General features: G+C 46.0%; 2 protein-coding genes and 1 long non-coding RNA gene across 3 annotated transcripts; 1 reads left to right on the plus strand and 2 right to left on the minus strand.

Annotated features, from left to right (window-relative positions):
- Positions 1-27,121: 27,121 nt before the first annotated feature.
- On the plus strand, positions 27,122-195,016 carry LOC149372016 (cholecystokinin receptor-like). Its single transcript, XM_089585590.1, has 5 exons — positions 27,122-27,655; positions 168,452-168,652; positions 190,576-190,749; positions 193,335-193,898; positions 194,747-195,016. The coding sequence occupies exons 1-5, from the start codon at positions 27,202-27,204 to the stop codon at positions 194,776-194,778; spliced, it is 1,425 nt and encodes a 474-aa protein (XP_089441716.1). The 5' UTR covers positions 27,122-27,201; the 3' UTR covers positions 194,779-195,016.
- Positions 74,758-76,063, minus strand: LOC149372017 (uncharacterized). Its single transcript, XM_089568024.1, has one exon. It carries the CDS (start codon positions 76,061-76,063, stop codon positions 75,233-75,235), a length of 831 nt encoding a protein of 276 aa, XP_089424150.1. The 3' UTR covers positions 74,758-75,232.
- On the minus strand, positions 89,641-92,494 carry LOC149372018 (uncharacterized). The gene is made up of 3 exons (XR_016286952.1): positions 92,218-92,494; positions 92,034-92,150; positions 89,641-90,275 (listed from the first exon to the last, which is right to left on the minus strand). It is a non-coding gene; the product is annotated as an uncharacterized LOC149372018 (long non-coding RNA).
- Positions 195,017-205,000: the final 9,984 nt, after the last annotated feature.

The raw sequence follows: 205,000 nt of genomic DNA on the forward strand, positions 1-205,000 counted from the left end.
CCTCTTTATGGTCTTTCACTTGATTTCAAGTTTCGCTCGAATTGAGAGCTGCAGTTTTGGCGAAAAATAGGCAACGTTTTTCGATGTTGGACCCATTGTGTCTGACATCCATATTTATTGGAAATACTAACCTGGAGCGCCCAAGGACTTTCTACCCTATCATATGACCCAATCGAAGTGTGGTTTCGAAATAGAAAAAGTCCTTTGTATTTTCTGTAAAAGAAATTCGAAATAAATTTAAATGAATTGAATTGAAGATTGTTAAACGAGGCACTGCTAAATCAGTTCTGAAAGCGTCACTAGAATTCTCTTGTTAGCCGAAAGCTATACCGGGCACAACTGCCAGGCTAAGGGATTCTGACAAGCATAGCCGAGAGTATAATCAGGCAAAGGAAGCATGAAAGGAAAAAGAACTGTCTGATCTTTCGCACTGCATCATGCCATACATGCACGAACTGTCCTATAAATAATATTAAGAACATCGGGAAGAAAGCCGAACTGAAACTGTTGTACTCAGCACCTTAAAACCATTCTAGTCTTCGCGCACCAGTAAATACCAAGGGCGACCAAATCACCATTCTAGCAAGAAGAATTCCCGTCGTTTTGCTGATTTTCGCCGACACGTGGCTTTTCGCAGCCCCTTGTTTTGTGGTCGCTTTTTACATTAGCAGACGGGATGATACAATAAAGGCGTACTAAGAGAAAATGCGAATTCACTAAGATCTAATGAAAAAAGTCGGCCGAGACACTAAGACTGAAAAGGAGTAAAAGGAGTGAAAAGGAGTAAGCCCGGCGGCTCAGTTTGTTAACACAGTCTCCAAGTGGCATGATGAGACCCGATGCCACGCAGCTGTCAATTATGCCTCTTCATTGCTCTACGTAGCCGCCACGTAGACCACGCCGCACCACTTCTGATTTGCACTCTGATCCGTCTTAAGTTTATGACGCTATAGTTAATGGGTTAATGAACGTATAAGCATAATTCGTCTTTCTCTACTTAACATTCGTATATTTCTGGAAGTCCTTATACCACTCCTCACACAGTGGTGCAGCGGTTAAGCGGTCCGCCACTACATTGGAATGACAGCTGCTGCTACCAGTGCAATTTCTGCTATGTAGGTTGCACTACCTCGCGCTACCAGTCATGCTATCTAGGTTGCTCTTCCTGAGCAACCTCGAGCTACCAGTCATTAATTTATCCGCCACTACCCAGGTCGCAAGAGCACGCCATCTTTTTTGGGTGCCATTGAGTGTTAACACACACACAAACAGACACACACACAGACGGGTTTTCGCTCAATGGTGCTGCTAAGCCTCAAACCTTAAAAATTTAACAGAGCACTATCTAAGGTGCAAAAAACTTGGTAAACATGAATGAATCCCTTTGTTTGAATTTTAATTAATTCTAAAGCCAGATAAGGACCAGTGATTTGGTTTGGTTTGGTTTATGGGGTTTAACGTCCCAAAGCGACTGAGGCTATGAGAGACGCCGTAGTGGAGGGCTCCGGAAATTTCGACCACCTGGGGTTCTTTAACGTGCACTGACATCGCACAGTACACGGGCCTCGAATTTCTCCTCCAAAGAAATTCAACCGCCGCAGCCGGGTTCGAACCCGCGTCTTTCGGGCCAGCAGCCGAGCACCATAGCCACTGAGCCACCGCGGCGGCTGGACCAGTGATTTAAGGAAATTTTTGAAGCACTTGAGATTAAAGCAAATGGCAAAGATTGTGCCATTGTTCCATTCATCGCCTAAACCCAAAGAAGCTGGCATGTATCCCACATAGTTTAATTTATTCTTCGCCAAGATTATTTTTTTGCCTGGTTTTTTGTAGTTTCTTGTTTCTTCGGTTGGTCCAGTGTATATACGTATGTACCCTTAGCACGATCAATCAACATTCATTTTCTGGTCAGCGCATTCTCGCTGTCTCTTCATACTCCGTCTGACCCCTGCGCTGTTTCGCATTTAGTTCTACTTGTTCCGAAATGCTTGCGCTATTATCTTGGGGTTCATTGTACAAACTAGTAACATACTTTATCTAAATTAGCCCGGCCTTCACAGCGTATTATTTATCATTACCCAACTACCAGTACTAAGAATTATTCATGGCTCTGAAGAAGCTCTTAATAACCAGTATCAGAATGATATGCTCTTTCTCGATTATCATAGCCTTCTATGGAGTCTTTCATACTAAAAGAATTTTCAAGCTTAACAACATACTCGGAGATGGCCGGTAACACGCTGGATAAGTAATTAAATGTCCGACAGGTGACAGTTTCTACTGCTTATACACAATTTGTTTCTCTTCCGGTTCTTTCCGGTGTACCTCAGGGTACTTACTGTCTTAGCTCCACTCCTTTAGTTACTCTTCATAAATAATATCGCAGGTGAAGGTAACGGTTCAGCCCTACTATTTGCAGTTGACTGCGCAATTTGTCAAGCTTTCAAGTCTACCGGTGATCTAATTAAACTTAACGATCCATGAAAAAAGCTTGGACAATGGTGTAGAAAATAGCAGGTGTCAATCAATTAAAAAAAAACAGTTTGAATATGTTACGAAGAAAAAAAATAAGTTAGATTATTCTTATTCCGCCATCACTCCTTCAAAATGCTCATGAGAGAGAAGAAAAATCAGTACAGCATGGAAGGGTGGTGGAGGATATGCTGAATTTGTTTCATCGCTAACAGGCAGAAAAGCGTGACTTGGGAGAGAATAGATAACGTGAACGAGGCATTGAACTATATTCTATCAGTTGTACTACCGGGGACAAAAGTGGTACACTCCACGCGGCGGAAGCCGGAGCAACGGGAAACTGCGGCATTATGGCGAGCTAAAGCACGAAACATTGAAGCGAACCAAGCGACATGCCTGCTGATAATAATGGTCACGCAATGGCTGTCTCGATCCCAGATGCCGCCTGTAGATGGCGTTGCAACGCAGTTTTTCGTTGCTCTGGCTCCCGCCGCGTGGAGTATACCACTTTGTCCCCGATATTACCTTAACACACGTGTATAAACCCCACACAAATAAAAAAGCAGTCATAACACATGATCATCGAATCGAACAGTTAATGACAAAGAAATCAAAGTCCACATCATCGGGCAAAACACGAGGTGTCTTTACGAAATTAATAGCAGTTACTCCCTCTTCCATTGCGCTGCCTTGCTGCCTTGCCTCGCTCCACTGCGCTGTCTACCTCCTGTGAGTCCGAGGCTTTTGTGTGAGAATTGTGCTTGGAAAATCTCCTCGGAATGGGGAGACCCGTTTTGTTGCACTACATACATTTAGGTTACATTGGTGTTATAAAGTGTGTCAAATAAAAAATTCTTGCAATACAATCTAAACTGTCGAATGCTATGCGCTGACCGCCTTGATCCTCGACCGATGAAAAAGATGAAGATGGCTTGCCAGGCACTGAGCAATATCTTGCGGGTGAGGGCTTCGTGCACGTGCGATAAGATATAATTTTGAAATAAGTGAATTCTTTGCTTTATTACTACACACTCTTCATTTTTACTGAATTTTCTCCTTCTCCTTTCAGTCTTCCCATTCTTTTCTTAGAGTACAACAGAATTGTAATCCAGGTCCCAGCTCACCTAAATAATGGTCAAGATCACCCATTACTTTATTGTCACAGTGCTATGTTAGAGTGTAGGCCGTGCAGTATGCGGGAGATAATTTGGATTGGGGCCTCTCTCCCCGCCACTGGCGAAGGTTGAAATGGCCTTGCAGTCTCCCACTCTAGAACGCGTTCCCTAGTTAGTCTTTTCTTCTGCGAGCAAAATCGATGTTTTAGCGCCGCGTGCCCTTTGCGTAAAAGGACAAAATATTTATTTTTGACTATGCATCCAGTAAGCCGATAGGGATTTAGGCAAAAAATCTGTTCCGCTCGTGAAAAGTGCGCTCGAACGTTGTGGCGGTCGGTAGTGGCGGCGCTGCGATCGAGAACTCTTGAAAGCAGGCCGCCGCTATTGGCAATGCCGCTACTGCTGCGCACCGACCTGCATCCGCTCAGCGCACTGTTTATCTTATTAAATATTTAGAACAGCTAGAAGTAATGCTGCAAATAGGCATTAATGGTTTCTTTGAAGTTTCCTTTTTTTTTTTTTGAGGCCCTCTGAGTCTGGAATACTCAGCTGAGCATCCAATAAACACGAAAGGACTGACAAATTGAAACACAACAAGCACATTAAAAATGTTCGTTGCTTAGCGTAAGAACTGGGGCTTAGGTTTCCTCATGTTGCTGGATTTCTGCTTTTGTTCCACCGCTAAAGAAAGGAAATGCATTGTCCAGCCGACTTAATTCTAAACAATGCTTTGGCCAGCGCCACTACGCGAGTGGAGCTACTCGCCTTCCTACTGTTCTTGCATAACCTTATAACGCTGAATTACTACCGTCCCATGTTTTGATCTCAGGCGCTGTGCACGCAACGAAGATATCAAGTCTGATGTTATAACAAAGGGAACGAGTGTGCCCGCCTCACAAAGGCATACAAAAAAAATAAGATGCATCACACTCTTCTGACGCTTGACATTTTGTCATGCACTTTTTTTTTTTGCTGTACTCTGCTACCGAAAAATGAGATTTGATACTAGGGGACCGACTGGCCGAAGCAAAGGAGCTTATAAAAGCCGCAGAATTTTTGTGTGGTTTATTTTTCGTTGGAAGACTGCAGCTCTTCGTTTATCTTCGGTCGCTTCGATTGCCTGCCTTGTCTCTCCTGGGCTTGCAAAAACTTTGGAGCAGGAAAAGCAACAAGTGCAGAAAGGGGCGCCGGGCAGCGGAAGCGGCTGTTCTCCGGCATGCCGAGAGAGCAACAAAGAGAAAGCATCTGCTCAGAGCAGCAAGCAGAGGACACGTCTCTAGCGCAAGCGCAGGTAACCGTCATGTTTGTATGTATTTATCGGTGGTCCATAAACCAGCAAGGATAGCGAAGAGCGCGCAACAAATTGAAAAAGGAACCCAATCCCTTACTTATCGTCACTCAAGAGCACAAAGCACATGGTACGCCTCACGCGATTAAAATGCAGTCGGATGAAAAATTCGACGGGCTCGTATATATGCATATTAGGTGGAACAGCGCAGCAAGACTAAATACAGACTGAAAAGGAAAACAACACAAACGAGCGCAGCCCTTGTTGTTTTCCTTTTCAGTATGCCTTTCGTCCGACTGCGCAGTTTCACTCAATATGCAATTAAGATATAATTAAGATTTTCTTTGAATAGTATGCACGAGGTATGCAGAGGAAGGCGAGAACTTTTGGAGCGCGGGATTCAGGAAACAACTGAAGTTTTTCGTGGCATGAAGGCACGACCTGAGTTGTTTTTATTCGCATGAACATGGGGGGAAATGCTGTGGCTGACAGTGCCGTCAGTTGTTCATTATCACAAAACAAAGAAAAATCACAACATGTAACCTAATTAGCCACATAGCAAAGGCATTGCACGCAATACACAATACAAATCAAGAAATGAAGAAATAACAGCCTATTATTTTTAGCAATGAGCAGTCATAATCGCAGCAATATAAAGGCAACATGAAGATAAAAGCTTACACTCAGTACCGTAGTCGGTGAAAATCAGCTACAGTATTGAACGAAAAGATGTGATACTTTTTTTTTCGTATAATATCAGAATATCACTGAAATTAAGCCCCGATTCGCTTTATCGCAGTACATTTTGCTGCAATTAAGCGCTCTTTATTCCATAGCGGGAATTTTTGGCGGAGTCTTTGCTCTCCTTTGATTCGTCTTTCACGTCCATCCTCTCATGGACACTTCATTTTGCCTTTATGTGTTTCGTCTGCTCTCAATTATGATTGATTTGATGTCCTTTCGTAGTGACATATTCTGTGGTTATATCCACTAACCGCCTGTTTTTATATTGAATGAGTAGACAGCTACGAGCACGTAGTCAATTATTCGATGCTGAGATTCTCCGATGAAACCCCACCAGCTTTCCATGCAGTTCAGAATAGTCCATGGAAGTCCATGGAGTCCAGCTTTGGAAGTTTTTGAAGAGATATAGTTTCAGGGGAGGTTTCATTCTTTGGTTTCACAGTAACAGCCCTAGCCGAACAATCAAATTCTCGACATAGAAATTGTTTGCGCGAACCGAAAAAAACACTTCATTGTCTGGTATCAACATTTCCGAAAATTCGGCCCTGGTTCTCAGCGGCTCCATGCACTGCGCGTAGTGAGGTGAAATCCGCTGATCAGGAGGCCGAGGAACACCTGGCGACGACAAGTCACCAATGGAAAAGAGGGGTTTCAATAAATGAATTTAAAGTTTCTTGCTTGGAAGCGATGGGATTCAATATACATCCCTGCTGAAACGTACTTGATTTTACCCTCGTTACAAATTTCCTACGTGAAAGCATAGAGGAAGAAACGTAATGAGATAGGGCTGATACTCCGGTCGTGGAGTTGGTCTTTTTTGCTAAATTCCAGGTACCATGACCAAGGATGTTTACCAGGGAATTCGTGAGAAGTTTATCCTTCCATAGGCGCGCATGAATTTTGGGTGTAGATATATGTTCCAACAGAACGGCGACCCAAAGCACTCATCTACCATTTGGAAAAAAATATTTGCCTTTAGCATCAGGCCGCGGCGCGGGCTTTTGGAAACTATTGTGAGGTGCAGTAGTCAATGGCTGCATTTTCATAGACTCCATATGTCTGCAAATCTTGCTTCATTCCATCACACTCGGCAAAAGAGTAAGCACGAAACAACGGCTCAAAATTTAACGCGCCACAACCAAGAAAATAATTCGAACTAAACGCTCCAAACTAAACAAAAAGAGCACTAGTAACAACGCTGGCGTGGCCTGCTGTCTTACTCCAAACCTTCTTTAAGGTGAGCACTGTAGTTGAAACTGTGAGAAAACCGATAAGGAGGACGGACTTCGAGTACTGAGACAAGTAAAGGAGGAAAAACAAGGGAATGGAGCTGCGCTGCAGAGAGCAGGTCAGCTTTCTTTGACCTATGCACGCATCCGAATGAACATAAGCCGACAGCGAAGACCCCGATGTAATCGTACCTGAACCACGCCTGAGCTCTGGAACGACGATGCACCAAGGAAGTCCAGCCGCGCCATGCAGGCTGCCCTGCCAAAGCGAGGTTCAGCTTGTTGTAAGCTGCAGTGGAGACTAGCTTTTCTTAACGGTACTTGCAAATGATTCACCATAACGATACAAAGGCAGTGATTTAAGATGGAGTATCTATGTGGTTCAGCACTCCTCTATCCCTACTGAAGAGGACAGGTCCGCTGCCGATGTTTCTCTGCAAGGCACCGATTTCCCGCGGGACGATAAGGGGGGGGGAGCTGGACAGCTTGTACACAGGCTTCCCTGCTGCTTATAAAATACCTGTATAACACTGGCGAGACAAGGGAAAAAGACCAAAAACTTTGTGCGTCTGACCGATGACACCGTGGCATGAAAAGCTTGTAGTGTGTGTATGTAAGGCGCTGTGCTCAAGTTTTTATAGCTGAATATTTCACTGGTAGGCTCAAAACACATTTTTTTTTTCCTAGGCAGCGTGCAAGGAACTCTCTGATGTACAATAACTGCCTTTCAGGGATATAGAGGGTGTTTCACCTGAGACTTTCTGCGAGTTTTAAAAATCGACTTTCGAGCTCGGAGATCGTTTTTTTTTTTTTCGTTGGAGGGGGCGGGGGGGGGGGGGGGGCGGGTAGAGAGGGCGGGGCATAGCCTTGTAAGCGGTGTCCTTAAGAGGAGTAATCGTTTGGCAAGTGTAAGTTTGGCGAATTAATCTACACACAGTGGCGATCCATCATACGGGCTTCTCATAAACTGTGGAGTCAGAAAGAAGCACAAGTCTCGAAAGGCATCAATGGAGTACCGTAAGGTAACGGGCGATATTGAAATTCAAATTATGCTCTTCTTCAGAGTCCTCTGCCGAAAATAACAGAACAGTACCGCATCATTGCAACTCATAAAGCAGCATTGAAGTGTTTTAGAAATACAGCTTTGAAAAGGTAAAAACCTGGTCAACACAAAGCGGTCGGCTAACAGTCCTTACGAACGATCAACGAATTCGATATGCTACTCATAACATACAATTCACTTTGACACCTACTCGTGCTGACGGGATACTAAAATATTTAAACTATGCCTTCGATCAAAAGGCAGCCTACCAAGCCCAATTTTCCTTCCCTACTTTCCTTCATCGCTCAGCTTAGCGACTACACGCCCAAACCTGCCCCACTCAATAATGCGTAGGTGACGCACATCCGAGGATAAGAAGGCGCGTGACGCGGCTGGCAACTGCGTTTGAGCTTTGCGTAACGTACACCCATGTTTCTGAATTCGCCTTTAATCTCGGTTTCAGCAGTGTAGCAACAGAGTTGCCCCACTGTTGCCAGACGCCCAGTCCTCACAGTTTCGCAGCACAGCGCGCTGATGACAAAAGGAAGTATAAATCCTGACGCACTCCCTGTCCTGGCACGCTCCCTGGCACGCGTACCGCCTTGCAGCATCATCCACTCTTTCAATAAAGCCGACACTTTTCTAGCATTCAAGGCGTATTCGGAATATGGGTTTACCTGTTTTTGTGTAAGCGTTCAGCATGCTTTACGTACGTTTTTGTTACTCTTTCATGGAAAGCAAATATCGCAGCTCCACTTCGAATGCAAACGTTTGTAACACGACATATTAATGTACTTTGCGAGGCCGCCGCTACATCATTGCATTAACAACGTGCTCTATTTCCAGCCTTATTCGGTATCTAAAAGTCAGTGGAGGGGACAATAAAGCAACAACGCTGCCTACAAGAGACAAGAAGAGATCACCACATGGAAACCGAAGAACGCAGGAAGACCGAGAATCGGATGAGAAAGAGCTCAAGCCCGGAGGGCGGCTTGAGACAGATAAGATACGCCATTGTGATCGCAAGAAGCCGCGAGTCAGGAACCGGCGGCGGACAGGAAACGTAGATCACAAAGGGCTTCCTGGCCGGATATGTGTCTTCGGCCCTCGTTAGGGTCTCGCGCGTAACGGGACGACAGATGGTAGCCAGCAGAACTACGACTGGCTAACATCCGTTAGTGCTGTGGGACAATAGAGGAGCGGAGCAAAACGAAACATGATAAAGCGGGTTTCACATGGGGCCGGTGATTGCGGCCACGAAATGACCGGTGGCCCGCGATCCCCAGTGCCGCAATCCGTGCGGATCTGGCAACCACGGATACTAAACAAAAGCCCGGCATGACCTGCGGGCACGGATCAATCCCGCACAACAATGAAGCCTGCAGAAGGGTTCGGACTGAAGTGAATGCACACAATAACCTTCGGTTGCACGTCGGTTACCATCAGGTAACAGCGCTCGAGGAAGTTGCGAGTTAGTCACCAGAGTATAATAGCTGGCTACTCTAGTTTGTCCTGTAGCATGGTGACTGAAACGTGTTCCCAATGTGTGCTTATAGAAGACAAACTTGATGCCGCAAGTTTCTACTGCATTCTGGAACATGTAGTAACCCTTAAAACAGATAAGGAAATTTATTTAATCGTTCCAAACTCAAGCAGTCACCGGAGTAGGGATATACATGGTTAAAGGCGTTTACGATCTGGCGAACACAGCTAAAGATTAGAACAAATAGACGGTTTGTGCGGTACTCCACAAAAAGTACATTAAAAGCACTGCTTTCAGGCATGACGCCAGGTCTTTTAAGAAGATACGCTCTCCCTAGCAACAGTGGTGCTGTCCAGTCAGGAGCCTGTCCAAGGGTGAATATAAGTATTGTACAAAAAGATATAACTGAAGCGTCCGCTAGATGTCCTTGCAATCGTTTAAAATATAGAAAATAAAAAGCTGCAACACCAACTAAATCAAAACGGGGTGCTGAACATCAAGTAGAAAAATATGAAGCATTCAGCCGTTCTTGTTTGGTAGCTCACCGAAATGTACAAAACAGATTAAGGAGTACCTCATTAAGGTATAAACTGAGAATGCTAATAAACCTTCTGTGGAGTGCTGCGGGTTTTGCAAATTCCATAATGTGACAGAAGCCTTGGTTGGGGTAGTTAGTTCAAAGTTCTTTTATACATAGCGCTAGACAGAAGAAGACGACACGGAATACACAGGATAGGCGTTAACTTGGTTATCACTAGTTAGCTAGTGCTTGGCCGGTGCATCCTGGGCCGTCTTCTTCTGTCTAGCACTTTGTATAAAAGATCCATAATGTCACCGCACTCTGCTTGGCAAAACAAAGTTATGCAAATTTCAAAATGTAAAAATTACCATGCATACTTTGATTCTCCAGTCTCTAGTGTGAATAAAAAGTTACGCATTTGTACGCTTTTAATAATCTCAAAACGAAATGAATTATTCTTTTTGTTTTCCAAATGGTTAAAACGCTACCACGAGTAATAACACAGAATTGCTATCATTTCTTTTGGTTTCAAGATTAAGGACAGCTGAAGGCATTATTCAGGTTAAAAGTGGGAAGTGCTCTCGATTTCGGTAGTGGGCCGGGATAGCATTGTTAAAACCGCATGGCTCGTAATATACGTGAAAATTATTAACGAAGACAGACTCTAACGCTTAAGCGCTTGCTACCAGTTGAAGTTTTTATTCCATTGCATAGAAAAAAAACAAGAACACGTGACATGAGTTCGAGAAAAAATCAAGATACATGGAGAAATCTTGGATCTACTCTATGCCAGCTAGCAAAAACAAAGCTACAAATTAAAACACTGGAAAAAGCTGGAATTAAGATATCAAAACAGAGAGGCGCTGGCCGCCTAACCTTTCTGTATCATTTTTTCGAGATCAAATTGATGTCACGTTTCCTTTCTTTTCTTCCAGTGCGATGTGGCGGTAGGCGGTTTTGTCGGTCAGTTCTCCTTTAGTTGCAATATGCACAACGTTGAAGGACTCCTCAATAAAAACTGCAAGAACAGCTTGACGAGGTCAAAGAGTAGGTAAGAGGCAACAGTGAAAGCTACTCAGTAATTCAGTACAGTCGTGTATTGCCAATCAGTGAGTTTAAACATATTTCAATACTGGCTTAAAAAATCGGAAGTGAAGACCCAATAGCAATATTAAAACATGCACTGCAGACAATAAAGCTAAGTTTCATTACATGCAATGAAAGCAAAAACCATGAATGGGCATACGAAAGGCACTAAAAATATTTATTTTCAGGCTAAATACAAGTGGTACAAACTCAAATTACAAACGGAAATACCGCGCAGATGAGTATAGACAGATGTAGCGCAGGAATTTAAAGTTCCTCTAGATTCCTCAGATTGGAGTCAGGCAGTTTATTTAATAGAGCTGGTACGTTAAAGACAGCACAAAAAAAGTGGTTTGGTTTATGGGGTTTAACGTCCCAAAGCGACTAAGGCTATGAGAGACGCCGCAGTGGAGGGCTCCGGAAATTTCGACCACCTGGGGTTCTTTAACGTGCACTGACATCGCACAGTACACGGGCCTCTAGAATTTCTCCTCCAAAGAAATTCTATCCGTCGCGGCCGGGATAGAGCCCGCGTCTTTTGGGTCAGCAGCCGAGCACCATAACCGCTGAGCCACCGCGGCGGCAAAAAAGTGAACAAGGCCTAAGAGGGTGCCTCATACCGCTAGCCCATCTTCGCGCCCAATCTTTTTGCCCTCTCTCTACAGTGGTACAATATAGGTCAGAGACAGGTGCAGGAAATTTGTTCGGTGGCTTGGGATCACCCATCTTTCAGAGGCACGTGCTATAGAGATATCAGAACGTGGTATTGCACCGGACGCATTCATTGAAAGTTAATTATATTGTTACGAAGAAGACGACGATCATTCTTCAGCTGGCCGCCACGTTACAATATTTTTGGTAGCAAAGGGCGAGTAGTAGAGAAGACAGCACTTGAAGAGGTATTGCATATCGATAATTTGATGCTGATGTAATAGGTTTTTTAAGGATGTAAATACGGCTCATTATCTACCCAACACATAGTTTTTTTCCTCTAAACGAAGTGTAGCTATGTTTTCTTTAAGTAGTTGCACCCCACAGTAAAGTAAAATAAATTGAGCCGCCACGGTGGCTAAGCGATTACGGTGCTCGGCTGCTGACCCAAAAGACGCGGGTTCGATCCCGGCCGCGGCGGCTAGAATTTCTTTGGAGGAGAAATTCTAGAAGCCCGTGTACTGTGCGATGTCAGTGCACGTTAAAGAACCCCAGGTGGTCGAAATTTCCGAAGCCCTCCACTACGGCGTCTCTCATAGCCTTAGTCGCTTTGGGACGTTAAAACCCCATAAACCAAACCAAACCAAAATAAATTGAGCAAATTAGGGCCTGATAAATTTGTAGTCTATCGGTGACAGGGAAGTCGACCTGTGCTCAAAACAGGACACGCACAGCAGAAAACGGTTGAGCTGTATGTTCGGTAAGGCTTTCTCATACCTTCCGGCTTGAGTATGTAATGCGTAACATTCTGTGCTCTTTTAGGATACAGAGGAGATGAAGGGTCAATTTTAACTGGCGACTAATAGTCACATGTTTGTTTTCAGGAGCAATGAGATTTTTTTGTTTGCATCTATTTACTTAACAACAAATAAGTTGTTTCGAAACCACGCTGACAGGCATTTTAAACAAATCGGCTTGATGATCGTCGACATACATCAAATAATTTATTTATTTACTTAAATTTATGGAAAACAGCAGAGCACCAAAGAATTACGGCAGGGGAGTGGGGAGAACGTAATGAAAAGTGCAGGGATGGTAGAAAGCTTGGAGCAATGAAAGAAAACGTGAGGGAAAAGGAACAGTGCAACAACACCGAAGAAAGAACAAATAAAACAAGAAGGAACAATATTTTATTACTGCAATAAACTGCAAGAGCGGTACATTAATATTTCATAATTCAACTGAAAGAGACTGCGCGGAAAAGAATATTAGTTCATGCAGTTTCTTCTGCGGTTAGTTTCGCGTATATTGAAACTGCAGTCTCTACTCTTTGAAGTACAGTGTGGGGCTTAAAAATATCTTTGCCTGCCAGTTCTTTTCGAATCATTAAATTCTGAGTGCAAACCTGGCTCCCTCAAACGTATGTGATATTGCTGTTGCGGATCCCAGGTCCAGGTAGAATATTCTTACAGCGGTGTTACTAGTTATCTACGCTTAAGTTGCATCTTTAACAATATCATGCGCAGCATCAGGAGTCCGAATAACTATGCTCAGAGTTCTGCCACATTTAATGAGAGCCATATACATATGGCTGGCAAAGAACGAATTCCTCACAACCTGCCCGCCGTGGCAGGTGGCAGCTAAATTAGGTATTGGTCGCTCGCGAAGAGCAACCTGGGCAGCACGAGGCCCACCGGTGGCAGCAGCTGCCATCGCAGGGCCATCGCTTAACTGCTGCACCACTGCGCCAGGAGTGGGATGAGTACTCCCAGGGATCTGTGAATGTAAAGTCGAGAACTTCAAATAGGGCTGGTAAACTTTTTTGTTTTTTCGTCATCAGAAAGACCGATTCAAAATATTTATTAAAACTCAGATTTGACAAGGTTTTCAGATGTTTGACTGCCATCATAAAGAATACTTGGAATACTTTCTCTCGTCTTACACGCTTGTCTTTCGTATATAACGCAAAAATGCATTGGGCGTATTGTTGGTTTTAACTAGTCCGGAGAAGTCCCTTTCTTTGGATTTATTACTAGCGTAAGTATTGAACATGTGAAGGTCTTAAGGACGGCGCTTAACTTTACTTGAAAGCTTCGTGTCAATTTTTTTTATAGGTCCGAGTCCTTTGTCTTTTTCTTTGCGAACCCTGACGTCATTCAGGGTTTATAAACTTTTTGTTAGTCAAAGAGAGATATGTTAAAGGTTTTTCCGCAAATGAGAACAACGCACTTTTAAAGGCATTCCATAAAAAGTCAGCGGGGCATGATCAATTTTGAGCACAGTTCTCATGCACCGTTCCCAAACCCGTAGTGACTATCGCAGTTACAATTTTATTGTCACTGATAATAGGTGATACACAAAGGTCATGCACACCTTTACATTATTGCAGAATAACCGACCTAAGGTGTTTCCGTGCGTAGAGCTCAGCGCATATTGTTCATGGCCAGATTTGCACAGCATTCAAGAACTGCTGAAGAGCTTCAATCGGAGCGCATGATATCTCCCCAGTTCAAGTTTCTAAAGGGAAGTCCCCAGCCAATACAGCACGATCAGGAAGCGAAGCCAACATGTCATTCAGTGGTGTGACAATTCCCAGTAGTGCATTGGATGAGCAGCAAACTGTAGCATATTGTCCATTTATCTGGAATGGTTACCCTGCATCAAACTGATTCGAGATCGGTAATCTCCGCGTCAATTTCAGAAAAACGCAACCATAATTTAGCTAAGATAGCATTTAGACCTCCTGTTTTTTCTAAACACCTGAAGAAACATCTAAACACTGGAGAACACCTAAACACATGTCGAAGGCGACACGTCACCATGCCTTATTGAGTCATCTAGCCAGGGTTATGTAGCAAAAACGATGTCTGGACTAAGTATTTGGAGCAAGCCGCAGAGCTATCACTTGTATTCTTACTGATTTCGCAGTTTATTACAAGAACAGGGCATTGAATTGCTAGGCTTTCAAATTTTTAAACCTAGTCATTCGTTATTTAGTTTTGTTACACGCCGGGTATAATAATCTCTTATGAAGGCTTCCCTAATTATAATTAACTTTCCAAACATCATGGGACATCGACACTCTGCCTTGGCTGCGAAGTTTTTGTGGCTTACCAGCAGCCGAGAACATCTGAAGATCTTCTCTCAGAATAGCCTGTGAAATTCCGTGACTATACACTTTCATGCTTTGAACACTGCTTAGGAATGGCTCGACAACCCCGTATGATGCAGAGTTTGCAGTTATTGCTCTTCTGCGCTATATTTACCTATCATATGGGCCCTCTCTATCTCCCGTGCTGTTACTTTCAACAGCTCTCGACAAAGCGCTTTAATGCGGTTTTCGGAAGTTTCCCAGCTTTCACGTGAATCATTACCTTCAAAGTCGCAAAAAGCTGCATTCACCCTCTAGCAGCGATTCTCCAAGTTATCTGATTTTTTAATACTGAGTTCACATTTATAGAGTGCTTTTGAGTTTCGCTTTTTATTCTCATAGTGCTCTGTTCTGCACTTTCAAGAACCGCTATCCCACACTCGAGGGAGTCTAGCCATACTGTGAAAATCGTTTGCGAAATTTTTCTGCTTCCTTTGCCATTCCATTTTGTCACACACTCTGTTAAGAATGGATGCCTCAACTTCCAATAGACTGCGAAGAATAGTAGCCGCTTCAGAACAAAGATCAGAATTTTTCTCAATGTCGTCCGACAAAAACAGGCAGGCGTAGGACGCCTTCACTGACATAGCTAAGTCACACATTTTTTATTGTATGATCAACAAAAAATGGTCCAAGGATGCTGCGCTGGGGAACGGCGCATACCATTGTGTCCTGGAACTTCATTTAGTTTGCGCTCAACCGTTCCTCTCTCTTCGTTAACTGTGCCGGCGTAACTCGAGGCAGCGCAGCTCTTGTACAATACTTTGCCATTCGGTTCTAAGAATTCCCTCACTACTCATTGTTGTCAAGCAGGACAGCAGAGTCAGTTAGCACTCGTGATTTCCTCACATAAGCACGGAGCGCACAAAAAAAACGCAGCGAGAAGAAAAAAAAATTGTTAGACTCCTCGCCCTTCACCAGAGCGATGAAGTGACAGCAAAAACGGCACTGTCCTCTCCCCAAGCTACGTCCAACCCCAAAATCTACCCGGCTAACACGATTGCGAACGGTGTATTCCTGAAAGCATCCGTCTGCACTGCAATTTCCGAGGTTTTTCTGCTTCACGCCATATAACGAATACTTTCTGTGCGAATAGTACAGACGTTTCGAAGAATGCAGACAAGTAATTTATTCTATCATTTGAATTGTGTGTTTCAATTCATGAAATGCTGAATTTCTCACAAGTATTGTGAAAAAATGCATAAAATCTGAAATAGAATAGGAACTCGAAAAAGTCATGTGCTCTAATAGCTCTTCTTTGATAACATTCTTGCACAGTTTTTAAATTTCACACTGGGCCCACCGTAATTTTTGCCCATCTGAAGCCAAGTCACCTTAAATTCTTCTGCAAACATTGGCAACGTAGAGAAGACCAAAATCTTGCTTCAGTGAATCTCTCTGCCTTGTCAACTAGAGTGGACATTTCTTTATTTCATCCCAGTGTAATTATGAAAAGCCAATGAGATCCTGAAAAGTACTGTTTAGGGGACAGCTAACGGTGTTGTGAAAGCAGCATCTACCGGCGGCATAATTCCTTATTTGGGGTACGCACCTTAAACCTTCAAACACGGATCACGCGACTGTGTATCCTGACTTTCTCTCTACGGCATCCGTGTCCTATAGTTCAACCTCTTCTTCCCAAATTCAATAAAGCCAGATATCCGGGAACAATGTAATTCTGAAGTGATTCCTTATGTCCGCCGCTGGGATGAGAATTAAGCTAGACAGATTGTCATTATTTAAATTGACAACGAGATGGATTGCTGAGTACATAAGAGAACACTGCCGGCGAATAAAGATTGTGCAGCTCTTGTCAGTGCGTGTATCACTCATAACGGTGCGTAAAACATAAGAAAACATCTACAGGGCCACGCGTTCTAAACTTAAGAGGATCGCAGAACCGTGGTGCTGGCGTAGATTTTTTTTCTTGCTCGGCTAACGTGTTTGGGCTGTGTTTCCCCGAACAAAGATGGGGATAATACAGGTATGCATCAATGCGCCTATCAGGACATTCTTCATCGGGAACAAACACACCTCGCGCCGGCGCACACTGCTCTCCAAAAAAGAAAAGGCCCCTTCAAAAGGGGTGGCTTAGCGCGGCAATCTGTCATCGTATAGGTTGACTTACGCCGCACGTACGCGATACGCCCTAACACAGAGTTATCTAAAAAACGGGCGTTCCCGAAGGTAAGCACCTCAGCATGGTAATCTGTCATGCGTAACAGAAGCACGGTCCACTGTCGTTTCCCTCAGGTATAAGCACAGCCGCGCGGTGAACATAGTTCACGCAGCGGACAAGACGAGGAACCTCTCCTCCTAGAGATGAGAAAAACCGCTCCGAGGACCAATCTACGGCATTTTCCTTCGCTCGAATTTCGCAAGTGCCAAAGGCGCGCCTGCCATTTCTTGAAATGCAATTCGCTGCCGATCGTTTCGCCGCTGTTGTGCGCACGCACCTGAAACTGAACGACGGCTGAGATGTATTGAGGCGAAAGCCTTTAATGGCTCATGCTCGCGGTGTCCGTCCGTGCGCTGGAATCGTGCGAACTGGCGCCTCTCCTCCGCGCAGTGGCGCAACCTCCTCCCCTCCTTAGCAACTCGCGCACCGGGGGGGGGGGGGGGGGGGGGGGGGGAGCGCAGCTGTGCATAGCAACCATGACGTCACACAGTAGCGGTAGAACAAGCGCGCGCGCGTCGGTGGTGGCAGCTGCACCGCCGCTCCTTCGCCAAACGTATCGTTGCCGTCGAGTGAGTGAGACGTATGGCTCCGCAGCGGCCCAATGATTCCGCGCCAAGAGGTTCGGGGAAGCGGCAGTGGGTTGACCACAAGGTTTTCGCCAAGCACACTTTAGAATTTCCAAAGTGTCTTCGGTAATTTTTTCTTTCACCGACTTGACTGGGACAGCATGAAGAGCGACGATCATATCACACTAGCCATTCACCAATGCATACGTGGTGAGCCACTGATATACGACAGCTGAAGCCGATTAGTAGGCCCAAAACAGGGGTTCCGGAAAAACCGTCCCCATTTTCGAAACAGGAAAAAAACGTCCCCAGATGGGTGCCACCAAACGTCCCGTAAACCCGGTGATTTGAGCATCCGCCTTATATGCGGGAGGTGGAGAGTTCGATCCTCAGCGTTACCTAGTACCCACCGGTGTTCCAATGAGTACAAGCTTTCCGCTGGCCTGGTACTCAACATACCTTACATTACATGCATTAACGGTATGTAGTGCGCCCTAAATTGGATAATTGTCCCGGTATTGATCTAAACAATGTGGTATTTACTTTCAGAACGGAGACAATCAGGTCGAACAAAGCAGACATAAAGCTTACATTGGTGGCTATATGTGCACGAGACAAAAATATATCGCCTCTGGCAGCACGCTGGTGCTGTTCTAAACGTAATGGCTGCAGCGGTGCTTTAACTGTGTACAATACTTCAAGAGACTGACGCCAGAAAGTGCGCTAGAAATACTTTCACGGGCTAGAAATACTAAGCTGTTTGGATACTTGATATGTTTCCGCTATCTACAGGCGAGTAAACGAAGCTAAAAATGTGGAAATCTCCGGCGAATGCCTCTCACTTACAACCATGCAATGTAGAGCGCCCATTCGGCCACTCTTGATGGAGGACACAGAAACAACAATCAAGCAACATTGTATGCTACAGCGTTTCCACCTATCGGCGTGAAAGTGGCAAAACAACGAACAGTTGCGGCGTGCCCACAAAATCAAATGACGCCGGCGGAAATGAAGTGGCCTGCTGGCAAATGCGTCTCTGTTTCGCTCAACATTTCAACGAACTCACCGGCGGAAGTGCTTTGTGGCATGGTTTTCTTGGCATGACCTGCACTGAAGGACCGTGGTGTGATCTGCTGCAAAAAAAAAAAAGGAATATATTCACGCTTACAGCTGTTCTCAATGTCAAGAAAAAGTTCAGTAAGAGGGCTTTTTTTTTTCAGGTTTATTCGTGAGCGATTCACTTTTCGCGTAATTTTTTTACTTCAGGACTTTTTTCCCAGAACGCGCTTCCTAGGGGGACTTCTTTTCAGGGGTATCTTCCGAGGGCATTCCCTCCAGGGCATTTTTCCCTACACCCCCAAAACAGAGTATATAAAAGGCGGCCACCACAAGCGCTACGTACAAATGTTTATCCTGTCAGAGGGAGGGGGAGGGTGAAAAATCTTGGGGGCCTTCTGAACCACTTTTTTTATAAAAAGAAAGAAATGCGGCTGCCTCTATGTTACCTGGCATGGTTACTACAATGAGCGTCTAACGTACTGCCATTTTCCCGCCAAATTTCCGACTGGAAGCAGTTCCGCTGCCTTTATAAGGTATGCATGAGTCATCCCCTCTAGAATGTGCCAGTACTTTCCATTATATTATCATATGTGACTATACTAGTCAGACCCACTCATCCGTCTGAATCCACCTTATAATCCCCACTAATCCATCTTAATCTATTTTCTAAGGTAGCCCTCTTCCAAAATTTCGGAGTCCTTAGGAATATATGGCGTAGGCCAACTCCCATACTTGGGAGTCCGCCTACCACCTGCCACACTAGGCAGGCTGTGATGGCGTCGCAAAGTCACATTAACTCTCTGGGCCAGTCAGATTGGCCCATGGCCTATCAGTGCTGGTTGTGATGACGGCACAAGGTCACGTGACCTCTGTCGACCAATCAGGGAATTTTGTTACGAAGAAACGGAAAACGCATGATGACAGAATAAATGTTATCTGATTAATGAACACCTTTAATGATGAGGTAAGAAAGAGAATGAGGGGAACCCCTAGTCTTGTAGGCACGATGTCATTGCACGCTAAAATGCCCAGGTGGTCGAAATTAATCTGAAGACCATCACTACAGTGGCCCTCACAGTCCATGTTCCTTTGGGATGGATAAGCCTATGTACCATATGCCAGGGGTGGCCAAACAGCGGCTTGCGAGCCGCATGAGGCCCTTCTCGGGTCCAAGTGCGGCTCGCGGATTTTTAGTATCTGTACCCTTCCTCCCGTTTGTGCCTACAAAAGAAAGCCTCCCTTATGTTTTAGAAGAGAGGTGCGCACGCAGGCAGTTCTTTCCAGCTGGCGTCCTCCCGCGGAGAATCCGTGAAATGCTGCGTGTGCAACTCATAGCACCTAAACATTACCTTTTTGGTCCAGTCGGTCAAGCCATTGGTCCAGCTCAAGCCATGTTTCGAATTTCTAACCAATCTTTTCATAGTCTATATGCTCAGTAGCGGCTTTCCAGCCATGGAAAGCTTTGCGAGGGATTTTGAAGCGTACAAAATAGAGCCTTTGGAGCTCCAAGCAGACGAAGGACTGAAGATAATCATGCGATCGGTGGAGGCGGCTGAATTCTTATGGTAGGTGCCAGAAGCAAGGTAGCCCCGCGTCAAGCAGGCGAGCCAACAAATTGTCAGTGTTTGAATCTATCGACTGCTGTGAGTCCCCCTTCTCATCAGTGAAATTGGTGAAATTTGTGAAATCAAACAGCGTGCGACCCTTCCGGATGAAGCTCGAACTGAGCTGCTCCGTACTGCAACCACAACACTCGAGCCAAACTTCCAGGTACTCGCTTCACAAATTGGGCATCACAATAGAGAGGTACACTGAGCAATCGCTGTTTGAGAGGGGTTCATTGTTACCACCAGCTTTGTTGCAAGAGATAAAAAAGTTGCCATGCTCCCTTTTATAATGTGTCTGTTTTAAAAAAAAAACATCATTTTTTAAGGATCTTTGCATAAGCCTTTCTGGCCGCCACTGCTACACAGGCGTCCAGCGGTTCATATTAAACCCTCGGTTCGATACCACGATTTGTAGAGGCGGCAGTTCCTGGCATAAATGGGAATGAACGCCCATAGCTGACGCTGAAAGCATTCAACATAAAAAAATTAAGCCGACAGATTGCATCGGTGATGCGCAATTATACTCGTGAAAAGAGGCAAAATCCGCTCAGAGGGCGAGGATGCATGAATACTTATAAAAAATGAAGCGTCGACGATTAACTCAATACATTTACGAAAGCAGGCCCACTCATATGCAAATTGCGCGCACAATGAACACTCTGGACCCAAAAAGCAACACTGACGAAAAGCACGCGTGATTTAGGAAACGAAATAAGAAGCGCGAAACAAGCATCTTACAAAGCAGAAAAAAAATGCTATCTACTACAATGATGAAACAGGTCGGCGGACAGCAACGGTGGAAAACAGGTCCGTGGAGAAAACCGAGCTAAATAACATTCAGGAGGTCGTTGCATTGATTTTTCGGTTCAGGTCTTAAAGGCGACGTAGCTGGGACAGTGCGGGATGAAGATAAAACTAAAAGCAGTAAAGCTTGTGGGACTCGCCTCTCTCCATCCTCTTCTGTTTGCTCCCCCGCGATGCTCCTCTCTAGCTGCCTGAAAGGGAGGGCGAAATGTTTCTTTTAAAATGCAGTTTTATTCAAGAATTCGAATAAATGAAGCTGCTGGGTTAAGCATGTAAACTAGTTTTGCGCTAGGATTTAAAACGGGGACATAATCACCGTTTAAAACCACAACGATGTTCAGGCGTCTTCTCACTACGCTGGAGGAGTGCGGAGAAAGTCGTGGTGTCGTCATTGTTGCCGAAATTTTAGATGTCCGCTGCATTCGCCTACATGCTGCCGTACGACTTCCGACGCCGCCAAACAACGATTCGTGATCTTCACCTTCGACGGCGTTCCTTTTCTTCCTTGAAACAACCACTTCTTCGCTGGAAACTTAGCGCCGCCCTACGTGACGTCATCACTGCGTCCTCTGCCTGTCGCTGTGCACTGCAGAGAAGCCTGAATGTCGACGCCGCTTTTGTCGGCGATTACGTCACCATTTCAAATGCTAGAGCAAAAAGATTTCGTAAGCTTTACCTGCAAGCTTCACACATTCGGCACGTTTCAACTCATCGAATTATGAAATCTTTTCAGTTGCCCTTTAAGTAGCGACGCAGGGCGTCGCAGCGACACGAGCGCCACGGACGGCGTGATTGCTGCGCGCGTGCGGGACACGGCACTCGCTCTTCGGCTCGGGAACTCGACGCGCGCTGACAAAGCTCAAACACACTGGTGCTCAACACTGCGCCAGCGGGGCGAAGCCTCGTGGGGGCAACTCTTCCCGCTAGCTCGTCCCGTCTGGCCTCATAGTATCTCCCCTGCACTAGCGTCGGACGACGTCGATTCCTTAGCGTATTTAGTTGCTAGATGGCGTTATGGTTGTTGCAGCAATAAATGCCTTGGTTCTGTCAGCCATTGTCGTTGTTCCTTTGTTCCTCTCAGAGCTAGGCCTGCAGTGGCCGGAGTGCGCTCAGTAGCGCTCGCGATCACGGTGTCGGGTAGGCAGTTTTGAGCTTTGTCAGCCAGAGTTAAGAGGGGAAAATGCAGTCAGCCCCACCCGCTATTTCAAGCATATTTCAGCCGCATGAGCTCTTGTAGCACGTGTACTGCTAATGCTTATTCTGGCTTCATAATGTGTTTATTTTGGCCTTTCTTCATTGAGTTTGCAAAATCATATGTGCGTTTCTTCTTAGGTTGTTATAATTTGTCACTGGGTGAATGGCAGTTTACCGATATCCCTCAAGAGAAATGTTTACAACAGCTATATCTTACCGGTACTTACCGATGGGTCAGGAATGCGGATGTTAACAAAGAATGCAGAGCTTAAGTTAAGGACAACGCAGCGAGCCATGGAAAGAAAAAGGACAGGTGTAACGCTACGAGATCGCAAGCGGGCGAAGTGGGTGAAAGAACAAACGGGGTTAATGACATTCTGGTCGAAATCAAGACTAAGAAATGGGCTTGGGCAGGGCATTTAAGGTGAAGGCAAGATAACCTCTGGTTCCTGAGGCTAACGGAGTAGATTCCAAGAGAAGGCAAGCGTAGCAGGGGGTGCCAGAAAGTTAGGTGGGCGGATGAGATTAAGAAGTTTGCGGGGATAGGGTGGCCGCAGCCGGCGAAGGACAGGTTTAATTGGAGAGACCTGAGAGACGCCTTTGCCCTGCAGTGAGGTTGATGATGATTTTTTGTTTTGCGACACCTCTACGTGCGATGCGGCATGTATATATTCGTGTTTTTCGAGCGAATAAACAGCTATTACGATCGCTTATCGCCTCCAGTACGCTTTGTCTTTTCTTCTCGGTGATCTCCTTCACTAGCGCAAAGTGAAGTTCTGCTGTCATCACGTGCGCCTGCCTCTCTCGGAACCACATAGAGCCAAGATGTACCCCCCGCCACAGAGTGGGCCGGGCGACGGGCCTCCTCTCCACGGCACCCATCGAAACTCCCCTACGGGGCCGCAGCCTGCCTAGGTTAGATCTTAGAAGGAACGCTCATCAGCCTCACACTGATGCCACCTGATGAGGCAGCGACCGACTTCAGGAAAGATGCAGAGTCGGAAGGGGGGATCATGATAGGCGAACGTGCTCACGAGGACTGCCACGTTGTAAATATCGTATACTTCGGCGAAGCTTTACTCTGCAGTCGTGCCTTGCTAATATGACCCCCGTTTTAGCGCGCTTCCGTATTAATGTGCGAAGCGAATTATGGACAATTTTAGTGAAAACCAAACTTTTTCAATGCATTTACGCCTCTCTAATACGGAAACTCGCTGTGCTGACAATGCACAGGAGGAAAATGAACAGTGTCCATTAGGACCCTTGTATTTTCGTCTCGTTGAAATGGACGGTAATGAGAACAAACAAGACATTAATCATAGCATGTTTTTTTTTCCTTCCTTCGCAAATCGTTATTATAAACAACTCGGTAACTGAGGACGTGCTACGTTCCCCGCTTAAGAACGTGGGTGGCGCTGATGAACACTCTCAAGGTTAGGTTATTTGTAAACATAAATACCCCCGAAAGCAGAAGATTTGACAACCGTCGCCGTAGCTCAGCGGTAGAGCACCGGACGCGTAATTCGGAGGTCGTGGGTTCGGATCCCACCGGCGGCATGTAGTTGTTTTTTCTTCTGCTTTTCTAATCAATTAGCTTTAAGCGATAACATATTCAGTAATATTCTAAATCGAACAACAGCACAAAATAAAGAAATAAATTAAAAATCCCCTGTGTCTCTTGTTTTCTGTGGCTGTTGGCTTCTCTCGCTCTATGTACGGTTTTGCTCGGGGAACCAAAGTGTTCATATTAAGGATGCACGACTGTACTTGTTTTCTTTTCTATGTTTATTCTTTACCGCTCCCGATGAGCGAGACGCGGCAAGAACGTTCTAGAAAGATTGTTAAGCGGGGTACTTTTATATGGTTTTCAGTGTTGCACGGTGTTTTACACGCGTTATATGCAAAGTTGCCATTCATCTCTAAAGAGCATGCCACCGACCGCGAAGGTCATTCCTATGGCAACGACTTCCCACTGCATTTATTGCGATTGTCAATGGCGAATAGTGTTCTATTCGTGCACACAATCTAGCGCAGAAAAAAAGAACACTTTGCTTTTCAATGAATCTGCGTGCCACTGCCGTATGCCAGTCAGTGCTGCGTAACCATATAAATTTCTTTGGTTTCTTATGCAATTTTGTTCTCCATATTCCTCGACATTGTTTCGTGCCGTCAGCTACGTCCAAGCGAGATTAAGACAACAGCCGACTCTCTCCCCTCCCTCACCCTGCCATTATACAATGGCAGTTTTTCATTATACAAAAGCAAAAAATTAGCAGAGACTAATTAGCTAATTTTTTAATTATTGCCTTCAGGAAGAGAGTCAATGAAGGAGTTGTAGAAGCCATAGAAAAATAACCGTTTGCCGTGTTTGCAACTAAGTACCACTGATGCAGTTTCTTTTATTTCCCTTAAAAGAAAGCCCGCGAAATCCAAAAAGAACCACGTGATAAGGAAGCAGTTATAGCGCTCCCAAACGACCGGTCAAGCAACGACATCCGCTTATGTTTGCAACGCTGTCCCGAACAGAATTCGGCGTTTTTAGGTGTTGGCGAAATATACGCCAGGAACTGCTTATGCGTTATGGAAAGTAAGCGGGCGCTGCTTTTCAAGGAAGTCAAGCGCGGCTCGCACGGAGCGCTTTTTCAAGCGAAACTTCGGCTCGAGTGATAGGCATATGGCCGTGCCTAAGAACTTGCACCATCACGCGAAGCGGTTGCCCTAGCGCCCATACGAGAGTTGCTTGCGTATATCTCGCAACCATCGCAAATCGCCGAACCCCGTTCGGGGCAGCGTTGCAAAGATAAGCGGATGTCGCTGCTTGACCGGTCGTCTGGGAGCGCTGAAACTGAGTCCCTATCACGTGGTTCTTTTTGTACTTCGCGGGCTTTCTTTTAAGGCAAATAAAAGAAGCGTATCAGTGGTAAACACGGCATTCGGTTATTTTTCTATGGGATCTACAATTCCTCCATTGACTCTTTCTTCCTGAAGACAATAATTAAAAAGTTAGCTAATTAGTCTCTGCTAATCAAATACGTTTGCATAATAAAAAATATACTGTAGACTAGGACACGCGATCGGCAACAACTCTCAGTTGGTCTCATTGGGCTAGGGTACTTTGTCTTTTTTAAAAGCTTGGTTACATTTAGCTGGGGCACCCTGTATATCCAAGTGCCTTGGCCTCGTAACGCAGAAGCTAAGCGCCTCGCAGCGGTTGCGACATGGAACCTCAAAGAGAAAGGAAAATTAGTCTTCACTCTAGGCCCCGCGCTCCTGGTGCTTACCGCCGATCATTCTAGCGGACATTCAACGAATCAAACAAAGAAGGAATGGCGACGAGAAAAATATCAAGTGCCAAAGTGTGCAATTGGAGTTAAAAGACCGACAACAGCAGAAATCGCGACGGCCAACAAGGAGAGCTAGGTCGCGAATTGTGGACTGTGTCTAGAGTAGTAAGACATGGGGATTTAGCAATTTTCAACGTCTTGTAGCCCTCGGATTTGTCAATGCCTAAATGCAGTGCACGCATATGGAGTGGAGGTTTAACATGGTTGCTCAAGAAATTTACTACTGCACGTTTACTCCCGCAAGTATGAGTTCAAGAACGTATAGCCGCAGACGTACGTCGCGCTAAAATTACTTTTTGCTTCGTGGCCTAGAACCTAGAAGCCATGTAATTAATCACGCGTGTAATTAAGTCGAATCGAAGCGTGAATATTTACGAAAATAAGCGAAAACTACCCCCACCACCCCAGCCCCAAAAAATAAAGAAACTCAAGATTCTGATGACGAGTGCATTCTTTCATCTCAGAATGAGAAGCAAGAAACAGAATTCAGTTCTCCCCACTTGAGACACCTCCCCAAAAAGCACCTCGTTTCTTCTGGATCAGCCCAAACAAATTCTTTGCATAATCTTTTACGAAGCACAGTAAGAACTTCAAACATTTTCAGTGATCTAGAATATAGCGAATGTCAAATAAAGGAATGCGTATTTAGCTGCCTGCGCTGAAGATTTCATCGGCTTGCCGCTTTGGAAACTTGCTCGCTCAAAAAAGAAGTGAGAGTATGTAGATTACGGAACGACTTGGTAAGGATGCGCTTTTTTCACTTCCCCCGTTTTAACCCCTCCATCTTGTCTGGGCGAATGACTGGCGATGATATCCAAAACTAATAACGACCTGGCTTGAGATGAACGATGCGTCTCATTAAGAGGTGCGCTGAGTTTATACCTTGGCAGTTCCCGGCTTTTCTCGGAACCACAGCAATGACGTGAGCTCCATCGAAGTATTACGGTGAAATAGAGAGAGAGAGAAAGAGAGACCCTTAATGAAAAAACAGAGAAATAAGCCGGCGTTTAAGAATCGCTGGCATGCTATCCAGTATGTGTAGGTTAGCCGATATTGATCTTCAGAGTTCTTTTCTGCTTTTTTTTTCGCACAAGGCAAACTCCGCGCGTGCGCGCGCGAGAGAGAGGGGGGTTATTGACAGGAAAGGCAGAGAGGTTGGCCTGAAAAATGAATATCTGGCCAGCTACTCTGCACAACTCCGCGCGATATTTGTAAAGTGCACAATTGCTTCGCGGTCAGAACGAAGAAATTTCACTGCTTTTATTATAATTCCTCTTTTGTTTGTTCTTTGCAGGAGTTTCCTGGTGAGCAATGAGAAACAACAGGAATACCGAGCCTCCCGACTCGTCCGGATGTCCGCCTCCAAGATCAAGATAGGTGCCAGTTCAGCCCAGTTATTCATCACTTACTGGAACATCTAAAGTGAAGAAAAAAAAATTTCTTGCCTCCCCTGCATTCGTACTGAACGAGACGCAACCAAAAACTCTGATATTAGGATTCGTGTTTCATTACTAGTAAACGGTACGGGGTGTATACGAAATGATGGTGTACCATTTAATTAGCCGATCTCTGCATAGCCTTCTGGCTGGTTGACGGCGTAGCCTTTTCTTTTAGCTGTCTCGCTTCCGTGGGCTTTTGGAAGCCCCGTGGCGCAAGACAGGGCCAGTATGATAAACAGGATGATCAGCAGCCTACCCTTGTTGAATCTGCGGCGTCCCCACTACAACAGAACGCTGCCGTCGCTCGCAGACCCGTCGTTAACGACTATCTTCCCCACAGACAACGTGCCTTTCACCGAGTTTGCCGAAGAATCCGTGAACGCGACGTCACCGACAGACTCAGCCACTGGGGTGGAGGGACTGCCCGATGCGGCGGACTTGATCGTCAGGATCGGCCTCTACGCGGTCATATTTGTGTTCGCCGTCGTGGGAAACGTGTTGGTGCTGGTGACACTGGTGCAGAACAAACGCATGCGAACCGTGACCAACGTCTTCCTCGTCAACCTGGCCGTCAGCGATCTCCTCCTGGGCGTTTTGTGCATGCCGTTCACGTTGATCGGAAGTCTGCTGAGGAACTTCGTGTTCGGCGAGCTCATGTGCAAGTTCATCCCTTACCTTCAAGGTAAGAAAGCCTTAGCGCCAGCGTCCACTGGCCTCAGCAATAAATGTAGACAATGTAGGTAAAGGCCAGCCTAAATGCGTGTGCGACTTCCCGAGTTTCACATCGATTGCACAATCGCTGAAACTTCCTGGACTGATGCGTGCTCTAAACGCGAATACACCTATATGGGAGAAAAAAAGGGTGCAAGCTATCCTCTAGAACACTCCCTTCTTTTAAAGGGTGTGCGCTAAAGGCCAACTTTTCTCCCTTTCTACTCCTTTCTGTTTGGAGTGTGAGACTCGGAATAGTTTGTGATGCTGGCGATTTTTTCTCATGGCTTGAATATAAACTACCAATAGAACCGTAAGCTATATGGCGGTGAATACTGTTGCAATACGCTTGTTACTTTCAGTAAATGACTCTGATATTATTTGTCATCGTACAAAAGGCAGTTCAGCCGTCGGATGATATTTAAAGTTTTATAGTTTAAGACCACTGTCACTGATACTACGCCTACGTGCAAAATTGCTCAGAGACAAGCTACGCATGCCTTTGCGGCTTTCCCCAGGTATTTTGAATCTTGTAATGTTAACTCCCCATAAGAATACATATAACCAATGTACTTCAAAACAGTTTTCATTAAAAAAATAAAGCCGATTCAATCCTAGAACACACTGCGAAATTACTTGGATCGAATCCGATTTCAAAGGCTGAGCGTTATCAGAACTCCGCCACATGTGCATGTGGGGGAGGGTGCACCCGGCGCGAGCACGACCGACAAGTAAACAAAAGCCCTCTAGCAGCACATGAATTAAAAATAAATAAAAAGCAAAAAAGGGAGGGAGACAGAGAGCAAAGGCTCTCGCATTTGCGCTCTTAAGCTGACTTAAGTGCAATCCTGTAATTTTTCTCCCTTCACAGAGTACCCATGTATATGGCCGCTCGTTAACAGTTGGCAAGTGCTTTGAAGAAGAGTGTGACAAAGTAGGCAATGTCATTTCGAAGCTATGTTATTAAAACTTCGTATTAAATGTGTGTTGTGAAACCAGACTTAACCTCAACAGGCGCTCCATCAGCTGAATGTCTCACCAAATCGAACAACTTTCGCGTAGAGTCCGGCATGCTGCCGCGCGCGCTACATTTTCTCACTAACACAGTTGTTTAAATCAGACAGCCTAGGCATCTTTACACGAAAAGGAGTTCTCAAACGCTATGACAAGCGCACGAAAGTGAACCGTTCACCCTAGCAGACGACAGCGCAGGCCTTAACACTACCCATACCTGCTTCCGACGCCTGCAAGCGCCCTTTCTTAGCAAACATGCAGTTTTTTTCATTGTCGCCCCAATATAGTGCGAAATGTCCTGCAATAATTCATGTACCAAGTACGGACAGACTGGTAACAATCATTTTTAGCGAAAATTTGAGTCCTGTGGACTATATAGCGTGTGCGTACTGTATACCGAAAAATACGGCATAGGTATTATGCTTTCTGATTTATTAATGTACAAAAACCATAGTTTCCAGAGACAACTGCTGGAACTGTGATTGTTTAGAACGTCCTTTCCAAAGGCATCCACATAGAAACGGCCTTTTTTCGGGCGCCTGTAGTAGCAGTGGCGGTTCAAAAGGTCTGAGCAACGACCGGGATGCACGCCAGTGTACTCGCTGTTTCACGAACAGTGGCTAGACTTACGGAGGGCCTTTGATGGTCCCATACGTCACCTATTCAAAAGAAAATTTTCTGAAAGCTCCTTTCTTTGCTAACTGTGCATCTTGCAACATCCTGAGCAAATCCCTATTGCATTCCCCCGCCAGAATCCTGTCCGTTTGGGATCTCGCAAAGAAGAATTCAGCGATCGTCTTTCCGTTATGCCACATCGTAGCAACGAAAAGGTGAAATAATAGAACAGAACGCACCATGCCTTACCTTTTCTTTGGTATCTAGATACAGCTTGATATGTCTATCCTCAGTTTCCGTGTAGCGTAAAACCCAATCGACAGAGCCTTCTCGACTGCAAAGCGGCCGCTGCGCTGGTTACAGTCTCCGAGCTTGCTACTCTTTCGCTGTTGCCTTCTGAAGTGCACTGGATTGCAGTGGCTTTGCGCAAGTACTCCTAAGACCATTTCTTCGTGACGGGCAACTCTTTTCGTTCCGTCCTTTTTTTCATGGAGGTCTACACACGTGTCTCCGGTTGCTCGCAAACAAGCCTCAGATGACGAACTAGAGAACATGAAAGCACTAAACGCAGAAACCATAGCGTGTGAACTTCTTGCCGAGCAAAGGAGGGCAGCAGAAGAGAAGGTAAAGACCTTGCCATTGACTTGTATCGCGTGTAGAATTCCTCTCGGAAGCCCGCTTCTCCGAATGCCTGTTGTTTGTTTTTATTTATTTTTTAAGCTTGACCGGGACACGGAAACCGTTTCACACACTCAGGAGGGGTGTGGCTCGCGGCAGCTTTCAGCCGCTCAGACGTCGTTCCTTTGAATTCGCGACAGACGTAACAGGTGCAGGACATTCCATGTGATGTTGTGACTTAGAAAGAGTAACTTGCGCTAGAAAACCCTCAAGGTGAAAAACTTTAATTCAGACTCTGGCTAATACAAATTTGAAAAAAAAAATGAAACTTCTAGCTATATAGAGGATCTGCCCGCTATTCGCAGGGATGAGACTTTACCAGCCTGCAAATGATCACGTTCTGCCCATAAGTAAAAAAAAGAAAAACACTTGCCAAAGTTTAGTGCAAGCTTCTCACTGATGTCAATGAAGTAGGGAGGAAATGAACAAGGTGAAACATGACCTCAGCCTTCAAAAAATTGGCAGTGGTTTAGCTCTGGTTAAACCTGAACTATTGTGAAAGTAAGGACGAGAGAGAGAGAGGCGATGGAGAGCGCACCAGCGGCGGCGGCCCCGGCACGCTAGCTATGCGCCGCTACTGCGCATGCGCAAATTACGAGCACGGCGGCGGCACCCGCGCAGCGAAGTCACCCGCGCAGCGACGGCGGCGGTGCGCCAGCTGTGCGCCGTGTGACGTCACTGCTCCTCGCGCATGCGCAGTATGGCCTTTGCTCAGCTCCGCGGAATAGCTCGGCGACTCGCGTAGTGTTGTTTTCTCAACAAAAGACAGAAACGACCGTTTCTACACTGAAACCAATTCAGCATTGAAGGCATTGAAAAAAACAATGACCTGCTAACTGGAACAAATTTGGAATAAAAGCTGGCTGCGCTAGGCAAAGGCCCAGTGCAACAAATGGCGCAAGCCAGCCGCTGCGTGGTGGCAACGGCGGTTGCTTAGTTCTTCATTTCCTACGCCTTCGCTCCAGCATGGCATTCCTAGCAGGAGCCTCGCCCGAGACGGCAGTTAAAAAGCTTAAGGGTAACCTTCTACGCGTGTTCGCCGGCGCCGCTCACTCTCCTGTCGCCCGCCGTTCATGTCGCCCGCCGTTCCTCGTTCTAGTTACGCCGCCGATCGGCTGCTCGCTCGGCGACGACCGCAACTGGGTCTTGTAAACGGTGAGTATCGCGAGCGGGACGATCGCTCTCCGCATCGCAAATAGCAAATTGGCATGTCAGCGGCTGCGGCAACCGCCAAGGCTGCTTTTTAAGTTTCATATTTTGTTTCTCCGACTGCCCGCAGAGGGACTCATGACTCAGCTGCCTCTAGCCAATCACTTCACTTCCAAGCTGCAGCCGTGCGGGGAAAGACACACACAACCGATCTGGCCAGCTCATGTAGCCGGTGGCCTTCGCGACACCGTTTCCGAGCGGCGGGAGGCACCACTACGCATTCTTGAGATCCAGATAAATTTCTATCTCCACAACAGCATTTCTTCATTATCTCTGTCTTCCTGTCTTCTTTCGCTCTTGTCCACACTTGTCGTTTTCTTGTCTCTCTTTCCTTTTTTTTTCCCCTGACAGCTTTTTTGATCTCTTATTTAAACTCTCTGTAAACAAAAGCGCTCCTTCATTTTCTCCTCCAATTCCCCTCTTTTTTTTTCTCATTGCTACTCCCCCATTCGTAATCACATGTTTCTCTCCTGTCCAATTCAAATGGGTGACCTTGGACAGGCTTCTTCCATGCGACGGTTCGGGGTGTGCCCCGTAGAAGGGCTTACACCATAAAATAAACAGATATGCATTGTAGATATGCTCAAGTGTTAGCACCGCTGAAATACACAGGCTTCTCCTTCGTTTCAACACACACACGCCTTTATAAATGCCTACTAATTACAGCACCTCCATTACAAACTTAACAGCGAGTCCTTGCAAATCATTCACACGCAATACACATCACCCCATGTTCGCCTCAATACAGGTATGACCGCTAATGTGCAAAGCACAAACCTAGCAACAAAAAAGGCTACGATGAATGCGGGAACACCCTTAGCGTGACCTCAGCTCTGTCCGTTGTTAATTTCAATCGTGTGGCTTCGTTCTGTTCTCACGCAATATTTTACGAAGTCCGCCCATTCTAACGTACCACTCACAGCGCTGCTCTCCGAGAGAAAGGACAAAAAGGACCTCTTTGTCGTGCGCCTGCCGGAACGAATATGATCAACGAAACGACTGCTTAAAGGGGGCTATTAAAAAAAAACCTTCTGAGGAGATACATAACCTCGCTCAATCACTTCTTTGGGTTGCCATGAACAGCTGAGGCCAATAATACACTTCTGCACGCAACAGAGATTCCACAATCAGGCGCGCCATTTAGAGAGCCCTTTCCAGAGACTTTTTCTTGTACGCACTATCCTTCGTTTAACGCTCTTTCGCATTATTTTAAGTTAACTACCTGCTCCCCGGATCCAAGCATAGCCGCAGATATCGCGGCCTTTCGGCAATAAGCGGGGTTTTTCGCATGCACCACACAAACCAACGTGAGACAGAAAGGTCATGGAGTGAGCCTGGGTATGGGCTAGAAAGCACAGCAAAACAATCGATAGGATTTTGCCAGCGAAGTAATCTATACTTGAGCCCCGGCTACGTCCAGCTCGGATAGAAAGCGTGGCGTTAAGGCGGACGCGGATTCTAAGTTTGGTTCGTCCGGCGGTGCCACTCTGCTGAAATCCTTCTTTACTCTTGTTTTTTAAGGCTTCTTTGCTCTCTTTTAATTCTGACTAGTTGAAACTGCCGGCTCATCGGATCAATAGACCAATGTTTCCCCAGCTTGGTTTCACCTGCGGATGCTCCTCTTCCCAAGCATGTCTTTACACTCTTTTGTTCTTTTTTTTTTGCTTGCGCTGTGCTCTCTGTCCCCCTCCCCTCCCCCCCCCCCCCCCCTCCCCTGGGGACTCTCTTTCACTCACTGCAAGTGGTTTTAAAAGCTCCCTTTGAAGTTGTTAGTCCTAATGCTGTTCATTATCGTTCCTGGTCTCTCACCGGCGATTTCTCGGAGTGTGTGTTTTCGCAAAGTATGTTCATCCCTTTGTGAAGTTTTGCACCGTGAAGTTTTGCACCTTTTGGTTGCGAAACAACTCGCTGCTAAACACATTTAAAGGTCATATTTATTGCTTTAGGTGTGGCCGCAATACCTGAGTGAACTTGTGCACTGCAGGCTGCTAAGGATTGCTTCTGTAGGCAGTCTCAGGTGCGGCTTGTAGACCACTAAATGCGCAGTGTAATAACTCCTTGAATATTTATTAGTTCTAGAGTATCGCTTAATTCAGAACTTAACTTCGTCAGAGCATCTTGGGACATAAACGGACAATATGCCGTCTCTTAAGAAGTGTCTCATTACGTTATGCCCTTGTGAAACTCCGTTCTTTCTAATTTCCTTCTCAATTTGTTCATAAATTCTAAAACCCTCACATAATCCCACTAGACTAATGGGTGTTCAATAAAGACTCAGCTGCATTTCCTGTGTGGATCTTAGTAATATGGAAGCAACAATTTAGATGTCGTTCATCACAGCAGTGCCTTTACTTGGCCCTAGATCTTGATTATAATTGCTTTAAATAGTACGAATAAGTAAAGCCAGCATAAAACTACCCCAAAAATCGCTCCCGTTTTTAAATTTCACAAAAGGTTCCTTCATAAGGATTTTGCCACGCGCCTAACGCGCCGCGCGGCCTCCGCGCTGAGTCGAAGACGACGACGAAGCGGCGGTGGGCTCTCGAGGCGCGCTTGTTCTGTTCGGTGTCCTGGAACCTGGCGCTGTAATTAAAAGAAGGCTCCCAGTCTTGGCTTCTTCCCGACGCCTATCTCCACGGCCTCTCTGGTCGTGACACTGGTGGAGGTGCGGGGTATCGATCCCAGTACCCGGATCCCAGTACCAGACAGAGTCCGGATTCGTCCTGGGATCATGGTCGAATCGATCCAACGTTGACAGTGTCGACGACGGACGCAGTTGCCGGGCGTACTGTTGGGATCTCTGCTGCAGCAATTTCTCCATGTGGACGGCCCCGGCCAGAAACTCCGCGACGGTGTTGGGCGGGTTCCGCACGAGGCCGGAAAAGAGCTGGTCTTTCACGCCGCGCATGAGGTGCCTCAGCTTTTTTTCTTCAGGCATTGCCGGATCGGCGCGATGACAAAGACGCGTCACATCCTCGACGTACATGGCAACACCCTCATTGGGGAGCTGAATTCTAGAGGACAGGGTGCGCTCCGCGCTCTCCCGGCGGTCGCTGTTGGCATACGTACTCAGGAGCTGACGTCGAAAGTCCTGCCACGTCGAGAAAGTAGCCTCGCGGTTTTCGAACCACGTGCGTGCAGAGTCCTCAAGGCTAAAGTACACGTTACGCAGCTTTGTAGCGGCGTCCCAGCAGTTGAAGGTCGCAACCCGTTCGTAGTGCGCCAACCAATCTTCGGCATCTTCAAACAGGTCACCGTGAAAGGGCTTAGGCGTTCGTGGGATCTGAAGAGTGAGATAGGTGGGGCTGGCTGCAGGGACAGTCGGAGGCAGGGCGGGTATTGGCGTCGCCATGAGTGTAGGGGTAGTCGAGGGCTCACCGACAAAAGGGAGGGCCTCAGGGGACAAGCCTCGGATCCTCCGGCTGGCACGATGGACAGGGGTGGTCACAAGAGGCGGGCGTGTCGAGTCGTCCTCAGGAGTAGGGAGCATCGGCCGCACCTCCACCAGTGTCACGACCAGAGAGGCCGTGGAGATAGGCGTCGGGAAGAAGCCAAGACTGGGAGCCTTCTTTTAATTACAGCGCCAGGTTCCAGGACACCGAACAGAACAAGCGCGCCTCGAGAGCCCACCGCCGCTTCGTCGTCGTCTTCGACTCAGCGCGGAGGCCGTGCGGCGCGTTAGGCGCGTGGCAATATTTTAGTAAAGTTAGAAACTCACGAAGAACCCCATTGAAACAGTACTGTCCGAAGTCACTTGCAAGAAATGACTTTAGAAAACTTAACTACGTCGCAGTTCTATTTATATTCACAGAGATCGGCCAGTGCGCTTAATGAGGTGCCTCACTATAAAAGCCTGAGCGAAGTGGGTTCCTACTGACGAAGCAGTTTGCACAGAGAAAACAAAGATGAAGCGTGAGAACTCGCACCGCTACGGTTTGAGTTTACGAGCTCTAAAGTGCAGTTAATCGCTCGTGCGGGCGATTCTCAAACGCCCAACGCGCGTCAGCACTGGAAGTTAGCACTCTGGTACAACTCATCACTTTCCCCTCCGTTAGCCCAACTCTCTTTCGAGCCCGGCCCAAATACGAATTAAAACCTCCGCAGTATCACAGCAGTTTCCATCACTCGTGCGCGAGTTAAATGTAGCAGAAGTTTTCAGCGCAGCCGGGTGTTGCATAAGACTGCAGGAGGTGAATGCACCGCAAGAAGCACCCAACTTACAGTCCTTTCTGCGGCGTCAGCAGTTATTTACGGAGCCATCGCTGCAATGGCGGTAAGCGTATTGAGACAGTAGGCTTATCCGCCCTCGTAAACGGATTGACAGACAAGGTCCAAGTTGAGAAAAAATTCATATTCGTCACTTTTTAGGCCTGTTTTTTTATACATGTCAATCGGCGGATACAGGGCGTTATGAAAAGTTATCACGATATGCGCCCGAGAAAGCTAGTGTTTCCGGAAGCAAGGCATTCTTCCGAAGCAGGTGCGACGCTAAAAAGATACGATTTTGCTGTGGCAGTGCGTTGCGAGCTGGCGTTCGCAAAATTTGTAGATAATGAGTACTGATATCACTTTTTCGCATCCCTCCACTACATTATTTTTCTGCACAGAGGGACGAAAGTGTGACTGCATGACATACTATTTTTTCTATCTTGTTCACGCTGAAATGAAGTTGGCTGGTTCGAAATGCAGCAGACTGGTAGGACACAGTTGTTCTCTAATAGTTTGGCTTCCACGTACAGAAGTAAAACGAATACACTAAATACTGTCAGCATTTGTGCTGCGATATTGTGTTCCTTTTCTTTCTTTTTGCTGACATGATCGCGCAACACAGCGAGATCATTGGTGTGGCATATCTGAATTGCAAGACAGGTCTAGGTCTCTAGCAGGCCTTGAAAGTTCCGTAAATGTCATGCTCCAATTTTTTTCTCAGAAAAATTCAAAAATGTTGCACTGTCACGTGCATCCGGAAGCTACCATGTTTTACGTCAGAAAGATGCAATAACGTTGCACATACGTCCACATACGTCACATTCGTCCTTACGGAGGATAATGTTTCCGCGATTTACCTGAAGAAATGTCCGCCAGAGCCACTTCTCAACAGCAACTGTGTCTTCCTCGTTGAAGCAAAACGTAATCATGCATGCGTGTGCTGTAAATGTCCTCGCGATATTCACGCGGCCACACACCCTCGACACACTACTTTGGAAAGCTGGACAGGAGCGCTCCGCAGCGCCTCAGTGACACCCACCGCTGGCCTTCGCGTTCGAGACAGCTTGTGCTGCCCTATCGCCTCGCATCCGAACTGCCGCCCTTTGCAGTGCGCTCGGCTGCCAAAGCCGCTGTTCCCAACGGCGGGCGCAAGTGCTGACACGCTGTGCTTGCCGCGTCATGCACGATGCCGCAACAAGCATCGCTTCCCACCGCTCCAGCGTTTCGATCAGATAGTGCGTCTGGCAGCGAACAGAACTCACAGGAAAAGGCAGCTACTCGAATGCGAAACGCTTCACGTGCAGCGCACTCCGTCCACGTTCGCGGGCGAGCTACTACTTCGAACCAAGAAGCCGGCAGTGGGTCTCGTTGAGGCACAGTGCGAAGCCCGTCGCTCAAGCGCTCAACCCAAGTGTGTGGACATCTGCACACCGTCTGAAGAAGTATGCATCCAAGCAGGCTACAATGAAATCTAGTAGCTTGTTCAGATCACATTCATACAAGATTGATGTCCACTCATACTGCATTCGACTTCTGGGTTGGCCAATGAAGCGTGTCGCTTCCTAGCTTAGGCTTGCCGTTATTCCTGTACCACTCTGTCGATTCTAACAGAATTGGTTGGTTTGGTTTATGGGGTTTAACGTCCCAAAGCGACTAAGGCTATGAGAGACGCCGTAGTGAAGGGCTCCGGAATTTTCGACCACCTGGGGTTCTTTAACGTGCACTGACATCGCACAGTACACGGGCCTCTAGAATTTCTCCTCCAAAGAAATTCTAGCCGCCGCGGCCGGGATCGAACCCGCGTCTTTTGGGTCAGCAGCCGAGCACCATAGCCGCTGAGCCACCGCGGCGGCTAACAGAATTAAATAGGTTTCACGATGGATAACTGGATGTAGCAAAAGACTCTCTGCCTTTGTAACACGTGTTAAACGACACCACTGCCGAACCGCCTCTGTGTCACAATTAACCTGTTCCAATGTTTTTCAGCGGTACGTGCTTAGTTTACTCTCTGCCTTGGGAAATAAATGACTGAGTGCATAATCTTTATCATGTCTGAGATCTGGGCTCCTTATTTCCTGAGATTCTGATTTTTTTTTTGAGAACTTACATTTATTTATGAATCGGCGATCGGGCTTAAATTTAATTTTGTACGTGACTCACAAATAACAGGAACAAATAAAGAAAGTGTTAAAAATCCTTAGCAGCAATGTCCCTAATTAGAAGCTCGTTCTTTGATTATTTTTTTTTTTAAAACTGCCGATCCCACCTCCCTGTTCACGATATAAACGATACCACCACTCATTCAGGAAGTGACTGGAAGAGCGATAATTGTTTTCATCGAAAACTCCCTCCCTCCTGTTCTCTCTCATATGAAAGTAGAGTGCTTACTTCCCCGACGGTTGTACGCGTTCAACAAATAATTAAATATAAGAACTAAAATTCACAAAACTATAAAATTAAAGAAAGAAAAGGATGCGAAGTTCTAAATTCCTTGGGAGCTGGAAATAGCAAATGGCAAATGGAAATACGCGTCAGACAAATTGAGAAAGAGCACCTTGCGTGACAGCAACCCCTTGCAAAGTTGTCTCAGGAGCCTGCCTCGGAACACACTCTCTCGAAGCGGATCCCTGCGGCGGTCTGTTAATGAATCCCATGGATATACTGTCGAGCAACGATGACAAGGAAGCGACATTTTGCCTGTTTTGCCACTCCGAACTGTGGACACGCGAAGACAGGGCAGATTGATTGTAGGCAACAGTGCCAATTCTATTTTTTTTTTTCCTGTGCGCGAGGCAAATTTACTTTCCTAACTCGCTAGCGCTGCCCTCAGCGAAAAGGGGAAATAAGCGAACGGCCCCGAACCTCCCAGCCATGCAGGCGCAGCAATTACGTTAGGCTACCGCCTTCCTGAAGTCCTTGCGCTTGGTGTCGTCCTGTTCCCTTCGTTTTGTCGAGGCAGTGCATTGCGCCATTTGCATGTAATTGACGGTCGAGTGGAAGACAAAAAAGTAAAGAAGCTTGTGTGAAAGTCTGACGCATTCATTTCGAGAAGGGAATTAACTGCCACTACCAGCTGAGCCTCTACACTGCAACTGACAGCGCCATTCCGCCTCTCATGTGCTTGAGTGGTACAAAAGCGCCGAAAACTTCCAGGTACGTGGAAAATCTCCCCGATCTCTGGAGAACCGCATTCAAGGCGTAATGACGTGTTTGTAGATTCTTCTCAGCACTTTCCGTTTTGCACTCTGTAATTGTAGTGCCACGCAATGAGCACTGCCGAAAAGAATAAACTGTCGTGAGACTACTGTAGTTTTCTTTTCGGTTTCATATCCCGGCCTTTTTTTTTTTGCTTATTTCTTAGAACGCTTCACTGAATTTGCAAACCTCTACTAAAAGCGCATTTTTGTGGTTATCGCAAGACGTACTTCCGTCAACAAGCGTATATAACGAAGCCTTTTTCTTTGCTTTTGGATACCCATTCTGAAGCTCACAAGAAGTTCGGTAATTAGGAGCTGGCAGCAAAGCGAAGCTAATGTCATTTGCGCAACTAAACTTACTCCTCATTCTAAACTGGGGCTGAGTGCCTTGGCTTGTAGCTACAACCGTTTCGATTCTTCGTGAATGCATGCAATGCAAACGGTCCCACTAGCAATTCTGAGCGGAATAAGTTCAAAGATAATTTCTATTTACAATGCGCCTTCTTGCTCTGCGCGCTGTTGTTTTGCTTTTTGCTTTGAACGACCTCTACGCCTTTCCTCTTAATAAAGCTTACGCTCTTTGTCAGGGTTCCGGAAAAATGCGAGGCACCTTCCCCAACCGCTGCAAAAGGGGGTGGAGTTTGACGCCCAGCGTTAGCCGGTTCATGTTCAGGGTTTCGAATGAGGCAAAGCCACGAATTCAGGTAGCAGCAACAACTGTATTCTCAGGAAAACAAACAGAGACGAATCAAACGCGTCATTACATCCACGGAATACGAAGTGACGTCTGCTAACTGAGTACTATGAACACATATTTGCACTCTGCCAGAGTAAAAGCTCATGTAAAGCAACTTAATCACTAGTGATTACAATGCAAAAGTCAGATGTACGCTCTAACGAAGCGCGTGCAGATTAGATACACAAGTGATTATAATTGTAGATGACAGGTCAACAGCAAACTAGAGCGAAATGTTCAAATTGAAGGGAAGTCTAAAATACAATGGCCAGGAGCACAGTGAGAGCCCATTCACCACGATGAAGAACGGTCCTCAAAGGTGATCGTCCTTCCGGAAAAGCAAGCGTATTGTAATGAGAGATGCGGTGTCGCCGGCGAGTGAGGGTTCCGGGAGTGCTCGGCGGCAGTTCTACTGCCCCAAGAGCGAACCGTAGCGGGTATCTGCTGGGCCTCCTTTTGTAGGCTTTTCGGCGGTCACCGGATAGCCTCGTAACAGTCTCTTCTTCACCAGCCACCAACCCGTCAAACGTTTCGCACGAACTATAAGCTAGAAATGAAACGCGAACAAGACAACTGAGCTATGGACCGCAAAATAAGACGCTTTTAGACAAGGTAAGTACAATGCTAGTGGAAGGTAATTTCAGTTCGAGGTGCGAGGACTCTCCTTCAGATGTGTTAATCAAACTCTCTTGCATATCCTCTGCAAGAGCTAATAAGTTCGTGTTTTCGTGTTTAAAACCGTTTAAAAAGCTTTAGAGCAGACGGAGCGTGCACCTGACGGCGTATCGCGCAGTTAGTCAGTTTACCCGATGTGGCGGAGACATTCACCACCGAGACACATCCCAAGCCGGACCAGTAGAAAATGAAGGGATTACGGTGGCGTGGATTGAAAGGCTGCTGTTTTAAATGCGGCTTGGCTGACCTGCTGCGGTAGAGCCGGAAAACCTTCAGTAGTTCTCGGCGGAATTCTCGTGCCTAAGCACCGTGTAGCCGTCGGGACCACGAACCCTCACGCCGCTCATGAACGCGCACGCCGCACGCGGTTCCGAAGATCGGTAAACAACTAGCTTTGTGCGGCATACATTATACAACGATCTTTTTTCATTCATGTGGCTTTCTGGCGAGGTCTCTTCCTGCTACCTTCATAAACGGTCGAAACTTCACATTGGATGTGGCAATTCTTCGCGAAAAACAGAGCTTTGTACTGCTAGTAGTGAAATGTCTGGTTGGTGAATCAACGAAGCACACGCCGTAAAACACAAAGGGGTCCCAGTTCGCGAGCAGTGGTGTAAATTCATGGGAATAGTGTTCGCGTCGCTCACAATATACGATTATAGCGCGTGCCCGGACCGCTGTGGCTTATACCCAAGCAGCACAGATAACCGTCCTAATATTGGAAACGTATCGGCAAGGACCAGAATGAAACCATCAGTTTGCAATACTGGGCCTGCTTGGGTACGGGCAGCTGCGAGCCGCCAAAACTCCATAACAGCAGCCCCTGAGTGGTTCGGAGTGGTTCTGAGTGCGCCTATTTGAACGTCGATTCCAGCTCTTAGAATGGCCGCCCTTTTTCCACACTCGGTTTTTCCACTCTCCACTTTCGGTTTCACTCTCTGTTTAAAAAACGACGGTTTTTGCGAGCAATTCCTGACGCACTTGGCCTTTAATGAGACAGGCCACTGCGAACAGTAACCAACGCAAATAGAGAAGCTAACTGCGGTTGCAGCGAGAAGCAAATAGCATGCGAGGAGCTCTGAGCGGCTTTTGTGGAAACCGAGTCAGCAGCAACAAGGTGCCAAACGAGGCACGTGCCGAAGATAAAGTTCAAGAGAAATGCTAACGAATAAGGTGCCGGTTAGGACACAGAGGGCTGCGCAGCGACCCATAGAAAGAAAGATGATATCGGTTATGTGGAGGGACAGAGTAAAGTCAGCTCTGTTGGTTAGAAAAAAACGCAACTTAATACCATACACCCTAAAATCAAGAACAGGAAAGGCAGATGGGCGAGACACCTGATACTGAGAAGCGACGGCGTGGAATGCACAGACCCTTTACTAGGAAATCAGGAATAGGACTTCTAATTTCCTTGGCGGCCAGCACGTGGCGCATGGCTCTGAAAATTCAAAATCAGCGTGTTCACATCATTTGTGACGCAAGAAAGAAAGAGAATGACCGAGTTTCCTCCTACTGAACAGGTATAGGTCGTTAGGCTTAGCTGCACTGGCTGGGCGCTCTCCCAAAATCCGGGTAATGCGAAAGCTGACGGTCCAGTAGGGCAGCGGAGTGAACTTAAATAGAAACAAAACGCAGCAGGGGAGACAGAAAGCACGTCTGGCACAGGGCAGGGCTGGTTGGAGCCCAACAGAAGAGAGGCCTACATTCTGCGCTGGGCGTAACAAACCTGACCGCGAACGACGAAATAATGTAGCTAAGCAGCCAGGTCCCGCTATTTTGCCACTCATATCGCAATTGTCTTTCCTTTTATAAACGCCACCAGTCACTGCTCGACAATCTCAGACAAGCATTTGCTCTTAAGCTGCAGGTCTGTTGCTAGCTTGCGCGCTGCTGCCCTCACGCACTCCTCTCTTGTAGGAACCATTCCCCTCTCCCGTATGTCTATGGGGCTGGGGATTGTGGGCGAGGCAGTTGGAGAAATGTCGAGAGAAACTAAAAACACACACGCACACGCACACAGCTCAGCGCCCTGCTTGTTTGGGTGTCAGACTCGAAAGCAACAAGTAACTGAGAGCAGCCCTGAAGCACGCCAACGAGGGCAAGTGGCGAGAATGAGGACTTACCGCTGATTAATTGAATTTGTGGTAACCAAGTTTGCTACTTTCAACAGACCTCAGGCTCTGCGGTGAAACTGCGCGGTTGTTTTTGAGCTGCTTATCGAATGCTTCGTGCTGCCTTTACACAGCTTGCTTTGGTGCTAATGTGCGGAACGAGAGATTAGTGCGGTGAGATAATTAATTTACTCTTGAGACGGCAAACAAAACTTCCAGCTGGTTTCTAGAGGATTTGTCTTGGGGCGCTGAGCAAAAGAATTCACTGAGCTGCTTTTCTGCTCATGCTAAGTGGGTTGTTGTTCTTTCCTTTGGTGATTCGCCGGATAAGAACCGTGTAGCAGAGCTACGCTAAGGACGATGAGCGGGCAAATTGCACTTGTTTAGAAGAGTCAGCCCGAGCCCTCAGGAGAGGTCAAGGGGTCGGCATGCTGTTCGCGGAAAGCTTCTTTCATGGAGCATTGCACGAAGCGCAATCAGGCTTTTAGGCGTGAATAAACCTGGTTAGAGCTTTCCCAAGGACGTGGAATTTACAGTGGGAATGCTACGGAAAGAAATTGTCAGAAGCACTTCTCCCTTATTTGTTTAGTTACTTAGATACCATCGGTTCTTGACAGTTCTTATACAGTATTTTTTCCCGCTTAACACATTCGTTGACGCCACATCCACACCCAGCAATTCTGGACAAAAGCATTTTTGAGCGGTAAACTTTTTATGAACGCAGTTTTTTTTTCATATAATGTAAGATATCACTATAACAGTCAATATTATCCGCAGATCACCCGAGGGCAGCCTTGCATTTTTTTTTTCGATAAACATTTGCTATCATCAGAAGCGTTCCCCATTGGTTTTCTCTGGCTGTCTCAACTATTCGATGCGATCAATGAAAACACTTTAACAGAAAGATTTTGCAATATATCAGAAGAATGAGCCATTACCTTCAATATTTCCAGAAGAGTATCTTACAATTTTTCAATTTTCTAAATTTCTGTCCAGAATGTTGGACATGGCTCTCTTCAGAGCTCAGCTCATATTTCAATGGCCATTTTGCATGCTGCATGTAGCGCCATGGTATTAACTTCACTGAAGACATGTCCTAGGAGTTCGATGATTGATTATACGAGCCTGTAGCTCCGTCATCAGAGAGGTAACATAGTCTTCTGAGAGTTGACAAGCATAGACGAGCAGACATGCCTGCGAACTTCAGAACCAGAAAGGTTATTTTTGGATTTGATGTGTAAATAATGCAGTTTTCGGCGCGGCTTTGATAGCGACGTGTGAAAGATAAGGGCAGTAGAATGCATAAAATGTTTGCTCACTCTATGTGTTCTCGCGTAATTAAAAGGGATTAGGGAAGTGATGTCAACGAGGCATGTGGTGAATGGTTCAGTCACCTTGCTTGAAAAAATGCCTGTAGGCTATACGCCCAGTGTTATGTGCTGCTCAGCTAGTTGATCATGGAATGCTAAACGAGAGCTATCGCGAACAGAAGGGATACATGGGCGTCATAAGTGTCGCAGATGGAAAGTCTGCATTTCATCATTGACAAAGATAGCATCGATCCAGCTCGGCTAGCTGTCAGTGTACTTTTGTTTACGAATATGACAACAATATTAAGGCGAAAGCCTTTAATGCCTCATACTGTCGTTAGCAGACGCGTCGGCAGGAGTGTCGACAGACGCGTCGGCAGCCCTGTCGACAGACGCGTCGGCAGGAGTGTCGACAGACGCGTCGGCAGCCGTGTCGACAGACGCGTTGGCAGATTCGTCCGCCTTTCGGCGTCACTGCTTAAAAGGCTCAAGGTTCCAGCATGAATAAAGCCGCATCTAGTGAATGCATGGACTTCATAAATAAAATAAAAGGAGTAAAGTCAAGAAAAGGAAATTTAAAAATAAGAAAATAAACTAAAAATAAAAACAACATAAAAATAAGATGTGGAAATAAAAATAAAAACAATAAAGTTAACAAAAGGAGCAAAAGGTAAAAAAAAATATGAAAAATAAAAAGTAAATAAAAACAAACAAACGCTTTCGCCTTGCAGCACTTTAGAGAGCCAAAGTGCCCCTGAAGTTTTTCTTCGCAGGAGAGGACACATCGTGAAAACGTAGCGAAAAAAAAGCTCCATAGTTGGCTTTATGATTTACAGTAAAATGGCGTTAATTTGACCCTCGTTAATTCAAAAATCCGATGACAAGGACAGCTACGGTGGTCCCGGCGAACACCCATGTAAGTCTATGTCGTCGGACGGCCGTTAATCCGTACGCTGCTCGGCTAGCACAGGTTATTTGAAATTGTTTTCTAAATTGAGTCATGTGGACGTATGAACGGGGAGGCGAGCGTCACCCAAATAAACCCAAACCTTGAGATGCACCTGTTGCTGCGGAACAGCATGGCACGACAACGATCCGAAGGTCTCCGGCGCTAATCGGACCGAAAGAAACTTGGCAATGTAGTTGCGTTTTGATGGCGGCTCTCCGCCGCACGTCGTCCAGCTAGCCTAGCTGATCTGGGCACCGTTTCGTACGGGGAATCGCAAGTTGGTGATCTCTTAATTTTTATTGAAGCCATATCAATGTTCCTTCATGGATGCACATATACAACGCTTGTGTCCGCGAGGTTCTCAGCTTCTTCCAATGCCCAGTGTTCGCGCTCTCGCCACGTCCGTCGTGGTTTGTGCGGTAAAGCCTCCTCAGTTAAGCGGTTGCATACCGCCACTTCACCGCAAGCGAGAAAATCCGCGAAAGCGTTTATATTTTTAAGACAGCTCTACTTCGACATTACACACAATGTACACGCAGTGGAGCATTTAATGTAGCTCAGCAAAATTGTCGGTCTCGAAATAAACGTCGATTGTCAAGTCTCACGGTTTCTCGTTAGATAGAGAGGGGAGGCATGCGTTTACTGGGTCTTCGAATAATTTTGACTTTTTTTCCAGTTCCTTCAAATTATAATTAACAAGGCTTCACTTACATTCGGTACTCCGCATGCTAGCAAGTTACATAGGCAGAACATGAAAATTGAACTTCCAACTTTATTAATGCTGGATTTCAAACTTCATTCAGTGGGTCACTAAAGGTCATATAAAAACTAACCTGCCACATCTCGTCATGGTAATGCGCCACAAGAACCTAGAGAAGGAGCACGTTAGTGGACAGATTCCTCGGAGTCGGCACTCGAGCTTTATTTAGACGTATATAATACTGCCGCGGAACGCGGTGCTCTTAATTACCACAGCCGGCGTGCATGATATGGCAGCCTTACCCGTTCATTGCGTTACATGCTTGATATGCCAAACTTGGGGCAAACGGAATATCGGAAACGAAAGTCTGCATCTCTCGCTTAACTCCTTCAGGAGCTGTATACACAGCTGTGTACTTTACGAATTCGCGGCTTTTTTTCGCGGTACACTACAGCGCTGGCAGTAATTTTGTTTCTTTCAGACGAAGTCAGCACTCCACATAAACTTGGATGCATTTTTACGTTGACTAGTGAAACCAGCAAATAATATTCTTCAAAGCAGAGAGCTTGCTAGCCCATCCTTCGACAAGCTCGCGTAAACATATACAGTGGCCCGCAATAAAACTTTTTATCCCGTTGTCAGCGCCCATAAGCATCTTTGAAAAAAAAAAAACTCGTCTCCTATTCCCTCCAGTACTTATTGGGCAAATCCTAGAGTTTCGATGTTGCAGTTTGTGCCAAAAAATACGAATTGAAGTTGTGTGTTCAAATCCTAATTGATTTTCTATTGATTTTCTGGATGCCCGCATAGACTGTTTATGAGAGAAAAGCAGCTATAGAGAGAAATGGTGACCGGTACCTCAAAAGTGGAAGCTTGCGATGCAAAGCTGTGCTTAAATTAATCAAAATAATGATGGGTCCTTGTATGAGTTAATCCCACCTTAGGATACGTGGGTTTGTGGATCGAGTACTGGAGCCTTTTTATTTTCTTCTACAACCAAATTCTGGCATTCAGTGGTTCTGGAAATGTGTTTGTGTAATTCAAGAGCAAAAGATCGTAAAAGCTTTGATGGGTCAGCAAAGCCTTGATGACCTAATTCTGTGGAGCAAGCCTTTGAAGTAAAGCTGACCGTAAACACAGGTGCACGTATGAGATCTACTCGAAAGAATATTAATTAGTTAGCATTTTAACGGAGCGAGTTATAAACTCCAGCTTTAATTTAGAGCCATGTTTCGACGTTCACTAAGAACTCTCTGCAAACGTTGCAGTCAGATAAAATCGACCCAGCCTTATCTGCAGAAAGCCGCCGAACCTTTCCTGCTGTTCTCAACATTACGCATGGCAACGAGACAAATCTCACACCGAAGCTGATGTAAAAACTAGTTCTTTTTTGTTATTTTTTGTGCTCCTCAATGGCACGTGTGGTGTATGAGAAAAATTAGGTGTTGATAAGCGCTTTAACTTCGCTTTGATATTACCTCTAAATGCCCATCTTCAAACCATGTTTTTTTTTGTGTGCGTTAAGGTTTTTTGTAATGAGACAGATATAAAAACATTCTGTGTTCAATCGATCAACGCTAGCGCGCTCTGAGGTGCTGCGCGCAATTTCCGCCCACTTCGGATTGGCTATTACAAAATAGAAAAAAAAAGGCGTTCCTGTTGTTCCAGCCAGGCGCCAGCTCAATATGGGCGAACAGGAAGAAAAAGAGACTGTCCTTCCGATAGACGGAACGGACTTCCGAAGCCCACGCAGCACAATTGAGTCTGCCCAGACTGACGGGGGAACGCGACTAGGCCGTAGTGCGAACCCAACAAGACTCGGTTTATTTTAAAGCTGAGCTAGCAGATCGTGCCTCGCGTACCCATTATCCGGACTGCGGGCCCTCCAGTATCGAAAGCAAATAAACATCTATTGCAACAACTTGCGAGAAAATAAACAAACCATTTCATCACCTCGCCCCGCACTCTCCACCTCGCCAATTCGTCTCCTGCACAATAATCAGCTTAACGTCCTTTCACGCACCGGCTGAGGCATATCTGTGCTGTCATCGCGCCACAACTCCATGTCTTGACTGCCCGGAACACTACGCCAACCTCTGCCACTGTCTCTTTGAATGCCCATCGGCCATACAATCACAATGCTCACTCTATCCCCTCCCAGTTCATGCAGTGCTTGGCTCGCCACGGACCCCCTCTAAGACCAGCTGGCCCTCGTACAGCATGCCCGCTACCAAATTAGCGGCTACACAAAAACTACAAATAAAGTGTTCTCTCTCTTTCGCTCTATTGGGCCTTTCACGTAATTACCGCCAGGTAGGGGTGCACGCAGCCGCAACAAAGCATGCCACAGGGACCATCGACCTCCGATGTGGACTTGTAGTCCCAAGGAATCCGCCTTTTTCGCAAGGCCGCTCGGCGCATGCACGCCTCCTCTCCTCCAGTTCCACTGGTTGGAAATGAAACCGCCTGTTTCTACTGCGCATGCGAAGTTCATGTTATTGACAGGCTACTGCGACAGATGGCAGCAGCTCTCGAGAACACACATCTGCCACTACGCAGGCGCAGTTGGGTCCTCCTGGAACCAGATCGCGCCTGCGTCTCCCAGGTTGGTTTGTTTTCAACAGTAGCTGAGAGGTTTTCACCACTCCCCAGAGGGCGCCACATCTTGGTAAAAACCGCATTGTCAAGGAATGATACTCCATGTTGAGCAGGCGGTCCAGGTCGTCAGCGAAGAAACTGTAGGGCGCAGCGCAAGTCTCAGGCGCTCTGGGTAGACTGTGCGGCCGAAGACGGTGTTGCAGTATTGATGGAGGCGATAGTCCACGATGTGTGGCTACTGGCACCGTATGACGACAGAGAAGCCGAAAGGACGGCAAGGATAGTAGCAACAGACGCGAGTAGCACAAAGCTAGCGCAGCTAGGAAACGTCGAAACAGCAAGGTTTGTCGGTGTACACACAGCGTAGGCGGAGAAGTTTACAATGTATGGTAGTCGCCCAGCTGAGGACACAGGCGTTTGCGATGCTTAAAGAAACGAGGGACTTTGGCCCTGGATCACAATCGAAATTCGCGAATGCTGCGACTGACGCAGCGGGAAGCCGATGCAGGCTTAAACAGCGGGACGCATCGGCGAAGAGAGTGATCTCCTGGCACCTGCGATGAGCGTGTATTTCATGGGTCGCACAACGTGTTGCATGCAGAAGCCATGGGCGAGCAAGTGGCGGGTGGCTGGTAGTGCTGAGGCACTATCATTGCGCGAGTGCAGGTCGCTGAAAATGGCTTGGCACATGGGTTGTATGTGCATGGTGGGCAACTGAGTGGAAGGAACTGGGAAGGAACTGTTGTACAACACAGGGAAGGAACTGTTGTACAAATGTGGTTTGGCATCGATGGGTGGCTCTGCACTCCTGCTGGTAGCTGCCCGTCGATGTGGCGGTCTGCCGTTGAAAACCTTCTGGCAAAGCAAGAAGCAGGTCGAGGGAAGGACAATCGTTAAAACTGCTTGTTATCGGACAAAGAGCTCGCGTAAGTGGAAAGACATAAAAAAGATGAGTAGCTTCGATTATCAATTTGCGCGTCACCGCACATTTTTCCATCTGTCACGAACCAATCGATGTATATATCCATGAGAACTTCTGCGAATACATCGCTTGGAAGTCAGCGCTGTGTCTGTCTTCTTCTGTCTACCTCCTCGTCCCTTGCGCTTTTTCATCAAACGTGATCGATGAACAAGCCAGCACCTCAATTTTGTATGCTTGCAAGCGCTAGGCATGTAGTTTCTGGTGACGCGTGCGTTGATGAAGCGGGATGCCCGTACCGGGAACATCAGCGGCGAACGCTGACGCCGAGCGCTGCGCTTGCGCCTAGCAGCAGCCGAAATCAATACTGCCGGCTGGACGCTAAAGGCCTCTGTCATCCATCCTCGCTTCGTTCACGTTCGCACCAACGTTACGATGGATCCCGTTCCCGATTCCGACAAGGAAGTTCTCGCAAAGAACTGCGGTCTGCACTCAGAGACCTCAACTCCACACAGAGTGCGATGCGTTTGAGGGCTGAGGCGACGGGTCTGACAAGAAAGTCATAGCGCCGAGGAGTTGGGAGCGTCGCTGTGACCGCCGAGCCACCGTCACGACTGACGTGTAGAAACTGGTACTCGTGCGGGCATATTTCAACTCTGTAATAATAGTCGTTGTAGGGCTGGTTATGCAACCCATCGTCTTGGTAAGCTGACGAAGCGAGCACGCCGAGCGGTGCATTTGCTATCGTGGAGGCGCGTTGAACATTCGTTACACGCAGCTCTATTTCCTTGCTGTAGTTGCGTGCCATTGCACGAACATCGTCCGAGGAGCACTTAGAGAGGCACTCCGAGGTCCTCTGCTGCTCCGCCCTTGTAAATCAAGGCGCATAACGAAACCATGCGCACGCAGAACACCCAGCGGCGAAGCACCTCAAAACATACCGAAACTCAGCTGGCCGCGTGTTGCGCAGCCAAATGCAGGTTTTGTTTGACTTCCAGAATGCAGGTTGTCTTTTTTCCGTCTTCATCGTGTAATAAAAGTGCACTGGTGATTTCAAAGCAAAACTTGTATGCTTGCTTATGAGTGTTTGTCAGCCTCAGAGATCTCTGGCATTTTATAATATTTCATTATCACGCTCGTACTTGCGAGATTAGCCTGTGGCGGCGATACCCGTATTTTAGTTCTTGTTCTTTCCTACCTTAAAACAGCTTTGTGTTCCGAAAGATTGGCGTTTTTGTGTTCACGAACTGGTATTCCATCGACACAAGCCAACTTCAATTTCTCCTCAGTGCCCCTTCAAACGCTGTTACGTCCTCTCAGTCAACCCGCTACTGTAGCTAGCAGTCCGAATATAGTAGTTGACAGACCGACCATTGCAAAGAAACCGTAGCAAACACACACGAAAGTTGCAACAGAAGCCGCGACAAATGTGAAATTAATACTGTCTCCTAAGGTGACTTAAATGTCTCCGTAATTTTCCTACAGCTGAGCTGGCCAATTCTGACTCGCTATCGCGTCTTCCTCATAGTCGTCGCCCGGGTGGGGCGCGCGCGGCAGCAACACAGCCCCGCGGCAAATCTGTTGCCCCTGACAACAATTTCCGGCGCAGTATACAGCCGGTCGGCCGCTCTTCGCTCCTCTTTGACACTTGACGAGGGTCTCGGAGAGCCCGCCGTTCCAGTTCGTAAACGCGCTATAGCAGTAATAATAATAAAAAGCACTGAAATCAAACCTTTGGCGGCGCTATAAAGCCGGAAGCAATGACACTGACGCTTCCGGCTAAGTGAAGATTGTTTGCTCAGCCCAACACTATCACTGGCCTTTCTATGTTTTGTTTTTGCCTTTCACACAACCTGCGCCTTGTGTAATAAGGCACCATGCCTTTAGAGCTTTCAGTGTGACTTGTCGTCTTCCTTTTTCGCCGTCTTTCTTTTCCTTCTTTGCTCTCCATCAAGGAAGGCTTATTTCATTTCTTTTTTGTTTTCATTGGAAATGAGCTGGAGAAACACCGCTGTTCTTCAACCCCTCATGGCGTTCCGTGCACTGTTGTGTAGATTACGTGCCACTTCAGGTATTTTTATTGGAATGTGGAATGGTGAGCAGCAATACCTTTGTTTCAGGAGAATTGATCACGCCAGGACAGGGTTAATTGGAGAGACATGGAAGAGGCCTTTGCTCTGCAGTGGGCGTAGTCAGGCTGATGATGAAGCAACATTTCGTAGAATCTCGTGAAAAAAAATTATCTTTGGTGCTGTCCTTTGCAAGCCAGACTTATTGTCTCTCTTGAGGCCTTCATAATGTATATTAATGCAAAAAGTGAAATTTGTGACGAAGAACGGCTTCCGGCGCCTGAAAGGATCGAATAGCCAATGTCGCCACAAGCACACTGCCGGAATTTCCCGCTTGTACATTTCAGTGGGACATCTGTAGTCAAACAACGCTTCTCTTGCTTTTCTCATGTACTCTTCGCTGTTTTTTCACCATGAATGTTCACGAAGTAGCCCAAACTTATGCTCTGTGACGTTTGTAACTCATGCTGTACTGTGCCCGGCGGTACTTAAGCATTTCAAGACATCATTTGATGGCGCGTGCCAGTTTTGTGGGGAGGTGGCTGACACCTTCCACTTGGTTTGGACGTGCCTATCCCCCTCACCCCCCCCCCCCCCCTTCTCCTCAACTCTACCAGAGCGGACTGGGGGGCGGCCCTACTCGGCTCTCAAGACATCAAGAACCAAAAGGTATTGTTTCAACGGACGCGGGCGACGTTGCTTGCCAATAGGGCCCCGGAATGGGGGCTGCACCGAGCATTGTAAGGGGAAGGGGTCAATAGGGCCCTACCCCAATAAGCTCACTCTAACCATTCAATGGTTGATAAATGTTTTTCACCACCAACGCGTTACACTTGCTTGCACAGTTTTTCACGCTCGGTGCGTTCCGTCTCCTATTATGTTGGCTTGGCTGCATAGACATGCTTCTTTCTGCCGCTCCTTCTGCCCTCTCTCAAGCACCATAGCTCCGCTGCTGTCCGACGTCGTACCACTAAAACCAGGTCCATCCGCTTTTCTCTTGCGTAGTCATGACATGTTATCGGTCACACAAGGCTTGTCTCTGATATTTTGTGCCTACTTCTGGTCTTTATTTGCGCTGTTCCAAGCATGTACGCTAGTGTCCCCAGGGAGCCAGGCTACGCGCGTTCACCTTCAGCGCGGATGATGGATCATACCTGTCAACTGTACTGTGCTGCATTCATCGACCAAACGATTGCTCCTAGCTTACGTCTCTTGTTGATAACACGCATTTGTAAATCACATGCATCGCGTGGCGCAGAAAACTACAGACAGACTTCGACACACATAGCCGGAGCGCAAGAACCGGTGCAATGGCTTTAGCCGGCAGAACTGCGTCGATGCAGCCGTAGTGTCATCACATCACATCATCAGCCTGACTACGCCCTCTGCAGGACAATGGACTCTCCCATGTCACTCCAATTAAACCTGTCCTGGCATGGCAGCGGTGGCGTAGAAGTCGAGCATCCACCTGGCGTGCAAGAGGACCGGGGTTCGAATCACGGTGCTGCTCAATTCTCTACCCGGTTTAAAACTAAAAAAAAAAAAAGAAAAGGAAAAAACTCCTCGTGTCGATGGAATTGCGCAACCACGCTTGGTGTGCGGCCTAATCTCGGTGACCAGAACCGACGAAGCATACCCTCACCAGAGCAGAATTTGGCCACCCTGGTGTAGTACTTGGCCGCAACCTTCTATGAACAAACGTAATGCCATACATGAATTCAAATAAGCTAGCAAGAGGGACGCAGCGCCGTCACATGGCAGCGGCAGTGATACACGAAGCATAAAAAAAAAATGGCTCGCAGCACTAACGAATGGAGCATACTACCTCAGGCCGTGGTGTCTACAAATGATGAGCAATTCGGCGATGCGTTAAGGCGATATCTTTGCGATAGTGCAGAGTCGTAAATACTGACTTTATAGTGCATTCTACATTGTATTCCTCTTTTGCTTTTTCCCTGTGCAACAAATTTCTTTGCTTGTCTTGAAACTCGATTCTCTACTGTTTGTTTTATTGTAGAAATTTCTTTCTTGTTGTGTTGTTATGCATTAGCTGGAGTGGCATCCCCCCTGCAGCATTGCCTACGAGCTATAGGCAGTACCATAATAATTAAATAAATAAACACGTTCATGTTTGTGCGGTAAATCTCTATATTATACAGGTAGCGTCCTGAAAGCGTGGTCACTGTCTTGACCGCGCCAAGTGTTTGCTGGCTTTGGCTTTCCGCCTTTAGGGGGAGAGTGCATGCCCCATCCGCATACAATGGCGCCACAGTGCGGCAACAAATGGCACCATGACGCAGACAAAGAAAAGTGAGTCGGATGTGGCCTGAATATTATATTTCGTGGCTCTTGCCCGATCAGAAAAAAGCCCGCCAAATAAGTCTTTCAGTCCCATTTTTCATGAGCGGCAGAAGAGATACAATTGCGGCTTTGACTATTGTTCATCACGGACAAACTAGTCGAGTGCGCATCGGACCACTTTCCTCTCGTCGGTTACTAAATCATATATGTATATGACGAGGGCTTCGAGGCTGCGTTTCTGCCCAAGTATCTCTGGAAGAGCGAGAGCTGCGCAGACCTCTATGCCTCAGCTGAGCCCCGTCACTCGCTACCATTTCGAGACTGGCGTATCAAGCCGATTTCGCGTCGTTAAGGCTGCGTCCTCATCAATATGCAGTCCAGTGTTTTCGTTGGCGAGTTGCACGGATACTCCGGGGCTGCAGTTTCGCGGCAGAGAAAACGACCAGTGCTTCTACTGTCGGGCACGCAGAAAGAAATTACGCCTGGCCGTTCCCTCTTCTCGATTTCGATTGTCAGTTTCCAAGCAAGCATGCGAGGTTCACGCCGCGTGCGAGAGCGATATCTTGGTTTCGAAGCGCAATGACATGAATAATAACTTTTTCACGCGCAGCATCGATCTGTTGGCTGCGGGCGAACTTAGAAAACTGGCTCGAGTGAAAGAATCGCACTAAGCTGTTTTAGCGGAAAGAAAAGAAGGAAATGGGGATTTTGCATTTCCTTATATATCAAGCATATGTATGCACACAAGGCAATAATGTGAATGTTGAGGCCGCGCCATGCGGAATGAGTTGCTAGACGTTCCCTTGGAGTGATATGAACTTCTTTAGGCATTCAAATGGTCTTCAGGATATACGTGTTCACTGAACCACTCGGAATGTCCGGGTCAGACCTTGCCATGTATCTGCTGCTGCTTCGAGTGAAGTGGGGCGCTTTGCAGCACAGTTGTGTATCCGTGTCGTAGGAAACTAACACAGTGTGAAGGGATGCAAGATAAACGCTTTATCACGCTAACCTTTACTCGGGAAGAAGGCGTAATACTTAATAGTCTGCAGCTACACCAACGGAAACAAAAGAACGCGGATGTTTACCAGCACAAAATGCAAGCTTTCCACTTCCTCTGGTGTTTCTGTAAAGCAAGCCGCGAGTACTGCACCCCGACAGTGAGACGCAGCAGATCCGCGCAGAACAAACGTTCCCGCAGGTTTGCAGCAAGCGCTCGAAGAATACGCTTTGAAAATCAACCTTGTGAGGAACACTAGAGAGATTGAGACAACCTCTTTGATGAAAGGCAGATAATTCGTCCGGCGTTGGTACAGCGCTGACATCCACTGGGAAGGTGCTTTGAGAGGGAACATCGAGAAAGACGAATAAAACATAAAAGTAATTGTATTGAATTGTAAGTGCAACAGTCGAGAACAAGGTAAAGTTTTAAAGTTAGCGAACAAGTACAATGTTTTGCAGGTGGGCACAGAAAAAGTTTAAGGCGTGGTCAATACACTTCAGAGGTACGAAAAGAAGGTTTCAAGATTCGCAATTAGCCTAGAGTCATGCAAGTAGGCAAACAAATATCTGAGGCTACCGCACAAGTGCGTAGGCAAGCAGTGGGACCTAAAAAACAGTTCACTGTTGTTTATTTATTCAAGAATGAAATTTGAAATTTGAAATTAAACACAGTTCACTGTTTCTTTTTTATTCGGAAATGAAATTTATTCTAATAAACTATGTACAGTTATATTGAATCCGCAGCAGGGGCTAGATCTGGGTACATCACAATGAAATTAAACATAATTGCAGCACGCGGAGACGAACACTTCTGTCCATAAAATGAGAATCAGAACTCTACATTATTTTCAGGAAAAATAAGGAAGAGAAACAACACACTCACAAAACTGTTTCATCTTCCCCAAAAAGTTTCGTAACATAACTTTACATATTCATCAAGAACATTTTGAGGCATTCTTTCAAGTTTGTTAGTGGCACTTCAGCGAGAATCTCCCTCGGATACTCGTAACATGCTAGCTCGTTCTCACAAGCTGAACGTGCTAACATACCATGCTGCAAAGTTTTAACTCAGCCACCGTCCCTGCAATGTGGTCTGTTCGCCTGACCTAAGTGGTATTGGAAGCTGTTTGTATATGAGGCGTTTTGTCGAAGACGATGGTAAACGATTTGAAATGGCGAGGAAGGATACGCGGGAGTATAGATATTAAGTTTTGGCCAGTTAAATGAATAAATGCGCAATGAGGAGATGGAACGCTCAAGAGCAGATTTCTTTCCTCATAGACGCATTCTGTTTCTGTCATTCGGGACTGGTCGGATATTTTGAAGAAAAGCCTCTCAAAGTTACGGCGCAGGAGGCTTTTGGAAGCCGTTTCGTCCGCCTTTTCATTGCCCATAATTCCACAATGTGCTGAAATCGACTGCAACCTGCTACGCTGACCAAACTATTCTAGAGCTACGTCGAGGCCTGTATCACCCACAGTCCAGCTGTTCGGCGCATGATATTGTCACGGCTTGACGTACAGGCCGGCGGCGAGAACATGTAAACACAGGGAGCACAGAAAAACAGGGAGGTCCACCCGCAGCAACGTCGTCGTCGGCGCGCAGGAAAACACTCCTCGTCTTTTTCTTCCACTCGCGACACTACCTCCCCCTATAAAGAAGCATCGTCCCGATGCTAACACGGAAGTAAAGGCACACGGCGGAAAATCGCACACGCGCCCAAAAACTTCTGCTGGCCTGTGTAGAAGAAGGTGGGAAAATCAGTTCGGGGGCAGACGATCATCGCGCGTAATACGGCTTAAGCCGCACTACGTGCACAATTTCAGGGCGGGGTGAACGACGTGATGACGGTCGTGTTCCTTCGGGCAGCACCTCGTAGTTAAGTTCACCGATGCGGCGAAGAACTGTATACGGGCCAAAGTACCGCTTTATGAGTTTGTCGGAGAGACCTCGACGGCGTACCGGCGTCCACATCCAGACCTTGTCTCCAGGGTAAAAATGGACGTCACGTCGACGGAGATCGTACCGACGAGCGTCGGCATGCTGTTGGTGCTGGATGCGGAGTCTAGCGAGTTTCCGAGCTTCTTCCGCGTGCTCGCATACTAGTCGGGCACCATCGTCTACGTCGACGGGCGGCTCGTGCGGTAGCATAGCGTCAAGCATCGTGGTGACCAGCTGGAAAGGGGTCATACCGGTCGTCTCCTGGACAGCGGTATTATAAGCGAATGTAACGTAGGGCAGTACCGAGTCCCAACTGCGATGGGCGACATCCACGTACATGGCGTTCATGTCGGTCATGGTCTTGTTCAGCCGCTCCGTCAGCCCATTCGTTTGCGGATGGTACGCAGTAGTTCGGCGGTGGCTGGTGCAGCTGAGACGGAGGATCTCCTGTGTTAGCTTGGCCAGAAACGCGGCACCCCGGTCAGTGATCAAAACGGCAGGGGCACCGTGACGAAGCACAATGCACTCAATAAAAAATTTGGCTGCCTCAACAGCTGTCGCAGACGGAAGAGCTCGGGACTCCGCGTATCGCGTTAGGTAGTCCGTCGCTATAATAACGTGCCTGTTGCCCGACTGCGACGTAGGAAATGGACCAAGAAAATCCATTCCGACAGTGTGGAACGGAACAGGCGGTGGTTCGAGTGGTTGGAGAAGACCAGCTGGTCGTATGGGCGGTGTTTTGCGCCTTTGACACCCTCGACAAGCTCTTACGTAGTGACGGACGTACTTAGGAAGTGTCGGCCAGTAGCACCCTTCTCGAATACGTGAAAGTGTTCGGCTGTAGCCAAGGTGACCAGCTGTAGGATCGTCGTGGCAAGCTTGGGCGACCTCGGAGCGCAGGTCTTCCGGCACAACAAGGAGCCACGACCTCGGGCTGCTGTCGAAGTTCTGCTTGTACAATACGCCGTGCATTATCTTGAACGTCGGCAGCATGCGCTGGAAAACGCGAGGCACCGCAACTTCGTGGCCTTCCAAGTGCGCCATCAGCTGACCAATCTGAGGATCACTGCGTTGCCGAGCAGCCATATCTGCCGTGTCCAATGCCCCAAGAAAGCCGTCCTCTTCGTCATTTTCGCCTCCCGGTGCCGGCTCCACGGGGGCTCGAGACAAGCACTCAGCATTATGATGTTTGCGGCCGGATTTGTAGGTGATGGTGACGTCGTACTCCTGTAGCCGAAGGCTCCACCGAGCAAGGCGGCCTGCTAGATCCTTAATATAGGCGAGCCAGCACAGCGAATGGTGGTCGGTGACGACACGAAAAGGGCGACCGTACAGATAGGGTCGGAATTTGGTGATGGCCCATATGACAGCGAGGCACTCTTTTTCAGTTGTCGAGTAATTGCCCTCGGTCTGCGAAAGAGCTCGGCTGGCATACGCAATAACCCTCTCAGCGCCGTCCTGGAATTGCACAAGCACTGCTCCTAGTCCTTTGTTGCTGGCGTCCATGTGGAGTTCAGTGTCGGCGTCTTGATCAAAATGGCCAAGTATGGGGGATGTTGCAAGGGCGTGTTTTAATTGGCGGTATGCTGATTGTTGCTCCTCGGTCCACTCAAAGGCAACGCTATCCTTCGTAAGGCGGTAAAGTGGCGCCGCGATCTGGGCAAAGTTCCGAACGAAACGCCTGAAGTATGCGCAGAGACCGAGAATATATTGAAGATTTTCATAAAATCGACGCCGCGCTGTGGCAGCCCCGCGAACTTGTCCACGCAGGATCGGTGCGAGGACTCCGCGCCGTCTGCTCCATTGCGTAAGTGTGCTCGCCGTCAAGCTCGGACGTTGTTGCCAGGGTTACGCAGTTGAAGCATATCTTGGAGTTTCGGTTACTTGGGGGGTTGCATGCCGACGAGGTAGAATAGATGCTAAGTGTCACTGTGCCAGAATTCTGGTGCCCAAAATCCAGTAAAAGAATGGGGACAGGAAGGTTTCGCGCTGTGTAGTTTGGTTTTGTGGGGTGGTGAGAGCGTTCTTCATTGTATTTTTTAGCGCTCGATTATGTTCGTGTAAGTGAGCGGTTCTGAGCTTGGCGGCCCCGCAGGTGGTCTTGTGTCTCCCCATCGTTTTCTTTGTCTGCGGTCCGGGCTAGGCCTGATGTTCTAGCCTCTTTCTCCGCTGTTGCCCGGCTGGTCAGGTCTCGGGCGAGCGCGCGTGCGCGCTCATTGCCAAAGAGAGGGGCATGGCCTGGGGCCGAAACATTGCCAATAAAGTGAAGGTTGTTTGCGTGCAGAATGTGTCTTGCCTATGCGGATATGACGTCCGATGCGTATGCTCGGCAGGCGGCCTGCAATATCTGAGGCACCCCCTCTAGATCTTGAAAATCGTCAATGCCAGAGGTAAATTCCCAAGCAGCAGGGGCAATTGCTCCAATATTGGAAATTGCTGGTTTCACTCTGGTCCTTTGTAGGACTGGCATTTGGCAATGCATTTCCAATAATGGGCCGATTAGCTGTGTTGCTGGGATTTATGCCGTGCAGCTCTGCCTATGTGAAAGGCATCGTCCGCTGAAGACGACAGGAGAGCATTTGCTAGGTAGAGTGTAAATAGAAAGCGCACGAGAGACCCTCCTTAGGGCATGAGCCGTCGGCGAAGATTTCGGTCTCTTGATGGGTACTTATCAACTATGCAGCTCAGAGCGGTTTCGAGCACTGCAGCCTACAGAACGCCGTTCTTTGCAGAGATACGGGGTTAAAATTGCATGATTCGGAGGCGAGAGCGCCCAGGCAGTAAAAGACGAAGGCAATAATTTCGATGGCTGGGTAGGAGTTTTACGGCTTTGCCAAAGTCAGAGTTGCTGTAGGTCACGTAAATGCGATCAAGAAAATGCGTGTTGCCTTGGAGTGCAAGCAACAAGTGAATGCGCATTATCTGCTGGGATGTGGTGACGTCTAGCGGTAGACGCTCGGCTTCCGCTACAGTTCCCGGTGGTAAAAACCCAAAGGGCGAGGCTATGACGCGTTGGTTTTAGTGCTCTCTCACTCGTATGAGACACCTGGAGGAGAACCGGCAAAGAACAATGCAACATTTTTTTGAGTAAGTTTTTAAAGGGAGTAGCACTGAGCGGAAGTTGCTGCCCCATCATGCTCCAGCCAAACACCTGAATATATGCGATGCTGCAGCAATTTTCTCACAAACCGTTTTAACTTGATGTTGTGACCAAGAGGGGTTTCTATAAAGGCCAAGGCAACAGCCAGAAAGGAAGACAATTCAGTGCCAGGTACATCGGGGTGTACAATAATCCTCCCTGTAGATGCTGCAGCGTAATGTAGCGAGCTCCAGAGGCAGTTGTGTCTGCACATAGCGTAGTGTATTCTCCTCGCAGGAAGTTCAGTTTTATGTAAATATCGCTGATGTTAAACAGTAGTTGACTAACCATCCATCTCTCTGGTACGCCCCTCTCCACAGTATGATACAGCGTTGGGCCAATTAAGGAACTCATGAAAAGTTACCGCTGTTTTGCAACAGTTTCTAATAAATATGCAGAGCTTTCGTCCAGGCTCTAGGCATTCGTAAAGGCGTGAGTACTGCATTATGACAGAGTCGGAGGCGGCCTTGATGTCGACGAAAACTGCCATCAGCGCATGGCCTCTATATAGATAATGTTCAACGGACGAGACGGGAGCAATGCCGTTGTCAATCACGGACCTATTTTGCCGAGAACGATTCAGTTCTTGAGGATACACATTCCAGTTTTCGAGAGATAGTGGTAATCTTTTGTAGCCAATCCTCTCCCTTAGTCTACCTATATAGCTCAGTAGAGCGCCAGGCCTGAAAGATGCTTAGCTCGTTGGCTGAATTCCGTGTTTTGGAATGCGCACTGTCTTCCTCAGTTTTCACTCTATGGTAGCTTCACCACTCGTTCAGGAGAAATCGAAGAATTCAAGCTGAGGAAGGCAAGTTACGTTGATGATGATGGTGAAGTTTATGACACAAGGACCGCTCGGCCAAAGAGCGCTGCGGCACAAGCTATTTTTCTTTACACAAGGTGGGGCCGAAGACCCATTTTGCAAGCATTTCACCCCGTGTTTCAGGCATTCCGTGAAGAAAAGTAAATGAAAAAATACAACAGGAGAGCGCCCGCACCGAAGGGTATTCGCGGGCCGGACATCGAATACAAAAGAGTCAAGGCCTGAAACTGGCAATTTGCATAAACGAAATTAGAGGCACTAGGCAATATCAAAGAGGTCGGAAGAAGTTCAGCGAAAACTCCTCGTTATTTGTCGGGCCTTTCTATTATTCTCGGGGGATATGCGCACTTATTGGCGGGTAAATGTTGTTTTAGCGGCGTTGTTTTAGTTTTCTGTAATTGAAGAATTTCAAAAAATGGTCAGATATAGTTAGCATTTTATAAAATCACTGTCTATTTTCTTCTAAGGTGCTCTGAAAAACCGATAGCTTTTAACTCTAGAACAACAATGAAATTCGGCACTATACTCTTCTAAGCTTTAAGATATATTGATTGAGGAAACATATTACGTTCAGTTACCATTACTGGATATTGTCTTTTAGACAGATCAAGGACCACAAATTTTACTTCAAACTGAGTGCATATATGGTTCCATTTTGTTACCACAATAACCGAATTTCACAAAACAATTCGGAAAGTTGCTCTGCTTATCAGCCCCACTTTTACTACGCTCAAATGTTAATAAGGTCTTTATTTCGTGTACTCTCTCCACGTATTACTACTGCCAGCAGATAGATATTGCATCCCTCCTAACATATAAATCTTCTATTTTACAGCATATTTGACGTCGCTATTTTTGGTTGCATATCATTACTTTTGTTGTCATTTCGTATTATTCTGATATCATCGCTGACTCCCCTCAGAAACTATTGTGCATGCGGCTGAGAACAGCGACCATGAAGAGTCAGGGCTTCTTAACCATCTCATTCAACTTCCAAGCTGCTGTTTCTTGCCCATTACAGAATTCTAACTTATTTTAGCAGAAAGTTAAATTTCTGCCACGGTTGCACTTACCGAGTACGCGAGCGGTTCTAGCTTGCCAATGTTTGCAGATAATCTTCATATCTCCGTCATTAAGCTGTTTTCCCCTTGTATTTTGGAGAAAAAAAACACAAAGGAGACCTATATATTTAGTTCAACTTTTTTGGAAGCTTTTTAAAAAGGCTATCTTTTATTAAAAGACTGCTTAAGTTTCACCTAAGCATTTTGTAAACCTGACCCCAAGCCAAATAACCTTCAAATACCCAAGAATTACGCAAAATTCATACTCGCTTAGCCAGACCAACAGATGCAATACACAAAAAAAAAACATTGTTCATGTTCGTACTTAAAACAAAGCTAACAAGCACAAACGTGCCTCCAAAGTGTTATCTGAGATTCTGCCATCGCACTGACTAGAATGCAAACATACGCACTCCGATTGAAATCGGATTCCTCTAAATAACGCACTATGGCCAGAAATGGTAACTGAAAGGAATATGATGTGCATTAAGCAATTAGTTTGTACTTTAAAATTACAATAGAGTAAAAAATTACCGAGGACACTTTGGAAATTCCAAAGTGTGCTTGGCGAAAGCCTTGTGGTCAACACACCGCCGCTTTCCCGAACCGCTTGGCGCGTGGCGGGCTTCCCGCATGTGCGGTTTTTATTGTCTTTGATGACTGCGGTCTCTATTTTGATCGCCGTGTTTTAGAGCGAGCTCTTTGGCGCCCGTTTCGCGGCGTCGCCGTCGCTGTTGTCTTTCGGCGTTCATTGTGTTCATTGGCGTTGGCGTTGACGTTTTACACTCCGATCAATTTACGGAAAGGAAGCGCTCATAGCCGGCTCCCTGGGTCAGTGGACGCCTGAATCGCGCTTTTGTTATGTTGTTGCGGCTGCAAGAGCCGTTGCCTAGCAACCGTCGCGGTGGACACTCGAACCGCACCGTACAGGAAGGGAGGCAGTGGCAGTGAAAGAAGAAAAAGAAAGACGGGCCGTAGTGAAGAAAATGAAAATTCTATTTGAGGAAAGGAAACTGCGCAGTAACTGTCTCGTATCTCTCGGTGAACACCCGTCATCCGTTTGCAGAGGAAGGGAGGAAGTGGGGAGTAAAAGAAGGAACAGAAAGAGGGCCCGTAGTGAATAAAATGAATTAGAGGAAAGGAAGTTATGGAGGAGGTTGCGCCGCTGCGCGGAGGAGAGGCCACAGTTGGCACGATTCCTTGAACTAGGCATGCATAACACATTTCAGGAACTAGTAGACGCGCACCTTTAAACACAGTATCTAAGACTTGCCGCGAGCGCAACTGGCAGGTATATCTTCGCTTCCCTTCGCATCAACATTCCCGCTAATCAGGCATCCCTTATAGCCATTCCTCGACACATTCATACCCCCCTCGTTGTGAAACCCCTTCCTCGGAACGTTCATCCCCAGTACCACATCCCTCGCCGCACTGCTCGCGCTAAGGCCCTTCACAAGTATTATGGACAAGCCCAGGACGCCATTTGGGTAGACGCCGCGTGCACAACGCACGAAGCTGTAGCAGTTGGTTACAATCCAGCCCTAGCACAGCCCCTCATACACCGCCTTCCCTCGGGCTCAACGCCTGAGGAGGCAGAGGAAACCGCCATCGCCCTAGCCCTTGTACATTCCAATGCAAACTACATCTTTAGCGACTCCAAAACGGCTCTGTTCAACTTCGCGAGAGGCAGGATTCACGCCCCTGCTTGGCAGTTGTTGAACACCCCCACCAAAAACTTACCACGCAGGGTAGAGCTCCAGTGGGTGCCGGCTCACTCTGGGAACCCTTGGAAACGAGGCTGCCGATAAATTGGCCCGAGGTTTGATTTGCCGGGCTCAGGACGGCCTCGGTCCAGGCTTCTCGAGAGAACGGGCGCACACCTTTGCAGAGCTCACGCAAATGCCCCGCTTGGACCGTCGGACTTACCCTCCTCCACACCCCTCCCTTACCCACTCCCAACAGATCCTCTGGAGACGCCTCCAGACCCGCTCTCTCTCATCCCCTCAGCTGCTATCTCTCTACTGTGGCACCTCCCCTGCATGCTCCCTGTGCGGCGACCCTCACGCCACACTCTCCCACATCCTTTTCGGCTGCCCTGCTGATCCTCCCCCGCAGGAACAGCCCTCGTTATCAAGTTGGGAGGACTGGGAGGTCGTGCTCTCGTCTCTGTACCCGCCATTGCAGCTTGCTGCGGTGCTGCGGGGTGCCGACGTCATGGACAAACACCACATGAACGTTCCGACGTAGAGTGGGACCGTGCGGTGGTCCAGGGTCCCAAGGGGGGGGTCTAAACACACTTGCCATGACAGAGTTTTTCTCTCTCTCTCCAGCGCAAGGACGTACACCGCGAGCATGAACGGACACCGCGAGCATGAGCCATTAAAGGCTTTCGCCTTAATATTACAATTCAAAATACAATACAAATGAAGTAAAATGCACAATACAGACAAAACAATAGAAATACCAGCAAAAACACGTTTTGTTTTACAATCTTGCTACTGAAGGTCTATCGGGGGAACTTTAAAGAAAATTGGCGATGATAATTTTTACTGCAAATCAAATTCGTATATTTCGCAAATTTCAATTCGCAATTAAAAATCTACCCATCTAGAGGTACTAGTGCTTCTTGGTGGCAAAAGTAAAAATTTGAACGGCAAGTTAATACTCTATATTGTATAAATATACTGCTGAAAACTGCCCTTCATCAGGATTACGAGACGATTGTTATCTCCTAACCCTTCAGAACGTCGGGCCCGGTACCAGCACTCTTTGGTTAAATAAAATAAGGAAGCGGTAAACGTTGCGATCCCTTCATTAATCATATTTAATGCTATATGAACACATTTTACTTCTTTCCTATTTACACACACACATGCGCCTCTGAAGTCCCAAACTGGAAGTCCCAACAGGAAGTGAAGTCGGAAACCAGAATAAAGCGTGTATGGCGACCTATGCAGTGGCAAGGAGCCACATATGCTCACGCCTTACCTTCGGATCGAGCTATCGATCGCCTGTGAATTTTTTTAACGAATTCCGTTATATGCTCGCAAATCGCGCAAAATTTCTGGTGGCCAGATGGGCGCTCGATAAATCGCAAACAGCAAGAAACATTTTCCCTTGCTAGAAACCTCTAGGCTAATTTCTCTATCGATTCAATGGAGGGAATCTCTCTACCAGCATAGCCACCCTGCCCTTCCGGTAAACCTTTCGCGACGAAAAACACGTTAAGAACATGGAAAAACCTCTTCATCATTTACGCCGCTGTGTAGCCAAGTTTCCGATAAAGTAACAATATTTGCATTATAGCCCATCATGACAGACTCAAGTTGGTAACGCTTCTTAACAACGCTACAGGCACTGATATTTATAATAGGCAGTTCTTCATTATCAATAGAGTGAAGTCAGTCTTCGTTAAAATAGTTGTACTTTCTAATTTTTCCTTCAGAGTTTCATTGTCATCCGAAATAAAAAGACAGCTATCTATATGATTTTTCTCGCTAATTAAAGTGACTTTCTATCTATGCTCTCTTTCATCTAAAGCACTGTCCCGCTAAAATTTACGCTTCGTTAGCATGTTTCTAGAGTAGTCATTTTGTCGCAATGCATTGGTAGATTTCAGTTTGCAAGCATTCCTCATAATTTTGTTTTTCTTCATAATCATGAAATTAGAAGATGACTGGGGCTTATTAAGGCAATAAGTTCTACCGACTGACCTGCATGTGGCTTCAAGCTTAGTCAAAAAACTGCCAGTTAAAATTATGCGGCGAAACGCGGCATCTGCCTCCTCCGCAGAGTGTGATACACCAAAGGCCACTAAATCCAAAGTTTACTCTACCCTCCGAGTGTTTAATTTCTGCTTCGAAGGACTTCGCTGTACGGTCAAGGTTGCCCGCCTCCGTTTGTTTTTCTATTTCTGAGAACCAATTATCCCAGTAGGCTAGACATTTTTTACGTTTGTTGAGTGCAAAGCGTTGCCACATCCTCCGCTTCCTTAATCTGGCACAAAAGCAATTTTTCCAGCGATTCACAAGGGCTAAACCCATCTGGGTCAGGACCGGTAGTTAACTGAACGTACCCGCATTAGAGAAGCAAGCACATACAGTGCTCACCATATGCCGTTTAGGCAGTGCTGTCGGCACTGAAAGACCAATACACAACGAAAGTTCCAATATAAACAACGGATCTGTCGTTCCCGCTCCTTAGTCAAGAACAACACTAGTTTAATTAGAGACCTGCCGGCAAAGCTAGCTGATCGTACAAAAAACAGATTGGTATCCTGGTCATCTGCCAATGTTGTTTACACATAAAAATAATGAGCATGGCAACTGTCAAAGTTAATTTTAATTGCACTCTCAATAAACTCCTTTTCTTCATTAACTTTAATGCAAATCATGGGGACAATCCGTATATAAACGAGAGCAATCGAGAACACCAGTTTCCGGGTTATTCACTTGCAGGTATTGAGTATCAAATAATTATACTTTCAGTCAACAAACATCAGCAAGTAATGTATTTCATTAATACTCCATTTTCTCGCATATTTGTATTACGTCACAAGTATAGAATGAATTGCATGCGTTGGTGTCATTAATGTGATTCTCCCTGTTCACTGAGTCGGAGCTCTGCCCCGTATCCTATTCATCGGTCTCCTTCCTCTTCGAGAAGGCAGTATCGCGCAACTTCTGAAAGTGCCTGCATGTCCCAAAGCTGTTCCTCGCACTTAGCAAGGCCGCGTTCATAGATTTTCCTGCGGATGTTTATTTCTTCTTCTTGCTTCAGCTTCCCGTACGTAAAAAAAAAAAAAAAATCAATCACGGCACCTAGGCGCGTTGTGTCCGGATTGTAATGAGGAGCCGTTCAGATTCAAGACGGATCGTTAATCTTTCACAGGTTTCTTAGGCCTCCGGGCGCCTGCGCAGCTCATTTCGTTACGTTTGCTTTTTCTATTGTTTTTTTCCCCGGCCACCGCGATATTCTTCGGCATGCACCTCGACTAATCGCAATCCCTCGCACGGAGGCACCCAAGAAGCGTGGAAGGGCGCCTCGGTTGCGATAAATTAAAGCAGAACGACCGGGCCATTATGGGATCCTTTTTCTCCGCAGCTATAACCAAACAAGAGCTCGGCCGTCTGAATGAGAGTCTTTACGGCGGGCTAGGCTCCCTGGCGGACCGTTCCAAAGCGGCCGGTGCTATATATGCCCGCCTTAAGATCCTTCCAAATCTGGGGTTGTACAGCATAGGCTGAGGAAGTGACTGAGGAAATTATTCACTCGCTGTTTATGGTATAGCGGTGTGAGTTAGTGCAGAGGAGGCACTGGGCGTTATAAGTTCGCCCTTCAGGGAGTTTCTTACAACGCGATAACTCAGTTAACTGCACGTGCTTTAACGCGACAGCGTTAAGAAAAGCCGATCGCGGTGTTGCTGGCGTTGGCCTTGCAACAAGAGAACCTCCAAATAAAAAATTCTGTGGAGATACGGGGAATTGAACCCATGTCTTCCAGACTGCGAGGCGAGCACGCGAAGAAACACGCTACGAATGGCCTTTTGTTTGCATGCGCATGCGTCAAGAATCGGCAACCATACAGGCGGCCGGTACTCCGCAGCATTAATCCCCCGCACCAAGGCGCACTGTTCACTGAACAGAGACTTGGATGAACGAGGTGGTTCGACGTGTCGATCCATCATGCGGCTCTTCCCCAGGCTAAGAAGTCCAATCAGCACTAACAGATCGAAAGGAATACGGGAGTTTTGCAGGACAGGTAAGAACCGTATACTGTGACGTGAGATCTCAATGCCCTTTTTGGTAGTCCGCTGTAGTATGTCCGAGAAAAACACTGCATCATGGCACCACAAAAAGCAGCGATCGACCGTCTCTAGTAGGCCGCACAAGGCTCGTTGGCTCCAAGTGAATAAAAGTGGACCTAGTGAATGCGTCGTGGTCTTTAACTTCGTGAAGTGTCTTTGTTTGGTTTATGGGGTTTAACGTCCCAAAGTGACTCAGGCTATGAGGGACGCCTTTCGACCACCTGGGGTTCTTTAACGTGCACTGACATCGCTCGGTACACGGGCCTCTAGAATTTTGCCTCCATTGAAATTCAGCCGCCGAGGCCAGGATCGAACCCGCATCTTTCAGGTCAGCAGCCGAGCGCCGTAACCACCGAGCCACCTCCGCGGCGGCTTGAAGTGTCTTTGTGTACTGATGCATACATGAGTAACTATGAGTGTGCGAATTTTGAAACGGGACCCGGTAACAATCGCATTCTACTCTGTAAAGCATTTCAACTGACTGCAATGAGGTGTGACAAAGCAGCGACATCTATGTTGTAAAGATGAAGGTAAATGCGAATAGCTTGCGCGGAGGTACGATGGTGGTGTTATGACCGTGTTCGGTTTGAATTTGGGTTTATTAGGGTGTAACATTCCAAAGCGACTCAGGCTATGAGGGACGCCGTAGTGGAGGGTTTCGGTATTCGGTGACCTGGGGTTCTGTAATGTGCACTGACACCGCACAGGGGACTTGAATTTGGAGTGGCAGACGAAACCTTTGAAGACAACAACTGGTCCGAACGCGGAACCCAGTGATATAACACGACGGTTCCGCCTCTGCGGGAGGCAGCGGGAGTGTAATCCTTCGCCGACCTCTTCGGGCTTCAGACGGGCACGCCGCAGCGACCGGACGTGTGTGCGTAATGTTTTGTGCGGGTGTCAACCAGCGATGACATGGAACCCGTACTGCCCGAGCGCCTGTGATGTAGCCGTCTGTGTGCCGTTGCGGTCAACGAATGCGACGTCAACAGAGACGCAGACCTCCATTGCGGCCTCTCTTTGTTTTTTCTCTTTCACTCCAAACTTCCTCCCTTTCCTCACGTCGCGGTTGAGGTGTCCACCGATATGTGAGACTGCCCTATCCTGTCTACTAAAATTGACTAAAATCACTAAACTCACGGAACTGTGACAATACTGGATAAATCCTGAATAAAATGCTGGATAAATCGACTTTCTGTAGGTAAGAACGGCCAGCTTAGTGAATTTTCAAAAGTGGAAACCGGTAAGGCCTCTTTCTTCCTTTCTTCTCTTACTCCCTCCTTTATTCCTTCCCTTACGGTGCTGTTCATATATCCACCGAGAAAGATACTGCTTTCCAAAAACCAATTTTCCAATTTTCCAAACAGGTAAGTAAAGTTGAGAGCATTGTTGAAGGAGAGCAAGATAGTAGGCCAGGTAAGGCAATAAAGAAATTGACGCGCTGATAATAAAACAAAATAATAACACGGTTTGGTTTGGTCAATGGAGTGTAACGTCCCAAAGGGACTCAGGCTATGGGAGACGCCGTAGTTAAGGGCTCCGGAAATTTCGATCACCTCGGGTTCTTCAACGTGCACTGTATCGCACAGAACGCGGACCTCTATAATTTCGCCTTCATCGAAATTCTGCCGCCGCGGCCGGGACCGAAACCGCGTCTTTCGGGTCAGCAGGTGAGCGCCATAACCGCTGAGCCACCGCGGCGGGGCGCAGAAAGATTTTAAATGTCCCAGTATTTTCTACGGCTCGTGGCATAGTAAGCACCACTTCTTACTATGTATGCCTCACCAGAAACATTTTCATCTCGTCTGAAATAGGGTAACAGCAGAAAAGTAAAGTGAAGCAAATTTATTCATTTTAAATTAACAAATATAGCGCATTTGTTCCATTCTTTTTAAAGTGATCGTATGCACGAAGGAAAATGGTTACTTGGCAGTAGAAAGAAGGTTGTAGTCAAGCCCCGTCCCAGTATAGTCTCTCAAGATTCTAGGTGGCTCTCGGTCTATTTTTGCCTACCTTGTTTACCAACCACTGAGCCACTGCGGCGGACAAAAAAAAACGAGTCTGGACATTAGTAGCTACGCGACAATTGTCGCCACCGCGGCATAAAATGACGTTAGAAGAGATATATCTACAGATGGTGTCAAGAGGGTACAATCTGGCCTTGATAGCGGTTTGCTCTTTCTCGAATGCGTCAGCACTTTTATGCACGAAATGCGCCTACAGGCCACCCCCGATGCTTCACGCGGAATGTCTTAAGATTTCGCACAGGCCACTTAACGTTGTTTGACTAATAAAGCTGAGAAAATTATGGACCGCAGGTCGAAACGAGGATTGGAGCTCCCAACTTTCGATTCCGGAACCGGAACCCTTACCGATAGATCCCACCAACGACAGCGGCATGGTAGGGGGCGGTAGCGAAGCGAGCGCTGATACCTATAGAGTAAGAGAAATGATTGCCATGAGTAGGACAGATTTATTTAGTGGCCTAAGGCGGGCTACTAAAGAATGCTTCTTACTTGCAAGTCAAATGCTGAATGAAGCAAAGGCGCCAAATTCATAGCGATAGATACGACAGCGATCAAAACATAGCAGTTAAGAACAACGCTCGACGTTTGCCATTGCACTTCCTTCCCCTTGCGTGCCAGTTTTCCCAGCGTGGCTACAGGTCAGGTTACATTATTTACGTTGTACTCTTTGTTTCCAGATCATTATTTTTGCACACCTTTATTTTATCCTTCCACAAGGCCGCGTACCGCAACTAGCGCTGATGATTATTGATTTATTTAAATAGTTAAATAGGTAGCCGCATTATCATTAAGGATTCCAGCTGCATGCACACTCTGTCCCTTGCACTGGATGGCTACGAAATGCAGCAGAGCTTATCCGGGCGTGCGAAGCGCTCAGCGAGAGCTAACTATTGTCGCAAGCCCATCGGAGGCGTATACAAAAGACTGCGAGCACGTCGGCAGGTGAAGCGGCCTTTGTCGACGATTCAATTTGTCTGCGAACGGCAGAACAGCTACCGTCGCCTTTTTTCCCAATATATTTGTTTCACTTATCTCTCAACGCCCGTTGTTCCCGCATGCAGTATGAATGAAGCTGCTGCTGCGCAGCTTGTTTGCGTCGTTTGGTGCAGCTCAGTGCGCCTACTCTCTGCGATCTCACGTCGCTGAAAAGCAAGCAGGTTATTGGCCCGACCCGGACAATCCAAGTTCCGCCACGCTACGAGATTCTGCTTTCCTGTAGCGCCTTGAATGCACGCGCTTCTGTTACGGGCTCCCTGCTAGCAACAAAAGTGGCCGTGAGGAAGGCATCGCGAGCGAGCACGAACCAGAGGCGTTGCGACTACGGCAGAACAGGGAACTTGCCTGAATTTCGCCGAGCTGCTTCTTCATGGCCCAGTAGGCAAATATATAGGAGGGTTCATTTTTACCAAGCCGTCAGCACTGGCTTGCCTCCTCTGAGAGTAATTATTACGTCGCTCGAAACGCAAGACTATGGTTTTTCACGTGCGTCTTTGTGCCGTAGAAAGACATACATTGTATCGGCATCATCAGTGCGAGAACACTATTCCAGACGTGCCAACCCCGAGCAAGAATCTTGTCTTGTGACTTTGTGGTGTCATGAACAACTGCCTACCGATTGTGAACAAGCTTACCACCGTGGCAGGCGGCAGTTAAATTAATGTTTAGTAGCGAGGGGCTGCCTGGGAAGAGCGACACGGGTCGCCAAATCCCTACCGGTGGCTGTGATAGGAACAGCCACCGGCCAGTACAGTGAGGCATCCCTTAACCGCTGCACCACTGTAGTGGTACGAGGACTCGTCACAATCTATGATTGTTAAGTAGAGAATGACCTATTTTGCATATGTGGGTATTAAATTAACCACTAGTGCTCTCAAGGCCGAGCTTAAGTGTCCCCTGCTTCGGCCTATGTGCTCGGTTCAACTACGTTCAATCCCTACCCCTTTTTCCTTTACGAGTTTTGCCCTCTTTACCTTCATGCAGCACATTCTGTGCTGTGATTTTTATTCTTGTATTCAGTTTTTATTTCATAACGACAGAAGGAACAATTAGTTCTATGCTGGATGCCAACGCCCCTTAATCTCAATCTTCTTAACATATACCTTCTAAAATTTCTAACATATAAAATATAGAGCTATCTCAGGTCCGTCCTTCGCGGAGAATAAAATTATCTATTATTACCCATTTTTGTCTGCATGTCCAATGCGGGGAGTTTTAATGACATGCTCCCATCAATCCACCGTGATTAGGGTGAGTTGTGCACTCTCTCCAGCTAGATCGCTCAACTCTGCCGATTCTAGGACAATTCGTCAGACACTTACAGCACCGCTTGCAAGTGAACATGAAATGTCGATGACTGTCAGAAAGAAAAATGTTGCTCGATACGTTCGCTAAACTACAGCATCATCATCCTGCCTGACTATGCCCGCTGCAGGGCAAAGGCCTCTCCATTGTCTCTCCAATTAACCCTGTTCTTTGTCAGCTGCGGCCACCCTATGCCTGCTAACTTCTTAATCATATCCGCCCATCTACTCCCCCCCCCCCCCCCCCTCCTTGTTACGCTTGCCTTCTCTTGGAATCAACTTCGTTATCCTTAAGGACCACCGGTTATCTTGCCTTCGCATTACATGCCCTGCCCAAGCCCACTTCTTCCTCTTGATTTCGACTAGAATGTCATTAAGCCGCGTTTGATCCCTCACCCACTCTGCCCGCTTCCGGTCTCTTAACGTGACACCTATCATTTTTCTTTCCATAGCTCGCTGCGTTGTCATTAAGCTGTACCCTTTTCGTTAGCCTCCACGTTTCTGCCCCATAGGTGATTACCGGTAAGATACACCTGCTGTATACTTTTGTCTTGGAGGATATTGGTAAACTGCCATTGGTGATTTGAGAGAACCTGCCATATGCGCTCCACCCCATTGTTATTCTTCTAGTTATTTTCCTCTCAAGATCCGGATCAGCGGTCACTACCTGCCCTAAGTAGACATATTCCCCTACTACTTCCAGCACCTGGCTACCAAATGCCAACTGCTGTTCCCTTGCTAGACTGTTGAACATTGCTTTGGTTTTCTGCATGTTAATTTTTAGTCCTACTGTTCTGATCTGCCAGTCCAACTCAATCACACATTATTTCGGACGGCACCGACACAGGATGGATGTTTGTGCTGCTTTTTATAAGTTGGAACGGGTGCCTCCAATCACTGTGGAAGTAGCGGCAGACAGCAGCATTGTAGTGGATTACAATACGGGCTCTATGCTGCTGCTAGCCAACGTACCTAGAGCTACCTCTCGCGCTGTATCGGTTTGTCATGCTCTGTCAAGCGTAAGTTTTGCGCCGCAGCGGTGGTGGTTGCTTTAGTGCATCTACATCCGTTCGGCCGCCCTTTGCTTTCCTTTCTTCCTAGATCCACGATGTTTTACGCAAAACTCGATATAAAACTAAATATTTCACTCTCTGATGCATTCCGGATATTCATTATATCCGCTATTCCCTGTCATTAAAACTGCTCCAGCGTGCTCACTATTTATTTATTTATTTATTTATTTATTTATTTATTTATTTATTTATTTATTTATTTACTCTCAGGGCCGAAGCATTACAGAGAGGAGTGGGTGGTACAAAACAAAAACAGTACAGGTAACGCAGCACTACAATGTAAAATCAATTACAGCGTTTTTAAAGAAGTCGGCGTTTGTAATGGAGGCGATGGAAGCGGGAAGGTGGTTCCATTCCTTAGCAGTCTTGGGGATAAAAGAGGCGAAGTGTAAGTTGGTGCGACTGCTGGGTACGCCAACTTTGAACTGGTGGTCGCTGCGGGATGAAATGTAAGATGGTGGTACAAGCAACGTATCTCTGAGATGATGGTTTGAATGGTAGATTTTGTGAAATAGGCATAGACGGGAAATTTTTCGACGAATTGAAAGATCCGGTAAGTTTAAATTTGCTTTCATTTGAGTTACACTTGCAGTTCTATGATAGATAGAGAAAATGAAACGGACAGCCCGATTTTGAATGGCTTCGATTTTCAGAATTAGTGAGTTAAGAGGAGGGTCCCATACAGACGACGCATATTCAAGTTTTGGTCTGACTAATGTTTTGTACAGTATAAGTTTCAAGTTAGTGGGCGCCATAGAAAAGTTGCGACGTAAGTAACCGAGAGTACGGTTAGCGTTACTTGTGACATAGTCCACGTGAGCTTGCCAGGAAAGGTTACTGCAAATATGCACACCAAGGTACTTGTATGTGGAAATATGGGTTAAAGGAGTATTACATAGTGAATAATCACAGGAAACTTGAGTAGGTGAGTGGCGGTAAATTCTCATAAACTTGCATTTACTTACATTCAGCTTCATTAGCCAAGAGGAAATCTGATTAAGGTCCGACTGGAGGGTAAGGCGGTCAGCACAGCTTTTAATTTGACGGTAAATAACACAATCATCAGCAAAGAGTTTTATGGAAGAAGAAATGTTAGTAGGTAGGTCATTAATATAAATTAGAAAGAGCAACGGCCCCAGCACTGATCCCTGTGGAACACCAGAGGCTACACCGCAAGGATCAGAGCTATGGCCGTTAGCAGTTACAAATTGTGTGCGGTTAGACAAGAAGCATTCAATCCATTTTAAGACGTTCGGATCAATGTTAAGTCTGCTTAGTTTCAGAAGTAGTAAACTATGGCAAACAGTATCGAAAGCCTTAGCGAAATCAATGAAAATGCAGTCAATAACTAAGTTGGAATCAAGAGCTGAAAACAAGTCATTTGTAAAGGCTAAAAGTTGAGTTTCACATGAATAGTTCTTTCGAAAACCGTGTTGATGAATGCTGAAAAAAGAGTTACTCTCAAGAAAAGTTACTATATGGCTATAAATTACATGTTCCAGTAGCTTGCAGGGAATGCTTGTTAGTGAGATCGGTCTGTAATTTGTGGGAGAATGAACGTCACCTGACTTGTGCAAAGCAACCACCTTCCCCACTTTCCAGTCCTCCGGAAGTTCACCACATTGCAAGGACTGCGAAAAAAGTTTTGTTAACAATACTGCAGAATACGCTTCAGTGTTTTTCAGGAATTTCGGACTAATATCATCGATGCCTGGTGAGGAAGAAAGCTTAATTCCAGATATTAATTTGCATATACCGGTCCAATCTAAAATGACAGGATCCATACATGGGTGATCAATCTGAGACACAATAGGAAGGGTAGAGGGAACGTTTTTCAAAAAGGACGCTGAAAACACCTCATTCAAAACAGTACAACAGCTTTCCGGAGAAACGACAGATTGATCAGCAGCGAGTAATTCAATTTGCGTAGTGTCATCACCGCGGACAACATTCCAAAATTTGCGCGGATTTGAGGCAAGCATCGATGGCAATGTGCGTTCGAAAAATGTGCGTTTGGCGATTGAAAGTGCGTTTGTGTACGCTGCTGCCACGCGATGATAAGCCTCCCATCTTTCTTCGCACGTGGATAACTTGGCCTTCCGGAAGATACGCTTTTTTTTGTTCAGTAATCGCTTCAGTGACGCTGTAAACCAAGGTGCATTGGAGCTGTTTTTTATTCTACGTAGGGGAATAAATCGGTTAGTAAGCTCCAGTATTTTCGATTTTAAAGCAAGCCAGTTTTCTTCTACTGATCTGTCAGAAAATCTATAAAAGTAATCACTTGTAAATTCTGCCAGTCCTGCGTTAATAGATGCATAGTCCGCTCTTCCGTAGTCCCTAATAAATTTTGTGCTTACTTGCTTTCGAGGGGAATCATTCCGCATATTAAAATGTATGACGGAGTGATCACTCAAGCCAGGAAGCTGAGAAAGTGACTCAACGAGGTCCGGATGTGTGGCAAGTACTAGATCAAGGATACTAGCGCTAGACTGAGTAATACGTGTTGGACTAGTAACTAGCTGACACAAATTAAAGTCGGAGCATACTTCAAGAAAGGAAATGCATTCAGCGGAGTTGTCATTAGCAAACGGCAAAGGTACGTTCCAAGTGATGTTAGGAAAGTTGAAGTCGCCTAAAACGAAAGTGGGTGATGAGGGAAACCTGGTGTGCAATTTACTTAGAACATCATGCAAGTCAGATGAAAAGCTACTACATGAATTGGGAGGACGATAACACGCGACAAAAATAATATCTTTGTAGTTGAGGCGGATGTTCACACAAACCAATTCAAGCGAACAAAGAATAGGAACATTAAAGGAAACCAAGCCGTCCGCGACTGCTATCAAAACGCCACCTCCAGGTCGAGTTCCACGGTCACACCTGTAGAATTTGTATTTACGTGCGCAATTCAAAATTTCTTTATCATTGATTTTAGCAGAGAGCCAAGTTTCTGTCAGGATCACCAGGTCCGCTGTGCATGTGTCGATCAGACTGGAAAGGGCGTCGCGTTTATTGTTAACGCTCCTTATGTTGCAAAAAAGAAAAGAAAAGCTGCGTGCAACGGATCGACTTTCGATATTATCTAGTTATGGTGACAGCGGGGAGGCGCTTGCGCCGGGATTAACAGAGCTAGCCGTGACCGGGGAGAGTGCGCTATCAACATGTACCTCGCAAACGCTGTCCGTGACGGGGCAGTAGATGTAACTTTTCTTGTCGATGACCACTTTGTTGTATTTCATGGAATAATTCTGCCCAGTACTTTTCGCGAAATCAAACAGCTTTTTGCGACTAGCTCGCGTGGCCTTACAAAAGTCTTCGCTCATGCTGATTCCCGACCCTTTCAGCTGTGATCTTTGGGTGAATATTGCATCTTTCGTTTTAAATGCTGAAAAGCGGACTATAATGGGTCTACTTTTGTCCGAAGCGAACGAGCCTAGGCGATGCGCGCGAGAAATTCCATCTTCTGGTAACTGGAACTTGAGATTATCTGATACAACTTGCCAAATTTTTTCTTCGGATTGCGTCCAAGTTTCATCAGCACAATCAGAAATGCCATAAAAGACTAAATTATCTCTCCGCGAGCGATCCTCGTATTCATTTAGTCGTGATTCTAGATTGACAGTTTCGGTGCGAACTGCTGTAGAAACCATTTGTTGTAGGCGAGGTTCGTCTTGCAAATGTTCAAGGTTGACTACTTTTTCTTCTAGCGTTTTTAATCTTGACGTCAAATCAGACACCTTGGAGTCGAGCAGCTTCTGGTTTACTTTAAGCTCATCCATAGATTTCAAGAGCTTATCGTGCCGGTCGTCTAGATGCGCGGTGAGGCGTTCGATGGCAGACAATACATCAGTGTGAAGCTTTTCGCAGGCCCCAGAAGGGCCTGGGTTTAGCTTGACATCTCCGCCCAGAAGAAGCATTTTCGCAACATGAACACAATCAACAACAGTACGGACCAAAGTATGTGGGCATGGGAACAGCAGCAGACAAACGTTGTTCGATCGCTTTGCGAAAAGAGATGGAACTCCACCAACCTGGACAAAAAAGCAGAAGTGGTTTTGGTCGACGAACATTGCTGCTGCCATTTCATGCCCACTGAAGGGTGCCGGCTTAGGCAAGTCGTTTATATAGGCCAGGTACGGTGTTGTCGATGTCACAGCGGCTGTTTGTTCCAGCGTCGATCCATGGGTTAGGCGAAGTGAGGCCAGCCCTTGGCCTGTGGCAGGAATCGCATCCAGGAACGGACACACATCAGCTGCAGACGCCCCTTCGAATGTTCCAGCGCAGGCAGGAACGCACGTGCCGACGGCGATAATCGTCTGGACAAAAAAGCAGAAGTGGTTTTGGTCGACGAACATTGCTGCTGCCATTTCATGCCCACTGAAGGGTGCCGGCTTAGGCAAGTCGTTTATATAGGCCAGGTACGGTGTTGTCGATGTCACAGCGGCTGTTTGTTCCAGCGTCGATCCATGGGTTAGGCGAAGTGAGGCCAGCCCTTGGTCTGTGGCAGGAATCGCATCCAGGAACGGACACACATCAGCTGCAGACGCCCCTTCGAATGTTCCAGCGCAGGCAGGAACGCACGTGCCGACGGCGATAATCGTCTGGACAAAAAAGCAGAAGTGGTTTTGGTCGACGAACATTGCTGCTGCCATTTCATGCCCACTCGCTGCCATTTCATGCCCACTATATCCAGCGTCGTCCTATACACTGCCGATCCAATCTGCCCGCTTTTGAGCAGAGATAACTTTTTACTGTTGTTGCTGTCTTTGTGGCCCACAATCTCATCTACTACGCTCAAGCTTTCTCCTTTGCCGTGTTGAGCAACAGCTGCTGCCTTTGGCGGAGCCGGCAACACGTGCAATCACTCTGCCCCGTTGCATTCGCGGTAGAAATTTTGTTCGATGGCTGGGAAGATTACGATTAAACTATTCTCTTCAGAGAGCTCGTACCACTGAATGCAATTTCGCAAGAAAGCCAGACAATTCTGCTGCCTTTGTAAATACCCCGCGCTTTCTTTGAGTTTGAGTGTTTAACCCAGCTCCACTAACGTCGTGCAGCGACGAATCGATCCGGCGGTACTAAATTCTAAGGAAACCAGGCTTGTTTTTATTTTTTTCCTACTCTCTACAATAGTGTTAGCAGATGAAACGTCGTTAGGAAAAAAAACAGCTTAGTACAAAGGACGCAGCATTATTCCTAAATTGAGAATAATAATAATTATCGTTACACTAGCCAAGAAAATAATAGTATAAGCTTTCTTACGATCTGAAGGAATAAGTAACAGCATTGAAAGGGCAGAACATGGCAGCACAAGCGTTGACTCACTCTCTGGTTTATCCAGAGAACGCGGAAATGTTTAAGGAATACAGAAATCCTCTGCAGTGACTAGGAAAAACATTAAGACTAAAGTCGAATAATATAACGCATTTCAAACAACCAAAAGGGAGTGACTCGTGCGGCATTCACTTCCGACGTGAAAAATTCAAATTGTTGCTCCAGTAACGTTACGCATACCTTGCTGCCAAACTAAGAGCGCAAGCCAGCTGTCGGTCAACTAACGTAACAAGAACGAATTTTCGAGTCGCAACTCTGTGCTGCTCAAGTCACTCCCTGTTTCATTGTTTTTAATACTTTTTTCACGTTTTGATGCCAGATTTTGTGAACAAGTGCATTTTTTTAATGGGAAGTGGTTTATGAATGTGATTTCTTTCGTATATCGTAAAGTGCCCCATAACTATCAATATATACACAGAACCCTCTTGAGTACCGTTGTAGTTTACTGTTGTTTATAGTAGAAAACGCATCCCATTGTTTTTTTTTTTTTTCTGGCAGTATTCATTACTAAATGCAGGAGAGCTGAGGCTATTGCCTCTCGATACTAACGCTAGAGGCGATGATGGATACAATGACAATGTGTCCCCGCGAAATAGCTGGAACTAGATTCGCAATGCTGTTTCAACCTCCCACAAGTGTGAGATCAGTTTTTAAGCCTTTCAGTGTCTCAGCTGCCACTTTATTGGCTACGCTGACAGGTAAGAAAGGGAGTACCATAGAATAATCAACGAGACGATCAACAACGGAACGAAGACGTATACTAACAGAATTCTCTACAGGACTTGATTTCTTGTTGCGGCCATATGTACTTTACACGATCCTTCAGTGAGACCTGTTTATGTGACACCTTCCGGCAACTGGCGAAGCGTAACCCCACTCACGACGGCTAACCTCACTGAACAACCGCGAGCCTTCCACCCCATAAACGCGTCTTGGACGCTTGGAGTTGGCCGCCCGCAAGCATCCCACGGATTGACTCATGGAGTACACACTTCTTACGCTGCCTCCAAGCGCGCTGCCCGAAAACACTCGCAATTCTGTGCCCGCACATTTCAACACACAAAATATTGAAATGCTTCCGACATCCCTAAACTCAGCGATACAGTAGAGCCCGGCTATATCACACGCGCATATATCGAATTAGTGGCTGTATCGAACACTCAGATTATCCCTTGAAATTTATGCGAAAAAATATACGAAGGTCGCGCAGTATATCCAACTCCAATTTCGCCGACCGTTCAATATAACGAATCACGCGCCACGCCCCAGCAAGTGGCACTTCCTCTAATGGCAATCATTGATGACTTTTCGCGCGTGGAAACTCGTTGATAGCATCGACTTTAGTAGCTGCTGGAATTAAACAGAAGCTGAAATGGTTTTCTGAGAATTCGACGTTATTGAAGAATTCGAATCAAGGAAGCTTCTAGCTAAAACATACAAGTGTTTTGGCACTAGCATTTAAAATATTGATGTATTCGTTGATTAAAACCGCAGCAAGGTTCAGGCTTCTCTTCAATGCGTTGGAGAATTCGGGGAAACTCACTGTGACGACACTGTCGCCGAAATTTCAGATGTCCGCTGTCTTCGCCTGCACTCTGCTGTGCGTCGCCCGACGCCGACAAACAATGCTTCGGGAGATTCATCTTCGATGGCGCTGGTTTTCTTCATGAAACAACCACTTCTTCACTGGATACGTAGCGCCGTCGTACATGACGTCATTATCGGGGTCTCTGTCCGTCGCTGTGCACTGCAAAGAAGCCTGAACGCTGAGGCCACTATATTCGGTGATCACGCCACCATCTCAAATGCTAGCTCAAAAACGATTTCACAGGCTTTACCAGCATGTTTCACACGTTCGGCTATTACAAGCTCATCGAATTCTAAAACAGCTTCTGCTGCCCTTTCAATAGTGTAGGCAAAATCAAAGAAATCGAAATAATATATTGCCTATGTACATGCTGGCAGCACGAATGACATGACATCATCTGTCGAGATGAACGCGGGGTGAGCGCTAACGGAACCTCAGATTTCTTGTACCTATTTTCCACGCCATAACCATGTCATGCGGTGAAGCTAACATAACTAAAGCCTGGCGGCGGCCCTAGCATGGCGCGCATCGCTGCCGAAGGCTTTGCGGAAACATTCAATTTAATGACTGACTGTTATAATTACAGTATACCGATAACAGGATGAGAGGGAAATAACTAGAAGAATAAGAATGGGGTGGAGCGCATATGGCAGCTTCTCTAAGATCATGATTGGCAGTGTACCAATATCCCTGAAGACAAAAGTATACAACAACTGTATCCTACCGGTACTCACCTATGGGGCAGAAACGTGGAGGCTAACAAAGAGGGTTCAGCTTATGTTAAGGACAACGCAGCGAGCTATGGAAAGAAAAATGATAGGTGTAACGTTAAGAGATCGGAAGAGGGCGGAGTGGGTGAGGGAACAAACACGGGTTTATGACATCTTAGTTGAAATCAAGAGGAAGAAATGGGCTTGGGCAGGGCATGTAATGCGAAGGCAAGATAACCGCTGGTCCTTAGGGGTAACGGAGTGGATTCCAAGAGAAAGGAAACGTAGCAGGGGACGGCAGAAAGTTAGGTGGGCGGATGAGATTAAGAAGTTTCCGGGGATACAGTGGCGGCAACTGACAAAGGACAGGGTTAATTGGAGAGACATGGGAGAGGCCTTTGCCCTGCAGTGGGTGTAGTCAGGCTGATTATGATGATGATGATAACAGGATTAAATATCTCATGATAGGTAGTGATTAGTTCCGAAGAACCGTCCGCTGTGACTACGATGCAAAAAGAAGTTAGGCCTTAAAACCCCTTGGCGAGTCATGCGCTGCCCGAACGCCGGCGGGCGACACGTTGCTGTAAGAAGCGCGTCATAGATGCAATGTATTCTTCCTTCCTAGTAACAGATAAGCGTATGTCTAGTCATTTTTGTGTTTCGAATTATTGATGTATCGAACTATTTCGCTATCCCCTTCGAGCTTATTATATCCGAGTTTGAATGCCGCAGTGTCACCAGTTCATGCTGCTAGCGCTTCCCACTTGATTCATCGCATAGTGCGAGGCACGAGGGTCGCCGGGCCTGTGAACATTATCTTGCAGGGGAAATATCACCTCTTGCCTCCCTAATTCTAAGACGCGCTCCCGCCGATCCAACTCGCACAACAGTGATCTGGGCTCCTGGCCACCAGGGTCTACGAGGCAATCAGGCCGCTGATGCGGCCGCCCGAGCGCTCACACACCGGGCTCCTCATCCTAGCTCTCCTGGCTCAGAAGCTCAAAAACCATTTCTGCGGTTCCGCGAAATCCTAATTCATTATTGCGACAGCCACCGCCTCTACCCGGCCCGTGCCAAGGGGCTGAGTAAGGCGGAGGAGCGAACTCTGCGGCGCCTGCAGAAAGGAACTCTTCTCTGTCCTGCCATAGTAAAACACTTCGACCCGAACACAGATGGGCGCTGCCCGCACTGTGGAGAGATCTGCGATATCTTTCACATGGTGTGGGCATGTACTCAGAATCCCCCCCTCCCCCCCACGAGAGGCATGGGAGACTGCCCTCCTCAACTGCTCCACACTGGAGTCCCAAAGAGCTCCAGTAAAGCGGGCGCGAGACGGGGCCTCGTCGTGCGGTGTCCCGGACTAAGGATACCGACCATGTAGCGGGGTCTTCTGATCCTCAAACTCTCTCTGAGTATTAAAAATCATTTTCACCACCACCACCTTCGTAAGGTTTATAAAAAAAAAAGGGCGCGGCAGCAGATTTGCGCTAGGTGGACAGCACGACAGCTGCGTGAACACAGGGATTAACAAAAAGTAAAAGGGAAGAGGACAGGTAAAAACCACTAATAAGGTATGCGCTAGTTCCCCCTGAATTTCATCTTTTCAGCAGCAAGCTTCGAAATATTTTACTTGCTGGTGCTTTGTTTCGCCCTTTCATCATTTGATTCTATTGTTAGATTTAACACTAAGTGCTATTAAGCACAAACTTCGCATTTTGCATCGCGTGTGGTTAGTAATTTTACGACGAATGACGTCTTGTAAAGAGCACGCGCTGTATGTTATTGCGTCTTCTAATCTCATCATAACGTTTGGTTCAGCTCCTAATTATTGGATGTTCAAGAGGGTAAGTCAGCAAATTTAGACAGCATTCCCGGTTTTCGCAAAAATCATTTAAACAAATCTCTTTAGAAGCTTAGATACGGTGCACGCATTCCGCTGTCTGGCGCAGGGAAGTTTCTTAAGTAAAGGCACTGCCAAATCCCCCCCCCCCCGGAAAAAAGTAACAATAATAAATTCACACAGCTTATGCGAGTGATAAAATCACTGGGTCAAAAGAGAGTGTCACTATTTTTCTAATATTTTCAATTTTATTTTTAAACTACAAAATGAACGGACCGCGTCTTGACTGTCAGGAAGACGGCTAGAAACAAAGCTAAGAAAAGTGAGGGGAAAGAAAGAAACCTGATCGACGCAACATTAAGCGACAGAATGCCAGCAGCCTGGGTGAAAGTGTACAATTTAGCGACTGGAACGTATTTTAGCAAAGGTTTAAAAGATAGATAGTGCGACGAAAGAACTAAACAAACCTGATTGACGTAACGTTAACAGAGAGAATGCCAGCCGCTTGAGTTAAAGGGTACAATTAAGCGCCTGGAAAGTATTTTAGCAAAGGTTAAAAAGAAGAAAATATAGCGAGAGAACAAAACAAACCAGACTGACGTGACATTAAAAGACACAATGCCATGGCGAAAGAACGAGGCAACCTGATTGACGTGACATTAAGAGACAGAATGCCAGCAATTTGGGTTAAAAGGGTACAATTAAGCGGCTGGAAAATATATTAGCGAAGGCTGAAAAGAAGAAACGCATAGGGATAAAAAAAAATGAATGCACAGCTGTCAACTAGAGGTTTATTGGACTGTCAGATTGGATTCCAGAAGAAGGAATACGTAACCGTTGGATACCGACAGTCGGATGAACTTTAGAGTTCAGGAAATGTTCTGAAACAAGACAGTTGGGACTGGAGCGAAACCGGAACAATTAAGTGTCATTACAGGGGGTATTTGTCCTTTAGTGGATTAACTTCTGCTCTTCGTGATCATCCACATTTTCTAATTACACATTTAACACAATCTAGCACCCAGCCCATCTTTATTTTTCATGCGCGTGCATGCAGAAACCAAGGATGTTTACTGAGCTGCGTGCACTGGCCTTATTTATTTATTTATTTATTAGTACCTCACAGGCCCCGAAGAGAATTGTATGAGGGGACAAATCGAAAAAAGGAGTGGACAGAAGTAAAAAAACCACAATATCGCTACAAGAACGCGGTACAAGTCGAATACATGAAAGGAACATGAAATTTATACAAAACGGAGTTAAAATAACATCACACACGAAAATAGAAAGAAAAAAAAGCGAAACACGAACATGTGGAAAAAAAAAGGCAACCAGGGGCAACAGAAGAAGTGGTAAGTGGGAAAGCGGAAAGTTGGGCAAGTTGGATAACGTTCATGATGTAAAAAATAGCGCACAGGGAACACACGGGACGGAAAGTAAACGACGCAGACAAGCGCTAACTCGCAACTGAGGTTTATTGCTGACGCGCGCAATATAAGGTAGTCACTTCAAAAACAAAAAACAAAAACAACCACAAACAGTTCCTCCTCGAAAGACCAAGTCAGAGGAAAAAAAAAATTGAAATTGAAGCATCAGGCGCCACTCATCGCTGTGGAAGATCAGTTAAAAAACCGTTATCAAAAAACGGAATTCAATGCAACGCTGAGGCTAAAAAATCGATTTCACAGTCTGCCAAGTTAACAGAGGGCTCACTGATACACGGATTCCGACATTTCTTAATATGGTATGCCTCCATTATCTCGCGTACACGCTGATCTCGATGTCTGAAAAGTATGACGGTACTAGAAAAAATCGGTCTGCAAATAATCCCCTTCTGCTCTTCTTTTTTGCTACATTCCCGGCAATGCTTAGGAAGATTGCCATAATGATCTTTTAGGGAGTTACGGTGTTCACCAAACCTAACGTTGAGGCATCGCCCCGTTTGTCCTACATAGACAGCTCCGCAGGACAACGGTAGTTTGTACACTACACCCAAGCTGCAGGGAACAAACGGGGCGCGGTGCCTAACGGTGCATCCGCGCTTTTTTCGCTTATCTCCAACACCTTCCTGCCTGTTCCGTATTTGAGAGCATAAACTGCTCAGCTTGCTTGGCCCAGAAAAAACCACCTGGACGCCGTAGCGGCTCCCTATATTCTTTAACCCATGTGCCATTCTATGCACGTAGGGCACCACGCCGACTTTATGCCGCTCCCTTCCAACGTCTTGGGATTTTTGTGCCCTTTTAATCCAGCGCACTAGTTTGCCGCACGTCATCGAGATGACATGCATGGGATACCCTGATTTCTTGAGCCCGTTCACCTGTGCAGAGACGCTCTTTTGGAGCGTCTTGAGCCCGTTCACCTGTGCAGAGACGCTCTTTTGGAGCGTCTCTGCACAGGTGAACAGGTTCAAGGAATCAGGGTATCCCATGCATGTCATCTCGATGACGTGCGGCAAACTAGTGCGCTGGATTAAAAGGGCACAAAAATCCTAAGACGTTGGAAGGGAGCGGCATAAAGTCGGCGTGGTGCCCTACGTGCATAGAATGGAACATGGGTTAAAGAAGGTAGGGAGCCGCTACGGCGTCCAGGTGGTTTTTTCCGGGCCAAGCAAGCTGAGCAGTTTAAGCTCTCAGATACGGAACAGGCAGGAAGGTGTTGGAGATAAGCGAAAAAATCGCGGATGCACCGTTAGGCACCGCGCCCGTTTGTTCCCTGCAGCTTGGGTGTAGTGTACAAACTAGCGTTGTCCTGCGGAGCTGTCTATGTAGGACAAATGGGGCGATGCCTCAACGTTAGGCTTGGTGAACACCGTAACTCCCTAAAAGATCATTATGGCAATCTTCCTGAGCATTGCCGGGAATGTAGCAAAAAAGAAGAGCAGAAGGGGAATATTTGCAAACCGATTTTTTCTAGTACCGTCATACTTTTCAGACATCAAGATCAGCGTGTACGCGAGATAATGGAGGCATACCATTTTAGGAAATGTCGGAATCCGTGTATCAGTGAGCCCTCTGTTAACTTGGCAGACTGTGAAATCGATTTTTTAGCCTCAGCGTTGCATTGAATTCCTTTTTTTGATAACGGTTTTTTAACTGATCTTCCACAGCGATGAGTGGCGCCTGATGCTTCAATTTCAATTTTTTTTTTCCTCTGACTTGGTCTTTCGAGGAGGAACTGTTTGTGGTTGTTTTTGTTTTTTGTTTTTAAAGTGACTACCTTATAGTGCGCGCGTCAGCAATAAACCTCAGTTGCGAGTTAGCGCTTGTCTGCATCGTTTACTTTCCGTCCCGTGTGTTCCCTGTGCGCTATTTTTTACATCATGAGGTAAGCGGGAAAACAACGTTAAGAACAAACGAAACTGTCGCACATTGTGAACATCACTAGGGCAATAGATGCATACATAGATGTTTTTTAAACTCACCAGGATCAATGAAAGAGATTATGTTGTCGGGAAGATCATTCCAGAGATCATTCCAGAGACAAACGATAATAGCGATTTTCTTCTTCACTCTCCTCACATTACTACCGAGGCGAGATGCACGACTCCACAACCAAACAAACACACTTATGCCCCGCTTGGCTCTTCATATAGATACGATTATCCACATTCCACTTCCATTCGCTCCACTTCCCCAGGACGGTAAGGCACACAATCCAGTGGTCAGGGATCGGAATCGGGACTGGAGCGGATCAGAGAGGGGTTCCTAAATAGCGATGTAGGTCACTGTGTAGATGCACGTCTCTATGCCGGTCACGCAGACCAGGACAACGACCCGCGCTCGGTTTCAGAACGGATTCAGGGCATTTTCTAATCTGCTAAGCCACCAGTTTCAGCCGGCAACCAAGTGTTAAAAGAGTCCCATGACGGTAACATTGGGACAGTGTTCCAGGCGAGTTTCGTTAACGTCCAACTGCGCTTCCTTTCTTACTTGAACTTTTTATGTTCTCCTTCTTGGTTGCAAAAACTCTTTGCCTTTCCTGCGGCTTCACATATAAACCGGACCTCGTCGGTTAACAATGCTTGCGAAATTATGGGCGATGGTTGCCCAATTCAGCTGGCTGCTAGTGGCGTACGAGAGAAATTAAGTTAGGGCTGCGGTCTTAAGCGCTGCAAACCGCTCTCCCGATGGTTTATTCTTTACAAGATTTGCCCTCAGCGCTGCCTGCCGTCCAGAACTTGGGCAGTGCCTCAAGGGACTTTTAAACTTTCCAAAATCAGGTCTCTAATGAGGTCTGTGGCGAAATGCCGTCTGTCTAGGGATTGTGTGACAAAAAAATAAAGAGACGCACATCAGACCTTGAATTTTGCAAATCCTTTTATACTTACGTTGCACATGCAGCGCTAAAGTAGAGCATTAGTTCTGAGAGCATAAATGTCATCAAGACAACGCATGGAAGCCTAAGTCTGCTGCCATCTCTCTCTCCGCAAGCGGATAGCAAACTTAGTAAAAAGGAGGATACAGCTTGGAAGAAACTCCAGGTCGCGGCATTTCCAAACCCATGGGTCTATAGAAAAATATATCCATGGCAATTAAATGCTAGATGTGAACATGCCCACGTTACAAACACACGCACACGAGACTCATGGGAATGAAAAATGAATGAAAAACTTTATTGTACAACAAGTGTTCTTTATCGAAGAGTAGGTGGAGCCCTCAGTCCAGGGCCCCAGCGGCCTTTGCAGTCTTGCAAGCCCTGTCGATCAGCTTGAGCTGCTCTTCAGGCTTCGAGCTGGACAGCGCAGCCTCCCACTGCTCCGGTGTTGGTGTGTTGTTTATCGGCACTGCCTGCATTTTCTGACAGGCCCATGTAACGTGGTAAAGCGTTGGGTGTTCAGCTCTGATGCACAATCTAGACCCAAAAGTCGAAAGGAACATCGTCAATCACGCTTTGGCCGCCGCCGAGTCTCAAGGGGTTACGGCTGACGCCTAGCGGAGGGGGAGTCCTGCGACCCTCCAATTGACTCTGAAATTAAGTTTTTCCATCCATTCATCTCTTACCGCGCACTCGGTCAGTGGGCTCAGAATTCCCTTTCCACCCGTATTCAGGTTCCGAACAAAGAACAATCTTCGTTCCCTCATCTAATTAGCACTCTAAATAATCATCCTTCTGGCTTTTAAAATTCAGCAATGGTTACGACCGAACAAAGTTTCTGATCGGGTTCGAACCCGGGTACTCCGGCTCGGTACACGAGCGCCTACCGAGCCGGAGTACCCGGGTTCCGCGGCGGCCGCGTTTCGGTGGAGGCGAAGCTCAAGAGGCGCCCGTGTGCAGAGACCTCCACTACGGCACCTCTTTCTTGCTTTCTTCTTTCACTCCTACCTTCCTCCCTTCGTCCGCCCACTGATTTTGACGAAAAGAAAGGCGCCAACTGTCTCCTTGGGTGAATGGACACCTCAATTTCGCTTTCATGTAGGTACGCGGCGTTAATGTCTACTTGTTGTTGTCAGTGGATATTTTGTAATAAAATGAAATAAAAGTGGGAGGGAAAATTCAGGAGGTCACTTTGTTGACCTATAGTGCGGTGAGGCGAAAGCCTTAAGCGCGGTGTTGCTGCTTGTGTCACTGATGCGTTATTAAGATGTTACGCTTCGCCTCTAAGCTTCTAAGAGTGAAACGCGACCGCGTCTTTCAACGCTGCCAAGGAGTCCATAGAATGCCATCGCCAGTTCGGTTGTACGCCTTGCTCGTCGGTAAATTGGTTTTTGAGGAAAGGAAATGTATCTGTCTCGCATATCTGGGTGGACACCTATACCTCGCCGTAACGGGAAGGGAGGAAGATGGGAGTGAACGAAGACACCGTATGCACTACACGCGCCTTTGTTCATTCCAAACCATCGAGCTGGCATGGCGGAGTGGCTAGCATGCTCGTCTCGCACTCCAGAGAGCGGGGTTCGATTCCCGAACTCGACCAATTTCCTACTCGGTTTTATTTATTTATCTGGCCTGACTATAACGGTTAATTAGGCTAATTGGGTTATTAAGCAATTAACTAAACTCAGTCCCACTTACTTGGAGCATCACTATACGATCCCTTTAATTGGTTGCATGGTTACTAGCCAATGTACAGTTGGCCCCGTTCGAAATTCACGCACTGTGATTTCACGACCATTTCGACCAATTGAAAAGCGTAACATTTCTGTCGACAACTCCTGCTTACAACGATGAGGCATTAAAGGCTTCCGCCTTAAGAGATGTTGCTAGCCGTGGCATCTTCCATCGAAATCTGAAGCACCTGAGCGGCTGCCAGCGGGAAGGGACACGGGGAGGACAGGAAGAGGGAAAGAAAGGGGGGAGCAATAGTAAGAATGGATAGGGGTAGGGCGGCAATATACACTGTGTACAAATACGGAAATATTCCATAGAGGTAGAAGGCAAAAGGCGCCCTGTGCTGTGCGACGTAAGTGCACGTTAAAGATCTCTAGGTGGTCGAAATTATTCCGGAGGAGACCTCCACTACGGCACTTCTGTCTTCTCTCACTCCCATCTTCCTCCCTTCTCTTACGGCGCGGTTCAGGTGCCCACCGAGATATGTGCGACAGATACTGCGACATTTCCTTTCCCCAAAAACCAACCAACCAACCTCCTGGAAAAACCTGCTTTCGCTCAATATTCCGCGCTTACCAATGCTAAACCGCCAGCAATTTTGCCTATCTTCTTTCACTCCTTCCTTGATCAAGTGGTTTTTGAGGAAAAGAAATGGCGCTGTAGCTGTCAGATTTAGCTCAGTGTACCCGTCAGCTGAGCCTTAAGGAAGAGATAAGCAGAGATACTAAAACAAAAAAAATGACCGACGATTACGTTACTTCCTAATGCGAAATTTGAGCGCAGCAAATAAGCTGTTTCACCTTTTCGATAGATTGAGGCAAAGAAATCGAGCAACACATGTATGCGCTATCACAGAATTTTTTTTTTATTTTTCACACGTATTCCTTAAACAAAGACTCCACTAACAGTTCTTGACAGTCATGAAGGAAGCTTTGTGGTCGGAGAAATAGACTGATATATGTTCGACTTGGTACACCAATGCTTGATTCTCAAAGACGAGATCTATACAAGTGCCTCGCGAGGTTGTCACAGCCGTGGGACGCGTTACGAGCGAGAGGAACGGGATGTTCTCACGCATAAGTGTTAGGAAATTGCTGTTTGTTTTTATGTCAACATTAAAGTCCCCCACTACTAACATCGGTGTGGATCGATGGACGGTTAATGCGAGTTGCAGGAAGTGCACGACGTCTTTCGTGAGTGCGGTAGGGGCGAAGTAGGCAGGTACTACCAGCAAGCCGTTGGGCAACTTTGCGGCGCACAGTTCGCCAACTTCATGTGACGTGCCAAACATTTCGACTGGTATTGCAGAGAGACCTGTGCGCAAGTAGATAGCGACTCCCGCCGCGCTGTTGTGGTCTCTGCGAGCACCACAGCAGTATAGGAAATCTATGATTTCGAGAGGCTCTTCGGGATCCATCCAGGTTTCAGCAAAGCAAAGTACAGAGGAATGGCGCAGAATGTGATCGTGGTGTACGTCCTTGGCATGTGCGGCAAGGGAGCGTACGTTAAGAATGTGGTTGTGAATGATGAATCAAGTGCTGCCAGCGAATGACGCGTCCATTGGCTGTCTGCGTGTGTTACTGATGTGTGGTCAACATGTTAAGCTTCGCCTGTAAGAGTGGAACGCGACAGCGTCTTGCAACGCTGCCAGGGAGTCCACAGAACGCCATCGCCAATTCGGCTGTACGCCTTGCTGGACGGTAAATTTATTTTTTGAGGAAAGGAAATGTATCTCTCTCGCATATCTGGGTGGACACCTGCACCTCGCCGTAAGGGAAAGGGGGAAGATGGGAGTGAACGAAGACGCCGTATTAGCTAGACGCGCCTTTGTTCATTCCAAACCATTCACCTGGCATTACGGAGTGGCTAGCGTGCTCGTATCGCACTCCGGAGACCCTGCACTGCAAACCGAAAAACACCCGGATAGGAGTAAATGGCTCATCGCGTAGCGCACTCCCGAAAAGGGTTTTTTATACTCCTCAGAATAGGAGTATATCGTCTACTCCTCTGCTTGAAGGGATACTTTCGGAGTGCTAGAAGGAGTAAAGTGTTACCGCTCTGCAGACGGGAGTTTATTTAGGAGTAAAGTTGTGATCACAAAGGAGTTAGCATGGCAATTAATAGAAGTATTATATACTCCTTTGCAGCTACTTTTATAGTACATTTCAGGAGTACGTGCCTGTTCCTTTTAAGTAGTTTTGACAGGAAATTTTTGGAGAAATTTTTCTTACTATAGGGTTACATTTATGATTCCCAGATGAGTATATTACTTCACTTGATGCGGAAGCCGATTTGAAATAAAGTATTCGTATGGAAGGCTCATTTTAGAGCTTGATATTCCAGGATAAATGCGTCGATGAACTTACAGTGATTTATTTCAAACAATATTTTATTGGGTACAAAAAATTTGAGTCATGTGTTCGGCAGCTTGCTTTCGACGGTTACAGAGAACCAACGTCTTGGCCCCTGTAGAAAAGAAGAGTGCCTTAACCCACGCTGTCTTTGGGTACATAATTTAAATACCCAAAGGAATGAAAATAGAGATGCCACACTTGAAAGCAAGGAGGGAACCTTGAAATGCTTCGCTGTCAACATACAGGCTCCTTCTGAAAGAAAGATTAGAAAAACAAATGCATCAGTGGAATTGCACCTCTAAGCTTGAAGCATGACGTGCTTCAAGTGTAGAAGTCAACCGTTCAGAGTGCACTTTTCAATAAAGTAGGTATTATTGAAGTTTAAACGTTTTTCATGACAAAAGATTAGCTAGCAGAACATAGTAGGTAATCAACTAGCTAATACATACCTGTACCCTGTCGGATGACAGCGGCTAAACGCGGTTTTCAGGGAATCACAAATTCCAGAGAGCCGCTTTCGTAAACGTTAAGGCAATACGGCGAATGGGAAGCAGCATCGATAGGGAACATTTTTTCCGCAAAGCATAAAACTGAAAAAAAATAAAATGGTCTTACTGAGGCAATTGCGCATTCGCGCTGCCTTTGGCTGCGTTCCTGCACCGAAAGAGGCCTCGAGATATAATTTTTTTTTACTTGTCAGAGGTTCCTCATGCTTTTCAGGCACCATATTAGAACCAATTACTGAAATCAAAACATGCAAACAAAAGACAGCGCTTTGCATACACGCAGCGGAAGCTTACATGCAATTTCCTTGATGGGAGAGCCCGCAGCTACGCATTTTCAGGACGTCCTCATTCTGTGTATAGGCCAAAGGCAGGGCAAGGGTGACTGACATAGCAGGCATTGTTAGGAATAGAAAGCTACCACCAGACCCACCCTCCCGCCGCCACCTGTCTTCTGTTAAGCTTTGCCCTCACATTCGTGGCCAGGGTTCAAAAGAAAACATTCTAGACAGGTATATCTGGCTGGGTAAGGAATATACTTTCGGGAAAGAACGCCAACCAGAAAAAAAAAAAAAACATGTTTGGGAATCTTCTTGGTTCTTTCAGCAGGTGTGACTGCGAGTGAGTCACAGCTTGCCTTTTTTAAGCCTTCGGTTAGTCATCCGCCGGGTCACTGATCGTAGACAGTTGATGCAAGGATAGTTCCCTCCAAGTCAGTCTTGTCAACCCGCGCTTCCTTCCTTGTTCATTTGTTTGGCATCCGCTTTGTGCTGCTTCAGTTTTTCTGGGAAATGCTTGCTTTCGCCAATGTACTACGTCCAGCACGAGCACCCCTGCTCGTGCTCGTACACTGGCGTAAGCTTTATTCTTTTTCTTTCGCTGCCTTCCTGGGATCAGCAGTCTGAACCGGAACGCTTGCCTCCACGAGTTTCACATAATGGAATGTGTTCGGAAACTGCACGCGAAGTGGAAACTTTTAACATTTTTCAAATGCGAAGAGCTTACAAGATACCACATTTTGGAACTAGACGCCTAACCATCCAGAAAAGGCAGCGTTCAGTATGGTTGAAACCTCATGTCCGCTGCCGAAAATCGCTGCAACGTTAAGATGCCACCAACTCGGAAAATGTAACAGTTTAGCTAATCTCCGTGAGCGCTAAGGCGTCGCCATGCCCTGTGCTATGACTGAAAAGAATAAAATCGCTTGCATTGTTTGCATAACAAGGCCCTCTTAAAACACAGGAAAGGAAGCAACCGATTAGGGCACGGTTCTCAGCACTGTTCGTAATAACGTGACAAAAATTCACAGACCCCAAGGCTGTGCATTTTCACCTGTCATTGCCTGTACAGCTTTTCCACATTCATGGGGCGTGAACGCATGAAGAAAATTTGGTCCCTAGAAGAACTGACCGTACTTCCAGCTGTACATGTTAGCGTAACAGCCACGACTGCAGTGCCACACTCTTTTTTTCAGCCGCATGCAACAACAAATTTCTCAGATACTTACTTCATGCCTGCTGTGTGAGTTGGCTCCACCGGACCACAATGAAGCCTTTGCTGTTTTGCTGTTCTCGTTAAGCCTTTCATCTCGGCGCACCCGTGGTTCACAGCAAGTCTACGCACACTGAAAATGGAGCGGCGTTAAGTGCATGCGCGTCTATGGCATCAAAGGAGAGTTTAATACTGCTTACCAGAACACACGACGATGATAATCCGGTCTTTAGTATTCTTGCAATACAGCGAAAGAACGAGGGGCCGACGATGTCGAGAAAACTGGTGCGTCACACACACATCGCCATGTCGGCGCGGCGAAACGGCAGCAGCCAACACTTGTATGCTGCGTAGACAATGAATGACTAGCCGCTGCTTCTGCACATATTGCTGGCTTGAGTGAGACGTTCATTGCAGCACGTTGCTGCTAAGGTCGATGATGTCCAGTCTTACGTCACAACAAGAGCGCGCAAAGAAGCGGGTGGCAAACTGGCGGCTTCGGGGAGGTCGACGCGTCACACACCGCCATGTTGGCTCGGCTGAGCTCGGCTGGCTAAGCCTCTCGCAGACTGCCGTCGCAGGCGATGCAACACCAACCGTTCTCCGAATACACTGGGGGCTTCACAGGCACTGTCTGTGGCGCACCTTGGTGCGCGAGGTTGCGGCGATCCGGTGTCTTGTAACATGACAAACGTGCGTGAAGCAGCAAAAGCACAGGCGAGCAGGTAGCGACGACAGAGCCGGCGTCGTCACCTGCAAGTGCAGCGAACCGGCAGCTGCCACTAGGCGGCGGGCAGACACTAAGGAGTGCATAAAGGGCCTGAAGGAGTATTGAAGCCGACATACTCCTTCTTGGAAAAGTAGTAAAATCATGTAAATGCTTTATTTTACTCCTCGATTTCGCGACGGCAGTAAAAAAGGAGGATTTCCTCTTTTTTACTACTTTAAGTCGATTGCGCAATTTTCAATTAGGAGTTTAAAAGCGGACACTAGCCATTTATATTCCTATTTGGGCTTATTTGTGTTTACAGTGTGGTTCGATTCCCCAACTCGACCAATTTCGTTCTCGGTTTTATTGATTTATGCGGTCTAACTAGAAAGGTTAATTAGGCTATTTCATATTTATATTATTGCATTTCTATCCATTGTGTTCTGTCATTAACCTGTCAATTGTTGGAACTGTCTAGGATGTTCGACACAACGTATACGAAACGAGCAACGTCTTACTGAGTGGGGAAGTGCGTGGTGGTGGAGGGAACGCGGCTTCGTACACACCGCAGCGTCCACCAGCTAGCCGCGTGAACGCAGCCTGCTTGAAACTCTAAATGTTTTTCGTGAGTACGCCTCCTTGTCTGGAGCTGCTCTTAATTACTCGAAGAGTTGTTACTTTTTTGTGGGGTCTACCCAGACTCGTATTTCATCTGCAATACCTTTGCAGTGGTGCGCGCAGATGCGCATTTTAGGTGTGACCTACGACTGTTCTGGCATATGGGATGGTGTGTGGTCTTCGGTCGTCAACGACATTACAGCTCGTGTGCGAAGGGCGCAGACATTCGACCTGCCTCTGCTTGAGAGGCGCTACCTGGTTCAGTCAGTCATTCTCGGTGCCTTCTGGTACCTTTGCTATACTGTTAAACCACCCCTCCGTGTCATAAGGCGGGTGCAGACTACAGTTTTTTCTTTTTTTTGGTCAGGCGGTACCGAGCTTGTGGCTCGTGCCGTTCTTGGACAACCACGGGAGAGAGGAGGTTTTGCCTTTCCAAATTTGTCTGTTACGTCCTCGCTGTTAGCTTTAAAGGGTATTTTGCGTATCCTGCTAGGAAACGCGTCTCCGGCACGAACCCTGACTCGGTACTTTTTGGGCCCTTCTTTGCGCTTTTTGGATCCCGCGGCCCCTGTTAATCATGGACCTCAGTCAGAGCAACCTTCCGCTTTCTATGCCTCGTCAGTGGCCTTTTACAGGCATGTAACAGCAGTAGCACCTGATGTCAACATCGTCGCAGACCGTGTGGTGGACATTATGGGCTCGCTATTGTTGCCTGTTGTGCCGGCGGCTCGCCGCTCACTTATGCGCCGCGTTCAGTGGGCGCGCTTAGCGTCGACACCTCTCCCAGACCATCTACGCGACTTTGTCTGGAAGCTTGGCTGGGCAGTGCTCCCTACTTGTGATCGGTTAGAGCGATGGGGTGTTTTACGCTCCAGTACCTGTCCGAATTGCCCACTCCCGGAATCTAATCGCCACGCTACAGTCACCTGCGTGGTAGCGCGTGTCTTTTGGCGCGCGGTTCATGCGGGATTCCGTGGGCAGGGCATTTCGTACTTCGTCTCCCGCGGCCGATTCCCCAGCGGCCGTTTTGCTCGCCTGTTAATTGTTGCGGGTCTTTTTAGTTTATGGCGCAGTCGATGCGCCGCGGTCGCTGGTGGCTTTCGACGCCGTGCTGTGTGGCCGATTCTCGGCCGTCTCCGACGGGAGCTCATCAGTTTTTTGTCCGAGGAACTCTTTTTCTTGGGTGAGGAAGAGTTCCTCCGGCAATGGTCATGCCCATTCATTTCTGTGAAGAATAGTCGTCTTGTCCTGGTTTTTAGGCCAAACTGGCGCTAAGGTGTCTTTTTAAATATTTCAATGTCAAATAATTGTCTTTTCACCCTTGTGTCAATAGGTATTCTATTCTGTTTTACATCGCCCACGAGCAATTCATATTAGAGATGTTTATGGTAGCTGTTTAATTGGCTCGCCTTACATGCTTATTGTCATGTGTTCTTGGAAATGTCACTGTACCTGGCAACCTTGGCATGTGTACATATGTAAATAAAATTTTTTCTAATCGTACTTATCTTGTTTTTTCAGCAGCGTCTCCTTCCGCGGACGCTGTTGTCGCTGCGGCGCGCGTCTTTTCTTTTCTTCTGACCTCTTCATTCTCCTCTATATTAATTAGGCTAATTTATTAATTAATCAATTAACTAAACTCAGTCCAACTTAGTTGCAGCATCACTATACGATCCCTTTGATTGGTTGCATGGTTACTAGCCAAAGTACAATTGGCCCCATTTGAAATTCGCGCACTGTGACGTCACGAGCATTTCGACCAATTGAAAAGCGTGACATTGGGGGCGGAGCTGGTTACGAGGCCGACGACGACGCGAAACCCAGGAACGGACGCCAAAGAGCTGCGCTCTAAAAAAAGGAGAAAGAGGCACCGCAGTGAAGGGCTGCGGATTAATTTCAACCACCCGGGGATCTTGATACGCGCACTGACATCCCACGGCATTCGGGTGCCTTTTGCGGATCGCTTCCATCGAAACGCGGCAGACGACGCAAATGGGTTCAATCCCGGGAACTCCTGCTCAGCAGTCGAGCGCTGCAACCACTGAGCCCCCGCCGTGGGTTTGAAACTTTGTTTTCAGGAAGTAAATGCACTATCTGTCTCACATACCCCGGTGGACACCAGAACCACGGCATAAGGAAATGGAGGAAGGAGGGAGTGAAAAAAGAAAGGAAGGCTGAGGTGCGTAGTGGAAGTCTCCCGATTAGTGTCGACTATCTGGGGATCTTTAACTTGTACTGACATCGCACAGCACACGGGCGCCTTTTTCGTTTCGCCTCCATCGAAGCCCGCCGCCGCGGTCGAGTTCGAACCCGGGTAATCCGGCTCAGCAGTCGAGCGCTTTAACCACGGAGCCACCGCGGCGGATTTCCTTGATTCATTCTTTCATGGTGCGGTGGAGGCCGAGTTAATATGCCATTTCCTTTTTTCCAAATCATCTATCGTTTTAGGTCGGTTTGGTTTTGGTTTATGCTATGAGAGACGCCGTAGTGGAGGGCTCCGAATCATTTCGACCACCTGGGGTTCTTTAACGTGCACTGACATCGCACAGTACACGGGCCTCTAGAATTTCTCCACCAAAGAAATTCAACCGCCGCGACCGGGATCGAACCCGCGTCTTTCGGGTCAGCAGCCGAGCACCATAACCACTGAGCCACCGCGGCGGCACATCTATCGTTTTAGTATTTCCGATAAAGGAGTGTAAGAAGACTCCGGATCGGATCTATCAGAAAATTTAGATCACTGCGGCGGCCCGCATCGGAGCAAAGTGAAAGCAAAACGACTACATGCGATATGGACATCCGTGGCTATTCTGACGTCCATCGAGGCAATTTGATTTATCTTTAGAAAATACAGTACCAGTGATTCAGTTTCAGTTTCAGTTTCAGTTTATTTCCCACAACAAGTACAGGGCATGTACGAGGTGTGGCGGGGGTGACGGGATAAAAGCTGCGTCAAGGGCAGCTTGACTGGCCCCGTCTCCCCGAACAACATGGTAGCAAGCACGACAGTTCAGAAGGACATAAAATATATATGACGGGAAGAATAACAAGGAACAAATGGAAAAAAATATACGAACAAGATAAGTGCAAAAACAGTGAATGAGTGCCTTAGTTAAAAAATACAATCAAATCTTACAGTACAGGTTAGTTAATAATGTCGAATAATTTTTTCTTGGTTAAAACCCGCAGCTGCTCTTCCGTTAGCTTATATCAGCCTGTTTCGAAGCATCTGGAGACCGTAGTTAGTATGTGATCGCGGAACGTGCCAGTGTTCATGGTGGCGGGTGGAGCGAGATGATATGTTAATCTGCAAGTTTGCAACGGCTCGTAATGTTGTTATATTTTTATGGATTTCAGATTTTAAAGATGCCAGCAACTGGCGCTCATAAAGCGTGGAAATTTTAGTAATCTTGTATTTAAGGAATAGGTCGGAAGTGTGGGCATTATATGGAGAGTTTGAAATGGCTCTAACTGCATTTTTTTGTAATGTAACCAATCTATTTAGTGATTTCTTGGTGCCAGTACCCCAAACAAGATGACAATATAATAGATGAGGTGCAAAAAGCGTGTTATAGAGCATTAGTTTTGGGGGGACAGGTAAAAAATGTACTTTTCTCAATATACCTAATGCTTTGCACAGTTTAGTTTGTATGTTTTCGGCGTGAAAAACCCATAGCATGTTTTCATCAAAAACGACACCCAGGGATTTTGCTGATGAAGAAAATTCTATTTCAGTGTTATCAAACTTCAGTAGATTAATTGCGAACATTTGTTTGTTTAGCTTGAAAGAGAACTGCTTTTGTTTTGGAAAAGTTTATTTTTAGGCTATTAGCGCTTGACCATTTACATAGTTTGTCCAAGAATAGGTTGGCGGATTTGACAAGGTCATTTGGATTCGTTCCTGTAAAAAATGTCATGTAAAAAAAATCGCCATCCCAACTACTAAATCAAGCATGTATCCTTAGTTTACAGAAACGCGCCAGGCTAGCACGACTGAAGTTATTGTTCCAGTTAGTACATAACACATTAAACATAGATACTTCGTTATATATATATCTGTAGATGAATCCAGACCATCCCGGCATAAGCACCCATTAACCCTTAAAGTGTACGCATTCCGAACCGACTGTTTCAGATATTCATTTTTCCCGCTTGCCATAAAAGAATGGAATAGTTTGAACCCCTCTATCACTACTGAGACATCTTTGCAGAAATTTGTAACTCTGGTAGAAGAACAGCTGCGCAATAATTAAATCCTAATTAGACAAGTACAACAGACCACTCGTATCACTGCATATAACAGCATCTGTATGAACACATTACTTACAATGTATAAAATTACACCCTTTTCTGTGAAAAATGCTCTTTCGTTATGTGTTTTATTTTCTGTTATCTGTGTTTTTTTTTTTTCCTATACTCATGTAATGATTTGCAACTAACAGTGTTTTTAATGTATAGCATTCCATTTGTATTCGATTTGTACCTTACTATGTGCCCATCCTGTAAAAATCCCAATGGGATTGACAGTATCCGAAATAAATAAATAAATAAATAAATAAATAAATAAATAAATAAATAAATAAATAAATAAATAAATAAATAAATAAATAAATAAATAAATAAATAAATAAATAAATAAATAAATAAACTAAATCGACGTCCATGGTTATTTTTACGCCCAAGCGTATTTTACCGCGCTTTTTGCGTTTAAATAACTAATTGCCCCTCACGAACCAAATTTTTTCCAGAGCAACATTGTCAGAATCACACTTTCACACATTTATCTCCAGAGAACGACGTAATCGTGCGGACAAAATTGCAGACACTTTTTGCTGACGCGACAGAATCTTATAATGCTCTCGCATTAATAAATTCTACCACCCAGGTATCTAACGTGCAGTGACATCGCGAACACATGAGCGTTTCTGCGTTTGGGCTCTATCGAAATTCCGCTACGGTGGCTCACTGGTTAGACGCTCATCTACAAAGCCGGAGTACCCGGGTTCGTAACCGGCCGAAGCTACCACGTTTCGATTGAGGCGAAACGCAAAAGGCGGCCGTGTGCTGCACGATGTCAGGGCACGTTAAACATAACCACGTGGTTGAAATTATTACACAACCCTACACGACAGCACATCATTATAACTTTCTTCTTTCAATCCCACTTCCCTCCCTTCCCTCACGGCGTGGTTGAGGTGTCCACAGCGAAGAGAAACGCTTACTTCGATATTTTCAACCCTCAAAACGAATTTTCAGTTTTAATTTGTGCTATAGAATTTGCGCTATCGAACGGCGTCTGGCGCCGTAACTGTCTCACTTCTCGGCAAACACCACATCCGAGCAGGGAAGGAAGGTGGGGGGAGTGAAAGAATAGAGAAAGTTGCCGTAGTGGAGGTAACTAAAGTGAAACTGGAGGCGAGGGTGTTGGGGCAATCGAAGCGGGCGCAGGTCAAATAACAGCGCCGCGGAGGCGCCTTACACGGCGGCAGGGCACGCGCTGAAGTCGCAAGGTTTAATGAAAAACCGGGCCGAACAGACTAGCTGCGCCTGGCGGTTCACGCCCCTGCCACAGCTGACGCAGCAGCGTCAGCGGCTCTGTTTCACCAAGCAGCTAATATCTCTCTCTCCACTGCTTTTGTTGGCGCAACACAGCAGGTGCGAGGCCATGGGTGGGAAAAAAAGAAGACGCTTTAGCCAGACTTCATTTCTGCCTAATTAATTGAAGGCACCAGATTCACTACACACCTTCTCTCTATCTTCATTCCACTCAGGGGCGTATGATTGTGGAAAAAATTGCAGCGAGAAAATGGGATTAGCGATTAAACACTGCCAGGATTTTGACAGGGTCGCTGTTTTCCCAAGTGTTTTGTGCGGTGAAAGCCGTGCGCGATAAAAAGGCACGGTCATACAAGCCAAGCAACAAAGCGAAACGTAATAAAAAAAGCTTTCATCCTGTCTCCCCGCGCAGTTAAGCACGCAAGCCAAGAATTTCGGCCGCCGTGGTGGCTCAGTGGCTATGGTGCTCGGCTGCTGACCCGAAAGACGCGGGTTCGATCCCGGCTGCGGCGGTTGACTTTCTTTGGAGGAGAAATTCTAGAGGCCCGTGTATTGTGCGATGTCAGTGCACGTTAAAGAACCCCAGGTGGTCGAAATTTCCGGAGCCCTTCACTACGGCGTCTCTCATAGCCTCAGTCGCTTTGGGACGTTAAACCCCACAAACCAAACCAAACCAACACAAGAATTTCGATATATTCTGCGCTTTTGAATAAATTTTCGTCAGTTGTTAGTGAGCACTTGTGTTGTCGTCACTCCGTCTCCGTCCTTGTCCTTGTGGTGCCACAGCAGTGTGAATTCGTACGAACTCGCCCCATTCTCAACCATTTTGAGCCAAGGAAAGTAGTCAACCGTTTCAAAATTACCCTCCATGCCAACAATTTGCACAAGCGCTTGGAATAAAGTCGTAAAATCATTCCGGATCGCTTTAGAGAGTGCAGTGCATTTGTGCCGACAATAAAAAAAAAGTTTATTTCTTTGTTTTGTTTTTGTTTCTGAGGAATTTCTATTGACTTGAATTTATATGTTTATTTTTCTTTATTCGCGCAGAAACGTGCAGGCTAACAAAGAGGGTTCAGCTTAAGTTAAGGACAACGCATTCGAGCTATGGAAAGAAAAATTATAGGAGTAACGTTAAGAGATCGGAAGCGGGAGGAGTTGGTGAGGGAACAAACGCGTGTTAATGACATCCTAGTCGAAACCAAGAGGAAAAAGTGGGCTTGGGCACGGCATGTAATGCGAAGGCAAGATAACCGCTGGTCCATAAGGGTAACGGAGTGGATTCCAAGAGAAGGCAAGCGTAGCAGGCGGCGGCAGAAAGTTAGGTGGGCGGATGAGATTAACAAGTTTGCGGGGATACGGTGGCCGCAACTGGCAAAGGACAGGATTAATTGGAGAGACATGGGAGAGGCCTTTGCCCTGCAGTGGGCGTAGTCAGGTTGATGATGATAATGATGAGCGCAAATACTAGCTACTGTTCTTGGAAAAACTTTCACTTCCGAATGGGAGCACGGAGAGGAGGGCTACTCGGAACAGTATTATTATTTTGCTTTCTCTATTGTATTTTCTACCATTCTAAAGCCTCTTCCACTCGTACAAATACTTCAGAAGTTTGCCGAAATTCAAAGAATAGCCCGACATAGTCCAATTTTCAAGGTAAAAGTAGGGCATCTTTTGATGCTACCAGAACTGCACGTGGCGGACGACATGGCGAGAAGCAGCAGACGGAATCCCACCAAAAGCCGCAGGCACATGTCCGCGCCAATGTTAAAATGCACGACATTCCTTAAACGTATTCTTGACGGCAGCAAAAATTCCCGGTCTTTGCCCGGTGGCTGTTAGCCCGTCCTTGCTGATATAAGTAATACCGACACACCAAAAGGCATATCGCTATAGCAGGCCCCCGGTTACTGCGACATTTCTCAATGCGCAGCTGTCGTTTCCCTCTGTTGTAGCCGGTTGAGTTTGAGCGGTGACTCGATAGAGACTTCCCTCTACGTCTGAAACACCATTCTTTGAGATTCCCGCTGCTCAAGGCCTTCTCACTTGCATTTCAGGTCAATAAAGACCTGATGCGTGTGTATTTTGGCCACCGGAACAACCGAAATATACAGAGAGCATAGAAATGAAAATAAGTAACTTTCAGTGTGAGCTCATCGGTACCCAGTCTAGCGATAACCTGTGCAGAGCTGCGAGAGAAGTAGCTAGAGTTAGCTCGTAAGAGATGGAGCGTTCAAAATTGTCTGCACCCAAGAGCCAAGCGTTTTCTATTGCCATCTCGTTGGCTATCGCGACACGTCAGAGCGTGGTGACCGACCGACTACAGTCCCCTCCTTGCGCGCACTCCTTTGGAAGCTCAGGATTTCGTAACCTTCAACAAGGTCTCGTTCTCGTGCCGCTGCTCGAATGCAGTGAGATAAAGCATTAGCTGCCGAGAGGCTGCTGCACTTCACCGTTGGAGCGTGCGGAGGTTTCGCGCACGTCGACGACGCTGAGATGTTTCTTCTGAAAATGTTGCGCAAAAAGCCTTGTTCGAGTGGAGCCAATCATACGCTCTGCTAGCAGCGGTTGTCAGAGTCGTTCCTCGAACCGAACTGGTGCCCATATCGGGCTCTTCGTGGTGTGGAAACGTTCCTTTCGACCCTTAGTGCTTCAACTCTGCTTAGGTCTTGGAAAAAGATTGCGGTATCAATAAAAAAAATTATGAGGAAGTCGTTGTCCTCTCGGACAACCTTCGCACCGATTGCGCCTCACGCAAAGCAAGGGAGAACGCAATTCGATGCGGGCTAGAAACCGAGTCTGGAAACCAGTGATAAGAAGCCGGGGGTTTCGCTTGTGTGCAGAGCGCAAAGGCGGCTAACCGGTCTATATTGCCCTTAGTCTCCTGTGTCGCGTTCTTTGCATTTTGATTTGCTTTTACTTAACGCAAATGGAAGGTCAAGAGACGTATATTCCACCCAGTGAGCATGGGCAACGCCGAAAAGAAAAAATCGACTCTATGAAAATCTTTGCGGTGAGAAGGCAAGGAGCAAAGAAAAACGCTTTCAAATGTAGACAAAGAGTAAATTTTCGGGAGCAAGGTTTTTTGTTTTACTTTCAAATAACATACCTCAGTCGCGATGTTCGTGCTTAGCAAAGAAATTTGATCGCAGACTTTTGCTTTAAAATATCTAACCATTGCATTTAATTAGCTACAGTTTGCTTACAGACCTTTGCTTTAAAATACTTAACCATTGCATTTAATTAGCTAGGTAATTCACGAAACATGTTAATTAGCTCTCCTCACTTTTATTTAGAGGGCTTTTTGTATTTGCGGAATTGGAGCTCGTCCTAAAACAGTTTAGTCGAGAGGAAAAAATTCTACAAGAAATGGTAGAGGGCGTTACAAAGCAAAAAAAAAACGGATGGGGTTAGCTCAGTTATACCTAATGAGACGAGCGAAAGAATGGCCGCCGTCGCTATCTAGAGTCGAGCACCCAACCACTGCGATAAGCGAGCGCGGAGGCGCGCGCGCTATGTAAGGCTAATCACGTGTCCATGTCACGTGGTACGGCAGAGGCTCGGCGCAGGTGGCTCCTGCTGTGGCCAGTGACTTGGTCTGACGTCAGGCGTCGGAAGCTTGGCTCAAGGTCAAAGTGAAACCTTGTTGACCTTGAAAGTTGCAGCTCGGAGTGTGAAGCTTGAGCTTCAAAAAAAGGCAGCTTTGTAAGCGGCTACACACCATAACACAGCGGCTGCAAGTGCCTCTTACGTAGATCGCTCCGCCCTGAGTTTTGCGTCATTATGCTCTCGCTGAAGGCCCGGACAGGCGAGCCGGAGCTGTCGATTTGAACCTCGCATCGCTTCGCGGTCGCGCGATTTGCCGCCGCGTCGGAACCCAATGTATGCTGTCATTGCGCTTGCGATCCGGCATCAAGATTGATGCGTGGCCGCTGTCACTTGTGGAAGGAGCAAAAGAAAGGCTCACGTCTTTTTCAACTGCTGAGCGAAAGATGTGAACAGCATGCTTTAGTGTAAACATTGCCCTAACGCTGGCGCTTCATCGTGCTGGGACCACGTTTCCTTGAACGCGTTGAGAGCCAAGTCTCCTATGATGTCTTCAATTTCTCTTTTCAGAATTGATTCGCAGCACTTTCCCCGAGTCAGTGACTCATCAAAAAAACTAGAGGCTAACGGTTCGACTGTTATAAAACACCGCACCAAAAATTGTCTGTCAACCCAAATGTGTTTTTTGTGTGCCCGAAGACAATGAGAACTGCTGCCGAACTGTGCTTCACCCATCGAAATCTTTTTCCGCGAAATGCCAGGATCCCTGTCTAACTGAACCAGTGCCTAGTTACAGGAATCCAGCTTCCGCTCAAATGTCTCTCGCAAGCAGCGCAACTCACCTGAAAAGTGCACACGCAGCGCTTCACGAGGACTCTCCCTACTTACGTCATACTTGTACCGACACACTGCGCTATTTGTCGGATGCATGCATGGCTTCGCTTTTGCGAACTCAAGCACGTCTGTCTCAAACGCTTTGTTCCGAACATCCGCTTTACGCCTCTTTTCTTGGCGTCATAGAGCCTCTAAAGCAATTTTTTTTAAGAATTCGCACAGACGATGTTCCCTCTGGAATGTGGCGTTCTGGATTACGCTGAATGGCAGGATCCTCAGTAAGCCACTGCCGCTCTCTTCAAAGCCGCTGATGCTCAGTTTGCGGTGCATCGCTGACAAAAGGGGCAGCATCCATCATTGGTGCTCTTCCTGTCGGTGCCGCTAAAACTGGCGTCTTTCACTGGACGCAAGTCCAACGGGTTCAGAGACGAGTTTAGAAATCTCAGTATAGGTCTGACGGCTCAAAACTGTGTTTAACTCAAGGAACGGGCACCGAAGCTGAGGTCTTTTAGAGCGTGCATCCTCATAACCAATACACGCCTCTCATTGGCCGCTGCGCGCATATCCACGTGATTTCTCACACAGATTCTGAGTGGCCACTCTCCTCCTATCAACTCCCCCACCACCCTACGCTCATATACTCCGCGTCCTGACAAAACTGAAAAGAGATTTTGTTGCCAAGATTGCAGTATGTATCGTGCCGCATTAAATTAACTCTACAGCACAATTAACAACGCTTATTGGCATCGGGTAGTGGTGGCTAAATTAGCGCAGCATTTCGGAACGTTCGTGTCCCCTTGCTAAAAAATAACCTTTCGACCGTCCTTTTTTTTTACATCCTCTTTTCTGCTATACGCCGCCGGTCATTATATAGCCCCAAGGCGAAAATAAATCTAAACCGTTACATTTTTTTTTATCTAAGGAAGAAAACCATATATGTAAAACGATATAAATCACTGCCTTATGCATTGGTTTTTCCTTCCATTAAACGAACAGTGTTGCAATTGGTGTTTACAGCAAGAAAAGTTTATCTTTAGATTTGCTCGTTCTCATCCCAAGCCATTGCTATCATTATGTTTAGCTGCGTTCGAATTAGCTGCGATATGAATTCCTCCCAATTTACCCACTTTCTACCGGTCTGCAATCCAAATTGATTCCATAAAGTTTTGTACAAAACCTCTAGCCACATTTCTAGCCTCATAATCTTGTGAAAAAAATGGCTTAGGCTTAACTTGGTTAACCCTGGTCAGATGCGAAGCATATTGATGGCTAGGCTTGTTAATACATGGCTTTCCTTGGTTGAATACTTGATCATTTTAATACAACCACTAGAAGCCTTCGTCGTGGGGGAAGACAACGGCATGGCTACAGCGGAACGCCGACTAACCCCGAGACGCGCGTTGGGTGGGCGCCTGGATAGCCACGGAAGCCGCGTCCGTCTGCTCGGTGGAGCGAGCGTTTCACCTACACCAAGTGTGAACGCGCGTTCGAAATGCGCGGGAATGCCGCTCGAGGACATTCCGGTGTCTGGGCGATGGCATCGTTCTCCTTCTCCCAGCGCGTGACGGCGATCTGTCGTGACGTCATGTGTCACGTGGTATGTCACGTGGTGTGTCGTCACTGTACCACGTGGTCTGCACGGCGTGCAACCACAGCGACGGCGCGAGGTGGACCCTCATCTTCCTCTGTCGTGACGTCATGTGTCACGTGGTGTGCACGGCGCGTAACCACGGCGAAGAGCTGTAGTGTACCTCTAGTAATATGCTTCGCATAAAACTATCATAATGGTAACGCGTAAATAGGTGTGACCAAAATATGAATCTTCGAGCCAGTACACATTGTGTTCGATGGAAGTCATGAGCACGCCCATAGTATAGGATATTGCAAATAAAGTGTTCCCTAAAAGATATTTTCGTGGAATATGTGTTAGATATATTGTTCACATCATTTCCTCACCCGCAGCCTTCGTAACCCGAAAATGTCTGAGCGAATCCACGGCCCGCTTTATTACGCAAGCGAATAAATAGATACGATTCCCTTGTGCAGAGATAAATAGCTAAACAAAGGTATTTCGTTTTAAAAAGCTTCAAGCAGTGTCAACGATTTTGTAGTTTCAGTTGTAGCGGTGCATACCCAACAGTTACGGACAAAATCATTTTTGAGCTGGAGGCATTTTATGAACACAGTTCTTTCGTATAATGTAGATTTCACTATAACAGTCAACATGCCCGCAGATCACCCAACGGCAGTCCTGAATTTTTTTTAAGCATGAAATGCTTTTACCTCCCGTTGTCGGCAGTGTGGTGACGGCACGCCGAGACCGAGAGCCAACATCAGGGCACTGAATTCCACTCATCCGGGCACTGAATTCCACACATCCGGGAGCTGAAATGAGAGCATCCGAGCACCGTACGAGATTTAACGAGACTCATACGTGATCTGTTAGAGCTTTGAGAGAGGGCCGCTTAGAGCAAGAGGGGAGCTCCAGGGCGAGAAGGGCTTTGGGCGGAATAACTGCTTCCGCGCCGTCCCCAAGGATGGCGCCGCGGTCCCACACTCACGCATGTAAAAGACCGGCCGCTGGGCCTTCAGCTCATGACGTTTCCCCTTTTGGCAGGCAGATGTATACACGCTCGCGGAGTATTCGAACGCGCTGCATATATATTCTTGTCAGGCCTGCGTCTCGTCGTGTCCGCGTACGCTTCAGCATCGTCCTGCATTTCAATGCCGCCACCGTCACAGCTGCTTAAGCCGAGCAATGGAGCCTGATGAAAGGAGACGTAGGAAGCCTCTTGCGGAAAGCGATCGCTTTGCGAGTGATACGCCACAGCAGAAGACTGCTCGCCCCTGCCGACAACGCCATGATTATGCGGCCGCCCCCGAAAGCGACAAGGCCGCCACGGTTGGCGGCTGCCTACCTAAGCCCGCACTATTGCAGGCGATCGCTTCGACGCAACAAGAAGACTGTGGTGTGGTGTGGTGTGGTGTGGTGTGGTGTGGTGTGGTGTGGTGTGGTGTGGTGTGGTGTGGTGTGCACTAGACCCATTTCAAGATTTCGCTAGTACCATCTACAACCAATGTGTCATGCCCGTAAACATTTCATGCTTACTCTACTCTCGGTTACGGGAGAAGTAGATATTTTTTTCTATTAACGTTCTTGCTACCGTCAAAAGCGTTCCCCATTGGCTTTCTATGGGAGTCTTAACTATTCTTCGATGCGATCGATGGAAACACTTTAAAAGAGAGCCGCCGCGGTGGCTCAGCGGCTATGGTGCTCGGCTGCTGGCCCGAAAGACGCGGGTTCGATCCCAGCCGCGGCGGTTGAATTTCTTTGGAGGAGAAATTCGAGGCCCGTGTACTGTGCGATGTCAGTGCACGTTAAAGAACCCCAGGTGGTCGAAATTTCCGGAGCCCTTCACTACGGCGTCTCTCATAGCCTTAGTCGCTTTGGGACGTTAAACCCCATAAACAAACAAACAAACAAACTTTAAAAGAGAGATCTTGCTGCATGTCGGAAGAATGGACCATTACCTTCAATATTTCTGTAAAGGTATCTTACAATTTTTCATTTTATTTTTGTCCGAAATTGTTGAACATGGTTTTGTTGAGCATCATGTCGTCATTTGTAGTGTGATTTCGTCCACTTCCTGGAAGAAGTAACCGGCGCAGCTGTCAGGCCTCTCCTTGCATGCCCATTTGAATTTAAAAAAAAAAAGTCGAATTGGGCGCAGGCGCTAATAGACTGTACGATTATGCGCCAAAAATAAATGAGCAACTTTTACCACGCGAGTCTCGGCACTAACCCAAAGCAGAACAATAAATATGCTTGAAGAGTGGAGAACATGTTCTCACGAGCTGCTAACATTTCAGATACTGTGTCAAGGCAGGCGACCATCAATTCTTGAAATCTCTAGGGCCCAGTGGAGCATATAGCTGGCTGTATTGACCATACGCAACGAAAACGTAGCAGTGTAAATACTTTTTCTCGTGCCGAAACAGTTTACATACAGCTTTTCCACACATTTGAAGTAATAAAATAGCTTCTATTTTAAAATGCCATTTTTTTCCCCGTGACTGTAACCAGAAACTTATTCTGATGTACTACTGGCTGGACAACAGAGAGAACGAGGAAAACCAGTAGAGAACTAAAGATAAAAAGTAAATGAAGTGTGCTTCAGATGTCGCCATTGATATTTGTTCGGGAAGGAGCAACTCGCCATATTTTATTAGGCACTGTTGAGGAGTAATGCACTGAATAAAATCCAAGGGCAAATGCAGCAGTTAAAGCAGCATGCCGGAAATAAGTAGTGCTCACTCACCAAAATAACACCGCTGTTGTTGGAGTTGGAGTTGATGCAGTAAATACACAGTTAGCATAGCCAGCTCTGAACAAACTGCCTTTGAAGGAGTACGTCGGACGCGACGATAACATTTGTCGTGCAGTAGTTTTGAGCGGGCGACAAAGGACGACAAAGAAAGCTAACAATATGGCGGTGTGAAAAGGCCAGTTTCAGTGCCACTGTCTCTAAGGGTGGACGCTTGAAGTGAAGAAGGCGTCTAAAAGGTTAACACAAATGAGCAATAAAAAAACTGCTTTAGTGACGACCGCAGCCCAGCAAACTCCTTCCACGACGTCGAAATTAACCGGCGTGTGGAACCGGGCTATCAAATGTCAGCGGTTTTTCTGTATCGTCGGCAACGCCGGGTGCTGACGTCGAGCCGTGCTGGCATTCGACTGGCGTCGTTGCCGTCACTGTCACCGTTATTAATTCCTTCCTTTCAGAGAATTATGTTTCGCATCCGTTTTAATTAAGGTTGCCTAAGCGCGCAGATGCTTACTTATAACCAGAGTTGCTCGGTATATTTTATTCACAACTCTCTGCTCAGGGAACGCCATTGGAAGATTGCTTTGGTAAGTTCAATTTTTCCCCGTGTAGGAAAGTTCAGCAGTTCACAAACGAAGAAAAGTAAAAGTCACCAAGGCGACACGTGCGGAAATACCGATGTCAGCGCAAATATTGATATTAAACACTGCTTGTTATAAGAGCATAGCACTTCTCTGCGACTAAAGTACAATTTGATACAAAAGCAGTAAGTTTGAATATCACGCTCCTTACCTCCTAACGCTTTATCGCCCTCATCTCCATGGCTAATCCTCCTGCTTAAACCAACCCGAACCTCACGCTACACTCGCACGCTATCTCCCTTGCCCCTTCTGCCTTCAGTCCACTCACATCTCCTGTCTCTCTCCCTCTCTCGGTGACTCTTTTAAACACGATTTGAAGTTCTTTCACATTCACCCAACTTTTCTGCGAATCCTTTCAGCTGCCCAACTTCTTTTGTTCACGGTGTGACATTCTTTCAGTTGGCACAAGAGGACAAGTGAGCCAGCATCAGGAACATGGAGATGCGTGCCCCTTATCGACGCCCGTTGCGGTGCGGCGCTGGGCGCTCCACACGTACGGCAGGAAGCGTTCATCGAGTGGCCGCTCTAGTTCTCGTGTCCTGGCACAAACAAGATTTAGTACAAGATCAAACTCTTTATTACTTTGTTTTTTTTTTTCGGTAGAATGAAGGGGTATGATTGCCTGGGTCCTTAGCCAAAGGTTAGTCGGGTATTCGTGTAATGAAAGCAAAGAAATGTTTGAGGGCAGATGTTTTGCTACTTAACAGTGACGAAATAGTACAAACGTACAAGCAGTACAAATATCAGTGAAAGTCATAGCGAAGTAATACAAGTTATATATGCGTACAAGACTGAATGACACATAATTAAAAATGATCTCATGGGAAGAGCGGCATTCATTACACAAAAAAAAGTGTATCTAAAGCGGTTATTCGTAAGTGTCGGCAATAAACTCAATATAAATAATAAAAAACTCTAAAACAATATTCTTAATACTAAAATAATGACAAATAAAATATTAAAATAACAACAAATATCCAAGCGATAAGTATTTGTACAAGTCGCATTAGGTGTGACTTCAGATTTTAAGGAACGCGGAGATCACCGGTAAGCTTCCCAACAGCGGCTCACGCTGTGGAAGGCCGTGTCAATAATTTTTCATGCACTTAATGAACGCACATTCAGGAAGCAAAACAATTGCCAGGGCCCTTCACTACGGCGTCCCTCACTGCCCAAGTCGCTTTGGGAAGTTAAACACCCATGAACTATAAACCAAACCAAAAAAGATGCCCACGCTTAGCTTCGTTAAGCCAAGAATGCGTTGCATATTGCGCGGTCTTTTTGCGCGAGGTATTGCTTGGCGGCACTCGATTTTCTCAGCAGGATGGATGGATGGATGGAAAAAACTTTATTGTCAATAAATTGGTGTTTTTGACCCTTACGGGTCACTGGGCGCTGTGGTCGATCCTTGGTCCAGGATGCCGCACTTGACTGCTGCCATCGTGGCTCGGCGCACAAGGAATCGTTGCGCTTCCTCGTCCTCGCTGGCCAGCAAGTGCTCCCACTGCATCACACTCGGGTTTATTCTTGGCTCTAAGTCTGCCTTAGGGCAGGTCCATGTGATATGTTCTAGTGTAGGTTTACCCTGACACCACGGACATTCGTCTGCATATTGTGTAGGGAAAATCTTGCGTAGTTTGTGAAGGTGTGGGTAGGTACCGGTTTGCAGTCTGCGCCAGTCTACCGCCTCCTCTTTGGTGAGCCTTTTGTGTGGGGCTGGGTAGCGTTTTCGCTGACCCTGTAATGATCGAGTATATCTGAGTACGTGGGGGTAACTGGGTCAAAGGTGTCTGTGGTGCAAAGTGCTGAGTCTGCTCGGTTGACGTATCCTCGAGCTAACTCGTCTGCTGCCACGTTGCCCCTCATCCCCTCATGTCCCGGAAACCACACTATACTATGTTTAGTGTTTTTGTGTCTTCTCGTCGTGTGTAGAATATGATTGGCGATGCTGTCGATCCTGCCTCTTGTGTAGTTTCTACATGCTTGTTTGGAGTCCGTCACTATAGTGAGGTTGTGTCCTGTTGCGTTGCCGTGCGATATTGTCAGAGCAATGGCGGCTTCTTCAGCTGCTTCTATGTTTGGGTTGTTTATCGTTGCGCTGGTTATTTCTTGCCCTCCTTCGTCTGTTACAACGGCGATTGTTTTGCCTTGGTATCGGTACTTTGCTGCGTCCGTGTAGACTAGGTTGGGATTGTCGCTGCACTTTTCCTCCGTGACGTATGGATGGATGGATGGATAGGAGCGCCCCCTTTGAAACGGGGCGGTGGCAACCGCCACCATGCTCAGCCGTTGTTTTTTTTTTAGTTTTTTTTTTTCAAGTGTTTTGGTGACGTCACCAAACCACGTGACGCCACGTCACGTGGTTTGGTGGCGGCCTGGCCGCGCCCAAGGGCTGGACTGAGTGATTGCAATATGCTATGCATAAAAATTAGGCAATGGCTTAGCTCAGGTTAAGCCCGGATGTACAAGCGAAAAGCTACAGTTATGCTTTGTTTGACGTCATGGCTGTCGCAGTTCGCGCACAATGCACTGGAAGCACAACGATAACGGTGGAGGCGCTCGGCCGTCCACACACTGCCTGTACGGGGGCGGAGGAGGAGGCGGAAATCGGCGCGGTTAAAACTACCCGCAGGAATGCGGAGAGAAGGGTTGCCGGCCGCGACGCGTGCAACACGTGGCTGCAAAGAAAGGTCAATGGCACAGAGGAGAGGAGCGCGCGCAGTCGTAGCGGCAGTGCTAAGGCGGCGCACATGCGCAGTAGCGCGCGGCTGCGTCGCCACCTGCGTTGCGCGTGACGTCACTCGGTCGCGGCATACGGCATGCGCGGAGCTCGGCTCCGACCCTCGTAGTGAAGCTTTTCGCTTCAAAAGAATTTCTTGCCTGTGTGTCTCCCGCCGCAGTGGCTCAGTAGGCGCTCGTCTAGTGAGCCGGAGTACCCTGGTTCGAACCCGACCGCAGCGGCCGCGTTTCGATGGAGGCGGAACACAAAAGGCGCCCGTGTGCTGTGCGATGTCAGTGCACGTTAAAGATACCCAGGTGGTCTAAATTACCTCGGAGACCTCCACTAAGGCGGCACCTTTTTCTTCTTTCACTCCCACCTTCCTCCCTTCCCTTATGGTGCGGTTCAGGTGTACATCGAGATATGTGAGACAGATACCGCGCCATTTCCTTCCCTCAAAAGAAAATTTACCAGTTTTGCTATGTGTGCATTTTTCTTGCGTCTGCATTTTTGTTTCACATGTTGTTTGAAAGAATAACTCAGAGCCGAATCCTCTTACATTTAAATGCAGTCTAATTGTTTCTCTGCCGGATATCGAGATCGAAGACTTTGGTGTCGATGCATAAATATCCCTATCTGTCAGATATCGAGATGAAAGACTTTGGTGTCGATGCGTATTATTTTTTTTTTATCGCAACTTCGTCTTCACTACTGATGTCCTGTTGGAAACGCTGACTAAATACGTTCTCTGGTTGTTAGTTTTATGCCATGTTTGTGACGCGTACAGAATAAAATAGTTAAAGTTCGGTGGCCGTCTGGGTACGTCGTGTCAGTTTTCAGCGGACACTGTCCCTTTTCCCCCTAGCTTCGCTGTCCAGTTCTCCAAAAGCCTTTCTAATACGGTCCGGGAAAATTTCTTGTAACTTCAGGTCACCACAAAACAGTACTTTCCAACTTAATTTCCTGAACGCTCCAGACCTCTACTCACGTCGCCGGCCGCTGGTTACAGCTCCCTCTGTTTCGAAAGACAACGAGACTTCGACGCTTAAGCAGTTTCGCTTGGGCGGCAGTCCTTGTGGCTCCACGTTTTTGGAGTTTTTCTACGGCGCTGATACAGCAAAAAAAAAAAGAAGCTGCGCCGAATTTTGCAAAAAATGAACTGAAACTCGTCTAAAAACACCGTGGAGCCTGCAGCAAAGTACAGGGCGTTAAAGGGCAACCGAAGAGGCTTTTGAATTCAATGAGTTTAAAAGGGCCGGATGTGTGAAACATGCTGGTAAAGCCTGCGAAATCGTTCGGCGCTAGCATTTGAAATGGTGGCGCAATCGCCGAATAAAACGGCGCCGCTGTTCAGGCTTCTCTGCAGTCTTTAGAGACGGGCAGGGGGCCCAATAATGACGTCACGTACGACGGGGCTACGTTTCAGAGAAGAAATGGTTGTTTCATGGAAGGAAACCGACGCCATCGAAGGTGACGCTCACGGAGCATTGTCTGGCGGCATCGGATGACGCACAGCGGCATGCAGCTGAAGACAGTGGACATTTGAAATTTAGGCGAGAATGACGTCACTACGAGTTTTCTAATGTTAAACATGCGGCGATCTTTGCGGTTTTCAAGACATAGAAGTCGGCGAGAGGATGTATAATTACATCAAGGATTTCCTGTCAAACAGGACGCTGAAACTAAAACTTCAGGAGCTAGAATCCCCCATCGTCCACATGGGAAGTGAGGGTACGGCGCAGGGCTCGGTGCTCTCCCCCTTCCTTTTTAAAGTAGCGATGAGGGGTCTTCCCGCCGCCCTGAGGGACATAGAACGCCAAACATTTAGCAAGTACGCGGAGGACATTAACACCTGAATGAACAGTGACAGTGACGGTAGCATATAAGAGCGATTTCAGGCGGCGGCGGACGCTGTAGTGTCCTACGCGGCCGAAAGAGGAATTGCGTGTTCCCCGCCGAAAATTCGGACTCTTGATATACAATCCGAAAGCGTTGCGGTGCAAGCGCGACTGGAAATTCGAAATCAAGCTTGAGGGCAAAACCACGCCGGAAGTTAATCAAATCAGAATCCTCGAACTCTTAATCTCAGAGGAAAGGAGATGTTGGTGATAAATTATAGCTCCGGCTACTCCTTTGTACATAACTAAAGAAAAACGCTGTAATTGGCTACAAAACGCTCAGTAAAGCAAATGTATAACACACACAATCGACAAGACAAGTAATAGAATAGGCACGCCAGAAATGCTAACATAAATTGTAAAAATAAGCTATGGGTAACTATATTAACTAGTGACAGTAAATGAGGATATATTATAAGCCATAGCATCTACTAATCAGAGTAAACGGTATAAAAGCCACAAATTCCAGAAATTAAAAACGAACAATGAGCTACAACAGTAACGATCACATACATGAGAAGCATTAGAGAAACACATATAAATGATTGCCAGGACATTAGAGAGCAGTCACAATAACGATATCACATACAACAGATTCATACTAGAAACGCACGTGATTGCCAGGACATCGGGCAGCACATCCCGAGGCGAACGATCACAGAATTTACACGAGAAATATCTAGTACTACCCGAGGATGCCACTGTCCTCGAGGAAATGTTTCAGTGCTATGATCGCCCGTTTTAGTAAAGCATGCGTCGGCCATGGGCCTAATACCTTTTGAGGCCTGAAAGGCTTCTATCAAAGGTGGTCAAGTCCATAACTACAAAAGTAATGGCTTGTATATCAAGACTTAATAGAAAGCAGTACACACCTTGATTCTTGGCGGACGTTTATTCATTCAAGATAAAAAATGTAAGGCTGTACTTAAAATTTCACGACCGAGAGTTTCACGAATTTAAAGATAAAGCGGAAAATGTTAGATTCGGGTACATTTTCGCTTGAAGTATGTTCCTTAGCCACGTCAAACACCCAACAAAAAGAAAACACGACTCATATTCAGGTGGTGGTGGTGAAAATATTTTAATGAAATGGTTTAGGAGGTTGTAGCCGTGGTTGGAGCTCTCAGTCCGGAACCGCATTGGCGTAGGCTGCTGTCCGGGCTCTTTCGATGAGTTGCTTTTTACTCTTTTCGTCTGAGCTGGACAGAGCTGCCTCCCACCCCTCCTGCGTTGGCTGGTTATTAACAGTGATCGCCTGATTTCGTTGGCAGGCCCATACCATATGGTACAGGTCCGCCTTCTCCCCGCAGAATTTGCATTGTGAGTCAAATGACTCCGGGTCTATGGCATGTAGTCTTCGTGGGTTGTTGTAAGTGTTGGTCTGTAGCTTTCGGAGGTGTTGTTCCTCCCCTTTATCTAGTGTCTTAGCCGGCGGAGGGTAGACCCGACGGAATAATCTTAAGTGCTGAAGTATGTCATTGTAAGTTAGTAGTGGGGTAGGAGGTTCCACGGCATCCGCACTGGGTGCCCGGGGGGAGAAATGTTCGGGCTGAGGCATGTGCGCTCTCGTTCCCTGGGATGCCCTGGTGACCTGGTACCCATATTAAGGGTTTGTGTGTGGGTTGGTAGCCACGGATGTAGCTATCTTGCAGGATTTTAGCTGCTAGCGATGCGACCCTGCCCCTGAGGTAATTGCGATACGCTGTCTGTGAATCTGTGAGAATGTATATTGAGCTAGTGTGTGTTGCAGCTAGAGCAATCGCCACTTCTTCCGCAGCCAGTATGTCCTGGCTAGCCAGTACTAGTCCGTCGACTGTTGTATTTTGGTGCACTACCGCGACGGCCGTCATTCCCTACTCGGGACCCGCAGCATCGGCATAGAACACGCCCTCGCGCCCGCCGTAGTGTCTTTTCATGGCTTCGGCTCGTGCTTGTCGTCTTGACTGGTGAAAATCAGGGTGCATATTCCTGGGTAGTGGAGCTGCCTTGAGTTGTCCTCTCTATGAGGCTGGGATGTCAGTTTTGGTGTCCAGCTGTCGGGGGCAATTGATGTTTAAATCACTCAGGACTTGTCGGCCAGTTCGAGTTGTGGAGAGCCGTACCACCTGCGCCGTAAGGTGTGCCTCTATCAGCTCATCGATCGTGTTGTGCACACCCAGTCGCAAGAGCCGGTCCGTGGATGTCGCAAGAGGGAGTCCCAGGGCCTTCTTGTAGGCAGTTCTGATTATGATGTCGAGGTTTTTGATGTCACGCTTCTTAAAGCGGAGGTAGGGCGCTACGTAGACGACGCGGCTTACAACGAAAGCCTGCACCAGTCGCAGAGTATCGTCTTCTCGCATCCCCGATTTGCGCGTCGTTATCCTGGCGATCATCCTGGCGACTTGCTCGCTCACGAGCCGTAGTTTCTGGAGGGCAAGAAGGTTGTTGCCGTTGTTATTTATGTACAGACCCAGTATCTTCATGGTCTGAACTTCCTTGATGGGTGAGTTGTCTACGCGGATATTGATGGTGTCTTGATTCTTGCATTGACGGAAGACTATCAGTTCGGATTTTTCGGGTGAGCACGTTAGTCCACACGCCCGGGCATAATTTTGAACTGTTGTCGCCGCGGTTTGTAGTTGTTCTTCAATCATTCCCATACTTCCCGTGGTTGTCCAGATGGTTATATCATCAGCGTACAGGGCGTGGCGTATGCCCTGTACCTGATTGAGAAGAGGTGGGAGATTTAGGAGTGCAATGTTGAAGAGAAGTGGGGATAGTACTGCCCCTTGCGGAGTGCCTCTCGTGCCCATCTTCACTTGCGTTGTGTGTTTTGAGCCGGTGCTGATGTTGACGGTTCTGTCCGTAAGGAAATCGCAGATGTACGAGTAGGCTCGCTGTCCGCAGTTCATGCTGTGGAGGTTGTTGAGGATTGTGGAGTGTGGAGTGTTTGACATTGTCAAACGCTCCCTTGAGGTCAAGTGTTAGAAGCGCTCGGTTACTGTTTGTGCGTGCGGGATCAATGACTTCACGTTTGATTTGCAGAAGCACATCATGGGTGGACAAGTGTGCCCGGAATCCAAACATCGTGTGTGGCAGTAGCTCATTGTCCTCAAGATAATTGGAGAGACGGGTGTGGACTGCCTTTTCCATGAGTTTGCCTGCGGACGACGTGAGGGATACGGGGCGCAGGTTTTCGATGCTTATTTTCTTGCCGGGTTTGGGAATAAAGTGTACATTGGCTGTTTTCCATGCTTGTGGAATGGTGCCGGTACGCCAACATTCGTTTATGTAATCCGTGAGTTGCTGCAGAGCCTCCGTGCCGAGGTTGGCCAGAAGTCCGACAGTAATTTTGTCTTGTCCCGGGGCTGTGCCTCGGCGCATATCTGCTAGTGCTGCAATGATTTCCCCTGAAGTGAAATCTCTGTCTAGGTCTTCGTTCGGTTCCCCACGGTACTCCTTATTGTAGGGTTGTGGGTCTCGCGCGGTGCAGATATAGCGACGCGTCAGTTCATCCACGAGTTCTTGATCTGTGCCTTGAAAGCTGTGTAGGGCTCGATGCAAATTTCTGTGTTATTCACTCTTCGCTTTCGGAGGGTCAATTAGGCATCGCAGAAGGTTCCATGTAGCCTTGGTGTCTAGGCGGCCTTTGAGGGATTCGCACTTCGTTAGCCAATTGGTGCGAGCGAGGTCCCATGCGTATTGGTCTGCTTGAATTCGAAGTCTTAGTTTCCGATTGTGTCTGTTTTTTCCACCGTTTTATAAGACTACGTCTTGCTTCCCAAAGGTGTAGGAGGTGGTTGTCAACAGCTGGGTGGTCCTCCGTGGTGGCAAGAGACTTTGTGAGCTTTTCTTTAAGGTCGAGAATGGAAGCCGCCCAATCTTCGTAGCTGGTTATTTGTTCGGATGTGGTTAGTTTGGTGTCCTTTCTGAATGTCTCCCAGTCTGTAATTCTGGCTTGCCCTCGTGGTTTGCTGTGCTTGTTGCTTTCGAAGATGGTCTGCAGCACGTAGTGATCGCTGCCTAGGGTCTATCCTGTATTGAGCCACTCATAGTTGCGGGCATTGCGGACGAGCGTGAGGTCGGGAGAAGTATCCCGCGTTACGCTGGTGCCGACTCGCGTCGGGTGCTGCGGGTCCGTGAGTAGGGTCAGGGCCATGTCAGCGATGGCGGATGCTAGTTTTCTGCCTTTCGTGTCTTCCCTGGGGTATCCCCATAGGAGGCTAGAAGCATTAAAGTCGCCAACTATAGCTAGGGGAGCTTTTTGGGCTTCTCTTAGGGCTTTAAGAAAGATCACGTCGAAGTCTACGCGGTGCTGTTTGGGGCGACTATATATATTGAGTATATAGGTGCTCTTGCTGTTTCTGTGCTGTGGCAGTATTTTTATGAAGGTATATTCAATGTCGCTGTCTAGATTAAGGTCTACAGTGATTGCCGTGCATGATTTGTGGACCAAGATGCATGTCGAGGGATTTGTTTGATGTGTTGAGTATCCTCTGATCTTAGCCTCCATATTCACTTCTTGCAGGGCTATTATTTGCGGCGTATCGGGATGAGAGTCTATGTATTGCTGTAATGTTTCCCTCTTCCGTTTTAGTCCCCTGCAGTTCCACTGTAGGATAGTAAGTTTATGTCTACGTTGTGGAGCCAAGCTGAACACTAGAAACTTGTGCCTCATCATGTGGTGCGCCCTCAGGTTGTAGATCTGGCTGAGTGCTTGGCAGACGACGAGTTCCCATTTTACCCTGCAGCTTTGTGCCCCTGTTGTGAGAAACATCTGATAATTCCTGAAGTTTGCGGTCAATTCTGATCTCCTGCGATTGCATCCTTATTAAAACTGGTTCGAGGTTTTCCATCATGGATTTAATAACTGATTCGAACATACTTTTGATTGTCGTCTCGATCATAATTTGTAATTTATTTTCAATGAGGTCTTGAATTGTTTTTTCCAAGCGAGTGATGCGTTCCTGGGTTTGGGGGTGCTCTGTACATTGCTGCTTTAGTGCCTGCGATGGTGGTGCCTGCGGAGTTGGTGCCTGGTGGGGTGCATCTGGTGTAGTTGCTTGCCTCTCGGGGGTGCTAGCATCTAACTGGTGTGGAGACGGAGGGTGTAGCTCTGCCCTATCTTCTTCCATCGGACATGCCTGTTGCGTCGATGGAGGTAATGTGCTGTTTGGATTGACTGCGATTACTAACTGCTGTTTCAATGTGCTATTTTCTGATTTTAGTTGTTCAATCTCTGCTTTAAGTCGTTTGTAAGCCAACGCTTCGGGGGAGGAGGCAGCTACATCTGCCCAGCTCACCTTGCTGCCGTTGCGCTGCTCCTTGTTATGGGGTCCTGTTGTCTTCTCGGCTGGACGACTGCCGTTGTTGTGCGACACATTATCGGTAGTCCCAGGTCCATTGCTTGAAGAGCGTGAGCCGGGTGGTGCTGAGTTGTTGCTGGACTGGTCCTGGTGGGTCAGTCGGTCCCCGCTGCACGATGGACCTCTGCTGCCGGACCGGTTCCGAAGCCTGGATCTTGACCGGTGGTTGACTTCTCCTGTCTTGGGCTTGGTTTTTTGTGATGTTCGGTACTTGTACTTGCATTGATTCGACCCCATGGGATGTGGACCTTCGCAGACCGTGCACTTGGGTTGGCAGTCGTGGGATTCTGGAACATCTTGCTGACCGCACTGCGGACATCTTGACTTCGAAGGGCAAGGGCAAACATCCGCCCGGTGTCCAAGTTTCCCGCACAGTGCGCAGGCTGGCGTTGTTTTCTTGTATAGGCGTACTGGAACCGCTTCACCGTAGTAGAAGACGTGAAACGGAACCTTTCTTCCTTCAAACGTGATGGCCGCCACGTTGGAGGAACCTAATTTTCTCACGCTCACCACTGGTGCGTCCGGGGAGCGAAGCGCGTTCGTGATGTCTTCGTTGGAAACCCTCGGGTCCACTTGTATTACTCCTTTGCAAGTGTCGTCGGAGGGGCGGAGGTAGGAGTACACTGCCTGTGCCTTGTCCCCAAGCTGAATTTCGTGAATTGCCAGGATCTTTCTGATTATTTGGGCGTCTCGCACCCCGACGACGATGATGTTCTGTTCCCATATGGGCCAAACGCTGAGCTCGGCTGAGCCCTTGTCGACGCCAGCAGCAATGTGCAAGGCGTTTCCGACCGCGTTGCTTCCCCTGAATTTGCTGAGATCCAGCGTTCCTTTAGGTTGATTATGATCACTGCATCTTGCTTGTCCAGACGCGGCTGCGGAGGAGCCTTCCAACGCTTGACTTGCGTGCGGGGCGTCTGCTGCAGCGGCTTATCCCCTGCCGCGGTGACGCGTCCATCTGGCGTTCGACCTTATTGCCGTGCCGAGTGGTTGTCACGGGCTGATGCGCGTTCCCACTCTTCTATCTTGCGTTGGATAATCGCCTCCGTAACCTTGTCGAAAACTGGGGTTTTCGCCTGCGGCATGATGACAATCTGCATCCCCTCCGGGTCGTATCCCATCAGGGTCGTCATGGTTTGCGGCAGAATTTGCCCGCGGAGCCGCGGCGGGCAGCTGAGTCGTGGCCTAACTGTTAGGCTTAGCAACTCGCGCGATCCGCTTGGTCTTCAAATTCTCGAAGGATTTGAGAAAACGGTCCCACCTGAACAAGGGTGAGTGGTCTCCTCGTTGTTCTGGAAGTGTAGCCAGATGGTGTCGCAGCGCTTCGGCAAATGCTTCGGGAAAGGATCATAAAATTCGGCGGAGCCGACGTAAGACACGTCCGCTCTTCCCGACTGCTGAGGCGCGTCCGACTCATATTCAGACCCAGCATTCATTTTAGCCTTCCTAAAAAAATTGGCTGGGGCTTAAGTTTGGTTAAGCCTGGAAGGTTGCGAAAGCAGGTGTTTTATACTGCATATGCAGCGCCTCTAGTGGGAAGAGCGTTGCGCGCCGTGCCAAGCGGCCGCCGTTACCCGACGAGCCGAGTTGGTAGCCCGTCTCTCGCTCCTGGTATGACGTCACGCAGTGACGTCACTAGGCATGGTATGACGTCAGGGGTAATTCTAAAGGTCAAACGTGCCAAGTGGTCGCCGCTACGCGAAAGGCCGTTCTTGGGAGCAGTATTGCTTTCTCAATAAAAATCCGCAGGAATAATTTTCACCAACTAAAACCCTTAGCATTAAAAGTTCCTAACAGTTCGTTATTTTCTCCTTTTTCACACGGGTATGCCCTTTTGTGTGCGTTTCTGCCACCCTTATCACCTAATCTTTTCATTTCACTGCAGCTAAGCGACAAGATTATTATACCTACATTCAAGCATCCGTACATTACGTACTCTTTCCCGTCAGGCTATCAGTCTGCGAGCGGTCATCTTCGAGAAGGTACGCATCAATTTCAGGTTTGTTTTCTGAACTGGCCTTGCAAAAAAGGCAATTGTTGATGTTTTTTAAATCATTATATCGTATTAGTAACATGTCTGTCTACTGCAAAGGCTATTTAATGTGCCTTTAAAGCACAGCAACTTGAATTCTCTTTATTTAAATAAAAGAAAGCTTCAAGATTGTACCTTTAATTAACGCAGAACACCACCTCTTCATCTATGTCAGCTTCCCTTCAGAAGGAGGTAGCCTGTCATTTTGAGCCGCTCTTTTTATAGAATATATTGACAGCACGTAAGTAATGGTATCCTGGGGTTTAACGCCCCAAGGCGTTTTTGGCACGTAGGGAATGGCCTGATCCCCTGATAAACGCATACAGGGTGTTTCACCTAAGACTACACAATTTTAAATATAGGCTGAGTGAGAAGAGCGTTTTTTTTTCAGCATAGGATTGTCAGGGGTGCAGTACATAAGAATACAGCTAAGGCGTGCTAACTAGCAGGCTGGTCAACTAATATGAAATAGGCATTTTAACTATTACCGTTAGAGTCCTTAATTACTGAAAGGTGTGAAGCCCACCATAAGTAATATCCAAATAACTTTTTAGAATTTCGAAAACACGGTTGCCCTCAGCGCTGTGGCCCGACAAATTTCGGCTGCATCGCGCCAAAATGCATGGCTGTCTAGAAGGTTAAAGGCAAAGCAACCTCTCCAGTGCACGGAATGCCTCGAAATCGACAAAATCGCCGCAGCCGAGGATAATCGCGTTTTGTAAATTCTAAAAACTTATATGGGTATTACATAGGGTGGGCTGCATGAATCTCAATAATTAAAGAGCCTAACGGTAAAAGTTAAAGCGTTCACTATTCAATATTGGTTAAGAATACTGCTAGTTAGCACGTCCTAGCTCTATTCTTATGTACTTCCCCACTGGCAATTCTATGCCAAAAGAGCGCTCTTCTAACTCAAAAATCGTTTCTTCAAAATTTTGTAAAGTATTAGGAGAAACACCCTGTGTAGTTCAAAAAATTGGCTGAAGGCTTAGCTTGGTTAAGCCTGGCTGATTGCGAAAGCAATAACACCTGCCTGCGCTTGGTTCTGCTTGTAGTCGGACTTGGTCTCCCGTATAGTGCAACTCTGGTCACGACTTGGTTCTGCTAATATGGTTACCCCTATAGATTCACTCTGGACACAACATGGGTCTACTGTAAATGTGCTTTATTTATTCCGATGAACACGCTCTGGTGATCCGTAAAGAAATGGCTCTTGACTCTGAACTTGTAGATGCACCCGCAGCAAGCCGGCGTGCTCGCCATTCTGCAGCATACGCACGTTGCTTCGCCAGCCGTTGTTCCCTTTCTTCGACTGTTTCTTCGGCATGGCGCCGTCGCTTGGCCGCGGCACACCGTTCCAGCCTCGCCTTGTACGCATCCTCCGACATAGCACAGCACTGCGAGGACCACAGCCGCAGCCCCGTTTTATCCCAGTCTAGCGAGCGCCCTCACTCGGCAGCTGCGCCGGAGCGAAGGTTGGTTGGTTGGTTGGTTCATGGGGTTTAACGTCCCAAAGCGACTAAGGCTATGAGAGACGCCGTAGTGGAGGGCTCCGGAAATTTCTCCATCGATGAGACGAGTTGGGCCCCCAGCTCTCCTCTTGTCGTGTCGTCACGCGGTCACGTGGTAGCGCGCCGCAGCTGCGCTGGAGCGAAGGATGAACCTCCATCGATGGCAGAAAAGTGCAAGCAGTGTTGCTTTCGCAATAAAAATTAGGCAGTGGCTTAGCTCTGGTTAAGTCTGGATATACAAGCGAAAAGCTGCAGTTCTGCTTGGTTTGACGTCATGGCTGTCGCAGTTGGCGCGCAATGCACTGGAAGCACCTCGATAACGGTGGAGGCTTTCGGCCGTCCACACACTGCCTGTACGGAGGCGGAGGAGGAGACGCGCGTGTAGTGAATATGGTGCTGTCTTAGAAGGTTGGGACACCACCGGTGTACTGTGGTGTCCATTCCTTTCGGGTGTACACCAAGATATTAGATACAGGCATTTCCTTTCCTTGAAACCAATTTTCATTTCATTTCAGTTTCCTTAAGGCCCTTACGGTGCGGTTCGGGTCGAGATATGAGAAAGACAGGCGTCGTTTCCTTTCCTTAAAACCAATTTTCTTTGCATTTTCCTTCTTTTGCGGCGCGGTTCGGGTGTCCGCCGAGATATGAGAGCTTCCTGGCGCACTGTTTGTCTTTTATTTATTTTTTTTACTTGCGCCGCGTGTGGCGTTACTCGGTTTCGCGAATGCGCAGCTGTGGCAAATCTTGGCTCTGACGGCTCACGCGAAGCGCGGCTGTGGTGCGGGTAGTGAAGCTTTTCGCTTCAAAAGCGCGAGTCCAGCTCCGCTGGAATAAAAATATAGCGAGACCGCTCGGCTTGCATCAAAAGAGCGGAACGACTTTCCGCATGGTCCGTGATAATCGACTGGTGAGAGGCTGTTGAACTCGGGCGCCGTCTAGGCGGGAAATATTTCTAAACCCACTCTAACGACTTCACGCACGGATCAGATCCTTTGCGCAGTTCGAAGCATTGGTGGGCATGCCGGAAAAGTAAAAAAAAACGCTGGAGTTCCGCCGACAGTGTGGTAATGCTGAACTTTATTGCCCCAAGGCACGTGCCAAGTGAGGTGCGCTACCAGAATTTGTTTTTGCAAGAGTGATTTATGAGGGAGTTTTCTGACAGTTTGAAGATTACCACATGTAAGCCCTAAAACAGAACGAGGTACCCTAGAGCTGTCACCCGAATGACGTTCTTGCCAGTAAGTCAGTCGAAGAACTGTGCTTTTATGTGTTGCTTTGGAGTTTCGACTCCTAGGTTACTATCTTTTTTTTTTTTTGGCGATTAAATGTGCCTGGCTCGAAAAAAATCTTTACCTTCCTGCCTTCTCGTGTGGAAAAAAAAAATAAACATGAGATTTAATACGCACATCAGTACCTTCGTTCTCCTTGATAAAACTCTGTGAACCGGAAGCAGTAGCAGTGACCTTTGCCTTCAACCGAAATATTTTGTGTGCTTTAAATAATAAAATTATAAGCGTAAAATTGGCTAAAAATCATAACAGCGTCAGCATAGCAGCAGTAAGAAAAGAATTCAGTCCGAGTGCCTGTTTTTGATTTCTTTTTCCTTTTTCCTCTTTAAAACCAGCTGCAATATGTTTCCTTCATTTCTCTGGTCAAAAGCGGTGAAGAGACTCCGATGTGTTTTTACCTCACTTAAAGTACACGAACTGTTTGCTTTCAGTTCTTTTTTTTTTATGTACAAACCGCCTTTATTTCCCTGCTGCCGCAGTTTTCGTCGGTTGTCATCTCAGCAGATCTTTCACCCCATGAATAAATCAATCACAAGCCGTTAGGAGCGGCCACACTAAGGTCCGACCGCTACGACCACTCTGTTTTTTCTTTTTCTTTTTTTAAGGGTTCCATTTTATGAAGCCTGTCAGCGGTCGTTGTTTGGCCAAGTCGTTATACCAAGGAGCCATTTTGCATAGCGGGCACTTAGCGCTCAGTTTCTGGCAGCATGTTGACCAAGCGTTTCGAAACCTCTGCAGACGCTCCGACGTAGGGTTCTCCTCAAAATAGGCAAGACCGTTAAGCTTCAGTCATATAAAATGTCACTTTCGCCAAGTGCGCAGACAAATTGCGCTTCAAGAGTCCGTTTTATTAAACGGCTGCGCCAGCGCCGGTCATAGCAGCAATAGCAGCACTGAGAAAAAAATATACTTTTGAGCCGTTCTGCGACCAAGAGCGGCAAGGTATTTTTGATTAAAACCAGGGAAAGGAGTAAACGTGCGCACGCGTCATGTGAGACACTAATTTCCTGGTCTGAACCGGCCGGTACCGTATGTATGCGGGTAAAGGCCGCAACTCGAGTACACGCAACCTGCACTGAAGTTTAACGTCAAGTTTAGCGGTTAACGTGCCGATAATCTCTCAGGCAGGGGGCGTGGAAAAGCACTATTACTTCCTCTTTTCGCCAGCTCGCGTGTGCGGCGCAGCGATCGATACATTAAACTTAGAGTGCAGGTTGCGTATCCACGAGTGGCGGCCCTTACCCGCATGTATGCGTACCTGCCGGATGAGACGAGGAAATAAGTGCCTAAAATGACGGGCGCACGCTTACTCCGTTCGCGTGTTTCGGTTCAGTATGGCTCCTCGCGTTGGTAGTGGCCCAAGCGGCAGACGGAAGCAGTTATTAGTCATGTGGTGGAACAATTTCAGCAGCGGATTGGCGCTGAAGGTTGCATATGGGCCGCTCTTCCAACATGGAAGCCGATGATAGGAAAAAATAAAGCGAAACGTTGAGGCAGCGTACGAGTATCGAGCGTTAGCAATATCTAACGAATATTGCGTCATTAGCCATCTTCGCTACATCCGGTACAAATTTTTCGTTATATCCGGATATCTACCTTTTTAATGCCAACGTACACAGCACAAGAATGAATGAATGAATGAAAAACTTTATTGTACAACAAGTGTTCTTTATCGAAGAGTAGGTGGAGCCCTCAGTCCAGGGCCCCAGCGACCTTTGCAGTCTTGCAAGCCCTGTCGATCAGCTTGAGCTGCTCTTCAGGCTTCGAGCTGGACAGCGCAGCCTCCCACTGCTCCGGTGTTGGTGTGTTGTTTATCGGCACTGCCTGCATTTTCTGACAGGCCCATGTAACGTGGTAAAGCGTTGGGTGTTCACCGCATAGCGGGCATTTGTTGGCATATGTGGAAGGATAAATTTTGCTGAGTAAACTCAGATTGGGGTATGTATTAGTCTGCAGTTGTCTCCAGGCAACCGACTGCTCTCTACTAAGGTCTTTGTGGGGAGGAGGGTAGGCCCTACGGAGGGCTCGTTGGTGTTCTAAGATGGCTCCATACCGTCTAGTGACTGCGTCCAGTTCCCCTTCGGTGCGCGCCTCCCGGTTGGCGTATCCTCGGGCATTGGCGTCCGCACATTGGTTCCCTTTCACAGCCCCATGGCCTGGTGTCCACGTGATGAAGCAACTCGTAAAAGTGATCGTCCTCGCCTTGAGTATGTGAATGGCTGCAGTGGATATGCGTCCACTGCTGTATCTTCTGCACGCCTCTTGCGAGTCTGTAATGATGTGTACATGGGGCTCGTCACTCTGCTGGGTGATGGCGAGAGCAATTGCTGCTTCCTCAGCCTCGAGGATGTTGTTGGTTTTTATCGAAGCGCAGTTGATTTCCCTGAGCTGGTGATCCACCACGCTGGCTACCGAGCCGTATCGGTGTCTGTATGTTGTTGCGTCAACGTATAATACGTCTTTTGCCCCGGCGAAGCTTCTTTCGTGGAATTCAGATCTTGCCTTTCTTCTCGCCTTATGTATATCGGGATGCATGTTTTTAGGAATCGGGCTGATCTCAATGATCCTCCTGATTTCATTTGGAACGCTCTCTGTGCTATTGATCTCTTTCAAAGCGTCCCTCATGCCGAGCAACCGCAGCGTGTTTCGGCCTGTTGCGGACAGTACCAGTCTTGTTTTCTGCGCGAGAAGGTGGGCCTCGATATGTTCTTGTACTGTGTTGTTTATGCCCAGTTTAAGGAATTTCTCCGTCGAAGTGTTGACCGGCAGTCCGAGAGCGCATTTGTATGCTTTTCTAAGAATTGCCTCTAACTGCTCCTTTTCTTGCTCGAGCGGTGTTTGGTAGGGGACGCCGTATAAGATCCTACTGACCACGAGGGCCTGTACTAGCCTACATGTGTCTTCCTCCTTCATACCTCTTCTTCTGTTGGAAATTCTTGCAATCATCCTGGTGATCTGTGCTGTGGTATTTGCTAGCTGTCTGACCGTGTGATCAATACGACGGTTGCTTTGGATCCACATGCCGAGGATCTTAACTTTCGATACTTCCGGAACCTTCGTTTCCCCTAGCAGAAGAAAACAAATCGTTTGACCCTACTTTGAATGTCCTGCGTCAATTAGTTTGGCCGTAATAGACGTTTGAAGTTTCAAGAACTCGCGGTTTAGGGATACAAAGGTCATCGGTGCGAATTCTTATGATAAGCTACGCTTTGATTCGACCAGTAATCTTATGCTCCGTAATGCGCGGAAATTTCTGATACCCCTTCGAACATTCTACACCAATTAGGTGGTCCTCAATCTGTGTACCAGTGGTACCACCCACTGGTCCCACTTGAATGGCCATGTGTTTCATATTAAAGCGATCGACCTTGAGTAACGCGAGTATTAGAGCTAATACACTTAAAAAATGCTGCCCGAAATCAAAAGCGCTGCTTGTATATTTTTAGGGACTGTGGTCCCTTATCGTGTAACCATGGGGTCCAATAAAATTCTCTTGAGAAGCGCTGCTACATGACAACAGCTGCTGCTCGCCCCTTTATTATCCTTTTCTCGCATTCACCGTTCTGCATGCAGCTGGGCGCTTTCTGTGAGGGTCTTGAAGGTAGGTCCGCGCGGTTCGGCATCATTTTCATTTGTGCCTTATCTTGAACGATCCGTTTTGCCTGTCTGCCAGCTCGTGTGCTCCTCGAGGTTGACTGCCTGGCGAGCTGTGTCCAAGGAATTTATGCAAAAAGCTTGAAAGTCACTGGCATTTCGAATGCAAATGGAGAGATCAGAAGGTGACTACATTAATGAGGGTGTCGGCGATGACGGCACGAGCAACGGAGATAGGGAAAGCGACTAAGAACCTTAAACCTATCTGGCACTAGGAGCTTTAGACATAGCGTCAAACTGTAATGGACAATAGAGTAGTTACCCCAAAATGGTGCTTGAAAATTGAGCTGAAAATGCCGCTTTGGGGGCTAGGGCTGCACCCCGCAAAATTTCGACCGTTACCCGTGCGGTGCTTAAAGTGCGGCGCTTATCCGCATATATGTAGTACTTAACATACCTGGCACTAGCGTACGTGTTCTTTACTTTGTTCCTTGAATTCTTCCTGAAAGAAGCGCATAGTAGAAGCGAAAAAATTTTTACCAGAAGGCAGTAGCAATGTCTCGTAATTAGGGAAGAAGCAGCTGAGATTAACGAGAAAGGATGACCTGCACGTGATGAAGCCTTCAAATGTTTTATTTTTTTGCGTGAAGTCCGAGCAATAAGTTATACCTCTGGGACTGTAACGTTTGAGCGAGCGAAAAAGCTGAAAGATGTTGCAATCAAAAGACCGTTGGGAGCGTTCTGTTCCTCAGGAGCAGATTATTACGCTGCCTACGAGTGGTCGTCCAGTTCTTCTGCCAATATGCCAGTCTCAGTATAACTTCGTAGAAAAATAGGTAAGGCTGCCGCCGTTCAAACAGAAGGGCGCGGTCTTCGGAAGCTCATTTAGCTTGGGAAGCACCTATAATATCCGGTGCCACGAGACCCCGGTTCTGTTGACGCTGACAGAAAAGAGCCAGCGTGGTTTTATTACGACGAAGTGCCTGCCAGGCACTGCTCTGTTTCTTAAAGGGCCCCTGCCCACCCCATCGTCGCAAACACTCTCTACCTCACTTTGAGCGAGCCTCCTCTCCTTCCATTCCCTCCTCGAAATTTTTCTCTCCCGCTCCTCGTCGAGTAGGCTCGGCAAGGCAAAATCACCCCTTCGTTCTCCGATGTAAGCCGGAGGCGTGGTGTCTGTGGAGTGCGTCACAGATCTAGGTCATGGCCCCGCCTTCAATAGAATTCTTTTCTTGGTTTTTGCTGCTGGGTCTGTTCGAGGGGAGGGGGGGGGCGCTGCGGGCGCGCACACTGAACGATCGAGAGGCGCGATCGGCTCGACCACCTAGACTTGTTAGCGAGCGCATCCTTTCATACATCTGTTTGTCATTCCCAGTTAGCGAGCCACCTTTTCATTTTTTTTAGGCCCCCCCACCGCTTCACGAGCGGAGGGGCGGAAGTCGGTTCTGTTCGAAACACACGGCGAAGTGTGGGCCCGGCAACCGCCCGTTTACTTTTCTTCATGTGTGTTTGTGTTCTGTGTGTTTGTGTCTTTTCTCCCCTCCGAAGCCCGTGTCGTCATTTAAGTCAAGGCGTACGCAAGATGCACGAAGGATAAGCGGTGTCTGTGCGGAGCGGTCAAGTGGGCGAGCGAGGGAAAGGCTTTGCTGCACTACTAATTAAAACCTTGTTTTGGGGGGCTTGCATAGAAGAAAAAAAACTGAGAAGGGAGCGCGCACGCAGAGCGTCTCGTGACGTGATCACGGCGGGGGGGCGAACCAACTCCCTCAGTTTTACTATTTTTTTACTTTTTATGGCTAGGGTTCAAGGCTGTCGCCGCACGCTCCCTCCGCAGTTTCTTTTTTTTTTGTTCCTTCATGCGGGTTTGTAGGCATGAGCCAGAACAGAAGGCGCTGCGGAAAGCGTTGTGCAGACGACGCGACGCCAAGGCTACGCCCAACCTTCTCCCGTCAGTCAGAACGATGCACCAATGGAGTGCCTTTAGCGAAAGTAACCCCCCATGACGTCAACGGGGTTCAGAGTAGTGGGGCGGGCCGTTTCTGTTGAAGGAAAGAACGAGCGGGCTTTGATTTGAATTATCGCAGCTTTTCGGGGCGCGCATGGCTCTAGTATTTTGCAGAGGTTATCTTCGATGCCTCATCTATGCAGTGGGCTTGTTTTTCAAAAATGTCCGGACCCTGGGCAGTGGCCCTTTAAGAGCGCCGGGCCTAAACGGAGGTAGGCTATCACTTTGCCGCACGCATTTCACTTACAGAGTTCATTACCTCCAACTGCCTTTTCCTCTTCTTCTTATCCCCTCATCCCTCTCACCCTGTGCAGGATAGCGAATCGGCTTCTTCTTGTTAACCTCCTCGCCTTTCTTTCTCTTCCTAGCAGACGAACACTAGCAGACGGGTGAGACATGTGCGTTGCAGCTAGCCGGGATTGTATCGGAACATGCTGGGCCGCTTGTAAAACGAGTAAATTTTAAACATTCATTCCTATACAGCACCTTTCAATCTATTCACTTTGCCACCAAGGCAACAACAACAACAACAACAACTTAATACAAAAAGTACGGCCTAGCAGCCATCGTAGAAAAGAAACATTTCAAGACTTCCGCGGATACAGGTCAACTTTCCGCATTAACGTAGGCTGCCTCCTCTCTAATTATATTGATTGCTGCAGTACCCTCCTGGAAGTTCTTCTCATTCTGTTCTTTTTTTTTTGTCAGAAATATGAGTTGTATGTGAGCGAAATTTCGCGCAGCCACACGTAGAGAGGGCAAAACACATGCCTAGAACGACTGAAATGTCTGTTCCGCACCTCCCAAAGCCGCTATTAGCAGGAAGGCAAAAACTAAGGATGAAATCTTATGAACTTAACTGCAAATGCTTACATTCAGACCATAATGAACCAAATGTTATCGCACGCCCAGAGCGTATTCGAGAGAAGCGTTTTGCGCTCTGTACCTTATTCACAAGAAATGAACGATGTGAACGATGTGTAATTCAGTTATACCCGTTTCTTGTGGCTCGAAATTATATCTGATGTAAATGGGTTCAATGAAATTATCAAATGATCTGTCCTCTTTCTTCGCTGATACTGATGCGTTACGACAAGACAAAAATTAAGTTTAATTAGTAAATGTCTTTCGTTTTCTGAAACGTAATTAATTCTGTGCCTCATTCCACAGGAAACAAACAAAAATAAAATGGCACAAGCTGCAAACAGAACAACCCAACCGTAAACGTTGAGCTCACAGGGACGTGAAAATTAAGTTGAGGGTCGATGCTTCCCTTAATTGCTTTGATTAATCGAATATTTCGTTACAGTGCCATTGCAAGAATTTTTGGTCATAAATTTGGCATTATTTTTTTGAATCCGCGTACTCTCGTTAACTGAAGTGTGGTCATTATTAGGCACATATGTGCAAAACCTTGCTCTTTGTGTTTATTATTTGCTCTCTTAACCTCCGGTCTTTCAGCGGCAGAACTTCGGCGTGCTTCCGTAGCCGTCTCGTTTTGTAGAAAGCGTACGAACAACGTAACAGAGACTTACGCAATGGTCGACTACTACACAGACCACAGGACAGCCTTCGTGAATCTAGACGCTGCTTAAAAGCCTAAAACAGAAATACAGGTCAGGCATTAAATTAGCCGTCAGGTGTGTGCCTCAATTAAATGAAAATGCGTGCAAATTTAAGGCGCAGTTTCAATTACAAAAGACATCAGTAAAAACTCGTTCTTTCCCACTGCATTGGAAAGTTATAAACTTTTCTTTGACTTTTTTTAGTTCGTTATTTATTTAGGCAATTGTTCTTTTTTCATAATGGCTGTTTGTCGCTTCTTTTTTTGTTTTTGCTCCCACTGGTGGAGCCCTGCAGTACGGCGTCCCTCATAGCCTGAGTCGCTTTATATATATATATATATATATCGTGCATTCGAAATTATAGAAACTGACTTGGCTGTTACTAAAGACCGGCTACAAATGTCCAGATCTGTAATTTCAACAGATTGGCAGGTGCGGTAGTTAAAAGGTTAATTATCAGAAATTAGTTAAGCAGCTATGTAGTTAAATTTATTTTCTTTTTTAATGTGCCCCAAAGCAGGTATTATTTTGCCGCAGAAGCTGCTTTCATGCCTGAGAAAGCCCATATATAAAAGTTCTGGTTCACCTTCGCTGAAACACCTGGTATACTAACACACACGGACACACACAGCCGCCGTGGTGGCTCAGTGGTTATGGCACTCGGCTGTTGGCCCGAAAGACGCGGGTTCGATCCTGGCCTTGACGGTCGAACTGCGATGAAGGCGAAATTCTAGAGGCCCGTGTACTGTGCGATGTCAGTGCACGTTAAAGAACCCCAGGTAGTCGAAATTTCCGGAGCCCTTCCCTACGGCGTCTCTCATAGCCTGCGTCGCTTTGGGACGTTAAACTCCAATAACCCAAACTATACCAAACCGCACACACACGCACACACGTGACTGAAACCAACAGTCACCGAAATCAAGCACAGGGGATGCAATAGTGCACCAGCTGCGGGTGCACTAGTGCCGAATGCGGAGAAAAAACTGCTTTGGGGATTTTTTCCCTGCTCCCTCCGTTGTTGGGTGACGACTCTGTCCCCCCCCCCCCCCCTCCACCCTCGCGGCCAGGAAGAACGACAAGTTCCTGCATTCTTCCATGAAGGTTGCTGCACGGCCACGCACGCTGTCGGCCATCTCAGCTCAGCTCGTTGTGAGGAACATCACACAACGTGCCCATAGGATTGTGAACAAACAGCCCGCCGTGGCAGCTGGCAGTTTAATTAATGATTGGTCGCAATAGATTGCTCTGTAAGAGCAACCTGCGTCTCACATGTTCCACCGATGGCAGCACCTGGAATCGCAGTGCAGTGGCGCATCGCTTAACCGCTGCGCCACTGCACCAGGAGTGGTCTATGAGGACTCCCAGGGATCTATGAATGCATAGTATAAAATGACCAGTTCTGTATATATTCGCATTAACCCATTTACGCTATTGCATGATACCCTTAAGGCTGAGCTTAAGTGTCTTCTACAGTTTTTTTTTTCATCCGTTGAGTAGTCTGATATCGCAAGAAAAGAAACCAACTGATTTCGAAGTTTTCACCTATACCACCACAACTTTCTGGCTGTTCCACAGTAGCTTACCACCACACAAGCCTAAAAAGCGTCACGAACTCGTTAAGTGTCGCAATTTGGCTGATTTTGTGAAGTTTAACGATCTCTGTGTGCTCAAACTCTCGTTATTCTATTTGATTTGAACTGCAGTAGTAGCGTATATTTTTTAAAATGCGGATGGAAGAGACTTCTTTTTTTTTTCATTCGCGCGTCACAAATTTGGCAAATGAGTCGACTAAAAATTCATCGTTCGACTCCGCAAAAAAAATTAATTCCGTCTTTCTGTACGCTAGATGATATAGACACCAATGCGACGATTGCTTCGGGTAACTGCGCCATGTGTGAATAGCGTTCACATTTGCTTGATTAGTTCGATTCTTTGAGATGCATATAGTGCTAACAGACTGTATAAAGTAAACCTCACAACGACAGCGAAGGTTACAAAAGCAAGCTCAAGTAGAGATCACACTGCTTCCTCCTTTGACGAGCTGGGCAACCGTAGTCAAATTGAGAATGCCACTTTGTTTGGGAAGTTCTTTTGGTCATTTCTTTTTTTTTTCATCACGATGACGACAGGGGGAGGAGGGTACCCTGAATACTGCTGATTTGGTGAAATGCATCTATGAATCTCGGGTAGAGGAGCGCTGTCGAGTGAGCAGGAGGAATCAATTGCTCCTCTGATTGCTGCCACAGCCCGTAAATCAAGGCAGACAGCAGTGAACAGGAGGCGGAAAGACGCGCTGTCGGAGCATTCTGAGATAAAAGGAGGCGCTGGAAATGAGTCGAGCGAAGATTTCCTTCCATGGCTCGTTCATGACAGAATATAGAGAATGCGCTGCCATGCACCACGATACGCTGTCGTTTGCTCTGGGTTGTACATTTCAATGCCGATCGAAATGACGAGATTTCCATCGAAGCAAGAAATGGCCTATTTGACAGCGATCACGGTCATTCTGATGCGGATGGGTATGTTGCTGTTGTTTTTTTTTTCTTTAAGATGATACGTTATTTCAGCTGCAGTGCTTTTAAAACAAATGATACGAGTCGGAAGTTTTGTCCTTCAAGTTTAGTCTTTTAAAAATCGTCTGGAATTCAATGCACGTTTTGATACCTTTCTACCATTTGTACCTCGGTTGCAGACTTCGCTGAAACCAACATTGAGTGCTTTTTTGTTGTCGCTGCCCAGTCAAAAAATGCAAAGTACAACAAATACAAAGTCTCAAAATACGACAATTTTTTTGTCGTCCTGTCCTTACGACAAATTTTTCCGTAATACTGAGATGTTTGTCTGTTCTCGAGACAGAACTGACTCTGCCGCCACGAGAGGGGCCGCACAACATTACAGAAAATCATCTTGTTAAAACAGGAAATTCTCCATTCAGGTCCCAAACAAACTGAAGAAGAATGCGTTGCGTAAACAGGAAGTTTTCTGTTGTGTTTTCTGAAATGGTAAGGCGGCAAGTCAGTGCCATGAAATAGAACCAAAGCCTCGTTTGTAAGAATTGCCGGTGGCAGCAATGTCACAATGTCATCGCAGTAAAGGAGTTGAAAGTCCTCCTTGCGGTGCTTCTGATACCCTTAAAAGAAATGAGCAATTATGCAAACTTTCCTCCATTAAGTTTCTGAGACGACAAGCGCTTCACATGAGATCTTCCTACCTTAAGTAGCGCAGTTTCCATTCACGACAAAATCGAAGGGCGTGAGCAGAACATTCAGAGGTAATCAATGTCCCAAAGCATGCGTAAAGAGATGTTGGTCCACGAGCACAAAATAGCTCCTTCTGCATGCATAGCCTGCAGGTGGACATCGCTCCACCACGAATGCCTTTTCGATGGAGACAAGAAAACCAGATATATCATTTCTACCTTAATTTTTGTGGTCAGCAATGAAATAACAACGCCACAGTACCAATTCGCGGTTCATGTCTGCGCCAAGCTGTGGCCAGGGCACCGTTAGGCTGAGTAGCACAATTTGTTGGCATAAAATTGGAAGCTACGGTCGCCGCCTACAGGTGAGAGGTAGTGGTTGGGAAAAACATTTGTCATTCATTAAATATTTACAGAGATGTGATTGGCATAGGGCCTTATCGGCCCCTTCCCCTCAACATACTCGATGGAGCCCCTCTTCCGGGGCCCCTCTTCAAGGCCCTTCTTCGGGCCTTGAGGTCTTGACAGCCGAGCTGAGGTCATGCTTTTGTAACGAGTAGAATCCTCTACTCGACCCCTTGTTTGTACCTGAGCAAACACGATAAAGACCAACTGGAGGTAATTTACCAGAAAGTCGTCAAGCGGGCTCTCGACTTCCCGGTCACCACGTCCAACCAGAGACTTCTGGCCTTGGGCGTGGTGAGTAGCATCCGCGAGCTTCGAGAAACCCACTCAGTCAACCAATACACTCGTCTTGCACAGGCCACGTCCGGTTGCCGCCTCTTGGACCGGCTCAAACACGACTACCACATTGAGAAAAGGGAAAGAGTGCCACAACCCTTTCTCCACAACATGTCCCCCTTCTCCACAACATGTCCAGAGAAGACCACAGCGGTCGTCGCCAGGCGTGCGCCGCAGCGTTGGCGCGATACTGTGGTGACCAATAACACATGTATTATGTGGACATTGCCGGTACATGGCCGCAGTCGTACACAACACTAACACAGTTAACGGGCTCGCTTTCAAAGCCTACAGCGCAACACTGACGGAGGAGATTGTCATTGCCCTGGCTCTCACTAATCCCAAGTCGAAACACATCTTCACCGACTCGTGAGGAGCCTGTGGGAATAATGAGCTGGGATGGGCTCCCCGGCTTGCCTGGCGCATACTGCAATCTAGCTGCCGATACTAAGATGCAGCTCCACGTAAACTAATTTTGGCCCCCGGCCACCAGTGAGTCTAGGGAAACGAACAGGCCATCAGGCCGCCCGCGCACTCTCTCCTCGGGCTATGTTCCTTCCCTTGGAAGCCTACAAGTAAGAGGAAGAATTCATAAATCAGCTCGACTCCACGTATGAATTATTCGTATAATCGTCACTTGGGAAATATGCCGGACCTGGAGGACGACAATCAAGGTAGCGAGCAATTCCGAACCGTTATAACGCACGAACAGCTGAGAGAACTGGTCTCCTGATTTGTTTACGCTAGCTCTGGCTTCCACACCGGTCTGAAGAAATTCTGAGGCATGCTATAGCGGTCACGTACAATTCGGTGCTCAAGTAATAGCCAACAGACGCCTTGCCACAGCGGCTCTACTGCCTTTGCATCCAAACATACAGTCCGCCGCTAAACGTAAGAGCCGCGTAACTACGAAGGCCAAATGCACGAACGTTTTTCTGCAACTGTATGTGAAATCGATAGATTTTGATGCCACGTACACCCAATGTGGTGTCCGGTAGTGTTCTGGTGTGCTTTTGTGGCGTTTAGAAAAGCAGGCATTAATTTTAAAGTTAAATTTTAAATTTAATTAAAGTTTAAATTTGAAGTAAAGTTAAGGTAATCTTAAAGTTAAAAGTTAAGCTGCTGTTCCGACTGCGGTTTGTATTTTAAGAATTGTGGAAGCTTTAATTCCTTGGCGCACATCCACATCACAGACAGCAACAACATACTGAAAAGCTCAGTTGGAAAAAACAATCTGACAGTATTTATTTATACTTCGAACGGTAGTCGGCATCCTGTGGCCGCTAAAACCGATAGGAAACCCTTTCGATTTTTATGGTAAAGCGTGAATTTGTTCTTCTCCATCGCCATGGATCTCCCTTCTTGCCTTTATGGTGTCGTTTCCTCAATTTCTGATAAAGCTACGACATAATGCAATCTTAAAACAAAGTCCTTCTTTTCTCTCTGCAATATTTTTACTGCCAGAAGCACCGCCAATTTGTGGAAACCGTACAAGACGACGCTCTTCCGAGGACAAGAGCAACAAGCGTTTTGTTGCCCCCAAAAAGAAAAAAAAAAGAACAATCTCGAGGTTTGTTCTGAAGAAATATTGATGCGTCATTCTTGACGCAAAATAAAGGCAAAAAATGTAAGTATTCGCTATAACGACGCCACCTCCTAGGCAACGTAATGCGTCTGCTTGGTCGATGGTTAGCTTAACCTAAACCCCCGACCGTGACTCTCCCATGAAGTATCACGACGCCTTGCGAGGGCAAATGGCACTTCGGCTCTTTCCTGGATTTTTGTAACGACGTCTACTGAAAACTGTCTCGACGACCGAACAGGGTGGTTAGGTTACGCTGATGTACAACATAACAAATCAGAACCATTCCTCACGGGGCTCTTGATGCTTCTGTTGCTTTTACTCTCATACAAAAACATCAAGAGAACAAAAAGGAGGAACCAACTAGAGTGCTATGGACGCGTACTACCGTGTATGTAGACGAGTCCTCTATCTAAAGTTTCTTTCTTTACTGCCAACAGCCTGCTACCAGCCGAGAAAACGAAAAACCGCCTTTACAGCAAGACTGCGCCGCTGTAATATAAGCGGCTTAGCTTCGACGGCTTCTGGTGGAGCTGTGCGTTATTTTAGGCGCCTAATATGACAGCCAGCTCCCAAAAGGCACCACTGCAAACTATTTGCGTCATCACCCAGCCGCCCCCTAACGTAAATAAGAAAACAAGCTGTAGGTTCCAATACAGAATCTCAAGCAATCCCATGCAATACAAAATCCTTAAAATCTCATACATTTCTTTAATACCAGTAAATTCAAAGCGCATGCCTTATGCAGAAATGTGAGCGCATTAATTCACATATACCAGCATCAAAAAATATATTGACGGCTTTCTTTGACCGTAAGCAACCACTTTTCCGCAAGAGCGCGTTTCTTCAAACATGGATCGTTCAGGCTAACATCGACTCGGCTAAATGTATTATAACACTAGCACCACGCCGTTCGGTATGATTCAGCGCCACACGGAAACGCATGGAGGAAAGGAAACAGCAACTGCCTGCGCTAGGGAGCCTCAATTGCTTTTGTTTTTCGTTTTCCTAGAATGCCCTAGATCGATAAGCTGTTCTGCAAAAGCTTGCCTATGATAAATGGCTGCGTACATATCGCTGCGGTATCTGTTATGTCTAATTTAGGTTTCCTTCTACCGTCGCAGACAGAAGGCCTTATTTATTGCCCAGAGTTGTATTACGAATGTTGAATTGCCGCAAACTGGATTGTCCGCAAAAGATCGCTATCACAGTCTGTTGGTTCTCAAACTATCGGAGCCATTTGCGACAATGCAGGTAATTTGTCTAAGAATATCTGATTCTTATTCGAGTGTGGCTCACAGCCAATATTCTTTGGCCCTCTACAAGTGCCAGATTTTGTTATTGCTATCACTGCAAGAAAAAAGGTTTATTCACGTTGTAGGCATTAGGTTCGCGAAAAAAAAGAAACAGATTGGTTTCTGAAGTAAAGAAGGAAAGAAGAGACGCGATAACTATCTCATTCATGGTGAGTACCTGCATTTTAAATACAAATTAGCCTATGTGAGACTAAAAAGACAGTAAGCAGCCCTCTTTAACGCACTCTGTTTTTGGCGGCAAGGTATGCTGCCCACGTCCCTGTGTAGATTTCGATAACTAAACATACGGAATGATAAATACACGGAAGCATAGTAACTTGATGCAGTTAGCAATGGGTGGAGGCTTTTAAGCGCGGCTTAGAAAGTCTTGAGGTTGGATAATAAAGATTGAAACGTGTTAAAATCTTTGAGTACCAAAATCGAGCGAGTACCAAATTTCCTCCGGTTCCGGTAAATTTCCTCCGTGCTTGGAGTGTAGTAGAAGCGCCATGTACGGCAATGTACGGCGCTCGCAATGTACAGCGCTAGCCCAGCAGATGGCGCAGGTGGCGGACCGCGCACAGTTTACGCGCCACATGGAAACGAGGAGAGAAAGGCTAAGCAGGCGGCCAGGACGCCCGAAGGACGAGAGGAACGCCTCGTGAAGGGACGCCACCAAGCTGCTGTACGACAACGAACGCGTGTCGCCACCTAAATGTCAGTAGACGAAGCTGCTTTCGCTACGTATATCCTGGTCTAGCTGAACGAAGCACTGCTAATTTTTTTAATGTTTCAATCACGTATAGTACTGTTTCTGTAAAAGCAAAAAAAAAACTCGCTGCTGTGTGCGTTTGCTGTCTACGTGAATGTGGTTCAGCCTTGTCATGCAGGAACGTTACATAATGAGTAATCTTCTATTGGGGAGAGATGCGGGAGGGGGGTGGGGAATGGGTAGCCTTTTTTGGTTTCTCGCTCTTCTCTATGCTTGTATTCTCTATTTTCACGATGAAACTGAAATAACATTCACTGAATCAAGTGCAATAATGCCACGACACACAGAACACCCTGTGGCGATATCCGCATGAATATATTTCCAAAAAATTCCCGGTAACTCCTGATGCCCTCTTGGCTTCGTTCGATAACTACGTCATTGTCAGCGTCTGAATTTTGTCCGCATTCTTTATAAACGGGTGTGGCTCTATAGTCGTACATACTCGCCCCCGCTGTATATTGCGTCACTTTCGGAGGAGCTAGCTTCCTGGAGCAGGCTCCACCAGAGGTAGGAAACCCCAATTAGCTTCGGTTTCAACTAAGTCAGTCAACCTGGGGACAGGAAGAGAACTAATGCGTAAATATGAACCATTACTACACAAGCACGCAATACAAGAGATAGTGGCGATGGCCGAATTCTCTTAAACCCAGCGAAATGATGCTGCTCAGTTTTCGATGCCACTTTCTCTAATCTCGCTCGAGGAAGAAGTTTCTTTCTTCTTGATACCGTTGCCATGACAACGATAGAACGTTCCAGTTAGCTTTCTTCCGGCCACTGTGAGAAGAATTGGCGCCGACGTCTAGACTGGCTGGACACTGATATATATTGGAAGTTTCCTACTCGTGGGGTCGCCTGTGAAGGACACGGATAGCAGAGATGCCAGGCTCTGTTATTGTTTTCCGTGGCAGATAGAATTTTATAAACAAAAGAAAACAAGAAAGGTAAATAAAGAATGAATGCGCGGGAATAAACAAACAGGAGCTGAAATTGTGATTTAGGTCGCTGTGACGTTCTTTCTCTTTCCGCTGCTGCTGCTGTATACGGGACTTTTTCCGATGTAAACAGCACGCTATCATCGTCAGCTTCGTTTTATGTCGTAACTCACACTGCCAGGTTCACTTTCTGCCCAGGAAGGGCTTCTTTAAGTGGGCAGTATAGAAAATAGGTCCTTTGCACCTTTGTGACCCATGTAGGTCCAGATCATGCAGGCTGTGACTGGGTGTTCTCATGGTGTTGAAAGGTGCGTAAAGAAGGATGATAAGGTTAATGGCGCGGTACAACCATAACTTTTTATTCGGCTTAGAAGAAGGCTGAAAAAGTATAAACATTATAATCTTTTTTTGTTTTTGTAACTGTACCTTTAAAATGCGTGTAATTGCACATATGTACAATTGTTATGTCAAGCTCATGCAAAAAAAAAAAACGTTATTCGTGTGGGGTCAGTTCAAATCAGATTGCTCAATCATTTTAGCATTCACAAATCCAGAAAAACTGTATGGCTTACATAAAAGCAACGCGAAAGTTCCTTTGTCAGAAACGACTTCTCCTTGCAATTTGCAAGATTCAAGCCGAGATGCAGTGGATTGGCGAACACATACTCCTGAAGCACAAGAATGCCCCTACCGACTGACTAATCTGTTTCCGTTCTTCTTACTGCCTTACTGCTTCTAGTTTTGCTATTGATGCTCATTTCGCGAAGCGGTTTCGGGCGCAAATGGCCCTCCTCGAGTTCCTGCTTCGTGAGTGTGCCCCTGGGTGCACCCATATTTCGTGCCCTTGAGACGTGAAGGTTTTGGGGGCACAGCGATTCTTTGCGCAGAAGGGCATAAAGACATAAGGAGCCTCTTCATTGTGCGGCTTACAGGGACGGCTAAGGATAACTGCTCATTATAGTGATAAATGCGCTTCATTCACATTCATGCATACTCTTCGGGCCTCTGTTGGAGCACGAACGCTCAACCCTGTTGCTTGTTTCACAGGCCCAATTTCGTAAATAATTGGCGTATACAAAGAATTAAGAAAAGAAAACACAGTTAAGAGAATAGGGTTGTCTAAAACAGTGATCCCCGTGATGCAGATAGAGGATAATTTGTGGGTTTTGTGCCTCTCTTCAGGTCAGTTGAATGTCGTGTTGTACTAACGCTATCAATGCCATTTCCACTGCAGGCACCACCTTGGTTTAAAGAATAGTTAAGCATTACAATAGGATGGCGCCGAGTGACTTTCGCATGACGTCTTGAGCAGTACCATTAAGTTAACTAAGTTAATATCATAATTATGAAAATCGGGTAAGCCTATCATAGAATACCGGCCACTCCAGTTTTCCCCGTTCAGGGCCTGCTGTCCCGGCTATCCTATCCTACCTTCCTGCCGCCCTCACCCAATGTGCGCTCATATGCTATCCTCCATTACATTTTTGTTCCCTTCGAACGTGCTACGTTACTCAAATAAAACAACCCCTGTTTACCAACTACTGCGTATTGCACGTACCCCAAATATCTATCCTCTCATCATAATTTCAGATGAATATTACGAACCCTCGGCTTCAAAATGTAATCCAAGGTTTTGTGCGTGTGACCTTGAAAGATTTCCAACATTTGGTTGCCGTTTCCATACGTATTTATTTGCCTGGTAGCTTAACAAAATAAAGGAAATAGATAAGTGTTCGTATTCGTGTTTCTTTCCACCCATGCCTGTAAAGCTATTAAAAGGACACTACGGACATTTACAAGTTGGTCTGCGTTGATATTGTGCCGCGTTCTAATCGCAAATAGTCCACTATCACTGAAAACGGAGCCTTTATAATTTAGAACGCACCACGAAAAAAAAAGAAATAGCATTGTCGCCAACGTCGGCCGATTTCGCAGATAACATCAGTGCGTCAGCATTGATTTTTCGGAGTGGATACCAGAGGCGACGCTACACCGACACTGACTGCAAAACGGTGGCAACACGTCGTTTTCGGTTTGAATATCACGATTTTAATTCGGCTGCCAAATTCTAAATCCAATTTTTTCTCGCTATAAAAACCAGGCTAACGTCAACATAGCGAGAGAAAAAGGCAGAGAATCAATTTTCCTGAGAACAATAATTGGATAGAATCCTCCTCAACGTCCCTGTCAAATATTGCCTTCATAGCGCAAATTTCTTAAACGGTGTTACTGCGATAAAATTTGTGGTGTTATTAATAACACCGTCATAATAACGCCCCCAACCCCAACCAAAATTGTAGGCCCCGAATCGAAACAAATGAGATGAAATCGAATTAAATTAAATTAAATTAAATTAAAGTTTATTTTCACACCTGGTGAATTACACACAGATTATAAAGACAAGGAAAACCTTCCCGTAGACAGCTTGGCTGTCCCGCGGCACCCAGTTTCAAGAAGTGGTAGAATCAGGCGCGAACACCAAGACATAATGGCGAGATATATAGTATTTCATTAATTACGACGCAATGTGGTCTACCATACTGCAAGACTGCTTCACCCACCAGGGAAAATTAATAAGAAAGGAATATTAATAAAGATTTATATATTATCGGAGGGCTCCTAACACTCAACTCGTATCTAATATTTGTAAAACCTCAACCTTAACAATGCACTGTTCGGTGGATATGTATGATTTCAGGAAACAGCCATTACTGTTATTGTTAGGAATGTGCAGTAAAACACGTTGGATCAGATCTGGCCGGTAAGAATGCTGGAGAACGACGCAAAACTTTACTGGACTCAACAAGGTGCGATTGCCACAAAAGCATCATCCCGTTCGGTGGTTTTCGTAGTGACTCGGGCTCACCCATGCCAAGTTGTTAGGCGCTCTGCACAGCAGCTTCTACGGAGCATTGGTGCAGTTGGGGGATCGCGGCAATAAACTAGCACAAAACGTAAGAGTAGTGGCTCAGTGTTTTCTGCGATGAGCCGCTGTCTACATGCCTAACATACAATAGACATGCCTAGCGGGGCGCGGCCCCGTCAGGCATTTCTATTGCCTTTTGTCGCGTCCCCCAAGGCATTTCTGTAATTGAATGTCTTGAAGAAAGAAAGAAAGAAAGAAAGAAAGGAAGAAAGGAAGAAAGAAAGTAAGAAAGAAAGCAAGAAAGAAAGAAAGAAAGGAAGGAAGGAAAAAAGGAAGAAAAGAAAGAAAGAAAGAAAGAAAGAGAGGAAGAAAGAAAGAAAGAAAGAAAGAAGGAAAGAAAGGAAGAAAGAAAGGAAGAAAGGAAGAAAGAAAGAAAGAGAGAAAGAAAGAAAGGGAGAAATAAGGAAGGAAGAAAGAAAGAAAGAAAGAAAGAAAGAAAGGAAGGAAGGAAGGAAGGAAGAAAGAAAGAAATAGAGAGAAAGAAAGAAAGAAAGAAAGAAAGAAAGAAGGAAAGGAAGAAAGGAAGGAAGGAAGGAAGGAAGAAGAAAGAAAGAAAGAAAGAAAGAAAGGAAGGAAGAAAGAAAGAAAGAAAGAAAGAAAGAAAGAAAGAAAGAAAGAAAGAAAGAAAGAAAGAAAGAAAGAAAGAAAGAAAGAAAGAAAGAAAGGAAGGAAGGAAGGAAGGAAGAAGAAATAGAGAGAAAGAAAGAAAGAAAGAAAGAAAGAAGGAAAGGAAGGAAGGAAGGAAGGAAGGAAGGAAGGAAGAAAGAAAGAAAGAAAGAAAGAAAGAAAGGAAGGAAGAAAGAAAGAAAGAAAGAAAGAAAGAGAGAAAGAAAGAAAGAAAGAAAAGAAAGAAAGAAAGAAAGAAAGAAAGAAAGAAAGAAAGGAAGAAAGAAAGAAAGAAAGTAGGAAAGAAAGGAAGAAAGAAAGAAAGAAAGAAAGAAAGAAAGAAGAAAGAAAGAAAGAAAGAAAGAAAGAAAGAAAGAAGAAAGAAAGAAAGAAAGAAAGAAAAGAAAGAAAGAAAGGAAGGAAGGAAGGAAGGAAGAAAGAAATAGAGAGAAAGAAAGAAAGAAAGAAAGAAAGAAGGAAAGGAAGAAAGGAAGGAAGGAAGGAAGGAAGAAAGAAAGAAAGAAAGAAAGGAAGGAAGAAAGAAAGAAAGAAAGAAAGAAAGAAAGAAAGAAAGAAAGAAAGAAAGAGAAAGAAAGAAAGAAAGAAAGAAAGAAAGAAAGAAAGAAAGAAAGAAAGAAAGAAAGAAAGAAAGAAAGAAAGAAAGAAAGAAAGGAAGAAAGAAAGAAAGAAAGAAAGTAGGAAAGAAAGGAAGAAAGAAAGAAAGGGAGAAAGAAAGAAAGAGAGAAAGAAAGAAAGGAAGAAAGAAAGAAAGGAAGAAAGAAAGGAAGGAAGAGAGAAAGAAGGAAAGAAAGAAAGAAAGAAAGAAAGAAGGAAAGAAAGAAAGAAAGAAAGAAGGAAAGAAAGAAAGAAAGAAAGAAAGAAAGAAAGAAAGAAAGAAAGAAAGAAAGAAAGAAAGAAAGAAAGAAAGAAAGAAAGAAAGAAAGAAAGAAAGCAAGAAAGAAAGAAAGAAGAAAGAAAGAGAGCCGAGTGTGAGGAAACCTGAGCAGCACGCCTTTCGCGTGTTTTTCGCGTTCTCTTACTCCGCGTAAATAGAGGCATGAAGGAAGCCAAGAGGCACCGGAACCAAGGAGCATAGGGATGCTTCTCTCTTTTAATGCGAAAGCATCATGCGGCTCTGTCGCGTCAGCAAAAAGTGTCCGCAAAATGTGTAAATCTTGTCGGCACGATTACGTCGTTCTCTTAAGATAAATTTGTGAGTGTGGAAAAAGTGAATGGTGCCGTGGGAAAACTTTGGTTGCTGAGGGTATAATTAGTTAATTAAACGCGAAAAAGATACATTTAGACGTCAAAATAGCCATAAACGTCGATATAGTACATGGACGCCAGTACAGCCACGGACCTCGAAATAGTATGTGGACGTTTTGCTTTCGCATTGCTCCTTTGGGTGTCGCCGCAGTTATCTCAAAGTGTTTTTTTTTTATCTGTGGTGGTGATTAATGGTAGATTATCAGTGTAACTACTTTATCCCTTAAATATAATTGATTAGAAAGCAGAAGAAAAAGCAAGCACATGCCGCCGGTGAGATCCGAATCCACAACTTTCGTTCGATCACGTTTTACGTGGCACTCGCGGTAATACAACAAGTATTACGTCCACCGCTAAGGATGATGGTGGCGCTAGTGAACACTCTCAAGGCTCGGTTACACTACACGTAAATTCCCCCAAAAGCAGAAGATTGGATGGCCGTCGCCGTAGCTAAATTGGTAGCGCACCGGGTGCAAAATTCGGAGGTCGTGGGCTGGGATACCATCACAGGCATGAGGTCGTTTTTTCTTCTGATTTCAAATCAATTATCTTCGAGCCACAAAATACTGAGACTATTAGTGTACTATTGATCAACGACACAAATTTTAAAAAATCATCCCCTATGCTTCATGGTTTCGGTAAGTGTTGGCTTCTTTCATGCTTGTCATAACGAGCCCCTTATTTCCCTAGCCGTGTCTGCTCAATAGCGTCAATACAAGGTGACAGCTGTCGACTACGAATGTGCTCCTGACAAATAGTAGCGCTTTTAGGCCTGGCGTCTCTGTTTCGCCAAGAACCCATAGCTGTCCTCACATTTGTCCGTGGCCTGTCACAGATTGTGGGGATGCGCTGCTGGTCTTTTTTTTTTTTTTTTGCTATTTCCTCTTGTTAGGATTCCGCCCATGATTCGTGCTTGTAGAGGGCGTCAGTGTAATAATTGCAGCTGTGTTCGCTATTCTTACTCTGCACAACGCGCAAAATAATTTTGCTTTCTTTAGTGCGTATTGCTTAAATGCAGGAGGAGATTTTAAGTAGCTCTTACGCCCTGCCTAGCTGTCAGGGGAAAGGAAACAATTCGCAGAGAGCAACGAAGCACCCACAAATGTACACTTAGTTAAACACGTTGCGGGGCTAGTTGGGGAGGCATTTTCTTTTCTTTTTCTTCTTTTTCTTTAGAAAAGAAAACACAAATGTACCCCATAACCTGTAAAAAATAATAAATGAAAAAGGTTGCGCCATGGAGCAAGCTGTACCTATGAATCGCAGAAAAAAAAAAAGAAGAAAGCTCCGCAGAGCTGGACTGCATTTAGTTTATATTTAAACAATGCGTTTTCAATCATGGCATCATTTTCATTTTTGTGCATAATTGTTCACTTTTGGATGATACTAATGTTTGTCGCTGGCTGCAATTCAATTATTTATATTTTCACTTCCTTGTCAACAACGGTTTTCTTTTTGATATCAGGAAACCGAAAAGCATGCGTGGTGAATTATTACTCCGCATATTTTGCACTGCTGAAGAACATTTTATGAATAATGTCTGTGGAGCTATAGCGGCGAGAATAATGATGCCCTTATAGGAACTACAGCTGCAATTTAACGGGTGCTTGGGAAAGCTGGCGCATCATATTTTCGTTGAGTTTTGAAGTTTACCCCGCCAAATCGACACAGAAGAAACACAACTACAAAAGAGCCAGCAATCACAACTTGTAGGTGTCTTTCTGATGAGAGTGTCTCTGTTCCTGTTTTGTTCTCTTTGCTAAGCTAGACTCATTTACTAAAGGAAAATCTATGAAGTTAGCAGGCTAATAGTTCTCCGGCTTGTACAAAACCAAATGTGCAGCCCGTCACCAAGCACGGAAAGGACGTATCATGTTCGGTGGCGGTGGATCCGCTTATGTTAGCGTGACCTCGGGTGTTTCACAAGGTTCCATTTTGCGTCCTCTTTTATATTGCTTTATATTAATGAGTAAGAAAATAGGAGAATAATAATAGAGTAAGAGAATTGTGCACCAATTGGAAAACGTCCCTTAATGTGGAAAAATGTGTACACGAGGCTTTTACAAGGAAGAGGTTCTATCAGGTGAGCACTTCCGCAATAAATAGGGCCATTTTTTTTTACCTACACTGGCTACACTAGTGTAGAAAGTGTACTATGATTTTATGATACACTTGCTACACCAGAGTAGCCAGTGTAGGTTAAAAAAAATGGCCCTAATAGCACCGCTTTAAAAAAGGTTGCTGAATATAAAAACTGGGAGTACTTCTAAGGTGAAACTTAATGCTGGCAAAACACGTTAACTACATTAAGACTAAAACTGTGAGTGTACTGGTATTCTTGAGATAAAATTTTAGTCAATTGTCAAGTAGTCTGAAAGTAAAGCTAAATTTTACTTATATCCGCTCGTTATTAGACTATGCTTGAGTGTGCTGAAAAGAGCTACCACTGGGGCTAGTTGGAAATACATACTTGAAGGAATTGGTGAGCGCTAAAAAACACGCTTCGTCCTGTGTGTTCGTCCTTTTTCCGTGTTTTTTTTTTTTGCGCTCACCAATTCCTTCAAGTTTGAGTGTGCTGGTATCCGTACACTGCCTAACTTGTCGATGTACATGAAATAATTCAAAACGAGGCTCTTTAAAATTTTTCACGGGAATTGGAATAGAAATCTCAGTGTGCCCAATATTAAAAGTAAACTGAAAGTACAAGAGCTGAAAGAGCGCAGGAAAAATTTGAAACAATTTTTTTCACAATATATACCATTCTAAAACTGGACTACCTTAAGATCAATACATAAAACCCCCATCTTATGTATCACAAAGGCGTGACCGCTCTTTCAAAGTCCGTGAACCTTCTTTTAGAGATAACGTTTTGCGTTATTCTTATTTTGAGCGTACAGTGAGAGACTGCAATGCTTTGCCATCAAGTATTGTTTCAGTGACAGAAAATGACGCATTTTACGATGTTTTGCGCATGTGTTTTTGCATGTGATGTCTGTTTCCGTCTGTCCCCCTGCTGTAATGCCTGAACAGGCGATGCAGCTAACAAAGTAAATAAATAGGTTCGGTTTAGTTTATGGGGCTTTAACGTCCCAAAGCGACTCAGGCCATGAGGGACGCCGTAGTGAAGGGCTCCGGAAAATTCGACCACCTGGGGATCTTTAACGTGCACTGACATCGCACAGAACACGAGCCTCTAGAATTTTCCCTCCATCAATATTCGACCGCCGCGGCCGGGATCGAACCTGCGTCTTTCGAGCCAGCAGACGAGCGCCATAACCACTGAGCAACTGCGGCGGGCAATAAAGAAATATAAATTGCGTTATATAAGCCGAAATGCACTTGCTACAGCTACCCCTAATTCCTCGGGTGACTCCGTTACAGTAAAGCTGTACTCTCTCTCCGGCTCACTTCTTCCATTCCATTGCTTTTTCCTCTGCTCTAAAAGAGCCGCTCGTTTGGAATACGATGAGTCAGCGTGCTGCTATGATGTGAAGCGTCAACTCGCACTCAAGCCGTTTTGCTGCTTGAGCCATCCATGGAATTCTTGGCAGTGAATCTCGGAAGGAAAAGAGCGGAGAGAAAAGGAGGTTGATTGCCATAGAGGAACTAAGCATTCCAAGGACGCAGTCAGTGCTGTGAATATGAAATTAGGGGAAGCGTTGCAAGCCGCGCTAATTACCTCCTTGCTTCTCGGAGATGTTAGGAAGAGGAGTGATTTTGCCGCGGTCGTTAACACAGGTCCCCTTTGCCAAAAACGACTCGGCTCTCGTCACTGACATGGAACATGACTGGTGTGTATGGGCATGAGTGATGCCTCCTCCTCTAAGCATAATGCTCAGTGAAGCGCTGGAAATACTCGCGTGCATAGCACTCGACACTATATGGCTAACACAGCAAAAGCAAGGCATGGATCGTCTTATAAAGATAAAGGTTATTTGAACTTGTTCTATGTGAAGTTCGTTGTTGCCCCCTCTGAGGCATATTTCACATGCCTATTGTGGGAGATAGCTTAATAAATTGCGCTCCGGGAATCAAAAATTAGTCATTCAAAATTTATAGGGCTAAATGGACAGTAACGTCACGTTAAATAGGCTCTGGTTTGAATAAGGTCATTTTAGCAGCAAACCTAAAGAAAATTGACTGCTAGGTTCCGATTATAAGGCAAAGAAAAAATCTTTATAGTAGATGAGCTGGAAAACAGCTACGTTTGCTTGAGGATGAGCCTTGCACTGGGGTGTGGGCAATCATCTAATTTTTTTATTGTGCGGGGTTCAAGGGGAAGATAAATTTAAAGCTGAATTCTAGACTGAACAAATCGTCAATGTTTTTAGCGCTCTTCAGCTAAATGAAGCTCTTTTCTTCTTCCTACGTGCCCAAAGGTGAAAAGCTGCGCATGACCGATATTGAAAGCAGTGTAACAGCACTTTGATTTTCCACATAAGGTGCTAAATTTTGGCACACATACTTATAAAAACTGACACCCAGCGCTAGCAGTGAAAAAAACGAAACTGCGTAATGTTTTGCAGTAACGCACAGAGTGTGCTACTTGTTTTTTCATGTCCAACAATTTCGGACAAAAGTTTTGAACATTACTTTTACGGGAATACTTAAAGCAATGGTCCATTGATCTTATATGTAGCAAAAATCTTTCTTTTAAAGTGTTTCCATCTTCGCATCGAACATTTAAGGCTCCCATCGAAAACCAATGGGTAACGCTCTTGACGACAGCAAAACATTTAATAGAAAAAAAATAATTCCCGGCTGCCGTCGGATGATCTGCGGATATATTTATTGTTGTGGTGAAATCTTAAGTTATATGAAAAATTGCGTTCATAAAAGGTTTCCCGTTCAAGAAGGATTTTGTCCAGAATTGTTGGGTATGAACACAGGAATGAGTGCACTGAATGCAAACGCAAAGAAAAGCAAATAAAAACTGCAATCTAGATTGGAAAGATCGGCGACAGTGGTATTGACTTCCATAGACAAACTCAGTAAACCGAAAATGCTGGGGCCGCCGCGGTGGCTCAGCGGTTATGGTGCACGGCTGCTGACCCAAAAGACGCGGGTTCGATCCCGGCCGCGGCGGCTAGAATTTCTTTGGAGGAGAAATTCTAGAGGCCCGTGTACTGTGCGATGTCAGTGCACGTTAAAGAACCCCAGGTGGTCGAAATTTCCGGAGCCCTCCACTACGGCGTCTCTCATAGCCTTAGTCGCTTTGGGACGTTAAACCACATAAACCAAACCAAACCAAAATGCTGGGAAACTGGCAGAGACAGCTGCAGATTTCCTCTATTCACGAACGGTGTCGCTTTAGATTCTCGTTTGTCTACATCTGGCAGAAATGCAGCGCTTTCGATTGCACATGCGGCTGCTAACATTGCAAGCTTATGCTGCTTTTTCTAAAGCAGTCTTACTGCCAAAAGTTGCCCTAACTCAACTCCTCCCTGATTTACAGATCGAGGAGCGCCCACTTATTCGAACAAGTTATGTTGTACTCCACGCCTGACTCGCCAACGGCCCATCGAATGCCGTGTGCAGAGAGCGAATTTCTTCCCTTAGCTTGCATCAGCGTACAGTTCCATCTCCAACGCATACCGCTTGAAGAAGCTGATGACTTTCCGAGAAGTCGAGGAGAAATTTTCCAATTACACGAAAGTGGACTCTGACGAGAGCACTTTTGCTTTGATCGATGGTAGTGCCCACATGCCGAATCGTAAATTAACTCTGAATGCACGCTGTGAGGGCAGAGAATATAGCCCCGCATGAGACATGGACTCAATTTTTTTTTTCTGGCTGAGGACAAAGCCCTCGATTTGAATGTGCTCTCTAACGGGCACCGACAAGGAAGGTTTTTGAGTGCGGAATGCGCCTACCTTGAACCGTAAAAAAGAAAGCTGCGAAGAAAGCACTCACACCTCTTGCGTCTTGCGTCTTGCCAAAGAAAGAACACAAGTAAACATAAAATTTTCTCTCCTGAGCCTAACAGACGCTTAACACTTATTGGTATGCTTTTGCGAGAAAATATGTTTTAAAAAATAAATGCGCATATTGATAATTGAAGACGATTACAAATTACAAAGTCGAAAAAAAAGGCGCGCCTACTGGAAGGAGGTTGGTAAAAAAAAATCGAGGGAAATGAACTTGACCGTGGCGAGAGGAAAACAAGCGCGAACGGCTGAATGCGTTCTACTCTTTAGTTTTTTCATTTCGTTTTCGACCAACACAATGAAAAGAAAATAAAAATTTATTCAGCGTTCGTGTTTCTTGCAAGAACCATTTTTATTCACTGCTGTCACAAAAGTGCAGATAATTCGTCTCATAACGGCCGTAATAAGCCTACCCTCTGCGTATTGGTTCCCGGTTATTTGGACTGGCTGTAGCCACTGTGTTTGCAGATGAAGGGAACCGGAGGAAACGGATTCATTAACGAACCGCCGAGAAGCGCCACACGCAATCAAACGAACGGAAGTGCGCACTCAATTGCGTCACAGCATTCCGGTGTAATTGCCTTTATAATGAAATTATACTCGGGGTCACTGGCATTCTCAGAAGATCTGATTAAGAAAAGGGCTTCTGAATTGCTAAATATGCGCGCTTTGAATGTTCTTTTCTTAAGGTTTAGTGCTTGGACACGTGAACCATTCCGCCTGTGCAGACATCACCAGCGAACGCTCTTGACTGCTCAGTAAATATGTACTCATTCCAGAACGGTTAATTGCGTGGCAACTTTCACCACTCCTCGTTGAGACTGCCGAGCAAGTTCTATGGCTTCTCCTTTGGAGTGCGGTGGCAAATAAATTAATCCCGAGAGAGCGCTGATCCCACAAACGTTCCCTTTATTAAGACCCCAAGCAAATGCCCAGGCAACGTGCTTCAGGTTTTCTTGCGCACACAATCTGTTTTATAAAAGTGGAGAGCACTTTACAGGAGGCACACATAAAAAGAGCTGAAAACAGTTCATCAGAACGTGTCTGGCCAATTTCACGCACCATTTAAGTGGCAACCACTGACACACTTATCTACGACATACAGCTTCCTAAAGAACGATAATTCAACGACTGGTTTTAAAATATGCCCCTCTCATGATGGTTGTGCAATTTCATTGCAGCCCCAAAGTATACGCATGTATTTCCCTAAAACAAAGCGCCAAGGGCAATTACATCTTAACAGCGCTTATTTAATGTTTTCGTCTCATTCCTCTTAATTAAGTATCTCGTTTATTCAAATAATTTATGAGTGAACTAGTCAGTTTATTCAAATTTTTCTTCTCGGCTGGAACGAGATTACTGAACACACAGTATTATTAACCATTATTAGAGCAGCCGGTTAGCCGTACGGCAAATACCCTAACGCGTTGCCGTTGCTACCGTTGCCAGGCTTGCCCAACCACATTTGCTGTACGGGTGCATTTACCGTAGTTACCGCATTCTTACTATCTTTACTAAAATCTCACTATTTTTAGCTACTATCTTTGCTGACACAGAGATTAATATTAGGTCGGTTTGCTTTGAGTTGCCTTTCTAACTGATGAGGGTACAAGTCCCACATTGACTGGTTCTCTTAAACGCTACCTCTCATGGGCTTTATTTTTTGTAGTGGTTCTACGGCAAGAGCCGTTTCTCGGACTCCACCCCAAGTGGTCGCGTAACTGAAGCCGTCATAATAGGTATAGAAATTCGGAAGCCAATGTGAACCAAGCCAAGTGAGAGAAGAAACAGAACAGAAAGAAGCAGCAGCAAAGGAAGAGAATGGCGAACAGAACAACTTGGATAAAGCGATGAAGAAGGTAGATTATGATGATGGTGGTCGTGGTGGTGGTGGTGGTGGTGGTGGCGATGATGATTAAAATATTTTAATTGGATATAAAATTGGTGATTGATCCCCTATTCCGGGATTCTATTAGATCTTGCAGCCGCTTTAGCCGATTCGGTCATCTGCTGAACTTTCGGGTCTGAGCTCTGCAGCATTTCCTCCCACTGCTCAGTCGTCGGCTCCTTTATCATTTCTACTTTTCGGTAGTTTTGGCAGGCCCCTACCATGTGGTACAGGTCCGCCTCTATGCCACAGTGTGCGAATTGTGGATCATAGTTTTCTGGGTAGAGAGCGTGATGTTTTATTTGAGGCGGAAGCCTTTAGTGCCTCATCGTTGTAAGCAGGAGTTGTCGACAGAAATGTCACGCTTTTCAATTGCTCGAAATGGTCGTGACGTCACAGTGCGCACATTTCAAACGGGGCCAATTGTACTTTGGCTAATAACCATGCGACCAGTTAGAGGGATGGTATAGTGATGCTATAAGTAAAATAAATAAATAAATAAATGAAACCGACTAGGAAATTGGTCGAGTTGGGGAACTGAACCAGGGTCTCCGGAGTGCTAGACGAGCACGCTAACCATTCCGCCATGCCAGCTCGATGGTTTGGAATGAACAAAGCCGCGTCTAGTGAATACGGTGTCTTCGTTCACTCCCATCTTCCTCCCTTCTCTGACGGAAAATTAAAAAAAAACAACAAATTAAAAGAAAGGAAGAAAAAATTTTAAAAGTTTAAAATTTAAAAAGTTAGGTTTTTAAAAATTTAACAAGGAATAAAAAATTAAAAAACAAAAGAAAAATTACTGCAAACCAGTGCGCAAGGAAAGACTTTCGCCTTGCAGCACTTTAGAGAGCCCAGGTGCTCCCTGAATTTGGGGGGGTTTGAGTTTGCGCTTTTCGTATTCTTCTTACTATTATTTCCTCTTCTTTATCTAGTTCATCTCGTGGCGCGTATTCCCTGCCGTCTAGCCAATAGTACTGTAAGATTTTTAAATATGTAGTCAGCATGTTTCAGAAGTTGTGATCGTCCGCGTGTTGGGGCGGCCGGGCTAGGAGTATTCGGGCTGCGGCATGTGGGCCTTCGTTCCCCTCTACGGACAGATATGCGCTGGTGCCGTATTAGGTTTGCTTTCCTTTCGGCTTCCTTGATGTCCTTCCGCGTCCTGATGGCTGCCTGCCCTATCTGGTCCGTAATGTAGTTCCTGCGCGCTTTTTGCGAATCCGTGGCTATATTCGTTTTTTTTTCTTTTTTTAACTGTGTGTTTATTGCAAGCACAATGGCTGCCTCCTCTGCTTGGGTTGCGTCTCTGCACCTGATTGATGCGCTGTTTATTAGGTTGCCATCTGAGACTGTGACTGCTATCGTCGTCATAACTCCTACTGACGCTGCCCCGTCTTTGTATGACGCGTTTCTGTTGGTCTTACATTGTTTTTCTATGGCTCGAGCTCTGGCATTTTCTGTTCCTGCGTGGTGTACCGGGGGCATGTTCCTTGGTATTAGTTTTATTGGCAAGATGTTTTTCATACCTTCGGGGGCTTCATGTCGGTCTTGCGCTGTGCTTATATATGGCAGTCTGAGTCTGCCTAACACTGATCTGCCTGCCGTACTGTTCAGCTAGGCGGTATTTCAGCGATGTTAGGTTGGATTCAATTATTTCATCCAGCACGGTCTAGATTCCCAGCTTCAGTAGGCTTTCTGTTGATCTGTTGTCGCGTTGATTGGTACGCGTAGAGCTCTCTTATACGCCTTCTTTATCAGGACGTTGATGTTTCTCTTTGTCTGCTTTTTTTTTCAATCTCGGATACGCCGCGACGTACGCAGATCTGCTGATTAAGACAACCTGTACCAGCTGCAAGGTGTTTTTCTCTTCCATACTTCTTCTCCTGTTCTTGACTCTGCCAATCATTCTTGCTACTTTTTTTATATCGCACACTTTCCATAAAGGCATAATTTGGGTTCGCTGCGACTATAGAAAATCATGCAAGTTATTTTCGTGCAGTAACCTGAGAAGGCTCCTGCTCATTATGTTATTGGTCAGCCACTTGGAAAAATGTTCTCTCGTCTCTACTAGCCGTCTTATTACCTCTTGATTGTTATTGTTTCTGTTTGCAATAATCAGTCCAAAGATATTGGCCCGTGGGACTCACTGAATTCTGGTTCCGTTAATCCCAACTTCGGTAGGGTTGCCGTTTCTCTCTTTCCTGAATTCTTGTTTAAGTGAATTTGTATATGGGAGTGAAGACAGGAGCCAAGCGAAGACAGAAGAGAAATAAGAAGAGAAAAGAAGAAAGGATAAAAAAAAAACGAACTAAAGCGAGACAGAAGCCAAGTCGAAAAATTGAAGTGCAAAACAGAAAAGAACAGTAGAAGAATAAAGAAGAAGCAAAGAAGAAATATAGAAGTCAAACCAAAAATAAGAGATGAAGCCGGGGAAAGAATAAACAGCAACGAAACAAGAGCAACAGGAAGAAAAAGGGGACATCCTGGCTCCCACTCATTGTTTTAACTTAGCCTAGCTTAGCCAGATTTATTTTGTTTCTTGGTTTGCTTGTGCATTTTTTTTCAAGACGTTTACTGGAATGCATCAATCCATATGCTGTAGTGAAGCATTTTATTCGCGTTTTCTTTTCGCAGTCGCCATATACTTCTGAATGCACAAGAATATTAACAAGAGTAACTGTTGATTTCCCCTGTCACTGTCGTGAGCGTTCCGTTGGTGAAGTTTCCCCAGCACACATTAAAAAGACAGACTTCTCGATTTAGTACAGAGCTTCTATTTCGCACAATTTGTGTCTTGTCGCCTATCGCCCTCGTTTTTTGTTCCCGCGAGCCTTTGCGTAGCCCGTGTAATAAGTCATGATAATATCCAAATGATTATGTGTCATATTTAATATTTAAGTAAATGAAGATATTTATTCCGTTGATATGTATGACGCTGGTTAAAATATAGAAGCAGTAAGTTTCAATAAAACTTAGCGCTTCTTTCTAATCTGCTCGCTCTCCGAGAAAATGAACTGTTTACTTAATTTATATCTGCCTGCATCGCTACAATCATTCTGCTTAGTATAGCATGGAGTTAAGATTGCAGGTACACATGGTCCCCATATTTTCCTTCTAAACTACAGCTAACAATCTATCATATTATTTAACAGGTATCGTGAACGTAAACAACACCGTTTACGCAAAATATCAACTTGCTCTTCCAGCTTTTCTTTACTACCAAGAAGGTATATCGCATAAGCGTTTATGTTTCTTGCTCTCTTATCACAAAATTTCCTGAACTTTCGTTTCTTTATAGCTCGATAAACTTGGCTTTCCAGTGTAGAGCTCTTGTTTTAGCCATTTGGTCCGACCATATCCGCAAACAATCGGCGTAGAATACCCGCTCATGCTAAACATTCGATTCAGTTCAGTGCCCAATGCCAAAATAAATGTCGCATTCGCTTTGTTTCCTAGCATTTCAGAATCCTTAGTGTCGCTGATAAAAGGCCGAACATGTGGTTTGAGTGGCAATAATCATATAAGCGCCGCGAAGTGCGCTTACATGTTCATTAGATTGTTCCCCTTAGCTACTGTTGTGAATACCTTGGCCAACTTTCCGAACGTTTTAATGGCAGACTACAAATAAAGGGCAGATATCACAGCCGCATGGCGGAGTACTGTAAAACCCTTAACTGATATCCATTGTTATTCACCATTATCTATCCAAATCAGCAACTAATATAGAAAGACATCTTTAAGAAGCCTCTGATATCAGGAAAAAACGAAAAGCATGCGTGAATATACTGCCCAGTTTACTTCTGCATGAAAAGTATTTTGTTTCGTTGGAATTAATTCTGGCTATAATTTTTCGTTCATCTGTGGAGCACCTCTTTTTGTCGCACGTTGTTGGTGTTTTTCTCTTTTCTCTTCACGCTATTCTCCTTTTGAGGGTGGTGCAGGAGATTTTTTTTTTTCATATCGAACGCAACATTTAGGGGTCTCTGACGAGAGTTTTGTACTGCTCTTTAATTACCTCTTTATCTGAGATTATTCTGCGTCTCTAGCAATCGGCTTTTCTCAAGTGAGGGTTTAGGGCTGGGCTTACCCGTTATAAATTTATCCTAGTCACATCTAGGCTAAATATTTAGTGACGTAATATGACGAAATATTCTTGAAAAATAATTTCGAAGTGGGAACTTTCGGATTTCAGAGGAAACAACGAAGTCGGAAACTAGACTGACGTGCAAAGCCTCACTCCGAGAGTGCGGCAGTTCTATGGCGTAGAACGAATGACCCTTTAACTTGGAATCTCATTTCCGATGTGTCGCAACGTTTCTCTTTCGGATTAGCCTCCTTATTTGGGCCGTTTGTCCGCGCTAGCAATCTGCTGGGATTTCCATTCTGCTCAACGGGTCCCCGTTTACAAGGGCGTGTCCTCAGTCGGTGTAATCCCAGGGGGCTTATCTGCATCGTCGCAGACTCGGGCACGCGTCATGCGGCTGCCGGCGACGAGAGGCAATTAAGCGAAGCAATTAGAGAAGGCTTGCTGCTAACCAGCGCGAGGCCACGTCATTGATCTCACGTTTGTCGCAAGCGACCGCCGCTCGCGCGTCCTGCTAACTCGTGGGACATTACAGGCCGACCTGCGGTAGGATGGACAGACTAGTCGCAACGATTAACGGGAGAATGCCCTCAAGCGAAAAGCTATCACAATTTAAGCATTCGCCCGCTGCTGTCCGCGCCCGAAAGGCTAATCCCAGAGTGCCCAGCCGTGGGCAGCAAATAGAGGCTTCTTTAGAGAAAAAAAAAATAAATGGAAGGAACGAGTATAGCATATAGTCCAGCATTTGCTCATTCAGCTGTGCGCGAGCGAGGGGCTGCAAAAAGATAGGAAGTGCCGCGAAGTGTGAAGTTTTTAATGAGAAATTTGAAGCTCGTTTGCGACTCCACTGTCGACGCTTTCCATGCGTCCTTGCGGCACCGCGATGCGCGAATGAGCCAAGGCGACGCGCAAATGAGCAGGGATATAAATCGCGAAGTTGTTTCCAATTTAAATAACGCCAGAAGAGGGTCTTCACGAGTTACTAGCAGCGCAGTCCGTTAAAAAAAAATGTTTAATAACTCGTGAGCTAAAGCAACTGCCGCGAGAAAACTTCGCCGTAGTGGAAAACTTCTATATGGTGGCAGCTCTATTTAGTGTTCTGCAGCTGCTTCGGATTCATACTTCAAGTATGTGGCGTAAAAAGAATGTTTTTTTTTTTTTGGTTCAGCTGAGTGTTTTGGTGCATCAAGAATTTTGTTTCCGTTAATGACAGTAAGATGGTTGTTTTTAATGCAGACAAAGTGTATGCTCTGTTCACACTTAGGAACAAAAAGCAGATAACATGAGCAGCAATCTTAATCTGGCATTCTGAAAACCGTTATTTTTATGCGCCGCTAAAAACACTTATGAATAGCTTCTAACTGTGAATTTCTATCAAGCAGTCTCAATTAGCTTCGAATATACTTAATTCTGCTTCTCTATCCGGAAAAAATGCTGATTTTCTGCTCTTTCCTCCCGTTCCCCATGCTAGAGCACATCCTGTTGGCATTAGCTGCGTTAAAAGCAATAAACAATCAATATTCATAAATTTATACTTCCGTCACATTCAGGACCGACTATAACATGCCATCAGTGTTCTCACATATTCATATATGTCTCAATGACTATTTGTCATTAATGGGCGATTGTAATTCTGGTTAAGTTCGAACATATGAGAAATTTGGGTGTTTGACATTGCGCTTAAGCTATCCAGTATCCTGGCATAAATGGTGACTTTGCAGGGGTCCAGCAGAAAGCGAGGAAAATAACTGCAACCAAAAAATGTAATCTGACCTAAATACTTCCTTCCTAATGCCGTGAGTACTGAAGAGAAAATTATTTCGGTTTCACATTGTGTTCCGAAAACATAACAGCCGCTTTTCTTGGCAACATGAAGAGTAACAAAGTAGCTTAGGTGCTCGAATTTGTTTACGGAAACGGACGCCTTGCCCGTTTATGTTTGTCTTCATGCCGCGATTACAATGATCTCTGTCCAGTGTGTGTGCCTCGAATCACAGCAACATTTGCTGAACAACTCAGTCGCGGCAAAAAGATGTGCATTCTAGCACGCACAGTGGACATTCGTTATCATTGTTGGGCAAACGAAGGGTTAAAAAATACAAATACAAAATGTGCAAAGCTAGACAGAACCATTTTATCTATTACCTTAATATAAAATCGGTCAGAATGTCCCCATCAATCGGCACGATAAAACTGTCCACTATTGGTGAACCTAACCTTGTTTTTTGTTGTTGTTTTTCGTTCCTTTCAACCGTTATTTGGTCCTGTTTCATTATTTACCGAAGCGTTGCACGAGTCCTTTCGCATGGACCAGAATGCGATAATCTCGCACCGATACAGGCTAGTGCTTAACCTCAGACTAAGGCATCAGTCAAAATGCTACGATTGGGACGTTAAACCCCATAAACCAACCAACCAAAATAATAATAATAATAATAATAATAATAATAATAATAATAATAATAATCTTTATTCAGCATAATCTGAACATACAAAGAAACGGAAGCGCCGAAGCCACAAGTGGGCTTGTGCGGCGACAACCGGCAGCCGCGGCAATCTTCGCGCTACATCAGAGCTCCATCAGAGGCAAAAGAAAATTAAAAGACGTAAATATGAAGAACACAAAAATTTTGGCACGGAAAGAATGAAAAAGCACTGGTAAGATTTTAGTACATGTTAAAGATTCTCTAACGCTTCAACAGCAACACGCAGTTTTTTGCGGATGGTTAAAGAAAATAAATCATCCGGTAATTCGTTAAAGATAGCTGGCACGTAATATTTTCTAGTTGCTTTGCCGTAGTGAGTGCGCACTCTCGGTTTATGATAGCGAGGAGCATGTCTCAACGGTACCGGTTTCGTATTTATGTGTCTGTATGTGCTATTCCAAAAATATTTCAGTACTACAATTTGTTTAAAAAGATTGTCAAAAGAAGGCAAACCGGCTGCGGTAAAGACACTGTTGGGCAGATTTTCCTACGGCAAGTAGAGAACGCTTGTAGCAATGTTTTTCAAAATCCTATTAACACGACATTTCCATGTGAAAGAGCAGTTAAAAAAACAACACATACCGTATCTGAAGACACTATACCCCAGAGCCTGGGCGACTAATTTTCTAACAGAAAATGGCATCATAGTTCGCAAATTAAACAACAAGCATGCAAAACTTCTGAGTTTCTTACAAATGTGAGTCATCAGAGTATTCCATGCCAAATCACTGTCTATGTATATACCAAGATACTTAACCGACGGGACGCTAATTATAGGTTGACAAGAACACAAAGAGCAGTATGAGGTGTGTAAATATATGGAACCTGCACTTCGTACATCTTTATGCGGGTTACGAAAACAGACAAGTCTAGATTTGGTGCTATTTATTTGTATTAAATTTGAGGCAAACCAATCACTAAATTTAATAGCGTCCTCCTAAAGGTTAGCCAGGGCATATGAAAAATCAGGGTTGCTTGAGACTAGTAAAGTGTCATCGGCGTAAAGGAATATGGTGGATGATTTCACATGGTCACATATGTCAGTCACATATAAGTTAAACAACAAAGGAGATAAAATGGACCCTTGCGGGACACCACAAAGCACTTTTACCGCGTCACTGCAGATAGGCCCAAACATGACTGCTTGAGAACGATTGTGAAGATAGTTTTCAATTAAAGACAAAAAAGGACCCCTAAATCCATACGAGTACAGTTTAGAACACAAAATTTGATGATTTACCGTGTTGAAAGCTTTTTTTTACGTCCAAAAAAAGTGCGAATGCTACCTCATTGTTCTCCAGGCTTTGATGCAGCAAATCGGAGAGATTTTCCAATAGCGCCTGTGTTCCTGACCCGCTGACAAAACCGTACTGATTCCCACTCATTAGGTCATGTTTAGTAATAAAAGCATTCATCAGAATCATCAGAGAAAGTACTTCTTTTTCCAATGTCTGGGATACGCGGGAAAGAATAGATATAGGGCGGTAGTTTGCAATATCATTCTTCTTCTCACTTTTGTACAGAGGAACAACACGAGCGCTCTTCAGTGATTCTGGCCTTGTACCGTTCTTAATTATGCCGTTTAAGATAAGCAGCAAAACATTTTTCAGAGCTGTAATGTTTCTTATCAGATCACCTATGAAAATGTTGTCAAGTCCGGCAGATTTGTTACGTTTCAGGCTAGACAAAATGCTGAAAAGATCAGATTCTGTCATAAGAGGAAGGAAAGCCGATGGCGATACGCTTTTTGTCATTTTCGTCAAGCTCACAGTTTGGACTGCGACCCGTTACTCAGCGGAAAAAAACGTTATTAAACTCATGCTACGAAGTACCTTTACGCCACACAAACGGGCGGCTTTGTAACCGCTTAGAGCCTTCAAACATATCTCTGTCCTCCTCTTGCGAGTACAAGCCGGGCAACAATGCGTTGTCTACAGATATATTAACAGCCAGAGGTAATGAAGCAGCTGGTTTGTGGAGCGCCGCATGCGAAGTGCACTAGATGTGTCGAGATCTCTGCTACTGCGGAATATTCAGCCTGCATCGTTTCCCATCTGGCGTCAAAGATGCCGACCTTCGTCAGATAAATGTTGCTGCGGTGCAAAGAACGAATTACAAGGCAAGTACGAAAGCACGAGTAAGTACTGTGTTTGAAATGGTCGACCTAACCGAGTGGCCATCGCAATACGTTTAGCTTTAGTGACCGTGCCATGAGAACATGCTGTTATGCTCGAAGCCTTCGAGATGAGGCATCCTGAGTTTGTGTGTCGCTGGACGACGACGTGAATAAACGTCCTGTTTCCTTGCTGCGAGCCGCTCTGCCGCTCTCCTCCCCCGGAGGTTCCGTGCGCCGCAGTGGTGCCCCTCTGTACATGGGCTGACGGCTGGTCGGGGCATTCGACTAGCGCGAAGCTCGAACCCACCGTGTGTGATGGTCTCTACCACAACATCGAAGGAGTGGAACCCTGTTGACCGGTTACACAAGACGTACAAGTGCAGCCACATAATATGAAAGCTGCCGGGGGCCATTAACGCTATCGTGTCATACCCTAAAAGAGGGGAGCTCAAGTAGCCTTCCAATTTTTATTCGTGCTTTCGATGGATGGATGGATGGATGGACGGATGGATAGGAGCGCCCCCTTTGAAACAGGGTGGTGGCAATTGCCACCATGCTCAGCTTTTCTTTCTTTCTTATTTTTTTGTTTACTGTGTTGGCAATTCTCATTAAGAATCGCCATCATCTTTACCTACGGTTTCCTACAATTCTAACCTTATGCCACATCTCTGCTTTTCAGCCACCAATCCTCCAATCGCTTTTTGCTAACTTCCACTGCAGATTTATTTACATGACCATTGTTATCTTTAAACCTTAGGGCCTCAGTAAGACTGACTGCGCCTGTATCGACATCCGGATGGATACCATCGCATTTGATTATGAGGTGTTCAATTCTTTCCACAGATCTACCACACACTGCACATGTGTCATCTTCGTTAAATTTCTTTTTGTAGCTGCGCGTTCTAAGACACCCTGACCTAGCTACAAAAAGTAGGGCACTGCCTCTTGAGTTAACATAGAAAAATTCTTTCCTGATCTGCCTTTTCCAGTATCGATATAGTTCTACACTATGTTTCTTTTCCATTGAATTCATCCAATTTTTAACTCCCGCGTTTTTAACCTGTCTTTTAATGCTCTTTCTTTCTCCGTCCTCATGACCGGCATACTTACTGGTTAGTTTTCTAGTTCTTTTGCGCCACTGTGAGTCAACGCTCTTTCTGTATAAATATTTAAATACCTTAGCTGCCCACCTGTTATCGTCCAATTTCCTCAGGCGTTCTTCATATAGTATTTTACTCTTAGCTTCCCGTGCTTCGAACGATGCCCAGCCCATATCCCCTTGTACTGCCTCGTTTGTGGTTCTGCCGTGGGCACCTAGTGCTAATCTTCCAACTCAAGTCAAGTCCACACTTGACTGCAGCGACACCTGCTTAACATCTAGTCCCAAGTGAGGATATTGGTCAGCCCGGCTCTGTTTCGCTTTGGAGCAGGAGGCGTTCTTTTCGCTGGACTCGCATGTTGCGTGGACACGCGAGGCTAGCAGCCTATCACTAGTGTGTACGCTTTGGGAGCAGGAAGATCGGGTAAGGGCAAAACTGTGATCCGCATCGATTTTTCGATGCGAAGCATACTACTTTAGCTACCACTTCAGCCCCTCACCGTGGTTATGCGCCTCCAAATCACGTGATACATGACGTCACACCACGTGACACGATGACGTCACGACAGTAGAGAAACGGGGGCCCACCTCGCGCCGTCGCTGTGGTTGTGCGCCTCCAAATCACGTGATACATGACGTCACACCACGTGACACGATGACGTCACGACAGTGGAGAAACGGGGGCCCACCTCGCGCCGTCGCTGTGGTTGTGCGCCTCCAAATTACGCGACACGATGATGCTTCGCATTCTACAGGCTTAACCAAGTTAAGCCTCAGCCATTTTTTTTTTGCATTGCTGCCGGAAGAGAAAGCAAGTGGCTTGTAAACTATTAGGGCAAGTGTTTATTATGTTTACACAGTACCGACGCAAGTAACCCCGCCCGCTAGTCAACGATAACAATGCCAGCAAGCCCGACGAGGGCAAGCAAGCAGCACGGGCTGTGCAGCCGTGCCGATAAGTGCCTTCCGGGCGCGTCCTTAGCTCTCTTATACACTCTGTACAGCGGCGCCATAATGTTTCGCCTTGTTTCCACGTTGATGGGATAATCCGAGAGCCGTGTTCTAGTGTCCTATCTACTCTGCGCAGCAGTGGACGTCTTGCAACATAACAATTCATAAAGAAAAGCATACCCTGTGCAAGAAAAATTGCGTTCGTTCTATGCAACCGAATTGTGTTCGTTTCGAACACTTAAGTAAGGATCGTTGTTCCTTAGGGTTCACGTTACCTGTTTCCTGGACGCTATAGCGGATATAAAAGCCAAAGAAACCAACGACAATCGATCAAACCTTGCTGTCTGTAACAGAAATGTACGGCCGTAAGTATGCAGGCAGCTAAAGCGACAGTGCGAATATAACCAGAGTAATGAAATAGTCAGCTTCGGTTAATTTATCTTCAACATTCTGTACTGCAGCACCATCTAATTCTTTTTGTGCATATTAATGCTGCGCTACTCTTCCCGGGTTCGAACCCGGCCGCGGCGGCCGCGTTTCGATGGAGGCGAAATGCAAAGGCGCCCGCGTGCTGTGCGATGTCAGTGCACGTTAAAGATCCCCAGGTGGTCGACATTATTCTGGAGACGACCACTACGGCACCTCTTTCTTCCTTTTTCAGCAGAACCGAAATTCTAGAGGCCCGTGTACTGTTCGATGTCAGTGCACGTTAAAGAACCCCACGGGGTCGAAATTTCCGGAGCAACCTGGGTAGGTTTTGGACTTTAAACCCCATAAATCAAAGCAAACTTCTTTCACTCTCTCCTTTATCCCTTCTCTTACGGCGCGGTTCCGCTGTCCACCGAGATGTGAGACGATTAGCACGCACTTTCCTTTCCTCAAAAACGAATTTTCCGTAGTAGTAAGTGCGCAAACAAACTTCTTGCACCGAAACTGGAGTGAGTGAGTGAGTAGAAACTTTATTGATTTCTAAGGTTTAGCTTGCGGTGGAGGTCGTCTTCAAGTCTTCAAGTCTTGAGGTTGCCTCCTTAGCCTTGGGTGGTCTCCTAGACCAGGGCTCCACTGAGTCTGGCCACCTCGCTTGCGTGCGCTATGAGTGCCCTTTGGGCCTCTAGCTCGCAGCTGGTGAGCCGGCTCTCCCATTGCTCCGCACTTGGTGTGTCGTGTTTGTGGAACGATATGTTTCTATCGCATTCCCATGTTATGTGGTATAGTGTTGGCCTCGCTTCGCACCAAGGGCATGTGGCGCGGTATTGTGTCGGGAACATCTTGCTTAGCATATATAAGTTGGGGAAGGAGCCTGTCTGTAGCTTCCGCCATTTTGCGGCTTCTTCCTTGCTTAGCTCTTTGTGTGGCGAGGGGTATTTGTATCTTAGCCCCCTGTATAAACTTAGAGTTTCAGAGTACCCAGCCCCTAGGCTAGTCCAGAGCTCATCCAGGGCTTGTGACCCCCCAGCTCGGATAGTAAGCCCTCGAGCTAGTTTGTCCTAAAATTTTTGCATTACGTATTCACAATATACGGTGTTTTCAGAGACAACTGATAAAAGCGAGCAAAGGCGAATTTCACTGCTGGAAGAGACGGCGTGCTTAGGCTCCATAACTTTCACTATATTGCCAGAAAAAAAAAAGCTCCTGCGGAGTATTGCCGATTTTCTCGAAATCGACGCCGCGCTGCGGCGGGACCTAAACTAGCCCAAGAAAGGTTGGTTGGTTTGGTTTATGGGGTTTAACGTCCCAAAGCGACTAAGGCTATGAGAGACGCCGTAGTGGAGGGCTCCGGAAATTTCGACCGCCTGGGGTTCTTTAACGTGCACTGACATCGCACAGTACACGGGCCTCGAATTTCTCCTCCAAAGAAATTCAGCCGCCGCGGCCGGGATCGAACCCGCGTCTTTCGGGCCAGCAGCCGAGCACCATAGCCACTGAGCCACCGCGGCGGCCTAGCCCAAGAAAGATCGGTGCGTGCTGAACCACGTATAGTTTGGATCGTTTTGTGAGGGCTTCGCTGGCACATAATACTTTCAAAGCCCAACACCACGTGTAAAGAAGCATTACAGAGGAGTCAGGAGGTTTGGAACGGTCGGAGGTACGAGGCAATAGATGTATTTCTCCAAAGAATAGTTGAAGAAGTTCACAAACTGCACAATAGATGGCACCACCATACAAATAATTTGGCTGTAATGACGCTCCTCCTAAGTCGACAAAATATACTGCGACAGGAAAGTGTTCTACTAAGGCGTCATAAGTGAGCATCCGCCATTCTAACTGCATCTTTTTTATTATTATTAAAGCGCCTGGTGGCACATTTAGCTCAATATGTTTTCGAGAAGGTGCTCCAATATTATCCATCGGCCATCACTGACTTTAGGCCTGACAAGAAAAATTTTTCCATCACAGGCATTTTACCTTGAGCGAGACCCTCCTTGCAATAAAGGCTTCATTCATTCATCTTGGGCGACATAGCTTGGGAGGAGTGGGACGGTTGAATCCAGATGGGGAACAGGGCACTGTCCCATTCCGCTCCTCAACAGGACTGGCGCTGTGCCTTGCATATCAACAGCGGGATTAAGTCGCATCAACACTGAAATAAGCCTCTAGAGTTTATTTTTCACTTTTTTGGCCTCTCGGTACTTGCTGTATTGTAGATGAAACTGAGTAACAGACAACTCGGCTACAAAATAATAATCTTTATGTCGTTGTACACTTGACCTTAGGGCGTGCTATGCTCGGAGACAAGCACCAACGCAACGAAGAACACCGTGGGAGACTAATCCGTGCGAAAAATCAGTGAAGAAGCGCCCACATCAGCTCGTTCTCCAGCCAGAATTTGCATAGCTATCCCATCCTTATCTTAAGGCTGTGGTGCGCAAGACATCACAAAAAAGCTGGAAGAAATGTAGGATAAAGTTATAGGCAGATACTTCAGAGAAGCTTGCATTGTAACAACAAGCCGCTGAAAAAATAGCACGAGATGGTGGGCAAAAACCAGCTCTAAACAAAACTATATCACTGCTGTCCGTAGCCAACGAAAAGAGGAAAGTCGTCAAAAGAAGTTCGGTTCCTCACGTTAGGAAAGCACTGCGATTATGTGTTTGTAAATTGTAATAAATACGGTTTGCGTTAAACTCTTTTATTGTTTTCTCACAATGAAAAATATATTGCTACTTGTAACGACTTTGAAGACCGAACTCCTTCCAAAGGCCTCGCACTGAGGCCGGCAGTATCTAACTAATAAATACATACTGTAGGCAAAATGCCACCCTCTGATTGTGTTGGTCACGACCATTCTGAGATTCACTGGCAGAATAAATCTGTTAAAGTTAAAAAAGACGAATTTGTTTTTTCACGTTCTGCAACAAGAAATCAGATGTCTACTACACAGGTAATGTCGAGAATACTGACAGCAGTGATGTCACGGAGCGGTTTGTGCAGAAAAAGATGAGAATTATAAGGCTCACAGGACAATATAACCACAGTAGGGATTACCAACATCATATTGAAGCTACCGGTACGACAGGCAATTGTGGATCAAAGCGACTGCAAGCCGGCGTCATTGTTTACGTTGAATTGCCAGCTTACAGCGTTCGCGAAGAAAGCTCTCAGGCCTGTGCTCCAGTACTCCTGACATCCCACTTGACGCAAAGGAACGGAAGCAATGCGACAGGTTATGCTTATTACGAATTATTTCTTTACAAGTGCCCCGAATGTGCTACGACTCTGTGATCCGCAGTCTTCGGAAATGGCGTTTCGAACTGCACTTAACACAATAAAATGACGTTTTGGGTTTCAAATAAAGCCAATGAAAAATAGCTTCATCAAATACATCCCGTTCCTTCTAACTCTCCCCTACACAGCTTGTTACAACAAATTGAAATAGAAAAGACAACATAGCAAAGGAAAATAACAACAAATACTGAACTTCGTAGCGTATAATAAAGACTTGGACGTCGCTTAACCAGCCCTTAAGAGCACAATGTGAAAGCACGAGCGATTTCTTCTGCGCAAGAACTCCTCTTTCCTAGATTCAACCGCAGCGGCTGCTCAGTGTTCTGGTGCTCGGCTGCAAACCCGAAAGACGCGGGTTCGATCCCGGCTGCGGCGGTCGCATTTCGATGGAGGCAAAATGCTAGAGGCCCGTGTAATGTTCAATGTTAGTGCACGTTTATTATCCAGAGCCCTCCACTACGGTGTCCCTCATAGCCTGAGTCGCTTTCAGACTTTAAACCTCAAAATATAAACACCAGATTGAGCAACGTACATATCGATACTGCCGAGAAATGAAGTGTAGGTTGTCCAGCGGCGCAGCACACGCAGGCGACGCGTGAGTGTAGAGCCCCGAAGCAGAGTACAACCGCGACGCATGCGCGGTTGCCGCGTCTTAAATCGGCTATCGCATCAAGCTATTCGAACAGTTTTAGAGCGAAACTCGATATCCGATTCCGTATATCCGGATTACCTTGAAATAACCTTGTGATGCCTACCACAGCAACAGCGTTACTATGAGGTGTACAATGTCTACAAAGCTCACCTCGACCAGCTTCGTCCACGATGGTGGCGTGGGCTCTCACAGTTGAACTTGACATTTGACCTTGGCTTTTGACCTTGACCCCGAGCCACCCCCAAAATTTGGCCCACCCATCCTCAAAACTTGACCTCTGCAGATATGTGCCAATATCGACGTTCAGCTATAAATGCGCTTGCCCGACACGATGGCGAAGTCCAAATTTGGCCCGGACCATTGCCAAAATTCGACCTTGGTGATTTGGGAAAGCTTTCGCACTTTTAAAACCTCAGGGGTTTTAAACGCATCTGTTCGTCTTTCTTTTTGTTTAACGTTGTGTCCTAGACGACAAAACGCTTACCTCTGGTTCCGTTTGATGTAATGTTATGTCGGTTCGAACAAGCCTAATGTATTATTGCATTTCTGTACCATTTTTGTAAATGATTTAGTGCATATTATTATTTTATTATCTGTATATATTTGGAAGAGCTGTTTATGATGCGTCTGTTGTGTAAGTGATGGCAAAGACAGCCTTTTTTTTTTGTTGTATAATGCAATACCGCTCCTGTTGCTGTACCCAGACGAGGACAAGACCCAGTCAGGAGGTTTAGCACCTCCTTTTGTCTTGCCTCGTGGGCAATACCTGTATGTTGCCCGAACGAGAAATAAAAAAAAAAGACTTTTATTTTTTTTTATCACATACTGCAGACCAAGTATGGCCCAAGCAGGAGAGGCACAGTACAAAACACTAAAGTACAAAACTTCGACCTTAAAAAAAAAAAAGAAAACAAGAAAAACATACATAACGACGAAACAAGTACTAAAAAAGGACGACGAACACTTATACGACGCTAAATAGGCACAGAAGGAAAGAAGCAACACGCAGTGCCAACAACATAACGCGTCACAGGCAGCGCCAACCGACGGTTGAAATTACTCAGGGGAGGCAAGCAAAGGAGAATCATGAGGCAGTGCGTTCCAATCATTAATCGTATTCGAGGTTAAAACCCCCACAGATTTTTAACCTAGGAACCCTTCCAGGATAATTCCCGAAAAGAAAAGAAAAGAAATGAAAATGAAATTTGCAAATGCTAGCACCCAAAAAATTTGGCCTTCTTCACCAACAGGCTCCATAAATTGGTATCCTTAAACCTCGTTCAAATAGGTTCTAGCTCTTAATGATGCCGCGTCGACTAAAGTTTGCTTGCAATATTCGTCCCAACTAAAGTGCCTGCAGCCTCAGATCAATAGACTATTTTCGCTACGATTTTCAACGCAGGCATCAGCTGGGCACATAAGGCCCTCGAATCATTAATAGAACGCTGAAGTTTACCCACTATGGAGAAGCGCAGGAATGTCAGGAAGATGAGGTTTCCTATTTGACTTCGCTATTGTTGGCCATGGGACATGGTTTCAGGTATAACAATACGACTGTTCTCTCGGAAAACCTCGTAGAAATGATGTGAAATTTCCATATCAGCCTAACAGTTTACTTAAATATACTAACACAGTGGAAGACACGCTATTAAAATAATTTCATGGGCCCGCAGAGGATACTGTCGCGGCGCCGCTGCAGATTCAGAGAATCCACGTTTTCGAACCAACACCAGCCAAGCCAAGCAAGAAAATTTGTCTCCCGAGCATTCGCGCGGTGCATGAAGTCTATGTGAGTGGAATGATGTTCCCCTCTCCTGTGCCTTTACAAAAAATCCAGTTGGCTATATTCTCAATGCGCGTAGCTGCTAACACCTTCGCCTCAGTTATGTTTACAATATCGTGTGTTTCCCAAGATACGAACGAGTCAATGATCTCTTCCGTCTCTTTTTTCTTCTCCCCTCCTCTCTCCTTCCTTCCATGTCTTTTGCCTGGTGCCCCGCCGCAGCTGTGTCCGTGTCGGTGTCTGTGTGGACGCTGGTGTCGATATCGCTGGAGCGCTTCTTCGCCATCGTGCGGCCCCTGCAATCTCGCCGCTGGCAGACGGTGTCTCACGCCTACCGGGTCATCGCTGTCGTCTGGGCGCTCTCTCTGGTGCACGTGGCACCCATCGCCGTGCTCAGCCAGCTCATACCCACGAGGACGGCAGGTGAGGCCCGTCTCTAAGCACCGCTTCAGGAAGCTCATCAAAATAATTTTAAGCTGAATAATCGCGCGAGTGCTCAGGTAGGGCGTGGTCGACGATTGATCACATACGCACCATCAACAAGGCGATAGAGCATAACCAACTCGTATATATGTAGCCTTCATAGATTATGAGGAAGTGTCGCATTAAGCCAGAACATCGGCATTTCGGCAGTCATTGCGTAACCAAGGTATAGAAGAGTCACATGTAAAGTTGCTGGAAAATGTCTACAGGGACTGCGCAGCGAGCGTAGCTCTCCATGTGGAAAGGTGCAAAATCCAAATCAGGACGACGTCTTGCCGCGAGTAGCGATCTCTGCAGTACTATTCACCGCATGCTTGCAGGAAGTATTCAGAGATATGGTTTCGGAAGTATTAGAGATAAAAATTAGCATTGAATTCCATAGTAATCTCCAATTTCCTGATGGCTTCCCCTTTCTGAGTAACGCAGGTGTAGAGGATGAATCAGGAACTAAACAAGCACAGCAAATCAATGGGTCTGAAGAATAACATGATGAAAAATAAGGTAATGTTCAAAAGTCTGGGAAGGAAACAAAACCGTACGATAGGTAGCCAAGGATTGTAAGTAGTAAGCGAATACAAATAAATCTATTTATGGCTGGTAGTAACCGCATATCCGGATTTCTTAAGTGAAATAAATAAAAGAATATGGATTAGGAGAAGTGCATTTGGCAACCGCTCTCAAGGGATGAATAGCAGTTTACCAATATACCCAAGAGGAAAGTAGATAATAGTTGCGTCTTGCCAGAAATCACAAGTAGGGCAGAAACTTGGAGGCAGACAAAAAATGTTGAAATTAAGTTGGGGACAGTCAAGCGTGCCATGGACAAGAAAGTGGTAGGTCGGACATCAAGAGACGAGTCAAGAAGGCGGTGCATTACACAGAGCAGTTCTTCGCAAACGTCAGGTAATATCGCCTGGCCCCCAAAGTAGATCATATTTTTTAAACTGTCCCAACAAATGCTAGCTTAGTAATAACGAACATACTACAACTACCACGCTTATTTTTTAATCATACGCCCTGAACATTAACCAAAGTTGCAGAGGGAGCACAGATGGCACTTTCATTTTTTTTTTTCGGGTGCTCATGTTCATTGACCAGCTCTTTGGACATATGAAGTTTAGCAGATGCGACGTGTATACTCAGTACAGGCCTAATGAAAACACTGATGTGCATGATGCTGTTCGAATATAATTTACGTAGTAAGCTGTCGAAAACTACATCCCTTAACTGGACTACCAATCCACTTCTACAAAGGAAAAAAGCTGCATCTGATGATTTCACCAGACTAGGGGTGGTGGTGGTGGTGAAAACATTTATTAAATCATAGGGAGAGGTGTTGGGGGTCGTGACTTGAAGGTTGGTTGGTTGGTTGGTTGGTTTATGGGGTTTAACGTCCCAAAGCGACTAAGGCTATGAGAGACGCCGTAGTGGAGGGCTCCGGAAATTTCGACCACCTGGGGTTCTTTAACGTGCACTAACATCGCACAGTACACGGGCCTCTAGAATTTCTCCTCCAAAGAAATTCAACCGCCGCGGCCGGGATCGAACCCGCGTCTTTCGGGCCAGCAGCCGAGCACCATAGCCACTGAGCCACCGCGGCGGCTTGTGACTTGAAGGGTCACGCCCTTACAACCACTAGGTGGGATGCCTAGTCAGGTACCCCATTGGCGTTTGCCGCAGCCCGGGCGCGCTGCGTTAAGGCCCTTTGGGCCTCGAGGGTGCAGCAACCGGACAGGGTCGCCTCCCAGTCCTCTCGGGTGGGGTTTGGGATAGAACCCATCCCTACCAGACTAGGTGCGTCGGGCTCAAGAACACGAACTCTCTTCATATATCCAAGTATTTGAATGCCAATTACTGTTGTCCTTTCGTATGTCAAGCACAACTCTGTATGCAAAAGAATTAACGAGGCGGGAGGAAAGTAATTAAATGCTTATCATCACAAATTATTACGCTCATTGAGGTTTGGCACAAAATGATTATAGAGCAGCAATATTGTAATATTTTATAGGCAGGCAATTGAACAGTCTCGTCTTAAATTTGAGCCCATGGAGGTTAATGTGTGAAAGTTTTCACTTCACGTATACCATTCTCGCATGCATTGCCCATTTCGCAGTTAAAATCGTTGATAAACGAACACCCTAAATGATTCCAGTAATACTGCTTTCAAGAGGTAGAACGATCTCATAGCAAACTTCATCACATGTCTGCAGCGGCATAGAATGCTGGTAGTGTGACAGAAACTATTCGTTTCACGACCAAAAAATTTTTAGAAACATATTCCGAAAAATATTTACGTTCCAACCATAGAAAATTTCTGCAGAATATTATTGATGCTTTAGCTTTTTAGAGAGGAGAATTATGGGATCCTCATAGCGGTCATGTTTTCAGTCGCAACCGTTCAGGACGCGTGGTGATGGGCGCGGATCGAAAAACGCTGCCTGGCAAGACCCACCAGCGTAATATGCCGAGTGTCCGAGTTTATCACTTTTCTCAAGGTTGCCGCTAGCATAAGCACAGGGTTGAGCTTGCCAAGCAACGAACTTACTGTGTCAGTTCCAATCTATTTGATTCCTTTTTGCGAAAAGGTGTACTCGGAGCCGCTGTCAGGCACTGAACTCTTCTTTGATATTCACATAAATTAATCAGCCTAGTGTGGCTTAGTCGTTACATATTTATAGTAGGATACAACTTAAGTCTGCAGTGAAGCTCCGCCCCGCATTCACGACCGCCGCACAGGTTTCCTCCACGACAAAATAATACTCCATTGTTAAAACTTCTCCTTTTATCTAAACAAAAAACTGATCACCAGAAAAAAAATTTATAAGCTCTAGAACACAGTCAAACATTGCAAAGTTGATTTCATTGGATATTGCGATTGGCCAGCAGAGTAGTGCAGTATGCCGCGGACTGTGGCCCAGTGCTAGCAACTGCTGTTTTTTTTTTTATTTGTGTCCTGCTATAGTAGACATGCGCCCCGAGCGGGGAGAGATCGGTTTATTCGTACCAGAAAGTAGGTAGCAAAATGTGTATTTCTGTATTGTGAACAGCCTGGTTTCATTTTGTGTGAGAAAGAAATATCATTTTAGTTTTTCACTCTACAACGCGACTCTGAAGTTGGGTTTTCTACCAGTTGACGTGTTAGTTGAGCCCATAAGAATACTTTGGATAAGTCTGTTTTATTTCTCCCAACCATTATTTCAATGTCTTCTCGGAATTCCATGATTGCTTACAGGCACTTCCATCTTGACTTAGCACATGCTGTGCAGCACCTTCTAGTTTAGTATCAGGAATTAAAAGTGATGTTTATGAAAATTATTCGCCGTGGACAAAAGAAAGACGTCTTAAAAACACCAGAATTCAATTGGTGCTAGTGTACTCAAGCAAATTATTCTATTCTACTTGCCCACAATTCAGAGTTACTAAGAGATCAACAACTCTTTGCGAGCATTTTCAATTTCAGTTCCTGCAAGAAAGCAAGCAAAAAAAGTTACTATAAGCGGCTTTACGCGGCCACACTCCCTCTCTTGCGGATGATAGACAGCACCAAAAGTTCGCTTTATCTGGCTGGAAGGAACGATTTCCATCTCAATAACAGTGCTAGGATGGAAAATATTTGTGGGCGCTAATGTAAAAAAAAAAAAACAAAGAACTACTAGATCTCTGCTGGAGGCAGGAAAAACTTCACGCACACAAGGACGCGGAAACGCTGACCCCTTTTCGTCCTTTTTTTTTTCGCTTGTTAATCGCAGCATTTTCTTCTGTAGTTCCATGCCCAGATGTTCGTTGAAATAAGTAGTTCGCTTGATAGCAAGTAAGAGTTCATTCATGGAAATGATTACTTTTTCGTTTTTCCATCGACTGCATTAGAACGCTGACTCAAGCAGCGCACAAAGGCACTGGGGGCCACCTTTTTTTAATACGCAGCCCGTTTCACTTGCTTGCATATCTTTCCGAAGCAAGAAGGAAATAGCACAAAAGTGCATAGTACATCTTGGCTCTAAATTTCAATTAGCCTTCACCCCTTTCAGCGAGCAGATGTCGTTACATTAGCGAACACGAGGAAATCTGCGCCGAACTCGCACTGCAGCACTCCCGAATTTGAGAAAATTTACGACAGCAGTGCCTCAGTACAAAATCATTTTTCTTTATTATCTCATACAGGCATGAAGTATACATAAACGCGCAGTGAGGTGCACTGTTGTTGCTTCAACTCCACATAATATAGCGATTGAGTCATCCCACGTAGCACGTACCAAGAAAGAATTCAGCACTGCGCGGTCTCGGGAAGATGAATGTCTTCCTGTCTGTGAGACAGCAAGGGGCCTCAGAAACTCAGCCCGCTTAGTGCTTATCAACGTCAAAAGATACCAACCTCCACGAAAGACACACAGTTATCAAAACAATACCCCCAAACCATCTGCATAGAACATTAACGTGGCTCTCACGTCATCCGCTCTCTTTTTCGTTCTTTTTGTTGTTTTCATTACTTCTACTGTTGTCTCTAAAAGCTTTTCTGGCTCTAGTAAGATTCCTTATTTACATCATCGCCCTAAATTACAGCTGCAGCGTTCCATTACTGCCATCTGCACATAATTTTGTCAGCCATACTTTCTTCCTGCCTATGTCTTCTATATGCCTTAAACAGCGGGAGCAATTTTCTGAGTGCCAAGAAGCTGTGGAGTCCTGTGCATACATTGCAAAAAAAAAAAACAGGCCAAAAAAAATTCTAACAAGATTTTTTTGAAGAGTACTGGAGTGTGAGAAGCCAATCTGGTCATATGAGATAAGCGGAGTCGATTAAGAAAATCCATTAGAGAATCCATTAAATAGAAAGCCGTTTATTACCGACACGATGCCTGCTTGTCTCCTGAGAGAGGCAAAGCGTATGGGACAGGTAGCGAACAGAAACTATGCAAGCGCTAATTTGGAAAGTACCTGCACCGAGACGCAGAATGGCTAGCGCGAGGAGCCCCGGCTCATACCATCAGTTTTCATGGCATAATGTGCCTGCAGTGCAGTTCTCCTCGGGGAGAACCTCCCGTTGGTCAGCATACGGCCAGCCATAAGAGAACGAGCGTTCGGAGCAGGAGCGATAGCAGCACGCATTCATAAGAGTGTTGTCTGGCTTCATCCATATACAATCAGGCCGGGATGAAACGCGAAAACCCATATGTCGTACTTTTCTACTTAGTAGCGAGGTATTATTTTACAAAGAGTTTGTGAATACGTAAGTACTTAGTAGACCCTTCACCCAGAAGCGTTGAATCGGGGGCTAGTTGTGTACTACAGCTAAAAGCATATTAGAAAAACACTTTCTTTTGTTTACTGCATGGCGCTGCTTTTGTTTCATTTCGGCCTGATTGTACATTATCAGGAATACGAAACAACGATCTACCTAAATTTATTTGGAACCACGTTGCGCACGACAAGAAATTAAGGGCTGTATTAACAATGAAAGAGACAGGCGACGGCTTACGTAAAACATTCGTCGAGAGCCATGATGTCACTTTATTTTCTTCCCGTTTTTCTTCCCTTCTTTCTTTCCTCTTCTTGTCTCCTTCCTTCTTTTCTTCTTTCCCTTCCTTCTTTTCGTTTTCCCCATTCCCCTTTTCCTGCTATTCTCCCTCTGCACTTTTTCTTTTCTCCCTTCTTTTTTCTCTTCGTAATACTCTTTTTTTTTTTCATTGGCTGCTGTCGTCTTTTTCGCTTCTTGTTTTTTCTTCTCGTCCGTCTCATCTCCTTTTCCCCCTGTTCTTCTCTCTCTAGTCTTGATTGACTCTTGGCTTGCATTAGCTTCCGTGTTTCTACGATGATCACAATTAAAAGAACAGGTTTCAGTTACACGGTCACTCGGGGTCGAATCCAAATAACGACTCTCGCCGTAAAAAAAAAAAATGCACAGATGGCGGAAGCAAAGGTTCGACTTTAGGGCCCCTTAATCAGTTCGATGCATGTTTAGACTGTGGTGGCTGTTAAAGAAAGTGTCATGCAAGCAAACCCGAGCCAGAGCAGGTCTGCAAAAACAAATATTCCAAAGGGAGAGACAGGCTGCAGAAGAGCTTTGCGGCCCAAGGAATGCAGGAAGCTTGGCGGCTGCCGCTGTATTATCGGATATTTGCTGTGTGGAGATGTGCGCTACAGAACTTGATTTCCATCGTTAAATATCGAATGCAAAAATCAGCCTTGCAACTGTTCTTAACGAGAACAAGAACTCGAGAACTGGCGCTGGTATACCTGGCGGTGGCACGCGGAGTATACTGCATTATTTTTTCGCACCTTTCCTTGTCTATAGCTGGATGGTTCATGATCTATTACAATCGAGAATCCGGAGCAAGGTTTCTTCCTCGACGAAACCAAAGAGCGAGTTTGAGTGAGCAATTTTACTTCAGATCATTGGATCTGACTCGACCACAACTCCTCTGGATAGCTGATTGAATATGCCATTACACACGGCGGTTAAGAAATTGTCATCCGCCGCTAATACTGTAAGTAAAAAACAAAAGGCAGGTTCAACAGTTTATTAGAAAGACAAGAAACTGAGTGCATAAGTTGAAAGAAATTCTTGGAAGGTCCTGCTTCTTCTAGAGATTCTCCGGTCTGCACTTGCACCTTCGAATAAGTTCGTATGCTGCTTAATCTTGATCTATCTGCGCTTCAAACTACCTCTAAAATGCGTCAGGAGAGATTTAGAATGGTGCAAAAAAAAAGCCGTGTGCAGTATCGTTAAAAAGTGAGAGAATTGAGCCCTATCAAATGTTCATCATGGTGAAATGCGCTAAACGTTTTGTGGACAGAAACGAAGAAAAAATGAAGAGTGCCGTTAGGAAAACTCATCTCCTTTTCTTATCTTCGTGTCTTCGTTTCTGTCCGCAAAAAATGTAGCGCGTTTCTGGAGTTTCTCCAGATGGTTATCTTTAACTGGTGTGGTATCGTTAAAAAGTGAGAGAGTTGAGCCCTGTCGGATGTTCATCATGGTGAAATGCGCTAAACGTTTTGTGGACAGAAACGAAGACAAAACAAAGAGTGCAGTTAGGAAAATTCATCTTCTTTTCTTATCTTCGTGTCTTCTTTTCTGTCCGCAAAAAATGCAGCGCGTTTCTGGAGTTTCACCAGATGGTTATCTTTAACTACTTCCGTCGTGCACATTGAACCGCAGAACGTTTACGCTCCGCAGGCCTCCATGTGCTGTCTCATAATTTTGTGTTTACCACTTAATAACTGATTAAAGATGTCCTCTGCAGATTTAGTTCATATTAACCATTAAAGAGGAACTCAAAACAGTATGCACTTACTCTGGATGAAATTTTTTGTTCCAGTAATACCTTCCGATGTTAATTTTCCCACACAGGTATTCCGAGATTGGAATTAATTGCACTCATCTAATACAGCTCAGCCAACAATGGCTTAATTTGTGAAGCTGGCTGGGAGATTTGTTCTTACATTTCTTTCTGCCCGAATTTATTAATTTTTATCATGTGCAGTGTATCTCCTAACGTATTTATGACATGCAAGTGTCATTGTTGTTTTGTTACTTGATTCCTTATTTGCCTACTGTAACCATTGAAGCTATGCTTGTATATATATGCTTTAGGTTCTTGTCAATTTCTATAGCAATCCTAAAAAGGTAGTGGCAGTATTCTAAGAGAAGTAAATTCTACTACCTCCGCTTTTTCAACTTCCGGAGATTTGACTAAAACCTGGAAATAAGCGCACAGAAAATAAAAGTCAAAACTCGTTTCAATTTATTTGTTACATGCACGTCAAAAATGAGTGCAGTCTGATTCAGCGTGAATTCAACTCCCTTGGTAACTTCCAGTTCTAAATGCCTTTGGTGCTCTATGTCTGCTACTTTCCGCTTATTTAGTGATTCTTGAATAAGTGCAGTTGTGTGACCATGAAAAACTTTCTCGCCGCAAATTACAGCGTCTTTCAGCGGATATGATAAAGCTCTGCCTTTCTGAAGACACTGGTAAAATTACGCCGTCAGCATGAAGCTTTTTTTGTAAGAAAAGTGTCAAAAATATTTAACAAAGCAAGTAGTTATGTGGAGTCTGGCTGTCGGAACGTTTTTATTATGCGCCCGTGGCACTTGAAGCATTGCGGCCTTCAGTGGCAGAAAAAAACTGAGATGTTTATCAAAGAAAAATGGTGCCCTTTCGCTGGCAAACGCACGGTGTATCCCTTTTTTCAAAGTATGGTTTACTTGGAGAGTGTGCTGCATTGCACATCACTTCTAGCTACAAAATAAACGTGCAACAAGCCTGCCAAACGAGAAACAACAGTACTTTATAGCCTCTGTAATATACGACACGGATGAATACGAACGCAAGTATTCGCAAGGGAGCTCCACTCTATAGTACTCCCCTCCTAACTAGAGCGCTCCTAGCGGAGCCCAAAATTTTCCTCGCGCCGGCATGGCATGCATGAATCACCTGTCACACTACCCCTTCCAGCCTCTGTAGCTGGACCTCTCGGCTACGGCGCGACGAAGACCGCACGCCTGTACGCATTGGCTTCCGACCGTACAAAACTCGAGAAGGGTGACCGTATTCTGAAAATGTCAGTTTTAGACAGTTTCCTCTTTCTTTTGAAAAACGAAGCCGTGTTCAGAAAAATCTTAGTCTTTGCAGTATGTGTAGCTGCTAAATAAAAAAAACTGCCTGTGTAGATTCCTCAGGAATCATGTTTTACAGTGCGCTGTTATACGACGCCCTCCCGAGCGGCAGTTCAGGGTCGTCGACACGGGGGGTTACGACGGTAGCCATCCGAAAGGCTGCGTTCCGTGTTGTTACCCGGCGAGTAACTTTCCGGGTAATCACTCGGGGTTGTCCTCCCGGAGGGCTACGCAATAGCCAGCGCACAGAAAGTGCCAACGTGGTGCATCTGAGCCAAGCGCACCTGTCGTGATGGGCGAGAAGTAGCTGATGCGAAGCGCGATATAGCCGGCATGGCGTAAGAAACAAGCGTGACGTGAGGTCATAACGCGCCGTATCTGCACTGTTATGACCGATTCATAGCATGAGGAAGAAGCTCTGGTCCGCTGCGTCGCTCGCAATCGTGAAGACCATTGTCGCCACGGACAAGATCGCCCCTTGTGCGCTGCCGAACGGGAAGCCATCGACGCCGGGTTATCTCGCTAAATAACGCATTAAGCAATTCATTTTAGCACTGCCAAACTCTTTTGTTACCAAAAACTACTTGTTTTGTACCGCTCAACAGATTCCTGTTGGTTCAAGTTCAAACACTTTTGGATCATATGCTAGGCAAGCCGACGAGACATTCCGTACAGCAGGCCTTCATATCCTTAATCTTGCGAAAAAATCCAGTCTGTGTTCTCTGTGGCTAGTTCTTCTATAACATGTGACATTTTGCCCCGAAGACGGAGGAAAAACTTTATTACACCGGAGGGTGTTTAGGGCACGTAGCCCCTGCACGAGCCCACTACACTCAGACATTCATGATTTTCTCTGAAGCGCCACAGGCCGCTAGGCTGAGTTGTTACGGCTCGAAACTGCCCGGAATTCCGCGTAGTGTTGTTAGTACACTGTCGCTCCTACCCCATTGCAAAGCAGACAGCCAACTGGAATTTCCAGAAGTTTTTGCAACTCACAACGAACTTTACATCAGTTAGAAAGATGTCCAGCTCGGACGTGAAGTTATATGTGATGCATTGGTTGGAAACGAATATAGTTATTGAAGTGTGAAATTTTATGGAAAATTGGATAAATTCTAATGTACAAAATTGTACGATTCTACAATTTTACATTCTACAAATAATTGTACGAAACAATGTATGAAAAAATTGCGTTCATAAAGTCCTTCCCCTTCAAAAATGCTTTTGTCTAAAATGACTGGGTATGTTTTGCCGCATGTGCTTACATATTTATGATATCTGAAGCTTGTATTTGGAAACGTCTGCAGGTTTTCTGGAAGCCGATGTTTATCGGCTTCCAGAAAATTCGTTCTCGCGGATATGAGCCATGTCAGAAAGGGCAACAGCAATAGATGTGATGTAGTGCATCTGATTTGTTTTCACGTAATGGTTGTAAGTGGGCACGAAGTAGCGCCATGTCTAGCACGCACGCTGATTCGGCCGTCTGCAATAGCAATACCTACCGAATTACAAGACTAGTCTTTGCGTCGATGGCCAAGTGGACTGAGGCGTTGGGAGAAAGGAAGCAGCTCTGTTTGCGCCGGCGTTTATTGGAATCCCGCTCAGTCCGGTGGGATTGAAAAGCTTTTTTTCTGATGGATACTATTCGGGCGAAAATACGGCTTCGGGGAGAGTCTGTTTTGCTCTAGATTTATGTTTTAATTCTGGCTTTAGTTACAACGTCGGCTTCGGCACAGTTTCGGGACCCCGTTCGCCTTAGTTTACCAAGAATGTGAGCTAAAACCATTACACGGTTAGATGCAAACACAAACCTTAACCACAGCAGCACGCGTGCAACAAAGCGGCAATAGGTAAAATCGATCAGCTTTATCCTACCCAGCCTCCTAAAACACGCTTGGAACGCTCCAGATTTGGCAATCAACAGAAAGCCCCGTGACCTCAGAAGACCTCTATAGTTCTATACTTCGCAAAACCTTGCAACCCTTAGAGCAGATTTGGCAATGAACAGAAAGTCCCGTCACCTCGGACGACCTCTAAAGTTCTATTCTTGGCAAAACCTTGCAACCCTTAGAGCAATTTCTGTAAAACGCTATCGTGCACCACGCAACGCATATGTTGGTCTGGCACACTCGCGTGTCACCACCATGGCGTGCAATATCGAACAGCGAGAGAGTATAGTGTGCGTGAGAGGGATCAATGAAACTTAAATGCGGCGCGATCGAAAGTGGTCCGCGACATCTGCAAGATCAACGGCATCTAAAAGACACTCGAAACCTGAAACACGTAAAACGACGCGTATGCGTGGTCCGCCTCTCCAAACCTAAGGAACAGCCGATCAGCACTCCGAGAAGATTCGAGTTCGCCGCCGAAGCGCTGACGACACATGACGGTGCAGCAGAGCAATCTCTGCAGCTATTCTGTCAGAGCGGTTCCCTGGCCTGATCCCTCCAGGAAAAGTGGGCACCTCAACATATGCAGTGCAAAAATCACGAGGCAACGAATGCAGCGAAAAAAGTGCGGCAACTCAAAGCAGCCGCTTCTATTCGCACTTACAATGAAAGAACGCTGCGAGCCACTGCACCGCGTGGAGAATTGCGACAAACACTATTGTTTCAACAACTGGAGAAACAGATTGCGTCATCACTGCTTCTGCAGCTCAAAGTAGGGGTAGTGCAAGGCTGTGGCTCAAGGCAGCAGCACGATGCTACTGTTGGGAGCTTGTGTTTTGTAGCAGGTTACATCTACTTTTGCCCGTTTCCTTAATAGCTTCTGGGAGGGGCTCGTTTCTATGCAACAGGAATCAAAAGGAGCTTGCAAAGACTCCGAAAGTTCCTAGCTGGCGACATGATTAATGGCGGCAACAGCTGATGCTGGGCGCTACGTTTCGTCCTGCGAGTGGGAAGGATAGCGCAAAAGCGAGAGTAAATACGCAGCTAACGCTATTCCAACGTGCTGGCATCCCTTGGGAACATAAGCTCTTATCATTTCGTGCTGGTCGTTGTAGCGCTTCAAGCACAGCCCCTGACTTCGCAATCATCTTCTTGGCTTCCCAGCCACTACACAAAAGGCACATGCCTCTCGCAAAGCTGTTAGCTGCTCCAGAAGGTTCTAAACAAATGCACGCCACTAAAACTTCGAGAAGAATGTCGACCGTTAGTCTTAGTTACTACCGGAGTCGTAGTTAAGCCGCTTTGATGCACGTAAGTAAAAACGGCGCTACCTTGCTCCTGCATGCAAAAGATTATACGCGAGTACATATCAAAGCAATCAAACGGGACCAACTGAAAACAAACGAAAGTCTTTCGAAATAATAAAAAAGGCGATTCCGTTCTGCATATGCCTTTCACGCAATCCTTTTCTAGTCCTTTCGAGACAAGAAAAAACTTCGAGCCTCTTCACCCTTCCTTTGAATGTAGTTAGCTTTCAGCGCTCTAGCAATCCTGCTGCAATCTTTTGTGAGACTAAGTACGCTGCTGGGTTAGCTTGTTCGTAATAGCTCACATAAAACAGCGCACAGGCGGGAGACAAGAACGGCAGTGGTGAGTTCTGGCTATAAGCTGGTTCATTTCGTTCACGTCTCCGTATGTTGAATCGGCTGTTCGGCAGTTATCGTGTATGTGCTTCGCGCGTAGTTCTGTTTGTACGTTTATATGCCTTATTTTTGTCTGCTGCTTTCCAATGTAAGAGCGGTGAGGCACGTCAAACTTCCCTTTCCGCCTTTTTTTCCCGCCGGCCCTCTCCAATCAAGATGAGAAAATAAACTGAATGGAACTGAATTTTCGCATAGTGGATATATTTATAGGCGAGATACGAATGATATTATCATGCCCTAGAAGCTTTAACAATAATTAAGAGCCACGTGTAAACTGCAATCAAACTGGCAGTAATATTCAAAAAACCAAAAAGAAGCTTTTAATAGCAAAACTTGCAGATAGACGAGATGTCGCATAACTTTTTTTTTTTTTTTAATGAACTAATAGCGCACAAACACACGCTCACGAAAAGGCCGAGGAAGATGAGAACAAGGAAAAAGACAGGGACAAGGAAAGAAACACAACGGATAGCGCATGTCCTTCTCTTTTTCGGTTTTTTCGTGTGTTTTTTTGCACTGTGCATGCGTAGGCCGCACTGCTCATCACAGCGCCGCACGAAAAACATAGCAGAGTCGCAGCAGCAACGGCAGTCCAAGCATCCAATTACGCCTCCCCCCTCCCCCCCCCCCCGCCAGAAAATACACACTTTTAGCGAGCTAACTTCTTTCTCCACACACAGGGCTCTATGGTCTACCTGTCGTTGTAATATATATATAGTATATATTACAACGACAGGCAGATCATAGAGACTTGTGTATAGAGTTGTTCATGTACGAGTTATCTTGCTATAAGTGTGCATTTTCTGGCGGGCGGGGGGGAGTACGTAATTGGGTGTTTGCATCTCATTACGCTCACCCCTCCCTCCCCGGCAGAAAATGCAAGTTAACTCACTGTAAGTGGGCATTTTCTGGAGGGGGAGGAAAGGGGGGGAGGGGTGTAATTGGATGCTTGGGCTACCGTTGTTGCTGCGACGCAGCTGTTTATTTCTACCGGCGGTGCCATGAGCAGTGCGGCCCACGCATGCACAGTAATTGAAGTACCACCTTACAGAGACGCTAAATATATACCAGGTGTCCCAGCTAAATGTAACCAAGCTTTTAAAAAACACTGGGTGTCCTAGCCGTCTGAAACCAAATGAGGGTTGTTTAGAGTCGCGTGACCTAGTCTGCAGTATTTTTTTCGTTCCTCAAGGTTCACTAATTAGTCAAGCTTAATTAACTAATTAAGTATTATTGACTTGAGGAACAAAGTGTCAATGGAAAAGTTGTAGATCGCTTTGAGAAACAGCTTACTGAAACATTTGCAGCAAAGTACTATTTACGTAAAGTAGTTTTTTTACCGCCCTTTAACCATAACCCGCACAATAAGAAAAAGCTTCCACATGACAACTGTGGCACTTCAACGTCCCAAGACGTGCCTTAAAGAATAAAATTCGTTTTTTTTCTGAAGTCCTCTCTTCGATTCGACTTTGGGTGCACATTGGGGCAGAGAAGTGAGCGAGCAGCTGGTCACGTGACAACTTTATTTTAAGGCCAATAAATGAAGTTACGTAAATCGTAACTTGACGGAAACAGCGCTACTAGCGGTTTTTCGTGGTGATCTAAAAGTTTTGCATTAGCACTTTCTTCCTGAAGTCAAAAATTAAAAAGTTAGGTAATTAAACCTAACTAATTAATGAACAATGAAGAGCGAAAAAATACTCAAGACCAGGCCACGCGACTATGAACAACCCTGAGTTGGTTTCACTAGGCTAGGACACTTCGCCTTTTTTAAAAGTTTGGTTACCTTTAGCTGGGACACCCGGTATATATTTGGCACTCGAAAAAGGCTGGTCCTCCAGCCGAAACGTCTTGAATTAAGTCTTGTTATGTTTTTCAATTTCTGGTGACTTTATCTTATATTAAAAAATCAGCTACCAGGAAATAATTGCTTGGTATATATATATATATATATATATATATATATATATATATATATATATATATATATATATATATATATATACGGCATACGACTTACGCCGACCAAGAGCGCGCTGCGCTAGACTTACGCAGACCAAGAGCGCGCTACGCTGGACGAATAAAAGAAGAGGCGCGGGCCGAGCGCGAGAGGTAGAGAACAAAAGAGAATCGCCGCGGCAGGCTGTTTTTTCCTGGGTTGTGTTTTCCTGTGTGGCTTTCTCTGCGCGGGCCCGCCGTCCCGTAACAATATATATATAAATATATACATATGGCAAAGCTTACGCATACGCTTCGCTAAAGGAAACATATTTATTCGACTCGATGTTTCGATCGGAAGACCGATCTTCTTCAAGATTGTATACTTCGCTATATACTCCTGTAAGCAATCAAGTACTCTCGCAAATATATATATATATATATATATATATATATATATATATATATATATATATATATATATATATATATATATATCTGAAAAAGGACAGGCTCTGTCCGAAACGTCGACTCCCAATAAACGAAGCGTTTCTCAATTTCGCATCATATATATATATATATATATATATATATATATACACACACACACCAAGCGTTTCGGCGAACACTTTCAAAACTTTTAAAACAGGCTTTTTTGGGTAAAATATGGCTTTTGCGGCCTAGTATTACCAGTTTTGGCGGCCACCAGAGAACCGGTGAATTGTCTTTAGTAAGGTGGTTAACTAATTTCTAATAACTTTTTAACTTGCAGAGCTAGACGCCTAGTTGCAATTACAGATTTGTAGCCGGTCGTTAGGAATAGCCATATCAGTTTTTAGAATTTATAAAACGCGGTTAACCTCGCCGCTGTGGCTCGACAAAATTTGGCTGCATCGTGCGAAAATGCATGCGCTCTCGAAAGCGTGCAGGCAAAGCAACCCCTCCAGTGCACGTAGCTGGTCAAAAAAGCCCAATTTTGTCGAGTTCTAGACTGACGTGGACAAGTAATACAAAACCATGGTGCGGAGCAGTGGGATGTAATGCTGGCTGGATGAAAGTCTGGTGCAGCGTGCACTACGGGTGGCGTAAGCAGATGGAACCCTGGAATAGGGGCACCAACCAGTGCTGAAGGCTCCACGCGAAGGAGGAGCAAGGACTAAGAAGAATACTTTCTCAAGCAATAAACTTATTCGTTGACTCACTCTAGAGCGGTGTACTGCATTCTGGCGCTACACGGCAAAAAGGCTGAAGGGAATCGAAAGCGGTGTTCAAGTAAGAGAAGCGGCTGATGGCTGCTCGACCACTATGAGACGCCCTGCCAGTATCTATGAGCTACCACCGTCTATGAGGCGCCCTGGAAAGTGGTAAGCCTTTCCAGCAATGCATTTAATACTCACTTCTACCCTCGACGACGAGATCGAGTGCCATCATTTTTTCTCAAAAATAAAACAGCTGCCAGCATTGCCAAAGCTATGTAGGCTCGATTTCCGCTTAGAAAGCGCAGTCATTAGTTCTAGCTTGAGTAACAAGCTTTTTTGTTTGAAAGGAAGATATGATTTTAGTTCCAACCTCTTAACAGCCTGCTGTTCAGCCTTCTTTAGCATCAATGTGTGCGTCTGTTTGCAACATATTCTGTTGCCTGAGAGCACAACAAAAAATAAATACATTAAAAGGAATAAGGTTATCGAATGAATGAGCCCGCTTTTCTCGCCATGTATTTATGAGAACAGAATTTACAGAGCGTGGAAAAGTTATAGTTCTGAAACAATTTCACAATTACTCCTACAAGAGCGAGCAGTTCAAAACAATGCTGCTGTATCGTTTAAGATGTTGCAGCAATAATGATATATGAAAGAGGCCGTACAGAAACATGATATACACCATGCTAGTTTTCCTGGTTATCGGCAGATAGCATGACCGGTTCACTGCCTGTAACGAATACCGCATTACTCTATAGAGATGTCTTAAACTTGTAATTTGTAGAAAATTAGTGTTCCGGCAAATTCTGCGCGAGCATGGTGATTATCATAGCCCTCTCTCTCTTGGCTGCAAAATCTGACCTATAAAATGCTTCGTGCGCTTACTCCAAATATTTGCGACGGCTGTAATGGGATGCACCGAGCACTCTAATTTCCGTCGGTTATTCTGAGTGTTCAGCGCCATGTACGACGAGACAGCCGTGCAAACTACGACCGTTTGTCTAGATTTCGTGGGCTTGTCTCAAGTTCTGTTCACACGGAACTAATGTTTCTCGAAGCGTACTCCCTTACTAATCCGCAATAAATTTTACAGCTCACATAGATTACATCTCATATTCTATGTAAATTTCTCAACGACGCTTATCAAAGCACCTATAAGTAACTAAAATGGCTGAGGCTTAACTTGGTTAAGCCTGGAGAATGCGAAGCATCATCGTGTCGCGTAATATGGAGGCGCACAACCACAGCGACGGCGCGAGGTGGGCCCCGTTTCTCCACTGTCGTGACGTCATCGTGTCACGTGGTGTGACGTCATGTATCACGTGATTTGGAGGCGCACAACCACATCGACGGCGCGAGGTGGGCCCCCGTTTTTCCACTGCCGTGACGTCATCGTGTCACGTGGTGTGACGTCATGTATCACGTGATTTGGAGGCGCACAACCACAGCGACGGCGCGAGGTGGGCCCCCGTTTCTCCACTGCCGTGACGTCATCGTGTCACGTGGTGTGGCATCATCGTGTCACGTGATTTGGAGGCGCACAACCACAGCGACGGCGCCAGGTGGGCCCCCGTTTCTCTACTGTCGTGACGTCATCGTGTCACGTGGTGTGACGTCATGGATCACGTGATTTGGAGGCTCATAACCACGGTGAAGGGCTGAAGTGGTAGCTAAAGTAGTATGCTTCGCATAATATTCCGCCACCAGCAGCCCACCGATTGTGTGCTGTCTGGATGAAGAACTACTCGGCACATTCAAAACACCGACAGCTGCAGTTGCGGACATAAGTAAATGGAGCACGCCATTCCGTTCTTAGTTCAATCACGCTTTCTCTAATGGAAATGAAGAAGCATCCCTAGTCCGAGAGAAAGCGCGCCAACGCCCACTGCCAGCATGCACTTGCCAATGATGGAAATTTCAATTAGGTAAGGCGTGAAAAATATTCGGAGACAATTGTGTGCGGCTTTTACTTTTGTTCGCACCTAAACGAGCTTTTAGTCCCTGTGTTTAGCATTCAGTTCATGGAAGCAAAATGCGCTAACACACCTAACAATGACAAGAAAACTATTCTTGTATAAAAAAGATAGACTTGTAGTATTTTGGAAGCTGCACTAACCAAAATCACTAAAATTCTTGTCGTAACGACAGCTCTTCTTCAAATACTGCACAGTCAGCTGTATTCCGTCTGTATTGGACAGAAGGGCGAGAGAAATTTTTTTCGTGTTTTGGGACCCACTTTCTCGCGATTTTCACTGCTACTGCTACTTCAATTGGAAGCAGCGCTCGTGCCTCTCTCTTCATTTTTCGTCTGTGTTGTTTTTAGCGCTTCAAAAATGTCATACTTGCGCCAACTAGCCCATTCCACCACACTTCTGAATCAAGTCAGGTACTAAGTTGACAAGCTGCTTTTGTAAGAGCTGCGAGGAACAACACTAAGCGCCTTAGTTTACAAGTAGGGAGCATAAGCACCCGAAATAGCTTCTGAGAGGCAACGTCCAACAAAATGTCAAGGCCCGCGGACACTAACAACATTCATGAAACAGTAAAAGGTGCAAAAAACTTCATAAATACTAGGCTCAGTACGAACACGACTGAGGACCTTTCGAGAAAACATCAGAGTACACAAATATTTCATAACACGGCAGTTCGTTTGCACAATACTCAGAGAACTGCAGGCTAGAAGCAGTATTAGGGGGGATAGGGATCGGCGATGAAGCCTCGTGCAAAAATATTCGCCTGGAAAACAGGGTCATTGTTTTTGCCCTCAGGGCAGGATTACATTGTTCACTGCAAAATCGTGAGCCCTTTGACAAACACATTGAGACTAGCACAAGTGTTAACCTTAACCCCTCCCCCCTGGCATAAAAAAAACAAAACAGATAAAACAAAACACGAACAAAACATCACAGGTGACAGTAAAGCCATGACACTCCTGAGAGTACATGCACCTCGGACGTGAAGCAAAGGCCACTTACGATCCACAGGAACCGAGATTCTCGTTCACCCCGACCACTATCCGTGCGTTGAATAGTGAAAAAATTGGAAGGCATTAACGAAAACCTTAAGTCTACATTGAAGTACACAAGTTATTTTCTCTCTTCGAGCAAAATCGTCGGCCGAAGCACCGCCTATAGGGTAAAACTGCTTTTCAGCGACCGCCGAAAGCAAGAAAAACCATTTTATAGACAAAAAGACACTTTAAGATCTGTGCTTAAGCGATGCGCAGCACGCATGGCGTGCCAGTGGCAGCAGGCAGCCGAATTCCAGCAACTTCTATCAGAAACCAGAAACCTTTTTCCTAATACCAGAAATAATACCAGAAACTTTTGCCTAATATTACCACACTTGCGGACTATGAAGAACCGCTTCTTGAGCAACGAAGCAAATGCAGCGGGAACCAGCGAAGAATGACGTAACTTCTGTTTTATTTTGTTTGGTCTTATGACGCATAAGCTGCTAAGCCTATATCGTGCGACAAACGTGACTCGTAACCTCCCTTTCCACCTATGGAACTCAGACAGCAGCACAATAATTCGCCCCACTTGCGACGGAATTTTCGTCCGGACCCAAATGGCAGGCATTTTGCGGCAAGCAGTGGGTGGTGTCTGAGCAGTAGTCTAGGCATTGACAGCGGCGAACACATGGAGCTTCTCGCTGGTCGCCCAACATGGTCTTACCACTCATTAAAGGAGACGGATCCTCATGTCACCCTGTAACATAAAAATTCCTTTTTCCCGCGGACTGTACAGGAAAGGAATGCTCTCAATAATAGTATTGTAGAGCCTTCAGCTGTGGAATTGTTTACGGCATTGCTTAAAATCACTTAGTAAATATCGATCGTCTGAACATTTATTTCCAGTGCTCATTTCGTGAAAATCCCACGCGAAGTGTTATCTTGCATTGTATAATGTTGTTGTTGTTTGGAATTTCTTTGTTAGCTCTGTAACGTGTACTGCGTTGATTTTGTTTTTTAATTACACTTGAATCCCACTCCCGCTTAGAGCTTCGCAATAAAGGCGGCATTCGTTGCATAAAGAAATAAATAAAAATAGAAGAGCTCTTATCCGTAAGCAAGCATCGTTTGCGTGAAAAAAAAAATGGAACATTTACAAATGCTGCCAGAGAGCAGCCACCCGAGTACGTACCTTCTATTTAGAATAAAAAACACCTATTCGGATGCCACGAACACAGTAGAGTGTATTTCTGGAGGGCACGCGCCGAATTTCAGTAGAGTATGCATGCAATGTCGAGGTGACGCCTCACCTCAGAATAAATTGGCTGTCAGCCTGTCGTCACTTTTGTCTTTTAACTATTCCCTAGGGCACGACTTTCTTTCGCCGTTGTGCAAAAAGTTCCTGCAAGCTTAGTGTCTTCCAACTTTGTCACTTTGTTGTAGACGCCAATATATCTCCGCAGGCTTTCTTGAGCCGAATTTTGCAATAGAGAAAGGCTTTTCACTTACGTGGAAAGAGTTCAAGCGTCTGGCATCTATAATTCTATCAAGCTCCCTCTGCATACCAAACTTTCTTAACAACTCGAGTTCCTCGACCGCATTGATATAGTCAATGTAAGTTCCTGCTTTATGTGTGTTCTTTTTTTTCGGTTTAGGCCTAACTTAATGCAAAAATGTTAGTTCGAGGGACTTGGTAAAAAGTCCTTTTTTCTCTTGTGTTAGACTTCGTCTTGACACCGAAACATGTTTCTTGACAAAGGAGCAAGTGATCGAAGGAACATTGGTGGTTGTCGGCTCTAAATACCATGAACTTCAATAAGCCGTGGTATTTACGCTCTCAATAGTCCATTTGTGAATTGTAAAAAGATACCAGAATATCTTTTTTTGTGTGTGGGTACAAGCACCGTCACGAACGAATGGCAACTGATACGAACGACGAAGATTACAGTACACACCACTGGCGTTTACTTTCTACTCATTTATTTTCGAAACAAACGCCATGACGAACTTGATGCACTTGAAGCACCCAGAGCATGCGCCATGGAGGAAAAGAAGATAAGAAGAGAAAACGACAAAAACAGAGTGCATGACGAAGATTAGCGATTGGTATACCTAGGAAGGATGATCATAAACACATTGCATGAGTTTACGGGAGCGATTGCAACAAACGCTAGAGAAGACTTGCGCGTCATAACTCATATAGTTTAAAACAATTTCAAGTTCCTAGGAATAAGAAAATAAAATAACGATTAGTCATATGCGCCCGTAAAATTGCCGTTTCTAACTGTAGTACTAGTTGAATCAGCCAATCGATCGAAATTTTTTGGTGAATGACGTGGTTGAGGCAGTTATCAGCACCTGCTGTGACAAAATCTTTTTCACCTCAGATAACTAAACAGACCACCGCAAGCACTCATCTACAGCACTTTGATTAGCAATCCATGCTTTGGAAGTTTTCTTAATTGGATCGCTTTTGCTTCTTTACGGCCTTAAATCTAGGTTATGCGGGGTGATTTTTTTTAACCTTAATGATTTTTGTATTAAGACCATTGTGAGATACATCGATGTAGTCTGTTGATTGAGGAGGGTTGTACGTACCTCATATGGATGAATAGTTAAGCGATTAATTGAAGTAAGTTAACTGGTACGCTCTTGTTTTTGGTTTTACGGGCCAGGTTATAATGCAGAATTCATGGCCGTAAACATCAAGAGTGAGCATAGTTTTTAAATTTTCTTAATCGGCAACATGCTTAAAAATATCGAACGTCAAAAATACGCATTCGAAAGCTTGCAGAGCTCGCTTTTCCACATTAACTCATTACAAAATAGAGTCGCTGTGCGTGATGTCGTCGCCAAAATAAAGTTTTCTTCTACATCATCAAATATACCAGCTTGACCTTATTTGATGCATAAGACGTCCAAGAGGCGCCCTTTTATAAATATGCAATGCGGGAAATCCAACTCAACGAGCTTTCAAATGCGAATTTTTGACTTTTGACATTTGAAACCATATTTCCGATTAAGAGATTTCATAAACACAGCTCACCTTCGATGTTCACATTCATCAATTTCACAATATGAGATTGCCGACTAAAATAAAAGCTGTTAAGTTTATTCTTTATTTTAGTTAAATAATCGCTTAAATATTAGTCCCTCTAATGTACGTAATGTCCGCCTTGTTGAACAATCCAGTGCCATGCACCGCAACGACACATGTCTCACAGTTTTTAAAATAAAAATCTGCAATGGTTGAAAAAAAAAACTTGTATATTATCTATGCATGTGAAATTGTTAACAAATTGCTCCACGCACTTATTCCTAAAAATAATTTTTAATTACTATCTTTGACACAATTTCTTCTTAATGGTTATTTACAATTATGCGAGGCTTAACTCTATGATAGCAATGCGTTAAGCATTGCTATCATTGCCACTAACCAATTAATGCTGGTCCCTTGTATCACGATGGTCCTGTGTGCCTGTTGTATCTTTTCTGTCGACATCCCCTGCTCCTCCCTCAATCCCATAAAAGAAACTTCTCCCTTATAATTCCCTCGGCGCTTCGCAGGCCGCCAGAAGTGTCGCGAGCTGTGGCCCAGCGACCAGTCGGAAAAAGCCTTCAACCTGTACCTGGACTCTGTGCTGTTGGTGCTGCCCCTACTCATCATGACCGTCGTCTACGCCGTCATAACACGCACGCTGTGCGTCGGAATCCGCCTGGAGCAGCGCTCTGTCGCACTCGGTGGGTGACACCTGCGCAGAGAGGGCCGATGAATCCGTTTCTTACTTTTTTAGACAGTCTATAGACTGTTCGTACACGTTTGTCAATAAAGTCTATACACTTTCTATAAACAAATTCTATAGACTACGCTGCAGACAATACAAATCCCATGAGTAGTCGGTAGACAATCTATAGATTTATGGCCATACACGTTTAGTAAATTTTTGTCTATGGAGAGTCTATAGACCATGAATAGACAAAAGAAAATGTCTATGGAGAGGCACTAGAGTCTACAAAAAGCCTATAGAAAATCTATAGACCATTTTTATTATTGGTGGCACTATTGCTCCTTGATTCCTCCTCCGACCATCGTTGACGAGAAACCTAGAAAGCTGATAAGGACTTCAAGCGAGTTATTTTAGGCCAAGCTTGCCACCATTCATGTCCAACACGCAAACTTATTCGTGACAGTATGACAACGTGCATCAGCTGGTCCTAGCTGTCTCAGACAATGCGCCGTCGTATGAACGCTGTCTTCAAACCATGAAATAGAGAGGGCTGTTGATCTTCTAGACGACGCGCTCCCTGCTCTTCCTTCTCGCCTGGCTTTTCTTTATTTAGTACAGGAACGCGGTAACATTTCGTTATTATGCCCGCTTTCGATGGCATAAATGCGGCTGGTAAACACCGAACAAACGAATGTATGTTTATCTAACATCATGAGGACGTTGGGTGCGCCGGCAAAAAGCAAGTGGGAAAACTTGACAAGCCCGACGCACCCTACAGAGATTTGGCAGTGGTACGCATGAATATGTAAAATAAAAAAGACAGTATAAAAGCAGTTTTAGAGTAAAGCGTTCGAATAAATCACAAGAACATAATAGAATGGGCATGGGCGTTGTTTAGCTATACATCGATTCGGATTCCTTATTGATAAATGTGCAAGAATTCAGCACAACATTTTACAACCGTAATTTGTGCAAATATTAGGTACAAAGAATTTGAACCCCGTCCGTGTAGAATATTTGGGCACTCCGCATTCAAGTCCTCAAAGCTGTAACATAAAATAGTTGTTATTAATTGCACCCGCTTTGTACCGTCTCAAGAGTAAATTTTTGTACAACTGGGAAAGGGTGGCGATGCCAAGTGCCTTTAATGCCGGCTCAGTGTGTTCTAGTCACGAAGCATTCACCATATTTCGAAGAGCTCTCTTTGAAGGATATGCAAGCGGTTGATATTAGTAAAGAGGTGGTATGTTGTATAGAGGTGGTACAGAAAACAATTAACATAAGAAAACAGTGCATTATACAACATTTGCTTAATACGCCTCGGCAAGTTATATCTCAGTCGACATAAAATGCCGAGAACCTTTGACAGTTTATTCAGCACCAATTGTCATTTAAAATGACACCGAGGCTTTTTACCGGCAGAACAATCAGGATGAGTGACGAAGACATCCTTAAACAAAATGGCGGCACGTAAATCAGCTTATTGCGAGGCCTAAACAGCATGGTTCTCGCTTTTTTTTAGTGTTTGTGTTTAATTAATTGTATTTACACCATTCTATAAATCGGTGTCAGCAACCTGTGGCTTCTTGCTCAAACTCTAGCAAATGGGCAGCTCCGCAAAATAAAGTGGTGTCATCTGCGCACATAACAAAAGTTGGGAGCTTATGCGGACGACCTTGTTAGCATAGAGCAGAAACCGCAGAGATCCCAGGATAGTTCTTTGCGCAACTCCTGAACGGATGTGCCTGAAATCTTTAGTTGTTTTAGTCGGGAACTGAGATAAGACTGAATTATTCGAATAAACTTATCGCCAAAACCGTAGTACATGAGCTTAGCTAGCATTATTCAGAGAGTGGCGCGATCAAACGCTTTTTAAAGATCAATGAATATGACAAGAGCGAGAAGTTGTTGCTCAAAATACTCTACGATCAGTTTTTTTTTAGTTTAAAATAGTGGTTTCCGTAAAAAAGTGAAAAGAGCTACTACTAGGGTCAGTTGGAAATACACCCTTGCGGGTATTGGTGAGCGGTAGCAAAATACAGAGAGGGACGAACACATAAAACCAAGCCAAAGATTAGGGACAAAGAACACAGGACAAAGAAATGACCTAACTTGATTCCAGCATGATTCCGGCCTATAATTCGAGCATCATATGGCTCATCGGCAATGAAACTCAGCGGCGAAGATCAGAGAAGTTACACAATAAACAATGACGTATTTCGTAGATGATCTTTCATATCGACCTTAATTACTTTAAACGCTCAGCTGAAAACTTTGTAACAAGGCATCGAATGCCGTCGCTGCCTGTAAACACGTGGGTTCATTTTTGACGTTCATAAAACAATCGCATTGCAACATGGGCTCAACCTCAAATTTATTAACAAGTGTGAAAGAAAACAAATGTTAGTCACCCCCTAGAGCAAGGTTAAGGTTGTGTTTTGTCAGCAATTAAAGATATTCATTAAGAAAGCAAGCAAAATTTGAGGAGTTGCTTTCATGAAAATTCGGGGTGAACTCTATGCACACAACTTAAAGATATTCCAACAGTCACCTCCTCCGACTGCGTTAACTTGGTTCTCCTGAATGTCTTTCCTCCAGGCATCCCGATGAAGTCTGGCGGACGCGAGAAAGAAAACGGCAGCAACTCCTGCAGCGGTGCTGCTTCACCCACGGGCCGAGAGGACGCGACCTTTGTGGTGGCCACGGCCAAAAAGAGCGGCGTCGCATTCGGCCGCTCGGCCAATGGCGTCCGCTGCCAGAGCGTGCTGGTGCGAGGCGCCAACGCGGAGAAGAACCAGGCGTCCATGGTTCGCGTCATCCGCATGCTCTTTGTGGTCGTCGTGGAGTTCTTCGTCTGCTGGACGCCGCTCTACGTGGTGCACACGTGGTCCCTCTACGACCCCGATGCCGTCTACGACTGGCTGGGCTCGGCGGGCATCAGCGTCGTGCACCTTCTCGCGTACGCATCCTCGTGCTCCAATCCCATCACCTACTGCTTCATGCACCAGAAGTTCCGCCAGGGATTCCTGGCCGCCGTGGGCTGCCGACGGGGGAGCAGGTGCTGCGGTGGTGCGGGTTCCTGCTTCAGCCGGCAGTGCTTTGTCCGCGAGTCGAGCTACGCGTCGGGTACTACATTCGTCTACCAGGACACGGCGAAGAAGCGTGCGTCTTGCCTATCTTCCATTGGTCGCTTTGGTGTCACCCTGCGGGTCCATTAGCGACACCTCGTATATTCTTAAAGCGGCAGTTTTATCAGAAAAATGTTCCACGCTGGCCAGCAGCGTTTGTTGCGAGCGTGACAGAACAAGCAATGCAATCGCAACACTCGGAAGTCACTCACCGCGGGTTTCATTGTGGTCGCCAGTCACAAAATTATACAGGAGGCTGTCGAAGCCAATCCCCTAATCAGTGTTCCTAATAGCAATAGCCTCTGTGTTGTCTGTCGCAGCCTCGAAGAAAAAGATCAGTAGTGGTGGCTATATATAGCGCAGCTTCAACAGTGGCGCATGGAGTCCTTATCGGCGTTGTATTGAGTTGATCGATAGCACACTGCTAGAGAAAAATGTCTGCGAGTGCACTTGGTTGCCTTCAGTGCTCTCGGTCAAAGCTTGTCATGCTTAGCTGTCTTATCTGTGTACCACTGATTATCTTATATGCCAGTCAAGAGCCTCGTTGAAGAAGTCACATCCTTGTTACTTTGCATGTGGATGCGATGCTTACAAACTCAGGGAAAGTAACAGCACTTCTTAGCCTCTGACAGTTTTTCATTGATACTCTCGGTAGCGTAAAGCACTTAAACCAGTCTGTGATGGCGCCATCCAAAAGAGCTTCCGCAGTGCACGACTACAAAGAATGGCATGCAGGTCCCTGGCACTGGCTAAGCGCGTTTTAAAAGTCCCCTGCATGTCCTGCACGGAAATCCAGCCAGTTTGTTTTGCACTCATTTGTGCACGATTGAGCAAACTAATGACTCTAGAAAATAAACTCAGAGGTTTTTCTTTTCTTTTCAGTGACGAATGGCCGTGGCGTGGACTGCCTGTAACTGCAGTGGATCGCACTAACACTTCAAGCCACCTCATAGCGGCAATTTCATCCGTTGCGAAGTGAACTAGGAAAGCACATATGTGTTTCCTATTTGTTCTCACGCAACGTTTACATGCTCCGTGTGTGACTCTATGTGCTGTGTGGAAGGCGTCTTTGAGAACTTCTGAACAGCTGGAGAGAAGACGGATGTCTGCCGAAGGTTCTTCTTATGACATATGTTTCTACCGTGCCCTGTGATAGGCTCTGTTTAATTGGTGTTTAGTAATCGTATCATGTAATGCTCAATCACTGGCACACCGAAACCAAACCAGTCTATGAAAATAATATTGTAGCAGTCTACATGCAAGGAAGCTTGAGAGCTGATAAATATGTACACAGCAATGGCTTTGGCTAAATATTGCAGTTTTATTGTGTGTAGGTACATGTGTCACACGGAAGGATATTAGGTTCGCTGGTAATTTACTTCGTCTCTAGGTTCCTTTAAGAATACTTCATCTCCGACGCTTGTGTGTACAGGCTGTCTTGGTACACTTGATGCGTGCGACACCTTGATTCATATAAAGCGCGATTGGAACATTGCATCGCTTCCACATGCCACTGGACGGAAATTAAATGCTACGCATAGTTGTTTACTGTATCGGGGGCATCCTTTTCTGGTCTAGAAATCTTTTTGCTAGTTTATTATATACCGACAATGAAAGTTGCTAAGCTGTTATGAGTGCTTGGCTCGGACCCATTCGAAAATTTCTTGTGTTTTGTAAAAATGCCCTTGAACCTAAAATGCAAGAAAAGCCAAACTGTGTCAACACTTGATGCAATAAAAACTGCGAGCGTGGAGGTGCTTCTGCCGGAAAGGATCCAGGCATTTGAATGTAGCTGCACTAAAATGCTTGCTCAGACGATGTGGCGCCTGTAAGTACCGAAGTGATTGTTCGACGCGAATTGAGTTTTCAGTTTTACAATTATCAATGAAAAATGTTGGCTTTTGTCGGCACTAACTCTATCTACAACACCATTTCAGTAAATTATATCAAATATGAGTGAAACATTATTATAACAGCTGTGGTCTGTTAGTAAGAGCACCCGCCTTGTCTACGGGAGCCACCGAAATGAAATCCAGGCCCGCCGAGCACTGATAGGATCTCTAAGCTTTCGCCTCGTCTTAGAAGAAATGGAAAAATGCTATCCGACGCAGGCTAGGGCAGATCAAAAGGCACATTAGTCCTGTAGTTTTTGCCCCATCTACCTTTTCGTCATTAAAATCAAATCATCATCAGTCAACAAAAATTTACCTCAGAAAGTCGCGTCAAAAAATACTGCACAGTTTTTTTTCTTGATAATCTCTGCGGCAAGGATGTACCAAAACGCATAGCATGTGTCCTCGTGTAACCGTGGTCTTCTCGAGGCGGCAGATGGCATGCTCGTCACGTCATGAAAGCAGAGTAACATCGTTAAATAGAGGACAATGCTCAAACATGCTTTTCACTTGAATCAGAAAGAAAAGTGCCGTCGAGTTAAGTAGTGTAATAGCAACTTTATCAGTGCCACAAAAGGAAAAGAGAGAGAACGCTTTCACTATGTTCGCAGAATACTCAGCAACACGTAGAGCCAACGGTGATCACAGATGCTACACCCGGCGCGGCATATATACGGGATGCTGGAGGGCTGCTGCCTTGATTTACGGTTCTTGCGACAACGGTGTAAACATCATGTACGTTTGCATAAGCGGGGTTGGTGGCGATTTCGTACGTGATCGTTGTGTACTTTTGTCGCTCTTTGCGCTCTCACACACACACACGCACGAGAACTCGTGCGGGGGTTTTTGTCGCCATTCAATTTTACGAACGTGTCTACGAAGAAGCGGACGCGTCCTGCATGCCAGGATTGGTTCAGCTCCACGGCCGAGTCTCTCGAACGACGACCGCTGGCCCGAAGAAGCGCGCCGAAGCGGACTCGTTCACTGCTCGGGACATATTCATGGGAGCAACGTGCCCCGAATACCTGCTATGATGTGACTGCAACCGCTCTGTTGCTCTACTCTCGGAAGGACGTGAATAAATGTGAGGGCATTGTGGAAAACGTGTGCGGCGTGTGGCTTCCTCCTCTTATTTCTTTCACTGCCTACGTAAGGATCATAATTGTTGTTGTCGGAGAATCTTGATAGGTGTAGCCGATTTTAGGAGGCTCAGTAGCAGTAGGCGGAAGCGTTTCTAGCGCCGGGAAATTCCGTAATAGCACGAATTTTATCAGACGCATGTGGGCTGAAATGCGTTTTAGAACTACCTGCTGAAAGCAGAATGGCGTGAGCGACAGACAAGCCCACGTAGAAGGCAAGCAAGAAAAGCGCAACTCAATGCTGGTTTCATTAACGTGAAAGCTACTTTGCCAAGGATGCCGCCGTCAAATATTGCGCTTGTGTTTTATAACAACTTTTACATATTCACCCACAAAAAAAAAAATGGTCTCGTCTTTACTCTCAGTTTTCGCAATAAGAAGTGCAAGAAATGTAGATAAAACAAGTACAATACACAGGTGCAAAAAATGGTCGCTTCTGTATCTATCCGTATAGACATCTACATTAAAGTAAAAACGCCGGCAATCAGTTTACGCCTGTTTATTATCGCTTTTAGCTGATGTTGAACTATTCAGGCAGAAAAAAAAACTGCTAAACTTTAGAAAAGGACGCGGATTAAAGGTTGAGCGTATCCGGCGCCTTATTGACCAAGGCTTTCTGGTCTTTCAGCTACGCCAACGACCGCCAGGCCCTCCGAGGGTTCAGGTGAAAGGAAATAGACGTAGTGGCTAGACAGTGCGACAGGACAAGGGAAGGGGCTGTGCTCTGTATTATAACACAGAGCAGGACAGTTGGAACAGGAGGGTGACATATACTCTCATTGCACCTTCCCGATTTGAACTGCCCAAAATTGAAGCTAGGCTGGCACACACGCATCACCAGTACCTACTAATATGCAATTCATCAGGGCTCTAATAACATCATGGCGGTAAATTTTATTTTACAATTTAAAAAAAAAAAGTAAATGCGATTTTTTTTCAGTGTTTAACGATCAAGGATTTTACTGTCTTTGGTGGTGTATGTATTATTCCCTTACAACCCAACTTCTTGTTAATCCTTGCTCTTAAGTGGCCATCACATGAAGGCACCAAATAGGAAAAGGTAACAAGGGGCTAGCTTCCAGCTCCTTTAATTTAAATCAGGCACATTGTTCGCGGATATGGGACCGCGCGCCGCAAACAGAGGTGCGCAGGTATTGTATCAAGCGACACGCGACTGACACCAAAGAAAGCAATTCTCTCTTCCTGATTTGAGTAAATGACATTCTCACTGGCTGACCAAGCTTGAGCGCCATTCACTTTTCTTAAGCGGTCATGTGTGCGAGCCCTTTGCACGCCCCACCAACTAAAATTCACTTTCTAAGCGCGGTAGTGCCACGGTAACCTCTGCAATGGAACGACGAATGGCCTTCTTGTGCTCTTCTGGCAGTTTGCATCCACATCCACACACCCTGACAATATAATTCACCTAGCGCTCCAACGCACTTCCTAACTTGCCGGAGGTGAAGAAATGGTAAATTAGGCCCTCTTCGTAATTACTTTGCTACCCTTAAAGGTGCACTGAAGAGGATTCTGAACTTGTCTTTTTGCCGCGGGAACTCAATCTACACGTTCCGAGCTTTCTTAGAAACTGCAACTTATTGCCCTGTATGGCCGATTTCTCTAATTAAATCGAATTAACGTCCGGCTCCCGCCCTTTTTTTTTTTTTTTAATTCTGCCTCGTACGATGGGCGGAGTCGACCAACGCGTAAAGTTCCTTTCAGCCAGCTCCCTGGAGGCTTTGCTTTCGCTTTATTTTGTTTTTTAGGTTTCCATGAATAAATAGTTTCATTCGCAGATAATATAGCCGCAAAATAAGCCCGCAGAAATAAAAATACGCGCGGACTATTTGCTACTACGGACTACTGCGTATTAGCCCGGCGATGCCAGAGCGGCAAGCCGCCACGGGACTGGGTGAAAGGCACTCCACGCGTTGGTCGACTCCGCCCACCGTACGAGGCAGAATTCAAAAAAAAGGGCGGGAGCCGGACGTTAATTCGATTTAATTAGGGAAATCGGCCACACAGGGCAGTAAGTCGCAGTTTCCAAGAATGCTAGGAACGTGTAGATCGAGTTCCCGCGGCAAAAGGACAAGTTCATATTCCTCTTCAGTGTACCTTTAATAACATTCCGCTTTAAGCCATACATGTACAATGGTATAAAGGTGCAAAAGGTGACGACGCCGTTTAACGACTCTACGGTTCCAAGGCATTGTTCCTCTCGATCAGTCGTCGTACCACGCTCGAGCGCAAGGCGTCAGCACCTGCTTTGGCGACAGCTCTAGCGGGCGCCCTCGCCGACTCGGCTGGATGGACCCTTCCAAAACGAGCTTCAGATATTCGCGCTCGCCGATACCCTGTTGTTGGGTAATCTGCAAGCGGACAGCCATGGCCGAACTTGAAATGATCTGCAACGGCCAGCGGCGGCAAAAACTACGCGCCTCAGTACGTGACGCACATTCGAAACAGATGAGACCCAGACGTAACGCAAAGTAAAGCAAAGCAAAAACGCGGATTGACGACTCGGACATGGGCGCAAAGCAGCTCAGAATGGCGGAAGAAGACGTGGGATCCGTACTTCGAATACGGTGCGAAGCACAACAGCAGGGACAGCGCCTGACGCGACACCGAAGTGGCAACACGGGTGGCACATGTTGACGCGACAGCACGACAGACATTTCGGAATGGTCGCTACTTTGGGCGGTATAAAACAAAAACGAAAGGTAAAATGATGACTGAGAGCAGAAAAAGGGAAAGGGGGAGGCGGAGTTTTTTTGGGAGGGAGGGGGAAGAAAATATCTGCGCAACAAACAGGCACCAAGGGTGGCGCATGGAATGGAGCGGAATTTTCTCAGCTCTGCCGCCGCCACGCTTTATCCATCGACCAGCGGAGAAAAGGGCGGGAAAGCGGGTCAAAGACGGATCACTGAGCGCTAAGTGAAAATCTTCCTTCCAATCCCGTTAGGCGGCTTCCCATATCCAGTGCTCCCGGCGGAAAGACCGTGCGAGAAGTCATTTGTGGAGGTTTAAAACAAACCGCCGCTTTCTTTCTCGGCCTCGGGGGAACAATGGTTCGGACGTCTCAGTAAACGTTGGAAAAATTGGGACGGCATGAGTGTTCTACGATCAGTGGAGGCTCGCAACTTTAAAAAAAAATTGGAAACGAGTGACTTCTTCTTCTGTATTGCGGGTACTTTGTGGAAACGCAGGGGAGTGTTCCTTCATCTATCCCGATATTTGTTTTTCGCAGAGGAAAAAATGGCGCGGAGTGCAATAAGTACGCTTTCATTCAATTCATTCTACTCTAAAATTCAATGCACACTTCTTTCCCTGCATTGAATATGACATTGAATATGACATCACAGTCCCCGTTTGGAAAATTTCGGGGGTATTTTCATTTAACCGGCTCAATACTAAAGCCAAACCAATTAGAGGCCTAATTTATTGCTTCCCTCAAAAATCCAGTCAGTGTTGCATTTTTCTGTGCTTCGAAACCGCCTATGGCTTTTTCTTAAGTAAATGCGAGCTTTATTGTAAGCAATCTTATCGCTATTTTCTGCTAAATAGCATCGCTACACTTGCATGTCCTTCGTAGAAGTACGCAACATACGTGATTAAAGAATTTATGCACGGCACATACCCCGCGTTCTCGGAATTTCTGCCCCTGTCTTCAACAAAACCATTGGTTCCCAATCAATTATATTTTTTCATTCGAAACTGCTCCTGGTACGAAACTTCAGCTACAGTGTCCTTTGCTAAAACATTCCGCCCCGTGATAGAAGCAAGAAGTTAGACAACGGTTCAACTCTGCCGATCCGAGTTTCAAGTAGCGAAAGCTACGTAAGCATGATTAAACATGGTTTATCTTTGGTACATCTTTTATTGTTTCTTAATTCCCCCCACCACTTCAAAGCCGCTCATTGCGTCTTCATTGATTGGCTTGATGGAGACAAAGACTGGTCGATGGTCGGTAGCGCATAGCTCTGGTTATATATACCCCATAACTGTGAATTGAATCACTTGACACAACGTGATTACCACGTGGCATTCTTGCTGCCTCTGCGGACAACGTGCGATGTCAAAATTAACTGTGAAAGTTCAAGATCAAACTTCAAGGTTAAAATTCAATGGCACAGTTCAAGTTCAAAGTTCCAGGTCAAATGTGGTCCACTAAGTGGGCCACGCATGGTTAGGTATATGTGCATAACAGCACTAGCCATGACTTATCTCAACGCCTTTTCAAGGTCTTTCGGAGGCTCACGGTGCAATGCGCCCCAGCTGTAGTGGTGTAGCTTTCGCTACAAAAGCCCCTGCACCAGACAGCACTTCCGAGACGACCCATAGAACTTCGCCTTATTTATCTTTGTTTTTGAAAAGCAATCCTTTTTCCTAGGCACGAAATGTCATGCCATTTTGTCCACCAGGATTTCCAGTGTAGCTGGCATCACTGCCTTCGTTATTAAGACAGCTCCAGACGCTTCGAAAAAAAGTTTCAAAAGTCGCTTCCGCAAACGTGGACGCGCTGCCGCATGGGGTTATCCGAGGGCTTTCGCAATCTGCGAAAAAAACATGCTTAAATATATCAGCCCCTGTCATTGTAACCGCTTGGGCTCATTCTTGCACCTACAGGAAGTATTTGACGGTGTCACTTTTCTCCACGTCTCTCTAAGCATTACACTTTTATTAGGTTCCAGTTATCTAAGCGGAACGCCAAATATGATGCCACGTTGTTTTTATAGAAAGCAACGAACGGAATACGTGGTGAACGTACATTCAACCAACTATTCCATTCATTGTTATACAGCGGGAGCATCAATGGATCAGCTACGGTTTATATAAATGGTGATTTGTGATCAAACCAATGCACGACGACCAAACGAGTAAAAGTAAGTATCACCCCATTCCCTTCATGAGGCGCATTTGCGCCCGGACTCGCAGTGTTCTTTTTGCAGTTAAAGCTTAAACAACAAAGTACGCGACAAATATCGTCACACCATCGGCCTCTCTATTCCACTGCTGGAACTCTAAAGCAAAAACCCTGCTGTGAGATCCAGCGTGCGCTTTCTTCCTTTACCTCTCAGTCTGCCTGCCAAGCTCGCAAGGGCTAATTTCCTGGTGCTGGGCAGTCTGCATGTAAAGTACTAGAACAAAAATGTTCAGCACTTGCTGACGGAAGAACGCTCTTGATGGCTAGCACGTACTAAGCCTTTTTGACGTTCATTTTCTTTCAGTCTTCCAAACGCTTATTTCCAATCGCTGTTGCAGGTCAGGGTGCATGATTGTTTTATCTATACACAATATTTAACCGATGTTCAGCTGTCTAGTTGTAAACTAAGTAAATGCAAGGTAGCTTAACTGTAGTTCTAGTGGAAACGCAATCACACTCGCTCGACTAGCTTGCGCTACCCTAATGAGCGTGCATGTTGCTTCTAAAGCGACAACATCGATGGAAACGCCGGAAACAGGCACCCGCCGGCATTCGCACAAGCAGCTGGAACTGTGATAAAGTAATGAACAAGGGCAAATACCTTTAATTACTTAAGTCGATTGGCCCGAACAAATGAGCGGGGATCGATGGGCAGGCTAACAGCGCGCGAAGTCAATAAATCCCCCGACGTGGCGCAATGTCATCGCTTGCAGCCTGCAGTTATTGCCGATGCGGCGCATTCCTCATGCTTCGTTGCTGCCTACGTTAACTTTCTGCGCGTTCAGAGATTCAGGCGTAAAGATTTGTGGCGTATGCTCTGCGTTGAATGAACCGTCTCGCTTTCGGTTAATGAGCTCGACTTGCGCAAGTGAGGCCGCTCATTAACGCAGGAAGTGCTGTCACTTACGAAACAGTCGCGATAAAAAGTTCACGCTCTGTTAAAAAAAAATGCAGCCTTGTCAACCGACAACGCGAGAAGGAAATGAATGGCTGAGGGTGCTGACTTGCACACGGACATGCCGGCATTTAAATGAAAAAAAAAATGACAAATGTAGTTGGGACTTATACAGCAAAGCTAAATATTTTTTTAGCTGTAAATTTTGTTAGTCTCACAACTCCATCAGTGGAAACAATCGCTTTAGTTTGAAATGAAGCAATGCGCACACGGCAATAAAATTTCCCTTGTTACCCGCCTCGGTGGTTCACTTGTTAAGGCGCTTCTCTAAAGAGCCGGAGTACCCGTGTTCGGACCCGACAGCGACGGCCGGGTTTCAATGGAGGCGAAACAGAAAATGCGCCCGTATGCTGTGCGATGTCAGTGCACGTTAACGATCCCCAGCTGGTCGAAATTATTCCGGAGCCCTCCACTACGGCGTCTCTTTCTTGCTTTCTTCTTTCACTCTCACTTTCCTCTCTTTCCTCACGGTGCGTGTTACGGGTGCCCACCGAGCAATGTGAGACAAATATTGCGCTATTTCCATTCCTCAAATCCCAATTTTCAATTTTACACCAGCCTCACTACTGCAAAGTTCGTGAATCACTTTAAACGTTGCGGGATTAGGATGAGATTAGTCAAGAGAGGGCGCAGGAGGGAGTCATTCCACCAGTTGGGTAGTTTTCCTCTTGACTTATTCTCATTGCCTCATATTATTATGAGCAGTATTTTAGTTTAGAGTGCTCGAGGTAGCATCACTTGCTTTTCCGGGGCAGGTAGATTGCGGAAAAAATTCTTCGCACACTCTCGACCTCTAAAGGGCATCTGTCATGAATATCACAGAGGCTGCCAGGTACCTCCGTTTGTTTCCTTTAGATTCAATGCAAACTCGCTGACATCTTCAAACATGCCGGCCACGTGTGTGTGTGCGGCATATATATACAGGGTGTTTCACCTAAGACTTTCTGCAATTTTTAAAAATAAGCTATTTGAATTAGATGCACGCTTTTTCTGGCATAGCATTGTCAGTGGTGTAGTACATCATAATGCAGCTAAGACGTGCTAACTAGCAGGCTTGTTAACCAATATTTAATAGTTAACTTTTAAACTATTACCGTTGGGCTCCTTAATTATTGAGAGGCATGTAGCCCACCGTAAGTAATGTCCATATCCGTTTTTAGAATTTCGAGAACGCGATTATCCTCGGCGCTGTGGCCCAACAAATTTTGGCTATTTCGACGAGTTAGGTTCACTGGAGAGGTTGCTTTGCCTGCAAGCTTCTCAAACCGCATGTATTTTGGCGCGATGTAGGCGAAATTTGTTGGGCCACAGCGCCGAGGATAATCGCGTTCTCGAAATTCTAAAAACGGATATGGACATTACTTACGGTGGGCTGCATGCCTCTCAATAATTAAGGAGCCCAACGGTAATAGTTTAAAAGTTAACTATTAAATATTGGTTAACAAGCCTGCTAGTTAGCACGTCTTAGTTGAATTATGATGTACTGCACCACTGACAATGCTATGCCAGAAAATGCGCGCATCTAATTCAAATAGCTTATTTTTAAAAATTGCAGAAAGTCTTAGGTGAAACACCCTGTATATATATTAGAGTAACGAGACTATGGCTATGATAAATATCGTATTTACACCGATAAACAAAAACCGGCAAAACTAAGCTTACCGAAGGCAGAGGGGGGAGGCAGCGCGGAACGCATCCAGTACTGTGTGCCTTACGTGTTCGTCCTCATCTTTTCGTGGTGCCTCTCTCGCTATGCAAACAGGCCAACAAGAACAAGAACAAAAGTCTATTTGGGCTTATCAACTTAGCAAATTAAACAGCAAAGAGCTGAATTATGCGCTTAAGAACGCGATGTAGAAGATCGGCCTCTGCGGCGGCGGCAAGCTCGGACCTCTCCATTCCGCAGCGAATCAGCCCTAGTACTAGCAGAAATGTAGTAACGTGCTCCGCGCGCCAACTGAGCACTGTGACGTCATGATCCACCCCACGTCATGCACTGTCCACCTTGCCTCCATCACATCAGCGCTTCCTCCGCCTGCTTGGCTTCTCAGCGCTTGGCGATGGTGTACCAGCTGTGCTCCGCTCTCGGGTTGCACGTGGAGCCACCTTTCGATGAGCTCCTCCAAACAACCCTAGCCGTAATTACCGGCAGCGTGTACAGGCATGTAATGTACGTTGGCTTCCATGAAAAGTGTAGGATACATTTAACCTCCGCCTTAAGCGTAT

The sequence above is a fragment of the Amblyomma mixtum genome, chromosome 1 (assembly GCF_055824585.1).
Source record: "Amblyomma mixtum isolate Tamu chromosome 1, ASM5582458v1, whole genome shotgun sequence".
NCBI lineage: Eukaryota > Metazoa > Arthropoda > Arachnida > Ixodida > Ixodidae > Amblyomma > Amblyomma mixtum.

What these genes read in the sequence shown, in the direction of transcription:
- LOC149372016 (XM_089585590.1), top strand. Translation starts at nt 27,202, where the DNA reads ATGATAAACAGGATGATCAGCAGCCTACCCTTGTTGAATCTGCGGCGT. An exon ending in GTTCATCCCTTACCTTCAAG is followed by an intron (nt 27,656 to 168,451) that starts GTAAGAAAGCCT and finishes GCCCCGCCGCAG; the next exon opens with CTGTGTCCGTGTCGGTGTCT. An exon ending in CCAGGACACGGCGAAGAAGC is followed by an intron (nt 193,899 to 194,746) that starts GTGCGTCTTGCC and finishes TTTTCTTTTCAG; the next exon opens with TGACGAATGGCCGTGGCGTG.
- LOC149372017 (XM_089568024.1), bottom strand. Translation starts at nt 76,063, where the DNA reads ATGCTTCTTCTGGGCGGAGATGTCAAGCTAAACCCAGGCCCTTCTGGG.